At 42.5% G+C, this 252,875-nt stretch overlaps 2 protein-coding genes across 12 annotated transcripts; both read left to right on the forward strand.

Moving 5' to 3' along the window:
• Positions 1–31,646: 31,646 nt before the first annotated feature.
• celf6 (CUGBP Elav-like family member 6) lies at positions 31,647–176,634 on the forward strand. Of its 11 annotated transcripts, none has more exons than XM_034076987.2 (13): positions 31,647–31,975; positions 42,332–42,414; positions 130,369–130,417; positions 140,000–140,128; positions 144,324–144,403; positions 153,316–153,489; positions 154,336–154,483; positions 155,707–155,850; positions 158,597–158,659; positions 159,695–159,775; positions 164,473–164,616; positions 169,736–169,885; positions 176,551–176,634. In XM_034076987.2, exons 1-12 carry the CDS (start codon positions 31,726–31,728, stop codon positions 169,861–169,863), a joined length of 1,473 nt encoding a protein of 490 aa, XP_033932878.1. In that variant the 5' UTR covers positions 31,647–31,725; the 3' UTR covers positions 169,864–169,885; positions 176,551–176,634. The 11 variants fall into 11 exon arrangements, with proteins under 11 accessions (XP_033932878.1, XP_033932900.1, XP_033932904.1 ...); XM_034077009.2 differs by having other exon boundaries at positions 159,698–159,775; XM_034077013.2 differs by having other exon boundaries at positions 155,707–155,832.
• Positions 176,635–195,140: 18,506 nt separating this feature from the next.
• LOC117442740 (DELTA-sagatoxin-Srs1a-like) lies at positions 195,141–210,762 on the forward strand. Its single transcript, XM_034078692.2, has 3 exons — positions 195,141–195,224; positions 210,078–210,219; positions 210,307–210,762. The coding sequence occupies exons 2-3, from the start codon at positions 210,083–210,085 to the stop codon at positions 210,722–210,724; spliced, it is 555 nt and encodes a 184-aa protein (XP_033934583.1). The 5' UTR covers positions 195,141–195,224; positions 210,078–210,082; the 3' UTR covers positions 210,725–210,762.
• Positions 210,763–252,875: the final 42,113 nt, after the last annotated feature.

A 252,875-nucleotide genomic window follows, 5' to 3' on the forward strand; every position in this document is an offset into this window, starting at 1 on the left:
AGCCAGCAGATGATTAGCTTAGCATAAAGACTGGAAGCACTGGGAAGCAGAGAACCATCGCCCTTATGTCACTCTTCATCATGGAAATGGAAATTGAGGATTCATTTCAAATGCTCTTTTAATCCCACACATGCACACAGCTACGAACACACAGTGAAAGGTATTCTCTGGATTCAACCCATCCTGGTATGAGAAGCAGGGGGCAGATGCAGCGCCCAGGGATCAGTGTGGGAGACCATGGCATTGCTCTCGGCACTGGAGGTGAACTCTCAAAGTACCAGTCTACTCTCCATACCTGGTCCATTCAGGGGCTTGAACCAGCGAGCCTCCGGTTCCAAACCGGGTCCCTAAGCGAATACCAGTCTGATAAGAAAGAAAGAAAATAAGCGTGTTTAAAAAAACAAACAAATCCCGAGTGCTACTTAAGGTCAGAGTTAAAATTAAGCAACTCAAACTTCCATTTCAAGTTTATTTTCATCGGCGTACACTATGTGCAAAATAGAATGACAAGAAAAGGACCTACAGTACAGATTATGGTTATGATCTTACATAATATGCAGCATAATAGCTGGTGGTCGTCACTAAACCTGCTCTCAGATCGCCTTTAGTGTTACATCTAAACATGCAGCTGCCACATTCACTTTAATGAGACTGCACGGTAGGGGGTCAACGTAGAAGACAATAGCAAGAAAGTTCTCAACTGATGCCACGAGACAATGCAGTGTCACCCAGCATGGTACTGCTTGGCATATCCCCAAAGTGATTGCTTTGTACCAGACATTAGTCGTTTCTATTGGTAACATCACAATCGATTACTAAGAAGGAGGATATAATGGATGTGCCATTCATCCTGGTGATTTTGGATCATCCCATTCATAAGGGCAACAAAAACAGTATGGCTAAGTTCGATTTGAGATATATAAGATGACCCTGATGAAGGTCACCAGTTAAAATACGTTCGTCTTATAATACAATTGTTCCATATACTACAAATGGTCCTTGAGTTTTGACCTCTTGAGATTCTTTCCTTCTCTGTGCACTTTGGAAGTTGTGCCAGAAACCCGCACTCTGCTTCTTAAGTTTGATATATGCCTTAAATTGAACATGAAAAAATCCTATTAAATTACATTCATAGAGAATTACTGTGTGATCCATTGCCCCTCTCAGCAGATGCTCTTATGCATTTTTGATTTATGCAGAATACAAGATCTGTAGTCAACACACCTGTTAGCCTGCAGGAGTTTCGTGTTTTGTTCTGTGACGTAAATCACACCTGTTAAATGTCAACAGTGAATTCAGATGCCACAGAATGCCAGATTTCTACTAAATACAATCCATAGTCTTCCACATTCTGAAAAAAGTATTTGACTGTGACGTGCAGCTTGTTGTTGTTGGTCTACAGTAAAACTTTCATCTGCTAATCAGGATTTTAGATATGGTATTTGCTGACATTCATTTTAACAGCTTCGCCATCATCTGTGGGACAAGCAGCAACACCACAAATGTGTGAATATAAGCCTTTTGTTTACAACACAGCTTGTATCCTAAATCAATTCCAAATTATGTTAAAAATAAGCAATCCAACTTACAATTGCTCGATGTTACTATACCAGTTTTAAATAAGAGCAAATCAAAAACATTTACATTGAAAGTGGTTCCTTCGCATGAATAGTTCTCATGTTTGTTTGGGAGTGCCCTTATCTTTGGGAAAATACAACAAGGTTTGAAACTCGACAAAAAATCTGATATTTTGTCGGAATGACTGTATTTTCCTCTAAAGTTTAAACTCATAGTATTTCTCTCAATCAAAATAATAACAACAGTTTGGTGGCCTCCATTTCTGTCAGATTCTCTCGGTTAGGATTATTTTGTTGTTCATCTTTCAGGTGAATTATACCCAGAGGTCTCTTCTATATCAGAACAAATGGACCCGGTGGGTAAAAGTGGGAAAAACTCAAAATAGAGTAGTCTGACTTAAAAAATATATAATGCACAGTATGGCGGACATAGGATGGAGCATGGATGTATAATAAGAACTGGATACAGCGTCAGAGGCGGGGTCTTGTTCTTTCCTATGAGAGTGAGGACAAAATGGCCCAACTTTTGAGAGAGCGAAACGTCACAGATTACCCATCATGCCTGGCTGTCAGAGCAGAATAACCCGTATGTGCGCTCACAGAGCATGCGCCACTTAAGCCCCGCCCCCCGAGCTCCCACTCGGCTCACTAGTATGAATGGAGAGAAACAATAAATCTAGATTCGGCTTTTAGTGCATTTTACAACTTTAAGGACCTAATGATTATAATAAGGGCTATAAAATAGTTCATACTGGGTAGTTTATTTAGTTTATAAAAGAAGTATCCGCTGATTTACAGACGTCTCTTTCCTCATGTTATTCAATGGGGAAATACGGACTGATACGGAAATTGTAGTACCGCCGTTTGGACACAACGAATATTTTCATTCATTCGCACTTCCTGGGGGCTTGGGATGGAGGGGCTGCTAGCTAACCGCTAACGTTAGCTTGTTTCTCAGTTTGTTTCTCTGATTAATCGATAAAGTAAGATTTACAGTAGATAATGGATAATTACAATGAAATCCTTTTTACAGTTTCAATACATAGTTTAGATCTTAAAACTGTTTTGCAATTATTTTTGCTTAAAAATGAATTTAAAGGCAACCAACAAAAGGGCATTATGTCACCATTATAGATGGCCACATTAAAGAAAACGTGACATTAATTAAGAGCACTGATTTTTCTCGGTTCTAAAAATGTTAGACACATTTTCTATAATGTAGTAACTCAACTTTATATTAATATATATGTATAAGGTCTAATATTTTTTTACATTTAAATGCTAAAATGTGACATATCATACATGTAAGTACTATAACCTGCGTGAGATTGTAACATGTCATGTCCCTTAGCCATGTTTGACGGTTCTTGCTGCTATTTAGATGATAATGTGATGACTCAAGCTATTTCTCACATGGAGCTGCATGCTAAAACGTAACATATGGCGAGGGTGTGAAAGATGCACCGTGTAAGGTGAGTGTGTAATGACTTTGCCACAAGTAATGTCTGAGCTCATGCTGGGAAGCTCTGAACCTTTCTACAAACCTCTTTATGTGCCACATATACAGTAAGATAAAATACCATATATTATCCCAGGTGGACATTTAGCTTGTAGGCACAGCAGTGGACAACATGTAAGGCATTTACACGTTAACTATATTCACAGCAGGACACTGGATAATACAAGACCTCTGTGAGCCATCAAATTAAAGCATCACCCAGAGAGAGAGAAGTTAACAAAGCAGTTTTCTTGGTTGTACTTTTTATAGTCTCAATTTTCTCCAATCTAATTTCTTGGCTAAGTGTCACAACTATGAAAACCCTTCCACGCAGCGTGCGGACGGCTCACGACGGCTCGTGTGTTTCGTTGCTCAACGGAACAAATTGTTCATTAACTGTGGGCCTAATGCTCTGACAAATGTTCCAGGAATATTGCTGTGGTGGTCCACACGAGGATGGAATTAAGCTCATCAAATAAGCCCCCTGTCAGGTCCTATCAGACAGCTCCAGACTGCAGCAAATGAGCCCACGTCGCAACATTTACATTTCATCTTCCCCCGGGGACAGGTAGGGTCCCACCTCGTTGCCACTTTTCCCCTCAATCAGCATCTGGCGGGAAGACGAGGGAAATGGGGAAAAAGAGGGATGCGCTGGTTCCTGGCTGAACCCAGAAGCATGCTGCACCTCTCCTGCCACTTCCCGGGCACACTTCCGATGAATAAGAGAGGGAAAATAGAGAAGATGACAGCAGGGGAAATATTTGCTGTTGTGGTTGGAGCCCCGCTCAGATCCCAAGAACGAGGGCCGGGCATATTTGCACAGCTGTCCTGTCTCCCAAGCCCGGAGTGTACATATGAGTGTGTGCTTGCCGAAGTCTATTTGTTTGTCAAAGTCACTATGCCTCCTCTCTGTAAGTTATTTGTGCCTTTGGTTGTGTATCACTCTATATATGTGTGTATATATAGTACATGCGTGCTCGGGCATTAAAGTGTGTGTGTGCGTGACTGAGTGTGTATCCAGGGAGTAGCAAATCCATCTGTCTTTCTCGGATAAAGATGCCAGAAACAAGGAAGAAGGAGAGATTCTGCTCCAAGAGAGACTGGGGAAGGAAGAAGAGCCAAACAGATGCCCCTATCACTCCTAACTTGTGTCCTTGTCACCTTCCTCCTTCCAGATGTTCATCTCCTTTTTTTATTCGGAGAACTGGACTACAGTTTTAAGATTATATTCATGCTCCTCGTCCAACTGTGGTATTTTGAACACATATTCCAGATCTGGAAAGACATAAATCAAGGAGTTAACACCAGAGGCAGACACTCACTGTTTGTGGAAATACAAATAAGTGTCTTGTATTAAAAATGGTATTGTCCTTTTAGTCTACTACTACCTGGTTTATGTATCCCCTGCCAACATCTTGCTCTCTTTTGGAATTGATTTTCGTGATGTTAATATCGATTCTTACCGTCTCCCAATTGTAACTGCCAGTAACCTGATGACCCGCAATCTCAGGTATCTGAAACAGTGCCAAAATCAAACAACATTTGATCATCACACATTTTCTAATATACTGTATGGATTGTCTTGTAAATAATGAATCATATCAACACAAAACTGACAGGTACTCATCCAGGGTTTCAAAAGTTAGCATCACTTGATGGTAAATAAATCATTCATGCATTAGTGTTAAGTTTTTTAAAGTATAAATAAAAGAACATCTTGAGTTAACAAGTTGCAAACACGGATTCTCTGCCAGCAGTTTGCCTTGTTCTCTTGTAGTGCTTTTTAATTAATCACAAATGTTTGTAAGTCAGTGATAAATGGTGGTAGCTGTTTATTAGCCATCAAGCTCCTTTATTCGAGGAGGTAGAGGGTCAAACAAACCAGCCACATTCTGGGGAAAAAGGTGAAAAAACTAGCACCATTTATCATTGACTTACTAGCATTTTAAGCAGCATAATGTCAATAATTGGGGTGGTGGGTTTGTCACTTTAACAATAAGTCATTAAACGCTTTTCACATTTGTGGCAATCCAAATCGTATTAATCTCCATGTTCATGCAGTGAAACAGCCTTATTGCTTGGCAGCACTGTTGGCAGCCACACTTTTAGAAAACAACATGGGGTGGTGAAGGTAGGAGATATGATTAAATAATGGAGAAATATGTATTATGCAGGTTTTATTATATTGGGGCTCATACCAGCTGCAAGAAGGTGAGCAGGGAGTCCATTCATTGAAAGTTGGGGACCCTTAAAGCTTTACAAACATTAAAAGTAAAGAAAGTATTTTGCCATTAAGTAGTATCTAAAATCTGTGTACTACTAATCAGCCATTATTGTCCCGATTACATGTCAATCTTTGCGGGAAAAAAGCACGACTTGTCCTAGTGGTTTAATTTCGCATTGGTATTTTCGCTATGTCTGTTTAGCAAACATTGCACGTCACAGATTTATTACCAGGTAGGTTTACACTTACGAGGAATTTGACTAGGTGTCGTGGTGCATGCATAAAAGTAAAACAAGAATTAAAACACAGATAGAGAACTAGAACAAATCTTAAAAATAATACAAAATATAATAAAACATAACAGTATTAACATTGCAATGCAATGGAATAAAAAGGAATAAAATATGGAATAAAAAGTAAAATCGGCAGTAAATGTAAAGTAGAAATTACAAATGACCCATAATCAAGTTTATATATGTAAACAGCAGTGTGTGGTTTATGTTGGCCAAGATGGGTACACTGTGTGTGGGATTCACTGAGCATACTTAATGCTGTACACACAACTGAAGTGCTGTGAATCAAAATTAAACTTGACCTGTGTCTGTGGTCAACGCCATGCTCTCTGTGTACTGCGTACTTCAACGTTTCCCTCCATGAGTTTTTTTCAATGCATTAAAGGGGACCTATCATGCAAAATGCACTTTTTTTATGTCTTTTATACATAAATATGTGTCCCCGGTGTGTCGGGGAACTCACGCAGCGTCAGATAAATAACACCCTCTCTCTTTTCCTCCGTACCCGAATCTCTAAAAACGGGGCTACAACGGAGCTGATCCAGATTTGCGTCCGATATGACGTAACATCTGAAATGTGCACCCACGGCCCAATCTGAAACGTTGCTATCAGAAACAACGCCCGACTGTTTTGGACGTAATATGGTCGGTGTTTACATTAGCATTGCTAGCACTCAGAGCTAACCTGTACTGGAGAGCATGTGTGTGAAGAAGCAGGAAGTAAAAAGGAACTCACCTTGTGGTATAACCGGCAAGAGAGAAAGCCTTTGAGCTCCAGACTGTTTCAGAGAGAATCCTTGATAATCCATGATATGGCGTTTCATCACGGCAGTATTTAGTTTAGACGGTAGCTGCCGGGTCCCGCATGAGCTCAGCCCCCTCCTTCTTTATTTTATTTTAAAGCTTTATACCCAAATCAGCACTTTTGAAACAGGAAGTGAAATAGAGGGATATGAGGCATGGCTAGAATGGGTGATCTGTTTGGTATTTTGAGCAAAACACTTCATAGACATGTTTTTTATATATTTGTATATATCTGAGACCTATGCTATTGCCTAGAAATAGCATGATAGGTCCACTTTAAGTAAAAACTGATGCATAAAAGAAGATTTATATTTATCAAATAAAATCCAAGAAACTTTCCATAGCACTATTAAGCAGAGCTATACATATATGCTTTACTATCTGTAAGAGTTTAAGCGTCCGTAAGCGTCCTCGCTCAGGCCTCGGGCTGCCTCGCTGGCTGTCCGAGGCCGTGGCGCATTCCCATTACAGTTTAGGACCTGGGGTAGCAACGCAGTGTAGGCGGGGCGATCGACTTTTTTTTTTCTTCACATCTCGAGTTGTTTCCGTCGAGCTCCCGCTGGATTGTATCATCCCCAATGAGATGTAGGAACGTCGTCACCTCCTCGGTCGACCACGGTGTGCTTTTCTTTGACGTTGCCATTTTTGTAGCTCCTCCGTTTACAAAATGCTGTGTATAAAAATGCTGCAAGCTTGCTTCTAGATATATATGTGACGCTAGGGATGATCTTGCCCGCGATCTTGTGACGATTCTCTCTGACCAATCAGCAGTCGAGAGTGTTGACGTCACTAGTTCAGCCCTGGCCTGATAGAACCACGATGTTATGGGGCCGGAAAAAGAGGGGAAACTTACCCACTAGCCGGTGCTACGCTATATGGAAAGGCCACCAAAAACTGGCCTGGCCGCTTGAGGACGATTAAGGACGCTTAGACGGGGCTACCCGCTGCAGTGGAAATGCGCCAATAGTGTCTCAGTGTCTCTTCTGATGATGTCATGACATGTTGGAGAAACTACTGAAGACATATTTTGTGTTTAATCCAATCAGATGTAGGTGGATTTAAGGACCTGTATACAATGGCACTGAACGCTGGCATTGGGCATAAATCGTGCTGCATCCAATATGAATGTACAGTAAATCCTCTAGAGAATTTGAAGACAGAAATATAGCGGGTCTGGTGACTGATGACAGTGCTTTGAATTTGTCTTCAAACACAACACTTAAACCGCTTGAAGTAAGATCACTTAAACATTGCGAAAGCAGCGTATCGGCTGATGTTACTTCACTCTTGAGGGTTGTTGTGTTGAAAAAGGTATTAAGGGTGACACTATAGCCAACACATTATTTTTTCATGCACTGAATTTTAATAATTTGATATTCATGGCTATTTTGTCTTCTTTCAGTCTCGTGAAAGAGTTTATTTTATACACTTGGTCTACTTTCATCTGTACATCTCTCCTAAATTGAATCACAGAGATAATTAGATACTGCTTTAGGTAAACGTAGAAAGCATACCAAATAACTTCAGAGGCAGATTTTTCCCAAAATAAAATGTCTGATACATGAACAACTTCGCCAGTTTCATTGCTATCTATGATCTGAAGGTTTGCATAGAGGGTTTTGTTCATATATCACGCAAAGTCGGACTTTTATAAAATGTTACACTTTTATTCCAAACATTTTTCTGAGTGATATTATGATATACAACATTCCCACGTTAAAAAAAACTTTAAACTTAATATGTAAACAAAATAAAAGAAGCATTTTGAATCCTGCGTTATCCAATTTTCAATTTTCTGATCTGGGAATAACACATATAATAAGCCATTTTCTCATTTGCATAATTATACATTTCCAAAATTCATGTTGTACAAACATGAATAGTTTAATGTGAGTAATTAACATGGGGACGTTTAATGGTTTAACGGTTTACCCTATTCACCTGTAGTGTCTCCTATTAAAATGTTTAACTGGCCCCCATGTGCCATTATGTTGCTGAGATAAATATCCATGGGAAGAATATAACAGAATAAGAAAACTTAACCTAAGCTCTAATGTCCATGCACATTGGTATCACTAGTAAGCAACTCACATCACCATCTCGCAGCCAAAAAAAGTTTGATGGGAGATAGTGACTCACTCCAGAGGAAGCTGTCTCACACGTGGAGCTTAATTTCCTGCAAGGGAGAGTGCAGGAGATTGGTGATATCACTTGGACCCCGAAATGGCTTTCAAATGTTTGGATTATCTGATGGACATGAAACAAGCCTTGAAATATTTCCCCCAGGTTCGCTCAGTGTGAGGAAGGACTAATATCACTCCTGCAACTCCTCTAATTTTTGCTTTGGACTTCCCTTGCCCATTCCCTAATTTGTTGAATCGCTTAGGGCTGATTTCTTTGCGTACTCTCACTGAGATTGTTTTACATATGAGGCCCTCGACTGGTCCCCTCGATAATATTCCTACACATTTATTCAGAGAGGTTATGAGGGCTGTAGGCTCTGCCCTGCTTCGCTTTCTATTCAAAACAGCTCTCTTTCATCTGGATGTGTTCCAGATATTTTTAGGAAGGGGCGCTGAAAAGTTCTGGCCTTAGCATTTACAGTAATTACAAAGCAAGTTATTCACATTTTGAAATGACCTTATTATTCTGGACAACTTGTTTTTGAACAACTTCAAGAAGAGCAGTATTGTTTTTTGAGAAGCGTCAGTGTGTTTTTGTGCTCATGTTCTGATTTATTGGTGGTTGTTGATTCATGAGAGTGCACCATATTGGTCTTGTATGACCTAAGAACAACCTTTCACGCTATTGATTATGGCCCTCTAATCAACATAATAAGGTCGAAGTTGGGAGCCGTTGGGAATTTCTTCTATTGATCAACCTCATTTCTTGCTTTGTCTCGACGAGTGAGCTGCACAAAAAATGAAGAAATATATTTTTTTTAACAAACTTTTTAGGTTTTGGTCGGTTTTGGTAAGCTTGTCCATCGTCCAAGTTTGAATAAATTCACACATGTTTCTATTCGCCTCCCTCTTGCTATCCTGCTCACACTGCCTACTGGTTCAGTTGCTTGTGTCTAAATCCATACATGAATACTAGTAATGCATTGAAAACAAGTTTAATGGGACTGGCAGCAGTAGCACTCAAACATCCAATCACAATAGAGTGGTGCAGGAATTTCCTAAAACTGTGAAATTAGTTAGATTTTACTACTTCCTGTTCACTTGTCTCGATGCCAAATGTTTTTTTGAGATTTTCACATTTTGTTCTACGACATAAAATACTACTTCTTGTGTATTCAAAATGGCGGTTGCTAACAAGTTACTAAATGAGGCCGGACACCATCACGCCGAATATTAGCCACCTTTAGCTTAGTGGAGGTGACATGAAGCCATGGGAATGTGATGTAGTCTGTGTATTGCCTAACGTTAGCGTTTTCCCTGTCACAATTGCATATATGCTTTAAAAAAAGTATAAACGTGGTATTTATATGAGGAGGACAAAACTTGTTCACGAATCCAATGGAGAAATCCCATTGTTTTGTTGAGGGAACCCTAGCGATGCTTACCTTCAGATTGGCTTACAAAAATACACAATTTTGCATTTCAGTATGTTTCAGTATGGGTGGATCATAAGAACAAGTCTCAGATTGATTCTGGTTCCCGATTGATCGAAACTAAATCAACATAGGCTCCTTGGCAGTTGGTGTGAATGCCATCATTGTTTGGACATCACTCTCTTTTATTATTCACTGTATGTAAGCACAACTACCTCGGGACAACAGACTCAAAATATCCTTGATAGATGCTTATTATGTAAACCACTAAAACCACGACAACAATCTGAGACACAGTACATGTGTAAAGAAATTCACCTAAGTTACAGCACAGGTACAGACAGCTGACATTGTGTTTTTCAGAAATCTGTAATATTCCGTATTATGCTTTAGCCTTTTCACAAAGACTGCTGCTTCTTGGAACAAATAGCATGAAACACAAATGTATATAAGGGGTTATTGTGGGACTTATGTGACAAAAAGGTCAAGGTACCACATTCATCAATCTTTTCCACGCACTGGACCAACGCTCCCTTTCTCCTGTCATGGCACGTTGTTGTTCAGAAGCAGAAAATATGATAAATGGCAAAGTCAAACAGGCGAGTACAGTACATCGTAGCATCTCTAATTGTATACATGGACACACTTTGTGCATGCATCGTTAACTGTGTGTGAGGGTTTCTCAGTCCATTACACTTGAAGCAAGCATACACTTTAATGACATTCTGCTCATAACCATCATGCGGCAGTTGTAAATGTATTTATACCTGAGAAAAATAGATATACCTCATTAAGCCGTGCTGAACTTAGAGGGCAAAGGACGTATGAGCTTTCATATCAATAATGTAATGATTGCGTGTGTCTGCATTGATATTCTGCTGTGTACACGCTGATGACAATAGGAAAGCTTACAGATAAATGGGCTTATGGCTTTTTGTGTATTGAAATAAGCATTATTGGGTAGTAATTCAAGTATGACACGGATTACAAGTTCCTTATTCATGCTCTATTAGTTGTTATAATTCCCCCCCCCAAGCAAAATCTCTAGCTAATATGAATTCTACGTGCATGCATGGACACACACACACTGTTTGCTGTTTAATACATACAGTCATCAAGCCTGTCAAATGTGGAGCATTACGTTTCTTAGCACATAAACACTGTGGGGTTGGACTTGGCATCAATCACATCCAACACTCTCTCTCGTTTGTCCATTTGATATTTGTTTGGTTATTGCTTTTGTTATTATTGTTGCTGTAGTTTGATGCGTTCCCGACAGCTCTTATTTTCATCATAAGTCGTCAATTAATACAGAGAAATGCAATTATTTTGACAGGGAGTCTAATGCGGGCCGTGGAGATGAGAAATGGATTTTGACGGGTTGTGCTTGAAGCTGCCACACTGAGTGGAGAATCCTCGCCTCCCGTTCCTGATAGCAGCACTCTGTAAACAACCTGAGCCATTATAGAGCCGCATCTGTGTCTTCCATCACATGTCCATCTATCTACCTTCATAATGTATGTTATGAAGTTCGTAAACAATTACGTATCAGAAGGAAATGGAGGATTTTTTCCCAAAAACATGTTGTAACGGCACTGGAGTTAATATGTTCTTACAGCATCTCATACATTATTTTATACACCTACAAAAACAAGCTTACAATGTTGTTATGGTTCCAATGAAAGGGGATAGATTATGCTAATTTTGAGGTTCATTTTGTATTTTAGGATACTATAACATTTTTACTTGCTTTTAATGTTAAAAGGGATTACTCTTCTCATCAGGTCTTTCTTCATAAACCTGAATTCAACATCTGTCTAAAAGTCCTAGCAAGAAAAAGTGGAGTTAAATATTTTTGCAAAAGGTGGTTCTCAACCCGTTGTTTTATTTCATAGTTTGTTGCTATAAAACCTCTCCAACGTGTATGTTGGCTCGAGATCGCTAGAATTTGAAAATACACAACCGGAGAAAATCTGCCACTTTCTCACAGAGCCCCTCCTCCAACACACACGGACGCGCACATGACCAATGAGGGCACGAGATAAGTTTGTGCCCCGATGGAAGGCTGACAGGCAGGTAGGCCATCCAATCTTGGTTGTACTTTTTACAGTATTACGGCTTCTACAGATGACATTTTGTATGTATTTATTGTCAAAGCACTTCAGATATTCATTGCTATCGGGATGTTAAGAGCATTCCATGGAATATAACAAAAAGTGTATCTCGAGCCGGTTTCTGAAACTTACCTACCCCACCTTTAAGAAGTGAGTTTTTAATGATATGGCTAAACACAATGTTCAAATAAAAACACAGAATTAAGAAAAAGCCAAACAAACAGAACGATAAAGCAAAACAGTGCGGTTTTAAGGCTTGTGGCCCTTATGTTTCTGAGCAAACTCTGGATAAAGAAAGGCACTTGAACCTTTTTCATCGATGACAGGCCCATAAGACTTTAGAGCAGGTGTGTGATTTAGCAATAAGCTATTTCTTTAGCCTCAAACTGCTTTTATTGCTGTTCCATAAATCAGATAACAGATTGTTTCTAACTTTTAGATTGCTACTTTTTTGATGTGAGAGCAAACATAGTCCACAGAAAGAAAAAAGCTACACATCAGAACAAGACACACACTTGTACCACTGCTAGGTTCCTTCTCTTATTCCTCTGTATTATCTTTTTCTTGCACAAGAACAAAGCCATGTTATCCCCCGGCGCAGGATGTGTTAAGTCATTTCATCAGCTATTAAGAAAGGAGTGTGATGTTAATTTCTTCAGCTTTAAAGTTATCAAAAAAACATTTTCTCAATTTGCTTTTAACTCTGAGCGTCGGGGTCTTACACAAAACTTTCTGAAAAAGTTTGGATCGTTTTAGTTAATTCATATCAGAGATTTCTGTGGGTGGAAAAACTGTTTAGAAAGGGCTTTAGCGATGACCCTTTAAAGTGTATTTCATATGATAAAAAAGGAGCTTATGAAAAACAATTATCTGAAAGTGAAAACTAGCTTCGGAAATAAAATATTATCCAACAATATAATTATGCTGAGAGAGAAAATCCCAACCCTTTGTTCTACAGCGCAGCGAGATGTGTCTAATATGATTACATGACATTCCTCACATTGCGCACCAGACCTTTGTTCGCCCTCACGTTGACCTCTCTTTCCTCAAATGCACTGGCCTCGACTCCTCCACGGCTCACTTGGCTTTCCTGCACACTAATTCTCGAACTACATTTCAAATCTTCCCCTCTCACTCCTGCATCGTGCTGCATCTATCGCTTTGTATCCCCCTTGTTTAGCCCTGTCCTCTCTTGTTTCATCTCGCCTTATCCTGCCAATCTCATGTCCTTGTTCTCCCTACCTCTCTCTCTCCCTGTCTGTCTCTCCCTCCCTTCCCTCTGCTGTGGAGGTCAGGTATGATGCAGAGCCAGAGAGCTCGCCCGTGTTTAATTACATTAATAAAACACCCTGTGAGGTAGAATGACCTCGTACCCCAACCCTCTCCATACCGTCCGCATCCCTCACCCTCTACCCGTCCCTCCCTCCCTGTTGTTCTGCAGGCTGAGGTCTATGGAGGCTCCCTGTAGGCTCGGTCCAATCGGTGCCAGGTTGCATTTCATGGCTGATTGCGAGGCATGTGTTTCTCTCTCTTCGGCATCGGTTCCGCCTCCAATCTCCAGCGGTTCCCCACATGCTCACTTCACTGGAGGTCATGTCAGAGACGTCTCCCTCCCTCCCTAACCCGCTGCAGGTGGAGGACGCGGAGGAGAGTGTTAACTGGCAAAACGTGACCTCTCTCCAAACAGGCGTAATGAGGGACATGCCCTTCCGGATGAGTTCCTCAGAGATGTAATCCTAATCACCCTCCCTTTCGTTTTGTTTGCATGCAGCCCTCTCTGACTGTCAACAGGAAACCCGTGTGTGTGTCTCCGCATCTCGTAGATTCAATTTGCGAAGGGAAGTGAAACATTCATTTGGAAAAGGAGCTTCTCGGCATGCGAACGGTTTTGGTTCACTTGGCATTGGTGGAGGTTCTCCGCTCCTTGCGTCATAAAGCCGGAATCGGAGGCACACAAAATGCCCCCCGGGCCTCAAGACAATGGTCCCGTGAACATAAATTATGGCAGAAGCAGGATGGCATATGACAAGCAGCAGTAACTTACTATTATTGCCTGCAACCGATGATGACAATTCCTGTGGTAGCCAACAGGTCGGAGCGATGTAATATGCATAGGATTCATGCAAATGAAATGACTCAAACATGTGTCAGAAATATCGCTGCCACTGGGTACAAACCTTGTATCTTTGAAAAGAAGCCCTTATTTTTCACACTGACAACCATGCATCCTTATTCTAGTTTATGAATAGATGTTGTGGCCCTTAGGGGTCACACAGCTGGCAGCTTCTATAAAGAACCACATAAACCGTCTGATCAGGTAGAAACATGGAAATCACTGGTTGGACTTATGAGTGTTTCCCGCAACAGCAGGAATCTAATCTCCTACAGCCACCTCCGTGATTTTCATGAATAGTCAACAGCCTTACCATAAAAAGTGGCATCATCGTCTCTGAGAACATTACAGCTTAATGTGGACACATAACTTACATTTCTTCCACAATGGGGAATCCTAACCTCGTATGGAGTGTGTCTTTTGGCTATGCTATTTATGTGCCATCCTTTTTCCCTCAGTGTCTGGATGTTGATACTGTAGTGCTGCTCTGGCATATTGTTGCCAATATATTATGGGCTAATGGCAAAACCACAGGGGCACTCTGGCACCCTAATGGCTTTGATGGTTGATGCTTTCAGTTTGATTCTGACAGCTAAAAGTAGTTAAAGCGTTATATGCTATGGGCAATGCTAGTCTTTTTTAGCGTCAGAGTGCTGTTTCTCTTCCGCCTGTCTTTTCTGTTTCCAATAACAGCATTCATCCTCAGAAAGGACACGACTTCTTTGGGAGCAGAACATGTTGCAGATGATAATTTGATAGAAAGCCACCCAATGATGGAACAAGCTCATTTCCTGTCCCTTTGGGTCAGCTTTTAAATCTCTTCCTAAAACATGTTTCACAGAAAGGCTTTTTATATTATTTGTTTTTACCTCCCTTATACTTACTATGAATACTTGTTTTGTTGATCTCTAATACCTTCCTCAATTCATGGCTGGCATTTTTATTGTTTCTCTTTGCGACTTTGAATTACTGTCGCCGCACTGTCTGTGAAGCATTAACTGCCTTTATTAGCTGTAGCTACAGTGTTTATTATTTCCATTATGTCATGCATTCTCTCCTTGCATTGCTCTCCTCCCTTTGTTCTACTTCCATACACTCTTCACTGTCTGCTTTGTTATTTGTTTGGAGGGTTTTCATTAGATTCCCCGACTAGCAATTAGTGTTCCTCTCCAAAGCGAAGGCACAACAGTGGCACTCAATGCCCCATCTCTTTATTGCATGGTTAAGTACCCTTCAGACCCACATGGTTATTAATAACATCACTGCTCGATCACAGAAAAAAGCATTGTTGCTAAATGGATTACCGTACTGTTTACTTTGCCTCAAAACATCAGGTTCAACAAATGTACCTTTCTCTACCTCCCTTCCCCAGTTTGAATGTGGGCACAAAGAGAGGCAGAGAGAGGGAAGTTAATTAGATAGAGGTCTATGGAGGGGGGGGTCACCTGGTAATGGAAAGGGGCTGTGTGGAAACAGATGGCTCAGAATGTATTAACTTGCAGGGGCACTTCAAGGAAGCCACTGCGACCAGACATTAGGCCGGTCACTGTCTGGGTGGGGGGGGGCTCACAGGGCTCACAGGCGGCTGGTTACAGGTAGAGGCTGTCAGCCCAAAAATAGAAAGCAGATTTATCTCTGGGTTGTTGCAAATGACCCGTCAGAGCAGTACAATGGATGCGATCCAGCTCACCGGTTGACAGTTTCACCTGATGTCTCTGAAGTCGCTCCGTAAGTACGCAACTAGGAGCAAAAGAGGAGTTTTGTGAGACGTTTAAGAAACAGAATGTTAGAGACAAGCACTTAAGTGTTGCACTCTGCAGTGTCTTCGATTTACTACTTTCATCAATCATAACTTTTTAGTTTTACATTCGATTGCATTAAGGCTTTATGATATCTTTCACAGTAGACATTTGAACACATGACATTGCTGATCAACACTTTCATTGCATTTTGGATGATTTAGTCAACTTTGTAATTCCCAACACCAATGTAAAATATGTATCCTGTTGTCGTTGTTTGTAACTTTTATTACATTTTTTACAGAAGATATACAAAACCTCCATCTCTGCCAACTGCATTGTTTTGGTTTTAATTATGCACCGCACTCTTTGCTGCAGGTAAATAAATACATAAATATAATTGCCGCTTTGAGAGGATGAATAGGTGAAATTCATGGCTAAATTAATTGCAGTGCAAAAGTTCAAGGCAGCCGCAGCCTGACTGAAAAAATACACAGCAGATTGCTCGCTCAACAAAATAATAACTGCTAACTGTTCCCACTCAAGAAACATAATTGTAACTAAATGCTACTTCTAATGTCGTTTTAGCCTAAGGTCAACAAGAGCTGATTGGTTTATGAAACACTCAATGGAACAAATTGTCTCGCGCTTGGATATGAGAACTACTGTATAAGAGCAATAAGTGATTCAGAAACACTTTGGTGACAAATGGAGCTAAATAATAATCCAGTGTGTTTCCGCTCGGCTCTCTTCATCAAGGTTACAAGATGTAGAAAACATTCAAGTACAATATATACAAAGTTTATGAGCTGAATCATGCTGTACGCGCTGCAGTTCTCCAGTTTCAATGTACAGCCTTCAGTGCTTAGAGACAGCAAATACATCCTTTAGACGGCAAAACAAATATATCCTGTCCTTCCAGCGCAATAAAGAGCATTATGCTGGATGGAAGCACGCCGTCGGGAATGGAGCATTCTTAGAAAATAAGTAGAAAACAACTATATTATATTGAGCCCCGGAGGTCCTCAGACATCTTAAGAGATGTGGTGTTCGACACATTCTCCGGCTGGTGTGTGAACCATATAGAGACAAACACACACCACACACACTAAGGTAACCACTGTGCCTTAGACATAGAAAGCCCAGTGGGGAAATTGAAAAGGATTCAGCAAAGCAAAAGTTACAGTTACAAGTGCAGGGAGGTGAAATAATATTATGTTATTGTCATTTCTTTGCTTTGTCTTCTTCTCCCTGCTCAATAACATGGCAGTGTACAGTACATGTTATCAAACACATAATACTCCAGTTTTTCTTCCTTTGTTGAAGCTGTGAACTAAAATATGCAAATGTTTCATCAACTTGCCTTTCTGGCATATGTGTTCGCCTGTATCTACACTGTGTTTCCTATTTCTGGCCTGAACAACAAGAAAAGGATCCTACACAGGTTTTAGGAGCTGCGAGGAGATGTAGGAGTTTTCATGTGTTGAGCCAAAGCTCTAAAGGCGGCACGGCTGAAATCAAACAGCTTGCACAACACAGAGCTTAAAGCTAATGAAAAATAGATTTAGGAGGGAACACGTTACTTTATTTCAGTCTCTCAAAGCGGCGTGATGGAAGGCAACATGTGCGACAGAACAGCTTGTGAACTAGTTATGTAGGCTCTGCGAAGCAGCGCTGTTTGTGAGTCAACGGCGTGAGCTTCAAATGCCACTCAGCTGATCCTGCCGGGCCTCCGCTAAAGTAAAAACAGACTGCGATGACAACTCTGTGGTGCCATAACGACACCCATTAACAATGTGTGTTTCTGGTGCTGTCGAGGGGAGGATCTAGATCAGCTCACCTCAAGCTGTTGAAGCAGCCTACAGCTAAAACACAAACCTAACTTCCCTCCTTGATCAAACAATCCCTACCGCATTTAAGATGAACAAAATCCAACGTGACAAAATGCCCAGTCTCTGTAAACAGGGGCTAAAGCAGCTAACGAGGTTTGACTGGCTGCAGTGCCAGACTGTGTGTTACATCTGATGGAAACAGAGTGCAAGCTGTTGGAGAAATGCATGGCATCGAGCCTGACAATTGCTGAGTGCTGTGTAGCTTCACTGTGCTCTTTCTGTCGAGCCACAGCGTCAGGGTCCACCATGTCCTCGTTTGACACTCGGAAATATACAGTAAACCTAATATGTGCAGGAGATTGTGTCTGCGTGGGCGTGCCTTTTGGGGAAATAAGGGGCATCATGACATGTGGTGGTGGTGTGGATGCAGCCCCCCTCCATTTAAAAGTTTCGAAAACTATCTAATGAGCGTTGCACTGGTCAACACACTCTCACTCCCTAAGCGTCCAATAGCGACGTTTGGTCAGTGTCCGTGGCGTCCAATTGTGACGCTCCTAGGCTCCTTCAGCGTCATAAAGGGACGCAAATAGCTTTCAACTGATTGCAATGTATTCCCATCTGCGTCGGGATTTGACGCTCATGGAAGCACGAATTTGTCGGCTGCCCTTAAAGGCAATGTGAGCATCCATTCCCATTGGATAACGGAGAATTTTACACCCGGAAGTAAGTACTCCTCTTACTGTCGATTGATTTTACAGTGATATCTGCACTACTCATCGACTAAAAAACACCAGATTATCCTTGTTAATTACACAACATTGATTGGCTTAAATTGTGTGCAATGCTTTTGTATTTTCCCCCTTCGATTCGGAGAAACAAATATTTGTTCTGAGTAAAGAATGGCAGAAGACACTACACTACCCATAATCCCCAGCTATCGTTTGGACCTGAAGGAGCCTAGGAGCGTCAGAATTGGACGCCACGGACACTGACCAAACGTCGCTATTGGACGCTTAGGGAGTGAGAGTGTGTTGCACTGGTCTACTTGATGGAAAGCAAGTTGATTTGCTTTTGGATTATTGCAGAAAATGAGGTCCGTAGTAATGAAATGTTTACTATACTTGATCAGCTACATAATCATAATTGTATGATTCAGTATGCATCATTTCATTTGCCAGATGCAAAAAGCTAACCTTTAAACAAACCAACAAGATGACGTTTAGTTTAGCCTTTTGTTAGCATACATGTAAAGCTTAATCTCCCCGTGTCCTTTTGTGTCCTTCTGTAGTCCATTTCCCGTTGTTTGTCTTGTTTTACCCCGGCTGATATTTCACTAAATCCACTGTTTTAATTGTTCCCTATATTGCCCCTATGCCCTGTAAGGTGTCTTTGGGTGCTATGAAAGGCGCCCCCCAAATAAAATGTATTATTATTATTATTAATCATTCACAAGTGGTCTTTTCACTGACATATGTTGTGTAGTCACAATGTCTTAACCTTGCAGATACCAAAGACCTATTTCTTTCTTTTTAGACAAGAAGACCTGAAATGCTGACCAAATGTTGATCTCTCTTGACAGTTTGGACTTTTTGCATCGCTGAGTAATTCAAATGTACATTAACAACAAAGTGTTAGTCCTATAGATGATCTGCTTTATTGTAAATCTGTGTGTTTACAGCTCTGTAGTTGGTTGGTTGTACACATGGGTTATCCCTCAACATCTAATGCAATCGAACATAATAATAACTTAAAGTGGACCTATCATGCTATTTTTAGGCACAGGTCTCAGATATATATATACATATACTGTATATATATCTATATATATTTTAAAGATATATAAAAAACATGTCTATGAAGTGTTTTGCTCAAAATACCAAACAGATCACCCATTCTAGCCAGGCCTCATATCCCTTTACATCACTTCCTGTTTCAAAAGTGCTGATTTGGGTATAAAGCTTTAAAAAATAAAAAGATTGATAAAATAAAAAAGGAGGGGTCTGAGCTCATGCGGGACCCGGCAGCTACCGTCTAAACTAAATACTGCCGTGATGAAACGCCATATCATGGATTATCAAGGATTCTCTCTGAAACAGTCTGGAGCTCAAAGGCTTTCTCTCTTGCCGGTTATACCACAAGGTGAGTTCCTTTTTACTTCCTGCTTCTTCACACACATGCTCTCCAGTACAGGTTAGCTCTGAGTGTTAGCGATGCTAATGTCAACACCGACCATATTACGTCCAAAACAGTCGGGCATTGTTTCTGATGGCAACTTTCTGATTGGGCCGTGGGTCCACATTTCAGATGTTACGTTATATCGGACGCAAATCTGGATCAGCTCCGTTGTAGCCCCGTTTTTAGAGATTTGGGTACGGAGGAAAAGAGAGAGGGTTTTATTTTCTGACGCTGCGTGAGTTTCCCGACACACCGGGGACACATATTTATGTATAAAAGACATCACAAAGTGCATTTTACATGATAGGTCCCCTTTAATCTTAAATGCTTACCGGTGTTCAGAGATGCAAGTCCTTGCTAAGAATGAATGTATTGCTGTCTGGAGTCCAGCAGAAAAGTGCAATGGTACCGTGCAGTTCAGTGGTGTGTGTGAATATTGTGTTCATACATGCACACACACCCTCCCCTCCCACACCCCCTCCCCTCCCACACCCCCTTCCCTAAGGCTGTTGTTGCTACAACTCACGTTACTATTCTGTCAACCTAGATTCTTCTGATATGGATAGAAAAGTACCTACGGCTGTTTGACAGCAGCATCTATAGAAGAAGTTCATAAAACTTTTGTAAACACTTAAAAGTGACTGTGTACTGTGTGTAGCATCTTAACACAGTTATTTTCCCATTCATCTCTTTAGTAAAGATACTGAGGGTTTACTGTATCATTGTAGTTTATCCGTTTGATGTCAAATGTATCAAAGCCACTCAGAACTTGTATTGCTTCATGGCCTTACTTTGATAAGCTGACCTAGTTCTTCTATCTTGCAAATGTTTAAAAAAGTGTAACACACACACACACACACACACACCACACACACACACACACACACGCACGCACGCACGCACACACACACACACACACACACACACACACACACACACACACACACACACACACACACACACACACACACACACACACACACACACACACACACACACACACACACACACACACACACACACACACACACACACACACACACACACACACACACACAGTTGCAGGACAATTACATGCAGTGAGCTAACAAAGAGCGTGCCTCAGCAGAATACGGAGTAAAGCTTTTTTGCAGAATGAACGGAGATTGAAGCTGACCGGAGAGCGGGGGTGATCAGGTCAAGGGATGATAAAATGGAAATAAGTCTTCAGGCTATCCCTGAGGTTACCCAGGAGAGAAGACTTTGGGAAGAGTGTCAAAATATGAAGGGAGGCAGGGAGGGGAGATTTGTAAGAATTTGAAAAATCGGAGAAGCCTGGTTCTTTGACTTTAAAGCAATAGTTTAACATATTGGGGAACGGCCTAGTTGATTTCTTGTCAAGAGTTTGATGGGAAAATCCATGCCACACTCACGTCTGTACAGTACATATTAAGTCTGAACCAGCAGCCAATTAGTTGAGCAGAAAGACTGGAAAACAGCTAGTTTAGCTCGGCCAAAGGTAACACAATCTGCCAACCAGCACTTCCAAAACTAATTAATTACCACAGATCGTTTTTCATGGGCACAAATACCCCAGTGTAATAAACAAGTTGCGGGGTTTTCTTTGAACAGGAACAGTACATACCTGGAGTGTTGTTGTTTTGGTGAGATTGCACATAAGTCTGCCTAAAGCCACATCTTTTAGTTTTTAAACTTTTTTTGTTGTTGTGTGGAATATACCAACAAAAAACAATATTGATTAGTGAGCAGATTTGGTTACCTTTATGAAAGAGCTAGGCTAGCTGTTTCTAGTTGTTGTGCTAATAAGCTAACAGGTTGCTGGCTCCAGCTTCGCGTTTACAGACATGAAAGTGTTTAGCAAGAAAATAAGACATACATTTTCAAAGAAGTTACACTTTTTCCTTTCAGGTTTATTTAATCTTCTGTGCGTTTTAGTGAAAGTTATAAATAGCCTATTAAAAAACAGTCCACACTGTGCAGCTGCAACCCAGTCTCACAGCATTTCGTGTTATAGTCACGACATTTCATCTATTGATTCGTGTTCATGACGATTTTCTCCTTTTTTTCGTGTCACACAGAACGATTTTAAAAGCAATGTATTTTTATTGGTACAGTTTCGTGTATGTATGTTTCGTGCCTGCAACACATATTTTTGTCCGGTCGGGTCTTCTCAAGCACCAACTATCAAATATCTCTCCTGATTGTTGGCACTTGACAATCACCTTCCCTGAATTTTACTCAGGTGTAACTAAAGTCTGATTTAAGGGTTGTTTATATTTCACATAATTAATCAGAATCTGCAAAGTAACTAAAATCAATGTAGTGGAGTAAAAATACCAGGTTAACCTCTGAACTGTAGTGGAGTAGAATTAGTAACAATGAGCTGTCTGTCATGTGGGTATATGCTGCGCATTATGTACACCAAATGTAAATTTGTGCACACCAATGTGTTTCCTATCGCCTAAATCTCCAAGTACACAGTTCTAATTTTGGGAAAAACGAAAACGTCTTTTAAAACTACAATTCCTAGTAGAGACGTGCCATAGTGAACATGCTGCGAAACACAATAGCCAGCATGTGTAGTTCTGGGGGGGGGGTCTGGTCCCGTTCGAGTCCAGTTTTGGATAGTCTGCCGTGGTTTCGTTCGATTCAAACAGCTGTTTGATGCTCGGCGTAACCTTGGCGCACTGCCACTCCAACATCCAATCCCAGAGCTTGAAGATTAATCACGGGGACTGTAGTCCCAAACGATAGCTGGGGATTATAGTGTCTTCGACCATCCTAAACTAAATATTTTTCGGATTTGATATGGCATTAACACCATATCCCTACATGCATTGCGGCTAAAACATCCAATCAGCTTAAATCAGTTCAGTGGCTGTGTATCGCAATGATGCTCGAAATGTCCCTCATAGGCCTACGTCTGTTTCCGGTTATTTTTATTTTGAAATTCAGTTCCTGACGGACGCCAAAAAAGCCAGAGATTATGGAATTAGACAAATAAATAAAAACAAGGATAATTGTGTGTTATTGGTGAGTAAATAACAGTGTGTTATTTATAAAAGAACAACAAATTAGAAGGAAAAAAAAATACAGATTTCAGTATTCTGAGGCTCTGAGCCCCACTTCTTTTCCTCACAGACGACAAAAAAGTCCGACATTATACGATTTAAAATAAAAACAATAATCGTGGCTTGATATTGAGTAAGAACATGTTTTTATGAACCCCACAGCTTCCGGTCTTCCAAGATCCGACCTGACAAAAAGACGTGCTGCAGGCACGAAACATACTACCAATAGAAATACATTGCTTTTAAAATCGTCCTGTGTGACAAGAAAAAAAGGAGAAAATCGTGATGGTGAACACGAATCAATAGATTAAACGTCGTGACTATAACACGAAATGCCGTGAGACTGGGTTGGCAGCTGACAATGAGCCGTATAAGCAGTTTCCTGTACAAGAAATGGCACATAATGCTTGTCTATTTCAATGCTTTCAAAAAGCTGATAAGCCCTCTTACATAGCAAATGCATCACTGTGGATCAGTCGTGGCTCAGTGTGGATTATTCTTAGAAGTTTCAGGAAACGAAAGTCAGGGCAGAGAATGAAACTTCTTCTTCTTATTTCGTCAGTAAACGTGAAGGATAATTTGTGCAGATTCACATCACGTCACACATTCATATATGATACAGTGACTTGGCTTAAGGAGGTGCTAAATGAAGAATGATTCCACATTGTGTATATGTGTAAAACATGTTAAGAACAGAATAAATGTGATGACTACTTCTACCTGCAGTGACCTTTATTTGAATAGATATACACCGGAGGATTAGAAATTGTTTCATTTTATAGACCCGGCAAAGAAAAAGATAATGACTACAGACTATAAAAGTTATTGGTATTTCAACAGCTTGGAAAGAGAAGGATTTTCATAGCTGTAGTCATAAGTGCCTTTTAAATAAACACCCCTCTGAGCTTGTCATTACCGACAACATCAGCGCATGTCATCAGCATCAGAAAACATCTGAATGAAATTGCTGTTTCAATTTGCAGTAGCACGGTTTGACAGATGTTTTTCGTATAAAATAAAAGCAGAGTGAAATGTAGATGGACGATGAATAGGTGTCCTTGGATTTCAAATCAGCATATTTAGTACCTAGCTAAGGAAGGGGCCCCGAAAGCATGGAAACAATTAACATTATGGAAATGAGTATCAGTTATCTGTTCATAATCATCATGACACAATAAAGTCTAATTGTGAGGAAGTATGATTGAAAGATTAGCTTAGTGAAATGCCAATGAAGAGTCTGCCCCTGTGCTTTAATGGCAACGCAAAGAAAGTAATGTTCTCAACAGCATTTATCTTCAAAATGGCAGATGTAGACAAATCAATGTAGGGATTTGTCTTCGTGACATTGGAGCAGAGACTTTGACAACTGACAGAGCTCCACGGTGCATACTGAAGCGACACTAGCACAAGGACAACTGGACTTTAAATACCGTGCAATGCAAAAGATCATGAAACATGTATTTTAGCGGATTACCACACGGCATCGATTGCTTGGAAAGTAAAGAAATCAGCCTTGAGAAAAAAAGTGGTTTAAAAAGTATAGAAAAAAGTGAGATTCTGTCGTTTGTGAAGGATCCTCAATAGCAGTGATGATAGTGGTGGTAAGATGTCCACACACAATGGAAACTCTCACACAGACGCATCCACACAGAGAACTATGTGTGTACCAATAACTTCCAGAAGCTAATTACTGCATTAACATGACATCGCAGCTGAAGTAATGCCTGTGTGACTTTACTCGGTGGCCTGCGCAGAGTATTCTGGGATTCATTAGCCGCCAGAAAGCAGATGAGTCACTGTGGTCTCCCTGACCTCGTCTTTGTCTTCCCTCTCATTTATTCCCTGTCTTGCGTCACTCGTGAACTTAAACATACAGCAAGATGCCTGCTTATCGTTCAGTACAATACAAAATGCTGTGGAAACGAATCAGCCATATCAAAAAGAGATATAATCCACCCTTAAAAAATGTGCAACTTCATTTAGAGAAATAACATTGATCACAGCTAGATCAAGCAGCACAGATGTGGGTAAATGAACTGGCAAAACATCATGTATTTTGTGTCTCTACTGGGACGTGTCTCCAAGCTTTAATGTTCAAAAGCTCTTGACGTTTCTCATACTGCCTGGGCTGCAGCACCTCTTTTCACCCTCTGTCTGAAACCAGAGCCCAGCCTGCTCTGATTGGTTAGCTGGCCGGCTCTGTTGTGATTGGTCAACAGCTTAGAGATGTCCCGCCCCCTTAGCCTACAATGTGTTGGAGCACTAGCGAATAGAAACGCGAGCTTTACATACTGATGTCATTATGTTACAGAAGTAAACAAAGGAGTCCAATGGAGGAGGTATTTTAGCCTTTGCAGACTATTTACATTCACAAAAACCTCTACCACACTACAGGAAAGGGAAAGCTCAAAAAGCACAAAGGGCCCCTTTAAGAGAAAGCGACCCCTCCCTCCTGAGTGGTTCTTTATCTTGCAGAGCCTGTTTTGGAGGGGCGGGGTGTACCCCTCCTTCAGGCAGAGACTGCATATTTTACCATATACAAAAAATACTGTCACACCTCATACTGGCTGCGCCATGAATATCAATGGCTGCTCTCCTTTTGGACTCACTCCACAACACAGACAGTGAAACATGTTCATGCATGACGACGTTCCACCTGGCCCACTCCATACACCCAGATGAATGGGATAATGAACACACAGTATAAAGGACGTGTGCATGACACCACCCTGTTATACACAATGCATGACTTATGTGGCTGATGTCGCTCCTTCAAGGGGCTTTTTTTGGGGGGGGTTATCGGTTTCAAGTGGTGTGTCTGTGACATTCCAACAAGTCACCTTGACAGCGGTGTGCATAATTTCGGTAATAAAAACAGAACTTGCAGTCACCCAGGGCTGGAAATAGCAACTGTACCGCGGGAAATAAATATTTTTTTTGTGCGTTAATGTGGAAATGATTTTGCTGACGCGTTTACAGTGTTCACACCTGGTTTCAACTCTAGTGACTTCTGAGGGAAAACCCTTGCTTATTGCTGATGGGCCAACACAGCTTCCATGCAGAAATAATAAGAACATAAATTGGTGGAAATGTGTTTCGAGGTGTGCAAGATCCTGGAGGGACTTCTTCCTCTCTTTGTGTTCTTCTTGCAAGTTCATCCCCACTTCACAGACACAGCTGGAGCCCGTCTGACTGCTCTTTTGTCTTTTTCAGAGCAATTGGCAGAGGTGCCCTGTTCAACCATCCAAGTGCTGCGTGTGGCACAGACAAGAAGAAGAACCCTGTCAACCTTTCTGATACGCTCGCCTGTGTTCGAACAAAGACGAATTCAGATTGAAGAGATCATGCCGTACCTGCTTATTCTCCTGCCAGGCACATGCCAAGACTTCGCAGCTGTGCGGGGAAAGTATCCCGTGGAGAAACGGAAAAAACAAGGAAACATACAACATCACAAAGGCAATAAGAAGCGCTGACGCTAAATCAGCGATGTCTTTGTGGGGAAGAAAGGCCCTGATGGTATCGACGAGGGAGACCCGTTGTGTTTTTCGATCCCCATGCAGAGCCAAACACTCCACAGGATGTTTTGAGATGGTCTACAAAGACATGATTAAATAGAAAATAAATAAATATTCATAACAAAGCCAATGCAGAGCCAGATGTTACTGTTAGTTGCTTTCAGAATAAAACTATCCCCGAAGATCATTCGCTCTGACAGGCATCAGGGTGAACACACACACACACACACACACACACACACACACACACACACACACACACACACACACACACACACACACACACACACACACACACACACACACACACACACACACACACACACACACACACACACACACACACACACACACACACACACACACACACACACACACACACACACACACACACACACACACACACACACACACACACTCAACAACCTGCAAAGTGAACGGCACGTAATCCATCAAAGCTGACTCCTCAACTACCTGGTGACCAGAAATGTTTATGAGGTACATCGTGACACTTCCCACCGGAGTAACCCCCCACGATAGACTATGAGCTTATCATACTGTAAGGTGTTGCTGAAAAAGGTGGCCACGATGTTTCTATTTGCGGTAGATAAGATTCCTCTGATGGCATACACACTAAGTTACTCACTGAAGGCATTCAAATGTCACATTTGCATTGGTATCAGGGGGAGCGGAACTGGGCAGCTCGATGACAGGCTCATGGGAGATGCTGTTTCTCGACAACCATGTTTTTAATCAGTTAAATACAATCTTTTGAACTGAGTTGTAGCTTGGATGGAAGGATTGATGGATAGATGGATAGATAGATAGACAGATAGATAGATAGATTGATAGATGGATAGATAGATAGATGGATGGATAGATAGATGGATGGATAGATAGCTAGATAGATAGAGATATATATAGACAGATAGATAGATAGATTGATAGATTGATAGATAGACAGATAGATAGATAGATTGATAGATAGATTGATAGATAGATTGATAGATAGATAGATAGAGAGATAGATATATAGATAGATGGATAGATAGCTAGACAGATAGATAGATAGATTGATAGATAGATAGATAGATTGATAGATAGATTGATAGATAGATAGATTGATAGATAGATTGATAGATAGATAGATAGAGAGATAGATAGATAGATAGCTAGACAGATAGATAGATAGATAGATTGATAGATAGATAGATTGATAGATAGATTGATAGATAGATAGATTGATAGATAGATTGATAGATAGATAGAGAGATAGATAGATAGATAGATGGATGGATGGGTGGATAGATAGCTAGACAGATAGATAGATAGATTGATAGATAGATTGATAGATAGATAGATAGAGAGATAGATAGATAGATAGAGAGATAGATAGATAGATGGATGGATAGATAGATAGATAGATAGATGGATATATAGATGGATAAATTGATAGATGGATAGATAGATTGATAGATGGATAGATAGATAGATAGATAGATAGATAGAGAGATAGATAGATGGATAGATAGATAGATGGATATATAGATAGACAGATAGATAGATAGATAGATTGATAGATAGATAGAGAGATAGATAGATAGATAGATAGATAGATAGATGGATGGATGGATAGATATATGGATGGATAGATAGATAGAGATAGATAGATAGATAGATAGATGGATAGATAGAGAGATGGATAGATAGATGGACAGATAGATAGATGGATAGATGGATGGATAGAGAGATAGATAGATGGATAGAGAGATAGACAGATAGATAGATGGACAGATGGATAGATAGACAGATAGACTGATGGATAGAGAGATAGATAGATGGACAGATGGATAGAGAGATAGACAGATGGATAGAGAGATAGATAGATGGAGAGAGATAGATAGATGGAGAGAGATAGATAGATGGATAGAGAGATAGAGGCTTGTAGCCCTCCAGATAATAAACATTTCAGGCTGCTGTATTCTGCTCATTAGCAAAATCAACAGAACAAAAACAATCACTAGTATTTAATTACATCTTCTTATTAGCCAATTAATTCTGACCTAACAGAGGTTGAGCATGTTGTCTGAATGCATTTCACGGGACACGCAGTCTTCTTGCGATTCTCTTCTGATCGCGCGTTTGCTCGCCCAAACCCCCGAGGGGATCGGAGGTCGCGCTCAGTTACAGAACGACTCCTCTGGAGGTGTCCGGGACGCCACGTGTTGCTCAAACACCGTTCACCAGGGCCGATCCTATTCCTTCGCATGCTCGCGTGCACCCCCCTGTTAACGATTCTCATACACAACTGGCCACATACAATCGATCCCTGATACACGATATGATCCACATAAATGCCCTCATATCAAGCGTAAGTACGCGTATCAGTGTGAGCTGCACTGCCCTCGTATCGATGTTATATTCCCATCTGCACTAATTAGACCTTTCTGTGTGCGAGTAATGCAACACTGGCAGGGCACTTGCTCTCGTACATGCATAACACAACTATTCGGAAGGGTGGCGTTGAATGCATCATTCCTTGTGAAGAGTAATAGACAGGCCAGTTGGAGATGGATAGCTGGCGAGGGGTCGGACAATTTGGAGTGCAAACATGTTCAGAACTGTAGCTCCAACAAGCTTTTTAATGGCACTGAATGACAGCAGTGATTCAGCACCATGGACAGTGACACAAGGCAAACTGCACTGCTTTATTCTCTCGTTCGCTCCCCCTCCATCTGTTCACATTGTTTTTGCGAAGGGGAGAACGAGTTTTTGATATTGCGCAACGCTCTAAAGGCTGTGTTGCATTCCAGCATGCTGCTATCTTTTTAATTATTTACCCAAATATGCCTTTGATCCGAGCACCTGACCACGCTTCTATTTTCTTTCCCGATTGTCCTTCTAAATAAAGCAGGCGAGGTTTGAAAAGTACCACGGAGTAACAAGCTGGAGAAAAGCAACACACATGAAGACACGTCCAAACACAATTGACTTGTTTGTGATGATAACCTTAGATGGCAGTGTGTTCAAGTCCAAGTGCAAGCGATGTGTACCGTGTTATTAATAATGTATGATTAAAAGGTCTCGTGAAATTAGGCAAGCAGAGGAATACATTAAACATGAAGAAAAAGATGATTATTATTGATAACCGAGGAGTACAACTGTCTAAATGTGACTAATTGTTATATCTTATACGTTGCAACATTCATTTGTTATTTGGGATTCTGCCTGAAAAAGCAGAATTGTACTACATGCTAGGATCTGTGGCATCGTTCGGAGGTATCCATGAGCAATACATCAACACTAATTGTCCTGCTCTAAATAATAATGCTTCAATTATGACTCAAAGTAATGGTTTTTCTCTTGTTTAAAATGCATGTAATATTTAGAATGTTTTAAGTATTTAGAAATCCTCCAATCTATAACATACACAAGTGTTATATAAATTAGACCGGTGGAGCACAGCCGTGGTTCTCAGTCCTCAGGGATCACAGTTCTGTTGGTTGTCTACCCTCGATGTGGTGAATAGCATTCACACTGGCCACCTACTCTCAGTTAGATGGTTCAAATGAAACCCAGCAGGGCCCTGGCTCCTGAGGTCCAGCACTGAGAACCTGTGCTGGAGAGAACATTCCTATGCAGTGTCTTTCAGGACCTCAGGACCTACAGCCCTGCTCGTTTCTTTCTAAACATCTGACGGGGACTTTCTCACGCCCAGTACGCCAGATGAATGCACCTACTTAGCCTCACACCTGCGTCCAGAAGACCTGAAGGTTATGAGGACAGGGCTCGTTGGTAACACATCTTCCATTGTGCAACATGAAATAACATAATACATTTCTTCTTTGTTACATTACATGTTACTTGTTAGACGCTTTTATCCAAAGCGACTTACATACTCAGTACCGTGGACAATCCCCCCAGGAGCAATGTGGGGTGAAGTGTCTCGCCCAGGGACACAACGACATGCTGACTGCAGTGGGGTTTGAACCTGTGCCCCCCTGATCCGAACACCAACGCACTAGTCCACTGCGCCACACGCCTCCAAAGCTACCTACACTCCAATACCGTAGACTTGATACCGACATCTTGGGACAGACCTAAGACCCTCTGTCACAGCCGTTCCTGTTGGGGAAATATTTTCCAAGACCCATAACTTGGACCCAGTTGATCTACTGACCTCACTGAGCAGACACCTGTAGCCTGGCTGCTGTGCTCTCAGTGTGTCTCCCTGTTCCTGCCTGTTGGCGTCAGCTGATAGAGGTGTTATGATGCTGTCTTGTTATGCACAATGTGGATTATTCTCTCTGAACTAGCTACATGGGTCTGGGGTAGAGTTCTTCAGAATTGGTTTGGCATCTCAACCGTGTGGTCAGATCGTGGCCCGTGACGTGTCTCGTCAATTCTCCGGCCGAAGCTCCGGATAAACCGTCAGTGTTTGCCGTCAAAGCTCCAGCTCTCCTCGTGTCTCTCTGAGTCCTGACTCCAATTGCTTCAGAAGTTTCCCCCACAGTTCCCAAATGTGCCGCTTATCCTTTTGGTATAGGTTGCTATTGGAGATGGACGTAAGCCATCACATTAGTCACAGGTTTTCACATTTCAAGTGGCAGTGCTGGGTCAGAAATCCAAAGGAATAAAGGTAAATAAAGCACATCATTCTGATTACCAGATGCTTTAGATATTTTAACATATTCATGTTTAACTTCACAATACGTTTAACAGGGGCTCTATCCCCCCAACAATGAGCCCCACATTTGCTTTGTTGCCTAAATAAACTGATTGACGGCACGAGCAGAAGAAGTAGCACTAATGCTGCCATCGCACATTCGCACTGTTTAAATGTCGCTAGCTTTCCACCCTACACACATGTTTATATTCTAACTCTGCTCTGTGGGCCCTCAGTCATCCTGTTATCTCATTGGCCCTCGCCGCGCTCATTATGCAAATTCGGCAGTGGGCGTGGTCTGTGCATAAGTGTACGAGTTGACGTCACGGGCAGAGTTGAAGCAGAAACACACATAAAGCATAAGCAAAATAAATAAGGCTGATTCCAAACAAGGAGGCTGTTAAGGGAGAGGAGAGAAAGAGGAGGAGTGAGGAAGATATAACAAGGAGGGGGGGGGGAGTGTGCACTGTGCAGTTGACTACAGAGAGGAGAGAAAGAGTGAGCGAGAGAGGGAGAGAGAGAGCAGCTCGCCGGCCCATTGAGGAAAGATGGCTACAGTCACTGCAAACGGAGTGCAGCAAGAGAATGGATTCAGCACCACGAACAGCGCCGGCAGGATGAACGGGCTCAGCATCGGCCAGAACACCATTCCAATGAAGGACCACGACGCCATCAAGCTTTTCATCGGGCAGATTCCCAGAAACCTGGAGGAAAAGGACCTGAAACCCCTGTTTGAGGAATTCGGAAAGATATACGAACTCACTGTACTGAAAGACAGGTTTACGGGAATGCATAAAGGTTGGTTATTTTCATATCTTCACTTTTGTTTTAGCCTCCAAGGAGAGGGGGAGCAAGACATCAGACAGCGTCCCAATTCAGTGTTTCGGGGGCATGAAAAGTATGTTAATGTACATATGTTTGGGACAGAGTGAGTGCCCCGTGGTGCCGCCACACACACACACACACACACACACACACACACACACACACACACACACACACACACACACACACACACACACGCACGCACGCACGCACGCACGCACGCACACACACACACACACACACACACACACACACACACACACACACACACACACACACACACACACACACACACACACACACACACACACACAGCGATATATGCACTATATCGCTATACGCACATATATGAGGCGTGAGAGGGAAAACACGTGGAAGTGAAGTGCGGGGTTAATTGTAACGGCCGGCCACTCCACGTGAATACTCCAGCTGAAAACGCCTTTGTGTGTTTACATTGAATCTCATGTGCGGAGCATCCCAGTTAAAGGGGGGCGGGACAGGCAAGTGTTATTTCAGCAGATGCAGAAATATCTTCACAACTAAAAAAACTAAAAATCTGCATCACAGTGTGCTGGTTGTTACCCGAGAGAAATAAAATGCTCGCATGGCAGATGAAAAGTGCAAACCATTATCAAGCAATACGCATCCGTGATTAAGGTGGTGCTGGCATGCTGCTTTGACCTTTCAGAGGGGATAATATGTAAGCTTACTTTTCGGACGTCATTATCTGTGGAAAATACGCGGCAGCTGTATTGTAATGCTGCTCCGTGGGCGGGTTGCAGTCAGGAAGTACAAAGCGGGATAATAGTAGAGCCTGGGATCCAGCGTGCATCGTCTTCTTGTTCTGTCCTCACCCCGCTGTCACCCCATTGTCCGCACCGGGCGAGATTAGTGTTCACTTAGTAATTAGTCAGGGATCAATTATAATGATTGTTATAATGGTGAATGCTAGAGTGGGGCTTGTGTTGGAGGGCGTTTTAGTTAACAAAAAAAAAATCCAATACATCAAAGTCCAACTCTAGACACAACTTATATGCACTAATCCTCTTACATTCGTACTTTTAATTGTGATGCAATTATAAAAGAATAAAAAAATGACCACATTTTCATTTACAAGTTGTTTCTATTAGTGGATTATTTTGTGAGGAAAGAAAATTGAACAATAATTACAATGTAATAACAAAAGTAAGTATTATTACTATTATTAATACAATGTATGACTTTTAAAGCCTGTAGTGTTTTTAACCTGCTTTTTATTGGACTGGAACGCGACAATACGGTCACATTTCCAGCACTATCAGTGTCCTCATAAGCATGCTGTCCCAGTTGAATATCAGCTTAAGTATCGTATTATTATAGCTGCTGCTGCTCTTCGTGATAAATTATATTTTGTAGATGGCTGTAAATTATTTTGTAAGATACAATTGAAAACACGAGAGAGAGTCACACACATATTGAATTCCCCCGCAGTTCACTCAGTGAAACCAAATCTATTATCAATGCAGGCAAATTATGTATGATATGTTAGTCAGTGGCTACAGTTCATGATCCTATTGATCGGCACAAGTCAAGCGCTCTTGTGGGAGAATTGAATGTTGGCTCAGCGTGGATTTCGTGTGTGTGTGTAGCCTCCGAAGGTCTCCATGCACCACCTGTTCCTCAGTCGCTGGTGCCTCCTGCTCCTCCTCCCCTCTCCCGTGCTCCTCTTCAGAGCACGGTGATCGATTAAAACAATACTTCTGATGTTCACGTTGTTTACGCCTGTCCTCGACCATCCCTGAATGTCAACACTCTGGAGGGTGGCTGCCTCGGGACGGTTAATCCTGTTCCACCGCATGCCCGTTCAAATCATCCTCCACCAAGGCCACTCTGATGCATGCATTATGCCCACTTCATCCCGCACGACATTCAAAGTCACTTTGGGAGCACGAGCATGCACTTTTAATACGATTTCACCATTGCATTATAGGGATGAGCTTTTCTTATTGGCCACTCACCTAAACCGTGTGCATGCCTCCTGCTATGTCCATGTGTGATACCTGTAGGCCGAAACAAGACGAGGAGGGAGATAGGAGTGTTAACAAAACAACGAGGTGTTTTGTATCAGTTTTCAAGGAGAGCTGGGAAAAGGTCGAGGAGAGCTTTTGTAGGGGAATTAAAGGCACAATTAATTACTCAAAGTTTCTGGGTTGCACCAAGGTCAGTACAGCAGTGTTCGACATCAGTAGACTTGTAACGTTTCATTTCATTGTGATTTAATTTGCAACTCATCAAAGCCCACCTACTGGCTACAGTCCGCAGCTTCAACCGAGTCACACAGACGTCATCGATGTGAAATGTTATTGTAAGTCCTCTTTAACAACAGGCCGACACAATGTTACAATACTAATAATATTATGCTGTACTGTCAAACCTTTGCTCTCCTTTTAACCTATAAGTCAATTGGGATATCAAATCTGACATTGAAGTTAAAGTTTTATATTCAAAGCATAGCATTCCAGTTAGATGATAATTGAACACTCATAGATCTACGGGCTGAATCCAGCTCATAAATATAAAGAGAGATGGATCAGGAATCAGATGGCACTTAACTGCCTCTGCATTATGTCAATTAAAAGCACATGTTAGAGGGACAACAACACTTTGATATTCATGATGAATCACTACCTCTTTGTTAAAGGGTTACACTTAAGGGATTTACCATTTACACAATGTCAGACCAGCTGATGAACATATCAGACCATCCGTACGTGTTCCCGAGCTGATACGAAGACTAACAACAGAGCTAAAGTGAGACCGAGAGCTCGGCTAACATTCACCAGGTGGCCAGGAACGCTAATCCAAGTGAATTTAAATGCCAATCCTTCGACTCTGCTAGATGTACACATAAACAACTGTTTGCTAATACGTTTCCAAATCAGCTCAAAGTTCGATGATTTACTTTATTGTTGCTTCTCCAAATAATAAGGCCACATATAAAGAGCTATTGCGGGTTTAAGAAGATACCTAAAGAGTCAAATGACTTTAATGTTGCAGGTGGTCCATCACATACGATACGATATACTTTATTGTCCCCGTAAGGACATGTGTTCTGGATTCCGCCCTGCAGTTCAGCATACATGTACATACACACACACATATCATCAGTCAGACACCGTTTGAAAACACACAATACACATACTGACAATGGCGACCTATTGCACAACCCTCATGGCCAACATTTAAAAAGTACATTTGACTACATTTCATTTCATGTGAATGTTAAGAAGCTTAATGGACGTAGGTAGGAATGAGGGCTTATAGCGGTTCAGCCTGCTCTTGGGACCCCTGCATCTTCTACCAGAAGGTAGGAGCTGGACTTCTGGGTGGAGAATGTGGGTGGGATCAGACACCATTTTTGTTTGCCTGTCTGATAATGCACTGCTCGACATATAAATAGGAATGTGTCAAAACACACATTGAAGTAAAACAAACCTCAAGCATTTCCGTTCTAATGTTTAGGATGTCGTGCTGCTTATGCAACGGCTTTCATTATTTATCCTGGATGGCGAGGAAGAGGCATCATGTAAACCTCACCACGTCATATGAGAATAGTTGATACATGTTTTGGTCACATGACAGCTCAATCCCATCCAGTAGAAATCCCTCAGACGAGTGTTGTAATATCTTCACGGCTCCACACACTGAACATCTAACAGCCCGGTGCATCGTTTCATGCTAACCTGCTGTTGTCCTGCCAGGATGAATGGGATTCATCTACACAGAGAAGTGTTGTAACTGCTTCATTCTCTCCCTCTGGCTCTATCTTATACACGGTTTTGCAATAATATTGTGTCCACAGTACATGTATTTGAAAAATAGTCTGTTTTTCTATTTGCTTCACAAACACATAATATGCCAATGAATAGTTATTATGCCAACATCCCAGGAGGATCCCGATGTTGCAACAAATTCAAATCGCATTTTTATCATACACAGCAACAACCATTTTTCACAGCAGAGCGAATAGTGTGTGTGTGTGTGTGGGAGGAGGGGGGGTTATAATCACATCGGCTCCACGATCCCTTAAAACATAAAGTTCATAAAGATGTAATGCATTGGGATACATTTACTTTGACTACGACTTTGAAACCCCTCTTTGAGCCCACTTTGTGTTTGAGATTGGACTCGCTCCGGATCGAGGATGTATGGCTGTTGGCATCAGTTAGTAAAGCGCGTCTAATGGATGATTTGCAGCACCACCTCATTCTACAGCCGAGTCCTGTGACACAGAATCGCACCATAATTATGGATTTAAGGGCAGATCAAAACATGTCATGTTTGCTCATGATTAATTCATGTGGATTGTGCTGCATCACTTCCAACAGACGTGTTACGCTTTGTGACTTCTAACTTTGGGCATTTCGGGGGGGTCTCCTGGGACTCTTCTAAATATCTGGGGAATTCTGTGTTTCATATTTCCCCGTACACCTCAGTGGAATAGTGTAGCTGCATGATCTACTCAGAAAGGGTTTCAACAGATGAGCCTCGTAGCTGTTAGACACCGTTGCCTTTAATGTCGATTTGATAGTGTGCGCGTCGTCAGGGAGCCTTCTGCAGCGCGTGGGATGACTTGACGCTATTGGCGGACGCGGTGCTCGGCGAGCGTTGGGCAGCCAGGTCGTGCTGTTTAACATCCATCATTCCACTGAGCACTACATTATCATAATACTTAGTGTCAGTGCCAGAATGCATGCATTGTTCAGACATGCTGAATGTTAGTGGGGGGCAAATCTTTTGCTTGAGTAGCGTTATCTATCAATCCGTCTCTGATGCTGAGAGGAGGGACTCTGAGCTGCACCACACAGCCAGGAGGAAGAGATACAAAGAGTTGTTAAATATCCTCATCCATTCTGCTCTCCTCGGTCGGTCCATGCAGGGTAATTGGCTATAAATAGCCTGCCGAATGGACATACAAAGACCTCTAAGGCATACAAAAAGTCAAAAGCAAACGTCAGTAGGCCATTAATATCTATTTGCACATGAGTCATGGAAGAATTAACACATATTTGAAAGTTTTAAATGTGTATACTTTGAAATTCATTGATGTTGCTTTAAAAACAGTTTTTAGACTTTCAGTACAACCACTTTGATTTACAGAGCCTGCTGGGTTTTGTCGAGGGATGTCGAGGAAATGTTGATTGACAGTTTGTGTAAGTTGAGTGGCAGGTGTAGCTTAAGTCTACGGATGACCTCTTTGATCATTAGAAAGGTGGCAGTGTGTGAAGCAGACAGCTTAGCGCTCTGAATGTAGATGCACTGAGAGATGGAGGGATGCTCGGCAGGTAACAGCGTGGTTAACACAGGAACACGGCGCGCTTGATGAAGGCTCACATCGTATTTGTCTCAGCACCCATGAGAGGGTCAGGCTGTCACACCGAGCAGCTTCCAGTTGCTTTGCATAATTACTTTGCGGCTAGATTTTCTTTGGAAATTAATTTGCATTATTTTCCCACTTTAATGAACATTCTAGGATCAGACATGTGCGAGGAGGCTGGAGGAAGGCACATCGCTCGTGATTCATGCATTCACTGCTAATGAATCGAACATTTTATACACATTTGTTCTGGAGTTATTTCAATTACAGGTACCTTTAAAGAAAGCACACTTTACTCTTGATGCCTGCAGTTGTGAGCACACACTAATTTACATTTTAAAATAAACTGAAGAAGCGTTACAGGGGGGGGGGGTAATTACCCGAAATGTGTTTTTACAAGACACATTTCCTGTTTTCTCTTTGAACTAGTTTGCATGGCGTACTTTTTCATTTGCCTTAAATGTAATTTTTTGAACTTTTGCCCCTCGCTGGAATTGTAGTGTGGTAAATTGTCTTTGATTACCAAAGTATTATTGTCACCCCACTTAACCTGCTCATCACAGCAAGCCTAAAGCAAATCTGTTGAACCACACTTGCAGCCATGTTCTCCTTCTCTAATTCCTACTCAAAACGTGTTTTCTCCCGTCGTCGGTTAAGATGTTGTTGATTCAAACCATTATTCTCAAAGTAGGGTCGAAATGTCATCGGAGTTATTGGCTGAAGATGAGTACTGTGCCGAGACAACAGTGGGAACAGTGCCATGGCAATAATGAGAAGTATTGAAACGTTAAAGGATGTGTTATACTCATTAAAATGGGCACTTCTAAATACATACAAGACTTTAAGGACTTTAAAGACGTGCTCCAAATGCCCAAGTTGCTTCACAGTGAACAAAGTCTTTGCTTTTTGCTTCGCTTATTAATGTTGCTGCATTACCTTCGACCATGCAGGTGGTCATATCATAACATATTTATATTTGTATGATTTAGGAAATGGGGATACCAAACGCTTCATACACGCGTTCTGATAAAATATATTGCAATACATTGTAAGAAAGGCAGAATATTGCTATTTTTAATTATAGGGCCCCATAATAAACCACCACATGCATTCAATCTGAATAAAGATTTTTTATTTGTTATGCTTTCGTAACAGTGGGAAAATAATTAGCATTCAACACCCTTGCACTACATGTGTGCAACATTGTAATCATTTAGATCAGGGGTGTCAAACTCAAGGCCCGGGGGCCAAATCCGGCCCTCAACTTCATTGTATGTGGCCCGCAAGAGTTTGCAAAGAATATAATGTGTTTATTACACGGTTGAATGCCGCTTCACAGAAGCACGTTGTACATAAACTACATGTCCCACAATGCATCTCATTTTTGACATGCACACTGAACATTGCTCTCGACTTCTGCTTTCAGACGTAGTTAATTATGAAGTTCAATAATAGTTATTGTGCTTTTTATCTTGTTGTTAATTATTGTTTTATTATTTTACTCCTATTGTGTTATTTTATATTTGTTCCCTGCACTTTGGTCAACTGAGGTGGTTTTGAATGTGCTATATACATAAATAAAGATTGAGATTGAAAGTTACAACCGGCCCTTTGAGTGCAACCATAATGCTAATGTGGCCCGCGATGGAATTGAGTTTGACACCTGATTTAGATACCAAATGAAAGAGTGCTGAAGGACTCTTTATGTCTAAATGAAGCTAGAATAGAAAAGGACACAGACATACTTGATGCATTGTTTTTGAGAATCGATATGGTATCACAAAATGTAAGATCACGATAGTCAATTGTATCAATATTTTTTCTTGATACACCGCTTGTGTGATTGCACATAATACCAAGACAACAACAAAGGTGGAATAACATACAAGTGTAAATGTAATCCCATGCCAATTAGTCAATTTAAACTTTAAGGCTGACAGCGCTAACCTGTTTCCAGCTGTTACATCCTTGTTACCTCCCCTCAAACTGCTGCTCTCCTCGTGTTCTCCGAGCTGAACGCTCATCTGTTCCACGACTGGCTTCTCCCTCGCCGAGTCCTCTGGGCTTCAGATGTCCTCTGAGCCAGCGCTGCTGGAGGCAAAGCTTTCTCAAAGTCCCGTCGGCTTCCCACCACTGCGATGAAGCTGAGGCCGCCACACAGCTGGCTGGAATGATAAAAGCTACCTTGCACAAAAACTCGAGTTTAACAAACAATTTGAACACATAGTATGACATGCTTTTTCATCTAGAGGCAACGACATACATCGACAGTGGGAAGAGAACACTTTACTGTTTCAGATGCAGTTTCATCTGCTTTGAGCATGCTCTTGGAAAAAGTCAACGGTGGTGCAGTTTTTCGGGTCTCAAGTATTCACATCATTATATCTAAAAAGCACACTAGGAAGATGCTCCATTATAAGTGGAGTACAAGTTGTGCATTCAAACATGTCCTAAAATGAAAGTGTAGAAGTATTTGAAGTAAAAATAATGATAAAGCACTTTTAGTAGAAGTGTACTATTGGATTACTAATATATTTAAATGTTAGTACTTTGTTTGAGTGGATTGTAATTGCCTCATAAACAGCTCGTTATTTATGTATCATATTTAGAAAATGGATCACATCTTTGCAAGTTAAATCCTTATTTGAGATAACTTGTAACTATAGTTGAAAAATAGATTCAAGTTAGAAATGAAAGTAAATTAAAAGTTCCCTCAATACTGTGCGCAATAAAAGTACATTTGTGTTTCTATCAGTGCAAATAAACACGTTAAGAACAATTGAATCAATAAACAATGAAAATACTTGAGGAATTTAGAATTGCGTCATCCTAAAGTGTGATTGATTGATGCCACGTGAAGATGGACACTCTTTGTGGTTTCTAGAAAGGACAAGCCTAATCTTCTAAAAGGAAAAAATGTATGAACTACTTAACTTTTGTTGCTAGGAAACATTTAAATAACTACTAACAATGAATCACGTGATACAATCTCATCCGGATGTTTATTAGATTGTCTCGGTGAAATACACCAGAGGAGGCCAGGGCCGTGGCCGAAGTGAGTCAGCAGCAGCTTACAATTCCCATAAGCCTTTGCAAGGACGTGCCTCTGTGGGATGCCTGGGTTCATGTCACACAGTTTTGTAACGTCATAAAGGATGAAGGGTGTTTCCCCAGGCTCCAAAACGTTCCCGCTTTGCTGTGTGGCAAGCTGTTTCATCAGCGTCGTTTAGGTGGCTTTTCCTCTTGAGTAACTGCCTCGTTGCGGAGGTGGGTGAAGGTTGTCGTGAAAGGGAGCTCTCTTGGCCGCGCGCCAGAGTGTGTAGCTGGGTTTTGGGGTGATGGGTGCTGCATGGGTGTGTATCATCTCTCCGTGTAAGTGTGTGTGTGAGTCTTGTTTCCCCCGTGGGAATCCTTGGCAGCAGGTGTGACATGTAGTAATGGGAAATTATGCTACACAGTGCAAAGCCTCTTCTGCACGGGGTCGCCCACTGTCAGCTCTGCCAAGCGCGCACCAGAGCAACCACTCACCCTTTAATGAAAGCTGTCACATTTGTGTTGGGGTATTTACGGATGCATATTCATTCGGCTCTCCTGGATTTCCCAACTTAAGGAAAAGTCTCCAGAGATGTGCGGGGGTAGAGCTTCAGCTCATCACTGGAGGACTTTAATGACTTGGCAGCTAACACCATATGCAAACAGTTTGACTTGTTCCTCCTGTGCCCGGTTCAATAACTACGAAAGTGATCGCATAGTTTGTAGTAATGAAAAGAAAACGATAACGCACCGATGGGGTGACGAAGCATTTTCCATCAGCACAATTAAACCTCACCTTCAGGATCACACCTGTTTTTACATATTTATATTGGACATGTTTTTCAGTTTCATTTAGCTAAGTCCATCTCACTATATTAAGTCGACGGAAAAACAACAACACAAATACAATGTGTGGAACACAGTTAAAATATGCATGAGTTCGGTAAATCTAATCTTAAATGGTTGTCATATTTTGAAAGAAACGTGTACAATTGTAATCGTGTTCCTCAACCAGCATGTTATTTTCTCTGAGGGTATAGAGCTATTAACTTCAGAGAGCCCATTGTCAGCGCAGTGTATGAACTCCATTTGAATATAATACATGTTTTTGGCAACAGCTTGTAAAACTCCAGTAAGTCTTATACGGCTCGCGTAGATGGGAATTACTTTAGCGGGAATCACAAATCTCTGGGTCCATTTGCAAGGTTACAATGGGGCTTTTAGAGGGATGCTTAATCTCTGAACACATATCTGCTACACCGGCTTTGCATGGTGCATTTTTAAGTTGCTTTAATGGTAGAGCTATCCAATGAAACTCAAGACCGTTGAGTCGAAAGAAAAGATGATTATGAAGTTTAATTTCTTTTAATCTGTTCCACAGCTTTTGCTGTAAACTTTAGCAATCATCCTTTAACGTTACACATTATATTTGATGGGTAAATGCTAAAAATCCATAAATCATAACGACCTATACGACTTTTTTGGATTAGTTTCCTACGGCACGGTTTACAGTCATCATTTGCCTGACGTCCACTCTTTTATTTTAGCGAGGTCTATCTTTTTTTATATATGTTCACATTATCGTCCAGGAGGTCTATGTTGTAATTTGATTATCTTTTTAAATCTTTACACATGACATATATCGCACGTATGTCCGTCCATTGAGAGTAACCCCTCCCCTGTTGCTCTCCCCAAGGTGGCTTTCATTTTTCTTTGGGAGTTTTTTCTTGTGCGCCGCAAGGGAACAGAGGGTGTTGCTGTGCAGACTGTGAAGCCCCCTGACTAATGTATTAACTAACACTGTTTAGCATCTTAAAAAGCACAACAAACAATACAGTACATTCCCTCTGTCTTCACACAAAGCCATACATTCCTATTCTTCTTTTTAATATTAACGGTGGTTCATTGTCTGTCTCTCTGCTGTCTCCCTGATATTCTAGGATGTGCCTTTCTAACATACTGTGCCAGAGAGTCAGCACTGAAGGCCCAGAGCGCCCTCCATGAACAGAAGACTCTGCCAGGGGTAAGTGCCCCCGATCTGCCCTCTGTCGCAGGCTAAAGCCCCCGGGGCAGCCAGCCTGGCATGGGAACCCACATTAACATAGGGATTATATCACACTTGTACAGGGCACATGGGGACACCGTGTACATTAAGACGCACACACACACACACACACACACACACACACACACACACACACACACACACACACACACACACACACACACACACACACACACACACACACACACACACACACACACACACACACACACACACACACACGAAAATGGAAACAGATGGAAAGACACTTATCTGTTCTCAGCCTCTCGCCTTCACACACATTTTGACTTGCTTACTTGCCTACGCACACACGCGCACACAGACACGCGCACACAGACACACACACACACACACACACACACACACACACACACACACACACACACACACACACACACACACACACACACACACACACACACACACACACACACACACACACACACACACACACACACACACACACACACACACACACACACACACACACACACAGACATGCTAAAGGAGTGTGAGTGGCCTATCTCACCTTGCAGTGTCTTATTACACTAATCACCCCGCCGGAGATATTTGATAAGCGCTCCTTCATAACAGCCTGTGCCGTCCTTCCCCTGTCCTCTCACAATATGGCTGCCACAGACACTAATTGCCTTGAGGAATCCCACTCTCATTATCACATATAATCAAACAGTAAGTATAAACAATCATTTTAAACCATGTATATCACCATCTGGTGTTTTTGTTTTAATTCTCTCCCCTGTTCTTTTTCGTTTTTTCTCACCGTTCTTCTATTGTTCGCCTTTGGCGGGCGGGTAACTTTTTCAATTAAAATAACGGGCTCTTCAAACGACACAGGTAAAACGTACCCAGTAATTGCTCTTAAGCCCACCCAGGAGGAGACCCTCAAACTGGGATCAGTGTAAGCGTGTGGGGTCTATCAGTACTTGATGTGTGTGAGGGGGATTCAACTCTTGCATCGGGGGAATTATCGAGGGGTCATCGAATTACACCCTCGGGTCCCTAAGAACGAGGAACTGCTCTATTGCCCAGGCTCCTCACTGCCCCCCCCCCCCAGCACCCATTTCCTTTCACCACAAACCAAAACACCCTTCACTGTTGGGGCTTTAATCAGAGCCTCAGGGTATCCATCTACATCTCTGGGGAGGGAGCAGAGAGACAGGTGTTTGAAAAAGGAGGGGTGTTGATGGACTTCTTATTGTTCTTCACTGTTGGGTTAATCAGCTGTTTGCCCTTCGCTGCATTTCATAGGTACTTGGATGGATGTTAGCCACACAGGTACACCGCTGTGTCCCTGGGAGAACGCCCCCCCCCCCCAGCTCCTCACTGCCCCCCGCGACTCGGTAATGAGATGATTGTCATGATGGTCCTAGAGAGGCCGTCTGCCTTCATTGCCCTCATGGAGGGAGATTCTTGTTTGTCTTCTATCTAGGAAGAGGTTAATGTCATGTTCTGGGGGGTTTGGTAAACATTTCCTCTGTAAAGCTCACAGCGAGGGGTCAGTCCTGCAATCTCGGGCTGAGCGCAGCCTGCATACAGAGGGCTAATAAAGATGTTCTGTGTGTCTGTGTGTGTGTGTGGGTTTAGATGCGTGGATAAGACACAGAGAGAGAGAACAAGAGATTTGGAGGAAGGCGGAGAGAGGTGGCACTTCTGGACAAGCCTCATTGTCACTGTCATGGCCTGATGCTTGGAGATGCTCCGTTGTATAATGCTGCACTTTCGCCTCCACGCAGCGTGGCAGACATGATGGTGGAGTCCAATTGTGTCGGTGGGACTGCCAGGCAACCTAAATGCAAATATTGCTCCGATGAGACATCTGACATTTAAAAAGAGTAGCTTTCATTCTTTTACAATATGATATGTAAAACAAAATGTTAATATATACAGACAAAATCATAGCTGCACAGTCAAGTCCTATGAGCTCAAGTGCAATTTGAAGTGTGTTTGTAAGCTTTTAAAAACAGTCCTCATCCTAATCCATCGTGTTTATCCAGCGTGTCCCTGTATGGCTTCTTCACTTAGACCTCAAAGTCGATGCATTTCTCCCTAAAGCTCTGGAGCACGGAGGATGCTGGATTTCACTTCCACGTTTGATCCAGACTATAACATGTTGTAAAGGTTTTATCAAATGGAGCCCACATATGGGGCTGGTGCTGTACTCAGAATCAAACTAAAGGGGAAATCAAGAAGATGGGGAATGGGTGTGTTCATGGGAATTGTAAGCCTCATTCTTCTTCTGACATCTGTCAAAAAGGGAAGTCGTTTCTACCGATTTCTCTTCCATGTCTCAACAGTTTGTTGTCAGTCTGCTATATTAGGGGTGAGGCTGGGTTAGCTGAGAAACAGAGACAACAGCACCGTAATAATAACCTAGGTATCATTCATATAACATCATATAACATTACATTGCATTTAGCTGACGCTTTTATCCAAAGCGACTTACAATAAGTACATTCGACCAGGAAGACACAACCTTGAAGAAAACAGAATCATATAAGTACATCAGGTTTCATAGAGCCAAGTATTTCAAGTGCTACTCAACTGGCTATAGATAAGCCAGTCCTTTATTAGTATATAAGTGCTTTGTTAGCAATTCTATCGCTCGAGGTGGAGTCGAAAGAGATGAGTTTTCAGTCTGCGCCGGAAGGTGTGTACGCTGATATATTTATATCTTTATAATATATATCCAGTCATAGAATAAAAAACACTGTTTACAGGCTAGGGACTGGTCTGCTTTCTGTCCCCAGAGTCAGAACTAAGCAGCTTTCAGTTATGATGCTCCAAATATCTGGGACAACTACCAGAAACATGCAGGTCAGCTGAGATGTGTTAAAAAACAATTACAAGTCGTCGTCTCTGCTCGTGTGTCTACCTGCATAACGGTCTGAATTATAATGAGCTTATGTGGCATGACTCCACTCTAACGTTGTCATCTGGCTCTTCAAATAAAACCTCCACCAATGAATGAATTATTTATGAATGAATGGTACATGACTCCAGACTAACACTGGCCTCCTGCTCTTATAATACAAACTCCACTAAGTAGAGATTGCCTCTTTAACTTAGCCCGGCTCATCACAGCTGAAGGGACGTGTGCATGCCCAGCCTCGTGAGTGTCTCAGCCACAGCGCTGTGTTTCTACTCGCACGGTCGTCCTTCATGTAATTCTTTCATTGTTATAGAGCGTCACATTTGCTGCACAGTGTGTGCATTTCACAAAAGGACGAGACTAAAGGCTTAACAGTGTGACAGCGAGGAGGACGATATATCTGCTTGTGGTGTGGTCTCAGCAGGAAGCCCCGACTCTTACATCATCTCCAGATTGGCTGTGAATCTTAACATTTCCATATTTGACGTTCATTTATTGACTCGTACTGTGTGTGTACCGCATTTCAGTTGCCACCAGAGAATCCGGCGCTGTCTGTGTGTGGCTGAGGCGAACTGTGTTTACATTGTTTGATTAATTGCATGTAAGGAGCATAATGAGCTCTTGATGTACCTTGCATCCCATCCCGCTGCTACAGTTTGTACAGTAAATGTAATCAGTGATCTCGCCCCTGGTGAGTTCATGGCGCTGTTGTGTTTAGGTGTGCATTCAGCATATCCCCTGATGTAGAGCACGGCACTGCATGTGGACAGGTTAGGTCATGCCTGTGAATGATCTCTCCCCCGATCTGATTAATTCCCAGGACGCTCACACACCGACTAGGCACACTGAGTAGTTCCGAACAATGCATTTACATTTCCTTCCTATATCGTGAACATGTATAAATACAGGTAAGTTGTTGATTTACACTGAAAAAACTGAACCGTTGACTTTAAATAAATGTATTATGTCTACAGATTTCACATAACTGTATGAGGTTGGTTGAATACAGTGGCGTAACTATCGACGGTGCAGCCGTGTAATATATATATTTTTTAATATTTTTTTGGGGCCCCAATGGCATTGACCGGTTCACGCAGTCTTCAAAGCGACCAAGCAACCGGAATTAATTTGTAATTTGTCTGTCCAATGACCTTGCTCCCTTTCATGTCATGTGATACCTTGCGTGACGAGCGAACCGTTTAATCAACCTGAACTGTACTGTAATAGCAGCAGCAAGTTCAGTAGCAGTGAAGCTGTATCCGAGGCTGTGCAACATTCTTCTCCAGCCAGCAGGAGGAGAGGCTGGATTTGGCTGTGCCCGGCGGTGGTCCAACAATTCCCCCAAGGGCCCCAACCGATAGGGGACTCTATGGCGCTGTTGAGACCCCGACGCCAAGATCAAAAGCTATATTATAGCAACCGGTCCATGTAGGCCTACCGGCCCATTCCCCAGAGATAAACACCAAGGAGATGATTTGAGGCCAGGGCAGGCTGGTGTTGATAGCCTACATGTGGTGCTTCTGAGTGGTTGTGTATGTCCGTGCATGTGTGAGCGCATCAGCGTGCGCATCAGCGTGCGCTTATGTTTTGGGCGATGGGGGGCCCCAAAACAATATTTGCACCGGGGCCAATCACAACATTGTTACGCCACTGGTTGAATACAATAATATTACGTTTAAATACATTGGCTCAACTTAACATCATTGCTTTCAACAAACCTCATACAGTTAGGTGAACTTTGTTGACGTAATACATTTAATTACACGTTCCCTTTCGGCAACACCAATAAAGACAGCAGGAAAGTATAAATAATATTTGCAATTGCAGCAAATAGTTGACTGTTTGCCAAGTAGCCTCCCAGTCCTGCTCTTTCCTTTCAGGGCCACACCGCTTTCTCCTCTCAGGCCAATTAGGTGCTGGTGTTCGCGTGTAACAAGCATGCTAATTGGGTGCTACTGAAGCCCAAAAGCCAATTAAAATGTTCTTGGAAAAAAGATCCAGCTTCTCTTTGTCTCTCATTCACTTGTGCTCTCTTTCGACTCTCCCCCAATGCCTTCCACTACCTAATAATATTTATATTGCTTTCACTCTCCCACTATCTATTCCACAATTTCTTCTGTTGGCTGTGGGGTGGCGCCCCAACCTTATTCTAGTCATTTCCGTAGGTCATAGTGGAAAGACCAACGTTTTTGAGTGAGAGTACCAGAAAAATCCTACCCTCATATTGATGACGAGGCAAACAACAGTGAAGAAGATAGGGGCGAGGAAAGTTACCCACTCCTACTTTCTCGAGTGTTTCTCTTCCAATTTGAAAGGGTTGGCTTGAAAGTCAGCTTCCACCGCAGTCACTAGCAAAATATTTCGGTTTCTCACATTTTTTCTCTTCATCTTGAGTGCATGAAAAGAGCAGAAAATTGACTTCTCTGTGTGTCACACAAAAATGGGTCAGGGGAAGAATGTGCAATACCAGTATTATGTGTCACTAAGCACACTGCCATGGACCAGTGCCTCCATGTTGTTGACACTCTCTCTCCACACCACACCACAGAGGCGGCCACCGTGGATCTGCCATATGTCTCTGTCTGTGTCTCAGTGCACACAGAGAATAAGCAACAAGCATTTTTCCCCCTTGACATTTTTTCTCTTTTAAAATCACACAAGCCTAAGATTGACAGTGAATGCACCCCCCCACCCAAAAAAAAGTTTCACTTCTCTTCACGGAAAGTCACTTCTCCACAGTGACTTCTCAGGGGATCTAAATAAACACAAAAACAAACCACCTTCCTTTATTCCCATTCATCTAACATAATGTGTATTGATATCATCAGTCAGGGCTTTTGTGGAGTATCCCAGGTAAGAGCAGCAAAGTGAGGGCGTCTTATCGGAGGACACACTCTCCAGCAGGGCCACTCCTGCACAGACATGCTGCAGTTTAAAGTAATTACTCAGGGCCACGCAGGGCCTTTACCCATTCTTTTAAGGGACAAATTGCGTTCTGTTGCCGATCAATTTGTCCTCTGCGCCAGATTTGTCAACCTCCAGTGCCCGTGAGCTGTTGCCATTATGAAGCAAAAAGAAGAGCGGCCTGGGCACTGGACGTGAGACCTCTGCTCAGTCTCCCGCTGCATGCTCTCTTCATCATCAATTACGTCTATATCATTTTCTTTCTGCTGTCCGCTTTAGAAAAGAAATTAAAAAGGGCCATTGTTTTTCTAATCCCCCTGGGATGAAAGCATTTACTACGCTGCTGCACCATGCACAGCCATCCTGCCGATTAGGGAGTGAATGGAATCGCAATCGAGGGATGCACTCAGCATTGTCTCCTATTATGTGGCTGGTGGCCCTGAATATTGTGTACAAATTAATTTCGTTCCATCTGATGGGATTTTCAACCTTGGAGAGAGCAACATGTTAATCCTGGCAGGCAGGAGGGTGGACATAGTGGAACGCCAGCCTTTTTAATGGTGAATTTGGACAGGCTGAAAAGATAGTTCATTGTGAGACAGCCTTTAACCAGCCTGTAAAGATGGCAGGCCAGAGGCAGAGACAGTGAGCCGGACAGATTGTGCTGTCTTTAAAGGCTGCAGGGCAGGACAGTTCTGGTGTTCGGAGGATGGCAACAACCAGGCCCATTTGTCCCCTTGCTCTTGAACATATACTGCAATACAGTAAAACAGGCTGAAGCCCAGGTTGTTCAGGTGAAGAATCACAGCTCCTCAATATATTGAAAGAAGGACTTTTCAACAAGGCTGCAGTCACTAAAGATAGTCAGGACGTTTTCTTCTAAAGTAGATCTCAGGTTTGTAAAAGTGCATTCTACTCTCGTCATATTTGAAGCAGTGTTAATTCAATCTGAAAAACTAAAATGGACAAACGATTCAGAATTCTGCTTCTTGTAGGCATCAAAAAAGGAAAATAACATAATACAGATCTTGAAATGGGCAATCTACAAATCAATACACATGTATTATTATTACGCCTATTTAGGGCCGCCTGTCAGCAATGGTGAACTGCAGGTAAAGGTAAACACATTATTTATTTGGCCTTTTTGAAGCTGACATCTAATCTAATGTATTTTTGAATGAAATTAAATGAATGTATTACACACCGACCAATTAATACCCTCCCATACGTCAGATTGTATTCTCATTCTGTTATTAAAATAGTGAAAGATGTAGGGGTTATGCTTTTGTAATACTGAGCGGCGTCATCCTGGCTGGATGGGTTTAGTTTTAATATGAGTTGGAGCCTTGTAGGCTGAGCAGAGCGTTCACACCCTTCCTCCACAACGACACATCCACTATCTTCCCCTCGCTGACAGGTGGAGTCCGACTCCGCCATGCATGCTCTCCTGTGCTAATTTATCCACTTCTTTAGCTGTAATGAGGCAGAACTGGTAAATGTGGGGACAGCATTGTTAACATTGCTGCTTCACTGGGGAAGAGGAGAGGGCTGACAAATAGTGGAGAAGGATGGAAATGAGGGCCCGGGTGCTGTCATACCTCTAAGAATGATGATTGTAGTCTTTTACTGGGCCTGGATTGCTGTCACTTAGTTAGGATACTCACTGGAATATGACATCTCCCAAACCAATTAAACATCAAGCTTTCCATTGCATCAAGATCTGGCGAAAACAATTGGAAAGAAAAATCAAAAAAGAGCCCAAATATGAGACTGGATCTATCCTCCAAAGCATCAACAAATGCTGTGGATTTGGCAAATTAACTTCCCTTCCCACTCAATTTGAGCAGATCCATTTTGAGAAGATCAAGGCGTAAGTCTACCTTTAAAGATGTGTGATCTTTACAACTAGTTGCAGACAATGTGATGCATCAATAGAAACAGGTGTTGGCACCCCACAATGAGTGTTGTCTTTTACTAAGACTGAAGTCCTTACTTTTATCCACATCACTTTGCTTTGTTGTTCTTTGCCTTTCAATTGTGTTCCTTCCCTATCATGTTGGTATCCCTTCATTGCAATTCACAACTTCTTCTGGCAATCACTGAAGACATCCAGGCAATCTGCACGTATTTGTTCAAAGACAAAACAAGTGGTAAAGACAACGTGATGCTGCTGATTTCAGCAAATCACACAGTTAATCATGTGGGGCGGTGTCCACTTTGTCTGATTTTAAAGTTAAACACATGCGTCTGACATATTTGGGAATGGACATAAGGAAAGGAGGGCAAAAGAGGGAAACTGATGAGTCATCATGAAGAAGAAAGAGGGATTTAAAGAGTGAAAGGGAGACAGAGAGAGGAAATGCACTCTTGCATAATTAACCGCCGAGCATCACCAGGACAAACTCCTCCATCAGCGTGTCCAAAGGATTAACTACGCCACGCTCCTCTTATCTCTCCCCCATTTCGTTTAAGAAAGAAAATGACCTTGCGCTTGTTTACATGCTGATTAAAGACAGGAGGGAGAGAAGGAGACGGCGAGAAAGTCAAACTGTAATCAGAAGAGTTTGTTAGGTGAAGTATTTTTGGTGCTGCCGCCTCAGCAGATCGGAGTTAACGGCAAAACAACCAGCGGGTGAAGCCGCTAACGAGCAGCGAGTGGGCTGGGACTGAAAGAGTGCGTGCGTGTTTGTGTGTGTGTGTGTGTGTGTGTGTGTGTGTGTGTGTGTGTGTGTGTGTGTGTGTGTGTGTGTGTGTGAGTGTGTGTGTGTGTGTGTGTGTGTGTGTGTGTGTGTGTGTGTGTGTGTGTGTGTGTGTGTGTGTGTGTGTGTGTGTGTGTGTGTGTGTGTTTGTTTCTGGAAGGTGGTGTGTGTTTAAAAAGTATGTTTTGTGTGTGGGTGGTTCCATTAGTTTGTCTGCCTGTTTTATTGCACTGGGAATAACTGCTGCGAGGCTCCATGAGTCAGGCTATACGGTATAGTATTGGTGCGATGTGTATGTGTGTGCTCTAGTTTTTATTTCCTTGTAAGTTGGACTTTTAGACTTTCAAAGTACGGGAATTTGTGCAGTCATTCTCAACATGAAGGCCACGTTTATTGCAACCCCAACCTGCGTTTTATTTTGATCCTTGTGCCTCAAAAGTGATCTCTTTTGATAAGGGGATAACATTGTTTTATCGTTTAGTGCTAGCTGCACCTCTTTCTGCCGTAAAGCCCACAAAGTCTCAGCTAGTGAGCATGCAGGGTATCAGACTGAAGGTGTCAGTATTTTAGGCATCAATCTTCAACGTTGAGAAGCAGCATGTAGCTGAATGAAAATGAGTATTTGGTGGCATTAATATTCTGTTTGTGTTAGGACTTTATAGTTTAGAAAATGGAACTTTTAATCAGGCAGCAGAAAGGTTAACGGTTAAGGTATAGTGATCAGTGGCATGATGTCCTTCAGACAATAATACTGGTGCCCATGTTTGAACATTGAAACAGGTTTTGCCGCAGTAATCATTCCTCCTGTTCATACTGACATTGAGGAAATGTTTGCAACTTGAAATTCAAGTGGATATCTTCAATGGTTTTTACCAAGACTTCTTAGGTCTCAGACTAGCTTGAAATGAACTTTTGGGAGTGTTTCACACTAAAGCACACATTCTCAAAATATCTTTCATTGCCAGTGTTGGGTGTAACGCGTTATAAAAGTAACGGAGTTACTGTAATATATTACTTTTTGCTGTAACGAAGTAATGTAACACATTACTAATGAAATGTGGGTAATACCAGGATACCACGGCAAACCAGAGCCTGCCCAGGTATATCTAAACAAGTACCCGCCTGTACAGTGGGGTTAGGCGGTCATCTTGCAGCTCGTGGTATAAAAATAGACAAGGGCTAGAATATTCATGTGAAAATAGGGCCATATTCTGCCATGCCTGTAGAAATGTTGGGTCAAACATAATGCATACAATAGCACAGATGCCTTCACCACGAATGGCTACAGAAAGATCTCATATCCCAAGCTCATCAACGAGCTGATGTTGCAGCTGAAATGTTCTCCAGGTCACAAAGTCAACCTCACACGACGATGTGATCCAGTTTTCAAGCACAGTAAATATTCTCTTCCCAGAGTATATGATGGGACCAAGGTGATGATTTAGTACATGGTTTTAATAATACTTTTGCTTTTCGATGTTTGCCATTTCAAACCATGAGCTGGTTTAAATCATATGTGCCTTGATTTACGATATGTTCTCATTTGTTTTATCAGCACAGTTTTGAAGCTTTTGTGCTTTTCTTTGCCACAGTCCACTTTGGACTATACGAAATATTTCAGGATTGCACTTTTAACTCACTTGAAATGTTCTCACTTGGTTTCAAAACATAACAAATGCCATAATCTGTTCATTGGGACCATCAATGCTATTTCTCATTGCTGTTGCCGGCCACTATTGCTCATGTAAACCTACTACTGCTGCGCCCTGTGACCTCAGAGGCACCCTGAGTCATGTTGTTCTGGACCCGGGCCTGCACACAGCCATATACTAAACACACTACAGAGCCCATTCCGTGTCCTGTTAGTGTTCACTTCCTGTCTGCCTTCTTCTGGTGATTTATCTGATGTCCAGCGCTCCGTCTTTTAACCTCTTTTCCTTTCTCTTTCTTGATCCTCCTTAGCAACCTTCATTATAGTCCTTGACAGCGGTCTGTACTGCTGTATTAACAACGTGTCACATGTTAAGAAGTTACAATCAGAATCGAGTATTCAACTAAGCCGTGTAATACGAGTTGTTAGTAGCCTTAAGGGCCTACACAGTGGTTATGCTGCTAAACCACATTGCCCTTCACTGGAGGTATAATGAGCTGCACTAAACTACATTTCAGCATTTAAAATACCTAGCCATTCTTTTGCGGTTATTTTGGTGAAAGTAACTAAAGTAGTGTAACTCATTACATTTCAGAGACAGTAATATTGTAATGTGACTTATTACTTTCAAAAGAGAGTATTAAGTAATATATTACATTTTGGAAGTAACTTGCCCAACACTGCTCATTGCAAGGGCTTAACCAAGGGCTTAAGAAATGATTATAGCATGCAAAACAGTTTTTAAATGCGAGTATGTGAGTACTGTTTTAAGACAGACCAACAAATGTTACAGAATCATCTGATGTCCTCAAATGTGCAGTGAGACGATCTTTGATTTCAGTTTCATTTCACTTTCTCATTGTACATTCTTTTTGCTATATCTCCTTCTCTCCTTTCACTTCATATCGGTTTTTTATCCTCGGCAGGCTCTGACTCACACAGACAGGCAGAGACAGTTGTCTAGAAGAAGGGCGAACAAAACATTAAAGTAGTGTTATGAACATACAGAATGTGGATCTCCTTCTTTTTCTTTATTCTACATTTTCCAACAAAGGATTACTGGACATCTACTGGGGACAGTTTGAATTACAGCAATGGGGCAAGTTGCCTGATACGAACAAGTATTGCATCAGCACTACTTTTACCATTTAAAGCCTGCGTGCTCTGTTGAAAACATAAAATAAATGGAGATATCTTATAGTCAAACACAAAGTGCTGATTTACTTTTTTATTGTTAGAATAATGTGCAGTGTTACATCATTATTTTACGGCCATAGAGTCTGAAGATTTATGGGAAAATTCCTAATAACTCAAAAAGAGTATAACCTACATTTTTTTAACTCATTAAAATGTATATTAAATACCTGTAATGAAAGGCTTATTTTCCACATTTCTGACTCACTTACAGTATGCATGCTTTAAGTTGAACTGTAACTAAAAGCTACCTATATAAGCTCCTCATCACAGACAGGTAGATAGTGACAGAGGAGAAATGAGAGAAAGCAAGATGGCGTTACAGAGGAGTGAAAGGTAGAATGGGGGTGCAAAGCCCCCCGCTAGTTTCCGTTCAGTCAGGCACGCCACGGCACAGGAAGGCTCTGACAGTGAGGTGTCAGAAATAGCACAAAGGCTAACACCTCACCTCTTGCTTATTAATGCATCGCTCCCCCTATCACACACACACACACACACACACACACACACACACACACACACACACACACACACACACACACACACACACACACACACACACACACACACACACACACACACACACACACACACACACACACACACACACACACACACACACACACACACACACACACACACACACACACACACACACACACACACACACACACACACACACCTGTGCAGACACACACTCACACTGCAATGTCAGATCAATACTGCATTACTGCGGTGTGTTCTCCTCTGAGAGGGTACAGTGATAGGTGAGGGTTCTGGGTAAAGTCCTCCTCTCCTGTACAGCGACACATGGGGCAGGTCTGAGGAGGCTTCACAGCTCTGACAGACAGTTTCACCTCCTCTTCATCGCTGTCCCCTCTCATCCCATCCTCTACCTCGGGCCCAACATCATCCATACATCAAGTGTAGGGTTTGTAGAGAGTGGGAGTGTTGATGCGTGTTTTTTGGAATGGGAGCAATATTATTTTTTGGCCATTTAACTCATATTCTTAAATGTCCTGTGAAAACTATTTATGTTTAAACAATTCGCCCTTTTGCTCATTTAGCAAAACCATGAATGTATATTTTCTTATCGTTTTTTTCCAATCTGGGACCACATCTATTTTAAAGTACACTTTTTCTGTTTTCATGTTGTTCCTGTGCCTACGATGCTGTGTTCCTGTGGCAAGGACTTGCATTGGACATTTCAACTTCTTATGTTGACATACATTTGTATTCATTTTATTTTGGCGACACAAATGTCACACAACCTTATTCCCTCCCTGGTTCTGATTCTGATGTAGGGTTACGTTGTGATCTTACAAACAAAAAAAGCAACACACATATTCTGACTTTGTTTGTGTGTGCACAGTTACACTTATATATGTGTGAGTTTATATCTAATGTATAGGGAGTGTGTGTGTGTGAGTGTGTGTGTGTGTGTGTGTGTGTGTGTGTGTGTGTCTGTGGTCCAGAAGGGGTGAAGTCCTTGGTGCCGACTGAGGCTCCAGCTTTTCCCTTTAAACTGTACTATTAAAACGTGCAGACAGGCGAGGGAGACGGCCCTCCACAGCTCATAAAGTGTGAGTGCTATGCCAGGAGAAGAGCCACGCACCGCTGCCTTTACGGCAACGCACTTCTTTACACACCTCGCCCTCTCTCTTTCTCTTGCTCCCAAATTCACATATTTTTATATGATATAACTCACTCTCTGATTTCCTACTTTTCTGGTTTGCCCCTTTGCAAAGTATTGACCGGTATTTCAACTGCCCCCTTTAGATCCCTCTCACTCCATTTTTTTTCTGTCAAATTTTTCCAACAAGGACTTGGAGCGTAACATTGAAAGGGTATAATCAATGGAAAAGCACCACTTAGGGAGCCCATTTGATGCATACTGTAGGGCAGTTGATTCAAGGGTGTAGATTGAGTCAAGCCTCATTTTGTATCTTCCCCAATTAGTCATCCAGCTTGTGCCCTCTATCACCCCCCCATCCTCGATAAGCACCGGGCCAGACGGGCTCTCGTTTCGCACTAAACTATGGATGAGTTCTTTTTTTTTTACCTTCTGACTCCCAGAGCTTTTTCTGCGAGATAGAGCCATATCTTTTTTTATTTTTTTATTACTATCTCCCCTCCCTTTCATCTTGCTTCTCCCCTTTGCTGGTATAACCCAAGGCAGACCCCCCCCTCTCCCATAACCTCTTCATCTCCTTTTCCACCTCCTCCTTCACTCCCTCGCACATCTTCAACTTCTCCACCCGTCCGCCCATTTCCCCTCCTCAATAAATCTCTACCAAAATCCTACTTAAACCCGCATCAGCAGCTGTCCTTAAAACTCCATTATCTACAATTACTTCAGCATTAGGGAGCCAGAGCACACCTGCCCCCACATACAAGTACCCTCACCTAAAAATATTAAGCCTGCCCAAAAGGGATTTGTGCTATTTTATTTCTCTCTCCTTCTCTGGTACGCACAGTTTGGCTGCCCTCATTGTGTGGCTTGTGAACCACAAATGTCAGCAGTGTGGATTAGAGCTCCTGATTAGTGGGTGGGTGGGTGATCGCTGGCTGTGTGCACAGTATTTAGATGGGTGGGGTTTCTCAGTGTGACAACAGGTGGGAGGTCACTGGCTCTGCCTGATTGGAGGAGAGTGCTGATGAGTGTGTGTTCATTTGCATGTCTGTCATTGTACAAGACTACGCAGCTATGACAAAACATAACGTCATGATCCACGAGGGCTTTCTTTCTGGGGCAGTCCATTTTGTTCCGCATTCACCCCAATAACGATACTAATCTATCCACTATGTATACTGGCTTTTCCCTTGGATGTCATTTTGCTAAACTCCTGAGCTCTGTGAAGTCTTCTCATACCTTTATAGCATTCATCTGTTTGCAGCTCACACATTTATTCATTATTACAACAAGCAGTATTTTATTCCACTGCACAGTATTTCATATTGCATTCAATTGTTAGCTTATCCTATTCTATTTTACATGCATAGAGTAAAGCTGCATTGACTTTCACATTGGTCTTGCACTATTGTATTTCTATTCTGTCTATTCTTGCACTACTTTGATTGTTTCATGTATTCATGTTACATTATTGGAGGAGCCTTGGACTTAAGATGTTCATACCTACACTGTAGCTACTGTGCACAGGACAATAAAGCCTGTGAATCTTTAATCTTTATCCGTCAGGAACATTAAAATACTAACATTATTAAAGCTACAAGTTACATTTCAAGTTCAACATTTTGTTGTAGTTGGGCAAACATACAGTATGGTGATTATATTAGAACATGATCTAGCCCAAAATCACTGAGACTAAATTATCTTATTGAAATATTTAATACAGTAATAAAACATGTTGTTAACTGAAACATGATGGTAATAATAATGTAGACTGTATCTGCTAAAAAAATACAAACTGTAAATAAAACCAATACTTTGTCTCGGTTTGATGTTGTTCTTGATTTATGTATTTATTGACATCAAAGGCAGACTTGTTTTCGCTAGTGACCCTGCGAGTAAATGACGATAGCAAAACCGCCCCTGTTTGCTGCAAAGCTTCTGAAACACTGCTGCACTTTGTCTCTATTCCCTTGAGGAAATGTCCAATCAAAATCACCCTTGTTTTTGCTTTGAGCTGGTACCAAAAGCCATCTGGTAATTAGCTGGTAAGGATGCAGAGTTTAGTGGTCAAACATGCTTATCCGATCCTTACAAAGGAAGTGGATTTAAGTGCAACAACAGATGCCAGTGTTGTCTAATAATCACTTTAAGGTTTTGCTTGTCTGTGTGTGAGATGTGTGAAAGATGCTGGGGGGATGCGAGTGATGGTAATGGACATGTAAGGGGTCGAGGAGGGTGGAGGAGCGGACTCAGCTGTGGTAGCCTGATCTGCTCTGATTGACAGTGATGGCAGATAAGGTGCTTGTGGAGAAGGGAATGTGAGCAGAGCTGCGGGCGAAGATAAAGGCCAAGATTAGCACCCTGCCACGTCACACGCAGCGAGACAGAGAGGCAGAGTCCCGCGGAGAGCCCGAGATTGAGATGTTGACGCGGAAAGGTATTGGCTACAGTGAATACAATGGGCAACCCGGAGTAAAGGCTGAGTTTATTGTGTGTGTGTGTGCCTGAATGGAGCCTCTGTGTGTGTGTGAGCGATTGTTCATCAGACCGTGTCCCAGGTAGCATGCACACACACCCTGTTGAGTGTAGGGGGGGGGGGGGGGGGGGCGGTTCAAGGGGGAGGGCAACTAATCAGCTCATAATCCAAGCGGCTGCCGTTTCCAGGGCAACGCTGCTGTACATTCATGCGTGGCAAACAGATACACTCGCTCCCGTATTTATGTGTTTGTTTCCTGGCTCTTTCTCTCATTTTCTCCCCCCTTCTTACTTCCTGTCAACACAGCCCCGTGTTCACCTCTAATTCCTCTCTCTTGATATATCCTTCTCACTTTTTCCCCCCTTTCTCCTCACCTGTAAGCCTCTCACTTCCTCCTCCTGCCTTTCACCCTTTCCTACCGCCTTAACACCTAACCAATGTGTCTCTCTCCTCCTCAATTTCTTCTCCCTGTCGACATAACATCCACTCACTTTCCCTTTCTTTTTGTCGTTTTATTCTCAACTCCTTTCCCCTTCATTATCTGCCCTACTCCAATGCTCCCCGTGCAAACACAGACCTCCTCTTCCCTCTTTCTTTCAACTTTGTAATTTCCTTTCTCTCGCCCCCCTTTCTCGTCTCTTTTTATTTTCTCTTTTCCTTCCTTCCCCCCTGTAAACACTCTTGTCTTCCCCCCTCCTCCCTCCCGTATTGTGAGGGGGTCCAAGGTTGGTGTATTTGTGCAGTGATGTTGGAGGCCTTGATGATCACTCTCTAGGAGATGATTATGTGGTCAGGGCCCTGCAGCCTCCTCGCCGGCCCCACACTGCTGGAGCTCTGCTATTGTGAATCCCACTGTGTGTGTGTGTGTGTGTGTGTGTGTGTGTGTGTGTGTGTGTGTGTGTGTGTGTGTGTGTGTGTGTGTGTGTGTGTGTGTGTGTGTGTGTGTGTGGACCTGCACATTCTCCAGACATTTGCTTGTCTGCATAAGTGTGTGGATATCCGTGTATGCATGTGTGTCTCATTATTCCAAAAATATAGGCTGCTAATAAATATGCATGTTAAAGGGAAATGGAAACACTTTTCAAACTGCTTTCCATGCCACAAAATATTACCATTAGGAAATGTATTTATCTAGTCTATTTCCAATGTAAACGATCGAGATACGCGAATTTACTTTTTGAAATACGTGCCTAATGACCATGGGCGCTTCCATTGCTCCGGGACTTTCCCAGTGACGTCACTGACTGGGTACGGCTTCCTGGGCCAAAGCTCAATAACAAACAACATGGCGTGCAATGCACCAGTAGTTTACATTACAAGAAAACGGTCGTCGTCAGGAGTTTATTGTATTGCCCCAGGCTGCACAAATGGATTTTATACAAAGAAGGAAGAAGTACATTTCCATAGGCTGCCACTAAAGGATGAGAAGCTGCTCAAAGTCCAGTCTGGATGCCTGGTTCAATACAAAACATTGGATTTGAAGCCAGGATCTGTTCCCACAATATTCGATTTCTCAACGTATGCAGTCGGGAACACCGACCGTCCCAGCACGTCGGCCGCGCAAGACAATGACAGTGTCAACAAACGTGAAGTTCGAGCCACCAAACGAGTTGCTTCAGCTGCCGAGAGAGAGGTAAATATTGCAGCACTACCAGATTACTAGCTCACACATGTATTTACTGACACAGTGTGACCTTATTAATTAACGCAATCGCGTCCAAACTAAATGGTAGCTATTATTATGACGCACAATAGAGAATTGGGGGTGTTCTATAGCTCAACTAATTAAACTGGCATACACACGCTCATCTGTCGAAAACAGCCCTAAAAAGGCTAGTATTGCTATTGATGGATGGTATTGCAGGACCCAGAGCGCACGGAGCACAGAGCGGACAGCAGATAACGGAATTGCAGTTGTATTGCTTATAGATTATCAGAACATTTCAAAGGGGACACAGCCCCATTGGATATTAACCTATGGATTAACTACATCATCGTTTTTATCGTTGTAATGCCATTGAAGACCAGTTTAGACCAGACAATGAGGAAGGTAAGCCGTTAGCCTGGCGTATGTTAGTACCTAGCGCCACTTGTTTTGATGTACGTTTTTGTGGATAACCTCGCGAGTTTGTATCTTCCAGTGTTGAGGTGGGCACCGTTAGATTCTGTGTCTCCTTGCGATCATAAACGATGTGTTGGATGTGCGGCTAGGATAAGTAATAAGGGAGCTATCGGTGCAGTAATAGGTTAGCATTTTCGCTCGGGGCTAATTCAGAGGCTCACTGTTAGCATTGTGTTTTTTTAATTTTTTTATTCCGGATCGTATGCCACTCTATTCGACCGAATCGGTTCATAAGCATAGGCCATGGGATGCCTGGTAACTGTAGATGCTTCCAAATCAATGTCATCTCCCGACGAATAGTCAAATTCATCGTTCAAAACGTCGATCTCATTGCAAAATTCCTCCATCGCTGCCATATCTGCTACGTTGTGTTGAATTTCCGTGGAGCGAAAACACAGCCAGTGACGTCACCATTTGGGACTCCCCTAATGGCGGCGGCCTGGTCCCGGAATTCCCCACCCGGCTGGCGGATAATTAATTTTCTTTTGGCGAGTAATATCATATACAATAAATATTACGATCAATATCCATTGTAAAATGAATAAACTACCGGAATATTATAACTGTAATTGGTGTTTCCTTTCCCCTTTAAGGCTGTTGTACTACTCGCAGTGAAAAGAAAAAACACACACAGATCTCCCGCAGACCAAATCTTTAAAGAAGGCATGCATATTTTATATATTAAATACGTTTCATTTCACAGTTTGAGGATTTAAATATTGATGAACGGTGCTCATTTTGTACATCATTTTGCGAATAAGCTTTTGCTATGATGAACAAATCCCAGTGGGCTGTGTGTGTGTGTGTGTGTTTGCATGTGTGTGTGAGTGTAGTCTCCCTCTCTCTTTGTCTGTGTCGGCCACATGCCTTTCCCCCGCCGTCTGGCTGCAAAAAAAGCCAGCACTCCTCTAGAGCAGCGATGTAAATAACACATAGTGTAAATAAACATCGCACAGCTGTAACGGCCGCTAGCTTTGTTAGCTCCCTACTTTCCTCTATCCTTTCCTCTATCCTTTCTTTTGACCTTTGCCTAGTTTCCTCCCTCTGTTCTTCAGTTACAGCCCCACCCAGAAAGCAAACACAGATGCCCGCAGCCCCTGGCATGTTGTCTAGCTGCTGTATTTTCACCGGTCCAGGCTGTCTGATTACTCTGGAGCAAAAGCGAGAGAGAAGTGTTGGTCATGGTGTTCTCCCCCTCTCTCACTGCGGGAGCGATGGGCTGACTGTGCTCATCGCTTTCACCTGGGAGCACAGGCTCAGGTTGGGCTGCGCGTCTGCGCCACAGAGACAATCGATTGCTTTCATAAAATAAAATGGTGGACATGAAAGGAGCTTGATAAATGGTGGGCTATTTGGCCCTAATTGCAACACTTTCAAATGTCTTGGTGATGATTTGAGCAAGCTTCCACTGAAGTTACCGAGTTCAAAGTGAAGAGATTAAAACGCACTGGCTGGCTGCGTCTTAACTGCATGTCTCCGACTCGTGACCCCACACGGCCCCCAGCTCAGAGGAGCGCCCGATATTCCGCACCTTACAGCCAAATAAATCAAAGTCTGCACAGAAAGCATGTCTTATCGTGAGTTACGCCAGTTCCTGGATCCTGTTGCAGTTAATCATCATCCTTCAACCGCGGCCATTACGGCTTACTAACTCCGAGTAAACACGGAAAGACGGGAAGGAAACAAAACAGTCAAGCATATGAGCAAAAAAAACAGACAGGTGACAGTCAAACAAAGGGAGTATCACTGGTAGAGTGAAGTAGCAAGGGGCGAGGAGGTGTGTGTGTGTGTGCAGTGGGGGGGTGATAGAGATAAATGGGGTTAGATCAGAAGGAGCCATTAGGACGATGGAGGGGAGCAAAGAGGGGGAGAAGAGGAGAGCAGGCGCTGGTCTGCCCGGCATCCCCTGAGCCGACGAGGAGACGATGTTTAATCAGGCCTGTGAACCTACGAGACTGAGGTCACCCCGGCACACTCATTAGAACTGATGGGAGCACTGTACCACGACAGATGAGTGCAATCTTTACTCCGTTCATCCATCTCTCAAAACACACACATATAATCACCTTGTACCACCTCACCCCCCCCCCCCTTCCTCTCTTGCCCCACATGCCTCATCTCTTTGTGTGTGTGCACTCAGGGACACGAATATACACGTATGCTGTATGTGAGCAATATTTGGGCGACAGCCAGGGATCTGAAGGAAAGACGAGCCTCAAAATTGATAAAGTGGACAAAAGGAGATGACTCCGTAATGGATGGCAGACGGCTTGTAGGAACAAATAAAAACAAGGCTGCAAATGCACCGTAGGATAATAGCGGGGAGTTGTCCAAAAGCTTAATTTGATCCGCTTTCCCTAAAATACATTCATAAAAACTAACCGCAATGTTTAATCAATATGGTCTGCCACCTGGAAATGGCGGGGGGGGGGGGGTTGATAAGAGTTAGACAGGGATGTTTGCTGAAGCTAAGCACACAGTTCCCCTACTGTAAGGAGCAGAGATTTATTACCATGCAAATGCAAACCCACAGTGCCTGCTAAGGATTTAATTACATGCCAACCTATCAGAGGAGTTACATGACCAAATAGATTTGGCATTGGCAGATGAGGAAGGACTCGGGAGGAAGAAGAGTAGGCGAGAGACAAATAAAGTGTTTGTTTTGCCTCCATTGAGAATATCCCAGTAACGGTCACAAACACTTCGAGATGTCTGCACACACACACACCTCCACACACACGTACACATCAGACAGGTTAGCCGGCAGTAGTGTTATTGCATCCAGTATTACAAAGAAAGACAACAAGTGCATTGTCTGTGTTGTATTGCCTCACTTCAGCAGCCCATCAGGTGGAAATATCCCAACTGTTTATATTACACCACTTCTTTTGCTGAACGTTGGTTATTGAATCTGGCAAGGATGAGGACTGTCAATATAATGAGACAATATTCATACCCTGTGCACTCAGTACAGACGTCCCCGAGCAAACAAGAATCTCATTGCTTTGTGCAAAAGGAAACTGGCCTTTGCGAAAAGAAAAGAGAGAATAAAGCATACTTTATATTTATCTTACGGGAAGAGCAGATAATGTCCTATAAATCCTGATCGTGACAGCCGTGTAAATATTTATGTTCAGACGGCAGAGACTAACAGCAGAGGACATTGTGACTGGGGAACTGGGATTGGAGCTCGACTCTGCTCAGCACGTTAACTCAATATTCATCTTCCTGCCTCGCTGTATTTCCCCCAGTGTCGTCCCCGCTGCCGACCCCACATGTATATTCATACTGACCTCTGACTGTCTTAGCCGTGGAAGCTGTGCGCCCCGAAGGCCGGTTTGACGGCACCGTGACGCCCCTCGTAAGCACACACCGGCGTCTCAGAGAGAACACTTTTTCTGTGTGTGGCAACAATGAGAGATAATGAATGCAGATGCAAGTGCGAGCTGTCTGCGAGCGGCCATTTGTATCTTTGTTGGCTCCTCTGTAGTTCTGCCAGCTGTCTTTAGGGCAAGTGACTTATGCTGTCGCTGGACAGAGGAGGGGAGGACAGAGGAGGGGAGGACAGAGGAGGGGGGACAGCATCGGAGAGGACATGACTCGGTATGCTGCTGGGGGCGCTGGGGGGGAAATAGCTAGTGGATTCTGACATGTGGTGAGTGGGCGGCATCTCTTGGGCTAAAAAAACGTTTGGCTGTTGGTATTCTTTCACACACACATACGGGTATTGGGCCGAGTGCGACACCGTACTTCCGGTATCGGCCATTTCACGCGAGGTGCAAGCAGAATATCATAGTCTATTGCCTTAATCAATATAGTCAACTCTAAAATACCACATATATGCAATGGCATGATAATATTATTGTGACAAGTGGGGTATTCACCTGGTGTTTCCAGAAGATAGACGTAGATGCTGCCAAAATCGACGAAGGCCACTTTCAAGGTTCGTTTTTCCATACACCTGCAGGCAGCCTGTAAGGGCAATCGGACAACCCACACAGCTCTATTTTACGCTGGTAACGACCGAGAGCACACCCCTCAAGTCCAGAGATGTAATCCGAAGACATGCAGCGATTTCTTCGGTCGTTAATTCAGAAAAAAAAACTAGTGCGCTCTGCCTGGCTACGTTAGCTAGCTGTTTACATTAGCACCTCCAGGATATTAGCACCTCCTGGAAAATGGCGTATTTATATATATATATATGGCGCGCGTTGCATTGTGGGTAGCTCGTGACGTCACTGTGTGTGAAAGAATTGAAGCACGTTTTTTTACTCAGTATTTGTTTCACTGCAAACATATTGATACTCTTGAATATAGGATCTAAAGGATGTTTGAAGATAAAACAGTTTTAATGGCAGTGAAATACATTTTGTAGGCTTTCGGCATGTCTATCAGTTCTGCATATGATTATTTAATGTATTTGGATGGATGGGTTTGGATTTAAAAAAAAGATGCCAGTATAATAGTTAATCATCCACTACCAATGTTGTCCAGACTGAAATAACACAGCATGATCCCAGAGGATGGCAACTAACTTAAGTGCCTCCAGCAAGTTGACATTTGTACACACCCACTTGTAATGCTGCATCATCAGAATACCATTTTAATTTGTCCTATACTTTGGTTCATGACCAAATCATGACATTTCCATGAGCCTCGGCTGTATTTTGTGTAAAGCTAATTAGCAAATGTTAGCTACACACTGAACTAAACACTGAACACGCAAGACATGCATCACATCAGCATGTTAACATTGTTTAGTGAATGTTAGAAAACTAAACAAAGTAGTACTTTAGCTTATTTTAAATAATGCAGCATGACTTACAATGGTTAAGGTTATTTAAATCAAATATACCTACAGTTTCTTTGCTGTTCTGAGTTTCTTACTTTGCATACAATTGTGTCAAATGAGATGTAATATTATGTTAGCATTCTGCCATTATAAATGAGCTCAAAACTATACCTAAGTACAGCCTTACAGAGCTGCTAGCATGGCTGAACATGTACATTGTATAGAAGCTGTGTGTGAAGAAATACAGAAGAAACCAGCAACGTTATTATTCGAATCATATATCCGACACCAAGCTGTAGTGTACACAATATGTGTGCGTCCGTGCGTCTTCATGTGATAACTCCTTCTCCATAGCCTTGGCATTTTGAAAACAATCCAGTAAGTGTACTTAGTGATGGCACAATGTTAGTGCCTTTTGTATATTCGTGTGTGTGCGAGTGTGTGTTTGTGGGAGATGAAGGGTCTGCTATGGCCGCTGGGAGACAGGAGGTCTAACAAGGATGTATGGCTGTTTCAACATCCATCTGCAGACATTTTTCTACCGTCATTCATTCCGTCTGCACACTCTTCACCCTACCTCTCCACACAAACACACACACGCTCCAACAACAAACCCTCCCTATGCCTTTATGTCCACTGTTACAGCATTCTCTCCCCGAGCTGAGAAACCAGAGGCGTGCTTTGAATCCAGAGCCGAGCCTCGTCTTAGCGTCTGTAATGGGGGTAAAAGCTTTATCAGTGTTCAGCGCCCGGGTCCTATCTCCGCCTTACCTCTGGGTTATTCAGATCCACTTTTGCCCTTTTAAGAAAGGTCTTATTATCATCTCATTCCTTTCTGCTGCTGATTAATTAGCTGATAGTTTGATTTTCATTTAAGAAGGTGAAATGTACAGCATGTAATGTGAAAAATCAGTCTCTAGACAGGTCTCAAGGCATAGTAATGGTAAGCGGTGTTAGGATAAGACGTCAGAAATGGTAAAAGGCGTCTCATTTTAGATTGTACTTTTGCAAATGAAGCGCACGACCCTGCTTACTTTGTGCGTTGGAGTAGAATTACCTTTTGCCTTAAAACAGGTCATGCTTATTTTTGGAGTATCTGGGTTTCCTACCATTAACATCTTTCAGCACAGCATTTCATTTGGCTTGGTTTATTTGATAACTGAGGTATTTCCAGAAAAGGGAAAACAAAATCATGATTGACAGGCTATTTATAGTTAAATGAGTGTAATCCCCTTAAGTTCAATCTATTATTTCCAGTGAGTGTGAGAAGGATCATTAATTTGCAGTGTTGTGATGCTAACACGTGTTTGAGTCCTGAATTGGAACAGCTGTACAATAACACCTCCTCAATTGCAGCATTTTGGCAACTTAGACGGAACCAGATTTTTAAACCATTTTCAAAGCCTCAAAAGATGCTATTTTGTCACGCATATGTGAATTTAAGTTTGAACCTGGTGCCATTTTTAAAGCAGGAACAACACTTGGCAGTTGATAATGTTTTCAGATTTTCCTTACAGAGTTAAAGAGGGAAATTAGAGCGGAGCGCGAGCTGTTTAAGTCACTCATGTTTCAGCAGGTTTCTGTGCTAAGACAGGTCTGACAGCACAGAGACGTTACACTCATTTAGTCCACTGTGTTTCCATCACAGCACGTACTGATTTAGAAAAGTCTAACAAGAGCTTGAGCTTTTTAAGTAATGTCAAAGTTGAGTAAAGCTCATTTCCTGATTCCCTGTTTATTACAGATAAGCTGTTTTGTGAGCGATCAAACATCATTTGAATACCATCATGTAAATAGAAAAACTACACTGCAACACTGACGGCAAATTGGATAGAGTAATAAGTAATAAACAATGTTAAAAAATGCAGCTTTGCCTGTAATTATTATTGCATGAAGATAACACATGGTAATGTTTGACCCCCTTGGCAGAATTATAAGCTTAAATAAATGAAAACGTATAAATACAATGTCCTGAAGCAATTGGGATTCTGGTTAATTGATTATATATTAGACTAGTTTCATCTACGGCTATCTAAAGGCTTTTTTTCATAGTATGTACAGAACAGTTCGTTTCACAGAATGCAGTCCACAGGTAATACACACGAAAGCAGGGGTGTGAAACTCAATTTCATCTCGGGCCACATTAACATTATGGTTGCACTCAAAGCGCCGGTTGTAACTTTAAGACTAAAATAACGTATAAAATAACGTATTATATTACATCATTGCCTCTGCATTGGATTATTTTCGGATAGGGTAATAACTTCATAATTAACTACGTGTGAAAGCAGAAGTCTAGGGCAAATAATTTCAAGTCTTTTCAGTGAGAATGTCACAAAATGATTTAAAAAGAAAAGTCAAATTCTGAGAAAAAAGTCAAATTTGAGATGCATTGTGGGACATGTAGTTTATGGGCAATGTGCTTTTGTAAATCGGCATGTAACCGTATGATAAACATTATATTCTGTGCAAGCTCTTGTGGGACCACAGAAAATGAAATCACAGGCCGGACTTGGCCCCCGGGCCTTGAGTTTGACACCCCTGCTCTAGAGAATACACGACATATATAATAAACACTGTTTTTGGAGGTCTTTAACAACCCAAATGCCACTTGGAAACAGAGAGGGTTCTATAAAGTGGTGGTTTACCTGTTCCTTGTTTTATAGCTGAAAATAGGATCAAATTAAATTTCACAGTCTGCGCTTAAGCTGCAACTAATTTAAATATTGAGCTGAGGCGCGCATTTCATCACAGTCTGGTTCAGGTGAAAGGTAACATTCACAGTGAGAGACGGCAGCCTCCACATCAGACGGTGTCCCCGAGAACAATAAACACAAGACAGGCTGATTTGCATCTACTGTACAAACACCATCGGTCTCTTCTGCTGTTGGGGAACGCTGCTCAGTAAGTCGGGCTCGTCTCATCCCTCATAATAATGCAAGTTAGCATATTTTATCAGCCAAAACAACGCAATCCGATTAAAGAACTATTATGACAGCACTGTTTGTTTTGAAAGACGGAGACATTAGGCCAACTTATCCTGCTCAATTACTGGATGACTTGTTTCGCTTAATGAATGAAATTGTCAGAGACCAAAACTGTTTGTATTCAAAATGAATCACTCACACGGGATTCATTTGTCAGTTTGAGTTTCTTTACCATGCTGTGATGTTCTTGTTCGAAAACAAAACTTGCACAATTGTATTAATTAAGAGTTGTTATCCCAAATATGAAATACAAAATGTTCAACATTCAGAGATGTGACTTTAGAACGTACCCAGTGACTGACTTTGCACATTACTCATTTTATTTTTAATTACCCTTATTCAAACAGTACCCATATTGTTTTATACATTTCTTTAAAGTGTCAACATTGTCTAATGTATACTGTCTACATCTAATTTGACCAGCTCTATAGTTTACTCAGTATTTATATTACTGTTTATAGTGTTCATATCCATGGATACTGTTCATACGTATCTGTCATATGTATTTATACCTATATTGTACACATGCATTACATTGCACTACCACAGGTGTCAAACTCAATTTCATCGTGGGCCACATTAGCATTATGGTTGCACTCAAAGGGCCGGTTGTAATAAATATACATATATAAATATATATATAAAATAATGCATTGTATTACACTATTGTCTGAAACTTAGTAATGAACTACCAACTACGTCTGAAAGCAGAAGTCCAGGGCAAATAATTGCAAGTCTCTCCAGTGTGCATGTCATAAAACGAGATGCATTGTGGGACATGTCGTTCATGGGCAACCTGCTTCTGTAAAGTGGCATGTAACCGTATAATAAACGTATTATATTCTTTGCAAGCTCTTGCGGAGCCACATCAAATGAAGTCACGGGCCGGATCTGGCCCCCGGGCCTTGAGTTTGACACCCCTGCACCACTGCTTTCCATGTTGTAATGTTGTCTTTTCACCCTCTGTTTGAAACAAGAGCCCAGTCTGCTCTGATTGGTTAGCTGGCCGACTCAGTTGTGATTGGTCAACTGCTTGGAGACGTCACGCCCTTAGCTTATCAAGTACAATGTGTTGAGGCACTAGCCAATAGCAGCGTGAGTGTTATATACTGATTTCATTATGTTCTGGAAGTAAACAAACTAGTCCAATGGAGGCGTTTCAGGCAAGGTGGGAGAGAAACTCGCTCTGCAGGAAACTTTTGATGTAGCCTTTGAAGACCATTGACATGCACACAAACCTATTTAACACACTTACGGCCTGTCCACACTACAGCTTCAAAAAAAGCTTGGAGCTGGGCGTGTCTGAAGCTCGACCAACAACCAATCACATGAATCTCCCGCCCCTGACACACAAGCAGCGGTTTGATTGGCTAGAGCTTGTACTGGCATATGATTTGATTGGCTGACGCTTCCACCGAAAGCTTCAGAAGCTTCAAAAGTTGAACATTGCTCAACTTTTGCAGCCTGACACGCCAGGAAAGCTCCGCTCTGCTTCCCACAATGCAGTTCGGCATTCAAAGTGAATGGGCAGACGCGTTGGAAACCGTTTTTGAAGCTGTCGAAGCTGTAGTGTGGACGGGCCGTTAAAGAAAGGGAAAACGCCTCTTTAATGTAGTCGGTGTCTATCCCTCTGCCCTTAGCCGGGTGATGTTATTGTCACCAAACGGCCCGGGGAACTAAAGTATGACAGGTCAGCATTCAGCATCAACCTCTTCTTGCTTCCACAGTTCTAACTGTCTTTTTCCTCGGCTCCTCTGTAGACGTCTAATCCTCCTTTCTCTGCACGTCAGCTTGCCTCAAATTCCTTTTGTTCCACTCTTCTCCTCTCAAGCTACTTCCTGCTTTGATCCAAACAGTAGAGAAATATGGAAAAAAAACGTTTTAGTCTTTGGGCTAATGTCAGCACGGAGAAGCAGCATGCACTGCCTGATATTAGCTTTCACCTGGTTTTCCTCCTCCTCCTCCTCCTCCTCCTCCTCCTCCTCCTCCTCCTCCTCCTCCTCCTCCTCCTCCTCCTCCTCCTCAAGCAGACAGTTTAGATTCATTTCTCTCTCTGAGCTGATGGCGTGAGGACAAATCAGAAACAATAGCAGAGGGATTTCCTGAGGTCTTTCACAGATGCCAGGTTGAATCAAACAATATCAGCATGCAAGTGAAACAGCCCGGACGATAATGTTATATTTGTCACGCACAGTTCATGCATTCATGGACAAATCCCTGAACGAGACACACACACACACACACACACACACACACACACACACACACACACACACACACACACACACACACACACACACACACACACACACACACACACACACACACACACACACACACACACACACGCACACGCACGCACGCAGCTTCTCAAGCCCCTAAGCTTCTTGTGCCCCTGATGGGAGACAGTGCCTTGCTGGCAGTGTTGATAAAGCATTTCCAGGCTGTTCTGCCCAGCCCTAACCTCCTGCCTGTGTCTCTTCCTGCTCCAGACCCAAGCCCCTGCTGGTTAAACCTATCGATCCCCACAGCCACACAGCTACACCCAAGACAAAGCCTGTCTCTTCCCCGCTCCCTCTCTCTCCCCGAGTCAGAGACAAAGCTTCATTTTCTGCCATGTTTATTCCCTCTGGTGTGTCAGCACTGTGGATCCGGAAGATTTATGTTCTTTTGTCAGCATAATGTGAATCCTCAGTCACTGTCTGACAATTTGTTTCCATGTGTTGGCTTACGTAGGTGTGTGTTTTGAAAGGTGTGCGTCAGTTCACGATGGAGAACAAGGCCCACGTCTATGCCCTCAAAGTTAGGTTGCAATTAAAAGGCGGGGGAATGGTTGTGTTAAAATGGCACTTAAGGAGCACGGAGCTCAGCTGGCTAGACCCATTTCTGTTAGAGTGGCCGCTGACGACTCCCAATTCTCTTTACCAATTATCTGAGCACTCATCTATGCACAGCGGGGGCCCCTCCCATCCCTTGACCAATCAGAAATCAGAGTGCCTGAGGTTAGTCACTATGGCAAATAAAACCAGCATCAAAAAGCAGTCCAAGGCAGTCCGGTGGAGTAAAGAGGAATCACTTTTTGTTGGCTAAAATTACATCTTTAAATAGATATATTAAAAGGTCAAAAATATTAATACATCTCCTGTAGAACTCTCAGTAGAACAGGACATGAACCTCAAACTAACAATAGAAGTCAAATAGTATAACTGTAGTCAACATATTATTAGATATAGTACCAGTAAAGTGGAATAAGAGGTAGAACTAGACATGGATCTGGAAGTGAACTAGTTCTAGTATCAAAAACGCACTCATATTAAACAAAAGCAAGGATTATAACTAAAAGCAGAACAAGAACTCGAGCAGGAACTATAATAACATAGAACTGAACAGATAATTACTACAATAGTGAAACATAAAACGAAAATTCGAGCTAGAACTTGAACTAGACATATAACTGGAACTCAGAAGATAATTGGAAATGTACATGTACTAAACATTACAGGAACATTAACTACAACGGAAAATGGTAATGTAACACAAATGAGGACCAGAAATCTAGGTTTCAAGAAGCCACATTACATCTGCCGCCTACGCGTTGAGATAAATGCCGTAATGTAGTGTAGTTCTAATGGAAATATGGATGAACATTATATATAGCCAGTGTCATAGTATCTGTCACTCGACTTTTCTTTCCATATTTACATGTTCGCCCATACTAAAGACACAGACAAAATAATGAAAATGGATTGTATGTTTTGGGAAAGTAGATATTTAGGGAATTTGAAAAGAAAGTAATCTAGGAAGTACCTGCATAATTGACTGAGGCATTATTGATATATCGGCTCATGTATGTTCAGACCAGTCGTATCCAGAGGTGTACATTAATATATAAATAGGACTTAATAGACTTCAGTTATGAGGGGGGAAAAACAGGTCGAGGTTGAAAGCTGAGAGGTTGCATCAATATATAGCTTCCTCATCATCTCTTACTTACTAGGAAGCCACGTGTTCTCATATGTGCAGGGCATGTGTGCTGCAGTCACAGTGCACTGTCCTTCAGATCCTGAAACACTGAGGAATTATTTCCATATTATATCTAGGGCATTCATTCATTTGGAAGCCAGGAATTAAAACTTCCTCCACTGTGGAAGACGTTTCTGTGATTGGCAATAATTGAGGGAATATTGCCTGTCTTGAAGAGCGAGCCATGCTTTTACGTGAGGGCCCAGAAAGTCATTTCATTTTTCTGCCCATTACTTTTTCCTTCTTCGCCTTCTTTTTCTTCTATTTTCTTTTTTTGGCGACTCAAAGAGATGTTGAGCTGGGGCTTTGAGACCGGGGGATAGAGATGGAACATGTGTGGCGAAGGGGCTGAGGGAGGAAAAAGCGTGGAGAGATGAGTAGGACTGATGTGACCGAGGGAATTACCTGAAAGAAAGATGGGGAAAAGAGAGAGGAGGGGGACATTGATGGGAGTGGGAGCATCAGAAGAAGATGAGGCGAGAGTGATATATCAGAGTTGTGTGTGTGTGTGTGTGTGTGTGTGTGTGTGTGTGTGTGTGTGTGTGTGTGTGTGTGTGTGTGTGTGTGTGTGTGTGTGTGCATGTGACACTCACCCCATCTCATCCCACCCAACATGCCCCACTCTACTCTCGCCATTCCTTTCCCATCCACTTTCACCCCTTCCTCTTTTCTATCTCCTCTCCCCCACTGTTTACGCTGACAGTAATTTGACAGGCCGGGGGTTGACAGACTTGAAGCCGGCAGGGTAAGCGATTGTCAGGCTTGGCGTTGTTGGGCAGCTGCTGACTGGCGGAGGAGCTGGCAGTGAGATCGGGAACCTGCGACTGGCCAGGGGATTGATGGGGAGGCGAGGAGAGCTGTCGCTACGGTGATGCGATGGAGTGGGATAGACGGCCCTTGAGAGGCCCAGAGGGGGGTTTAAGGGGGGGGTGGGGGTTCGCAGTGCAACCAACCCAAGACATGCCACCTCTTTGATTACCACTCTGCAATCTCATGCAGACAGCACCGAGGCACCTCTCATACCTCAGCCTTCATGCAAATACTGTTCCCATCAGTCATCAACACAGGTGGGAGAAGTACTCATATCGTGTACTTGATTAAAAAGTAGAAGTACCAGAGTGTAGGATGACTCTGTTACTAGTAAAATACCTGCAATCAAAACGTAGTAAAAGTAAAAGTAATCAAATAAGCTTCGAGCAACAAAAGTAAAAGTACTCATTATGCAAATTGGCCCATTTCAGAAATATATTATATGTTTTGATTATAATTATTGATGCGTTAAAGTGTTATCAAAGCTGGTTTAATGACTTTGTATACTGCAGGGTAGCTTGTGAATTTACTCCGGGTAAAACTAAAGTCTTATTCAAGCTTTGATTATGTTTCACATCACTAATCCAAATCTGCAAAATAACAAAATATATTAAATAAATGTAGTAGAGTAAAAGTACAAAATAGCAAACAAAAACACTCAAGTAAAGTACAATACCTCAAAATGATACTTAAGTACAGCACTTGAGTAAATGTACTTAGTTACTTGACACATATTGTCATCAAGCTGCACCGTTTCACAGACGGTTGCAGATATGTTTTTATGTTTCCTTTCACAGTGTTGACCACACATTTGAGCCATGCTGGATTAAGTAGATGCTATCTAGCCAGGCGTAACAATGCACAACCTCACCATGAAAATACAGAATGAGAAAGTTAATTGTCTCAACAGCGTGGGCTTGTATCAGCTAAACCCCCCATGTCACCCCAGTTAAGACTATCTGGGAAGCAAACAAATCAATTAAAATAAAGAAAACATTGTTGTTCAGGTGACGGAGGAGATAAATAAAGCCGGTTGTTTGATGGAGTTAAAGGAAAGAAAGCTAGGTGCGAGGAGCGGGAGCGGGGTGCCAGCTGGACCCAGAGCGAGGGAGTCCCCCGAAGGCTTCGCACATACTTATGTAACCCGTTGAGAGAAAGCCAGGTGGGCACACACACACACACACACACACACACACACACACACACACACACACACACACACACACACACACACACACACACACACACACACACACACACACACACACACACACACACACACACACACACACACACACACACACACACACACACACACACACACACACACACACACACACACACACACACACACACACACACGTAATCTGTAGGGTCCAAGCCTTATACACACACTTTCATGCCGACTAAAACTATTGTGCAGCCGATGCCAACCTGGCTTGACTTCAGGGGGGACTTCAGGATTTTCGCTTAGCCGGCTAAATTCAGGGAAAACTCCGGCTTTCCGGTCCTACGAAGCTGGTTCTCTTTTTAGCAGGCTAGATCTCCATGGTAATATATGCTAAGCAGCTAACCTGGTCGGGACCAGGTTAGGTTGCAGGCTAAGAGCTCAACTCAGTGAAAGCACCGCCTGCTGACCAATCAGAGCTCAGTGTGCGGAGTTTAAAGCGATCAAGTCATATTACAGGAGAAAGGAAATACAGAAAAACTGCCGTCGCAGGAAAGACGGCCGGCAAAAATCACCGACTGTGTGAACGTGAACATGAATAGAATATCACCTCCATCTTCAGAGCAATCTGACTATTATAACATTAGCGTTAAGAAAGCTTACTTAACATATCGGCCACAACACAAGTACCCGGATCAGAGTACATTAAGTACAGTCCGCGGCATATCACTTCATAATGTATCATATATCTCCTTATCTGAGTCAGCTGAGCCGTATCTGGCCGTGCAACACTCATAGTGTCACAGACTGGATGCAGAAGTATTATTTTAAGCAACACATAAGTTGACGAAACACTCGAGACAAATGTAATTGAAGTCAGATCGTGTTTTAGACGGGGCAGTGATATCATAAACCTGTTAATGTACGCATTCAAACACTTGTTCTGTTCCCAGCTGTGTTCACCTTGCAGGTGCAGCTCTGTGGCTTTGATCCTGATCAAGTGTTTAAGTCATGGATGTTTAAAGTTTAACTTCTTCATTTTTGATTAGTATTAAAGTTCACTTTTCATTCAGGAAGTATGACGCTGCGCTGTCAGTGCGCTTCTCCATGTTTGTGATTGGTCGAATGCTCCAGATACCACCCCTTTCATGTGAACGCGCACCTCACTAGATAGGACACGGTTGGCTTGAGCGATCCACTTGATAACCCGTGTCGTAGTACAGTTTAGAGAGAGCGCGTATGTTTTGGATTAGGCCAACCGGCTAACTCAAACATATCCAGGTTAGGTTGAACCAGGTTCGCAGTATAGGCCCCAGGAGTGGACAAACAATCCCAACATAAACAAACATTGTCTACACACACACACACACACACACACACACACACACACACACACACACACACACACACACACACACACACACACACACACACACACACACACACACACACACACACACACACACACACACACACACACACACACACACACACACACACACACACACACACACACACACACACCACTCTTGCCAGCCTCAGCTACCCAGAGGAAATCAGCGTTACTTAAGATGAAAACAAAGGGCCTAAAGCTTTGACGTGACATGTTTTCTCGTCCATGCTAATCTCTTTCTCTGGCAGACTGCAAACTTCATGGCCCTCTTTCTCTCCCCTGTTGTTGACTTTTTTTCCAAAAGTGTTGAGCTAAACTAGTTTTCTTGTTGACGTAAATGTGTTCGTACAACAGTGGCACGAGGTTTAATCCGAACTCAAAAGTCTCCGGGTCATGGAACTCAATCCAAACTTGTAACTGTGTAAGCTTTCACTCTGAATAAGACAAAGAAAAAGCACCTAACACACACAGTTACGTGGTTTTTTATCTGCCATCAGCAATAACCCAGTACTGCTGTACCTGTGGACACATCAGAGAGGTTTATGGGATCTTTATTCCTGATTGCACCCTTGTGAGCTGACAACGGCATAAATCTCAGTGGTGCTTTAAGCAGCATATGCAGCTATGAAATGCTCAGGGAGGTTGTTACAGTGAAAAAGAGGGAGAGGGAAAATCTTCCTCGCATCGGTTCGGCCGACGCGCTCCTTTAGAGAATCTCTTTCAGCCTCCACGCTGCAGGAAAAAGCCTATATGAAATGTTTTTGAATTGCACTTGATCATTAAATGTCATTGTTAGTAAAAAATGAATGTACCATTTGGATGTCAGAGTGACACTACTTTAAACGTCCAATGCAATCACTTCACTTCAAAAGGATAAAGGATTTCATGAAAGGCTGATCATCACCAGACTGATTATGAAGTCAAACTTCCTTTCTGTCCTTGAAGAACTTTTCTTTAAAAAAAACGTTTTAAAAGGTTAGGGAAATGCGCTCAATTATCTGTAGAACTTTCTTTAAAATGTAGTTTGCTCAATGTAACCACATATCTTTATAGATCTGACAGCCATGTTAAAGGGTTTGGGGTGCTACTTAATAATGATATCATTTCACACATTATTTATAAATGCATACATAGACAGCAAGTACAAGTCTTGCTGTCATTTCCTTTTTTTACCACAATAAAAAAATTATCAAAAAGTAATGGAGAGCGAAAAGATTTTCTAGTCGTGAAATCAAAAAACATTGACATACTCTATTAAGATGCATTTTCATACTTCAACAACTTTCAAAATGTTATTCGTTATAGGAGGAGCTTATGTTCAACGAACAATCTTAACTAATATATCAAGGTACATGTAGTTAAAAGAACCCCTCCGCCTTTTTCTTTAAGTCAGAGAAGCTATAATTAATCGCTTTTTAGGGAATTATTTTCTTTTTCCAGTGTACAAACTGACGCTACTCAACACCATCATCACTTTGGCTTGTCCCAACCGGCACCTGCTTCTCCTTCACTAAACGGAGCTGAAACCTATTCCCACCCCTGTCTCTTAATCAACATTGAAACATCAAGTAAGGCTAACTCGTTTTGGCAGAGGTGCCAGAGCCCCATGTTAACATTCTCCCTGGTGCTCTATTGAGCAGGATTCCTCAGGCCTCTCTGCCTCCCTCGCCACATCTCCTTGCTTAGCTAACCAAAAGCATTCTCTCAAAAAAGCCTGTCAGGAAGCGCGGATGGAAAGGGTTGACGAAATGTAGTCAAACACAAGGTGGGAAGAGACTATGAATGTGTGAGAGTTAAACAAAAATAATCAAACTTTAGATTTAAGCTGGTCCTCCCAACATGACTTTACGTCAAAGTCAACTTTATTGTCAATTTTTCCGTTTGTGTGTACAGACAGAGATCGATCGATGTCCCACAATCCTGAATACAAAAATAAAAATATAAAATATGTATATATACACAATCAACAGACACATGTATACATATGCACACATTAAGATAAAAGCACGACAATCAATATAATAATTTAATAGAGGAAAATGGAGACATGATCTTACAATAAATAAACGATTCAGTCAAATGTACCCTAAGTTGGTTCATCTATCGGAAAGTCTCTCCTCGCAGTGGTGTTTCTTTAACGAGGACTTTTCTGTAATGGACCCTTAACGAGGAGTAAGCCTCCCTGCCTGGCCCAGCATCTGTGCTCTGCCTTGCTGGGCAGATTACACATGCTCCAGCCAAAGAACCCATCACCACTCCCTCGCAGCTTGTTACTCCATCCCTAATCCAGCCTGCCGAGATGCTGCACTTTCTCCTCTCTCAGGCCATATGCTCGCCCTAAGATCAACCGAGATGGGAGAACGAAGAGGCACAGCTTGAGACCGCTGCTTTCTGACTTAGGCTGCGAGCTTTTCCAAAAGTGACTGAGCTCCTCTTCCTTGTGAATCTCTCTCCGTGAGGGAAAGAGTCTGCAGTAACTCGTGATGGAGCAGATGGAGACGTCAACTCTTATTGTTCTCCTGTGCGAAGTCTGCACAGGACTGGTAAGCCACTGTTGCTAATCATAGCGCAGCACATGGTCCCAAGCTGATCTGGTTATTACTGGGGATATGGAGATGTCTGACATTATTGATCCCGCATGCTGGGATACCAGACTAGGCTTCGGGGCTTCAGGGAGCCTACTGGGAAGCAGGGATGCTCGGGGCACTCGTAACCCGAATGCATAGCCTGATCCCGGGGAGGGCAGCGGGAGAGGACCCACGAGTGAGCTGTGACCTTTCCATAGCCTCTGTCTGATCTGGTAAACTGGTGATGTGTACAGCACAGGGAGGAGGGACAGAGGAGGGGAGGGACCGGATCTGAGGAACAAAGAAAGAGAACTGACAAAAGCTGCCAAACCTTGCAAAAAAAGCATTTATGAAGCACAGAGATATAGTAGCTGTTGTGGAAATAGAAGTGTATATACAGAGAAGTCTTTTGATCCTGTAAAATGTTGCTATATAATCCATTGTTCTAAATATTTCTTAGTATCAGCACAAGCCCAAGAAAATATAAACCGTACAATCTTATTCTAAGCATGTCTGTGGCTCTCGGCACATTTCAAAAATGAATTACTACTGATGACATCGATCTTTAAAAAACATTTTATCGTTTAATAAAAACAACAACAACATTCTTATACACATTTGGCGCTTCAACGTGTATTTCCGGAAGAAGGATGGTGTACATTGGAGTAACGTTAGATATACTACGGTTCATTTCTTCATGGTAATGAAGAAATATGTCACAGATTAGATTTCAGTTTTCACTTTGGACGACATTGGAGGTGTTGAGTTGCATACATGTACAGAACTTGTAAGTAGAAACAATTCATTATTGGCTTTAGTGTTTTGTGGATTTGATGAAAAACACAACAACACTGACACCTTGCTTTGTTTAAGAATCAAAATACACAGTGGAAAGAAATGTGTAAGGAAGCATTTTCACTTTCAAATCTTAAACATTTTTATTATCTCAACTGAAATCTGGTTTCATAACTGTAGTCGGGTTTCTTTTTCCATCATCATTAGCTAATACTTCTCAGCCATTGTGATATAGGTGCCATTCAGTTTGCGTTCCTCGCCTCCCACTGGGGTGACTGAGTTTGAGTACCCAGCACAGCCTAGTCGCTCGTTGTGCTTCTCCACGTGTTTGTCTCTAAATAAAGGGGACACTGTGACTGGGAGGTCAGGACTGGGAACGCAGGCGGTGTCAGCTTCCATTATAGCTCTCCTCTCCTCAGTTACCTGGCTCGTATCCTTTCTCAGGGAGAAATTCTCACTTCTTTGTCTCCATCGTTATGTCTCTCTCCCATCTCGTTTTCCTCCTTCTGATGTGCTTTCTTCCTCCATTTTTATCTCACTCTGTTCATCAAGTCATGATGAGATGAAGAAATCCTCAGATGATTGCGGCACTTGCGTTGGAGGAGAGCATTGAAAAGTATGTGTGTGTGGGGGGGGGGATGTGGAATGTATTTGAAAGATTGAAAGGTCACGATGGTAAATTGCCTCTCTGTACATGAGTCTCACTAGTGACTAGTCCTTTGACTATAATGTGTAGCATTAATCCATTCCCCTGCCCTTTGTGCTCACACTGAGCAAGACACAGTGTAGCATGTGAGGGGCTGATTTTAGGAACAGTATGTGAATGTTTTCCCCTCCCTCTTAAGTGCTTTTTTGAAAGATGAAGAAAAGGGAGATACCGCTTTGAAAGGGATTTTAAAGGGAAACGATGTAATGAAAGTCTATAGGGTTTTTATATCTGTTTTGAAATATGGATATATTCTTTATTTGAATACCATTATATACATATGGATAGGTCCATCTCCATCTTCCCTGCAGATGCTCAAGCACATATTATTTCTTCTTCCTTCCTCTCACTTTTCTGCGAGCTGCCGGGCTGCTATCTGTGGTGGGCTTCATTTTCATATAATTGAATCGAGGCCCTTCCCACTGCGAGGCAGGATTTGGTTAAGCTGAAAGTCCTCCTCGACTGCTGTTACCTCGGTGCAGATTCGGTTACAGCTGTTACCACGGCAGCAGCCTGCCAGGGCCTGTCTCCGCGGATACCTCCCCTAATTACTGTGTTTATTGGAAATTAAAGATATACCAGCTAATGAAACGCGCCAAACATTACCGCCGATGCAATGTCATTAATTCTAGCCTGGCTCCCATCTCCCGTGTGAGGCAGAGGCGGAAAGAGGTGCCGCGTATTAGCATAAATATGAATTTTAGTCAGGTGGAAAGCACTTGGATGAAGAAAAAAGAATAATGAAAAAGGTGTGTTTTCATTTCCCCTCTTTATTTTCAGGATAGAGAAAAAATAAATAGACAATGGTGGACTGGGTACGGGAGAGGCAGAGGACAGATAACATTGTGAGCCTCTCTCTTCGGTTGAGGCCCAGAGCTGTACGGATGTCTGGCTGCCATCTGTGGGCTGAACAGCATAGACCTCTGTTTCCTCTTGTTTCCAACGACAGTTATTGCCCCCAACCACATTTTCACAGCTCCATCTCCGAGGCAGGAGAGGACACATATAGTGACTATATCATAAACACCCTTGGGTCCCAGGAGATGGAATGGCACAGAGATGCTGCCTGTTGGGAATTGGTAACATGTTAGCACTTTAACAAGTCTATATTTATTCCGGTCAGCTTCACAGCATCATTACTTCCTGTCCTTTTGCTGTTGGTGTATATTTTGCGTGTCATTTTCTGTCTCAACTGTCAACATTTGCAGTATGCAAAGTTGGTAATCCATAAAGCCCCTGTCACACTGTCCCGAAATTGACACCCGATGGACACACGAATATGGAATTGTGAATTTCGCACGTAGATGGCCCCGAACCACACACGAAGGCAACATTTACATTACATTTAAGACATACAACTGCAATGAAAGTAACAAAAACAATTATGTTACAGTACTATGATACTGTACTGATATCTTCAGACTTTGTTCTTTACTTTATCCGTCTTTATATGTAGAAAATATTACGTTTTCTCCGTAATGTTGTTTCCATAACAACAACAATTTCCTGTCAACTGTCCTTCAAAATAATATATTATATCCTTTTTAGTTTCACAGAACACAAATTGGGTTATTTACATAATATGTTTACATGATTTTGTTGTGCAATAAAACAACCCGATGGACACACGATAAAGGAAATGTTCAAATTCGGCTGTGATCGTAGCAACATCGGGCCGTTCGTGAGGGCATCTTAAGCCATCGTATGACCGCTGGCGGAGTTTCTCAGGCTCCGGCAGCAACTTCGTGAGCGGTGGTAAAATCTTTGGCACGCCAAAAAATTGCCGAAGGACCTTGCGAAGGTTCATTTTCGTGTTGAATTCGTGTGTCAATTTTGCCCTTCGTAAGGCCATCGTGAGGGCATCTTGTTATCATCGGTGCCATCGGGCATTCGCCCCGATCAGAGTGAATGTGAATGCACCGATGATAACACGAAGATGACACGACTTGACAAGATGCCCTCACGAGTGCCTTACGAAGTTTCCGCTCACGAAGTTGCTGCCGGAGCCTGAGAAACTCCACCGGCGGTCATACGATGGCTTAGATGCCCTCACGAATGGCCCGATGTTGCTACGATCACAGCCGAATTTGAACATTTCCTTTATCGTGTGTCCATCGGGTGTCAATTTCGGTACAGTGTGACAGGGCCTTAAGGGTGGGCTGTTTTGTGAGACCACATCAGTAATGGAAGTTTGAAGGACTTTCTTCACTGTCTTGCTCATTGCCAAGTAGTCCCTGGTCCGGATCCTTTACTACACTGTTTAAATGGTCTTCCCAAGTGATGTTGATGTTGCTCCAGCTTGGTCTGACTAGATTATCGACCATCCGGGCCAAAGCACTGCATCTCCTCTGGTTTGGAGTCGTGAAGCTACTATCTGCATTAGCAGAATCCTGTTTTTTTAGTTCAAAGGAGAACACCCATCGACAAAAGATACATGCTCAGGCTAGGTGTTGGTAGATTGAAAAAAGATAGACAGACAGTTACAACCTTATTTCTGTCTTGGTGGTTAATGATGTTTCAAAGACCGTCGAGGGACAGCAAACTGTGGTGAGAATCAACAATTCAGAGTTGTTAGCATGTCGGTCTAATTACCCAGCAAGAATCCACCATGTTCCATGTCTATTTAATGTGTCCACCTGCCAACCGCCTTTCCTCTCAGCAGGGACTCTGAAATGAGAGGCTCTTTAGTTTCCACCACTCCTGTTCATTTGAAATGAAGCGTATTCATGCGCAGGTCAGCACGGGTCACGATAGATAGGTCCCAATCACGCCTGCACTCATATATAAATGCAGGACTTACACACACATTCACACTTTGGGGAATATAAGAGCAAGGTTGTACTCCAGGCAGCACATTAACAAGATGTTGCATTTTCTTCTTCCTGGCTTCGCTGGTTGTATGAAAAAACTGCACCGGTGCTCCTCTGCTCACTCCCTCCCCTCTCTTTCTACACCTCAGGGAGCCTCATTTTCCTCTGCTTCTCCTCACATGTTTTTTATTTGTGTGGTGCTACAAAGAGACAGAGGAAACTCAGGTGTGTACCAGAGGAGCATCAAAGATAGGGGAAGAAAAGAAAGCAGCACGGTGATTTTATTTTTCTTGTTTTTTCTGTCTTATCTTCCCCGTGCCTAGTGAAATGTGTCTCCCCAGAGAGTGAGGCTGCTAAAGTGTCCTTCCGAGTGGACACAGCAACTCTGGGGATGGTCTTTCCACTTCCAGGGAAAACTTGTGAAGAACTATTTTATCAGTCTGGCCCTGTGGAGAATCCTTCCTTTTCTATTTACTTTGTTTTTATTTTGAAAACATGTAGATGGTAGCGTGAAGAGATCAGAAGGCATGAGAGACGGAGATGCGGGATCTTTTTCTTTTGTAAAGATCTCCTCGCAGAGAGTTCAAGGATATGCATCTGAGGCAGTTTCATGTTGCGCTCTTTGTTGTCTATTTGACGCTTCACAGCTAATTACGCTCACTGTAGAAACTTATAGTCTCTGCGTCTTTAAACAGTAAACACCAGTATCCTGTCGGTGCAGCGCTATAAGCTAGCCTCCCTGCCGTGGCTTTAGGTGCTTTCTTGCCTATTAGTTTTGTCCTACACACATTTCCTTGTGTGCAAATGTCCTCTGCACACCTTGGAGCTGCGCAGTAATATGATTAACGTGGAAGTCGTCCCAGCAGTGGCCCGCGCTCTGGAGCACCGCGCCTGCCCTTTGGACTGTCTACAGCTGCAGTGATGAAACCAAACACATTTACACAGCGCTGATATTAAACTGCACCAATTTCATCATCCTATTTCCAGGCACCACACCCTGAACAAATAAAAATAATAACAGCGAAATCCAATTTGATAAAGCAATAATTGGATTTGCAAACATCTGAGGAGAGATGTGATCCCAGATTATTTATTTAATGAAGTCTTGTGATATTGGCAATATGTAAATTGTTAACCACGGGAAGTGTTTTTAATAAATCCCCTGGCACATTTGCAGGGAAGTGGTGAAAGGGATACGCCGTTTGGGTCTTGTGTTGTCTTGTGGACTGTCAGTTACGTGGGGTGCTTGATGAAATTATCAACTGATTGATGCTTATGAAGGAGGGCCTGCTTAAAAAGGAAGCGAAGGCATGCCAGGGGGCAGAAGCCCAGGTCTGTTGAAACGCTGCCAGTCAGTCAGCTCATGAATGAAAGCTCTCAATAAATAAGCAGGCCAGGCCAGCGCTCATGACAGCTCTCTGAGGTAAAGACGGGAAAAGGCATGTAGTAACGTCCTTTTCTCTCCATCCATCTTCGTCACTTCTTCACTGTTTAATCCCTCCATCCCATCGGAGAGGGGTTCAGATTGCATGGCTCCATCATTCTTATAACTCTCAATGAAACTTGTCCCTAGTGACTGGTGGCTCCTCACAAGCTATGATTGAAGCCATTCTGCCTTGGGACAACCAGCGCCTACGAGATGACGGCCCATTCTAGCGAGGCCTGTAATGGCACGAGAACTGTGCACTGGATGCGACCCTCAGTGCAGCGTGCATTAATCGCCTGGATGGCGGAGAACACACACACCCCCTGCAGTTTGTCTTGCGCGAATCGCCTTGAGGGACTTATTCTCGCGGGCCCTCGATGGCATGCTGTCTTGGAACGCGCAGCTCGTCAAAGAGCTGTAAAGTGACATTTTAATAAGCTACAGTATGCTTTACCACCAAGTGTGATTTTTCCATTTGATTTTAAAAGAGGATGCCTGTGGATGCAGTCGTTTAAATGATCAGCAGTGCAGAAAGCTCAAGTCTTCAGAACATCGCCTGACCTCTGTGTGAGTGCACGGAGAATTTGTTCTTTTGTCCTTTTCTTCCCGACAACTGTCCTCTAATCTCCCAGCATGACCGGGATGATGGACAGACAGACAGACAGACAGATCCGTCCATTTCGTCTCCTTGCTGTGGTAACCTTGCTGCCGTTCTCTCAGGCTGTATATTGGCAGCGTGACCTATTTTTATCAACACGTCCGTATCCCACCATCAGGCCAGATGCGGCATGGCTCTGAGGGACGTGAAAGGAAGATCTGCTGTTTACCAAGCCTGCGTCCCCTCCGTGTCTTTAGTAGAGGTCACCGCAGCACGAGCTCTCTCACAACACACATACAAGGACACATTAATTCACAAATAGCCGTTGCTGAGGTACTGCTAAACTAAATTCCTCCTGTATGAAGATGAATACCAGAATTTTACAAATGTGTTAAATATCAATCCTTTCTTTGCTCAAAGGCTTAACTTTGGTTAAAGTCACAACATCAGTATAATTTTAAAGGAAACTGTAAAAGTTTATTATCAAGGAAAGCCTTGCTTTACATCTCTGCTTTATATCAAGTAAACAACTACACACAAGTACTTGTCAAAGGAGTGTAAGGATCTGTGAGTGAGGGATCAACCCAATTACCAAAGGCCCTGCTGTCCTATATTAAGAAGAGTCAAGTGATTACCCTCTCTTCATGCTTTAACTTTGTGTATTCCCAACACATCTTGTTTACTTACTTGTGTTTTGTCGAAATGTTCAAACAAAACTTTTTTGAAAAGACATCTAAAACATCTAAGGCAGAGGTGTCAAACTCAATTTTGCCGGACTACTTAAACCATAGAATAATAACTAACCTCCAAATATTTCCCCTTCTTCCAAGTTATTCACGTAAAAGAATATATTCTATAAAACTTTTTTTTTGAGCAATCCATTTAAAAAAGAGATGACGAACATCCTAAGATGTTGTGAAAAAAAGAATTTGCTTCAGTTTTCCCCATGTGCAGACGGTCTACTCACTATTTTACTTCTTTGTTATTCAAACTTCAAACAGATTTAGAAATACTTTTAGTTTTCAATACATATGCACTGCTGAGTAGTAATGCTGCAACTCACCAACAAAAGTGGAAGCTATTAAAAAGGTAGGTTAGCTTATCTCGCGCTTTACAACAATATTAACACAATGTTCAGTATATTTTAATGCGACCACAGAAAGCAGAACTGTAGGGGAAAAACTATTGAAGCAGCATTTTACAGAGAGTAGCTTACTCACTGTTTAACTTCCCCTGAGACCTCGCACTTCCTACTCTCCACAGATGTACATATCGGAACATTATTGCACTAAATTCTCACACTTTGCAGAGTCATCGAATGTGCAGGGTGGGACCCTTTGGCGGGCAGGTTGTGACCCGCAGGCCTTATGTTTGACACCCCTCATCTGAGTCCTGCTGTCCCACCGCACAGGCCTCTCGTAGTCACGGAGACAGGCAGAGGGATGAGTCTCACTTTGTTAACAGTCCCCGGCTACAGCACAGCCCCAGTCGCTCGCTTTTGGACGGTGATTTTTCAGCCTCCAGGTGTTTACCTGCAGGATACGCATCCCTCCTGAGAAACACATCAGTGTCACACACTAGCTGTGGGCAGGCACATCGCTCAGTACTGAGCGAGCGAGCGAGGCAACGAGGGTGGGGCTGGCGGTGGCAAACAAGCAGAGAATCGGGGGCAGCGCTGCTTTGTGTGCAGCCCTGCTGGAGCTCAGACTCATTAGGTATGAAGCCATCTCAGAGCAGGCATCTGTATCCTGTGAGAGATCCCACCAGAGACTGCGTTGAGAGAGCCATCAGATCTTCTACAGCAGGCCCCTTTGAACACAAACTACCAGCCCCCCTTCCCTCCCTCGTTCCAGCTACCGTCTAAACACAGAGACAGGATGGAAATTTAATGAGAATTCTGTGCTGCTTAAGCCCGCTGCAGCTGCTGCATGGGGCAACAGATAGGAATGTTTTGTTCACTTCTGTTGCCCTCCGTGTGCAGGCTGTGGGGTGAAAGTTGCAAATGGAAAGGGGAATAATAGATGAGTATCTGCTTGCATCTGATGAAAGGTCTAAGTGATACAAATGTGTCCCATTTCAGTGATCCATCCAGCCCCGTGTCATCTCAGTGATTTGTGGGAAAGGTCGTGCAAGAAATGACTTTGGCTGAGGAGGCGAATCCCCTGTTTATGTTTGTTGTGCTTGGTGCGGCGGCCCGCAGAGCGATGGGCTGGGGAGAGGGGCGTCTGGTGCAGGTGGTGTTTTTGGAGGATAGGGCTGATATATCATTTGCCAAGGTCGTACTCAATTAGGCTATTTGTTGAGCATAGCTGCATGAGGTTGGTTTAATCAACCGAGGAATGGAGACAACAACGACAAAAGAGGAAATAAATTAGGCATGGCCGGGCCGCCACACTCTCAGGCACGCGCAGCAGCATGCTGGAGAGATGCTCCATTTAGCTGGCCCTCTCCTTTCCCCTGAACCCACTGTCCTCACGCTAACACACACACACACACACACACACACACACACACACACACACACACACACACACACACACACACACACACACACACACACACACACACACACACACACACACACACACACACACACACACATACCATGTATACATCACTTCAGGGGACATTACATTGACTTACATGCATTTCCCAGAGACTTATCCTAACCTTAACCATAACCAACACATGCCTAACACTTACCCTTACCCTTAACCTTACCCTAACCCTAATCCTAAACCTAACCAAGTCTTCACCCTAACATTAATGATCCCCCTTATGGGGACCTCCACTTTGTCCCCATAAGGGAGGCGAGTCCCCACACCTGACTATGTAAACAGATGTAGGTCCCCACAAGTATAGTAATGCTAGTCCACACATACCCACACACACACACACACACACACACACACACACACACACACACACACACACACACACACACACACACACACACACACACACACACACACACACACACACACACACACACACACACACACACACACACACACACACACACACACACACAACTTTCATTCCACTCTGTGACTTTCCGATACAATTTAAACAACGTTTTTGAATCCAGACATGCCACAAAGAAAAGGTCAATTATACCAGATGGGCACAATTAGTCGATTTAATTTCAAAGAAATTTGGAGGGAGAAGTTGGAGCTGTAATGTGTCATACGTCAAACAAAATGGCACTGCCATGACAAAGAAACAACATTTGTTTACCTTGATTAATCCAAGACCTTGAAGGGTGTTGTAGCACCTGTGTAAGTGGGCACAGCCCTGGAGGAGAGGAGCCAGACTGTGTTAATAGTGGAACAATCAGCGGCCATTCAGGTTAATGGGCTTTCAGCTGGTCGGCCCTGGCTAATGTGTGATATGAAGGGTCAGCCTATAGCTCAGCAGCAAAGACCCGTGGCATTCGTCCTCACCACATGCTGCCAGTGCACGCTGTGGCTCTCCCACAACACCCTCGGGCTGCTTATGACAGTAAATATTTGATTAAATAAATGAAGGTTGATTGGCTCTCAAAGGCCCGGCAATAAGCGGCATTGTGCTTCGGTGCAGGCAACTTGGGTTTCACTTCCTTGCTAAGGGACCGTCTCTAAATTACCCAGCGTCTACATTGTCATCTGTTCCAGCTGTAAACTAAGTTACGGGGTGAGTGGGAGGATTGGAGGGCGACGCCAGATGATTAATTTGATTGTGCAGAAACTCCATAGATAATGTGACAGCCTTGCGACAAAGATAAGGAGTAATGCATCGATCCCGCCGCCGCCGCCGCCGTGCACATACCTGTACCTCTTATTTTCTCTCCGCCTTTCTCTCCGCCTCTCTCTCCCTTCCTCACTGGCTTTCTGTGAGACCTCTTAAGCTGTGACATTTCCGTTTCCCTGGAGACAGAGCGTGCCAGGCGGTTGCCATAGCAACTCCCTGCTCTTTAAGGCCCGCACAGCATTAGCCCACACCCCTACCCATACCGAGGATGGGGGGTAAAAGGAAGGGGGGGTGCTCTGGAGAGAAAGCACACCTGCTGGCTTCCTGCTAATTGGCTATTTCTCTTTCCCATACTTCCCTGTTTCTGCTTTAACTTTTTTACCCCCTCCCTGGATTGCCTCTCTTTATTCAGCGCTGTATTGCTCCCCCTACACTGTGGATGTGGTTTCTCACTCTCACTCTCTATCGCCTCCCTTTTTTAACTCTCTTTTATATACACTCTGGGCTCCTTCTTCTTGTAGAGTACAACTCTGGCCTCCAGCATCTGGCATTTATCGTCATCTAACCCTGTCAGTTCCTTCTTCCTCTACCTCTTCATTTTCCTGTGCAACTCTTTTATATCGTCATCCCAGGGCCCTGTTCTGTGGTTCTGACCCTGTCACGTACGCGTACTGTTTTTATTATGGGTTGCTTGTCATGTTGGCGATATAACAATTTGAGCGTGTTCTGATAGGTGGCCCTGGCTAAGAGCATCAGGTAAATGTAAAAGGTTAAATGTAATCCTTTGTCCTTCCACCCTGCATCCTCTTAGCATCAGAAGACAGGGATAAATCTCCCTCGCATCCTCATCGTCGTGCATTTCACCTTCATTCAGTCATGATGTGGATGAGTGTAAATTACCAGTGGGGGTGTGTATTAGGGCTACGGTTAGTTGGTTAGGCCTATCTTTTTCTAGTGACTGATCCTCTCACTCTCGAGAGACCTCTATTATAAATCATCATCTCTGTCTCACTCAGTCCCAAACCGTCCCTCTGTCCTCATCCCCACGGATCCTCGTGGCTGCTCTCCCTATGCACACCTCCATTTGGCAAACCGCACCGCTAGTATTTCTCATCTCTGTCTGGATGCCGTGCCGCCTGAATGCACCTTCTGATTGAATGACATGTTTGTAAATTGATATTTATAGTGTGCAATGTATTGTTTGTCCTGCAGTGTCCATTTGCACTAAACGATAGGTGCTGTTGTTCCTGTACAACATTTGAGAAACGCATTGTGCGAGTTGATAACGCCTCCTCGGTGCCTTAGAGAAAATGTACTTTTAGAGTAAGTGAACGGAGAGCTTCTGATGTTCTGTGCAGAAGTCTGTTTATACTGTAACTTTTATCCATGTATTTTTCCTTAATGTTTATTTTATTAGCTTTTCTTTTTTAATGCTTAATGTCTTTCATTTTTTTTTGTAAAGCACTTTGAATTGCCTTGCGTTGAAAAGTGCTATATAAATAAACTTGCCTTGCCTTGCCTATAATGCCAGGGTATTTTCGTTGGTGGTACTTGTCACAGGGAGGCTTGACAGGTGGCCAGAGCAGCCTGTCACCCTATCGGCTGCTGACATTTGAGCGATATGAAAATGACTTTGCGAGCTTGACGCCAGGTCTCGGCTATTCCTATTCAATTAAGTCCATGAACAAACCTTCTGTGTGTTTTCCTGCTGATAAAGTCATAGCTATTGACTTGTGAGCAACGCGAGTGACGATTATGAAATCTGTTCGCCGCCACACAATGAATGTTGAGCAGTCTGTTTGTCGATTTGCCAGCAACAAGATAGGCAAATAGATGGTCGTATCAGTGAAATGGGACTGGGGAAGATAAACCAATAATAGACTAATCTAAAGGCTAAACCCAGAGACATAAATGTCACATCGTCGCTGGAAGACATTGGCTGTCATATCATTTGTAAAGGTATATTTTCTCTGCTGTCAGTTTCTGTACATCATTGGTGTTGCCTGGGGCACATGTGGCTTGATGGGATTTATTAGCGTCGAGCTGTTCACTCCCATGATGGCAAACTTTTTCTGGGTAAGAAAAAGGACAAAATGTGGGCAGAAAGGCCCTGTGACCTTTTTTTTTATAGCTGGCTTCTGCTAGGGCTCAGTCCAGCTGGCCCTTTTAACTCCAGCACCTGGAGCTCACGATTACACTATTGATCCATTGACTTGCTCCGCTTCATCTGTCCCACCCATCCACCTTTGAGCACTTCAATTATCAGAGCCATCACAGCCACACTGCTCCGAGTGGCAGCTTGTCCAACACTGTAATCTGTCAGGGAATGAGATCCCGACCACAACGTCATAGCGCCAGACGCTCCCCCATAAGTCACCTTGATCATGAAGGGCCGACAGGGGCTGACAGGGTTGTGAAAGGCCCCAACTAGCCTCAGAGATCTGTGCAGCTCAGCTCAGCTTAGCTGCACAATCTACCCAACCTGAGGGGTGCAGGCTTTAGAGCCTTAGAGGCCGTGTTGGTGACCTCAAGGGCTGTATAGAAGGAAAGGTCTTTCCTATACGAGCTAGAAAGGTTTGGTAGAGCATGATTTGTTTTTTCCAATGTGATCGAGCTGACGCCTCTGTACTTAAATTGAAACAACATGTTGGTTTTACAAGGACACAGTTTCATCCCACAGTATGTATTCCCCTGAATAGTTGTAAGTTGTAGCGTGTCTAATCTAAGCACTTTGAATTGCCTCTGTGTATTAAAATGTGCTCTACAAATAAACTAACCTTAACCTTAATCTTATCATTCATCTTGACCTGCAGGCTTATATGTAATCAAGACACAACGTTTTAAAGATGTTACATTTATTTGTGTTTATTACTTTACTCAAATGATTAAGCCATGTTAAAATGTCTTCATACAAAAATCGGTGTTGCAAAGGGTGTATATAGGGTAATTAGGGTGATTTGTTTGAATGTCAAAAACTACCAACATGGTTTTGTGCACTTCATCAAAGTTTGAAATAAAAAAAGCTGTTGGTTAGTTTAATAATTACAGCATCGTATGAACACTAATAAGCTCACAAAATATTCATTAATTAATGTAAAGGAGTGCCTGTCATCTGAAAATGAGTTTTTTAAACTCCTCTAATTTGTCTGTACGTGAGAATAATGATGCATGCCTTCGTTTCTGTCTTGTTCAGTGAGCCTTCCCAAAGTCCAAAAAGAAAATAGTTTCCACACAGCTCCTGGACACAGTGGCTGTCGCACATACAGGCCCCGCTCTACCTGGGAAAATATTATCGGCTTTGCCTCAAGTGAACAAAGCAATTTTCATGGACAGCTGATGAACGGTTTCCTTTGCAAGTAATGGTTATTGTGGTTACCAAGGGCATTTGCACTTGCTATGCTTGACAGTGAATAAGTGCTTGTTCTGCTCCGCTAGAAGTGGGATTACAATTTAGCCCTCTATGATATATTTGAACGAAATTATAAGACAGGACAGATTTGGCTTCAAACAGGTATAAAGTATGTGAGAAAGTTTGCTAAAGACCTGCAGCTGGCCAGTCAGAAGTAAGAGGTTTTATAGCACTAACAGAAAGCCTGTGATTACTACAACATCCAATAATTTCCATGTAAGGTTTTATTTCACAATATCATTCATGGGGTAAAAAAGGGCGGTGACAGACAAAGTAATGTGTGATAAGACCATACAGACAAAAGTGTGCACAAAGAAACAAGCAAACAACTGAAGGAGCCCACTGCTGTCTGCAATCTTGTTACTTTTATATTCCATACATTTTGGACGGATGCTATGATGCGTGTTCCTAGTGGTTGAATATCACTGCAACAATGATTCCAAAACAATAGATGTAATAAAATGGTGTCCCTTCAATAGGCTTTTATTAGCGTGGGGTAAATATCCAGCAGACTCGTTGTATGAGAGACGACGGACGTAAAACCACAAGGACATGTCTGCAGGAGCAGTCTGTGCCGTCGGGGGACAGGATATTGATCTGAGATCCAGTCTGAGCTGGGTGAAGCAGAGCGGCCAAACCTCCGCCCACGCCAACACAGTCACTCTATAAAAAGACCTGATTCCTGGGGAAGTAAGGCTGTCTTTGTGAGGGAGAGGCAGACAGAAAGAAAGAGAGAGAGAGGGAGATATATTGGGTGTGATGGTAGTATACAAATGTGTTTGTGTGCTCGTGCATGCAAGTACAGTACATGTATGTTTGAACGGCCCACCCACCGAAGGGACTCTCGCCGACAGCCCCAGGGTGAAGGTTTGTGACGCAGAGCTGCAGTAATAGCCCGAGCGAGGCTCGAAGCGAGGCCAAAGACGGCATTCAAGGCACACGTCTCTCTCTTTGAACTCAACACAATGGTGCTACATTTGCAGAGAGAAATGAGTAACAGCAGTGGTACATCTACAAAGTACAGTTTATCCATTTGAGACTTCAACTGCTTATTGACCCGAGTTGGATTTGTAAAAACTGATGTGTGTTGGGATACTGGAGGAAACAAGCACACAGATAAATGCTTTTCTTTATGGTGAGAGAACTCTTCACATATCACCCACCTTATTGTTATCTTCTCAATATTGCTCCACCTGGGATGTCACATATTTCCCTGGGAGGAAATTCACAGTTTTAAGTAGATATGACTTATTGTTTTAATAATATTTTGAACTCCGATCAAGCTGGAGTCACTCATATAAGATTGCTAACTATTAAATGCAGAATTTCCCCAAAGTGCATTGCGTTCGGCAACTTGTGTCCATTAATTGTTTTTTTCCTACATCATGTCACAGAGCTGTAATCACCACAACAAAGATGTCCTCTGGTGACATAGCTCAGACAAGGAAATCAAACAAAATAGCTCTCAAATAACATCTTATATAAATGAGAATTGGACGGGATGTTGGCAGCTTTATGATATGCAGCATATACGGTTGAAATGCATCGATTCAGACATAATTAACATGTTTTTCCTTTAAAGGAATACGGTGACACTTCAATTGTTGGTTTCTTCCTCAGTAGACATATTTCACATTGAATGTACATTTATAATATTGTAATCCTTTGAATAGTATAACTTAGATATTCCATCAATAGTAGACTTTGTTCACATATGCATAGATCAGTTCTTATTACTACTAAGTTGTCGCTTAGTTTTCCGTTCAACCCTTTTACAATGCCCTATTTTTTTAACATTGGATACTTTAGACTAATTCGACAATTGTCTTTTAAGTATGTTTTATATAATTGTACTGCCAGACTTCTTTGAATGTATGTAATAACTTCACTAGCACAATCTGCCATGCGTTGTACCAACATTTTCTGGGCCATTCTTAGCGGGGAAAAAAATACCACGATTACACAAAATGTCTAATCCAGCCAAACACATATTGCACTTTACATTTTTCAAATTGTGTTGGCTATCTAAGTCGAGAACATAGTACACAATAAAAGTGCTAGCATCATGTATGCAAAAAGCTTAATATAGCAAACAAAAGCTAATAGCAATGTCAAATCCTGTTGTGAATTACAGTGACAAACAACAATGGTACCACTGTAACCATCACACTGCCCACTGCTACTAGTACAGCTATATAACGCCATACACTAAGTCAGCTGTGGTTCTGTAAAGATTCTATGGTTAAAACTCCATTTCAGTGAAGGTGAAAAAATATGATAAATGCCAAGGAAAGAAAAAAAAGTCAATGTCGAGAGAGATCAAGAAATTCCTTTAAGTCGTAAAGCCAGAGTGACAAGGGTGAGAAAGGAATGATCAAGATGAGCCGGGCCCTACTTTGCCCCTGTCGTGCTTAAACAGGTACTTTGCTGTGGAAATTGCTCTAAGCCACTGTATTTCCTACCTTATCTCCCACATATCAAACTGTCAACATTCTACCCATTTTCATTTATATTGGATTTTATTTGAGAGCTACTGAATTGAAATCTGGTTCTGTAAGCGTTCAAAGTCTTTGTTATGTTAAATTCATCTCAGTGAAATTACAGAGGAGGGCAGCACAGTGGCTCAGTGGTTAGCATTGTCACCCCGCAGTCAAATAAGGTGCTCCTTTCTCTGTGCCAGTGTGGGTTGTAATGGTGTTTGCATCTATAGGCGTCTATAGCTTCCAACGGGCTTAATACATGTGGGTACACTCGAGACTTTAAGAAGTCTGATTGGGTTTTACTGCCTTTTTGGATATTATATATTCCCTTATGACAGTGGCAAACCGTCAGGGCCTTCAAGGTATTCAGAGAATACCCTGGAACACTCAGATAAAACAAACAAAAAATCGATTCAATTATATAAATACAATGTAATAAAATGTATATAAAAGGAATACATGAGAATGGTATCTGTGTTGTTGATCTGTAATATCACAGTGTTACGTTGATTAGTTTGTCCTTCTCGGACCATGCACTACGCATTTCAGTGGTTTTGTGTTAGAAAAGAAAGCAACCAATCAGATCTTGTTCTGGGTCTCTGGGTAGAATATCCTTCAACAAGGTATTCCACATCCTTGATCGAATGCCCTGGCCGTTGCACTGAATGAGAGCGTACGTTCGGACTGACAGTTTGACCAACCAATCATATATTGATTTGTAGCCAATGGGCGTGTTCTTTCAGAGTTCCCCTCGGTTCCAGGGTATTCTAGAAGGCCCGCTAGTTAACTGGCTCCAGACATCTACTGTAGATGAATGCGACGAAGCAATTCATGCCGTTTTATTGTTTTTAACGTTGAAACGGTGAGTTCAAAAGGTGAAGATGAAGTTGTTGCGGAATTGTTGTGAGTGCCCTTTTCAAGACGACAATTCAGTGAAAAGACGGCGGCGGGGGGGGGTGTGTGTGTCTACAGAAGGTTCAGTTGTGATAGACACGGTTCAAAGCAGTATCACTTTCAGTAATGTTATGTTATTTTATTTATAACAGAAAACTGCGAACAATTACAAGACTGCATGATAAAACTACATCTTTAAAAAATAACAAAAAGACAAAACAGAGTTAAGTGGATTCCTTTAAAAGATCAAATAACTATAGTCGAAACCTAAGAACCAAAAACAGAGAGGACGTACAGAATATATTTCTTAATCCATAATATCCCACTCTGCAATAGAGTATTTTGTCCCATTTCAGGTTGTGTTGTGCCACCTTGTAATAGTTGGTGGAAATATATTCAATATCCAAAATAAATCAGCTTTTTTAGAAACCTTAAATTCAGATAACTCCTTGGTTGAACATGAAAAACTAATATTTTACCTAAGGCATTTATTATCCGTGGACCAGTTTCATCTGTGGCCCCAAAGCAAATGTTTATAAAGTCGTCCTTAATAGCATTCTTGGTCTTGGAACCGAGTAATGGCTGACAGTAACTCGTCCTTGCTGTGCCAAGCCCTGTGCGCTCGCCCCGCCTGATCTTTTGCAACAGATTGTCCTCACTGTTTCACCGGAGGAAGACTCCACCCTGCTCCTCTCTTTCAGAGTAACGCAGGGATTAGCATCCGTGCATCCTCTCCACCTTTTTCTCCAGCGCTTTCACCTTTACCACGACACCAGCCACACAAAACAAACGGCGTCTGAGCCTTGTAGCATACGTTCACGCAGCACGTTCCACAACATGGGCACTGTGACTGTGTCTGGGTGTCAACACTACCCAACTCAATTACTTTAGTCTGCAGCGCACCACTAATCCCCACCCCACCCCTCTTCTACCCCGCCACCATTATTCCTGTACATCAACAGATTTGCATGTACTTTCACGCCACTATTTAGTTTGCCTGTTTATTTAGAAGCCCACGCCTAATTAGGGGGAGCTGGTGTAGAACACAAGCATAAACGGCAACATTAGTGCTGGAGCTAATGAGAGAAGATATTGTGGGTAAAGCTCAGTAATTTCATCTTCTACTCTATTATTATTCTTTCATTATCATCTCAGCGGATGGCTGACCCTCTACATATCTTACTCTGTTGCTCTCGGCAGCGCTTGGCCCCCTTCTCCCTAATGTGTGGAAGTGAGGGTATATGTAGTTGTGCTTGAATATGAATGTGTGTTTGCTTATGTTGTGTGAATGCTTGTTCAAGACAGGCCTTTCTGACAAAGTGCAAACAACAACGAGCCATGGGGAATGATGTGCGAAAGCCACTGAGTTGTCGCTTGCAAAACAATTTTTCACCAGCCCTCCTCTCCGGTGCCCCTCCCCAATGGTTCACCTCATTGGTAGAATAAGACACAGCAGAGAGAATCAGAAGCAATCAGTGTACGTCAGAGACGCTTCATAAACCCTGTGCCTGTGTTGCAGCAACGTTTTCTCCAATCATGGGCTGATTTACGTCTCTCTGATTTTATTTTTTACCATAATAACACTCATCAGTTACCATAATGCACCTGGGCATGTTCCATGCAGATGCTGATGTTTTTTTGTAGCGAGGTGGTGCGATTAGACCGAGGAGAAGGTTGAGGTGGAATGGAGAGGTACGAAGCAAATTATCCGTCACACTGGCTCCGTGGAGGCGGAGCGGGGGGGGGACATGGCTGTGGGCAGTCAGCTGTGCGGGGCTCGATGTGAGCCAGCTTGTCATGGGCTCATTATCTTTATCAATTTGCTCTGACCATAGGGACAGTGGTGAGTAGACAGCGTATTAGTGGACAAATTACGCATAAGCAAAATAAGCTGGCCACTCTATTAGTATGCAAATATATGCATTAACTCTTTGATTTTTTTTTGCCCTCTGCAATTTCGCCTCATGCAGAGATAAAAACAAACACATTTGTGTATCTCCACAGTGACCAATCTGGAGCTGTTTAGAAAGTTATCGTACATACAACTTCACGATCATGTTGCCTGTGCTTTCCCCCCCGGATGACAGCTCAGAAAGGTGAATGGGGAAAGTATTCAGTGATTCTTCTTCTGTGCGAGGGAAGACGGTCTGTGAGTTGTCATCAGTTACCTGGTCAGCGGTGGCAGGAAGCTGTAGGGCTGAGTGCCGTCACGCCTGTCTCCCCCCTTCCCACTCGGGCTGGAGCCCCTCTGTGCCGCTCGGTCTAATCAGGATGCTCAGTATGCAGAACAACCTCCCTGGCGGCCCGGTGCTCAGCCCCCAGTCGCTGACCTCCCCTAAAGCTATGGAGCCGAGCGGGGCTGAGCTGTGCCCACTCAGCCGCTACCAGATGTCAGACGGGATGAAGGCAGAGATAGTTATGCAGAAGCAACAAGGGGACCTGGATCTGGTAGTTGTGGCAAAAACTTTTCTACAGTTTTTCTACTGGGGAGACAGATGGGTTTCGCTTGTTGGCCACATAAGACAACACATGTGATGTCAGAATGTTAAAACATCTGTGGAAAGGATTTACCTGAAAAGCTTATTGTTCACCTGCATTGGGCAGATAATTCACCACGCAAAGAAAAGTAACAAAGTACATTTACTCAAAGTTACTCAGAGTTTTGAAGGTACTTGAGTACAGTAGGTCCATTTTAAGGTTCCATGTACTTCCACTTTGGTACGCTTCAGAGAGAGGTGTTGTAGTATTTGTTCCACTGAATTATTCTCACAGTTATAGCAATTTGTCTTTTTAAACTAAAACATCAGTTTATTGGCTTCTAAATGTGTCCCATTTCAGACGTCTATGAAGTGTTATCAGAGATTTAAATCCCTTCCAAATGTCTTGTCTGAGTTATGCTAAAATACAAAGTATTAGGAAACGGAGAAAAAAACACATTAATTTGTGGAGGTAAATTATTGCTTCCTCGATCCTCCATTTAATCAAACGGCATCTCAACAATGCTGTCAATTGTTTTATTTATTGTTGTCACATTTTAGTGGGAAAGGTTGTCCTTTTTTAGTACAGCTAGATTAAATACAACATATTTGTGCCGATGATGTGTGCTAGTACATACAATCCATCAACAGGTGTTAATAATACTTTTTGAAATACAGTAACTGATAGGTAAAAGGTAGCAATGATTTTTAGCATAAGGAAAGAGGTTTAAAAATGCGTTTATATGGCTTATAGGAAGATACCTTTAGTGCTCAACTCTAACTCTAAAGATTGACACTAGCCTGTAGAGGATTCGACACACTAATCACACTAGTTGTGCACATATCTCACATGCACAATCCCTCCCATTCACACCTTACCCAATGAAGACAAGGCTGATGCAATCCAAAGCAACACCAACAATACCGATGTTCACACACCTGCTTTATGTCAGACAATTCCTCTAGAAAAAACAAACAGAAAAACTCTCCTCCCTTGAATTCCAGAAGTAGAATTCCTCGCCTGCCTCTCAACATGTCACACTTTAAAAAAGAAGTCTGGGTATTGATCTCTGGGAGGAGAGTCTGTCAGACTGTGCCGTGTGCCCTCGGCTGCGAGCTCAGCCAGAGCCCAGAGAGGATGTTATCCCCCGGGGCTGATTAGCGACATTTCACTGGGAGACTCCGAGGTCACTTTTAAGCTCCTTCCCCCCCCCCTGCTGGCCTGCCATGTCACACACCTGAGACCCAGTGAGATGACTCCTGAGGAAAGTGACATTTTTCTTTTACTTTCCAATACGTGTTAGCCATTTTCTTAGGTGTGTGTGAGTTACAGAAAGTTCTGAAATAATTACCGCCGTTAGTCTCGGGTTTCCACTGCGGTGTGTAATCTTTCACCCGTCGGTCCTCATTGTCACCGCCGCGCTCTGATTGATCACATGGTCTGATTCTGTCAACACCGGTGCCAACCCACTCACAGCTCTGAGGGAGAAGAGGAGACAGTGAGCGAGTGAAGAAGAATAATCTATTTTCATTGATGTTTTCGTAATTGTACAGTTATCATCAGATCTGTGTCGTATGGATCAAATGCACTTCTGCTAGCATTTCCCATTTTTCAAAGCACTTTTTGAAAGTCTATTTCGTGTTTCACAGGCTAAATGAAATGTATGGTGGAGAGAGAGAAAACAGAGCGGGAGAATACTGTTGATATGACGTTTGTGAGAAAGAGGGATGACTGAGGGACGAGTGAGGGAGGGGGGGGGGGGGGTGGGAAAACACTCTCTTGCCGTTCCTGATTGAAAAGTTCTCAGAACAAGTTGTTCAGTTTCGTTGACATCTTCCAACAGAGAAAGCACACACAGTGGAAACTTTAGTAGCTTCAAAAAGCTTCCAGCGAACGGCCTTAGCTAAATGTCATTTACCAAACGGATAATTCAAGCAATTACAAAGAACATGTTTTGTAAAAAAGTATGATCCTTTTCTATGAACTCAGCGGGCTGTATCGTATGCAGAGTACTGACACAAGCTAACTCTGTACCAAATGCAATGTACCTGTTGGTCGCTGCGTTTAAATGGCCTTGTGCAGATTTAAAGCCACGAGACAGACACAACGATTTCGAGGGAGTTTCTAAGTGAATGAGTCTTGATGAAGCCTCCATCAGGGCCCTGGGGTTGCGGTGCCATGCTTCCTGTCTCTCAGCGGGTCAAAGCAGGGACAGGGCGTCTACCGGGGGGGCAGATTGACCTTTCCCTTATTGAGTTAAGCGTGATGCAATTACAGAACAACCTGAACTGCCAGGCCCATTACCACCATGTTCTCCATTAGTGACCTCTGCCTGGGACTCGATGTGTACAGTGTGTGCATCCAGACTGCACAAAGACACACATCCACACACGCAGAGGCAAGGTTACGTGTCTTAAACCGAATAATGTACACACAAACCAGGAAAAAAACGACAACATGCGACCACCCATCGACACACATTTACTTTGATGCCGTATTTTAACATATATAGAGGTTGAAGTGCAGACATGTAGTATTTATGTCTCCGTGTAGGTGTTACTTTAGTGTAATATTTGTACAAGTCTGTATTTATTGTGCAGCAGAGCCGGCCCAAGGGGCGAGCATGCTCTCTCCTTCTCTCGCCTTGTCGCATTTGTCTGTTCCTATCTGCCTCACAGCCTCCTCAGCCTCCCCCACACTCTGCCTGGGGAGTGATTAAATCAGTGTACGCCTGTCCGCAATCCAAAGAGATTGGCAAACACAAACACCCGCACAGTCACCTAAACAGACACCCAGTTACACAGCGACACAGTACAGACTCAAATATATATTTACCTACACCCCGGTGACAAGCATTTGAACACAACATCTCAAATATTTACTCGGTCTTAAACGTGGTCTGCCACAAGATAACTTTCTCACATCCTGTCACATGGCACCAGCGTGGTCGCTAACTTGCTACAGATATGTGTGTGGGCGGTGCGGTAATTAAGCCATGTCCAGATTAGATCCTGTAATATATGTGCACATATATCTTCTGGACGGTGGTTAAGAGGACTTTGCCTCGTTTGTATGACTTTGTATGCCTGATTGGAAGTGTCTTGATGACCTACTGTATGTGTGTGAATCCTGCGTATCTGCGCGCGTGTGCCTCAGAGTGTGAGCATGTGTGCGTGGCAAGGCGTCCTTATGATAAGTGACTCCCGGGCTGATTAAAGAGAACGCTTTCTCTCCGTAATGAACACAGGAGATCCATCAGCCATTGCCTTTGAGGAACGTCAGGCGCGTCAGCAGCTAAAGTGCCTGTGATCTTTCCGATTCCAACCGACGTTGATCAACTTGGCAGCATATTAAGTGGAAAGGTATTGAGCCGGCTGGAAAATAAAAAACATATCACGGAGAGTTTGTCTTATAGGCGCTGATATGAAGGCCTATTTGCATATCTTAGTAAAGTTATAGTGCTTATGTTTAGGAATCAGTGCAAATATGATTAGAGTTTTGGGGTCAGCCTCGTGGGTCAGAGCATAATCAGGTTTATGTCTGTTCAGGTTTAATGAGGCAGACTAGATGTGTAGTTAAATGTGCAGCGGGTTGTACTGCATTTGCCTAATTTAAATGTCAAACAGCATTTTTAAGGTAAAAAACCCAAATACTAATTCACAAGGTCTTTCACTTTGTTTCTACGGATTAGGGTTACATCATTAAATTGTTTTTGCAAATCAACACGTTCTGTTGCCATACATGATGGAGAGTGCTCTGATGAAAGGCATATTTGTGTTGTGCCCATTTCCTGTCACTGACATTTAAATTCATATCCACAGAGATACAACACACACAAACAATGTCACCCCATCAAATTGATGCCCACACTTCGTGGAACAGTCAAAGGGGAATAAATAGCTTAATACGCTAAAGTTAAACATTTTGCTCTTCAGGGCGAAATGAAAAAGGTCCTTACGCTGCACAAAGCTATGCCAGCACAGGGAAAAGGATGATTAACGAGAGGTTGGTTCCTTTAATCTTAGGTTAAGGGAGTGTTTGGCGGCACATCGCAGCTCAAAGTGCCCTACGAAGGGGAAAGCACGGGGACACTGCAGGGATAACTATGCCATCAATTCCTCAGCTTTCTCTTCTCAAATATTATGAAAATCTGCACTGGTCTGAATATTGGCTTTAACTAAGACAAGAGATATTATAAATATTGTGCCTGAATAACAAACACAGAATAAATCACCTCTGGCTGGAAGAGAACTCCATAGTTTCTCTTGAAATAAAACCTTGCTGTACATTTTACACATTATACAATCTGTTCAATATCTTTTTGAATATATATATTTGTACATATATTATATCTATCTATATGTGTATTTTCTATTTTATTTTATTTCTATTCTTGTTTATTTGTAGTTTTGTTTTATTGTAAAATGCCTTGTCTTTTATGCTGCTGCAACAAAAACAATTTCCCAAATTGGGATCAATAAAGTACCATCTTATCTTATCTTATCTTATCTTAACAGATTTCCAACATCAACAACAGTTTCTGGATAGTTGTAGTTATCATGCAGCTCAGCTTGTTCTCCGTTATCTCCTCAGTCAGGTTGAACAGTTCTGTTTGGGTCTGCCGGTCCCCAGACTTCCAGAGGGGATTCGGTACGAGGTTTCTTTTTTTAAACGCAGGGAGAGAAAATTGAAATTCAGTATAAATGTACAAAGGTAAACTTCAATAAGGAAACATGGGATGAGACTTGGTGTTTTATCATGTATTGGCCAGACTGCTACGGCCTGTTGGGAGTTGTCCCACTTATTCCACCAACACACCGTGCCACGTAGGTGAACGCTCCTAATGTGAGATAGGCCCGCAGTCTGCTGCCTGATCTGATATCAGAGCAGTGGGAAGGTTTGCATTTGCACTCCGACCACATTTCCCAGTTGGCTTCACTGAACCCGGGGCACATTGTTAGAGAAAAGTCCTTGAATCTGATTCAGAAATAAGTGAGAAAACATGAGGAATGAATGGGCCTTTGTGCAAACTCATATTTCATCTTGAACTGTCGCATCTGTCCTGTTTTGAAGTTGAGATGCGGGAAAATTCTTCAAAAGATGCATTCAAACGTCTCCAAGTCAATTTCATCCCCTTTTCCTCAGTCATGGATTGTCGCTCCCCTACCATCGCGGGTAATTTGTTTCCTCATGTTTACAACATCAGACATGGCTTTTGATTATGCATTCTGAGTTTGGAAATGAACTCATCTTCGCAGCTGAAGATGGCATTGAACGTTGATGACATTGTCCTCTTAGCGTGGAGACATTTGACCTAGATGTCGGGCGTTTTTGATAGCTCTACAAAGTGACTGACTTCGCCTGACCTTTGGGAGGGAGGGGAGAATATCGTCTTGTTGTGGAGCACACATCCACATCTCCTTTGCAGTCCTGTCATGTAGGCCTGAGTCTTTCTTTGTTGTGTGGTATTGCACTGACCCTGGATTAAAATCTTAATTAACACGAGTGTCAGTCTGCCTTTATATATTTGAAAAGGCAAAGAAGGGGACAAGGGATTGTGGTACATCGGATCATTGACGCTCGCAAGTCTACTCGCCGGAGGGGGTTAACGCAAATGTGGATGGCACTAATGCTATTCCTCTTTCCGCTGTGCCCCCCGCAGCTCGCTCTGATTCTCACTTTGTTTCTGTTTGTAGGATGAACTCTCATAAAGCAAAGGTTAGGGAATCAAAAACGGGAAGCTGTAGTAAAACAAGTAAGTGAAATGTATTTATAAAGCGCTTTCCCCAGACATAGTCACAAAGTGCTTGACGAAGCATTAAAACATCATACGAATCATAAAAGATGAAATGACCACAAAGCCACGTGTTAAGTTAAGTCACAAAGACTCAGATCCCGTTCTTGACCTCGTGTTATGAGCTGACATGGCCACAACATAAACATCCCCACCAGTTTTACCTTGGGGGGTGAACAAAGAGAAAGTACTTAAGCCACCATTCTTGTCCACGGGCGAGTCGTCTGAACATGTGGGTGACTTTCATAACAGAAACGACACGGGTGATCAAAGGCTAGCCATTAGCCGCTGGGATGCCTCAGTTTTTGCGCCCAGCTGTGGCGGCCTGCCTCCCTGACCTTGGCCCCGCACCATGAGGGTTTGTGTGGGAAATAATGGGTATTCCGTTCCCGAATAGGGCTCCTTTGGTGTCCCCTTCATCCCTCGCTTCATCTTGGCATTCTGTTTCACAAGGCTATATGATCCCGGCCTTTCCATGTGGAGCCTGGTGATGATGTGTCCCCACGGCTGTTAGGAGGATGGACGTGTATCTCAGATGTGGCCAAGGTGGGTGGTGGGTGGCGGAGAGAAATATATCACTGTCAATCATAAGCTGTCTATGACAAAACGACAGATTGGCTCATCCTGGCAGACATGTCCCTTTCTGTCTCTACTTCGCTAGAGGAACTGCATACATGACTTTGCCTGAAGGGGGCGCTGTGTTGGATGCTCCTGCTGAGTTTTCTGTACAGCAGCCATCTGTCCATGACGGCTGGACCTGCCTTAGACATTAGCAACATCACTGCCACAATGATAACTCTAACACCAGCTGCCTTTATCTCCACAGCTTTGTTTCTTTGTCAGTGTGAAATACCATTTGAATTCCAAATGGATCTGAGTGCAGAGAATAGTGTGTTCTTCTGCCCTAGTATGACGGAGCTTTTATGCACATAAAAGGGAGAACAGGCTATTCTCCCAGCTCCCTGTGAAAGCCTTAGTCTTTTCCCTATAAGCCCGCAGCAAGTGGTCCAATGAGCCTCCCACTGCAAATGGCAAATGCCTCCGCATGTAAAGCACTCATGGCTCTTTATTGAGGACCAAGCACTATATTCCAACCCAAAACAACGTTACTATTCAAATGCTGAAATTAATTCTGCAGCCGAGGTAAAAAGGTGAACAGTCATAACAGTAAACCGTCTCTCGCTCCGCTATTTTTTGATATAGCCAGGAGCCGGTTTTTTTTTTTGGCAAGGCGAGAATGTCTTTGCATCTGAAATGTGCATTAATACACCGCTAAGGTCAACTTGGCTTATTTAAAAAACAAAGCATTCAGTGAGTTGTAGGTCTGCGGGTCTGCTGGCACACACAAGAAAGATGTATTGTCTGCCCTGCGCTTGTGCGGCCGCTCCTCGTTACCAGCCAACTCTGACCCCATCCTGCCGACACCGCAGAGACGCTTAATCTCCACGGACAACTTCTATATGAATACATTTTTGTCAATGTGGAGCAACACGGTGCCCGGACAAGTGCCCTGGCTCGGGTTGACACCACACACTGCCAGGAGGCTCGGGTAGGAGAGAGGCAGAGGGAAAAGGAGACATCTGCTCTGGTTGTCCGCGGCCCGCCCTGCTATGACCCTTTTATACCGGGACCCAACACATCCCTGTGGTTAACTCCACTCTCCCTGTGTGTGTTGTTGGAGAGGAGGGGAGATGAGATAGAGAGCATGCAGGAGTAAGGGAAATTATTTACCATATGGTCAATTCCCTGCAGGTTGAGAGAGAGGAGCAGTAGAGACAGGCAGAAAAAGAAGTGTGAAAAATGTTTTTTTACAAGTCATTTAATCTGCCGTTGATCTAGAATCCCATTTTCCTTGAATTCGAGAGAAAAACGACCATTGTGGGAAGATGATCCGACTGGATTCCAATGCAGTCTTTTCTCTGAATAAGCAGACATTATCCTGCCACATTTCAATATGTAACAATGTAAGCTTCTGCAATGAAATTAAACTAAATGCTAAACAATTGCAACACAATCAATGGGGAAATAACCATAGAGGGTTTCTCAAAACGCAATACCCAAGTTAGATTGAAATGTTAATATGATTATGTTTTTGCAATGCTGGCATAAGAGGCCAGCAGAGGGTGGGAGCCACAAAAAGACCTTTTATCTTGCCATCTCTCTCTCTCTCTCTCTCTCTCTCTCTCTCTCTCTCTCTCTCTCTCTCTCTCTCTCTCTCTCTCTCTCTCTCTTCAGGAATGTGCCTGGAAGATGTAATGCTTTCCAAAACCCTGCCTCTCTTTATAGGCCAACAGAAAAGCACTGGAGCACTGAGAAAAGGGACTTTTTAAACATATGGATTGTGTGACAAGAGATTTGTTTTCAAGTTAACAAGGTAGCTTGTTGTTTTTCCCAATTGGTAACTTAAAGATGACGGGATATGATCTGCTGAAGACTCTCCAGACTATTAGTTGCTTGGCATGTGGTCACTTTACCATCTGTAAGTATACATATCCTGAAATGGCATGGCATGGCATTCATGGTGATTAACATGAGGTGTGTTTAACTTTTTACCAAAAATGAGAAAGAAACAGAAACAAGTATATGGATTAGAAATAAAACCATCATGGTGTAAAATAGTAGAGGCAGGACTGGCAGCCAAGAAACAGTCTATGATGAAGAAACACATTTCATCTTGAAGGACTCTCTGGGTCCACAGTACAGTACAAAGTAAATGATCGTTACAACTTTTGAGAAGAAATGACTGGACTTGGAACCCATCCAAATAATGGAAACAGACAGTGCTCCCACATTAGCGGGCATGGTTGGTTCAAAAGTCGATGGACTCAGCTGTGGCACATTATACACTTCATTCAGTGGTACTTATGGTTCACAGTATGGACTCTTTTAGTAGTCATATGTCAGCAGAGCAGAATGATTTATCTACCCATAATGACGTTGGGCAGCTTAGCTTGAAATGGTTTTGGCTTCACACCAAAGCAGCAGGTTCAATTGCTCAGACTGTATGATGTACAACATGTATGCTCCGCTATAAGTCCATTTTGAGTGACATGATTTGAATCAACTTTACTTTTAAGAAATGACAGGGCATGGAGAAGAAGTATTTTAGAACTGATTTCAAAATAGTGATGATGTGCTTTAAAAAGGGGCTGAAAATCAACAGCCTCTTGATTAGAATTTTCAGCATCCTCGGCGAGATGAGGAGGTTTGTCAAAGGACTTAAATGCTGTTGATGTTGCTGAGGAATTTGCTGTGACAGCAAAGCAGCTGATTCCATCTCTTGATGAGGCTCACGACTTTAAATAATTGACATTCAGTCATCAGATAACTTAAATCAGTCATTGCAGCTGCAGCAGGGTGTGCACCGCTCTGGATCAATGAAATCGGCAAATAGACGTTTTCATATACCGGGAGGGATGTACTATTTATGATAATATTTTACTTATTAAAAAAAAGCAGTCGCTCCTCATAAATAAAGTTTATTTTCAATCAGTGTCTGCACATTTACTGAAGCAATATATATATATAAGTGATTTATTTATTTGTATCCTGAGATGGCTATTAATGACACTTTTAAAAGGTGTAATCAAAATTGGGATTTGTTCTTAGAGATGACATTTGTTCTTATACAGTATTCATATTTCCAATTTTTTAATTACATTAAAAATTATTATATGTGTACATGAATGATAGATTAATAAAACACATACATTGGCTAAAAACACAAGTGCGAGATCTACTGTAGGTTGCAAACTAAAATAATCGGGATTTGTCTTTGTATTCTTACTTTTTATACTTAATAATACTGATAAAAACAATGTGTGGCAGATTGTATAAATTGTATTAATCAAAGAGCTAAATACAAACAAACCCCCACCAAAATAGAAGCCCAATTCCTTTTTGTTATAGTTTACATGACATTAAGTTCAATACCCTTGTAGTCAAAAACACTGATGGGGCAACTGTAGAGTTTGTGATGCTATATTCCACTTGTATAAATGCTGTGGTAGTAAGAAAGACAACATCATTTTAGGGATAGGGATGACTGAAAACAAGAACAACAGCGGCCTAAGCTCACACTAGATCTCCAGAAACTCAAGCATCATAAAATGTAACGATCCTCTCCGACTGCAGACCGATAAGAGTGAAAGACAGACACACGGCTTTTGAAAGCACTAAGGTGAGAGAAGAGACGAGGAGATTACGCTTGGGACAGAGTTACAAAAAAAGAGACGGTGGGTGTTTCTCAATCGCGAGGATGCTGGTTTGGTAGTCGCGTACTTCCAAGTCACTTCCTTCAGAAACGAAGCAAGTATGCTTCCAAGCCACGGCTTCGGAAAACGAAGAAGAATGGAACAGGCTAACAAGTGTGCCACTCTCTCTAACGGTTTCAACATAAACTGTACCGAAAAGAAATACCTCACGATGTCTATCTAATTATGAACGTGCTTTACTTTCACGGAGCACATTTTTGGTGGTAACAAATGTAACAAAGTAACATATTTACCAACACATGTTCTACGCCAGCGGTTCTCAAATGGGGGCACGCGGACCCCTAGGGGTACGTTGGAGTACTGAAGGGGGTACGTGAGATTTATGTTATGTTAATGAAAAAACAACATAAGTAATGCATTTAAACAAACTACTAATAGTAGATTAACTACTTTCTTCTAAAGTTTACAGTAACTCTGGATAATAAAATGGGAACAATAAACAGGGTGCTCTCTTTTCCTCTCCCTCTCCTGACAGCCCGTCAGTCTCGTGCAGCTCGCTGAACCTGTAATAAGTGACCCGACAGTAAAGAATAAATATATGTATAACTAGTTTAGCTAGTTCCAGAGTAGACAAACTAGCTAAGTGTGTTAGGTCTAACTCTTAGTGTATTTTGCTCCGCTCAACGGTCCGTCAGCAGCAGCTGATCTGATCTCTGATCTCTCTCTCGTGTTTACTTCTCTCGCGTTTATGTCAAAATCTATCAGATCTAGCTAGTTCTAGTTAATTATATGACTGCCTGCTTATCAAAGGACACCTAAACAATAAGTGTTGCTTGGCAACGGCCGCAAAGTATAGCGCAGCATGCATATGTTTATATGAGGGGTCAAAATCCCATGCTCATAAAATGCTCATATATTTGTTTCTCTTCATTCCCCACGCCCCACAATAAATAAATATATTTTAGGGAAAGTAAGGAAGTTTGAGCAGTGTGGGTTTTATATGAACAGAGTTACACATATTTCAAAACGCGAAGTGTAATAACTGCAGTTTGCCTTCCTGTCAGAATGACAAAGATCCTCAGTGAAGCACGAGCCCATGGTTATCACTACATTGTAAGTACAACTTATTAAAAAGATCAGTTCAATGCAACTAATGTCGTCTTAGTGTTACATGATGTTAAAATTGGTTTGCCATGAATTTAGTGATGGATTCTAAACATTTGAAATGTAGCATTTAAGTGTTTCTCAGTTACAATGTTGTTGTTTTAATAAATCAGACACCGATGGTGCAGCGCTGTACTGTACCTCTTTATATAGGCATTTTTTCCTAAACAAATAGTTTTTGCGCTGATCAGGGGATACGTGGCTGAATTTTTTTTCAAAGGGGATACATTATTGAAAAATGTTTGAGAACCACTGTTCTACGCCACTACATACTTACATTTAAATGTGTGCTGTGTCGGTTCAGCAATTCTCCGCAAGGGTTTTTGAAATTGGTCCGTGCCCAAAGCATTGTGGGGATTTTAAGGACGCAAAGTCTACCCATGTGCAGCCTCGAAATTTCCCCCAAACCAAGGACGCGGCCTCGGTGGAATTCCAAGTATGCTGGAGATTGGAACAGTCCTTCGGCGGCACTCGATGACGTAGTATCCTTGAAATATTGGCTTGGAAGCCAGTATCCTCGAGATTGAGAAACGGCCAGACATTCAAAGAGAGAGAGAGAAGCCAATGATGCTGCTCATGCATCGGGATGGCCACGCCCACTGCTCCGGGGGGGAGGAAGGATTTCATCTGTTTTATCTCTTCTGTCTCCTTTTTTTAGGTTACACAGAGCACGTCCCTTTTTTCTTTTCCCCCTGCTTCGGTGAGGCAAAGATCTTAATCGCCTCTGACCGTAATCTACAAGAGTGGAACGCTTTTCTTCAACAGACAAAAAAGGAGTTTATAGACGCTGCAACCTGCAAGGGTATAACATCCCTTATCCTCTGGCAACAAGGGGTGGATGTGTAGTGTGTGTGTGTGTGTGTGTGTGTGTGTGTGTGTGTGTGTGTGTGTGTGTGTGTGTTGTTCTATTACAGTGATGTGCATAGTAGACATTGGACGGAGTGGACAAACAAAATTAAAGCAAGATGTCACAACTTCATACAGTACAACTTTTTTCTCTTGACTTCAATAAACATCAAGGTAGAGAAAACGTACACATTTTTTATTTTCCTCTTATTTATGTCAGTTTAAATCGAGGAATCAATGAGTTGTGAGCACGTCTTCGGATTACTGAAATCCTTATTCACGCGAAAATTGGTCACATAAGGATGCAGACGCTTGTTCTCTAAGCTACTCACAGCACCGTCAGTAGCTCTGATACAAAGGACAACTTTATTAGCCATAGAACAAGTTGCGTGGAGTTGCTGTTGTATTAAAGGACGTGAAAGTGATGGGTGACATGTGCTGCAATGCACGCCTGAAACTCTACCTTCAAAAGCCAAATATTTGTTTGGTTTTAATCTCCTTGCAGTCTGATGGGTTGACACATGACAGTTTAGAGTGTTTGAAAAAGTCAACTTCTTTCTTTACAGTTGACAATTTTGTTTATTTTGTTCTGCTTCTGGCATCTGAATTGTCCTTATGTGGAAACAAACATCCATCTGGTGCTCGGAGGAGACTATAAAACTGACACTATATGATATTTGCAAAGAGAACTGCAATCATAGAGAAATCGTTTTTGTTGCCACAGCCAATCCCCTTAAAGTTTCTCTCTGTCTGGTACTTTGTGTACTCCCTTCTCTCCCCCCTTTCTCTCCTTTTCCTTTATTATTTTACTTTCGACATACCTCATTTTTTCTCTCTCTTTCTCTCTGTCACCTCATTTTATTCTTGTCGCCTTTGTCACTTTTCTCTTCTCTGTCTTGGCGTTCTTTTGTTTCGCTGTCACATCTTCTCTCTGCAGCGTTGTCATTTCTTTCTTGGTTCTTGTGTTTTTGTACACCGTCACAGACACACGCACACGCGCACACACACACACACACACACACACACACACACACACACACACACACACACACACACACACACACACACACACACACACACACACACACACACACACACACACACACACACACACACACACACACACACACACACACACACTCTCTGAAGTCCCTAAAGTCAGATAGAGAATATGATTTTCCAAATTCCACAAAGATTGCTTGCATATTATATTCGCAGTGCATTATTTCTCTTTGAAAATAACACCCACATAGCCCAGAGCGGAAAGCTGGCACATCAAACTTTCCAAGGATTCATCTGAGGTTTAGACACAGTATTTAGGCAGAGGTGTACATAATATGTGGCTCTGGTGGCTCTGTGAAGGGAGGCTGATACATGCTGAGGAGAGAATTTTATCCCAAGAGCTTTGTGTAATCCTTACGTCGGTAGCCTATGAATATTGTTTCTTTTGGAGCCCTTTGGTTTGATAGCCCCTGCTGAATGCTAACGATGACTCAGCAATGGGTAATTCAGGGTGTATCATTTCCGTTTGGCCACTCATTTAGAAAATGTAAAGTGACATTTGTCCAGACGCAAGGTGTAAGGTACAAGTTGTGTTCACACTGCCATGCCTCTAAATAAACCATTTCAATAATTCCTTTGTTTTTGTCACATAGCAACACATGGTATTCATATTTGTGTCCAATGCTGAATCGAAAAACTGCATGTGCTGAGTGACAAACCTCCCTGTGATGCTTCCTTATCCTTGTGTTGTCCGTGTTTCTGTGAACACTGTGGATCGGCAAATTGGATAGAATCTCATCAGGCGTAAATAATGGCAGCTATCTGTAAATAGCGGTGGAGCAGGGGAGCAACAGATGTTGCTCCTGGTGAAGGAGAAAAGCCGGCTCTCCCCCACTGAGCCTGGTCCCCGCATGCTGCCACTCACGTGTTTGGCTCCCATTTACACGGATCTATATTAATTCCTTGGAAAAAAGGGATGAATAAGGAAGTTGATTAAGGAAATGAAAATCTATTATGCTGAGCCCAAGCTCAATGTGTTCCAGTCTGTTTCACACTCTGGGATTTTTAAACCTTAATGGCTATCCAGTTAGTCACAGATCAGCGAAGCAAAGCTGGGTTACAATGTTTATTTATCCATCTACTTATTCTTTTTTAAACATTTAACCCATCTCCCTCGAGACGTTTGCAGGCTTATCAGCTCCTGGCTGAAAAAATTCAAAAGTAATATCCCAACTTGTGTCGATAAACAACTCTCTGAGAGACTACCCTATCTCCAATTCTGCATGAGTACAGTAAACAAAAGTGAGCCGTAGTTGGATGAAATGTACCTGGCATTCATCAATAGCTGGAATGAAACGCATTCCCGTGTCCACCGAGGCTTGTATCCTCACATTGATTTCTGGTTCACCCCAGCCAAGGTTCAAATGCAATTTAAGTGTTGTGTGGGGACACATTTCTAGCATAGAACTTGACACGCGTTGGTCAATAGCCCCAGGCAGTGAATGAGCTCTCAAGTGGTATACAGCAACAGCGAGACGTATTTCCTCTTCCAGCTCACCTCACGCCTCCTCGTCAAATTAAACGATAGAAGCTGGGGGGATTTCTGCAGGGCTCACCCTTCCATCTCCAAGAGGACAAGGCAGGGAATACAAATTATTCCATTTAAAATGGCATCAGCTCTCGACCCTTTACTTCAGGAAATTAAATTTCAAAATGGACCACAGTTACGGCAGCAAAACAAAGGTGCCTGATGATTAAGGGAGGGGTTTTAATAATGCCTGATATTCAACACTGCTCTGCAGAATATGGGAAATGGATGTAACAATTTCCAGGTCTTGAAAGGTTAGTGAATTGAACACAAAAAAACTGGGAAAGTATTTTGGGGGCGAACTTTTTCACCGATGATATCTTGCGTATTTATTGGAGTTTCTGAGCCAGTGCCACGTCCTAATACCTTCTGATGCTTTGTTGTTGTGCATGAGTACAGACGAGATAGTGTGGAGTGATATTGCTGGTATTACAGCCGAATTGTCACAACAGCTTACAAGGATATTGGCCGCTGACACTAATACCAAATACATCCCAACATGAGTTGCTATTAACATATGCTGTTCTGAAAAGTAGCACAAAGCACATAGACATGTTAAAAATGACACATCCTTTGTTTAAGTGTGTAGACACGCACAAAGGCCGTCACCAGCCTCAGCATCCAACCCCTCGGCTGGGAGAATAATTGCCCCGGGAATCTGATGGACTGTCAGGAGTAACACAAGCTTGTTTCCTCTGTTCTCCCCTCTTTTTCTCCCCCCCTGAAGGGTGACACAGACAGACGCTATACGGAAGCGCCTTGTGTTGGCCATGCATGGAGATAAACTGCATATTGCATTCTGTTTCAAGTGCTACAAATCTCTTGCAATCATATAATATAAGATGTATTATTCATTGCGTCTACATGGGTAGGGGGTGAAATATGCATGCGGCGTGCGTGCTATTTCAAAAAGCTAACGCCGGGCGACGTGTGATGGGTGATGAGGGAACATCACATTGTGTCTGTCATCAAATACTCGAGAGGGGAGATTAGTAGAGTGAGGAGAGCATGGGCAGACACAAGGCCACTTCATGGCTGGCAACATCACTGTCATATTTGGAAAGAGATGGATGCTGGTGTAAATAAGCATATATTTTCAATCTACTGCGCGATGAGAATCCATTTGCGGTCCCCTGGTGTGACAGACAAAAGGTTGGAATGTGTTTGTTCCAGATGTATCTAAATGATTTTGCTTTATTTCCCTTTGAGATAGGGTGCACGGGGAGTGTGGGATTGGGGTGCTGGGGGTGCCAACCCAGTAATTTTCGCTGCCTACACACGGCAGAGAGTATAATTGCAGACCTTAAAAATACCCATTCTGCTCTGGCACGTGTGGAAGCTGGAGGGGGAGAGGTGGGAAATGTTGGTAATGTGTGTACACGGACATGTGGTGTGTGTGTGTCAGCGGGTGATAAGCATGGTTGCACATTAGAATGAGATGTTTATAACGCATAATGAAAACCCCCTTATATGCATATTTGTAGAGGAATAGTGAGGGGAAAATGCCTCCATTGTTTCATTCCAAGAGACCTCATCGTGGCAGAGTATATTTATGAGGTAGTGTAAAATGCACTATATTTTTGGGAACATATTCTATTTTATATTGGTGATTTCCAAGTGTTTTTCTCTTGGCCTGGGGGCCTGTGTGAATGAGTAATAGACAGAGTAATGGCTTCATCCTCGACTGGCGACATTTGTTTTTCTTCCCCCTGCCTTGCGAATACAAAAAAAAACTGCCAAAAAATGATAAATAACAGCCACCCAATTACTCCGGCATAACCGTATTCAGGAATTTACGTTTACATTATCAAGATGTACCAGTGCTCTGCATGACAACAGAAACAAATGGCATTTACATTTCCTTCTTATGTGCAGGTTCCTATTCATTTAGCCAGTTTGCCTCCTGAAGTAATGGGAGGCCCTGACCTAGAGCCTCTCTGTCAGCCCATTAGTGAGCGTGGAGAGCATCGCGTTGGCGCCTCTGCTGTTCTGCCACTCACAAACACCCACTAGAATCAACACAAACAAGCCCACACACACACACACACACACACACACACACACACACACACACACACACACACACACACACACACACACACACACACACACACACACACACACACACACACACACACACACACACACACACACACACACACACACACACACACACACACACACACACACACACACACACACACACACACACGGGCAGGCAAGATGAAGCTTGGGCATTGATTTTATAATGATGCCCTGGCTGCTTCTAGCCATACAGGAATTGAAGCTGGCCGAGCCGAGCTCTTGGTGTGTGGAGAGTCTTTTGGATGGGAGCCCTGCTGGTTTGCTGGGACTAGTCCGGTGGAGAGGCTCGTGCTACAGACGTGTTCATTCAGTGGATCCAGAGCATGTAGAACATGGAGAGGCGGCCGTGCCCAACTTTACAGAAGCACCCGGAGCCAAGCGTCCCTCCTCAGCACACACAGACCTGCAACTGCCAATCAAAGCAGCCTCAGGCGCTGCCACTGCCTTGTGCGCATAAATTAGCATGCATTTGCATACGAATCCACTCGTTTAGCAGACCCACTTGGCTCTCCCCCCAAATGGCATTTTCTCGCTCCCCCCCCTCCCTCTATCTCTCACTTTCCCTCTCCTTATCCTTTCACAAGTGCCGATAAGAGCCAGAAAATAGTGTGTTAACCCCTTTTATACCAAACCTCTCTTGACACAAATTACATGTTTGCATATGCTTGTTTGTTGCCGGTTTGCAAATGAGAAAATTAACCATCTAATGAATCGAAAACAAACAAACATAGGTACACTAACATATTTCACGTTGTGTACACAATGCATTCCAGTTTATTTTTCTGAAACTGCAGTTATTGCGTTTACTCTTAACTTCTAGGTTTGCCATTACCAATATCTTTAAATGTGTTGGACTTTGAAGGCACAACGCATTCACAAACATGGCTGCATTATTCAGTGACAACTTTAAAGCCTTGTTTTTCAGTTCTGCCTCAAAAGCCCACAGAGAGCAGGGGTGCATGCATACCCGTCTAAATTACAGCTTAGAAGACAAAGTCAGAGACTGGTCGGCAAGCTTTCGAGGGATACTTAAAAAACGTATTCCAATGCAACTACGGGTTACCTGTTAAAAGATGCACCCAGTAGGTATCACAACAACAACAAGTTGCTCAACTGTTAAAAATGTTCATGTGACATAGTCTACACATTTCATTTAGTCAACTGTAGTGCAAGGTGCTGTTTGTTGTCTATGTGATTTTACAGAGATGATTTTAACAGTCTGTTTTTGCTGAATAGCAGACTTCACAGGGAAATCCAGGCATCAAGCCAAGCTTCTATACAGCACGACCAAAATCTAAAGTACGCACACGCTTTGTGGCCCAGTGTAAAACGTTTGTCATGAAGTGTTGTCCTGTGTTATATTTGATGGCACTATATCATTCTTTATTTTAAAATATTTACTAATAATGTGCAATTCCATAGTTGATTTATTTATATTCCATACTGGTTACAAGAGAGGTGAGTGGGAAACAATGAGATGACATTAATTTTTCACCATGACCAGCCAATCAGGACACCGTGCAGAAGGCCTGGCAGGGATTAATAAGTGACGAAGCGAGGGGGCTGCACATTGCCCTGAGCACGAGTTTTGGGGTGCAGTAATTGGCTACAATTGTCCCTTCAGAGTCAACTTCAAGCAGCCCACACGAGCCTAATGAAGGCTTCTCTGACACTGTTGGACTTTTCGCACCCATTCTGCTTACTTTTGGCATCGTCCACAGCTCTCAACTGGTACATTACTGAACGTGGTCTGTGGTTCCTAAAGCTGGCTACTATTTCTAAGTTGTAACCCCCAGCTATACTCCACAGGTGATTGGTTTCCATGGTTGTATTAAACAATGGATGAGTTATTCAAACGTAGCTCCCCATGTATTGAAATGAAAGCTGCGTGCCAAGCACATACACGGCAGTAAGTTTGTCTTACTTTCCGCTTCTGTGCACATAATGCATATGCATTGATGTCTTTATTTAGCTCTGCATGCCAACAACTCGCCTACACGGCCTGCACGAAAACGGATAGATACGACTGCCTGCGGTTTTGAATGTGTGTGAGATGTTCTTGAAAGTTACACCGGCAACATTGAAGCACAGCGGCGCTTCCAGGGCTTTCATTTAAACATACAAACAATGTGGTAGACAATTTGAAACGAATGGGAACCCTGAGAAAAGAGCTGAAGGGCAAAGTAATGAGAACAGTTTTTGTGTTTGGAAGCTAAATTGTGCCGACATCTTCCACACTTCTGCCTCATACAAATCAACCATACCTACATGTTCAAGGTGATTCATTCCTACACCTTCAACATGAACAACATATGCACACATGTGTGACTGTTTCAGCTGATCTACGAAGCATTAGTCACATACAGTAACGGTAAACACGTGCATTGAGTGGGAGGTGGCAGCAATTACTCAAAAAATACAAATTGGCATGCAAGATAGCACAAGGTAAATGTGTGTTCAGGGCTGCATCTGTGATAGGTGGAACTGTGGAGGTGGACGATACTTGTGAAGAAGCATGTGTGTGTGCATGTTCATCTGTTAGGGAAATACTGAACCATAGACACGTACATATCTGCAAACAAACAAGTGTACATGTGTGCAGCACGATGAAAGTAAGGACTAGTGTGTGTGTGTTTAATGCCTGTGTGTTTGTGTAGGTGCGAGTGTGACAACCAACAAATTATAAGATTTCACTTTCAAGTAAGCAATGTTTATTTCTCGAGGTGAAACTGGCAAATGTTATCACAGTCTCTGTATTTGTCTGTGTATTCATGTGGCTTCGTTTGTGTGTTTTAATCCTGCATCCAAACAGCAGCTCACACCCCAGGGGGCTGTGCAGCCGCTCAGGGGGCCGCTCTCCCTCCTCATGCTCCCCGCTGGTCCAGCCAAGCGGCTGCGCTCCCTGTCACCATCTCCAACCTGTGTTTCTTTCCTTTCCTCATATCTAATAAGAGTCACACACACACTCAAGGAAACACACAAACCCAAAGGGCTCAGACTGTCCTGTCTCATCCCATTTCCTCCGCGCCTTTGATCCCCAACCCTCCCAAAATATGCATTGCCCCCGTTGCAGTGTTAACTTCCTGCCATGCTATTTAAGCGTCCTTGTCTGCCCGGAGCGTCCACAGCGTCGGTGCTAGCTGCTGCCGTCTCCTAATGACAGAGGTGCAAAAGGAACATGCCGGAGGGTGTCGGACAACAGGAGCAGGACAAAAGGCCCTGAGGTGGTCCACAAGATAAGGGTGGCTCATTACAGCTGGGTAAGAGTTAATGTTCACAAACGGCTCTGAAGGGCTCCTCCCCAAATGCTGCTGCTTGTTAAGAGAGCTAATGATGTCAGCGGAGGGCCCAGCTTGTTGATTAGCCTAAATGGAGGACAAATAGAAGTGCATGCGCGTAATTAATGACTGAAGGGGAGCCTAACGAAGACGAGACTGTGGTCGTGGGCGTTCCCCGGGTTAAGCGTGTCCCCGGACAACATGGCAGGGCACCTCATCAGCTGGCCATGCTATCCCCATGCCATCCAGAGTCATGCCCTGCCATGCCATGCCACGACACCCACTCCAGCACCCAGACAGGCCAGCCTCTGTGGCCAGGCTTAATTAGCTGTCACAGCAGGTGGAGCAGGGCCCAGGGACACTGTGGTCTGCTCCCTGACAGCACAGGTCCCTGCAGAGCTCCCCAGACACTGGCAGCACATGGAAAGTGTGTGTCGTGTGGCTCTGAGTGCACGTGCACATGCATGTCTATCTGTCCCACAGAGCGTGTGTGTGTGGGCTTTTTGTGTGCTTTAGTTTGACAGAGACAATGAGAACAAGACGTAAGTGAAGGGTTTATCAGAATGAAGTGTATACATACTCCCACACAGCGAGCGGAACACGTTTATTTTATTGCACATGTGGGAAGAAAAAGGTACAGTGTAGGCGTTTGAATGTATGTCTGTGTTTGGAAAAGTTTAACGACATTCAAGTGACGTTTTGCCAGTCAGTCGACAGACATTCAGCGTTCTCTTTAGACTAGAACACAATGCAATGTAATGAAACAGTAATGAATGCCACACAATGGAATATAATGTAATTTATATTTGTGGAATAAAGCAGTTTATGAATAAAGACTACTGTAGATCCAGAAGACAATCATGTCAAAGCGCATACGAAACAATTTGAAGAAATTGCAACACATAAAGACAAAACCACTCAGCCACCAGCATCACTTTTCCCAGTGTTTTTAGATTTAATGGCACAAAAAAGCCTTGCGGCAAACAAACAGGTTATGATACCTACGGGTTCTGTTCAGCAAGATAATCTTCATAAACAACACTTTTATGATTTTTGAAGCGCAACAGTTCGATCACAACCAGCACAAAATCACATGAGGCTACAAACTGCACCATTGTTGCATCACATTAACATCACCACCTGTTCAAGATGAGTTTCCCCGTTGTTGGCGTGATTACAATTAACGTTCCCAACAACTAACACAATAGTATCGACAACAAACTTGTTAGCAACCAACATTTTTAAGACAGAGTCGTTATTTATTTACTCATACTGCCTGTGCTGCAGAACCTCTGTCTGAAACCAGAGCCCAGTCTGCTCTGATTGGTTAGCTGGTTGGCTCTGTTGTGATTGGTCAACTGCTTAGAGAGGTCCCGCCCCTTAGCCTATCACGTACGATGTGTTGGCGGTCTAGTCAATAACAGCCTGAGTGTGACATAGTGATGTCATTATGAAAGAAACAAAGGCAAGGCAATTTTATTTATATAGCACCTTCCAGCAGGCGACAATTCAAAGTGCTTTACAAAATAAAAACAAAAGACATTTAAGAATAAATGCAGCATAAACACATTATTAAATGGCATTTAAAAAGGAGCCCAATGGAGGCGTGTCAGGCAGGGGGGGAGTGTGTGGGAGCAAACTCCGCCTGGAGGGAACTTGAGCCTTTGCGGACCATTTACATGCACACACACTTATAACACACTACAGGAAAGGGAAAACCCCAAACAGCATAATAGGGCCTGTTTAATAAACAAACAAAGACAAAGTGTATGTAAATGAAATGTAGTCTATGCCATACTGTGGATACCCCCAGACACCAGGCAGAATAGTTTAAAAAACACATTTTAGGAGCAAAGATGTTTTCTTTGGGCAGATCTGTGGCCATAAACAATCTTTCAGGCTTCCTCTCCCTCAATAGTGTCCCATTTGCACACCTCCCTCCAAGCACAATACACAACTTATTCAGTTTCCCTCCAACCCCCTGCTGTGTGTGTCCCTCTTCTGTTGCTCTGTGCATGTGCATGCAGGGGAAGATGCAATGCTTTAGGAGGCTCCCTTCTGTTTGCAAAGGCCTGTGTAAGCTGCCATAATGCTTCTTTACTGATAGCTCCGCTCACACACACACACACACACACACACACACACACACACACACACACACACACACACACACACACACACACACACACACACACACACACACACACACACACACACACACACACACACACACACACACACACACCACACACACACACACACACACACACACACACACACACACACACACACACACACACACACACACACACACACTTCACTTCAGGGGACATTACATTGACTTACATGCATTTCCTGGAGACTTATCCCAACCTTAACCATAACCAACACATGCCTAACCCTAACCCTTAACCTTACCCTTAACCTTACCCTTAACCTAATCCTAATCCTAACCAAGTCTTCACCCTAAAATTAATGATTCCCCTCATGGGGACCTCCAATTTGTCCCCATAAGGGAAGCCAGTCCCCACACGCAACTATGTAAACAGATTTAGGTCCCCACAAGTATAGTAATGCTAGACCGCACGTGCACACACACACACACACACACACACACACACACACACACACACACACACACACACACACACACACACACACACACACACACACACACACACACACACACACACACACACACACACACACACACACACAGACAGACAGACAGACAGACAGACAGACAGACAGACAGACAGACAGACAGACAGACAGACAGACAGACAGACAGACAGACAGACAGACAGACAGACAGACAGACAGACAGACAGACAGACAGACAGACAGACAGACACACACACACACACCCTCCCCTGCTTTAATCTATTACCATTATTATGTGGCTCAAATATTCAGGCTGTGTTAACCAATGCATCATTATGAGGCGTATAACTGAAAAAGCCAAAGGATTTATAGGCTTACATTAATTATGTGATGCAAAATGTACGAGTTGCAAGTTTGCAAATATTCTTTTAAATAATGATAATAAAAGACGTGAGGAAATGATTCTTCTGTTAAAACCCGCCTTTACAGTAACGGCACATCAATCTCGAGCTATTCACCCCACCTTTTACTTACAATTGTCTCACGCACATGATATGGATTGATGGGTTCCTTTGTGGCATTAAAGCATCATGTTCTTCTCTTCTTGCATAGCTAGCAATATCATCTTCCTCTATGTCATACTTGTGTTCCTTTAATCTATCTCACATAACTTGTATTGAGCGTACTCATCCACGGTGATGGCTAACGCAAGCAAACACAACAACAGTGATGTATTGTGCCTCGGCGATGTAATATGTTTTACACATGGTCACTATATATCACCTCTGATGTTGCGTGAGTAGGTCTATTTGATCCCATTTGGCAGATGGATCCAATTGTCCGGGCTGATATTAGGCTGTGACAGAAAGCAATCTAATGGCGGGCTCATTGATGATGATGAGCTCTGTTCCATTGCACTGAGATCCAGTCCAATTTCAAAAGCAAATTCAGCCATTCATCTTCCAAATAATTGTGGCACTTTATCAATTGCTCCCAGTCTTTTATCTATCACTTCGATTGATGTGATCATTTTCACAAACAGCCTTCTGTGCTAACGGCGTCTTGGCGCACACTTGCAGGGCTGTGTGTGTGTGTGTGTGTGTGTGTGTGTGTTTGAGCATGTGTCTAAAGGCATCTCTGCAAGAGTTTGCCGGCATGTGAAATAGTGTGTGAATGTATGTGTGTGTGTCCATGTGCTTACTTATCCACATGCCTGCATTCGTTTGTGTAATAAACCGTCTTCTATTGCTCATTACAAAAACACATCTTCTGTTCCATAAGAATTATCATTTTATTTCTGTGTGTGTTCTGCTGTGTGTATTTATGGCACCATTTAACTGTGATGTTTGCTTGATGGGCATCTTCATTCTCGTGTCTTCCATTACTATCAGCAGCTGGTAAGTGTGTGTTTATGGCTTTATTGTTCCGTTGTGTGATCAGCAGCCTGTGTGTGTGTGTGTGGGTGTGTGTGAGATTATATCTTAAACCAAAGTCAGTCAATCCCAAATACCCCAATGTTCATATGCTAACATGTTACAAGATGTGTATCCAATCAAGGGAGATATCCAGAACTTAGAGGATATGGCGGAAAAACTGTACAGAAGAAAATATTCTCTAAAAACCAAATCATTTCTCAAATCAAAATCAAAATGAGAGCATTTAGTAAAAACAAAGAAACACATACAAGTACTCTGAGGCAGCTTGATGCCTTCAAATGTGCATGTATATAAACCATCACTGTTTTACAATACTGAAAGCTGAGGCGTGTGAGTGTTGTTGCATTTTCACTCTTTGAAATATCATGTATTGGTGAAACTCTAAAACAAATCTAAAAACATAACCCCTGACTAGTAATCGAATGTGAAACTTTACTCACTACGGACAGAAATCTATTCTCAAAAGAGAACGACAAAAAGAGTGAATCTGAACGAACACTGTCAACACTGTGCTGTATAATTCATCTGCCTCTGGCTACATTACAAACACTGTGTGGAATGTTCTTTGTAAACAATGAAGTTTTATTTACATTTACCACTTTTCAGAATCGGTTGATAATATGAATCCTAAAGGCCAAACAAACAGTTTAAAAATGCTTGCTTTACTGCATATAACACTTTGAAATATGCATTTGTAATCATGGCTGTCTTTTTGTTTTCTCTGGAGCGATGCTACCTTGTAAATAAGCAAAACTGAAATGTAGCAGATCAAATAGCCACACAAAAAACGTTCTCAATTGAAATGGACCTTCCAGGAAAATATTAAACAGTTTATTAAACACAGTACAATGAGGCTTTGGCTCAGTGGGTAGTGTGCTGGACTTCAAATCAGGGGGTAGCAGGTTCAAACCCCACTGCAGTCAGCACTTCACCCCAATTGCTCCTGTGGGGATTGCCCACAGTATTGAGTATGTAAGTTGCTTTGGATAAAAGCATCTAACATGTAATGTAATTAAATAAATACGCTTTATATATAAATACCATTGCCTCTAGGCTCCGTACTGGGCCCCCTATCAATGTTGCCAGTTTGTTTTATGCCTCTCTGTGATCCTGTGCCTTTTTGGAGGCCATTTTGACATGTCTGTTAGTATTTATGTGTGCTCTGGGTCTTTTGTGCTCAATTGTTGGATGTTGTCATTGGCCATAGCAGAGCGAGCCCCGCTCCATTCTCCCTCTCTCTCTGTGCTCTGTGATTGCTCAGCGCTGACTCCTCTCATCAGTATTGTGCTGCGTTCAGGCACAGACCCGGCCCGGCAGGTATATGAGAGGAGCAGAGCAGGATACACACTCATAAATCTGACAGATGCATGGTGTGTCATTACCTTCCACTTATTATTATTCTCTCACTTATTTAGTCATCCCGTGAGCCACTTTGGCTGCTTTTCCCGGCCCGGCTCAGAAACCTTTGTACTGTGGTCTTGAGTGATAGATGCTGCTCAGAGGCATCGGGTTATTGATGCGATTCCTGCTCTGTTTCATTTGTGTCCGCTGGGCTTGAACCTTGTGTGTTTGATGTTTGCATTGGAATTGTGTCCTCTATTGCAAACTTGTTTTGATCTTTTTTGCTTTTGCAAAGACTCTTGAAACAGTACATATAGTATATAGGAGTGACAGAGATATTCTCCATTGCTGATCTGCCAACTATAGCCAGCCGGTTTTGTTGTTACAAGAAGTTGCAAATGTGTTCTATATTCTTCTGCAATGATGGTGTCCTTCAGCTTTCAGTAAAGTTCTCCAAACTATGTGTCATTACAGAGCTTATATGATAAAGCTGTACAAATACGGCCATTGTTAATAATAGAGAGCGATGTTTTCAAAATATATGGGATACGTCTGCTGCCAGTGTACAATAACATGTTTGGTATCTATAGAAAAGAGAAATGACAGGCTTTCAATTCCAGTACCAATGCCTCACAACAACATCCCTGTATAGCGAACATTATGAAAAGTTAGACATGCATTGGTGTATTATTAATACTTGAGTATAGCACAATTAATCAAGCTCACAAAGTCACCAGCTTTATGCTTACTTTAGAGTGACAAATGCATACTTCAACATTTAGAGGAATTAATTCACAGTGGCATCCAATTCTAGATTCCAGTTTTATACCTGTGAAATAATCACTGAAATGAATACTGCCTCTGCTCCTTGCCTTTCCAGTATGTTAAGACTGAAGAAAACCAAAATAGTACAAGAGGCTGTTACATCACCGCATGACAAATTAAAAAAGCAGACGTCAGAGAAAAGTACCTCTGCCTTCATCTTCCCTGAGCCTCTTATATCCATTATTTCTCACTTTTCACTTTAACTGCCTTACATTTGCCTGCCGCACCATTCTCCTTCCTCACACACACACACACACACACACACACACACACACACACACACACACACACACACACACACACACACACACACACACACACACACACACACACACACACACACACACACACACACCACACACACACACACACACACACACACACACACACACACACACACACACACACACACACACACACACACACACACACACACACACACACACACACACACACACACACACACACATCCCTAGGCCCAGAGAAGGAGAGAGAGGAGGGAGCAGCCCTCATAAAACTCCCTGTCACTTTGACTAATTTGTTAGTCTTGTCTCACTATGTCGAATTGTCACCCCCCCCCCTCTTCCCCCTGATGCACCTATAGCCTGACTCCCCCTGTCCTTCTTTCCACCCCCCCCATCCTTCATATTCATGGGAAGAGGAGGGAGGGAGATAGGGCGGGAAAAAGGTGCAATAAATGTAATAGGTAATGGTCGCAGTGATCTACGCAGCAATCCATCTACAGTCAGAGGAAGAACAGAGGTTTTATCGAGCAGAGGATAACATGATGGCTCGATTTCTCATCCACTGTCTGCCACCGTCCCACCTCGAACGGAGGCCTGCTGGGCACCGGTACAAAGATAAAAATAGAAAGTCCAAGACTAGATTTGGATTAGGTCGAGCAGGGTATGGATCGCTTCAGTTGCTCTCTTCCACTCTCAGAGGACCGGGAGAGCCAATACCGGAATCACAGCGATAAATTAAAAGCCCAAACCCGCCTCCAGGGGGAATCAATCGCCAGGTAATTATGGAGAGATTACAAAGACAAAACGCAAACACAGAGACGTTCCACTATGACGCTGCAGCATCACAGCAGGGAAAACTTTGTTAGCGACAAGCAACATTTTTCTGCTCCCATTCCCAAACCGACCCGAAGTACATTTTCTTTAAATAGGAAGGCGGGCTCAGAGCTAAATATAGGCGGCATTCCACCAGCAGCCACCCTCTGTTGAGCTGTCAGCGCCCCTTCTCCCACTTCCTCGCAATGAGGCAGACACAGCCTTCCTTCGTGTGTTTTCCGAAGGGAGACAGGTGTGTGATCACTCCAGCTTTAACCCGCCTCGTCCAACACACACTCCACCTCTCATGACTCGCCGGCCTCACAGGGAGGCTGCTGTGAACCCGCACACCAATTTGAGAGAAAGACTCATTCCCGCTGCGCTGGGCCTGTTTCTCTTCCACACCGAGACGAGGGGCAGGATGTCCTGACGTGTGAGCGATGGGTGATGGAAGAAGTCATTTGGGCTGGTACAGTCCAGGCTGTGCAAGATCGGGGAGCTTGTTTGCCTCTGAGATTGTCCTGCAGAGATGGTAGTAAATCAACATGCTCTTGTTGTTTTTCTATTACCTGAATATTTCCAGTATAAAAAATCATTTTAAAGTTTTATTTTATAAAGGGATTTGAAATGTTCCATTGTCTGTGCTGGTGCAAAACAGGCTTGAAAAACCAATGTACCTCAAATAAAAACACTTAAACCAATTACAAGCGTCACGATCGATGACACTTTAAAACACATATTGACAGAAATGTCAATTCCATTCAATAAAGCAGACGATTCCCCTTAATTACGTTAAGCTCCAAGGCACTGGTAATAATGGCAGAGGTCAGGGCACTTATACTGGCTTTGTAATGGTCAAAGGTTAGGGTCTTAGCGTCCTTATATCTGCGTTGGGAACGAGGCTTCTCGATCTCAGCCATCGCCACCGGCTCGAAGTCGGCTCTCCAAGAAAGCCAGCCTGCATTTAACATCTTTAATTGAGCTTAAAAGGCTGTAAATGGCATCAACAGCTCCAATGACTTCACTGACGGAGGAACGGCAGAATAATAATGAGAGGGATGAAACAATGGATGGCTGATCAAGAGAATGTTACCAGATGACTTGAAAAGATTAACTGGTAGCAATATTATTTTTTCTATAACGTTATTTTACTGTGAAAATGTATGAATAACAGAATACGATTAAATACATGTGTTCAGTTAGCTTAGCTTTAATAAGAAATCTGATGGAACTTTCTCAATATATTAAGATACTAGTCCTCACCAATCCCTGGGTCACAGTGGACGAAAGCAGCATGTACTGTAGCACTGCATCCAACACAGGTTTTGCAAATGTAGTACTGTCCTCTATGTTTCAATGCATTTCAAATAGCAGCGCAGCTTGATCAGCCGTGGTGAACAACACGATATGTTGGAGCGCACACATGGGAGAAACTGTTTTAGTTTTGACGGTAGCATGTCAGGAAACAAGTGATTTGTTTTGGAAGTCGAAAAAGACAATTCTCTTGGGGGATGTCGTGTAAACAGGATTATTTTGGGAAAGTGTATGTGGGGCTCAAACAGGGTAACGCTCAATCACAGTTTTGGCAGAAGTGGCTTTGTTTGTCGCATGGAGATGTAGCCAAAACTAGATGCGTCTAACTTTATGGATTTCCTCACTAGAACAAACTAAAGGCACCCAGAAGGACAATGGGCCACTTGCAAAGTACACAATGCATTATAACAGATGCAAAACAATAAATAAAACTGATAGTGTTATAAAATGTTACGCTTGTGTTTAAACTGACACAAGGTACTTGGACATGTTTATGTCCTGCCACCGCCCGGCGAGAACATTCTGAAAGTGGATCACATTAAACAGTAAGAGTGAACAGAATGAGCTTGTATGGGATGGAGGAACTTGCCAACGACATATTTACTGCACATGTAACCTTCTTTGTGTTTAGCTCAGTGCTCATTTCACCAAATATCTACCCAGAAGTATCCAACTTAATAATACAATAAGGTATTCATCACCCACGTATTAAAGTATTTTTACATCATTATTTCTATTAATCATACTTGAGGATGACGCTAACATAAAACACGTTCTGATCTAGATATGACGAGAAGATGAGAAAACAGCTAATAATTGACATAAAGAATAAAGGTACTCAGATTTTAGAATTAGGATCTTTCCACAGGTGCTTTTTATTTTGTGCAATCAAACTTTTGAACACAAAACACTTGGGCTTTACATTGGATATTGCTATAGTCGTCTAAAAAGAAAAAAGTAAAAGCTACAGCCAAAGTACAGCTACTTGTGTCAAAGTTCTTGGAGAACATTTCTCTGGCAAAGCATTTCCTCTTGCTTGCTTTGTGAGCAGTGGTTTTCACAGAACATGGTCAAAGGCCAGGGGTGTCTTTCTCTCTCCTTCTCTACACTGTTATCAATCAAAGTGACCGAAAGACAGATGGACGCACGCACGCACGCACGCACGCACACACACACACACACACACACACACACACACACACACACACACACACACACACACACACACACAGACCTTTACTGGATAATGTAAGCGAGGTCCTCTCTTCCACACGGTTGGCCTTCCACCCGCCAATGACTTTTATTCATCATTACAGAATGAAAAGTATAGATTTGCCTCTAGAGATTAGAGCAAAGAAAAATGAATGTATAGACATGAAGGAAATAGAGCATGAAGGAAGGGGAAATATGGACGGTGAAAGAAAGACAAAAAAAGGATGAGGAGAAAGAGAGATGGCCCTTCGAAGTGCAGCAGCACACAGGCACAGAGCTGTGAGTTCCCAGGCAAGACAGCATGAGCTGCCTATTTGTCAGCATTGATCAACCCATTAAGGGGCTGTGGTGGGAAGCATATTGGTTTTGGAGGCCAAAGGGGCAGAGAGACAAAGATAAAGCAAGACGGGGGGATGTTGAACTCCTTTCAGCCTCAGCAGCCACAGGGCTATAGGATACAAAAAACCTGTAGTGCTTCTCTCCAATGTATGCAGTTCATTTGCGATGCCCAATGGGAAGGTTATCATTTTTCCTACAACATCTGTTGAGGCTCCACTGTAGCTTCCTGCCGCCGCAATGCTAAAAGGAACTAGCTAGCTTCTCCCTCAGCGTGTAACTGTCCTCGTTCTTCATGTGTGTGTTTGTAAGTGTGTAGGCAAAGGGTGGGTGGTGGTGTGTGGTTGGGGGGAGTGGGTCCTGGCCCTAGGGGAATGCAGGCTGCCTCTTCGCCCAGCCTCTGATGAATTCGTATAATTAACTCTGCCTTGATCTGTTGGCTAATCCTGCACTCAGTAATAAGGGATTAAAATGTCACCTAAGCCACCTGCTGTTATTGAGCCCCTAGACTTTTTTTTGTGCATATATGTGTGTGTGTGTGTGTGTGTGTGTGTGTGTGTGTGTGTGTGTGTGTGTGTGTGTGTGTGTGTGTGTGTGTGTGTGTGTGTGTGTGACAGTGAGAGGGCGAGCGAGAGAAAGTGAGGATATAAGTCAACTTCAATATTTCTGTGCAGTAGGCGTGTGTGTGTGTGCGCTTACACATTTCCTCAGTTTGCACAAGAACGTGTACGTACTGTAGAGGACACTATAAAGTAGTTGAAAGAAGCAGACCTCTTAATTCCTGCCATTTGCATGTGAGCGCTCCTCACTTCCCCATAGTTTGGCGTGGCGCTGAACTCCATCATTTGGCAGGAAGCTGGAGCAGACGTTTCAGCAGACTCCCTCATTGTCACAGTCACTAAAAAGGGACATGAAAGTGGGACATGCTGGAAGGTGGGAGTTAAGAAATCTTTTTTTCCCCCTACCCTCTCACTATGACCTCCTTGGACCAAGTGAAAGAAAAAAAAGAAGAAAGAAGGGAGTGCCGATTGGTTGGCTAACAGCCCACAGACCAGCAGCCAGCTTGCCTTGCTTTGCTTTGCCTGCCTGCCGGCCTCCTCCGCTCGGTTGCCTAGCAACCCCAAGTGTACTTTTGGGTTGTCTAATGACTCTCGTTGGTGCAGTGGCTCAGGGGCTACTAATGAAGCCTCCTGACCAATCGCTGCCGTTTAAGACCTGGAAGCCTACTGATCACTGGACAGGGATTCGGGGACCTCAGGCTACTCTAAACTTCTTATGCGAGACAAATTCTGCCCCGTCCTGAGACACACACACACACACACACACACACACACACACACACACACACACACACACACACACACACACACACACACACACACACACACACACACACACACACACACACACACACACACACACACACACACACACACACACACACACTTACAAAATGTACCAGCTGACCTTAATTCTCTCACACGCATACTCACATATCAATGCTTCACCCTATGTGAACCTTACCTCAGATTCACTTTCTAACATAATTAGTGCAATATTGAACCAGCCAGAAATAGAACACCCCCCTGTCTGGCTGATTAAGGCCAAGCAAACCTTCTAGTAATGATGCTAAGTGCCCCCATTCAAGCCTTCATTGAAACTTTAAACACAAACACACATGACCCTATGTCAATTTCATTTTCAAGAGGCTCAACACGCTAGCTCTTTCCCCCTGAGAACGTAAGGAAAATGAGTTATGACAGACCATGTCGCTTTTGCATGTTAGTATAAGCAAAGTCAAACACTATCAACCTCTCCCACCTTTGGACACGTCTGTTTGTATTGGTGTGAATGTCTGTGTGTGCAGCTTCATTCGCTTTGTGATACGTCCATCATCTCTTTTAGCTTCGTCCCAGCGTCACAGCATTTTGCTAGACGCGTACATTACATCCCCGGGGTGTCACCATGTATACGCGTGTCTATACACGTCCAAAGTCTTAGGTCTATATTTGGCCCCGGTCAACTGCTGTCAAGTGCTGTGTTGCCTGGGGGCCCAACAGCCACTGTGCTGCCCGAGCTGACAGATCTGAGGGGGCAGGACCGTGTGCCATTCACTGGCATTCACATGTTGGACCTGTCTGCATGGCCTAGTTAGAAAGACGGGCTTGCTGCTGACTGAAGACAGAACACACCATGCCAGAAATAAAACAAAAAGCCAAATATGAAATGCGTGGGAAGCCTCAATAAGCAAAGGTCTTCGAGGGTGGCTCTTAACACCTACCTTTCCAAACACGAAAGAGAGGATGTTATTGTTGTTTCAGTGAAGGCACTGGGTCGAGCGTTTTTTCTGCTTTTATATTCAAACTCCAGAGAGTGAGAGTACAAATTAGGTTGTAGACAAGGGAGCAAAGAGAGCCAGGGGAGTTTTTATTCACGCCATGCAGTTTTAAAAAAAAGCCTTTTTTATGTTAGCTTGGCAACGTTTGCTTTCACCTCACTATAAAATGCTTCTTCAAAGGTTGTTTATCGATTCCCTACTGTTAACCTTTCACAAGCTGTTTCACAGATTCGCTGTGCAGTCACTCTCAATGGCTTCCAGGAGCAGCAGGCTGGGGCAGGGAGGGGTTGGCTGTCCAGACCACGGGCGCGTTGGTCCGGAGTCGCAACAGGGCTTCTGGGTAGAGAGGAGGAAGGGATGGCGGCAGGGAGGGAGGGATCGCTGAGGGTCAGGGATGAGCAGGATATAGCTGGTGACTGGGAGTCTGGAGCCAGGAGGGGACAGGAAGAGCAAGGGCCAGCCAGAAAGGACCTCTCCCTGTGGGGCAGGGAGTGGCTGATGTCATGGTATTAATCTTCAAACTTGCCATCTGACACCCCGTGTGGCTCCGTCATTGAAAAGTGCTAATTCTGCTGAACTGTGAGGGGAATTCAGGCATCTCTCGCGGCAGTGCCCTGGGTTAATTAAACACGTTGGCATGAAACACTGCGCAGTTGTATCTCTTTAACACCGTCGTCACTGTTTGATTTTGGCGTTCAGCTCACATAGCGGGACGAACTCAGGACATGCCCGTCAGGAAAACCGCCACATCGCACTTGTTCTCTTTCCACTTCACATATTGCTCCTATCGTTTTCGTGCTAACCTGGGATTTCCCTTTCTCTTTCTTTTCTCTCTTTCTCCAGATGAACCGGCCCATCCAGGTGAAGCCAGCCGACAGCGAAGGACGAGGAGGTAATTAACCTTCTCCTGGTCTCCGTTGCACACACCCCTTAAAAAAAAACACACACACACGCAAACACACAAATACACTGCACACTCTATCCTTAATATTCTGCTCTCACTTGAGACACACTGGGAGAAGTAGAGTAGTCCGTAATATAGGTCACTTGCTTCTATTGACTTCCCATCTGTGCCAGCAGAGGGGCTGTCTCAGGTTCACAGTCACTGGGAGCGGTTCAAAGACGAGACAGAGAAACATGGAGAGGAATGAAGGAGACAGAGAGAGGGAACAGAACGCAATGGGGAGTGGAGGATCTCCGTCCCATGAACACCGCAGAGATCTGCTCATAGTTAAGAGACAGAGAGATACAGCCCACACATACACAAAGAACCAGCTCAGAGCTGCTTAGTGGAGAGAGACACTATCCGTTTGACTACATGTACTTTATTAGTTACTACAAGAAGACAACAAGAGTCTTTCAAAGTGGGATATGTTATAATTAAGAGGTAAAGAATATGTTTGTGGTACACAATATTGTTTTTTGTCTAAAAATAAGAGCACAATTGTAATGTCTATTATATACAGTTCCTGCTCTAAAATAAACACATAGTATACATCTACCTATAGTACACCTATCCACCCGTTTGCCTCATTAATAGTTCTGTGACACTGGAATTATATACCTTAATAAAAGTATCATTATAGTCGTATTGTATTTGGTTAAAGAGATCACAATATAGAAGTATGCACACATGTTAAAGATGTACCTCTAAAAGTCTCAAATTAATAAATGCTTGTGCACATAATTGTATGTGTAGTTGGACGTTATGACAGCAAGTGTTTCGTGTCTATGGGATCAAATAACTTCATTGTGTCCCATAGGGATGGCAGAAACGAAGGAAACTAAGCAAGTAAACTAAACAGGTGTATGGCGCATTATTCAAGGTGAAGACAACAGTTTCAGAATTGGAAAATCCCAGATCTAAAGATCGATTGATTTGGCATACTGTATTGGCAAGTTCAACTCTATAATATATATTTTTCAAAAAGTAACCCTGCACCAGCACGCTGAACAACATTTACATGTGCATTTGTGCTTTGACATTGCACCGATTCCCTCGCACAGCGTCATGACATGGTGATTGACTAGATCATTCAGAAGCCATTTGTGACTAACATCACAGAGGTTAATGCAGATTAAGCCTGTTAAAGATTTACATGGCTGGAATTGGATCTAATTGGACCGGTCTGTGTCTGCCCTGTGCTTGCATTTCAGAGTGGTGATTTAGACTGCCTAGGTCAGATTCGACTGAGCCACTCGGCTGATTTATGTGGTCAAGTGTGAATCAGATGGCCCATTTCTATTGCCACACACACACTCCCATGTAGATCTTATTTTTGTCATGGCGGCGCTTTAATTAACGGCCATCTAAAAACAGGCAAAGTCTGACCGACAAGGCCTGGGCGAGAGCCAATCGGCATTCTCACCAAGATAAATTGGATCTCTGGACTTAAGAGGGGAGGATGGATGGGGCCCAATATCAATTACTACCCCTTTTCCTGCAGGAAGAGAAGGGAGATGAACAGGCGGTGTGAATGAAATACAGAGAGCTCTTAGGCTGGCACAGCTCAGGCTAGTCTGTCAGATGAACTTTCTATAGGGGAGACAGGATAGGACACAGCACCGAATGAAATAAGACCAAGCAGACAGGCCCCAACAGAGATAGTGAGCGTTAATGGCAACAGGAAGTCAGCACACAGGCCGGGGAAGTAAACCACAGTCGCGGCTGACAATGAAATGAGATTTACTATGAAGGCCTGTGGTTAAAGGGAAATAGACAGCCCTGCTAGGACTCACTAAAGGAGAGAAAGTGGAAAGAGATTCATCTGTGGAAGGCTTGGGAGCAGTCAGGTACACCAATCCCAGTGGGGCCTTTCGATTTTCAAACCCAGGGCTGCACCGGGACATTTGTACCTCTGGAAAGGAGTCACGTTTATCACAAGCAAGACATCAGCAATTATCTGTCATTGGATGTTGAGCTGAGGTCTCGATTACGTGCATGCGCCGGCATTAGGGCCCATTACTCCCTCTGGTGAGTCCAGTGGCCCCTCTTTTGTTCACGGTGTCCCTGAGAGACATCCTCTCTCCCTGGGGATATCGGCGTGTCAGAAATAAAACCAGAGCTCAGAAAATGACTGGGGGTGGCCCGGCGCCGCGCAATCCTGCCGCTCGGCTGCCATTGTGGATCACAGAGCTGATTCTCTGGCTGTCTAACACGGTGACTCATGTCTTATTTTATATTCTCCATGGATTATCAAAAAGAGTGGAGCGTGGGAGGCGAGCTTCACAGCCTTTAAATCTATTTCTGTTCCTTGAGTCAGCCGACCTCTTCCCCGCAAAGTCCACATTTGTCTGATGCCTCTTCACAGCACTTTTCTTTGCTGCCCGATTCTATCACACAATGATTTCATCTTAGAGATTCTGAGAGGCAATCGAGGCATGGGTCTTCTGCTTGCTCTGTGGTCAGTGCAGGAGCAGACACTCACTCTATAAGGCCCCTTCAAACTCAAGCTTCAATCCGAAAGAGAAATAAAGGAGCAAAGTAGAAATCTCTAGTTTTTGTTCTGTATAGCGTCCGTTCTCTCGCTTCGTTTCTTATTGGTACGGCAGTGCAAAGGGAGAGATGAAGCGAGTGATAGTGAGAAAGATGGGGATTCAGTACAAGGCCCATGGAGGAATGCGAGAGAGTGAGGGAAAGAAGACAAAAAGCACGAGAGGGGAAGAGACGACAGGATGAGAAAGTTAACGGAGGGTGATGGAGGCAGCTGAGTGAATCTCAGCAGTAAATCATCTCAGAGCCGCCCCATCTCTATCTCCTCCTCGCCTCGCCAGGAATCTTTTTCCCCCTGACCTTGTCTGCCGCTGTGTCTGTGAAGAAAAGATGGGGCCAGATTATCTATGATTGGAGATGGCCATTATCTAAACACAATCTTGGAGCCAGGTCCCACTCCTCTCTCCAGTGCCGTGAGTCTGGAGACCACGCTGATGTGAAGAGCGATGACGGGTCAGCCAACAACACCCTCTTCTTTTATTAACTCTGATAAGATGGCTTCAACACTCTCCCGAAATGCCCGGCAACCTCCATCAACATCGACTTTTTCACAAAGTGCCACTCAAAGGGCATTTGTCTCTTTCTTTACCCTACTTGTTTATTAGCTCCCTGCACTTTTGTTTTATTGGATACTTATACAGTGCCAGGAGCATTGCAATCCCTTCATGTGCTGCCCTGTGTGAGGCTTTTTAATATCTCATCCATGCCTTTCCGTCTGTCTGAGGCGAGTCTTTGTGAATGGCTCGTGTTTGTCCTTGCCAACCTGCTGCTCTTCAGAAGGTTGACCCCAGTCGGGGCACTGAAGAGATTGACATGACCTTAAGATGTTGCGCAGTGTGCCGTCATGCCCCACCCCAGCAGGTAGGGAAGAGTGAGGGCTTCTGGCTGCCTCGGTCTGCCGGGGCCACATGGGAGGGGCTGTCTGGAGGCACCTCACGCCCACAGAAGAGCACGCTCCACTTTACATGCAAATGAAGCCAAAAGATCCCTCTGTGCCTCTGGACACGATCGTGCACAACTCGGAAAAGTCAAGACGAACCCTGGCAGCGGTTGATATGTGTGTGCTGAGAAACACACACCGACATGGGGACGCTTGAACAGGAGAAATAGTTCAGAGAGTTCCGACAGTGAATTCATTTAAGGTTTTAAGGCATTGACTTATGGAAAGCGCCGTGATTCGACCTTGCCATTAGGAGAGGTGTTTCAAATGGAGAAAAATGACTATTTGTCTTACAAGTGTCCTTTTGAGCTTGTTTTTGATGCATATGAGAAGGTTGACAGCCCCCCTCCCACTCCCCTGGGTAAACAGATATAACAGCTTTACTGGTATAAGTAATGCATTTACAAACATATAGCCTCTCATCGGGCCTGATACACTGACAATTATAATGTTTGTTCTTCTCTGATTATTCCATTTACCACCTCACTATACCGGATAATCCACTTGCATACATCAGATTGGGAGCAGCAGCAGAACGGTTTAGAGTAGACACATCACTTTCACTGGGATGCGGTTTAATTACTTCTGTTTGCCTGGTAGCAACTAATGTTGAGTTATACGTAGAATTGTGCTCATTAAGTTATTGAAGATGTTTGTGGAAAGAAAAAGCAACCAAGCAGGTTGAAGTAATTCAGCTCAACAGACACCAATGCATATCATGTTCATTTTACAATAATTAGAACATGCACTGTGCATATTGAAACTGAATTTAGCATTTAGCAAATGTTAATATTACAGGGACTTAAATGAAACACTGTACTGAAGGGAAATGGTTGACAGGGTAACTATGAAATCCGTAAGTGTTATACTTCCATCGAGTAATGCTTTTTTATTAATAAATATGATTCCCTGTATATGTTTAAAATGATTGCTTAAGAATATCCAAAACCGATTCTGAAAGCAAATGGCACCTTTAGTCCCGTTTTTAAACAAAAAGGAAATGCAGTAATGATGACAAATCAGTCAATGTTCCATTCTGAAACTGTAGTGCACCCGGTCTGCACGCCCACATGTGTGAGGGGGTCTGGTGGCGGACCTCCCAGGCAGCAGCGCACCAGCATCAGGCTTTTCTAATGAGACCATAAGAAGCACAAGTTCTCTGTTTTGCTCCCTGGAACATTACTCTGCGTTTGAAATGCACCCAGCGGCCTAGCAGGCGTCTTTTATCGTTGGATGCAGCTGTCCATGCTTTCTGAGCACTTACTAGCAAGCTTCCCTGACTGCTGCCAGCGGGCAATAAGTGATAGAATCGGTGAAAAAAAAATGAAGGAAAAAAAAAAAAAAAAGATTATTTACCAGGACAGGAGAGAAACTCTTTAAAGAGAATATTCCCATTAAGTCCATGAAGAAACTTTTGAAAAGAAAATAGTCAATAACTAACTGCCTGGAGAGAGGGAGAGTAGAGTGAGGCATGACAATAAAGGGTAAGAGAAATATACTGCGAGGGCAATAGAAAGACAAAAGGAGATCAAAGGAAAGGGAAAGCGCAATCTATATGCACACACTTCAGCCTACACCACAAGTAGCACTTTATTCCAGGGGGAGAGACATCAATCTTGACAGCATATGGCATCTGTGCAAAATCCATTAATTTTTAATATACCGGCCGCTGAAATGAAAAGGTTTCCTGAGACAAGCAATTGTCAGATGTCAGTAGTGTTTTGATAACTTTTTTGAGCTCCGTTTTTGTATTTGCATTCATAAAACGGAGCTGTCCACATGCCACCTCAGTTGGACATGGCTGGAGAATGACATGGAACCATTTCCCACACAATTGCTCCCACGGTTAGCCAGGAGGTGAGGAAACAAAAAGACGTGTGGATGACTTGTGTGTGAAAGGGATTGCTGACAATGGCCTGAAAATAAGGTTATATGTCTTCTAGCACAAATGTGTATAGGCGTTAACGTATATAACGTAATAACTAATTGCGATTATTGCAATTGAATCAATGGAAGGTTTATTTAGTTTTAACATTATTCACCCAATCATTGAAAAATGTATCAACATTATAATAAAGGGCCGATACCAAACAAGAAACTGTACTGCAAAATAATATAATAAATACAATCTGGATGTTGCATTACAATTGTTATAACATTTCGGTACATTTTGCACGTTTCATATAACATATTTTTCCATATAGACACAAACACATTTCAAGACACTGTTTCCTTGTATCTGCTTATTATCATAACTAACAGACACACACACATTATACTTTTTAAGTAGTTACAAGGTTTAAAAGTGCACATTACAAAGGTCTCTACAGAGGAGAGCAGAGAAGTGCCGTAGAGCTCAAATGTTCTCCAGCTGTGAGTCCCTGCTCTGTTAGAGGATAAGATGAGCCCCTCTCATTGAGAGATAAGTACCCAGAGGTCAAACTGTGAACTCAATGAGATCGGTCATACTTTTGTATCCTTGACAATTCCATAGAAAGGTCCTCACCCCTCTTAATGCAAATACACGACTGCGCTGGAAAAAAAGTACATCCATGTGTTTGCAAAAGTCCTTTTTTTCTCCTCGACCTACTTCTCTTTGGAGTCATTGAGTCGTGGTGGGCTGGGTGTATTACAAGATATTTATTCATATTCGTAAAATGCCAATTTAAAGTGGCTTGCAAGTGGCCATAGGAGATGAGCGAGATCATGTAAAATCCAATAAGAGCTGCTTTGGAGACAGGTGCAAAGTGGACTAATTAATAGCAATCTAGACTCTGGCTGGGGCAGGCAGTCGGTCGACTGAAACACTCTTAGGTCAGGCAATGAAAAGATAGCAGCTCCAAATTCATTTTCTCGCTGTGTCTCTCCCAAAGGAAGGCTCCCAAGTACACTCACACTTCCTTTAATGCCTTCACTGGGGTGTAATTTATTTTTGCCTTTGCCAGCACATTTAGAAAGTTCATTACTTCGCTCATGGCTTGTTAATTAGCCTTGTAAAGCCACTATTAGATCTCCTCGGGCCAGGACCGAGATGAGACTTTTGTCCCAAAACATTAACACACTGCAGGAGGCCTGTAAAACTGCACTCTGCCCGTTTAAGACGTACCAGTGACACCTCTTTGCAAATCAGAAAGATGGAGGGGCGACCGGGGGAAAGTCATGTGAGCTCTGGATGGGCAGTTGTCTCGTTTCACCTTTGCTGCCAGGCTCGTTTCTCTCCAACACCTGTTCAGAGCTGACTTTACAGCCACGCAGGTTGATGCCCGATATCCTGCAAGATGTCTGTCCTTCTGACGGTCTTTGCTAAATCTAGGTGGACAGCATAAGTGGGTGTCTCTGTGGCGATCTCCTCGGGGTTTCTGCCCTGGAGCTCCAAGGGTGGGGGGACAGTAATGAGCAGGAGTAGCAGGCTCAGCTGGTGGGTTTGAGACTTCCTGCTGTGTGAGGCGTGACTACAGAAACACGGACTGACACCATCGCTACAACACCAGCAGTAGAGACACGGCGGCGAGGCCTTATTGATTATGCAGGTGCTCATTTGTGTGGCCAAGCGGGGAAGCAGGCACGTGTCTCATTTGAACTTTACAGGAATAGGAACAGGATCCGATTTCCCCGCCGCAAAACAGGAAGCCCTGGTGCTTTATTTTTAGAACAGCTGCGTCTAATGGGGCCTGGCAGGTACAGGAGGCGGCACATCTGTCGAGGCCCAGGTGAGGCTCTCGCCCTCCGCTCCTCGCCCGCTCCCTACCAGTCAAATGACTCGCACTGAAGATCAACAGTGTCATTTCCAATACACTCGTCTTCCTCTTCCTGCCACTTTCCATCAGATCTCGGGCGATGGGTTCTTGCTAGCAGCCATTTCATTCCACAACACGGCGGAATAGGAGATGCATAATGGAAAAGATGTAAAGAAGATGAATGCACCGTCTAATGTCAGGGCACTGGAAAGATTAATACGGAATATCCAGCTTTCTGCCAGGCCCAAAATGTAGTAGTATAAAGAGTGTAGGTCTGAACCAGAGCGCCCCCTTCTGGAGCTCAGGAAGGGTGTTGAAGATATTGGTGTAGGGGGGCTGCCCTTTAAATGTAATGAGGAGAAACACTGCGGATGTGTCTTCAATTGACGATCGGTCAGGATTCAGGAAAGTGGGAGAAGTCAGTACTCGGCTCAGATTGAACATCCAACTAGATTCACATGAACTGAAAATAGTCATACATTCTCACTTTAAAACTTTTCCACGACTACTTACCCTTGAACTTTACGAGAGATGAATTTGACACAATAGTCTGTCTCATACTCAGGAAGTCGCCCTGATATTCCATGAATGCACATTGCGCTCAATGGTTTGAAAAGTTCATATGAATGGCCATTAAGAACGAGATGAGCGATAAGCATCTCACACACTTTTTTTTGGCAAAGTAACCTAGTCACAATAGTGGGAAGGAGGCCAGTTAAATAAACACTGATCACTCTCCATGCATCACTCTCTTAGCTCCCCTAACCCCAAGTGCTCCTGGGTAATTTGGAGTCTGAAAGCAAAGTAACAGGAATATTAAAGGTGGGGTAGGTAAGTTTGAAAAACCGGCTCGAGATCGCTAGAATTTGAAAATACACAACCGGAGAAAATCTGCCACTTCCTCACAGAGCCCCTCCTCCAACATACACGGACGCGCACATGACCAATGAGGGCACGAGATAAGTTTGTGCCCCGATGGAAGGCTGACAGGCAGGTAGGCCATCCAATCCGATTGGTTGTACTTTTTACAGGATTACGGCTTCCACAGATGACATTTTGTTATGGATTTTTTGTCAAAGCACTTCAGATATTCATTGCTATCGGGATGTTAAGAGCATTCCATGGAATATAACAACAAGTGTATCTCGAGCCGGTTTCTGAAACGTACCTACCCCACCTTTAAGTGAAGGAGTTCATATCTCACAATTTGAACGATCTACTGTAAATCTTTGCCATTCATTCAAGGCATGATAATAGACCTTGTAACTTTCAGTATTATGTTCTGCTGTAACAGCCATCACTATCACTCGGTTGTGAAAACCATAGGTCGCGGTCACAGTTTGTGGATATGTGTCTCAGAGAAAGCATCTTATTTTCTATTTAACTCGTGAACAGTTGTATAGAATTCGGCAGGAATATATTTGTTCTTCTGAAATGTGAATCCAGCTCAGTTTTAGTTTGGATTTGTTGAAGTTTGACGGATTTGCAAACATTGGGCTGATTATTATCAACTTTACACAGAAAAGCTTCATCTGTTGTTTCCTGGCGACCAACACTTGGCTAAGCGCAAAATCGTGTTTGTTAATTGTACTACTTAGTCATTTACACACTTTTTCTTAAGTATTTGTTCCTCGATTTCAGTTTTAAATAAGCCCTTAAGGAAATGTGATATCCTTAAGTGTGTCTCGATACAACCTACTCTACAAGCTGTCGTCATAAAGTGGAAATGGATGACAGAGTTTAGTCTTTTATGAGGAACCAGAACACGCTGGCTGTTTTTGACTTTCCCGAGTTTCTCATTGCATAGATTGTACTGCTCAGTTACCCTTGCTTGTTATGATTCCTACTCCTTTAGTGATGAGAACATGTCATACACTGTTCTTGTTCCATGTTCTCTTTAAACTAAGTGACTAAAGCATCCGGTCGATCTAACAATTTCACTTCCTGCGCAAAACATCTCCGCTCTTTTTTTCGCCCGCTCAAAACATCTTCTGTATCAAACGTCACCGCGGCAGACTTGAATAGCTCCCTGAAAACAGGAATACATCTCTCTCATACCAGGGTGGGGTGGCACACCACACAACAGTACGATCAACAACAAAAACAACAACAACAACAACAGCAGCGTATTCTCTACACAGCAGACTGCTGATAAAAGGTGGTGGTGGTGGTTTGAGTTCAAGTTCCTCTCAGCTCAGCAGAACGGTTCCATCAGCTGTAGCATGTGTCTGTTCTCTCCTCTCTTCCACCCTCCCTCCCTCCTTCCTCCCCCCTCTTCCTCCCCCTCCCTCTCTTCCCATCCAGAAGACAGGAAGCTGTTTGTGGGAATGCTCGGCAAGCAGCAGAGCGAGGAGGACGTCCGGCGGCTGTTCGAGACCTTCGGCCAGATCGAGGAGTGCACCGTCCTGCGAGGGCCTGATGGGGCCAGTAAGGGTCAGAGCCCACACACCTCCCACTCTTTTTTCCCCCTGTCTGTCCCTCTAAATCTCTCCGTCTGTCTGTCTGTCTCTCCATCTGTCTATCTGTCTGTCTCTCCGTCTGTCTGTCTGTCTGTCTGTCTGTCTGTCTGTCTGTCTCTCCGTCTGTCTGTCTCTCCATCTGTCTATCTGTCTGTCTCTCCGTCTGTCTGTCTGTCTGTCTCTCCGTCTGTCTGTCTGCCTGCCTGCCTGTCTCTCCGTCTGTCTGTCTCTCCGTCTGTCTGTCCGTCTGTCTGTCTGTCTGTCTGTCCGTCTGTCCTTCTGTCTGTCTGTCTGACCGTCTGTCTCTCCGTCTATCTCTCCGTCTGTCTGTCTGTCTGTCTGTCTGTCTGTCTCTCCGTCTGTCTGTCTGTCTGTCTCTCCGTCTGTCTCTCCGTCTGTCTCTCCGTCTGTCTCTCCGTCTGTCTGTCTGTCTGTCTCTCCGTCTGTCTCTCCGTCTGTCTCTCCGTCTGTCTGTCTGTACATATGCCGCCTCTCTTTCTACTCATCCTTAGACCCTTGCTTCATCATCTCATCGGCATTGTCTGCATTTCACTCTGCTCTTCTGAATAGCCCATCCTCCCCGTTAGCTATTCAGTTTTTTCACCACCTCTTATGTGTCTCGTCTGCATTTCTTTCATAGCTCATTGTCACCTCCTCCCCTCCCACTTTCCTTTTCTCACTCCTCTCTGTATTTCCCTTCACTTTAATTTCTCACTCTACTTTTCCTTTATCTCGCCTTTTTTCTTTCCACTCCCAAACCTTTTCTTATGTTGTCTCTTCATCACGGCCGCTCCTCTCACCCTGGGCTTCGACTAAAAAAAAAGAAATCAAACAACACCTCGTCTTTCAGAACCCCTCTCTTCCCCCCACCTCCTCCTTCTTCTTCCTGTTATCTGTAAAGTGAAGGGGTGTAATCATGTTTGTTTCCCACATTCCCGTTATCCCTCCCCAGAGACCCCATTGGACGATAATGTCCTACTGTAAATAAAGCAGCCGTGCTCCGCGTTTCGCTGCTGTCACTCACCGTGCGGCTGATTCGACTGCATTCAGGAACAGCTTATGCATTCATGTCCGTCGCTTATGTGCAATTTAGTTATTAGAGCGTGGTCAAATTAAAGATGGATGTGCGATGCAGGTGGGATTGTTCTGAGAGAGCGAGAGGGTCCCCCATCAGCCTATGATGGATCTCTGTCTCACAGCCACATTTGAAGTGATAACGCCGGTGATATTGCTCAGAACTTCTACCTCCCTTTTCTCTCTCTGCTGACTGTGATTTATTCTCCTATATGAGGCAACTGGATGTGTGAAACAGATATGTGGGAGGGCAAGGGAGAAGGGTTGATAATTCGCAAGCCGTCTGAGTATATCAAAGAAAAAGACTGGCTATACTGAACCACACGCATATCTGTGTCTACATCTGTTCCTCTCACTGTTAATCCCGGGTCTACTGCTCTGCGTCGCCCCATCGGCCCACTACCTCTCTTTCTCCGTGGCTTGTTTCCTCTTTTGCTGTCTCTCCGGCTCCCTCTCTTCCTGTCTGCTCAGATGCCTCAAGCTGATTGACAGCACATGGAATGAAATAAGGCCGCTGCTGCTGCTGCTGCTGCTGCTGTGTCAAACAGGAACTAGTTTTCTCCCTTATTCGCGCTTTCATTCCTTTTCACCCTCCTGCACCCCGCACCTCATCTCTATCGCTTTCTCCTCTCTTCACATGCCATACGTTTCCTGTGTTAGTATTTGTCTCTCGATGATAAGTGGCTTGATCATCACCTATTCTTCAAGTTTTCACTGCTAGGAAATGGGAAAATGTAGAGCAATGTTAAGTATGAATGCTACCACCAGACAAAGGTCTCATATGTATCTGGTCCTATCACTCACTGAGCAACAGTCCTACGCAATCATTACGGGATGTTACGGCAAATTATTTTACCAGCCGCCTCGCCTGGGATGAGGTTCCTGTAATTTGAATGAGACAGACCTTGAAATTGACAGTGCTATCTGTTCCATGATGGAGGCTTTGTCCCCTGTTGATGTAAATGTATGCTACTCAGAAGCTTTTCAGCACCCCTCTTCACCCAATAAAAAGGCCGAGAAGTTTAACATCCATCTCTCTATGGCGCTGCTCCTCAAAGTACTTTCAAAGTGCAACACTTGCTTCCAGAGTTGAATAGAGCCCTGAATTGTCAGGGAAATAGAGAGATGGCTTTTAGGTCTATAATTAAGTTGTGTTATAAATGTCACCCATCCAGCGGGATGGAATTCATGCATACATATTATTACCCCGGGAATTCAAAAGGCAGCGCAGATCCTCTCGGTTGAAAGCATTACAATCTCTCTTTTTCCCTTTCCCCCAACTCATTCTGAGCTATCAAATTCATGCACTATAATTTATGAGGCTGTAGAGCAATTCTTTGGAGATGTTTTGCTCTGTGTCCCTTCACTTTTTTTTTTTTCTAGGTCAGGAAAAGGGAGGATCCAGCCTTGAATTTCTAGTGTGACATTGTATGTTTGACATTACTTTGCCATTGATGGTGCTTGCCAAGCCCTGCAGTTTAGTCTTTCTGGTTGGGCTTTTGCTGCTGGGGTCACTGGGATTTTGGCACACTATCTGATAGCCTTGTTAGGGAACCAATAACAAGTTATCTTGCCATGAAAAACAAAAAGGCATGTGCAGAAACAAACTGCCTCTTATTATTTCAACTACAAAGGTTAAATGTGTTTGTTCCTTCAAAGACAGACTCGCAGTCAAATGGCACGCAGTGGGCTGACACATTTCAGTTGGACAAATGAAGACCTTTCCAGCCTGTACCCAGAGGGGCGTTCAAGCGAAGTAAAAGGGTGCTAGAGCGCTGTGACAGAATCAAAGGCTTCTTTGACTTATCTGTTTGCCTCTGTAGATCTATACAGCTTTGAGGACATTTGACAGTACAGGAAACACATGGCCTTTACTATTTACCACATGTCTCATTTATTATACGGCTGGAATGTGAACAGAGCCCCAGGTAAAGGGGGATATTGTTCTCCATCCTGCACACACTGCATGTTTTGCAGTTCAATCTTTTCGATTTTGTTGGGGAAATTATTAATTTCTTTGTCTGAGAAACAAAGCTGACTCTTGAAGTGAATGACCAGACACAGACCATCCTCAGGGCCTACATTCCAGTGTTTAAACCAAATATAACGACTCCTTTGGGAATGTCAAACGCATAAATGTATATGAACACATGTAACCGTTTTTTAAGTAGGTCACAGCTGTCCTCAAGTAACCAGGGATTTAACTCGGTAAAAAGCTAGTTATCAGAAACTGGTGCGACTCCACTGATGAAAAGAGGGCAGACTTTGTTAATTAGGTATCTCTTGACTTAACACATGAGCTACCTGAAGGCAAGGATAAGAATAGGACATAACAGAATATCTTATTCAGTCTATGACCACCATAAAGCTCAGAGAAATAGCTCCTGGTTAATTTAATGGATTTTACAAAATTACCACATTTCAGTTCCACTGTATTCACTTCTCCTTATGTTGTCGTAGTTCAGTGCCTGTCCTTGCCTACACACTGATACACTATGCAATCATGTGGTTAGAATATGTAACCTTTCAAAAAAAACATGCTGCATTTTTATCGTCTACTTGAATAATTTGAAATGTTAATGCGATGAGGCGCCAGAACACCCATTCCTTGTCTTCCGGCCAACTTTTTATGTTGACTTTCCTTTTGTGCATAACTACACAACAGATTCCCCCCCCTCCATCTGAAATGTTATGCGAGAAAGATTCGGTTAGATAGGCAGATTATAATACTATGCCTTTGTCATCATAATCTCTTTTATGAGTGACTGCACACAAATCACAATGTGTAAATATTAAACAGATTAGTAATCACAAACAAGTCCGGATAGTAAGTGCCTTGGCTCCATGCTCCGAAGTGGAGGGGCTGGATTTAGAAAATGGGCAAGGGACAGGATGTTCCACGCAGCTAATGCCTTGACTACAATTAGACTGATTTATTCAGAGTTATGCGCTCAACACACAAATGGCTGAATATATTGACAAACCAGATAACATGAAAACAACGGTAATAAATTGTGTTTTTCCCCCCATATATTCAAGGCTATCTCCCTGATGTTGTGCCCCTCCCTTCTATTTCTCTCGTTTTCTGTGCACAGGATGCGCCTTTGTCAAGTTCTCAAGCCACGCAGAAGCGCAGGCCGCCATCAACAGCTTGCATGGTGGACAGACTATGCCTGTAAGTAACTACTTTCATCCATATAAGACATGTAAGCAAAGTGCTTTTACACTTGATATGGAGAGCCATAAAGGAAGTTTCGCGAGTTTTTTGTCAACCCATGGATGTCTATATTGCTATCCATTTTCCCCATGGTCCCACTTTCATAAAATGTTTGAGGTAGACTTGGAAAACATTACATTACTAGAATGAGGGCAGATAAGCTTACATTACATTACATGTTACTTGTTAGTCGCTTTTATCCAAAGCGACCAACATACTCAAAACTGTGGGCAATCCCCACAGGAGCAACTTGGGGTGAAGTGTCTCAGGGACACAATGACATGCTGACTGCAGTGGGGTTTGAACCTGTGATCCGAACACCAACGCACAATCCACTGCGCCACAGCCTCCGGAAAAGTTTACAAAAAGAGTTTGATCGACTTTTTATCAGTTTTTTGCCCTGCCAAAAAATACACACAGGCCAACTACACACACATGTGTATCCAACATTCATGTGGCCCCTGGAGGATAAGGCCTTTTAAAAATGAAATATTACATGTTTTTTTGTTGTACTTATTTGAGCCATTATATATATAAAACGCAGACACACACACACACACACACACACACACACACACACACACACACACACACACACACACACACACACACACACACGCATATAGATATATTTATATACTGTATGCTGTATAGGCATGCCACAGTGACGCTTATTTTTCAAAGCAATTCATTCAGTCTCACAGACGTTCTTGCTGTGTGTTATCACACACAAAAGATTTCCACAGTCAGCAGCTGCCACCTTACAGCGCACAGCTGCATACTCTGTATCTGTCTTTTCACTCACTATCCATTTCCCTCTTCTGCTATTCAGACACCTTTTCAGCAGGCAGACAGAGAGTGTTTACAATCGCAGCCTTATAGAGATACCATTTCTATGAGCTGCACATTAATCCATGGGGATGTTCTCAGGAGACATTGTTACACATATATATTATGAATATGATAATGATGATTTTTTATTTGTCACGTTAAAACTGAAGTCATGGCTTAATGGACACAGAAATGAAATTACTATACGGTGCAAGCTATAATTAATTGATACTGGAGATGTTGGTTTTGGTGCTGCAACATGTCTTTCTATATCATGGTTTAATAGCACAGAATTCCGTTTATAACAATAGTTTGAAATAGAAACAGCATTTGAATTCGAAAATTGTGATAATAGTTTGCTTATTTTTTACAATTTGCCATTCTTAATATGTCATGCCAGAGCATTCCTAATAATCTTTATCAGGTTCCTTTAGCTTATGTGTTAGCTAACGTTGCCCTGCTAACGTGTCCAAATAAATAGAGCTTCACATTTTTCTGGCCATCTATTGACTATCCTGGCTTAGTTCAGTCAGATAAGGAACATTAATAAAAGTACAGTCAAAGTAAGTTAAACGATCGATTAAAGCAGCGTAGAAAGCAAATAACTGTATTACAGTATTGTATTCTTTACACTATTCTTTAAAAACTGACTTAACAAATTCATAAATCTAACATATGTTAAGCAGCCTGTCTATAAGCTAAAATTAGTCAAAAAATAAATGAATATGTTAATAAGGGACTGTGATACAAGAAAAACAGTTTAGGGAAAATCCACTCTGCAAGATGACGGTAAATCATCGTAAAAATGCAAAACAAGATTCTGTTGTGAAAGTGCAAGATCTCAAGAAGAACCAAAGCATAGATAACTATTTTCTGATTCCCTGTGGATACAAAAATGTCTCTCTGTGAAAAGTTAATATCTTGAATTTAGCTTGAAATTAAAGGCTTTGCATTGAGAGATAATGTGAAGCAATATCTTTGAGGAAGAAAGCCCAAAAAGTCTAATTTCAGAATTGGTTAATTTAACCTGTGACGCTTTGGGCGCTGAAGGCAATCTAAGAAAATGGCTACAAAGGCATTGCTTGAATTCTGTTCACCTAGATATAAACTCAATTCATCAGCATCACAGTATTGCATTTTTTGTTTTATGTATGCGCGTTCTGATCTATTACTTTGTGAATACAGTACATGTAAAATAAAATTAGACTTGGATTGAAAACCCACAATTTTAACAAGACTGAGATGAAGGGTGGATAGTTGATAGCATTTATTTTAGAAGGGAGTACAGCCAGTGAAAAAATATGCATCTTTAAAAAACAAATCAAACCCATAGCAAGAGTGCTTTAGATCAGAGATAACATACAGGCTGCTGAATGCACTGTAATGTGAGGAGTGATCTAAAATGCTTCATACACGTGGCGGCCTGCTTCAGCATCGTGGTAGAAATTACCACAAAACAACTCATTACCGCAAAATCATGAACAGTGCCAGATTGGCCCCTGTCAGGGGGTTACACTTTGTTAAAGAATATCAAATGCTTAAAACGCTTGAACACATCAAGAAAGGCAGTGACTAGAAAGTGAGGTTAACAAGTAAGTCAATAACTTGGAAAGCACCCTCGAGTTGGGATGGATCTTCAGAATGAGGTCATACTGAAGATCCACTTTTGCTTCCTTAACTGCGTCCTGATTTTGTTTCCACATTAAGTCTTTCCTAATGTTGTTTGACACTTGCAGTTTATCAGGCTCCCATTAACTTTGAGCTTTTGTACATCAGCCTGGGTGGAAGCCCAAGAGAGGGGTATTCATTTTGATATGTTGTGCAATAATGTTTGGCTGTAAATACTGGAAGTGTTGCTTCGTAGCCCGCATGCTGTAGTTCAGTGGTTTATTGTCATGGCTCTGGTGAGATCACCTAGCCATTACACAGAGTCACACAGCATGTTTACATGTACTTTATTGCGAAAACAAGACCTCAAATGCAATGCAAGAGAGTGGTGCAATAATTACTGGGGCAATTAATGGGCACTCCAGAGTAGATATTGATCCAAATGTGATTTCCAGTAGGATGGAAAAAAGTTTTTCAGGAAATGTGGAGAGTAGGTTTTCGTGTTGGGTTTAGAGTAGTTATGAGTTGCTTAGTTGAAAAATGAGGCCACAAAACCTGTAACTCTCGTCAAGCTGAAGTTAATTAGGAATTGGATATACTTCTGTCAGGCTTGAAGAAGGCTACCAAAAAAGGCTTAAGTAAAATAAATCACGAGTTGCGAAGCGTCTTCCTGCCAGAGCTGCATGTGTGCCGAGTGCTGCACAGCTGGACACACACACAAGCAAACACTCTTTCTGGCACACATCCACACCTTCACACACTTCACTGATGTTTTGCAATAAATATTTCCGGACGCATCCTGGCAGCCAGATAGTGTCCTGGAAGCCAGATGTAATTTACACATTTGATGCCGCGTCATGTTGCATTACATTGATGTAGGGAGGGTGTAAAAGAAGTGGTAAAGTCAGTCTAAGTGCGTTGTTGAGCATAAAACTTTATTCACAAATCCACAAGGGTCAAAATTGCAGCGGGCCACGAGCCAAAGAATAATCATGTTCCAGACTAATCGGGCCTACTTATGACAGGCCTCTTACCGAAATGTGATTATAATCGAGATATTTACCTTGTACTCAAAATATCTTGTTGACTCAATCAATGGAATATGTTTACATCTAGGGGATTTACATAATTGGATTTCTCTGGAGTGCTTTCTTGTACAGATCAACATGTGGCTCATGTGGACTGCTTTCGCACATTTCGTGTATGTTTGTGTTGCCGCAGCCGAGGCACCGTTTCATTAGCTGGAGCCACCTGAGGTCTGCTGCAGATGGTCTGTCCAAAGCAACATATGGACCGCCTAACAGACCTGAAGCGGATCAAGAGCGATCCAAAAGTTCATTCATAATCTATATTATCCATATCCCTCTATCCCTGCACCTGTTATCCTCCTCGTCACAAATCCAACTTCCTCTCAGATTAATAGGCAAGGTGGCCATTAGTATCCAACTAAGGCTTTGGTACCGATGGGGGATGCAGTTAAGTTGGATAATATCACTGCCTATGTCGTCAACAACAGACTAACAGGAGGCAGGATGCAGAGAGGGCTGCTCCTCTCTCTGCCTGCTGCCAGCTGTGAGGTCTGGGTGAACCTTGAACAAAGAGTTGTCTCTCGCTCTCTCTTAATGTTCTCACTCCGGCATCTGTGTTACCTGGCACACGCACACATGCCATAAATAACACCTGCACCAAAATACGCTGGCCCAAATTGAAAGGCTTTAATGAAGCTTAAGGGCAAGGGACGCCACCAAAGGGCACACGCTGATAGATCAGGTCATCGCTTTAATTGATGCTTATTGCAGATTGCCGGTGCTTCCAAAATGAACTTAAGAGGTGATTGGGCACCAAACCGGCGCTCTCCATTGGTGCGTGTGTTGCATTACTGTATGTCTGCAGAGGCACAGGTGGCAACACTTCAAATGGCAGAGCCGGGGGCAGGCAGACAGCACCCAGCAAATTGCAGACATTGTCATGTTCGGTGTCACAGCGTGGCTGACAGGGCCTGTGGAGCTCGCTGGTGTGGCAGCAGCAAGCGCGTGTGTGTGTGATAGTATAGTTCTTAATGAGAGATAAGACTTAGCCAGAGAGCATTGTCATTGTAACACACAACTCATCGAATGCCAAATAACACAAATCTCAGCAGGCTTGTAGCTGACGAACACGGAGTTTGTTTTTTCCCACTCCGTACATTTTGTGATGGAAACTGTTGCAGCACAGAAACCAGGAGTGACAGTGTTGTCTTTCGGCGTGATGCAGTGTGCTCGGCGGCAGCAGCTGTATGTGGTGGACAGCAAGTCCAGACTTAGACAGTATCATCCAGTGCTAATGAGAGACAGTCCTCCCGTGAGGCTAGCAGAGATGTAGCAGGTTCAGAGAGTTGAATAGGAAGCCTGCGGGGGGTTCATCCAATTACCAAACAAACTTGCTGTGGTGTTTTCAATTAATTTCTTACGGATTTTCAATTAGCACTTTTAGAGTAGAACCACAACGTTGGGAGTTGTCATTTAGTAGCTGCTACATGTTTGCCGAACGTGAAAGAAAGGCTGTTCTTATAACATCCTTTGTCAATCATTAGTATGCTGTGCGAAAAGACAGTTTTCTCTCCAATGACTGTGGCGTGGTATTACTTCTCTGTAAGCCCCTGTAGAAATTGGAAAATGAGTGTCTGTTTACCTGTTAGTACACACTTAACACCGGCGCCTTTCAATCACAGTAATGCAGAGATAAAGGCGGAATGCCATTTCACCAGTGCCGTCAAGTTCTAATCCCTCAATTACCGTTGTGTATTTCTCCATCTACACATTGCACGGGCCCATACAGAATCCAATATGAGACATTTTCACAAGTCAAGTGTGTTGTTCAAGAAATTAGATTAGTTTTTGAACCTGTGACAAATTCCGTAGTTGTACCTGTCAAAAGTGAAGGCTCCCTGTTGGCCCTTATCAAATTCAGCAAATTCATTTTCTCTCCAGGTAGGGAGTCACGCCGGTTGGAGGTTATTATTCTGTTTGTTTGTCGGCTTGTGATTTTATGCTACCAGCGAGGAGTGGCTGCTTTGCATCCAGTGCCTGTTGTCTGCCGCCACCTGTTCCTTCATTATCTGGACACATATTACTCTTTCTTTTCGTGGATAGAAACTTCTGATCCGCGAGGGAGCTCACACTATAATCTGATTTTTCTGATTAGACCTCGGATATAGTCAGATATTCAATTATCCTGTTCAGGGTTGAGGGTGAGTGCATTTTCTTTTTTTAGTCGGGGGTATTTCGGCTTTTATGCTAAGAAACTTGACAATGCAAGGCTCTGACACGAGTGGCACTGCGGAGGCTGTTGTGGTGCTTTAATGCTGCTGCCAGGTCTGTTCAGTGGACAGGCTGCAGACCGGGTCTCCTCCCGTCGTCTGCAGCAGAGCGCTCTGCTGGGAGGAGGCACACCAGGCCAGCAGAGCTTCATTTTGAGTCACGGTGCAGTGGGTACAGGCAGCCTCGGGCGTTCACAGTCCCGATGCTCCAATGCATTCTTCATGAGGAATTAAATGAATGTAAGAATACACACACACAAGGTAGGAAATGAATTTGATCTAAATGCCAGGCCCCCATGCTGCGAGCAGGCTTAAGCAACAACGCTGGAGGAGGATGCTTGCTCAGTGCCAGCCTCATTAAATCCAACAGCCCAGTCCCTTCCACTGGCCCCGCGAAGTTGAGAAAGAACGAGAGAAAGAGGTCGGGAGGTGGGATGAAATGAAGAAAGGGAGAGATTGTGCCGTTCACGCCGCCACGTCGGGGTATTGATTTAGCTAATTGAAATGGCATCGAGGGAGAACCACCAGATGGGTGTCCTCTGGCCTGAGGTGGGGTGCTGGCTGCCTCTGATAGAATCCCATCTGAGATGCACTGTCCCTCGGGTCCACGCTGATGCCGCCCTTCATTTCCCAGCCTCTTCCCCACAGTTATCTATGCCCAACACATTCTCTTGGCTGTGTTAATAGAATGTTTTAAAGGCACTTTCCACACGGGTTAATCAAATAGTTTACTTGCAAAGCCTCTGAACAAGAACTTGTTTGTGTTTTTCATTTAGAAAAAGATTTGTTTGGTCTTTGTTTATAGTGAAGAAATAGATAAAACAAAAACAGTAGCTGAGAGAAGGATCAGACTGATGTTAAAGTAGAGCAGGACTTAACGTTGGCAGGATGAATACTGCATATGACTACATATTATGTAAGTTCTGCTGCAAGGCAAGGCAAGTTTATTTATATAGCACCTTTCAACACAAGGCAATTCAAGGTGCTTTACAAAAATGAAAGACATTCAGACAAAGGCATTTCAAAACAGTCATTAAAAAGCAAAGATAAAAAATAAACATAAAACAAAAATACATGAATAAAAAGCTGAGCTGCAGCAGTCATGACTAACACAAGTCTAAAGTATGTGACAGGATTGGCACTGCCCTCTCCACGACGCTATGTATTAGCAGGAATTGTTTACAATGTCATGAAGTGCTTTGAAAATAGGACACAGTGTGAAATGGCATGAAGTTAGGCTGTGACACAGTCAGACTGAGGCCGTGTGTGTTCAGTGGCTGCACACACTCTCACTGTGCAGCTTCCACCTTCAGCTTCACAGGGCTCAGCATACAGTAAGTGTGTGTGTGTCTGCTCTGCTTTGGTAATGTGGCTGCTGCAAGTAGCAGTTGGCCTGGAGCCGCCCCTAGCTTTGTCAATTTCAATTTGTTTTGAGACTGCAAAAAACAGGTGTGTGCAGCATCACACGTCTTAGCCTCGTCTTCTCACCTGGGCCCGGCACTCACATGTCCAACTCCTACACCCACAGTACATGTGTGACTACATCAAAGCCTGCATTTGTTCTGACCTGTCAGGACGACACATTTTGTGAAAGATGAATCCAACTTGTGATCATGGAGTCCTTTTCTCCCTGTGTCTTTGTTTTTATGATCTTACTAATCGTATCCTGAATGCCCCTTGGCTGCCTGTGTCCTTCTGTCCTGGTGGTGCTCAGTGCTCTTTCCCAGCATGCATTGCCTGTAATTAAATAGGAGCCTGGTCCTCTTGACAGTCTCTGTGGCTGCTTTCTCTGCCTGGCAGCCTCCTCATATATTCTCTCTCTCTCTCTCTCTCTCTCTCTCTCTCTCTCTCTCTCTCTCTCTCTCTCTCTCCTTCCTTGCCTGGATGTCATATGAGGAACTGACTCGGGTCTCTGTCTTTCAAATGATTTAATTGGATGTAAACTCAGGAGCACGGACATCAATACGGAGGAGCCATTAGTCAATACCCTCCACATGCCGAAGGCCTTTGTCAGACCTAATTACCCAGTACTGTATTCAGTGGAGCTGCACCACTGGGACTGGGACTCCTGTGGGATCTGCTTAGGATCACAGTTCACTCCCTGAGTATACAGTGGAGTTAGAAAGTTCACAAAGCAAGTATCACTCACTGTTCTCTTCCATTTAGCGCTGACAGCTAAATGACTGCCGTCATGAGAGGTGCACATTCCACTGACTTCCTTGGCTCAGAGATATGAGGTCATAAAGGCTTGACTGCTGTGTAAGATGGACATCAGATGACAGACATGAATGAATGCCCACCACTGTTTCTTCTTTGAGGCGATTTATAAAATAATATATTTATAAAATAAGGTTGATGCACGGATACGGATACGCTCTACATCTTTGTAATATGGAGCCAGCGTTTTGTAGCAGGTCATTCCCCAAGGGAAACCCACACATTGTGAGGAAGCTATTTTCAAACCACACAATAAAAGATGCAAATGTACTGCATTCGGCACCCGTGTTTATAAATTACCCATATTTGTGTTATGGTCTGACTAATATGCCTTCAATGTGTTTACATGTCTGCACAAATCCAGATAAAGCAGCATAATGTAGTAATTACTGTCAGGCATATTGAACAATGTCATTCAGTGACATTAGAATTGATATCAGTATTGTCTTTTAGTTTTAGGTAAATCAACAGAATTTCCCCAAACTACTGTAGCAACAGAATATGTGTTTTTGCCCTGTTGTCATCTTTCAGTTTTTCCCAGTGAATAATTATAATAACGATAATAATGGCAATCATTTATCCAGTCGAAGGATATTCACAGACAGTTTGCTGACACATAACAAGCTCATTAGTCGGTTTGCCAGCTGAAGTGACAGGTGCAAAAACACGGCTGATTGAAAGTAACCAAGTCAGTTGCAAAAGTTTGTGTTGTTAGTTTTCCTACTTGTTTGAAACTCGTATAACCCAGTCGACCTATTATATCTATATCAAGAACGTTGTATGTATATTTGCTAGCTAATCTCCATTGAGCCAACATCCAAACATTTGATATAAGGACTCAAATCGTTCCAATTTACAAACTCGGATGGAAGTTAAGTTGCATATTTCACTGACCTTTTTATCTGTGCCCCTCTAGGGTGCCTCGTCCAGTCTGGTGGTCAAATTCGCAGACACTGATAAAGAGCGGACCCTGCGCAGGATGCACCAGATGGCGGGCCAGCTCGGCATCTTCAGTCCCATGACCATCCAGTTTGGGGCCTATGGCGCCTACTCTCATGCTGTAAGTCTCAGCCCGGCGGGGGAGGAGACGGTGAGCTTTAAAAAAAGAAAATGAAAAATGTTGTGATTTGAATTCCCTGTGTCTCCCACTCGGCATGTGACCCAACTCCTTCATTATTAACACCATTACATGGCTGCACATTTTCAGAGAATTATAGAAAATGCTGTACCGCTTCCTGTATTGTGTCTTTGTATCCCTTCATTTGTCCAGGGACGGCTTATCATGTATGCTCAGCGCTACACCGTTTCACTTTCATACAGTTTCAAATGCATTACCCATTCCCATATTTCCTGACTTGTTCTGTGAATTTAAATCGCCAATCCAAGCTTGCCTCTTTAACATTTCGTTCACATGTGCCTTAACACTCAAACTGAGGTGCACTTCATTACGAGGGAACCCAAAGCCACTCTCCCCTTACCCCTTGCCACTGCCACTCCACCCCAGCCCCATTTCGTATTCACACATGAAAGCCACAGCTTGGAGTCTGTGAGATCTCACTGTACCCATCATCACTCCCTGACAGGTGTGGATCGCCCACTCACGTACAATCTCTCCACTAACTCTGGGGCGGGGTTAAACATATACAGAACATACAGATAATACATAGTCTCCAGTTTCTAAATTCATCTCACCACATAGCCTTTATCTTGTGTCAGTATCATGAACACAAGGCCAGAGCGATGTTACACTAGCTGGGAAGCAACGCTGCAGGGCAACACAGACCACTCTGTACAAGAACAAGGCATGGGCCAAGCAAACAAAGATGTGAGAGTAAACATGCTCTGGTCCTGCGGCTATTTCACCCTCCTTTCCTTTTCTATCCTTCTCTCAATCCCTCCCTTCCACCTCTCTCCCCACCACTCTTTAATCCTACAGCAGATGATGCAACAGCAAGCAGCCCTGATGGCAGCAACACAAGGGTCCTACATGAACCCCATGGCTGCCATCGCTGCGGCTCAAATGCAGCAAATGGCAGCTTTCAATGTCAACGGCCTGGTGGCTACTCCCATGACACCGTCCTCAGGTATTTGCTAATAGGCACACACACACACACACACACACACACACACACACACACACACACACACACACACACACACACACACACACACACACACACGCGCGCACCAACTGACTCGGTTGCAAGAACACATGCAATAACACAGACATCTCGCGCCATTTTTCACTGCTGACCTGGAACATTTTCATCATTAGGAAGAATTATAGAAGCAGTAGTAATGTATTCATTCAAGGCCTTTCTGCTTTTGCCCTTGTTACATCTTTTAAAATGTGGGCTCTATTTTCTGGGCTGAATTGCCAGTGTTGGATTAAAGGAAGAAAAGCCCTTACTGTATATTGAATGGGGCATGATGGGAGAAAATGCACAGCCACATTATATTCTGTCTCGCTCTTTGTCTGTCTGTCGCTCGCTCCCTCCCTGTGTCTGTGACAGCGTGTGTTTTCTGGGAATATAGCCAATCCAATGACTTTGGATGCAGAGTCCTTGGCTTATACAATATAAGAGCAAAGATTCGTGTGAGATAATCCTGGACCCCAGTCTGAACTATCTTTTTGGCCCTTGTCATGAGGAGCTTTGATGGCTCGACACTAAGTAGGCAGACTGCCTGAAGGCAGGGTCATTGCAAATGTATTAAATAAAGTGGTTTGATGCTGTACCTGGTATTTGTAATCCACAAAGCCTACATACACCAAGTTATGCCTATCAAACATAATCCTACATGACTTAAATGTCCTTCAGTTGGATTAGAAAAATAAAAACCTGCTATTAGCATAAAAGGGCACTGACAAGGTGACAGACTGGGACTATGAGACAATATGCTGCCTGCTATTGTGAGTTGTATTCGTACCACTACTTATATAACTGCTAAAGAATAGTGTTGTTGCTCAAGTGAGAAAAATAAACCTTTAAACAGGGATGTGATGATAAGAGTCAGGGTTAGCTTTTTCCCCCCGCACCCTCACATTTGTCCAGTGTGCTACCTTGACTGATTTTAGTAATTGTTCAGTCTTAATTGGTACCAATTTTACCAAACAGTACCATTATGGTGGTTTGAAAGGACTATGTTGTTGCTTATGAGGGCCCATAATGTGGGTGTAATTAAATATTACATTAGTGTGAAAATGTACATTTGAGTAGACAATTCTCTCGCACCTCTATTTATGAGTCTCTAGCATGTGAAGCGTGCACCCTGCAGTTTCACGTAATGACTCTGTATCGATTTGCAGGCACCAGCACACCCCCAGGCATCTCTGCCACATCCGTGCCCAGCCTAGCCACCACGATCGGGGTTAACGGATTCAGTACCCTCCCTCAAAGCAACGGGCAGCCCACTGAGCACGTCTACACCAACGGTATTCACCCTTACCCAGGTGAGCCAATCAAGGTCTACGATAAAAGAAACATGAGATTTGTAACATCTTAAGTCCTCTGACCCTGACACTTACAATTCACAGCTTGTACTGATGGTGGTTTGTGAATTATTCTGGTGTTGAACTTGATATTAACAAGAAGATCACCTAAACAAGGGATGCAGGAACGATTCCTTAAACCCAGGAATTACACCGCGTTTTACCGTTTAATAACGCGTTAACGCAACATTTTTTAACGCCACTAATTATTTTAACGTGCGATTAACGCATGAGTATTTGTCCTCGGCCCGCCCCGTAGTTTCAGAGCCCAAAGGCTTGACGACGTTGTGGTTGCTGTTGTTGTTATTGTTGTTAGTTGGATGGTGGGAGATTCTAGCGAGAGATATGGCTACAACAAAAGGTGTTTTAAACAGCAAGCCAAGCACCCAGCTGATGCCGACAGCCCCGCTCCGGCAGCTCGCTTGCGGCAGACCACGCTTGAAAGTTTGCCGGGGAGACGCCTGGACAACAACAGCGGTAGCTAAATGGGTGGCTACAGCTTAACATTGTGGAGGACGAGGGGCTGCGTTAGATCATTCGGATCGCATCCAATGTGTCGAGGCTGCACATCACAGCGCATTATTTTGACCCACAGTGGGAACTTCAGTCTCATGCTTTGACTGTTATGAAGACAGAGGAGCGGGATTTCGCAGCCAACTGTAAACAGGCTTGTCTGTTTGAGCACCTGTCTCAGTGCAAAGAAGTAGACAGGGTTGGGAGAGAGAGAGAGAGAGAGAGAGAGAGGGAGAGGGAGAGGGAGAGGGAGAGGTTGTTGTGTTGAGAATATTCAGGAGAATATTTGTCATTGTTCAAATGATAATAAACATTAGCATAAAGCATATTTGTCCACTCATATGTAGATAAGAGTATTAAAAACTTGAAACATATTCCTCTAAGGTACATTTAGAACAGATACAAAATGTGCGATTAATATGCGATTAATCGTGATTAACTATGGACATCATGCGATTAATCGCGATTACATATTTGAATCGACTGACAGCCCTAATAATAATGTCTGGGCTTAACACAAGTTTAAGAGATGTTCACGTTTTATTCTACCACATAAGAAGCATCAGTAATGACCCCACTCGTAAATGTGTGAAGCTTTATCATAAAAACACATGGTTGCTAACAAGTGAAAAAACGTCATCACTCTGACTATTAGCCGCCTTTAGCTTAGCGGTTGTGATTTCCGTGATGAAGTTGGTTTATAGCCTAACGGTACGTCCACACAGCAGCTTTTCAAAAATCTTGAAAATCTTGGAGCTGGGCGTGTCTGACAGCTTGGGGGGTTTTTGCGAGCAACGCGACCAACAACCAATCACATGAATCTCCCGCCCCCGACATACAAAGCAAAAAAAAACGGGGATTTTATGCGAGCAATATATATATATATATAAACTCCCCAAACAGGCGAAAACCTACCAGTTTCCCCCGCTGTCTCTGCCACCTCCCTCCATGCCTGGTTCCTCCGGTTTGTATCCCGGTAATAGTTCTGGTCGTAAAGAACCGGGTGATTTGCTACCGTAATTTCTCGTTTGGAATATGAGGAAATGAACTGCGGTCTGGTTCTCCCTGCTTACACGCGGTTTGATTGGCTAGCGCTTCTACTGTCAGATTTGCATAAACGTGTTTGATTGGCTGGCGCTTCCAGCTCAGCTTCAAAAGTTGAACATTGCTCAACTTTTGAATCCTGGAAATCCTGCAAATCTTCGCTTCGCTCCCCCACAATGCAGTTCGGCGAAAAGCGAGGCACAGTGACGTCATCTCCATTCAAAGTCAATGGGCAGAGAAGCGTTGGAAGCGTTGGAATATTCGTCTAAAGCTGCTGTGTGGACGTACCGTTACACTTATCACTTATATTTTACTTATCGCCATTCTATTAACGCTTCACAAATCATAAAAGTTTTGTTAATTTGTGGAGATTATCCTGCTGAACAAAACATGGAGGCATCATAAATGTGCAATCCTCCCAAATCCAATGAAAAAATCCCATCTCTTATAGTTGAGGGGACCCTTGCAAAGAAACGTCCATGTCATCACTGTCTTCTCCACGATGCAAGTTCAACATGCCAGTGGTGACACATTGATTAATGTCTCAGGGAACTGCTAAAAAGTTGACAAGAGTCCTTTTTTACTTCACACTCTCATTACATATTTTCTCTGATCTGAACTGAAGCGATTAAGGCTCGAGGGTCAATCAACAGTGTCTCTGGCAGATTTCTGAGCAGCCAGCCTAGCATCATGATGAATCCATCAGTTCATCCATCAGTCCATTATGGTTGATTTGATGTGTCTCAGCCCGTCCTCGGCTTCTTAATGTTGTCTGGGACTGATTCCTGAAGAATTGACAGACACGCACTCCCCGTTTCTACATTATGCAGAGGCAGCTGCGATTGTAATGAACTACAAAGTGGTTTGTTTGGCATGTTGTTAATATTTGATGCAAACATCTGGGGCAAACAGGCATTTTGAAGAACGGAGATATGACAACCCAAATTTCCCCCGCTCCCTGTGTGATCTCACCCCCTGATGGTTCTCTACAGCTAAACCCATTTCTGTCTTGCTCTTTAACAATAGAACCTTGTTTTTGTGTGTCTCTGCGTCTGTCTTGACCATTTTGCATCCCCTCGTTGTCTCCCCTGCTTTCATTTTCCTCTTTGTCAACTCCCTTTCTCTGTCTCTTGTTTCGTCTCTCTTGCAGCACAGAGTCCAACGGTGAACGACCCTCTCCAACAGGCTTATGCTGGCGTCCAACACTACGCAGGTGATCTGCCTCTCCTACCTCCTCTACTCTCTCACTCTCTCCATCTGTCCTCTCTAGGGTTGCAAAGGGGCGGAAAGTTTGCGGTAAATTTCCAGAAAGTTTCCATGGGAAGTTAAGCTGGGAAATTTTGGAAATATTCGATGCAAAATTAAACCAAAAACATGACATTTCAACAGATTTTTTTTTTTTTTTTAGTAGAACAGAACAAGTTTTAATTATTTGATTGAACACTTATTTGTTTAATTGAAAAACGAAAACAGGAATGTTGAGTTAAATATTACTCATCTGTGCATGTGATGGAGGAATGCACAGTGCCTGTAGGGTGTGTGGTCTCAATAGCCATGCAGTAAGCAGTGTGCTATGGCATGGATATTCAAGTGTTTGTTTTAGTCAAGATTATGCTAAAATTACTTTCCCCAACTATATTTAAGTTCCCTATGAAGAGCCAACCTTCAATTTAGAAAATGTAACGTTTATTCCCGTTAATTCCCGTGGAAAGTTTCCATCCCTGAAAATTCCCGGAATGTTGCAACCCTTGTCCTCCCCCTCTCCCTTTTTTCTGTTTGCCACATCAGTGGACACTATGACAGGTAGAGATAGCTGGACGACCAGCCAATTTCCTCCAGGATTAAAGTACTTTACATTAGGATTGCGAAAGGATTTAGAGTTGACTTTATTATACACCCACAAAGAAAAAACGTAATTCTAAAAGTACACACAGAACCTGCCATTGCCTCCTACATGAGATATGACATAAACCTCTCATAACCACAGCTCTGACATCGGCTCTCATTATCAAGGTCCCTTTCTTTCTTTTGTGTCTGCTTAGTTGAACTGCACTCCACACTCACTTTTTCCAAACTCTTTGTGTAGTGATCCACCATCCAAATGAGCCCAGGCTCCCAGTCATAATGCAACTTATTTATGCAATGTCTAGGCCGCAAATGAACAATGGAATAATGATTTGAATTTTGTTGTGTCAAATATGAAAATGGAGATGTGAAAAATTCCACTGTGGTTCTCCCTTTGCAACAGCAGCCTACCCTGCCGCCTATGCGCCAATCAGCCAAGCGTTCCCCCAGCAACCAACCATCATTCCCCAGCAACAGAGGGAAGGTAAGAACGAGCGCGCCCACCCAAGATAAAAGGTGATAATTGCCATGTTCCATTCTAATGTAGCTGCGCTGCTTTGAATTAGCGAGGGAGGGAAAAAGCTGGCTGGGGAAAATGTGAGAAAAAGGCTCCCCATTTAAAGAGAAGAACATTAGCAGTGAGATGGAAAGTTACTCTGTCATTATTCAAAAACTGCACTAATTCAAACTTGCAGCGTTGGACTGCTTAATCAGTCCATTACAATGTGTTTAAGTGGTTATAAATATTCATCAGATTAATTAGCTGCATGCATAATCATTTATTACCATTCCTGGTGTAGTGTTCACTCTTATGCCACAGCATCAGATGTAATAAAGCATAGGATATACTGTGATGGTAAATCACTCTCATTCGTCAGTCTCCATTATTCATCTATATGATTGTATGAGACAGCGTAGAGTGGTTTGAATATTCAATATAGGAAGTTCGAAAAAATGTTGAGTGTCTCCAACAATGCCACGAGAAAAAGTTAGAAAATGTTTGCGTGTTGTGTGAGTGCCATGGTCAAAGTGCAAGTGTATGAACAAAGTACAGATGTATCCTCAATGACAGCAGCCCATTCACTTTACATGCAGGAATAACTTTACAGCGTGTGTTAAGGACATCTCACTGCTACCTTGAAACACTTTCATTATTACTGTAGCAAGTCATGGTCACTCAGACACAGCGACACACACACTATCTCTGTTCCTCTTTCTCTCACACACTCCCACACACACACAAGCACACACACGTGTACTGTAGAGCTATTCTTGGTGTAGTCGGTGGCCTGTGAGTTCTGGCTGCACTCCCAGCCTGTCTCAGTCCACTGCCACAGTCTGCAGCCCTGCCATTTAACAAGAGACACCTGCACCTAAATATACAGGCGCTGTCGAACCTCAGCTTCAACCTCCTTGTGAAAGCTAACAATTGCAACAATACAATATATCAGTCTGTGTCTGTGTGTCAAGGAAAAATACCCCCTGCAAATCCAAAAATGTTATCTTACACAGACAACTCTTCACTGTGCTCTTTGAAAGTATGTGTCCTTTTCACTTCAGAAGAGCATCTTAGACAGCACGGCTATAACAATACTACTGACTCAGCAAATAGAAGTAATGCAGTCCTGCCAAAAAACTTGTGGATGAACTTAAAATGCCCGATGTTTGGCAGGGTTGCTTAAAGGTGGGGTAGGTAAGTTTCAGAAACCGGCTCGAGATACACTTTTTGTTATATTCCATGGAATGCTCTTAACATCCCGATAGCAATGAATATCTTAAGTGCTTTGACAAAAAATCCATAAAAAATGTCATCTGGAGAAGCCGTAATACTGTAAAAAGTACAACCAATCGGATTGGATGGCCGACCTGCCTGTCAGCCTTCCATCGGGGCACAAACTTATCTCGTGCCCTCATTGGTCATGTGCGCGTTCGTGTGTGTTGGAGGAGGGGCTCTGTGAGGAAGTGGCAGATTTTCTCCGGTTGTGTATTTTCAAATTCTAGCGATCTCGAGCCGGTTTCTCAAACTTACCTACCCCATCTTTAAGATGCCAACTTGCCAACTTGACCAAATGTGTTCAAGATTGCAATTCAAAGTTTTTTGTCACTTGACTGGCCCGGAGACCTGAAGGGCAAAACACCATACTGACACTCAAGTCTGTCAAATATTTTACAAGCCAAGATTGTTAAGATTTCATCTCAAAAGAGGAAAAAGAAGTCTAAGGCACATATGACCCATATACAGCCTCCACTGCGGCATTTCAATCATTAAAAACAGACAAGTACTTCTACTTCTTTGCCGATGTTTACAGATATTTTGTGGAGATATTACACTGCTGCCAAGATTAAAGCGTACACAAGTACAGACAGTTATCTGTACTTTTCATCCAATGGGTCAACAATTAGGTCATTTGGGAGGTGAAGGACAAGAAATGCATCATCATTAAATAGTATAGGAGTGCTTTCAGCAGGTGTCCTTTCAAAGGCAGTAGTGAAAATGCAGTATAGTGGAGACAACACAGCATCTTGTGATATAGATTCAATATCAACTTTTTTTTCCCACTGTGAGGTTAACCACACCGTTTTAATGACCCTCAAACTGGGATGCTGTGGAGAAGGAGGGATTGATGGGATTTGGCCCCCTGCATTTGTACCGCAGGTTTAGGAGACGTGTACCCCTCGGGGACAGCAGCAGATCTAATTGCACAAATCCACAATGTCCTCCTTTCTCTGGTTTCTTTCCGAGAGGGGATTCTGTAGAAGCACAGCCCAGACATGTCTCCTCTTCGGTTTGTTTATCCAATTGTACAACAACTATCTGGCATTTTGGCCAACAGTGTGGTAAAAGCTGAGTTGTCTTTGGCAGGAAGTGGAAAGACGCTGTGTGTCTCCCTCCAGGTGGGCGTTGCCATACTAAAGAGAAAACTAGTAGACACTATTGATAATAACATCCATTTTACGAGCACTGGATCATATCGCATTACGGTTGACAGTAATTACTTAACCAGAATCATTTTAGAGAAAATAATCGATGCATGGAGAGATACATGCAGCCCACATTACCCACAATGCAACTTACAGTGCAGTCCAATTTCAGTCAGACAACTCACGTGTTTCTTTAACATGTTTATTAGAAGCAGCATATAGTTGAGTTTGGCGTCTAGGCTCGGGCCTCGTCACTCCACAGATATACAAAGCACGATGAGCGATGATCAAATAACTAACCGCCCCGAGGCTACAGGTGGAAGCTGGGGTGGTGGGGGGGCAGGCAAGCAGCAGCGACGTAGAAGCAGCAATAGCAGCAGCAAGCAATGCATGGAGAGATATCTGGCAGGTTAAATAGAGCGACATATTAAGGAGACTGTTTGGTTGGTTGCAGAGTGGCAAGGGGCGTTAGGTATGAATGCAGCATAAGTGCTCGAGTTGACTGCCTGAACTAGCTCGCAGGCGTCGCCCCATATATGGTCGTGTTGTGCGTTATTGCGTGTAATGGAGCCTCATGGCCTAAAGCCGGGATTAGGAGCAGACTACGGAGGTCTTGTAAAGTCACTACATATATTTGAAAAGCTGTACCTTAACTCTCAACTGAAGCTATTTCAAGTGACATCACTTGAGGCAGTTTATCAGACTTTGTGCAACTCCCTCTGGAGCCACGACAGGCTTTATACAACTTTGTTTCTGATATGCGGTAGCACTTCACAGGACCTGTAAACAGACTTTGATACAGTATGTAAAATGATTGGATTTGGCCTCTCAAAATAAATATTGAAAAATTATGCATATGTGAATCAACCAATTTATTTATCATCAGTGCATTGAAGTCATATACAATAACAAATGCAGTTCATATATATATATATATATATTAACACGCAATCACAAGGTAATTATCTACTTTGTATCCTCACACTTTCCCAATGTGGGCATAATAATGGATACAATAAAAGTCATATTTCCTCTACATAGCAGATTTGTATACATGGAAAAGGAAGAAACTTTCCATGCACTCATCAAGATATTTTATACTTGTGAAAAGTAAACTTCTCAACCGTCCTCACACTCTATTTAGGAAATGTCTTCACCTCAAACAAACCACTTATTTTTTAAAGTATGACTTCTCTAAGTCACCTAAAGCTAAACAGACAGAACCGAGATTCAGATTTTAAATGTTTGAACAAATACAAAGCCACACTCCGTCAACCTGTGTGTGTCTGTGTGTGTGTGTGTGTGTGTGTGTGTGTGTGTGTCCTCTATCTCGCAGCGGCAGAGCATCAGTACAGCCAGCCACCAGTGCAGCTCTCTTATCAGCCTTCTCACCAGCCCCAGTCTGATCTCGTCATGCTATCACCCAGAGCAATGAGACAGGAGAGAATGCTAGCCAGGCAGCCAGCTGCAAGCACACTGTCCTCCGAGTCCATCACATCTCTCTCCCTCTCTCTATCGCTTTTTCTCGGGCCATGGTTCGCTCTCTTTCCTTCCAGTTCATTCCTCCCTTTATCCCCATTGGCCTGTACATTATGTGGCAGCTGGGTGGAGGAGTGTGGAGGGACGGAGAGCGAGAGATTGGAAGACAGTCCTACTGTCACGGAGTAATTGGGACACAAACTTGGCTTCTGATCATCCTCCTCCTCCTCCTCCTCCTCCTCCTCCTCCTCCTCCTCCTCCTCCTCCTCCTCCTCCTCCTCCTCCTTTCTTCCTCTGTTTCTATTTCTCAATATAACCATCTTAATATTTCTCCTCCAATCAAACTCTGTGTTTTTTTATCCTGTTTTGTATTTCGCTTGTACTTATATCTCTGCCACTGTGCATTGCAATTGCCGGCACATTTTCTGATTCAATAGGCACATTTAATTGTATACAATTATCCTTTAAAGCACATATAGTAGTTTGGATCGGGGTAATTGGATTTAAATGAGCTGACCAACGCTGAGAGTGACTTTAGAAACAGGACTTAAGAGTGTGTACTCCACCATAACTAGCTTTCCCACAACTAATGCTTGTGCCACAGCGAACATAATAACAATTTGGTGTTTACATGGCTGCTGCGTCCCTTAGATTATTCCCTTGATTGCTTTATCGAGTCATTCTTCCACCTGTGTTATTATTATTATTATTATTATGGTCAGCCTCTCCTTCTGCGTATGCCCTCATAACACCCTCCTGTTGTTTTGCTTTCATCACCAGGGCCAGAAGGTTGCAACCTGTTTATTTATCACCTGCCCCAGGAGTTCGGAGATGCGGAGCTCATGCAAATGTTCCTGCCGTTTGGCAACGTCATCTCCGCCAAAGTGTTTGTGGACCGAGCGACCAATCAGAGCAAATGTTTTGGTAAGTCAGAAATGGACACACACGGACAATATATAAGAGTGTGTTGTGATGGATGCTCGAATTGCCTTAAATCAGTGATGAAAGAAGTTCTGTCTTTTACTAAAGTTGTACGTTAACCACTTTTTTTTTAAATACTCTGTTAAAAGTAAAGTCCGGCATACAAAATCTTATTTAAATTAAAATATACGAACCAAAAGAATACTTGTAATACAAAATGGCCCATCACATTGTACATGTACTAAATTATTGCATGATGATTTTTGATGCATTAATGTTTTCATCACAGCTGGTAAAAGACCTCATTTGAATGACTTTATATACTGCTGGATATTTTGACCTGTTTTTATTTGAATATGTATATTTATAAGTGGTGTATATGTTGTTTTTGCTAATAATCTGTATTTGTAACGTAACTAATGCTGTCAGATAAGTGAAACAAATATATTGGCTTCTGAAATGTAGTGTAGTTAAAGTATTAGAGTACCTCAAAATGTACTTAAGTTCGGTTTCTGAGTTAATATACTACACTACATTCAACCTCTGCCTGACATAACCCAAGCCAACCCACCATGACTCCCAGATGAAGCCACTGACCCAGACACCTTTCCAAATAGTGGCATTTGCTCGAAACATCAATTCCTCAGCCTCTCTATCTCACCATTCCTAACACAATCAGGATCCATTTCCACTTCTCTGCCATTCCCAGACTCCCCCCCCCCCCCCCCCCCACACACACTTCAGGCCTCCAGCCGGGCAACCTAGTCACATCATGCCACCCCCCCCTCTTTTTCTCTCACCTCCCACACTGAAAACCAGTTCATCAGGCTGGAGGCGGTGCAGGTGGAATCCACGGGCTTAAAGAGATAATAATAGACTGGTGTGGGCCTTACTGTTGATTCAGTTGGACAGCAGCACCCAGGAGACAGGCAGAGAGAGAGAGAGACTCCCAGCATTGGCTTTCTTTCACTTTCCCTTCAACATGGCATGTCTATGAGGCTTTCTCTTCCTCTCTCTTCCCCCCGTCTGTCTCCTTCTGTCCATCTCAGGACTCTCTGCCTCCCATTGTGTGCTCTCCTCTAAACATATGCCTCCCGCTATCACTATCCGTCAGTCAACAAGGGGGAAGGACAAAGGGGCGTTGACCTCATCAGTCTCACCGGCTTATTTTCAACGGCTTGTAATTAAGATCTTGGCTGAAAAACAGCAATTTAACACATGATTCTTTGTGAGCAGTTTTTTTTTTCCAGTCATTTCTCCCTCCTTTTTATAGCAGAAGCCCCGGGGATCCTTTGTAAGACATTAACGAATTAGGCAGCGGAAGACGCTGTGCATTAAGGGGGATAAGTTATTAGGCCTCGAAGAACTTGGAACACTTCATCTTAAAAATGTGTGTTTAGCCTTGATGATGTGGTTAATGGGCACTGTAGACTACCGTACGTGTAGATCAACTGGAAGAGTAACTATTTATAGATGTAGAAATAAAAGATTGATTCATTGTCAATGGTTAACATGTACACACGTGGCCTTGTGCACACTCGGGCGAATAAAACACATTTTAAACACACTCATTGAAAGAAAATGACCTTCCTGTTAGTTGAGGAAACCATTTTCAAAGTATGTATTTAAATAGGACGACATGAAAAGATAAAGACAAGTTCATTGTTTATACCTATAAGTATTCCCATATATAACATACAAAGAAACCGGCCTGTGTCCGTATTAAGATATTTTAATTTATTTTAAAAAGCACAACACAACCTGTTTTTTCTTTTCCTAATAAAATCAAGTGCGTTGATGTAGAATCTATATTTCAATAAGCAGCATATTTCTAATTTCTTAATGTAATTAAAGGTGGGGTAGGTAATTCACTTCAGAAACACTTTTTGTTATATTCCATGGAATGCTCTTAACATCCCGATAGCAATGAATATAGTAAATGCTTTGACAATAAATACATACAAAAAAGTCATCTGTGGAAGCCGTGGCGCTGTAAAAAGCACGACCAATCATCTGAGCCGGCCCGGCTAAAGTAACTGGATGGCCTACCTGCCTGTCAGCCTTCCATCGGGGCACAAACTTATCTCGTGCCCTCATTGGTCATGTGCGAGTTCGTGTGTGTTGAAGGAGGGGCTCCGTAAGGAAGTAGCAGATATTTTCCGGCTGTGTATTTTCAAATTCGCACTCGAACTGGTTTCTCCAAAATTACCAACCCCACCTTTAAGGTTAACAAGTTTGTAATAGGATTAATTAAATAGCTTTGAAAAAATCGCTTGCCACTGCCGAATGACTTGTGAGTTTCAACCATACAGTCTATGGTCTCAACAGAGAAATCTACTGTCTGCACACGGCCTGATTTCTCTGCAGTAATCTACATTTTGGGATTTAGACGGGAGATAACCAAACATTACTCTTTTACACAGAGTGTTTACAGAAGAGCTCTGAAATGAGCATATGATAAAAAGGTCGCTGGAGGAGCACTAGAAACATGTTCTTATAAAGGATTTATTTCTGGAGTAGGATTTGAAATGGACTCTTAAGGGTAATCACTGTCAATTCAGACATATGTCTGTTTCCTTCAGTATCTCTATTTGCTAAGTGATTCAATGGATATGTGGAGGTAAGATGAAGAGAAGTCTTGGGAATCACAAAAATATTCCTCTCAAAAAGCAAGAGTGGCAAAAAGTACAGATAACTGGCGAGTTACTGGTGCTTTAATGAGTCGCTATAACGCAAAGAACATCCAATAGGCAGACGTGTGCACAGTGGAGGAGCTGCAGTGTTTTGTATCTAACCTGGGTCTCTATGGATGTAACATTAGTCTTAATCCTCGGCGTTCAGTCACTCAATATTGACTTTTAAAAGTGATCAAAGGGTACCTTGTTAGGTGGAATTAGCTGGATTTAGCTTGAAAATGAATTTCAAAAGATCTTCTGAGAATGGAATAACACACTCTCTCACGCACACACACAGCCTTTACATTATATACACAGTGCTTTTTAGAAGAGAGAAAAGAGGAGTTGCAATGTACCTAAAGCTATATTTTATTTAAGTTGTAAAGCTCCTTTTTTGTTTCTCCCTTTGAACGTTGAAGTTGCATGTGTGTGTTTCATGTTTCCCCAACACTCATAGACACTGAGCAACCCTTACATCTTTGAAAAGACTTTGAAAAGAAATACAAACCATATAAACGAGCGAATCTCCAATCAACACTTTCAAGTGGAAACTAATTATCACAATTAATACATGCATGAACACTTAGGCTACTAAACTGTGAAGTTTGAGGTGCACTTTTTGAAAAATAAGCAGCAAATTCACTATCATGTCTACAGGGAGTTCAGTGATGGTTGATACAGATCGAGGGACAATTATACAAGCCTATGAGAGTACCTGAACCTGGACCTCTGACATGGTAGAAAAGGTGTGCATACTGTAGTATCAAACACCATCACTGCACAGACATATTAACTATTCTTTCTCTGGCAATTTGAGACTTATGAACTGCAGCATTCTCCACCTGGTCCTCGACTTGTATTTCCCTATTGTCACCCTGTTTGTTGCAGCCTTGTGTGTGTTTTTATAAATAAATACACAACATCACAACACGTACAGACATTCTGCTAATATGGATGGCTGCCGTGAGAGCCGTACATCAAACATTAGTACCGTCCGGGGCTTTGAGCTGCACCGAACCACACACACTCAGAGTTGCATCAAATATATGAAACCTCAGCCGGTTACTTTGTCTCTAGAAAAACAGCCAAAGCTCGAAAACATGTTCAAATATTAAATCCTACTTTGAGATTGTTCGAATGTCCATGCATTTCAAACACATCTGTGTCCTCACTGTCAGTACTTTGACCCCCAGCATCCTATCGTCTTTTTTGGCATGTGGATGTTAATGTGAGGTATGGAGATCCGTTAAAGCCAGGCATAGTGAGTGTGTGTGTGTGTGTGTGTGTGTGTGTGTGTGTGTGTGTGTGTGTGTGTGTGTGTGTGTGTGTGTGTGTGTGTGTGTGTGTGTGTGTGTGTGTGTGTGTGTGTGTGTGTGTGTGTGTGTGTGTGTGTGTGTGTGTGTGTGTGTGTGTGTGTGTGTGTGTGTGTGTGTGTGTGTGTGTGTGTGTGTGTGTGTGTGTGTGTGTGTGTGTGGGAGGGGGATCACTGCCAACTGACAGGCCCTTCCCAGCTCAGTTTGTTTAAAGGGTTTGTAAAAGCAGCAGCCTTATCTCACCCGCACTGACAAAAGCCTGCCCTCTCCCCCCAAATTAAATTGGACCCATAGCGGTGTGATCAAATCAGCTGGCAGGCGGAAAATCCGGGCCGTCAATCACCGAGGTGTCTGATAAGAGCAGGCAAGGAGTCCCGGTGTGGAAAGCTGTGGGCTCATTCCGCCTCGACACCCAGGCGATAACTCAGAGCAGCAGGCACCCCCGTCCTACACACCTTGCCCCGAGCATCTCGTCACGACCCCCGTGCCCTTTACTCTTTCCTCAGATACACGCTCAGTCACACACACGTACATGAAACACACACACGCAGCCCTGCCACTCAAACAACTCAGGTAACGTTCACAGAGTTTCTTCTAAAAGAAATCCACACACACACACACACACACACACACACACACACACACACACACACACACACACACACACACACACACACACACACACACACACACACACACACACACACACACACACACACACACACACACACACACACACACACACACACAACATGACTCTTTTGCTTCCCCCCCGTCTAATCTTTTAACACCTTTTCATGTTTTTTTTGTTCTCTGTTGAAGTTTCTAATATCTCCTCTTAGTTTGATTTTTAATATCTGTGTTATTAGCCTTTGTGGTATTTTATGTAATCTTTTTAATTCGAAGATTTTCAATTAATCCACTGAAAAGAGAAAACAAAGAGCTATTGTTGTGTCATTGTTAAGAGTTAAAAAGGCTCTCTTTTTCTCCCCTCTCTCTCTTTCATCCCGCCTATCTCTTTCCCGCTCCCTCTCTCGTGGTCCTCTCTCACCCATTCTTCTCCCCCGTATGTGTTGTTTCCTTTTTTTCCAAACTCTCCGACCACTCTCCTCCCGCTCTCTGTTCTCGTCTCAGGCTTTGTGAGTTTTGATAACCCGTCCAGTGCTCAAGCCGCCATCCAGGCCATGAACGGCTTTCAGATAGGCATGAAGAGGCTGAAGGTGCAGCTAAAGCGGCCAAAGGATGCCAACCGACCTTACTGACTCGTCTGCTGTCCATACCCAGGTACGGTAACACCCATACCATAATACAGTGCCATGCCATAATACAGTGCCATGCCATAATACAGTGCCATGCCATAATACAGTGCCATACCATAATACTATGCCATGCCATAATACAGTGCCATACCATAATACAGTGCCATGTCATAATACTATGCCATGCCATGATACTATGCCATGCCATAATACTATGCCATGATACTATGCCATGCCATGATACAGTGCCATACCATAATACTATGACATGCCATGATACTATGCCATGCCATGATACAGTGCCATACCATAATACTATGCCATGCCATGATACTATGCCATGCCATGATACAGTGCCATACCATAATACTATGCCATGCCATGATACTATGCCATGCCATAAGACAGTGCCATACCATAATACTATGCCATGCCATAATACAGTGCCATACCATAATACTATGACATGCCATGATACTATGCCATGCCATAAGACAGTGCCATACCATAATACTATGCCATGCCATAATACTATGCCATGCCATAATACAGTGCCATGCCATACCATAATACAGTGCCATACCATAATACTATGCCATGCCATGATACTATGACATGCCATGATACTATGCCATGTCATAATACTATGCCATGATACTATGCCATGCCATGATACTATGCCATGCCATAAGACAGTGCCATACCATAATACTATACCATGCCATGATACTATGCCATGCCATAATACTATGCCATGCCATGATACTATGCCATGTCATAATACTATGCCATGATACTATGCCATGCCATGATACTATGCCATGCCATAATACAGTGCCATACCATAATACTATGCCATGCCATGATACTATGCCATGTCATAATACTATGCCATGATACTATGCCATGCCATGATACTATGCCATGCCATGATACTATGCCATGTCATAATACAGTGCCATGCCACACCATAATACAGTGCCATGCCATGATACTATGCCATGCCATGATACTATGCCATGCCATGATACTATGCCATGCCATACCATACCATACCATACTACAGTGCCATGCCATGATACTATGCCATGTCATAATACAGATCCATGTCATAATACTATGCCATGCCATAATACTATGCCATGCCATGATACAGTGCCATGCCATGATACTATGCCATGTCATAATACAGTGCCATGCTATGCCTGTTCTCAAACTGTCCAATTTACTTTGATGGTTTAGTTCGTATCGCTGCCAAATAGGATTTCTTGAGAGAGTATTGGCTGAAATCTGGATCTAATTATTATGTGAGAATTATTTCAAATTCAAATCTACTCTATGCATGATCTTTAACATAGGTGTATCCATCAATTAAATAACAAAATAAAATAACATTTCTAACATGAAATTCATTTTGAATCAAGTAATAGGCAACTTTTTCTGGTTGTTTGGACTGCTACTGTACATCCAGGGCAAGTCGTAAATAAACCTACAAGAATCCTCCAGTCTTACGAACAGTAGAAACCCCCATCACAACCCATTAGTAAAGAAAATACTCATTGTGGACATTTACATAAACTAATATGACAATCGAATGAAACAACAAAACGCATGAATTATCCAGTTAAATATTAAATGTGGTCAAATAGGGAAGCAGTTAAAATCCAAATGTGGTGGTCATAATCTGACTTTGTCACAAGGAGCCCTAATATGACGAGACATTTTTATATATTTTTAGGTTAACGTTTTTTGTAGGATATTAGCCGGGGAAGCTTAAGAGTTTGAAGAAGGCCCTCTTCACTTAGGCTCCACTTAATGTGTTGTTTCTTCTGATGTTTGAAAATAAATGTTTACCTGCAGGAGAAGCTGTGCATAATTACCCATCCACTGAGGGTGGTGATGAGAATCGATGCAAGTTGAGCCACAAGTTAGCAGTTTGTTCACTCCTATGATAGCTTTAATCAGATTTCTGTCTTCTTCTTAGCCAAATCTAAAGGTGTTGTCAGCTAAATATTTACTTATGGGAGCATTCATCAGGGAGCCGCAGAATGATAGTATATTTATAGTTTAACAACCGTTTACAGAACTACTAATGAGCATGATGAGTGGTTCCTACACACAAAAAGCACTTAAACATGATTATGTACTTGTATAATGGTGGTAAACAGCACAAACCACAGTTAGCACTATTTGGTTAGTTCAAGTAATACTTCACTAAACTCTCCTTTGAATGAAAGTGTCACAGTTAACTTTTAAATGTTGTGTTTACTGTGACATCGTTTATCAATCCATTTTCATTTAGTTATCCAATTAACAGCATTTTCTCATATCTCATTTGAATTGCAACATTAGGGTTACTGTTAATGATTTCACCATGGTTACAAATAAATAAATACAAATAAACTAGACAGAAACACATAGTATTTCTAACGCCTAATTAAATGCTAATGTGTTGTTTTGCACAGGAAAAAGTGTTCAAAAGGATTGTTAAAGTTCAAACTCACTTTGCCAGTATTTAAGCATTCATAGCAACATTGTTAATTTAATACAACTCAACAATTTCAATTATAATACTTAAATCCAGTTTATTGTGACAAAATAGCACTGAATTATTAACAAGTATCTGCTCTTCCTAACGTTTTAATCAGTCAGTATCCACTAACAAAGAATAACAAAAAATAACTCTTAAAACCAGGTAAATGCAATGCCTAACAATTCCTCGTTTGGACCTTTACAAAGTCAAAGCTTTCCTACAAAATAATACAAAGAAAGCTTCACTTTAAAGTGGCACCATCCTTCAATGAAGACTCATTTCACAGTGTCAAGCTTGATTCAAAATAATCATCCCCCATCTGTTACAAAGTGCAGCTGCCAGTGCAAAATAATATAGATGCTTCCTCTCTCCGCTCAATTGGCCAGACAACTTTTCATTACAATAACATACGCCTGGATTATATTCCTCCATAAATAAAAGCACGGTAATACCGTTTGTTTGTTTTAGATGTGACTCCTTAAAAGCCACAAGACGGCATTAATGGAAGGTGGTGTGCAATACAAATGATAGATGCTCCCTTTATCTCTTGCTTGATAGCGTTTGAATGGAGTCGTGTCCTGCTAATTGAGGAGAAGCTTTCAAAGCACCCTGAGAAGAGAGAAGGGGGGGAGGGGGTGGATTTGAATTTAGCACATCAATGGGGAACAAATGGAAAATATCCTGCTACAGCGCTGAATGATAGGGAAGCCATTGAGAGTACTCTGGATGTCTCCGAGTAAAGACATTTCCAACAATAATGTTCTGTCACTATATCAGGAAGTGTGTGTGCTTGTCGGTGTATGAGTGTGTGTGTGTGTGTGTGTGTGTTTTCATGTCTTCCTTCGTCTCTGGTCTGGTACAATTCATCTCTGTGTTTTTCTTCTGTTATTACACCACTATTGTTTGAGTTAAGGAAAAGCAATAGACCAAATCCAAGAGCAATCACATGAAAACATTAAAGAAAAAGACGGGTCAAGCACCACTTGACCCAGTGGTGCTCCTGAAGCCAGCTCCTGGTTTATAGATTCTTAAACAAACATGAGGGATCAAACATAAAGAAGTTGGATTTGACAAATGTAAACAATCTACTTTAAAGCATATTTTTCTCCTCTCATGAATTGCCTTGTATTGTGGAAGACGGCACATTGAGTTTTTGAGCAAAAGACTGAAATAAGTTCAACTGTAACTGTTTAATTTTCTCGAATGAACTGCATTATGATGATGATTTTTGTTGTGTTCCTTAGGTATAAAACTTCAATATGTAGATAAGTTCAGAAGCCCCCATTTCTTCTCTCTCAAACTGACGATTCGCTTTGAAGTTGAATTAAAAACACGATCAGACAGCATTCTCTCCTGCTGGTCTCAGGAGCCCTGCTACTCTGAAATTGTGTTCTGTGTCTTAAAGATAAACTTAATGCAAAAAAAAAAAGCCGAAGCCCTCACTGTACGGCCACCCTCATGGCAAACAATGCAAGGCAAATCCAATTACTGTAGACAGGACACGTTTCTGAAATATGCATTCCCGCCTTAAGGGTTATCTTTGTGAATTTAAAAACATCTATTCAACCTTTTAACCTGCAAATGTTGTCAGCCTGAGAAGACTTCACAACGCACAAAAAAATACCCTTTTTTGTGTTGAAGATTATGTGTTCTGTTATTTCTGTTTTACTTGTCAATTTCAGTTGTTATGGTAATGACCATCATAACCTCATTTGATTTATCAGGCAGAATAAGTGAGAGTGTGGAATACGTGTGGAAAGGGTGCTTTGAATTCTGACTTTAAGGAAGAGAAAATCCCACTGTTTCTTTCCTTCTTTTGCACCCCCACCAACCTGGCAACCTGACCAACCAATCACAGTGTGAGGTGGCCTTTCTCCGCTATAGCCACCTCCCACCCACACCTGTCATGGGGCCAAGTTCCCACAGCTGTAAGTTGAACCCATGGTGTCATTTTCTTTTGGATGACGTCATGTGGTGGGACTGTGACTGCGTTGCATGACGTGGCGTTGATTGATATCTCTAAACTCTATCTCTTCCGCCCTCCGTTTTAAATATATATAAATATATATATACTGTATTTTGTATATTGGCAGTTTGTGGAGTGCAGTAAAACGATGCCTTTCTTGGCTGTTGTACTTAATGTAACTGACGTGCTAAATGGTTGGTTGATTATAACTGGAAGTGGCCTTTAACCCTTTGTGCTATTGTACCGTGTGCCCTTGTGATGTTTTATTTCTCTTGTGGGGTCCATGTGTATGGATGTACTGTATCTTCTATTTCTCTATTTCTTCACATTCACGTCGTCAACCGTGTTTTATCTCCAGCAAACCTGTTTTTTGTTGTTTTTATTAAAAGTCTGAATCTCTTTAAAAAGGACACTTTTCTCACCCCGGTCGACAGCTGTTTCGTTGAGAGATGGCCAGGATGACCCTATGTTTGTGTAGCCAATTAGATCTCCAGCGTTCATGCAGAGAGCAACGGCAAATGTTGACACTCCACTTCTCCGTGGATTCCATCTGCACAGGGAGTACTTCTGCAAGATTGTTTTGTTTGCCTAACATGAGAATCGCTTCCCATGTATTTATTTTTGAGGATGCAAACCAATTACGCCGTGAGGTAGCACTGCAGACCCACATGGCCAAAATATGTCCGGCGTACTGTACACACAGACGTATAAGTATACGTGAATGATGAGTATTTGCTATTGCTTTTAGAAGGATTATGCCACCAGATAAATTAGCGCTTATGTTTTTACTGGCTTGTGTCTGAGATAATTGTCTGTAAAAAAGACAAGGCAGCAAACAGCTTCACGGTGAACAGCTCCTTTCTTAGCAAGTGAGTTTGCTTCCATCCCTCCAGGCCAAACCCTGATAAGAGTTAGTCGTTTTCATCGAACTCATACGGCCCTATTCTTTCAGAAGCCCTGCAGGCGACTCTCCCTCCCGTAGTCTATCCAATGAACACAGGAGGAAAAACGGGAGGGATACGGTCTTTCTGGCATCATAACTGCAAGGTGCCTTTTATGGAGCCATCTAAGTAGGTGGCTGTTTGGCAGGAGGGCTGTGACAAAAAGGAACTGAATTCTTTATTATCTGACGAAGTTGGAGGGTGAAATACTTGGGAGGTTTTCCAAGAGGCTGTTTACTTGGGGGAGAAAAAAAATCTACTTTAAAGCCACTGTATAATTCTTCTTCTCTGTGGCAGATGAATATAGCGCCAGTGGCTTATAAAAGAGGGCATCTGTAATTGTGACGGTTAGTGCTTTATGCCGCTAATGGCCGGGGCTCGCTTTGGCACACATAAGAAATAAGCTAGAATCTCCGCTCTCACATCTTAAAAGCAGATCTATTATGAAACTGTAACAAGCTCATTTACAGGAATGGAGCGGTAGAACAAAGAGCGCCTGGGCGCGCGTGTTCCCATCACAAAGTCAGTCCCTTTCATGTTCGCTCCCGGAGAGTGATTTGCTGTGATTTCATAGCCTTTCTTCACCTGCATTATAGCTCACAACATATTAGGGATGATAGGCTGTACACTAGATCTTTTGTATCCAAAGGTCTGCAGCACGGACACTTATAGTGACAGTCGACACAAAGGCTGAGGATGCTGGTTGGCTTTCCATGGTATCCTCATTACAGGCAATTTATTCAAACATGTATTTCTTTTATTTCTTTTTATATGGTACAACCATCAGTCATAATCATTACACTATTTCATCACTCGCACTGTCTTGTTTTCTTTATGTTTCCTTCGTGTTCTTTTGGTAGTTTGCTTGTAATGAATTAACAACAAGATGTATGACAGCCACATCTCGGGCAACACTCGGCTGTGTTTCTTTTCATGCAGGGAGATGTAGTCGGTTTAAATCAGGCCTCCCTTGGATTAGTGCTGTCACAGTGTAGATGTCTGTTCCATATGGTTAAAACACAAATCTCCCACCCCACCTCTAGCCCACTTATTTCTGGGTTTGATTGACACACTCCTCTTTTTTTCCTTCTCCTCCCCGTCTGTTTCTCATGCTGTTGGCTGTGCCTGTCAGTCTGTGTGATAACCAGGAGCCAGCAACCCCGAGCATGTTTGCCGCAGCCTCACTAAATCCACTCTCCTTATTCTCCCCTCTCTTTCAACCTACCTCTCGCTCTGTCTCTGTGTCACAGGATGAAGGGCCACAACACCTTATTTCCACAAGTGCAGTACAAGTACAAAGACTTCTTGCTCTGCTACATATCATGAAGGAAGGGTGGTCCCTTGATCCTGCTGAAAACCCGCTGAAAGATTGGGTGACTGAGAAAAAGGATCCCAGAGTTGTTGTCGTTTTCTTTTCTTTTTTCTTTCTTCGCACATGCCTCTTTTTTCCCTGTTTTGCTTTGGCGTCTGTGGAAGAAGATTTTTTGCAGAGACCAACTTTTTGCTGCTGTTTTTTAGACATGATGGGGGAAAAAAACCTTTATAGACTCATTGTGCTCAAAGCATGCATACTGACACAGGATATAGATAAACACATAACAACCAAGACATACACATTTAAAGATACTACACTTAAAAAACAATGAAAAATGAAAAAAAGGAAAAACTTTGTACATGTATAAATACGTGCAAATGCCAACTCAAGTACTGACGCAAACACGTGCGTGTGCACACACACGAAAACACACAAACACACACACCAGCCTGCTGCCATTTTGGTTTTTGTGCCTACACAGGTGTTGTGCTCTGTGACAGGGCGAGCTCTGGATCAAAGAAGAAGACGAGGGAGAAGAAGAGGAAGAGGAGGGAGAGGAGAATCCAGGATAATTTACATGCATCATTCCTTAGGAAATAGGGACCAAAGGACTAAACGCTTTTTAAAAGAATATAAATATATAAATATATAAATATATATTTAAAAACTCATACCTTGTAGCTGCAAGTATTACAATTTACTCGTAGTCAAAAAAATCATTAAATCAATATCCAGTGGCCTACTGTAAGTATGAATAAAAGAAAATGGAAATAATGTATAAAAAAAGAAATGGCATCGTAGTATAGGGGATGATCTTTTGCTCTGGATGCTGATTTAGCGCCAGGTTGTAGTATAGTAAAGTAGATTAGAAAAACAATGTAGATTTGCTAACTTTTGCTGTTGTTTAAAAAAAATACTTGAAGTCGTAATGAAAAGTGGGCAAAAGTGAAGGAAAATGGAAAACATTCATCCGCCCCTGTACGCAACGAGTCTCTTTCTCTTGGATGTTAAGGTATCAGCCACTGGATATCTCGCTCATCATGATGTTTAAGTCACCGCACTCTCTGCCAGCTATGAACAGACTGTTCTGGAAGAAAAAAAAGAATGCTGAGAGTGTAAAAAAAAAGAAGACAGAACTAACTCATGTCCGTGCTGGACAGGGTGCAGACGTCTGAGGCTTCTCACTGGCCTTTGTGTTCAAGCGACAATCCACTGTAAAGACCAAGCAAATGGACATGGGGTGTGTTTTTCTTTTTTTTCTTGACCTTTTGTATTGCAACAACAAGTGTGAATTATGAAGCCACGAGTTGTTAAGGGGTAATGGTTCTACTTAGAGAGACGGACAAATGGACGGTCATGAGGGCAACAGAAGGTGACAGCTACTGAAACTGCCAGCAGAATGAACTCAGTATACAAATGAAATGGCCCTTAGGAAATCTGTCAGAAAAAACGAAGTATGCCTGGTGTAAACAAGCAGGACAATAACTGACAGGCCAAGGATATACACTATGTGTCCACTGGATCAGCTGCAAAACCCGGATACATTTCACCTCCTGTCTCCTTGCAGAGAAACACTCCCTGAAGACAAACTATTTACGGTATCAACGGCAAGGAAGTGCAGGCTTTTAGAGCTAATTTTGCTCTGTCAAATATAATGTAAATTCCTCTATTAACATGTTCCCCGCCCTGCTTTTCTTCATGTATTATACAAAGAGCCAACGCTTAAACAGACAATATTGAAACTCCATTATTCAGCTCGCTTGTAGCCTCTCTGACACCGACGCCAGGCAGGACAGAGAAAAGCACTCCACTTCTGTCATGTCTTGATTTAAAGCCTTTATTTTGACTGTCTTAGAGCTCTGGATGCAGGCTCGTCTCTAAAAGGCAGATCAATATGTTTGGCATGAGTCTAGAGGGAGGAGCGATGCTGCTTCAATCACTCCCAACACTTCCCAATTCTCTCACCAGCTCACATCCGTACACCAGCCTTTTGAGCGGTGGCAGCTGGCGGTAAGAGGCATGGCTAGGCAAGGAGGGGAAGAGAGGAAGTCAACAACCAAACATGACATCAGGATCTTTCAGACATATGCTTCGAGGATAAAGACCAATGACTTCATCTGGAAATGTAGAAGCTCCTGGTGGCAAACACTATTATGTGCTTTTGAAAAACAGGGTTAAAACGTTAAGAAATTAGGCTCAAATCCAACCAATTCCTATTTACTACTGAGGCTAATAAAGGTGTTCTGACTCTCCTCCTTGCCATGCCATCCTTTTTACCGCTAGCTTTGCTCAGAGAGAAGCAGATCAGAAATATTAAAAATCACTGAAGGAGGGACTGAAACATGTGCCAGCCAATAGCTGAATGCATCTTGGAGATTTACATAAGCAGAAGGTTTTAATTTGATATCAACGTGCCATATAACCCCCTCTCTTTCCCCTGCCCTCTGTCCTAAGAGCAGCCATGCCTTTCTAAACCTCGGTGCAACTGTTCAGCAGCTCTCTCCCCCTGGAACAGCATTTTCAAACCTGGCTAATGTCTGCGCTCACTACCCTTCAATTATCTCCTGCACCGTATTAGACATGCTATTTCACCTTTCCCTCTAATCACACTGTAATCACCAGCCTCTATACATTAGCAGCAACCAAGTGAAAAATCACCGGGATAATCACTTGGACCAAATGACGGGAGAGATGGTCCCCTGCATGCACGTGGATGACAGAAGGAAGATTAGAGAGAATTATGTGTGTGCCTTCTCCCTGGCAAGGCTGCTGACAGCTGACCTGGCACCAATAACACTGCGAAATGTACTCAAAGCGGCAAAGGAAGATGTGGGATAGAACCTTCCATATCATAGCAAGGTGTTTAAAAAGGAGATTAGCAAAAACTAAAAGAGAAAGCTGGACGATACAACCGTATTCTTCAAACATTCAAATTGGGTCAAAACCAACAATTTAGAGGAAAATCTGCAATTCTTAAGAAGTATCTTCATCTCTTTTTATTTCACAAAATGTAATTGTTTAATAAATACACGCAAATACAATTATTTATTTCTCTTGTGTGTATCCCTGCTGGGACACCTGCAAAGCACCTGAACGAATATTTTAGAAGCACCGTACTTCTTTAGTTTCAAATTCCTGGCCATTAAAAGCTTTTTAAAAATGGTATTCAAATAAAAAGTAGAGTAGCCCATTCATTTGGAAGCTAGTGGAAATGCAGTTAGCTACATGATTCGTCGTTGAGTGAAGTGGGTCAAAACAAAGCCATGTTCTGGAAACCGATTTGTGCTCATTATTCACGTGAAGCTGAACTAATCGATGGGAAATCTAATGTTGCATGAGCAATGACATTTCCTGTGCTTGTCTCTGGCATCTTTAGAATACATTCTGCGAGTGAGGCGCTGTCAGGCTGAACATGAACCCTGCATGCCTGCTCCGCTGATCTCCTCTCCGTCTTATATCTGATGCTGTGTGCGTTCCCTCTGCTAATGGCAGGTTGAGTCCCCAGTGAGCCAAACGAAACCTGGCCTGGTATCCTGCTGGCTGCTTGGCTAGCAGTGCAGTGTTCATGTAGCATCAATGCTATGCCAGGGCTAAATTAGGCTTTGTGAAATCAGAATTTCAACACTTTTAACAATGGTTGCTGTTATAACTTATACACTCAGGGGAGGGTGTTACTGAGGTGACGTGCATTAAACACAGAAATAGCTCTGAAACCTGCTCGGAAACTACCAAAACATGAACAGGAAGTAGTCTCCGCCGCCCTGTCTGTCTTCTCTTGTTATAAATCCAGGCCACGTTTCACCTCTAAGAGCAATGATAAACCCAGAAGGCACTAAGCTGTGGCCAAAAGGGATATTGTATATGTCCTCTAATTTAAAAAGATAAAAAAAGAACATGGCATTTTAACGGGAATCAGTATGAATCAAATTATTGTCAGAGTAAAACATGCAAAGCAAATCCTACAAGGCAATGTCAAGTATTATGTCCATACCCCCGAAGCATACAGCTTTTCTTCTCTTCTCATACTTCCTTTATTTAGCAATCAGTGATTTAGTGTGCACGTATCCAGCACTCTCAGTATGAGCTCACTGCCACTGACGCGTGCACCCACTCTGACCCGGTATTATTAAACGAGAATTTGGGGGGTTTATACATAATATACCCTTTTCCTCAGCTGCCAGTGCACCACTGCTTATAAGGTCAGTTCTCTAGAGGACCGTGTATCCTTAGAAGGCCCCAGCCAATGGCAGGCGGGGTAGAGAACTGCTGGAGCATGTCTACGAGTCCCCAACCCCCTGGGTGCATAACACTCACCCTAAAATAGCAGAGATTGTCAAGGAAAGGAAGTGAAATGTAATTGACTGAAAGTGGAGAGATAATTAAAGGAACCTGTTGGACAGGAGGGAAGAAATGAATGCCTCTCATTTAATAGCTGCTTTGGGAGCGAGCTTTTCCGTCATCTCACTCACTTTGCAGCGGAGAGGGTTTTGCTGTGGAAATGGGATTGAGTATGGAAAGGTGGTGGAGATTGAAACAGGCACTGGGTGGCGGGGGTGCTTTGTGCTAAACTGACACTCCACAAAATCACTCCCAATGCTCAGGGCATCAGGCGCTATGATGTCATGATTGGTGGAGAGGTTCAGAGCCTTGCATTATCCATGATCCTGAGGGAGGTCGGGCAGAATCACATAGTGAGACAGCAGAAAGGCAACACCTTTGCATGTATAGAATCGCCATCCAATTCCAACTGACTAACTAACTAACTACAAAAAAACCTGCAATTTTTCGCACAGTGAAACGCTGAAGGTGTCTGATTACATTCAACAACATGGCTGACAGTAATGAAGACTTTTTGTATTCCTTAATGTAAATAGCCTATTAAATACAAAAACAGAGGACGGTTGTATAGCAGCTGGTGTTGAGAATCCCAACTCTGTGGGACAATGATGTCACTATAAAATGTATCCACAGCAGTGCAGGGATCTAGGAGAGTTGTAGTTCCCTTAAGCCCCTTAAGTTTGGGCTCTGAACAGCATCCTACAACCCTGAGCGTCGGACCAAGGCTTAAGGAAGTGTTTGACTTAGTGTCAAAGCTAAGCCACAGCCCCGAAGTGATCCGTTAATTAAGATTCCGTGTACACCGACTTGTCGTGATTTTTCTGACGGAAGAAAGATCGCCTGTGCGGTAATTGGATTAGTCCATTTGGGGCTGATGAACAGATATGACAGTGACAGTAGAGTTCATCCATCTGCATGCTCACCGCAAAAAACAAAAAAATGCAAAAAGCCATCACGACAACACTTTTTAAAATTCATTAGAAGTGAACGTCTGGGCTTTTTAAGGAGGTTAGTTTTGCAAAAATGTAAACTCCAGGTTTGTTCAACATGTACATAATTCATTTTAGAGTCACACGGTGGAACCCACATGTACATGGTTAGGCCACGATTGGAGGAAGTGGAGAAACAAGAGAACATTTGTTGTAGAACCCAGCAGAACCCCCTGCCAGCTCGACCCAATCTGCCACAGCTCTCCTGACCACACAGCTGCGTTTCTCCTGTACATACAATATAGCTTATTTTTCAATTATGTTGAACCTTCTTTATAAGCCGTACAATAGAACATGTTCAAACGTTTAAAAAAAATGAAAAAGAATAGTTAATATATTTCAGTGAAACTAAGAAAAAGGAACCTATGAAATAATTTATCCAAAACTAAAGATGAAATTATGTTATTTCTTGTATAGTGAAGCACTGATGTTCAAAAATGGGATTTTATACTCATGTTGGTTCTTTTTTTTCTTTTCTGCTGAAGCTGGGATAGACCCATTGTCATGAGGTTTATTCGGATATACTTTGATACTTTTTTTCTTTATTCTGTATTTTTTTTGGCTGCACAATCCCTGTATGAAATCCCTCGCCGATGGACAAGTTCAAAGAGGTCTTTTTTGCTCACAGGAAGCTCTTAAATCAATACAATAATTAATAAACTGCACTGTAAAATGGATATTGATGGTACCTGTCCTGTGGATTCAGAAAAATGAGTCCAATGCATAACTGGGTTTAAATGAATCAGCATTGCATGTTCAAAAAGAATCTCATTTGAGGCCTTTTGTTGTTTTGAGAAAAAAACAAAAGACAAAAAAAATATCAAACTTTTCAGTCCGATTGGTTTGAGACCGACGCTGTCATATCTCATTGTCTTTAGGCCATTTCTGTAATGTTTTTATCTTGTCTATCTCTGTCACAATGTAATTTCTTTTTTTCAAAGGGTTGACGGGAATCTTTGACATATCTGTTCATTTCATCTTCTCTGTTATTACAAAAGAAACCACAGTTTATCTGATGTGATCCCATCCACTGAAGACATTGTACCAACAGTAGATAGCGCCACATCGCTTTATTCCAGTCAGGTTGACTTGTTAACACGAGGAGGGAATTCTGCCTTAAACCCAGCCTGTTCTCTCCGACAGTACTACCTGTGAGCCGCGGTCAGACACACTGTATTCTGGGGATGCCAAATGTACTATCTTAAAAACAAATCTGTTGTGAAGACATCATACACTCCACCAGTCAGTTTTGCCTCAAGCCCATTCTGACACACATTTAGGACGTGGTCACCCACCTCCATTTCCATTGGTTACAAGGACCAAAATGTAAACAGCTAACTGAGCAGTTTGCTCCAATCAAGCATTCAATGAGAGCCTTTAAAGAATTTACATTGAGTTGTAGGTGACTTTGCACCATGTATATTTGTATCATAGATCATTACATTCCCAGCTTCACTATCTAGTTTCATCTATTCATATGTTCTCATGACTTGAACAAGCTGTTTTTTTTTGGTTTAAAACAGAGATGTAATTTGAAATGGCGTTGGCTCGGGTCCCTGATTCGGGGTGATATCTCCCATAGTGCTCCTGAACTCTGTAGTTCTCTAGTTCATTATATTCTGCTTAGACTAAAATAAAGCACAGTCCTGTAGAAGATTGAGCCTGCTGTGTCCTTCCTTTTGTATCTATTCACTTTGCTTTATTTAATAAATCCTGAAGGTTTGGATCAATCCTGGTGTGCATGCTTGACCCTGTTTGCAAAGACGTGAAGTGTTCTCTGTCCTCTTGTCACTTGGATTGTGGAGAGAATGCATTTAGGACATGTCATTGTTTTAATTGAGCTAACAGCGCTAACCATATCCGAATACCAAATTAGACGGTTAGTAGAAAATCGTTTAAAAAGGGCGAATAATGCATAATAAATGGAAGGGAGATTGGAAGAGGGAGGTGAATAAATTGCGAATTGATTAAAGGGAAATGGATATTCAGCTCTTGTCTCGTGGAGGTGTTACAGTGGAAACAAATTCAGGTGCCATGCCCGTTATCGTCTGTGAATAAGAAACAGGAGGTCAATCGATGAATCAGAGGTTTTCCTCATGCTGCGTTATATCGACAGAGACGTTACGATAAGGAGTCGGGTCACATTGAAGCCCGTGCATGGTCAGTGTCCTTTTTACGGCCCAGTCTCCTCCTCATTAACCCTCGAGTGTACCAGCAGTCACCAGGCGCCTGGAAACCCATTACAGCGGAAGGAAAAGTCCATACCATTGTGTCTCGCCACTAACGAGAGCCCACTGTGCACAGCCAGTGAAATCATTTAAAGGTCCCGTGTCATGGCCATTTCCACTGATCATAATTCCATTGTTGAGGTCTACTAAAATAGATTTATATTGTGCAATTTTCCAAACTCACATCACACCAGCTCGAACACACACACACACACACACACACACACACACACACACACACACACACACACACACACACACACACACACATACCCGCAGCCTGGCTGGGAGTTTGTGTGTGTGCTCAGACTCACAGCCTCGCCGCGTCCCGCCGTCTCAGGGAGGAGAAATCGGGGGAGCTGCAGCTGAGAAAAGATTGAGTGTGTGTGTGTGAGGAACGTAACGGCTCCGCGGATTGGTCAATTTGGACCAATGGGTATGGGCACATCACCATACCCAGGAAGAAAACAATGGAAAAAGAGAAATCTCCAACGAGGCAGCATAGACAGGTATTTTCTGTGTTAGAGTTTTACTCACTACAGGGTATACTTTGAGGGTTTGTGACGTTGCAGACCGTTTACATGCAGAAAAACCTTCATAACACACAAGGGGACGGGTGATAACCGGAAAAGCATGACATGGGACCTTTAAATTGTTTCCTTGAAAATCAACATGGTCCAACAATTTCCCGCAGCTTCAGCTGTCCATCACAACAAAGGGAAAACGTCAAAAGTCCCTGACAGTAATTGCTCCCAGAGCCGAGTATGACACCCCAGGGAGCATCAATGACCAAACCATCCCAAGACACCAAACACCATGTCTTGTTTATGGGCCTCTCCGGTGCGTCCGTGTAGTAGCATTGGTGTGGAAACAGATTTATGGTTGCTAAATTTGCAGGTGATAAAAAGGCCAAGAGTTCCCAGTCGAGGCTCTAACTCTTGGCTATTCACATTGACTCCTGTGCCGAGTCCCCGGGGACCCTTCCTCATTGTGCGGCAGACACTCCATGATTCCACATGACAAACTGGATTGTTCCTCGAGTGAGTCCTGCTGAATTATTTTGGTCCTTTCGATTGCATCTCCTACCCCTGAGATTTTCCTCTACTGTTCCCTTGGAGCCATAAGCCTCGACAGCCAGCGTTGTCGATACTCAATCTGTTCTGTAACCCCTAAAGCTAATGAAATGTGCTAACAGGGGTTTGTTTGTTTGTCTCCAGGAGGGGGGCCAGGGGAAAGAAAATGGAACAACAAGACTCTTTTGACAGTTCCATTTTTTCCAATGTTTTGGAGTGAGGGATAATCATGAAGTATGGATTGGATAGGGGAAAGTTATTACGTTTTGTTGTCTTTATCCTTGTTTGAGTTGTACAGAAAAAAAGGTCAGGTTGTTCCAAACATGGCTCTTTGCAGTTCTGGGATGTATTCTCAATTCTAACTCTCCAAGTCTGAGAGTGGGAACGGAAAAATCGTTTTGCTCACTTCTCTCAGCCTTGTATCCCTCTAAATCTTCAGTGTACATTTGACAAACACACACACTCTCCTGTCTGGCTCGAGTGTTTCTTCTGTATTTACTTTATTGGTGAGGATGATTGGGACTGGGTGATCTTATAAATCCCAAATATTTCAGCTGACAACACAGACACACAGCCGGTGTTAAAAAGATATGTCTCAATCCTTCTAGTGTCCTCAAGCTATTGTCTTCTTGATTTTAGAATAACATCATTCAGAGAAACAAATGTACTTTGGCCGTATTAAAAAATAAGCAGTGATAGGGATTTATCTAAAGCAGTGGCTCCCAACCCCAGGTTTTTTTTTTACATATAATTGTAACACAATACATGATTGTCACTAAAAGCCTTGTCTCTACATTACAATAAAATATAAAAAATAATTTATTAATTCATTTGAATAAAAATTCAAGTTAGTATTAAAGGCATAAAAAGACAGAAATGTATAATTCTTTCTTTAATAGAAATGTTTCTTCTGCGCGTAAAGTGTCCAAACCAGTCTTGTCTGGATAAGCGCATTTTTAAAACATAGTCGTTGTCCATGCCGGTTTCAGTTGGATTATTTGTCACAGTTGCTCCGATCAGATCGGTCTCCTCCATTTTGTAGATTATTTACGACTTTTGAATCCACACAAACACATCGGCTTACTTTGAGCATGTGTTTTAAACAGTTTAATCCCTTTGTGAATTGTTTCCACTTCCGCGCCGTCCTTTAATTTATTCATACAGCGGGAATCCAAATAAACTAATCCTGAGTCCAACAACCATCAAAGTCACTCCAATAGTGCTCCTTAATTACGCTTTCATCCTCCTTTAACACAATACTTCACATTCATCTAGTTTGTGACAGTAGTTGTTGCATTCCAAAAAAACAAAAACCCGCTTATGTGTGTGTGTGGGGGGGGCTCATTTGGGGGGGCTCTTGGGAAAAAAGGTTGGGAACCCCTGATCTAAAGTATGCTTTTCACAAATAACTAAGTACTAATAAGTACTCAATTAGTGACAACGAACTAAAACATGTTATTGTGTAATGTGTTACAAGTTAAACGCGTTTACACTGTACCTTAAATCATCATCACTATGCATGCATCCTTATCAATACATCATTATCTGGATCGTTTGGTTTAAAAAATATTCATTTATAATGGAGACCAATACCATCATGTCTACCTATCTCTTGTGCAGCTGACACTATTATGATATAATATATACAATTGACAGATATGCACCGCTGACCATTACTGTCATACAATTAAAATCATGCCATGCGCTTTATTATACCGAGGAATTGCTTTTCAAGTCGTGAATAATGACCTTTCAACTTCATAACTGTGTCTTACACAAATATTTACCATATTGACTTATCACCTGTCACTTGCCATGCGTTTAGCATTTTACTTTCATAGTCCATTAATCTATCAGTGCATCCATTACGGACACTCAAGCATTCGGGAGGCTGTGCACACTCCATCGGGCCTATTACCATGTTCCTTAATGGGAAACATGCTGCAAACACTGAGAATAAGCTGGGGCACTTAGAAACCTGAATGTGCTCTCAACACTGTCTTCAAATTGCAGATTTGCATAGAAGAGCAGTCATGCCACCTCTTCTCCAATTCTGTTTTTTAAACTACTAATAAAGAAAAGGTCCCTGAAGGAGGCTTGGCATGGCTAGACAAAAGCGGGGCAAATCTCAACCCCATCCCTCTTAACATGCAGATTCCAAAATAACAAAAGATTATAACTAAATGAAAGTGTGGAGAAGACCTGGGTAAGCAAAGCTACACAATCCCTCTCATCCTATTATGTATTACAAAAGCTTAATCAATATCTAATCAAGGGGAATACAGCATGCCGTGTCTTACAGAGCTCTTTGCTGTCAGAGGTGAGGTTGCCATGGTGACTGGACAGGTGTGGGAGAGCTTAGGCTGCAGTGGTATTGATGGAAATTAAGAAGCATTGATGAGACTTGAAGATGCTGGGATTGAAAAGGGAGATAATTAAAGAGAGGGATGCAGCGGGGGAGAGGGACAAAGGAGATGTAGGTGGGAGATACAGGAGGTGATGCAGACAGGTGTAACTCAAGGCTTAGCGCGGCTTTCCACAGGAATTACCTTCGCTACGATCAACAGCAAAGATTATTATAGAAAAAACAATGTCTTACAAGACCCGTTTATTTCTGTGTGAAATTAAAGTTGCATATTACTGTCAAGGGTTTCCAATTACCAGGATTTTCTTTTTGCCATAACATTACAACGACGATGGCAACTCAATTTATTTCTCAAGAACCTGACGAAGAAACCACACGCTGCAACAATTAAATGTGCAGAGGTACCAGCTAAATATATGTCAATCTCTCACATGACATGACAAGCAAAGCACCGACAGGTTCTTTTGAAATATGCCTCAAACTGCCTTGTAATTAAAAATATCAATTACATTTCTTATGAAGCCAGGTTACAGAAATAAAAGAAATTGAGGATACAGTATGGCTGAAAATACTTGTGAAAGTACATAATGGAAATTTGGAAAGTTATTTAATTCCAAACTTTTTTCAATTTGTGAAAATGTTATTCCTATTACAAATCATTGGCCTTCCCATGAGTAAATATCCACAAGGTTAACGCAGTTCCTATTAATTTACGTAATGTTTCCAACTGCATATATCCCTAAATAGAAAATAAAATGAGAGCAAACACATGCCCCTATTTTTACATCTAAATTCCTCTCCCTCTTTATCTGAGGTTAGTCACACGGTGGTTAAACGGAAGAGAAGATAAAGTGAGTGAGAATGAGCGCGTTAGAAAAAGGCACCAAAACATCTGAGTCACAGCCGCCCTGGGCCAACTCCAGATGAAGTCACCGCGTCGCACAGACCGCGCTCCAGAGGGAATCTTCTCGAGGCGAGCTGGACCTCTTGACTCGTCCGAGCGGCAGGAGTCCAGAAGGTTCTGTCCGTCCTGGCCCCGAGCCCTGCCCCATCCCACAGAGAGAGGGCTGCCCACACCTGATTAACACTTGAGATAATTGGTCATTACAGTCCCACTTCAATCAATGAGTCCAATCGAGTAATCAAGGCTGAGATTGAATGGACCCAAACCAGCTTGGCGCCCGCTGGGAGCCTCTAATCGGTATCGGGAAGAGAGCTGCTTTCATCTGTAGGTGTACGCAGAATAGCACTGTTGTGGTTAAAGCTTTTCAACCATAAAAGGTTTTTTTTTCTACTGCAATGATTGAGTTTTATGAGTTTCCTTGAGTCGTCAAAATCAAATCATGGGCATCATGCTAACAAAATCAATGGAATAGCATGTTCTTCCCTCGTGATAAAGTCGTATTTACTTGTTTCCCCCCCATACACTCACTTATACTTATATATGACCTTATGCTGTCCGACGCTCTGTCACACACACACCGCACTCGTCTCTCCAACCCCCCCTTGTTTAGCTGATGAATTAGCTCTGGCCTTTGTTCAAATCTCTCTTGGTATTTGGCGGGTCACTGTCGTTTAACCTGCCACCTTTCAGCTGTGAAATTCCGTCCATTCTCATAAATCACCCTGAAGTGTCATTACTTTCTGATTACAGTCTTAATCACACAAATACACAATTAGTGCTCCTCAAAACCGTCCAAATGCCCACACATGGATAGCTACTCATTCCTGAAACGGGACACACACACACACACACACACACACACGCATGTTTTATTGGACTATTATATCATATGTTCCATCACAGTTTGTAATTACAGTGTACAAGCATGCTCACCATCCTGTGCCTCGGATATTGTGTGTGTGAGCTCTTACGGGTGCACGGGCAATTGAGTGAGGGTGTGCTGACAGCTGAGCCGAGCTGAAGTGAAAGCACAATGCCCAGTGACAGAGAGAACAGAGGGATCAAGCATTATCATCAAAAACGACTCCAGTGCCCCCCACTGCGGCCTCACAGCTTCCTCCAGTCAAGCTGTTCGTGTGTTTGTTTGTTTGTTGTGTCTGTGTGGATGGTCCGTCTTTTTGAATCAATGCACAATGCAGCTTCTATTACCCGATGGGGAAGGAGACGAGCAGAGGACAACAACAAAGTTAAGATCATAAAAACACAAAAAGTGAGGACACCGTGTACTTTTGAAATAATTATTCAGATAGTCAAACCTGACTCACATCGTCATTTTTTCTTTACGGAAGCCATCGAGCCAGAAGCACATTAAAAAGTTCAACATACTGCTTTGCTATTACGCCAAAAGAGATATCCAGACATGTGTTTCTGCCCGTAATTCAACTGCGGTTGTCTCCTGGAGGAACTGGCACACACGAGGCCAGTGTGGTTCATAAAAAGACATATCACTGCAGGGAAGTGTGCCTAATTCTGCTCAGAGTGTCTCTCGTAAAGAGACATTGTGGCTAGCCTACTAATAGAGCTGTGAGGGGAGAATGATGCAACTCGGAGGCAATGCTTTAATTTGCCCTTGGTTTCGCACACGCGTCTAGGAACAGCCACTCTGGTCCAAAGCTGATTGGCCCGTTTACCTTTACACGCGGGCCAACCACTAGCCGCCGAGGTATGAGGTAGCTGGTTTTGTTCAGTTTTGTTTTGCTGGGTTACTTTTTCTCGGCCCGGATAGGTCAAATGAGGGAGATGCAATCGCTGTGGTAGTCGGTGTAATGCTCGAGTTTTCTTACATTCCTCAGTGCATACAGAGCCCTCCACATCACTTTTAAATGCTTAAAGTTAATCCTTATCCGAATATGTTTGCGGTTCAGTCCACCGGGTCCACAATGCCATTTGTATCTTAGCAACCTGTGCAGCAAAAGAGGAAGATCAGAGAAGCTACTTATTAACCTGTTGCTATGACTACACCGGCAGGCAATAACTCAGAAGATGCTTTAACCCTTTCTCTCTGGGCTGCCACCCCCAATCACCAGACAGATGGATAATGTTCAGAACATTTGGTGGAGGGGGAAGAATCAAAGCTTTCATATAGTTCCTTTCTGTGTGTGTCTGATTTCATTTCAACTGTGTGTTGTCTGTGTGTTTCTGTAGTACATCCCCAGCAGAATATGTTTGCTCTATAAACCAAATAAATTCATAACCCGTGCACCATCTGACCGAAAGCAGAGGGAAAGAACAAAGACATTTCTCCTTTTGTTTCCCTCCTCCAACTGTTGAGAATACTTTATTGCATATGCATGGGTGTAGAAGTCGCGCACAAGCACAATCATTTTTGACGTACCCATGTGACAGGGTGCAGATGTTTCCTTTTTTCTTTCTTTTTCGGTTTACCTCCAAACGGGGACAATGAGTGGTGACAAATGCTTTCCGCATGCAGGTTGGAGCGTGAGTGTGAACTGATTTGAATTGATGTTATTCCAAGAGAAATCAATGCAGGTTTTTTTTACAGCTGCAATTACGCCCCTCACGTCAATTCATCAGGAGATGTGCATGGGGTAATTGTTGGCGCCACGTCTACTGATGCATTTTTATTACGTTTCAATTAGGAATTGAATCCAATTAGCGGAGTCATTCCAATCAACCAACAGGGGTCTCCTGAAAGCAAGGTCTACAGTAAAGAGGCAGCAGAGCTGAAGGACAGATACTGAGCCTGAGGTCCATCTCTAATCCAACTCGCATTAGCTCTCCCCAATGCATTTGAACACATTACAAGCATAAGCAGTTATCTGAAAGGTGGTGAGAACAGTGTTGTGCCACCCATGTGCTGCATATTTTCTTTTCTTAATTGGATTTTCTTTTGCAAATCACAAACGAAAAAGCTCTTAATTAATTTTGCTATTTCTTTCCCTTTGTTTGGGTACATTAAGACATCAAAGCAATCACACTTCGGCAGCCAACAATTGAGATTTCAAATTCATTAACTTTCATTAATACAAAAAAAATACAAATCTAACAATGTAAGTACTTCTACAAGCCGTATGATTGTTAAATGACTTAAATCCAGAGATAAATGAAGTAAAACAACAGAGACTGCAGATAAGTTATTCATTGTTGACAAATGTGATACTAGTTTTATATTTCAACTATAACGAATAGGTGTTATTTCAACTGAATATATATAGTTGCTCTCGGTTGCACTCTCAAAGGAGATCAGAAGCCTCACCTCTAACTAACCCTGATATTTTCTCCCTCACCAGATGACACAATATCAGTGAAATACACACACAATAACCCGACCAGAAAGGAAAATTCACAGGGGTGTTACACACGGTTTATTTGCTTGCGAGAATTATCTTCCTAATAACATTGTCAGAAGCGATGGGCACGGCAGAGCAGCCGACTCAAAGCGAGCTCACCGCTTCGCTTTCTGAGGTCGACATCTCATTCTATGACATCATGTTAATATCTTCGTCGTTTTTTTAATAAACTGCTGAAAACTTGTTCTGAGGTAGACAGACGAGAGAGGGGCGATGGTGGCTTTGATCTTGGGGCAGAGTGAGGCGGTGGCGGTGTGCACGGTGCTACTGCCCCCTGGGGGAGAAGACGGGGATAATCGTAGCTGGGAGCGGCAGATGGCTCCTGCAGCATCAGCACTAAAGAACACTCTTTCTATCTACCAACAAGAAAACTCGTGAGGAATAAGCACTCTCATGGGTTTCTATCAACACCATACTAAACGGATCAGGCTTAGAAAAAAAAAAAAATGGACAGCTTGTGTAACTCAGGTGGTTATATGGCCATGAGCGATACTACAAAAAGAGAGTTGTTGGTGTGGGAACATGTGAAAGGAGGTCAAACCGGTCCAAACCCGACATTCTTTGAAGAATCGGTTCCAAAGTAAGTGAGTTACATTTAGATTTTTGCTTATGAAGGTTAAACAAAAAAGGTGGACTATTATTTATGTCCACAACAAGACACCTAACCCGTCCTTTCTCAAAGTTTCTTATTGTGTTTTTCTCTTGTTCCCACTCCCATTGGGAAAAGCCTGCACAAAAAGGATCCTCTGATTGAAGCCATTAGGGCCCCTTTTTTATCCATCAATTTTTGTAACGTAATAGCAGGCTTTTCAAGGAGTCAAAAGGAGATTCCCACCTCTCTCTTTTCCTCTGTCGGATGCACAAAAACACACACACACACACACACACACACACAAACACAGGCAGAAAACAGACACACTGAATGTAGCTGTGGCAAATGGAGGTGTTCAGATTGCCTACTTAGACTGGTACATTATCCTTTTTGCGTTTACTTTTCACTCGCCGCTCTCATTTCCAGCCTTTCTTCATGCGCTATCTTTGTGCCTGTGCTCATGCGGCCTCAGGCAGGTGTGTGTGCGTCTATTTCCTCTCCTCATTGTCCCATCTCTTGTCATTCTTTCACCCGTCCCTCATCTCTCTGCCATCATCAAGGACCCGGTGGCCTCCTACGTAGCGCCAGCGGAGAGAAGGGTCTGTATCTCGGCAACGCACCTAGCAACCGCTCCTCGTAACTATGGATTATAACCTGTTGCCAAGGGAGACAGAGATGGAGGATTGATTTTTTTTCCTTTTTTTTTCTAGGGATGAAATTCAAAGTGAATAAGACGCATGAATAAACAACGCATCAAAACAGAGCAACTTACATTTAATAATACTGACTTTATTCACGCTTTTATCCTTGAGATTTATACTTATCTTGATATAGATTAGAAAAGATTAGCCGACAGATAAGCATAGGAACCTGAACTGAACTGCTTTTTGTGTAATACTCGGAGGATAAACGGTTATGGACTATATAACGCATTAACATTATTCATTTGATTTATTTGATCGCAACATAAAAGTGGAATCAAATTGTGTTTTGCTTGCCTTACTATTTAAATCAACATATCCTGACATATTTCAGCTTTTAAAAAATAACTATACATTATTTTGAGAGCAAAATACAAAAATAGTTTCCTTTAAAAATATTGTTTATTATGTATATACGATTTAGATTAACCTGAGGACTGATGTACAAATACAGAGTCAAATATTGCATTATTGTTGTATTAACAATTTTTTATTCTTTCTTTTCCTGTCTTGTGCTTTGACTTCCTAATATTGGTCTGTGTTGAATGATCTAAGGTTCAGCTTTTATCCGTGATCATTGATTTACTTGCTGTTCAAATAAGCACCGAAGCAGCTGAAAACTGGTATGAAAGCTCGCACATTGGTAAAAAATAAAAAGCAAACAGAGCCCTAATAAGAAAAGGGGACACACATACACTCAAACACACAATCCCTTCTCTCTCTCTTCATTTCTGTGCTTCTCACCCATTCTCTCTTTCGCCCACTCTGATGAGTGCTTTTACATGGCCACACAAACTTGTCATTAAACTAACCCACTATTTTCCATCACCCCTGAGCTAAATTACCACACTCTGCCTGGCATCCTGGACCAGCTTGTGGATATGAAAGCCCACAATTCCCCTGCTATCACCTCTCTGGGCTCTCGCAAGCGCACTAATGATAGCCTGCCACACACACATTCCTGCAGTGCTGCCTCGACTCCATGCTGAACAGGTCAAGTTGTGTGGTCTTGTGTTAGTCATTATTGTAACTCTGCATCTACAGGAGGAACATCTATGAACTATGGCTACAAACAAACAGTATGCACACATATACTATTGAAAAAACATCCATAACATTCATCTGTTTGCAACTTATATCAATATTCCAATTACTTGTATACAAACTATTCTGCACTATTTCTACTATATTCTATTTTATTGTATTTACTTATTTGCACTATTTTATCTGTTTCATTGTGCTGCACTGTTGGAGGACCTAAGATGTCCATTGTCATATCTACACTGTAGCTATATGTACACATGACAATAAAAGCCTTGAATTGAAAACATACATTTGACCTTTTGTATTGCATTGTGGTTGATGTTTCAACTGTCCTCCATGTTGGACTGCACAGTTATGAACACCACCTTATTTCATGAACTTTAATGTACTGCAATATGCTATTCAAAACACTATTTCAATTATATGTAATGCTAACATTTAATAGCTTGATTTAGCTTGAAATAGTTCAAATAGCTTTCTTTTTAACATATCATACCAAATGCATGCTTTCACAATACTTTAAAAAAAAAGTATCAACATTAATATATTCACTATACTTTGTTTCCAACATATTTATTGGCATGATTATAATTTTGTATTTGTTTGAGTCGAATAACACTATATGACTTTACCATAATGCCTTTTATTGTGTGTTTTCAATAGTGTATTATTGCAATTATTATTAAGACATGTACCATAATAAATGACATTATACTAGGCAATGCTATACTATAGGTATGGACTGTAAACTGTATTTCAGTCAGACAACTCACGTGTTTCTTAATATGTTTATTATAAGCAGCATATAGTTTGAGTTTGGCGTCTAGGCTCGGGCCTCATCACTCCGCAGATTTACAAAGAACATTGAGTGATGATTAGATAACTAACCCCCGAGCCTACAGGTGGTGGTGGGGCAGGCGAGCAGCAGCAACATGAAACACAGGAACATGAACGCAGCAATAGCAAGTGAACACAGCAGTGGCAGCAGCAGCATCGAGGCAGAGGTAGGAAGACCTGGCAGCTTAAATAGAGCGGCATGTTTAGGAGAATGTGTTTGGTTGGTTGTAAGAGGGACGAGGTGCGTCACATGTTCATGTATCATTGGTGCTCGAGTTGACTGCCTGAACTAGCTCGCAGGCTTCGCCCCATGTATAATGGACTAATATTCATATCATGATACATACTAAGTATGCAGGTTTAGGTGGTGAAAATGTAGTAAAGTAATAGTTTTATTTTTGCACTCAACCACAATCCAAGGATAAAGACAGATTTATTTGAAAATAAAAGACAATGTGGCCGATGTAAAACATAAGAAAATAAGTGAATTTTAAATATTTTCCCTATGACCACATTATGTCACATACAGATTTGAGTCGCACCACTACCCTCCAGCTCTTAATATATCACTTCATGATATGTGCTTGTATGTTATTTCAGCCAATATGTGATGCTTTATGTTTTGGTTTAACACTTAACAACTCCTCAACTGATCTAATCGTTTTCTGATAATGGCTAAGATGGTCTTCTTCTTAGTCTCTCTCTACTGTAAATGTTTCCAAATATAAAACGGGGTGTCATTGTTCATGAATCATTTCACAAAAGCAAACAGTGAGAACTGGAGAAGAGTTTGTCTTTATTTCCAGCTGAGAAAATAACCAAACAAAACCAATTTGCTTTTTGAAATTAAAATAATTCCAAGCCTGGTTGGTAGAAGGCTTTTGTAAAGAGTCCAGAAACAAACACTATTTAATATGTTTATTTTTGATTTCAGGGACAATGGGAACAGTCACTCGCCAATTTGTTGAACTAGTAGGATGACACAAATGAGTTTAAACTGGGACACAATTCAAATTAGGATGCAACACTGCCAGAATACATTTTATGTTGTTACAAATAAATGAATACAGTATTGTTTGTTCTATTCAGTGACAAAAGACAGACACACTCGTGTTTATGTGTTTCCGAAGCTACATGTCTGTTTTGTACAGAAGAAAAAAGGGATTTACCGCCACCTTGTGGTTGCTTTAAGGAGTGCAAGGTGGAATAACAATTATAATAACTATAATTACATTAAATATGTACTTTTCTGTAGATATAAAATCAAACCAATTATATGATATGCCTCAAATGTATCACAGGACTTACATGCACCTTTGCGTAGAGGTCAAGTTAAAGACTCCCTGGGCTCATTATAAGAACAATTGATTCACTTAAAATATGAACTACACAACAAGGTGTGATGTGTTTTTCAATGTTCTGTACAGTGTGATACAGAGTGTAATTTATTGAGCAATGATTGTGGATTCATGAACACAAATTCAAAAATGACTTTGTTTGCCTTTTAGAAATAGTTTGAATGCTTTAAAATCCAACTATCGGCTGTAGTCATTTCCAGTAGATCTGTTTTGTAACACGTGTGGATCAGGAACAACAAATAAATTGAACTGAGCACGCCTTGTTCTATACCAGGATGTAATATGGCCGTCCACCACTGGAGGGCAGTAAGACTCTGCAACAGAGAGGGGGTGAAGTGCAGCCGAAGCCTCCTGGGAACAAAGGATTAGTTGTTGGTCCAGCACAATCAAAAGACTGTTGTATGTAAATTGTGTAAATCCACTATGTGGGAGGAGGGTTATGCCAGTCTGATTTCACGGCCAGTCCACCCACTGGAAAAGGACCTCAGGCCAGCAGACCCACGGCTGAATAGTTAAAAGGGAAAAAGGCCATTGTAAAAAGTCAGCCACTGACACAAGGATAATTTTCCTCTGCAATGTTGTGTTTCTGCAGTTCTCATTTGGGAACGTTTTCTGGCTTTGGTTCAATTCCTGTCCATGCTCAGTACTCACTTTATTCCATACTGTGAAACATAAGGACACAGTGACATTTGTTCAACTATTGTAAAACAAACGGCAATTGGTTAGGTGAAAGTTCTCAACTGAATCTAAGAGAGTGCGGCGGTTGAAACTGTAGTGATTACAGGTTATATGGCTTGGAGATCATTTGTCAGTAAAATGGCAAATTATGATCCAGGCCACATATTACCATTCAAGTCAGACCATAAGTCCCCTGGGGACAATGGAGCTTTGCAGCGTGGGTGAGTGAGTAGGTAAATAATTTGGGTGAGGAGACAGGGACACAATTAAAGTGACACATGTAAATGTTGGCTAAATGTGGAGGAGAGGGTGCTTTCTCAAGCAGCTAATTGATCAATTAAGTAAACAGAGGCCGCTCCTGGAGGGGTGACGTGGTGGGGATGGAAAATGGGTGGTAGATAAGGCAAGGTGCTAATGACTCATCTGTGGCTAAAATATGAGTCTGACAATAATAATCCAGCAGGAACGGCTGTGGAGAAACAGAAGCACTGCTGAAAACCTTGCCAAAAGCAAATGGAAACATATCAGAATACTGTGTGTTTACTCCGTTTTTACACTAACTACAATGTTTTAAATGTGCAGATATGAGCTTGACATTTGTCATTTTGTATTGCTGTACAAAATGTGTATGTGTGTGTATGGATCTTATATTTACACTTTTACTCTCAAAAGGAGCAATGTAAAGTAGCTTTTTTGCTACTTTAGCTGCCAGTGCTGCAGAAACATTCTTTAACTCATTCACACTAACACAGGAATATGTTTGTGGAGAAACAGATGCCTTTGCAGAGGCTTGCTTTCTGAACGAGGACGTTTTTTCACACCCCAGTACATGAAAGTCCATAATTGGTCTCAAATATTTGCTTTTGCTGCCTTGTACAAAAAACATTTCCAATTCTGCTTGCTGAACATTGCTGCCATGGAGCTTTAAGTAAACCAATAATACAAAGCCTCAGTGAGAAAGAACTTAACAGGAGAGTAGAAAAACAAAAAGGGAGCTCCTTCTGATGTATTGTTATCCAACAAGACCGCACACTACAGGCCCTGCTGTGTTCTGGGGGGGGGGGGGGGGGGGCAGTGCCCCCCTAATACTGACTTTGGACCCCCCTGTGGCCCCCCTGAAAATGAAAATGAAAAAAAAAGTTTATGATTAAACGATGTATTGACTGATGGAATAGGCAGAACTAATGCTATTTGTCATTCTAGTCCGACCCATTAGAGCGTAAAAACTGTAACTATAAGTATCTGAAATAAATATGTGAACTGAAACAAATACCAATAACTGTATTGCATTGTGTTCTTATCATAGGCGGTGCCAGGGGGGCGCTAGGGGGTGCTGCTGCTCCCTCTAGGATAGCCATAGCACCCCCTAAGCACCCCCAAGAAATGTATGTGTTTTTAAATTTTTATGTGTGAAATTCATAATTAAGAATTAATTTTAATTCCTGGCCTGGGAGCGCCTTGGGATCCCCCAGTCAGAGCTGGTTGATGTGAGCAGGCAAAAGAAAGTTTGGGGCTCTCTGCTGGAACTGCTACCCTCCGCGACCCGGCCACAGATAAGCGGGAGAAGATGGATGGATGGATGGAAATTCATAATTTGAAAAATGATTGATTCAAAAATAATATGCTACAGTACAAGTATTACTTCTGGGTCTCTGTGTTTAATTCAAGCTCTGCTCTGTGTGTGTCTGGCACGAGCCATTTTGTGTGCGAGAGAGAGAGTGTGCACCGGTACCGGAGATCGTTGTGGTTAGGGCCGTATCCAGGATTTCCTAAATTCGGAGCCTTCATTGTAACAGTCGTGGGTGTATGTGTGTGGGGAGTGTTGCAGTAGAAAATTCCACTGTAGCGCCCGGTACATTAATGGGAAACCCTACATGTTTGAGCACCCTCTATGAAACGTCAAGCTACCCCACAGCACCCCCAAAAGAAAATATCTGGCACCGCCACTGTTTCTTATGCGCAATTACTTTATACTGTCTTTGTCTTTTTCGTCCTGCATGTATTGTGCCCCCCTCAGAATATACAGTAACTGCCCCCCCCAGTCAAATTGGTCTAGAACAGACAAATAAATTAGCTTCACAAAAGTAGAATGTATTGCAGAGCTTTAATGTCAGTTTTGAAGGGATGACACAGTGTGCATGTCCTGATATTTGTGTGCAGCACAGGTTGATTTCAGGAACGTCTGGGCTCTTAATAAGTAAACCGCCACCATTAGCTAGGACCTCAGTTTCATCTCAAATAAAGCTCTGTATGTCAGATGGCAGAGTGTTTCTGTTTTAATGTGAATTCATATCTACTTATGCCCTTTGCTGCTATGTGAAGTACAGCACTTTCAGTCAATAAAACCGACCTGATCTGACTCAAATATAAATGTGGATGACAGGCACTTCTGTTCAAATTGGAAGATTAAATGTCTTTGACTTTGGCTTACCACGATCACATCTTGCCTCACAATGGAACCCTTTAAAAGTGTATTATCTACAAATGCTTGGGAGGAAGGTAATACATTGACAAGAGACACGCTCTCATGTTCTAAATGTGCAGAGTAAGTGGCGCTGAACGAGAAAAGCTCCTGTGCCGACAGCCAGGTGGACAGGTCCCCACCCTCATTCCCTCTGTCTTCCATTTGAATAATGCATGCTAATTACCTACTTGCCGAGAGCAGAACTGTCACCCCACAGGCCCAAATAGACATTACCATGCACATACAAGCACAAATAACACACCTACCAGCATACGCACTCGCTGACACACACACACACACACACACACACACACACACACACACACACACACACACACACACACACACACACACACACACACACGCGCGCGCACACACACACACACACACACACACACGCACACACACACACACACATACACACACACACACACACACGCGCACACGAACGTTTAGTGGCTGTCACTGCAGCACATTTACAATAGAAACTTCACGGGACCTCGTTGATAAACTTGAGGGAAATCCTTTAACAAAAAGGACCTGTCAGGACATTATGTAGGCTAATGATAGACTACATCTAGCACTCTGCTGGAAGAGCTGAGCGCGGCACTTTCCAGGCTTTAACTGACAGAGATTGACAGCAAGGGTAATAAAATAGTTCACTGAAGTAAAAGCTACTTTGAATAATCTTTTAGTAATTTTATAATGTAAAAAATACTTAAATATTAATTGAAATAAATAAAGTAAAATAGGTTTAATCTTTAACTGAGAATAGGAATTAAAAAATATTTCTCAGTTAAAGGGGCCCTTTTAGGCTTTCTGGGGGTTTCCCTTTCCCGTAGGTTTTGTGCATGTTAATGGTCTGTAAAGGCTAACATCACAAAGTTCCCTCCAGAAGGAGTTTCTCCCACACACTTGACACATATGTATTGGACTCCTTTGTTTACTTCAGTGATATAATGACATCAGTATGTAACAATTGCGCTTCTATTGGCTAGCACTCCAACAAATTGTATGAGATTTGCTATTGGGCAGGACATCTCTAAGAGGTTGACCAATCACAACGGACACAGCGAGCTAACCGATCAGAGCAGACTGGGCTGTGGTTTAAGACAAAGGGTGAAAAATAGGTGCTGCAGCAATAAAGCATTTCTGAACATTAAAGCATGTAAACATTTCACACTTAATGGACCTGAAAAAGAGCTTAATATGTCCTTAATAAGCAGCAAATAAATAGTGGTGTGTCAATTAAAGGAGAATACCTTGTCCACCTTAAAGGTCATCTCACCTTAAGTGGACCTGAGCCAGAGGTGTTGCACACACTTTCACAGACATGCTCTACCCACTCCCTAATCTTAGCATTACCCCTTGTTGCAATACACATAACTTAACAGCTGAACAAAATTATGAGGTGGGTAACTACATGGAAAGTGAATGCATGTGTCCACAACATAGTTGCTGCTAAATCTTCTCGATGTGTGGACTGTGACTTTCATACAGGTATTGCACATACACTGCAGTTGGCAAAGAAAGATGAATTTGACCTGTTTGTGCATCAGTTAATGTTGCAGCTGGCCGCTGGTTAGTTGAACCAGATCACCCCCATGTCCAAGGTATGCAAGGCAATAATCTTGGCGTTTATTAGTCACAAAAACAAACAAAAAATAGCATTGCTAATGTGAAAAGTAACTAATTACTAACTAATATCTTTATATGTAAAGAAAATGTCTTTAGCAATTTCTATTTTCAAAAAAGAAAAGAAAAGTGATAATAAAAAGGTACTTTTAGTATACCTCTGACAAAAGGCAAACATTTATTTCTTTGCTGCCATTATATAACTATATTTGTTGTACCAGGGTGTTTTGGGGGATATAATATATGTTATGAGAATAAGGTAAAAAAAAGTCACCACTTCTGCAGTGCAACAATGCTGGCACCGGATGCATGGCACTCTACATGTACACATCCCACACATGCACACAAGTACGCACTTACACACATTCAGAATTCCTTTCTCATATGTACTATATAAACACAATCGCAATTGAGCATGCATCAACATACTGTATATGCATACACATGGACTTCAATACATACACTTCTTTGTAACATACGTAGCCCTATGGAACTAATGTGCATAGTTGCACATCAATTACAGTATATCGGGGAGCTCAGAGGTTTTCCCATCCCATTTATTTGTGGCTTGGTTACACAGAAAAATCCTCAGTTGGCTAAACCTGCAATTCCACTGATGAGTTTCCTGGCTGCATACCCAATACAGAGGTAAATCTGGCATGGGTGCACTTTTATGAATTCATGTGTATGTGTGCTTTTGCTGGACAACCAATTGCCAAACAGAGCTGCCAGGGTTTGCTTCTCCAACTTCAGTTCCCCCAGCAAAAACTGTGGCAACCCGGGCTAATTTGCCTGCCTGCCAGTGAGAGCCCCTCCATTGGTATGCAAGGCATGGTGTGTCCTCAACAATAATTCGGGGATAAAATCAATGATGCTGCCAGTGAACGGTGCATGGTTTTTACTGTCTCCATCAGTGACTTTTGGGAGGGTGTGTGTGGCTCCGTGACACGCTGGTTTGACAGATCTTCAACAGCTGTGTTGGTGGAGGGCCATGTGCGAGTGGGGATGAGGGTGTTGACAAGGCTGTCCATTAAAGCTGGGCGTGACACATGAGCAGCAGTAAAGCGGGTCTGTCCCATCGCCGTCATCGCTGTCACACGTTTTGCCGCGACGGAGAGTTCAGCCCCGCGTTAATGGATTCCAACTTGACGGATTCCACTTGATCACATCTCAGTTGAATCTCCATTAAGATGTCAACGCAATGGTTAATGCATTTGAGATTTTTCCCGTCGTCCTTCTAAACCGTTATTTATGACACTTATTAGGAAGCGTAACCCGGCCATCAATTAATGTCCTGCAGGCATGCTAAGCAATTGGGTCCATTGGCGTCAGACCAAATGTACTGGAACGTCCATTAATACTGCAATCCGCATGCAAGTGCTCACATTGAAATGAGCCCATTTGGAGACACACACACACACACACACACACACACACACACACACACACACACACACACACACACACACACACCCACACCCACACCCACACACACACACACCCACGCACTCCTTAAGGCAAAGCTTCGTGCACATTTGCAGTTTTCTTAAGTTGCACTTTGAGAAAAGATCTAATGCATCTCGAAAAGCAAACACATTTAACTTGTTTACACCTCATCATGAAGGTGAGACACCCTGGTAATGTATTTTCCCTACATACGTTGATGCTTTTTACTCAGTGATGAAAGGAAATGTTATACCTTGTCATTTAATGAAGCATTTTCTTTTAATTGGAACTGGCCTAAAATGTAGAAAAATGTATCCACACTGCATTGCTGGAAAAAAAACTGTTAACTTAAAGATTACTTTTAATATATTAATCTATAGATCTAGCCAGCTGTAAAAGATATGAGGAGTCACATACTGTGAGAAGACTAACATCTCTTAAAGGGTGAAGTCAGCTCGTGAGATTGTCTGCAGTGAAATGTAAAATATAAAAAAATGAAAATCAGTGCATTTTACTATATAGTCTGATAGTCTGACACTTCAATTCACCTACAATGACATGCCCGGTATTACCAATTAACTATTCAATACTGTATACTTTATTGAAAACCATTCAATCTTTATTTCGGGTTTCTGTGGAGTTACATTTAAAAAGGGAATTCCAAAAATACCCAAACCACATGACTGGAATAAACAATACAATGGATGGATTTTGTGCCGCAAAGAAAAAACTAACAAGTGGCTTAACTTGATCTGTTAAGATGGCGACTGCACATCACATAACAAGGGGCCAGTTGAAACAGAAGGAGGGAGGATTATTCTAACTGCGGACAAAATGAGGTTTGGCTGTGGAACACATGGATTAGAGCTGATCTGCAAATACAGCAGCTTTCATTTGTAAAAAGAATAGCAGTAACTCCCAACTTGCCTTGTAGTGGTGTTTGCTTCCAGACAAACCTTGTAATAAAGGACGTGGGAGGTGTTGAGTAATGATTCCCTCCAAATCCACTTTGTTACTATAAATGGAGTCAGTACACATTGTGTGTTGGAGAGACCCCGGTACCTGTTGTTGTTTGAATTTGTTCTCAGGCAGACAGCAGATAGGAACAAGTTATGAAGGTAACACCGCCATCGCTCAGGCAGGACAGACCATTACTCATGTGATGTTAGCTCGTGTTATTAGCTAAATACAACCGCCTGTAAGATGAAGGACAGGAGTAAACACACCGTGTGTGCTGAGCAAAATGTCACTGGGTGTTTTTGTGTGTGTGTGTGTGCGCGTGCGCGCGCGTGTGTGGGTGTGTGTGTGCGCGTGCGTGCATGTGTGTGTGCGTGCATGTGTGTGTACTAGGCTGATTTAATAAGAGGTTTTTCAAAATTAAAGTATGTTTGGTTAAAGGGGACCTATAATGCAAAATGCATGTCTTTTATACATAAATATGTGTCCCCGGTGTCAGGGAACTCACAAAGTGTCAGAAAACAAAACCCTCTCTCTTTTCCTCCGTACCCAAATCTAAAAAAAAGGGAGGTGCTAACAAGCAGATCCAGAATTGTTGCTCCTATTATGTAATTGGCGACGTGACACGTCCCAACCTATCGTCTCCGTATACAGTCGCAGCTGTGTGTCTGTGTATTCAGCAGGATGTCTGCAGGAGGCACTTAGAGTAAAGTTGTTATATATATATATATATATATATATATATATAATACATATAATGGCACTGTTCTAGCGGTAAACACTTAAGAATGAACATGTCAAGCTACTGTATGTGCTGTATCAGAAACAATGCGCCGCATGTTTTGGGAGTAATATGCTCTGTGTTTACATTAGCAAGCATGCTAACACTCAGAGCTAACCATGGAGCTAACGCTGTAGGCTACTGGATAGAATATGTGTAACGTAATGTCCTTGTGGTAAACCCTGCGGGAGAGAAAGGTTTGAGCTCCGTACTGTTTCAGAAATAATGCTTGAAGTGGTTGGGAGCATAATATGGCATTTAATCAATGCAGCGTTTGGCTGAGTTTCTCCCAGTAGAAAACTCTCTGAGCAGAGGAAAGTTGCGTTGCTACAAAGGGGCGTGGCAAGCAACAGCCGTTCCATTTAAATTAGAATCAGCCTTTTTGGAACAGGGCTGGAATAGAGGGTTTGAGCAGTATGAGGCATGGCTACAATGGGTGATCTGTTTGGTATTTTAAGCAAAAAAGGTCACAGACATGTTTTGTATAGGTATGGCCCTACAATATATTATATTGTAGTGCCGAGAGATATGGAGTCAGAGGCGGTGCATCGAAGGTGCAAAAGGGAACTTTAATGAGGAGCAGAAAAGGACATGTTGTCGGGTCGCAGCCCGGGTCGACAAGAGAGAGCCAAGAGGGCACACCTATTTATAGGTAACCCATAACATGTCCGTGTGGGAACAATAACCGCAACTGTAGTTCCAAGTATGAATTATGTCCCAGTGGTTAAATAGGTGGTCACCACACAAGCCCCCCCAGAATTCAAACATGGCAAAAAAATATATCCCCACGTCCGTGGAGGAAACATCACAAGGGCCGAGGAGGGTGGGGCCGCAGGTGAGGACCGGGCCATGGAACGGGCCACGAAAGGGGGCCGCAGGAGAGGGCAGGGGCCCTAACGAGGGCGAGGGCACCCACACCGGGGGCGGGCCGTCGTAAGGGGGCCGCACTAGGTGTTGCGGAGAACCCAGCAGGAAAGAGGGCAACCCGGCCGCAGGCAGACGCACAACGGCGGCGGGCATGAAGTCCTCGGCAGGCGTCGGGGTATCCCCGGAAGAGAGGGCAACCCGGCCGCAGGCAGACGCACAACGGCGGCGGGCATGAAGTCCTCGGCAGGCGTCGAGGTATCCCCGGAAGAGAGGAGCAGTCCCCCCGGGAGGAAGGAGCACAACCCGGCCGCAGGCAGACGTGCCGCGGCGGCGGGCATGAAGTCCTCAGCAGGTGCTGAGGCATCACCGGGAAGCAGGAGAGGCCAGACAGGGTCCCGGAGCGCGCCACCCATGGGCCGATGGAGCATGGGCGACGTCCGGAACTGTCGAGGCGAGAGGGGGTCCAGGAGTGCGCCACCCAGGCGTCGATGAACGTGAGTGGCGTCTGGATATCCCCGGAAGGCAGGAGAGGCCAAACAGGCTCCGGAGCGCGCCACCCACGGGCCGATGGCAGCATGGTCGACGTCCAAAACCGTTGAGGCGAGACGGGGTCCAGGAGTGCACCACCCAGGCGTCGATGATACCGTGAGTGGCGTCTGGAACCGCCGTCGAGGTGGTGAAAAAAATGAGTGTCCACATGAGGTCAACCGGCTGGTCGAACCTCCTCTCCGGCACCGGAACAAAAATTGTTAACAGTCAGATGTCAACACGTCGTTAGTTGCTAGCCGTTAGCTGCCGCTGCTAGTTGTCGTTAGCTGTTAGCCGTTGTTAGCTGTTAGCTGTCGTTGTTAGCCGTCGGTAGCTGCTAGTTGTCGTTAGCTGTTAGCCGTTGTTAGCTGTTAGCCGTCGGTAGCTGCTAGCCGTTAGCTGTAGTGGTTAGCTGTTAGCTGGTGTCGACGGCCGCTAGCCGGAAGCCGTTAGCTGGCTGCCATGGGTAGCTGCTAGCCGTCGTTAGCCCCTCGTGGTTAGCCGCTAGTCGTCGTCAGCCCGCGCAGCCAGGACGTGCAGCCGCACGCCCCGAAGAAACAAGCCCACGAGGTAGCAATCGGTTTGCTGGTCGACCCAGCAGGTCGTGCATCGTCCCCCTGCTGGTTGGAAAGCCGATGCAGGAACGGCGAGCAACGTCCCCAGCTCTTCTGCGGGGCGCGCACCGAGCCTCAGTCCGCGTGCCGGTGGCAGCCACGGACGATTCCAAAAATCCCCGGCATTTCGAGAAAGAAACATGAGTTCCTTTTGCCGTGTTCGGGTCCGTCCCGGAAACTTCTCGAGACTTGTCGGGGTCACCAGTGTAGTGCCGAGAGATATGGAGTCAGAGGCGGTGCATCGAAGGTGCAAAAGGGAACTTTAATGAGGAGCAGAAAAGGACATGTTGTCGGGTCGCAGCCCGGGTCGACAAGAGAGAGCCAAGAGGGCACACCTATTTATAGGTAACCCATAACATGTCCGTGTGGGAACAATAACCGCAACTGTAGTTCCAAGTATGAATTATGTCCCAGTGGTTAAATAGGTGGTCACCACACAATATAATATATATATATATATATATAATAAGATACTGTAAATGATCTCTACAATAAAATAGTTTAGTGCAGGACGTCCAAAGATATTAATAGGAAAATGTGCAAAACAGACAAATTAATAATGCTTTATTTAAACATTAAAGAATACTTTAAGTTAAGGTCTTCTTTTGAATAAGAAAAAAGCTTTGGGGGTATCTACAGATAAATGTTAAGCCTGACAAAGTACTTAACGTCTAATATATTGCATAATTAGTTTTGGGACTTGACAATCAACTTTCCTGCAATGTTAACTATGTTGAAGCACTTATTTTAACTGATATTATACATATTTATTAAACTCTTATAAGATGTATGTAGAAAGTATAAGACATGCGCAGAATATGACAGTTTAATGGTGGAGGTACACACATATCGATAGATGTCTTGTAATGCACTGTTGAGGATGCGACCCAAATTGTTCAACTCTGACCTTGCCAGGTATTGAACATTCAATAAATAAAGAACACAGAATTATGAAATATAAAATGGGGTGACGGGGTGGACCCGTTCAAATCCAGTTTTGGATAACCTGCCGTGGTTCCATCCCATTTGAAAGTGCTGTTTGACGCATGGCGTAACCTGGGCGTAACCCTCGGCGCACTGCCACTCAAACATCCAATCACAGAGCTTGAGGACTAATCACGGGGTTTGTCGGTTTGTCAAGCAAAGCGGAGAGTGTAAAAAATGGGTGTAAAATTCTCTAAAGCAACTACTATGAGCTGCTCCGACCCTCGGTCCTGACGGACTCCGGATTAATCAAACAAATAAATAAACACAAGGATAATTGTGTCTTATTGTTGAGTAAATAACAGTGTGTGGTTTAGAAAAATAATACAAAATTAGAAGGAAAAAACGATGAAACAATACAGATTTCAGTATTCTGAGCCCCTAACTGACAGCAACAAAAGTCCGAAATTATTCAACTAAAATAAAGAAGTAAAAACAATAAGTGTGGCTTGATATTGAGTAAAAAAAAGGTTGATAAATGCTGTGAGAATGGATCTGCGGAGAGCATTTTGCCCCGGTCCCAACTCGTCTATTACCAACGTTCAAGGAGCTCTATGCAAGTCAATAGCCGCGTTCACACTGCGGTACTTTTCCCACAAAGGTTCATGCGAACTTAGTTCATGATCGCGTTCACACCAAAAAGAGCCGGTACTAAAAGTAGTTCATGCGAACCTTTTTACCCCCTCGAAAGTCCCTGCTAGAGAGCAGGGACTTTCGAGCGGCTCTTTTTTGAGAAAAGAGCTATATTCCTGATTGGCTGGGCGGATTGCAAACCACGCCCCGTAAAACTTTTCTGAAGCCGCCATTTTATTATCCTCGCATTAGCATTAGCATTAGCCCAGCGCAGAAACGCAGAGAGACTAACTTATGGCAACACAAAATAAAACATGGGAGCGGTGGAGATGAGGAGGTGTCGGCGTTCTGGCGATTTACTCGGAAGGCTTCAGTAGAAGCTGCTGGGACTCCCAGCAGCTTCTACTGAAGCCTTCCCCAACTCCGGGGACTTCCGGCCGGGGACTTTGGGCGGCCTGAAGTGGGTTGCGGCCTGCCAGTAAACCCAAAGCAGAAGAAGAAGAAGTGACGTCAGCGGCTTCATTTGCCTAATCCACCCCCAGGGACTTTTTCTGGTGTGAACGCGATCTGTACTTAGTTTATGCGAACTAAAGAGTTCGCATGAACTAAGTTCGCATGAACCTTTGTGGGAAAAGTACCGCAGTGTGAACGCGGCTATTGGGACTCCCTGATAGTTGAAACTGACGACAGGGACCCTGACATAACGTCAACATAGGCCGAGTTGGGAGTGAGAATGTCTTGGTTTAGCTTAGTGCCTCGGCCCTGCTGCTGCAAAACGGGGGGTGTTGTTTGCTTAACTATTTTCGATTCAAAGCTTACTAATATTAAATATGTTGAATGTCCAAATGGCACCACTTGTGTTCCCAGAAATACACCCACCAAGTGTGAACGGACAAACTGTTATCGAGATTGTAAATTGTTCTCATGTATTACAAGAGAACAATTTATTTTGTTCATGCTATTTTTCAGAACACTTTTAGCTAAATACACTTTTTTCAAAGTAGTGGGGACATGTCCCCAGCATAAAGGACATATGCTTCCTATAGACCCAGCAGCAGGCGTTGCTTTCTGAAAATCACTTCACTTCTCAGGTAGGCACACCTACCAAAAGCAGTCAGACGTCTCCATGTTCTTTATAAAGCAGCTGCAGTCTGCCTCCTGATCTGAGCTGCTAATCACCCACCAGACAAGGTAAGAACACACTCCTCTTGCAGGAGCAGAACTCTGCTTTGACATCTTGCCTTTTCAGACTTTCTCAGTACAGATTAATGCTTGAACAAAAAAAGATATACCGTATTTTCCGGACTATAAATCGCACCTGAGTTTAAGTCGCTCTTATCAAAAAGCGTGTCTTTAATGTTCCTGCTGCTGTGTTTCTTGTTTCTGCTGCTTGCCTGCCTCCCCACCATCCCTGCTTCCATCCCAGCTTCCACCTGTAGGCTCGGGGGATAGTTATCTAATCCTCACTAAATGTTCTATGTGCATCTGTGGAGTGATGAGGTCGAGCCTAGACGTCAGTTGCAGGGCCGTCCCTGGCCAACATGAGGCCCCACGCAAAGTTATATGATGAGGCCCTCTGTTTCGCGAGCACCACACTAATTGCGCCGCATAATCGCATAGGTGCGCCGCATTTTCGGCTCAGTTGAGGCACCCTCCGCAAGATGACACCCCTGCATGATCGGCCTGTAGGGAGGGACGGCCCTGGCCAGTTGTCTGACTGAATTCACTTCATGCTGTAAAGCGACAAGCCTACACTCCAAAGCATTGCAATGCAAAGCATGCAACGAAGTCATGGCCAAAGTGAAATTAAAGATAGTTCAGAGGCAGAAAAAGGATATATGAAACACAAAATATACCATTTGTGAGATACAAATATAATCAGTTCCTGACCCTGAAAAAGTGTGAATATAACATCCACCTCTCAGCCTGGCTGATGTAAATAAAAAGGGGTAGCAATAATCTGTAATGTTGAAGGTATGGATTAAGAGATGTTTAACAAAAAATCTTTTAGAGAAATATTTGGAAGTTGTCAGCTTTTTTTGTCAGAGGAGCTGCCTGTCAAATGCAATGAAAATGAAATCAGAATGTGTGTGTTTTGTGCTCTGTGTGTCTGAACTAGTCTTTCTGTTGCACAGCAATCATGGCTTTTGCGGCAGTCGGTGCAGTTGGTGCAGTTGTTGGAATTGGACAGGCAGTTGCTGGAGCATTACCAACACATCGACAGTGTGACATTGAGGTCGTGAATGAATGTACTACCTTCACTCTTTGTAACCCCAGGTACGTATGTTTTCTGTCTTCTTGTAGGATAAGTTCTCCTCAAATATTCTCTGATCAATAAGGCTTGTCTGCCCCCTCTATGAACAGGAGGTACACTTCAAGTGGAAGCTGTACTACACCTTTACCCCCGACTGTTGCCCCTCTCAAATCTGGGAATGCAGTGTTCCAAAAGACACCACACACAGCTAAAGGAACTGTTGGCGTCTTTACCTACGATCTCCTGAACATGTGTAGAAATCAGACAGCTGAGAAGATAGCTGTCATGTTTTCTGTGCCGTATGACTTTAACCTGTACTCCAACTGGTACGCAGTGGGAGTTTTTAATAAGAGCAAAAAGTGTGATTATGATCTTTATCGTGAGATGTACTACAAAAAAGATATCACGTTTGTCAGAGGTAAAGCGAGTGGTGGTGTTCTCACTTGTGAGGGGAAACAAGTCACCATCATGGCAACAATGTCAGACGCCTACCAACCTGTCATGAAGGTGCACGTGATGCAAAACTAAAGATGAGTGCATCAAGCGCTCTCAATAATTAATCATCAGGGCTGGTAACAAAGTTTACATTTGCTCTTGCACTTCACTGCATTTTGGGGTCACCTCTGTTGTATAACAAAAGTCACATGACTTGAAAGCATGCAACCTGTTAAACTACTCTTGGAAACTTGTAATCTCTGTGATCAGTAAACAATACATTTAATATACTCTTAATGTCTATTCACCTTTGAACATGTACAATTAGTTTCACTTTTACTAATGTGTTAACCTATCATCCCTCCGTATGTGACTTATAACACCAACAAATAAAGACGTCAAATAAAAATGACCCATAAAGCTGAACTGAACCTGTGTTCTCTTTTGTTCTTGACAGTCAATCAATCAATCAATGTTTATTTATATAGCCCAATATCATAAATGTTACATTTGTCTCAGTGGTCTTCACAGTGTGTACAGAATATCAGTATGACAATACGACACCCTCTGTCCTTAGACCCTCTGTCCTTAGACCCTCACATCGTACAAGGAAAAACTTCCAGAGAAAACCCAGTTTAAGGGGAACATGGGAGAAACCTCAGGGAGAGCAACAGAGGAGGGATCCCTCTCCCAGGACGGACAGACGTGCAATAGATGCCGTGTGTAAATTGAAAAGATAATACATTTGCAACATAGGTAGTCCAAATGTTTGGAAATGCATGTGTGTATAATAGGAAGATGAATCCACGAGGATATCCATCCAGGACCTATGATTCAGGACCACAGCCACGACTCAAGATCCAGGGCACAGGACCGCAGGATCATCCATGTCTCCGGATCCCGGTGTATATAGACACCAAAAAGAAAGACATTTGGGGAAGCTGGGTTAATCGGAACATGAGAGTACACAGGTACAGACAGAGAGAAGGAAGAAGTAAGATGTCCCCCGACAAACTAAGCCTATATCAGCAAAACTAGGGGCTGAATCTAATCAGCCCTAACTATAAGCTTTATCAAAAAGGAAGGTCTTAAGCGCACTCTTAAAACAGTGACAGTCTTTGTCTCTACATGTTTATCCATTGTTTTAAACATTAACTTTGAGTTAACTAGCCTGCACATGATAACCAACTTTCAGACAAAGGTAGCGGTCACATCCTGCCCGTCTAATCTTGGCATCCTCGGATCCATGCCATGTCTCTTATTTATAATTTCCTCGCTCCCCGGTCGAACGAGAAGTTGTTTTGGTGCGCCATCTTGGGCGAGGAGCGATAACCATCACTGATCTGATTTATCTCAACATCAGTGCAGTTACAGTTTCTCGATTGCTAACGCACATTTTTTTAAATTGCTGACGTCGCTCCTGGACGTTCAGGGAGTGAGACTGTGTTGCTGCAGCTGCTGTTCATTCATCCTGATTGCGACTACTCTCCTTCTCCTATATAAAAGCCCGGGTTGCGGTCGAATTTTCCAAAAATTAGCTCCTCTCGTCTTTTCCTAACCTCTATTCCTTGATCTCTTTGTGAAAAGTCAAGGGGTTAAGGAATAGTGGTTGGGAGAATTCAAAAGGAGTTGGAACTGAAATAAAAAAGTGAAGTTAAACTTATTGTTGTCACATGTATCAATCCTCATGAATATCAATATGTATCGTATCGTATTTACAGCTTTCACAAAACCACACACCCAAAGTGCAAAACACCTCATATATCTTGCAACATGAAACACTGCAGTCAAAACTACATGCCCACACTTTTGCACCAAATGGCACACACTTCACTTATAGTACAAGACACTACACACTGTGGTGCTTTATCTACAGTTGTTTTCAGTTGCTAACACACAGCAGGTTACACAACCTCACATAAAGCATCATTATTTAAACTCACACTCAAAGAGCAAAACCTCAGCTCAAATCTCCAAAACACATTTTCAGCTCTGCACCCAATTTGCAATTCAACTTGGCACTTTTTGCAAACCACTGCAAACGGTTCTCTAAGTAAGAAACTGAAATCAAACATATTCACTTGTTTGCCATTTTCAAAATACTGCCATTAAAAATGCTACACACATGAACCAATCAACACATACACGTGCCACATGACTGTAAACACCAAACTGCTTTATTGTTGACTCAGAAATCAGGATAGAAGCACCAGAAAAAGGCTTCATGTAAGACATTTATAAAAACAACAATGGATATATCGGCAGCAAGAGGAAGCAACACACTCTCACTCCCTAAACGTCCAGGAGTGACGCTTGGTCAGGGTCCCGTGGCGTGCAGTTGGGACGCGCCGAGGCTCCTTCAGCTTCATAAACGGACGCAAAGAGCTTTCAACTGATTGCAATGTATTCCCATCGGCGGAGATATTTGACACTCATGGAAGCACCGCATCCGGTTATGTCGGCGGCTGTTTAAAGGCAATGTGAGCGTCCATTCCCATTGGATAACGGAGGATTTTACACCCGGAAGTAAGTATTCTCCTTACTGTCGATTGATTTTACAGTGATATCTGCACTACTCATCAACTCAAAAACAGTTTAGGACTACACCATGTGCTTTGTTTGACAAACCATTGTGCACCATTGTCACAAGGGTAAGGAAATAAGGCCTTAATAGCAGTTCAAAAGAGGGGAGGCAGGTATGAAAAACCAAAATGTAGCTTTATCAAATCAAAGCTGGTTACAAAAACACAAAACTAAAAAGCAGGCAAGTGCAAAAAAGGAAAAGTACCAAACAAAAGGATCAACACTTAAACGTATATAGGAACAGTATACTTATAACATTAACAAAGCTGGAGATCACACACAGGTGGAAGGAATCAACAGTTACAAAGACAGGAAGTACAAGCAGACAAGAACATTAGAAAATAAAGGAAACAGGTGTAACAAACCAGGATAATGACAATATTGGTAAGTTTAACCAACTCCTAAAAATGCTTGAAAACTGGTGCCTCATTTTTGTTTTGGTTCACGCCTAGTAACAATTTCTAGAGTGTTTTGAAAAGCGGTTAACAAAGCGGGAAGTCATGCGACCGACTTCCAATCTCTGTTCTGGCTTGGAGCCCAAAAAGACATAGCTCTGCTTAGAAGACTGATACAGGTGTGAAAGAATGTCTCATGAGCTCCATGAACAGGTCAACCTTTGCACGCTCTCATTCAAAAAAGCAACTGCATTCCAGAACTGGTCTCCAACTCTTTTCTCACCGTAGGCCTTGTTCTGCCGGTTGAGCAGGACGCGGTGTACCGGAGCCCTGACGAGAACAGCACCGCCCGCCTTCTCAATGACATTGATGATGTGGAAGGCAAACTCACTGGTGCCCCCCCTGTGGGTAGTACGCACCACGCTTGTAGTGTTGAAGAAGGAGAGCATTGATCAGGAAGCTGGACTCTTTCGGAGGGACACCCGAAATGATATGAAATAGACCAATGAAGAGGATATAGAGCAGCGTACAGACACATTTGATCTCTAAATATTGAGAAAATAAGGGCCATTTAAACCATTCTATGCCTCAGTTTATCATTTACACATGTGCATTACTTACAGATCACAGTGTATCTACAAAAATATTTAGTCACAGGTATATGGAACTAAACAATATAGTTATTTACTTTATGATCAAAACAACTCGTCAGGATCTAGTAATTATTTTACATCCATTTCCACATCTGTATAGTAATCCTGACACAACACAAAACAAACTAAAGTGAGAACTATTCAGGAAGTAGGTTAAACTATCCCCCTGCCTTGTAAATGTATACATACAAAATACATACAAGTTCTGAAAAATCAGTCTTCTCTGTCATTTCTAAACTTTGCAAAGGCATCCCGTGGGCCTTATGTTTGACCCCAATGATATAGAGCAGGGATCACCAACTACATTTGTTCAAGGGCCGACATGTAACCAATAGACACTATCGCGGGCCAGCGATTTTTATATAGCCCAGAATTTTATAAATAGTATTCAGATTACTTTTGGAATACTTTCTTTTTCCATAACAGATGGGTATGTTTTGGTGAACAGGAGACACTTCTTTTACTGTTTTCATGGCTTATCAAGAACTCAAACACAACATCTTGGTGTCATTCTGGACAGCTCCCTCATCTGCACCCCACATAAAAAACATCACCCAGACTGCATTCTTTGTAGGCCTACTGTCTTAAAACCTTTCCTTGGAATATGTTATGAATTGTAAGGTGTCCTTGGGTGCTTTGAAAGGCGCCCCTAAATAGAATGAATTATCATTATTATTTATTATCTGAAACGATGTAATAACTTTTAAAACTTTTTCCAGTCACTTGCCCCATGCATTCAGCAGCAGCAGGCCATTCACTTTGATTTGATCCCGTTATGAAATGTCATCATTTCGACAATAAAGAAATGCTACATAAACGTTATCTTGCACATTTTATCTAACCTTCTCCGTTTCTAACTTTCAATATATTTTAAAAGAGATCTCTCTCTCTCATCTGCGTGCGGGGGCGGGGCCTCACAGACACGCTGCATCTCTCTCTCGCTCACAGACATGCTGCAGCGCTGTGCAGTGTGCACACAGTTCTGCCAGTAATGAATATTACATTTTGTGAGGAAACTTTTCCACCAATATTTCCAATAAGTATTCCAAAATGTATTCACTTCAGGTTTACGAAAGTAACTGTAATCAGATTACTCGTTTTTCAAATGTAACGCCAGCTGAATACAGTTAGTCGACTTGATTTTTGTATTCTGATTACGTAACGCCGTTATGTATTCCGTTACAACCCAACCCTGCTTCTAGGCTACTGTCCCGCCTCTCTGTTGGACTCAGTCGCAGCGGGGCTACTGCTGTGGTGCGGAGCGCATTAACCAGACTCTTCACAACGAAGGATCACTTCTTCTTCAGGGGAAGGAAGGTTTCGCAGTACGCAGTCTACTGTCCCGCAGCTGCTGCCTCTCTGTTGGACTCCGGTACTGCACCTTACTCACGAGACGTTGTAAACAAAGACATGGGTGGGGGGCGAACGCAGTAACCACTCCGCCAACGCCACAGTCACCCCCGTCGTGCGGGCCGGATGAGAATGTCTGGCGGGCCGGATGTGGCCCGCGGGCCGCCAGTTGGTGGTCACTGATATAGAGAGTGTGATATGTGATGAATGTGAGTGTGTCCATCACCATAGAAGAGGTACGCAGACAGTGCCAGGTCCTTGTTCTGTGTGAGACGGGACATCATTTCTGAATGGCTGGTTGTTGCTAGGCTGAACACTGAAGATATGCGATCCAACAGGCCGATTCGAACCAGGAAGTTAGCAAGCCAATAAGGTATGATCTTCAAGGTGGCGATAGGTGGCGTACAGTGAGTCCAAGTCATTGTCTTTATACATCCAAAAGTTGGTGGAAACGATGCCCAGCTCCTCTTTGGTTCCATCCATATGAACAAAGACCAAGAAGGAACCCATGCCATGGCGCACCAAACCCAAATGTGACTGGATCTCTACACACACATTCACAAATTACAGAAAATATGCAGTAGAAAAAGAAAGCAGTGCAATGTACAGTTTATGTAGTGACTGCAGTGATAAAGCTACTGGGTTTCCCACACATAGACTATACTTGGGCGGGCCGCCCAGGTATATTAACGGCTGCCCAAGTATATTTCGCGACCCATTTAGGTTGTTTTTTTTAATAATTTTTTAATAATTTTTTTTTTTATTCGTCCGTGACCACGACGCCATCTGCGATTGATTAACTTGTGGACAATGATCCCTCGCTCCCTTGCACTGATCTCGCCTCCTTCTGGCCTGTTAAGTGGCCTGCCTCACACAGGGTGACTGGCTGTCCACATGATGTGGCCTGCCGACCTGGCCACTGTCATACAGATCATAAATCAAAGCCCTTGATTGGTTTCTGTGTGTCATTCAAGCTCGGGATAAGCTCAGCTCAGGTGAGGTAAAGGACTCTCTGAGTGTTTAGATAGTTAACTTAGTCTAAGTTCTCAGTGGGTCTCAAACGGTGTGGTCACCAGTTATGTAAACACATATTAAGGTGAAAAAAGGCAAGATACACTTTTAAAACTTGTTGAGAGAAAACTAGTCTTTGCTGCTGCCTCAAAGAGAAGCAGGGGGAGAGGAGGAAGACAGGAGAGGCTGATTCAGGAGCACAGACACACTCACAACTATAAATGAACCAAAAATAAATTAATAAACAAGTTTCAGTGTTTTTTTCATATTGGAAATGGTATGTTATTGGTTATGGCCAATATTTTATGATTATTGAAATGTATACAGTTCTGTTTAATATAGGTGTTTTCATAGATCTAGTCTCTATATTTTCCCCTCAAAATGCACCAGATTGATGCATTTAACTCCAAAATAAAAAATAAAATCTTACCGGGGGGGCATGCCCCTGGACCCCCATAGAGGATTTGAGGTCGACCCCCACTAAAAATCACATGGATAGGTTCCTAAATACATTTATAAATCCCATTTCCATATGTTCATGTGTGGGTAGTAGATTTAAAGTATAGGGCTATCATTATGGGCCCTGCCTGTACCTGTTCGCTCTGCCATCGCGTGAAGGGTCTGCTAACAAGCGACCAACAGAAAGGTTAATGTTGTTGCACGTCACCTCACCCCCCCCCCCCCCCGCTACCACCACTACCGCTATTTCAGATATGTGGGAAACAGATCTGTGGGAAACACTGGCAGTTAATGGACCAGCACCAGAGGTGTTCCCATACACACAGGCGTTGGAGCTGTTCTTCATGAAATCCCAGAAGGATGAAGTGCTCTGACAAACAGTGCCATCTTTGTGCAAAATGATTATACAGAAATGAAAAGTCAATAAATAAACATGTTGTTAAAACTTTTTTTTTTTTTCGGGCACCCCCTCGATTGGTATTCAGAATCATTCACAATTCTACAACACCACCGTTGAGGGGCTTTTTTCAGTTTTGCCGTGAGCAGAGTTGCAGAAACTCCAGATCTGCATCAAATGCAGATCTAACCATCCCTCTGAGGCGCACTGCCTTTGGACGATCAGCATTTTCGTTTACAGCCATCAAGCACTGGAATACTCTTCCAGTTGAACTTAAAACCTGTACTGATTTTAATTCATTTTCCTATGGTGCAAAAAAAATGATATTAAGCAACCAGTCATGCCAACATTAATTGCACTGTAATCTGAGTTTTTTTTTTTTTTTTTTTAACTGTATTGTCATACTATATCGTAGATATTTTATTTAAGTGTATATGAAGTGTACTAAGTGTTATTTCGTAACCTGAATTTAAATCAGACTTTGTAATTATTTGAGTGACCGAGATCATGTAAGTGTATTTCAAGTGTACTATGTATTAATTTATTGAGCTGTACTTAAATCAGGTTTTAAAATAGTTTGACTGATATCATGCAATGTTATTATTTGTTTATTGATTGTTATGAACCTGTCTGAGGACCACAGATGGAAATGAGCTATTAGCTATAATCTGGCATATTGCATCTCTTCTCTTTGCTGAGATTAATGTTTTTGTATGCATGGTCCTTCTATAAATAAATAAATAAAATAAACACACACAAAGTGTTAATCATACGGAAAATAACATCAGTGCGTGTTTCAGCCTTAAAGCACCATTGTCACAAGGGTAAATGAGGCCTTAATAGCAGTTCAAAAGAGAGTAGGCAGATGTGAAAAACCAAAATCGAGCTTTATCAAATCAAAGCTGCTTACAAAAACACAAAACTAAAAAGCAGGCAAGTGCAAAAAAGGGAAAGTACCAAACAAAAGGATCAACACTTAAACGTATATAGGAACAGTATACTTATAACATTAACAAAGCTGGAGATCACACACAGGTGGAAGGAATCAACAGTTACAAAGACAGGAAGTAAAAGCAGACAAGAACATTAGAAAATAAAGGAAACAGGTGTAACAAACCAGGATAATGACAATATTGGTAAGTTTAACCGGTGCCTCATTTTTGTTTTCACGCCTAGTAACAATTTCTAGAGTGTTTTGAAAAGCGGTTAACAAAGCGGGAAGTCATGCGACCGACTTCCAATCTCTGTTCTGGCTTGGAGCCCAAAAAGACATAGCTCTGCTTAGAAGACTGATACAGGTGTGAAAGAATGTCTCATGAGCTCCATGAACAGGTCAACCTTTGCACGCTCTCATTAAAAAAAGCAACTGCATTCCAGAACTGGTCTCCAACTCTTTTCTCACCGTAGGCCTTGTTCTGCCGGTTGAGCAGGACGCGGTGTACCGGAGCCATGACGAGAACAGCACCGCCCGCCTTCTCAATGACATTGATGATGTGGAAGGCAAACTCACTGGTGCCCCCCCTGTGGGTAGTACGCACCACGCTTGTAGTGTTGAAGAAGGAGAGCATTGATCAGGAAGCTGGACTCTTTCGGAGGGACACCCGAAATGATATGAAATAGACCAATGAAGAGGATATAGAGCAGCGTACAGACACATTTGATCTCTAAATATTGAGAAAATAAGGGCCATTTAAACCATTCTATGCCTCAGTTTATCATTTACACATGTGCATTACTTACAGATCACAGTGTATCTACAAAAATATTTAGTCACAGGTATATGGAACTAAACAATATAGTTATTTACTTTATGATCAAAACAACTCGTCAGGATCTAGTAATTATTTTACATCCATTTCCACATCTGTATAGTAATCCTGACACAACACAAAACAAACTAAAGTGAGAACTATTCAGGAAGTAGGTTAAACTATCCCCCTGCCTTGTAAATGTATACATACAAAATACATACAAGTTCTGAAAAATCAGTCTTCTCTGTCATTTCTAAACTTTGCAAAGGCATCCCGTGGGCCTTATGTTTGACCCCAATGATATAGAGCAGGGATCACCAACTACATTTGTTCAAGGGCCGACATGTAACCAATAGACACTATCGCGGGCCAGCGATTTTTATATAGCCCAGAATTTTATAAATAGTATTCAGATTACTTTTGGAATACTTTCTTTTTCCATAACAGATGGGTATGTTTTGGTGAACAGGAGACACTTCTTTTACTGTTTTCATGGCTTATCAAGAACTCAAACACAACATCTTGGTGTCATTCTGGACAGCTCCCTCATCTGCACCCCACATAAAAAACATCACCCAGACTGCATTCTTGTAGGCCTACTGTCTTAAAACCTTTCCTTGGAATATGTTATGAATTATAAGGTGTCCTTGGGTGTTTTGAAAGGCGCCCCTAAATAGAATGAATTATCATTATTATGTATTATCTGAAACGATGTAATAACTTTTAAAACTTTTTCCAGTCACTGCCCCATGCATTCAGCAGCAGCAGGCCATTCACTTTGATTTGATCCCGTTATGAAATGTCATCATTTCGACAATAAATAAATGCTACATAAACGTTATCTTGCACATTTTATCTAACCATCTCCGTTTCTAACTTTCAATATATTTCAAAAGAGATCTCTCTCTCTCTCATCTGCGTGCGGGGGCGGGGCCTCACAGACACGCTGCATCTCTCTCTCGCTCACAGACATGCTGCAGCGCTGTGCAGTGTGCACACAGTTCTGCCAGTAATGAATATTACATTTTGTGAGGAAACTTTTCCACCAATATTTCCAATAAGTATTCCAAAATGTATTCACTTCAGGTTTACGAAAGTAACTGTAATCAGATTACTCGTTTTTCAAATGTAACGCCAGCTGAATACAGTTAGTCGACTTGATTTTTGTATTCTGATTACGTAACGCCGTTATGTATTCCGTTACAACCCAACCCTGCTTCTAGGCTACTGTCCCGCCTCTCTGTTGGACTCAGTCGCAGCGGGGCTACTGCTGTGGTGCGGAGCGCATTAACCAGACTCTTCACAACGAAGGATCACTTCTTCTTCAGGGGAGGGAAGGTTTCGCAGTACGCAGTCTACTGTCCCGCAGCTGCTGCCTCTCTGTTGGACTCCGGTACTGCACCTTACTCACGAGACGTTGTAAACAAAGACATGGGTGGGGGGCGAACGCAGTAACCACTCCGCCAACGCCACAGTCACCCCCGTCGTGCGGGCCGGATGAGAATGTCTGGCGGGCCGGATGTGGCCCGCGGGCCGCCAGTTGGTGGTCACTGATATAGAGAGTGTGATATGTGATGAATGTGAGTGTGTCCATCACCATAGAAGAGGTACGCAGACAGTGCCAGGTCCTTGTTCTGTGTGAGACGGGACATCATTTCTGAATGGCTGGTTGTTGCTAGGCTGAACACTGAAGATATGCGATCCAACAGGCCGATTCGAACCAGGAAGTTAGCAAGCCAATAAGGTATGATCTTCAAGGTGGCGATAGGTGGCGTACAGTGAGTCCAAGTCATTGTCTTTATACATCCAAAAGTTGGTGGAAACGATGCCCAGCTCCTCTTTGGTTCCATCCATATGAACAAAGACCAAGAAGGAACCCATGCCATGGCGCACCAAACCCAAATGTGACTGGATCTCTACACACACATTCACAAATTACAGAAAATATGCAGTAGAAAAAGAAAGCAGTGCAATGTACAGTTTATGTAGTGACTGCAGTGATAAAGCTACTGGGTTTCCCACACATAGACTATACTTGGGCGGGCCGCCCAGGTATATTAACGGCTGCCCAAGTATATTTCGCGACCCATTTAGGTTGTTTTTTTTTAATAATTTTTTAATAATTTTTTTTTTTATTCGTCCGTGACCACGACGCCATCTGCGATTGATTAACTTGTGGACAATGATCCCTCGCTCCCTTGCACTGATCTCGCCTCCTTCTGGCCTGTTAAGTGGCCTGCCTCACACAGGGTGACTGGCTGTCCACATGATGTGGCCTGCCGACCTGGCCACTGTCATACAGATCATAAATCAAAGCCCTTGATTGGTTTCTGTGTGTCATTCAAGCTCGGGATAAGCTCAGCTCAGGTGAGGTAAAGGACTCTCTGAGTGTTTAGATAGTTAACTTAGTCTAAGTTCTCAGTGGGTCTCAAACGGTGTGGTCACCAGTTATGTAAACACATATTAAGGTGAAAAAAGGCAAGATACACTTTTAAAACTTGTTGAGAGAAAACTAGTCTTTGCTGCTGCCTCAAAGAGAAGCAGGGGGAGAGGAGGAAGACAGGAGAGGCTGATTCAGGAGCACAGACACACTCACAACTATAAATGAACCAAAAATAAATTAATAAACAAGTTTCAGTGTTTTTTTCATATTGGAAATGGTATGTTATTGGTTATGGCCAATATTTTATGATTATTGAAATGTATACAGTTCTGTTTAATATAGGTGTTTTCATAGATCTAGTCTCTATATTTTCCCCTCAAAATGCACCAGATTGATGCATTTAACTCCAAAATAAAAAATTAAATCTTACCGGGGGGGCATGCCCCTGGACCCCCATAGAGGATTTGAGGTCGACCCCCACTAAAAATCACATGGATAGGTTCCTAAATACATTTATAAATCCCATTTCCATATGTTCATGTGTGGGTAGTAGATTTAAAGTATAGGGCTATCATTATGGGCCCTGCCTGTACCTGTTCGCTCTGCCATCGCGTGAAGGGTCTGCTAACAAGCGACCAACAGAAAGGTTAATGTTGTTGCACGTCACCTCACCCCCCCCCCCCCCGCTACCACCACTACCGCTATTTCAGATATGTGGGAAACAGATCTGTGGGAAACACTGGCAGTTAATGGACCAGCACCAGAGGTGTTCCCATACACACAGGCGTTGGAGCTGTTCTTCATGAAATCCCAGAAGGATGAAGTGCTCTGACAAACAGTGCCATCTTTGTGCAAAATGATTATACAGAAATGAAAAGTCAATAAATAAACATGTTGTTAAAACTTTTTTTTTTTTTCGGGCACCCCCTCGATTGGTATTCAGAATCATTCACAATTCTACAACACCACCGTTGAGGGGCTTTTTTCAGTTTTGCCGTGAGCAGAGTTGCAGAAACTCCAGATCTGCATCAAATGCAGATCTAACCATCCCTCTGAGGCGCACTGCCTTTGGACGATCAGCATTTTCGTTTACAGCCATCAAGCACTGGAATACTCTTCCAGTTGAACTTAAAACCTGTACTGATTTTAATTCATTTTCCTATGGTGCAAAAAAAATGATATTAAGCAACCAGTCATGCCAACATTAATTGCACTGTAATCTGAGTTTTTTTTTTTTTTTTTTTAACTGTATTGTCATACTATATCGTAGATATTTTATTTAAGTGTATATGAAGTGTACTAAGTGTTATTTCGTAACCTGAATTTAAATCAGACTTTGTAATTATTTGAGTGACCGAGATCATGTAAGTGTATTTCAAGTGTACTATGTATTAATTTATTGAGCTGTACTTAAATCAGGTTTTAAAATAGTTTGACTGATATCATGCAATGTTATTATTTGTTTATTGATTGTTATGAACCTGTCTGAGGACCACAGATGGAAATGAGCTATTAGCTATAATCTGGCATATTGCATCTCTTCTCTTTGCTGAGATTAATGTTTTTGTATGCATGGTCCTTCTATAAATAAATAAATAAAATAAACACACACAAAGTGTTAATCATACGGAAAATAACATCAGTGCGTGTTTCAGCCTTAAAGCACCATTGTCACAAGGGTAAATGAGGCCTTAATAGCAGTTCAAAAGAGAGTAGGCAGATGTGAAAAACCAAAATCGAGCTTTATCAAATCAAAGCTGCTTACAAAAACACAAAACTAAAAAGCAGGCAAGTGCAAAAAAGGGAAAGTACCAAACAAAAGGATCAACACTTAAACGTATATAGGAACAGTATACTTATAACATTAACAAAGCTGGAGATCACACACAGGTGGAAGGAATCAACAGTTACAAAGACAGGAAGTAAAAGCAGACAAGAACATTAGAAAATAAAGGAAACAGGTGTAACAAACCAGGATAATGACAATATTGGTAAGTTTAACCGGTGCCTCATTTTTGTTTTCACGCCTAGTAACAATTTCTAGAGTGTTTTGAAAAGCGGTTAACAAAGCGGGAAGTCATGCGACCGACTTCCAATCTCTGTTCTGGCTTGGAGCCCAAAAAGACATAGCTCTGCTTTGAAGACTGATACAGGTGTGAAAGAATGTCTCATGAGCTCCATGAACAGGTCAACCTTTGCACGTACTCATTAAAAAAAGCAACTGCATTCCAGAACTGGTCTCCAACTCTTTTCTCACCGTAGGCCTTGTTCTGCCGGTTGAGCAGGACGCGGTGTACCGGAGCCCTGACGAGAACAGCACCGCATGTTTCAGGCTTATCAATGAACAACAGGAGGGGTCACAGACATGAGACCAGCTGTTAAATAAAGCTCTTCTGACCTTAGGTGGCATGTGGGTATATTAATTCACCCATTTATTAATTATATGTTTTAAATTTGATAACACCACTGTGTTTGGTATCCCCTAAACCTCCAGGGTGTACACAGTTTAATACTGGCAACTTCTAATTGTGGGAAATACGAAAATGTCTTATAAAGAGACTTGCCATAGAATATGTTGTGAAACACACAATAGCCAGCATGTGTAGTTCTGGGGGGGGGGGGGCTAGGCTGGACCCGTCCAATTCCAGGTTGCGGTCGGATAGTTTAAAAATCAGCTCCTAGGTTCTAACCCTATCTCCTATTCCTTGACCTCTGAGTGAAACGTCGCGGGGTTAAGGGATAGTGGATAGGAGAATTCAAAAGGACTTAGGAGAAGAGACTGCGGTACTTTAGAGAATCCGAATGCACTTTCACTATCCGACGTGTTTATGATGCGCCAGCGGAACTATGGAAACTACAGTTTTCTATACAGCGGACTACAACATGGGTGTTTAATAAGAACGAGGGACTCATCTAGAGTCTCTGCTCCGTGCTCTGATGCTGCTGCTTTGCTTTATGAACGTGGACAACAGAGAAACATATTCTTCAGGACCAAAGTTGGAATTGAAATAAAAAAGGAAAGTGAAACTTATGCTCGTCACCCTCTCCCTCCGGTCCACATTAATACAAATGATCCCAATACATATGATTGTATGAACTATGAAAATATCTTAAAATCAATACAAATGTATTTATTATAAACGTTAGTCCTTAACATCTATCACTGTGTATATCACCATTCACACATCTTTTAAAAGTTGAACAAACTCCACACAGCTCAGTAAAGACTGAAATGTTGACTTTATTTGATCATTTCAGTAAAAACTAACGTTCATATTTCTCTTTTTGATTATAATACTGGTGAACGTTCAAAATAAAGCACTTTGGCAACTTACCACCTATGTTTTAAAATGCTTAATAAGCACCGTAACTTTCATGATATCATTTCTCGGTCATAATCGTTTGTTTCCGTGAACGGCCGACTGTTGTGTGACGGCAAATGCTGCGGCTGCAAGGCATTGTGGGGCAGCATTTTCTCCTCTCCTTTCGGTTAGGGAGGTCCAGTGGTTCCTAAGCTAAAGGAGGTTATAAAGGAAGTTTGAAACCTCCTTTCCTATCATTCTAGAGAATTCGAACGGCACTTATCATGGCTGCCACTGAGGGACTTCCGGGTCATTTCACTCCGTTAGGAAGGTTCCTAAACTAAATGGACTATTCGACTTCAGCCCCAGTGTCGGATAGTCTGCCGTGGTTCCATTCCATTTCATAGAGCTGTTTGACGCTCAGCGTAACCTTGTCGCACTGCCACTCGAACATCCAATCACATGGCTTGATGACTAATCACGGGGTTTGTAAAGCAAGGCGGATGTTGTCGTCCCAAACGATAGCTGGGGATTCTGGGTAATGTAGTGTCTTCGGAATCTGTAGTGTCTAAATTCCGAAAAAACTATTTGTTTCTCTGAATCGAAGGTTAAAAACACAAAAGCATTGTACACAATTTAAACCAATCAATATTGTGTAATTTTTAATCTGTAAAGCACTTTGAATCACCACGTGCGGAAAACTGCTATATAAATAAAATTGCCTTGCCTAATTAACAAGGATAAACTGATGTTTTTTAGTGGATGAGTAATGCAGATATCACTGTGTAATCATTTGACAGTGAGGGGAATATATAAATATATATATATATATATATATATATATTATATGTAGCCTTTATTTAACCAGTTGAAAGCCCCTTGAGATCAAAAGATCTCTTTTTCAAGGGTGACCTGAAAAAGAGATCAGAGATTATGAAAACTTCGAGACCGGAAAAACAGTTTTCACCCACGCTAACTTTACATGGAAGCTGCATACACGTTATCCTGACCTCAAATCATCTTCTTAATATCTATCAAACTATAGATCCTACACATCGACTGGACGTGGATTCTAAAAGTACAATATACACTTCTCGCCAGAAATCGAATCAAAAAGCATTTTAATGGCCAAACTATTCCACAATGCCGGGAGCATGTTGTTTCTTACACAACCACTAGAGCACCTCTAGTGGTCGTGTAAGAAACAACATACACTTTAAAACGTGTCTCTGGGTCATAATAAGGGCATGAACAATCGGCCTATATGGTCGTTTTTTGTAGGAGGACAGGCTGATTCTGAAATGGATCAATCTGCGACGTAATAACTCTTCACATTCATTCGTGTATACTTCAGCGGAATATCAAAACAACGGCCCGGGGCGAAAAACGCATCAATGACACAAAACCACACCATTTATATAAACACCTATCATGACAGGGCACCCACAGCCAAGTCACAATTACAAATGAATTAAGCCGGCACGGCGGCCCACATTGAAAATGACTTAGGCCTACCTTTGATGATCAAATCCCTTAAACACAAAGTCCTGTCCTTTTGGATGAAGCACTTGATGGCGGGGTCATGCAGCTGATCCTTTGCTTTTAAAGCAATCAGCAATTCCTTCTCGATAGAAATTAAGGCCAAGTCTGACAGTCGGACTTGCCCAGTTGTGGTCCTCGAGTAGCTTTGTATGCGCTTCAGCCCAGAGAATGACCTCTCCACAGAGGCAGTGGACACAGGTATGTATGTCAAGGTCATTCAATGCTCTAGATTTAATTTCATTTTGGGCTAATATCTACTTGTGGCCCAAATACAGTAGAGCAAATGTCCTATGGTCACCATGGTGGTTTGGCAAGGTACTCCACACGTCTCTCTCGTCTTGTCCCAGCTCCCACAGGGGAATCTCAAGAGTTTCCAGATGAGATATATAATCTGTCCAGCATTTTCTGGGTCTATCCTGGGGCAATATAGCAGAAAGAATCGTCCAAATGAAAAACCGTCACATCAAAGCGCCGTGGAGGCATCCTGATCAAATGCCCGAAATTCCTCAACTGGCTTCTTTTGAAGGTTTGTCTTTGAAAATTCCCATAATATTAAAAAAAATACTGTTTTGCTATTTATTGAGTTAGAAAATAAGAAAAATGCACCCAAATGCTTACTTTTTGTGAGAATATATTAGAATACCATACTGTGTGCTGCACTGTGCACTTGCAGGAGACTTTTTTTCTTTTTCTTTTTGTCGCTGCTTTTAATTGAACTATTCATATCTTAGACTGCACTGTAACTTTTATCCATGTATTTTTTCTTAATGTCTTTCATTTTTTGTTTTTCTTTTAATGTTTCTTTTATTATCTTTTACTGTTTTTAAATGCCTTTATCTGAATGTCTTTCATTTTTGTAAAGCACCTTGAATTGCCTGGTGCTGAAAGGTGCTATATACATAAACTTGCCTTGCCTTGCCTTGCACCCTAAATGATGTCAATATAACTTCACAACATTAAATGAATTAACCATAAAGGGTAACTATTACATAATAATAATAATAATACATTTATTTTGGGGGGCGCCTTTCAAAACACCCAAGGACACCTTACAGGGTTACAGATTTGCAATTTACATTTACAATTTTACCTTACAAATTAAAACAATCAATTTAGTGAAGTATCAGCCGGGGTAAGACAAGACAAACAACAGGACATTGACTACAAAAGGACACAAAAGGACACAGGGTACAGATTATAGAGAAAATGCCAGTTTGAACAGGTGGGTTTGTTGAATGTGAACAGGTGAATGTTGTTATGGAATCAGACTGTCGGATGTGTAGTGGCAGGGTGTTCCAGAGTCTGGGAGCCGAGCAGCTGAAAGCTCGAGCACCCATGGTTTTGAGGCGATAGCTTGGGACGGTGAGAAGTCCTACGGACGAAGAGCGGAGGGTGCGGGAGGGGGTGTACTCCTGAAGGAGGTCAGAGATGTAGATGGGGGCAAGGTTATGGACAGCTTTGTATATGAGTAGAATGTTTGTGTAGTCAATACGGTAGTTTACAGGAAGCCAGTGTAGCTGAGTGAGAATGGGGGTGATGTGGTCGGATGAATTGGTGCGGGTGATGATCCGGGCAGCAGAGTTCTGGATTATTTGCAGTCTATTGAGGAGCTTGATGGGATGGCCAGTCAGAAGTGCATTGCAGTAATCAATCCGGGATGTGACGAATGAGTGGACCAGGATTTCAGTGCTGGGTTGGGACAGAGATGAGCGGAGTCTGGAGATGTTCCGAAGATGAAAGAAAGCGGTGCGGGTGATGTTTTTTATGTGTGGTGCGAATGAGAGGGAGCCGTCCAGAATGACACCGAGGCTTTTCACTTGGGCAGAGAATGGTATGGGGAAGCCGTCGATGATGATGTTTGATGCTGGGGTGATATGTGAATTGGTGAGGGTGGATTTGGAGCCGATGAGCAGGGCCTCAGTTTTGCTACCGTTAAGCTTCAGGAGGTTCCTGTTCATCCAGCTCCTGATGTCCTCAAGGCATGTAGTGAGGGAGGTTGGGGGGAGGGCAGTGGTGGGTTTGGAGGAAATGTAGACCTGTGTGTCATCGGCGTAGCAGTGAAAATTAACCTCATGGTGACGGAGGATTTTATCGTACAGTATGTGAACAAATGGTTCCCCCACCCCTAAGTGTCAAATATGTACTCTAAATGTGTGGCTAAGCCAGATCAAGATATTTTTAACTCAACAGATAAAGTGTTCTGTAGATTAAACTTTAGAGATGCTTGTAGCTGGATTTTGTTACCTTAAGACGGAGACAGGTACGATGTGTCCCCACTGCTTCCAGTCTTCTTTACTCTTATATTTTACAAATACATATATATAAAGCAATTATAATCTTTAAATCCAAACTTCTACGCAACGCAAATAAGTGTATTTCCCCCAAAAAAGTCAAAAACAATTCACAAACTTTTCCATTAAATCACAAACCTTGTGTAATACCTAATGCATATTAGTATTCCATACCTACACGTAGGTGATTAATCTAAAAGTTCTGAGGCATCTTGGAAAATGTTTTTTTGACAGTGTGGAACAACATAAGTGTGTTTATGTGCAGCTCACAGGCCTGTGGGCAGCTTCGTTGCTTGATGGTACTGCTGATGTCTTCTACTTCTCCCGTCTGCGTGTATGTGTGTGTGTGAAAGTGTAACAGTGTGTGTAGTTGGTGTGTGTGTGGAGCCATGGCCTGTGGGCCAGAGGGTTCTGTCAGGCCCACGACTGAGTGATGAATGTGTGTGCAGAGACGGGAACCAGGTGTCAACTGCATTGACTCCTCTTCTCCACTGACTGTGTTCACGTGCGTGTGTGCGTGCGGTAAAGAGAAAGTAATAGAAAGTTTGAACAAAATGTGCATACAGTACGTGTGTGCACGTGGGCATGACCATGCACAATATGATGTAGGTGCGTTTGAATGTATCTACACGTATACATGTGTGCCCGTGCAGGATTGTGAAAGCACAGCAAGATAAAACTTCTCTCTTTCTCATCTCCCTCATCCTCGCTCATCCTGACACCCCCCATGCCCTCTCCGTCACACTGCTGCCTCTCATCACAAACCTAATCGTCTCACCCCCTCGGCAAGTACGTGCTGTGCGAATTAAAGCGCCCCTGCCCTCTTTTTTTCCCTTTCTTATTCCCCTTTGTCCTCCTCCTCCTCCTCCTAATAATTTTCGTTTTTTCTATGTAATGGGTGTCCGACTTTAAGTGGCCACAGCGTTTCAATAATGTGTTTACTTATCTCCATTTAGCTATTGAGCTTCTGACATTTTCAATTTATGTTTACAAATTGCCAACATTAACATGTAAATGTGGCGGATGCCTCACAGGGCTTCCGTATTCATTGAAAAGGGGTCATGGAATAGGACAACAAACCGTAATGGCACAGCTTGTTCCAGGGCATTTGTGTGCATTGACGATGGCACTTTGCGGCTGCTAATGGCTCCAGATATGCACACAGAGAATTGCTCTCACAGTGGGAACAAAGGTCTTAGTTTATGCTCTAACTCAATTATAGGGATACATTTGTAGAGAAGCTAGATTCTGTACATAATATTATCATGTGTATTATTAACATGTTCATGTTTCAACTATTTTAAATAGTTGGGTATCATTTAAGCACTATGTATTTAAAATGATTGTATAATAATTACTGACACATTAATGTGTTCATCACCTTATTGATGCACTTGGTTAAAGTGGGGTTTATATGACCTTCACCTATAATAAGATATGATAATGTATTAGTTGGTTAATATTTTAAATCTTCAAAGTAGCTAGTAACCAAATATGTAAAGTCAATGTAGTGGAGTAAAAAGTAACGTAAAGTAAAATTACTAAAGTAAAGTATTTTTTTACTTAAGTACAGTACTTGATTAAATGTTATTATTAATAATAATGATAATAATGATAATAATAATAATAATAATAATAATAATAATAATAATAATAATAATAATAATAATAATAATAATAATAATAATAGCCATCAGAAATTCAATGTAAATATTGCTATATTTTTTATCTTATAGTTTTCTTAAAATACTTTTTTTAACACGGTTCCAATTGTTGTCTTATTTTTGTTTTATTTTCATTTTATTTCATTTCAAACCTTTATTTAGACAGATAGGTCCCTTGAGATCATGGATCTCTTTTACAAAGGAGACCTGCATCAATTTAGTTCCACATGAAACTTAAAAACAACATAAAAACAAACAATAGAGGACATCATATTTACATATTCACCAACACTTACAAACACCCATAGTGTCAGAAAGCATCTCGTGCAGACGTGCCTTAAAAACATTCAGAGAAATAAAATTGCTCAATTTCAATTTGGACTGTAGGCTGTTCCAAGCAAGTGGAGCTGCGCACATAAAAGCCGTCTTACCTAAGACAGTCCTCACTCTTGGCACATCTAACAAGACCACATCCTGCGATCTCAGACAATAGCTGCCCGCAACTTCCTGCTTTACCAGAGAACAGATGTAATACGGGAGTTTGCCCAACATAGCTTTATAAATAAAAGTGTACCAGTGACTGAGCCTCCGTACAGAGAGTGATGGTAAACCTGCCTTGGTATACAGTGTACAGTGATGTGTAAGCGCTTTACAATGTGTGACAAATCTCAGAGCACTGTGATACGCAGCATCCAATTTGCTCAGGTAATTGGCAGGTGCATTCATATACAACAAATCACCATAGTCCAGCACAGGTAAAAAGGTCACTAGCCTTTTCCTGGCCTCAAGCGAGAAACAGGACTTGTTTCTGAAAAAGAACCCTAGCCTAACCCTCAGTTTTTTAAGCAGGTTATTGACATGAAGTTTAAAAGAGAGACAATCATCAAGCCAGATACCAAGGTATTTGTAACAGGCAACAACTTCAAGTTTTGTTCCTTGCGTAGTTACAATATCTAAAACAGGCTCTGGTGCCTTTTTTGCTTTTGAAAAGAGCATTACCTTGGTTTTCTCAACATTTAAAAGAAGCTTTAATTCAGAGAGCTGAGTCTGAATAGTGTTAAAAACAGCCTGTAATTTAACAACAGCCTCTTTAATGGAGGGACCTGCACAATACATCACAAATCATCAAATCATACATACATACATCATGTATGTATGTATGCACGTATTGTACGCACCATAACACCAAGACAAATTCCTCGGATGTGTTAACCTATTTGGCAATAAACATGTTTCTGATTCTGAAATGGTTTGGTTTTCTCTATACATTTATACATCTTTTTCAATATTAACAATTTTCCCAACTTTTGGATCACTTTATTGTAGCAGCAACTTCATTACAGGGAGCATGTAAGGAGAACAACTATTCACGCTTGTGTTCAATCACATTAGCAACGTTTTGGGGATTTCAACAGCTACACAAACATTGCTGCAAGCTGAGATCTTTCTCTGCTGTTTGTTTTTATTGCATTTATTGGAACTTAAAGTCTTACACACAATCGCAATGCATGACGTTTGAAACTAAAACAGCCCTACTTCATCCAGCTGAGCAGGGAGCCAGTGTAATGCAAAGAGAAAGAGTGTATCATGAAGCAGCTCCCAGCTCTTCTCTGAAGCCTTTTCAATCAACCAAGAAACCCTAATTCATTTTCTCCTCCGAGCCACAGTTGGTCGCAGTTGAAACAACGATTACATGCACAGAGAGAGTGAGTTAATGCTCATGAAAGGGAAAGAAAAAGGCAGAGTCTATATTCAGGAGTTCAAACTGCATTTGGTGCAAGCGTAGTTCTGTAGACTGTAACAGAGACTGCCTGTGGCTGGGGAGAGGAGTAAGGCAGCAGTAATCTATAACTGAGAGGCTAGTAATGAGAAAGATGTGCCAGCCGTCTGCTCACTGTGATAAGACGAGGAAGTTCCCTCAGGGCCTAAAGCATCTCTGACCCAAACAACAACAAAGACAACAAACGGGTTACTGCCCAAACCTTCCTATTTTTTTCTCCATTTCCATCCATCGATTCCTCCGTCTTTCTCTCCGTCTCCTCCCTTCCTCTCTTCCTCTTTTTTACATCTCTCACAAATCCTTTGTCTGCAGTATTTTTTTACATGTCGCTACTCCCCTACTGTCTCCTTCCTTTTATCTCTTTTGTCAATGTCCCCCTTTTCCTCTATTCTTCTCTCACTCTCCATCCGTGCCTAAATCCAGCTCCACACAAAGCCCTGCTGCCATGTAATCGGTTTCATCAGCGTTTTTTATTAGCTTAAGAAGAATACATGGTAATTAAGGGGAGTGCGGCCAAGCATGACGGGGAGAGGCTTCACCCAGCCGCTGATGTGGAACAGGAAGGAAAGAAAGAAAGAGAGGGAGATGGAGGGGAAAGAATGGGGTGTGCGGTGGGCAAGGACGGAGAGAAAGAAAAAACAAGACAGACAGACAGTAGAGAAAAAGGGCAAGAAGGAAAATGGGAGAACAGAGAGATAAGGAAGCTTTGAATGGCGACAGGAAATGAAAGGCTGGAGCGTGAGGGTCACAATGACTGCGGTCGCTCTCCAGTGTGTGGAAGTGCACGCCGTCGGAATGGAAATGAGACTAATGTCGTGTTAATGTGGTCCGAGTCACACTGCACCAATATGAGGACCTCGGCTGCCATCATCTGCCTAATCCCCTGTGTCCACTTTAATGGCCCATTCAGGACAAGTGCAGCATGAGGGTGCTATCGGAACGAGAACTCCGGCGCCGTTTCATGCTAGGTCGAGTTTTATGTTCTTCAGACTGCTGCATTATACATGTGTTAATGAAGTAGACAAGGGATGCTCCTCGTTCTTGAGCAACTTGATATTACTAAGGAGCACAGGGAGTGATACAATCCTACTTTGACTCCAGTTGTATTCCTCTTTGAAGTGTTCTTGACACCTTTAATTGCAACATCTTGGCATAGATTTGTACATTCCACACAGACACACACACACACACACACACACACACACACACACACACACACACACACACACACACACACACACACACACACACACACACAGTAAGCCTTTCCCCGACATAAGATGTTCATTTCACACACAGAGAGTTGCAGCAGAAGCAGTGCTTGAATTGGGCCGGTACTCACCGGTACGCAGTACCCATGTGGTACCGGCACTTCTTACGGCCCGTCCACACAGCTGCGTGCGTTGAAGCTTGCCGGCGGGCGTGTCTGAAACTCGACCAACAACCAATCACATGAATCTCCCGCCCCTGACACACAAGCAGCGGTTTGATTGGCTAGAGCTTGTACTGGCATATGATTCGATTGGCTGACGCTTCTGCCGAGGCTTCAAAAGTTGAACATTGCTCAACTTTTGCAGCGAGCAACGCCAGCAACGCCAGCAACGCCAGCAACGCCAGCAACGCTCCGCGTCGCTTCCCACAATGCAGTTCGGCGAAAAGTGACATCACCCCATTCAAAGTGAATGGTGAAGCTTTCAACGCACGCCGCTGTGTGGACGGGCCGTTACGTTTTTTCTGCTCTAGTCTATCGCTGTGGTGCGTCTTAGATGCGTCATGAGCGTACTCAGGGACGAGGAGTCATTTAATCAGCCGCCAGTAGGAGTCAGGCTTTACTTTCTTTTATATCCATAAAGAAAAAGTAAATCTGTTTACAGTTGTTTCATATGGATGTTGAGAGGTATCCATATATCTCTTCATTTTGCTCTCAAAGTGCACCAGATTGATGCATCTAACTTCAATATTTAAAAAAAAAAAATCTTCCCGGGGGAGCATGCCCCCGGACCCCCCTAGGGTGTCAGGTCCACTCCCCACTTATAAAAATAGCACTTTACCACTGCACCCCCTCTAATCTCAGATGCACCCTGAGTCCTTTTGTTTAAGTACAGTGAGCCTTTCTAAAATATACAGTAAAGAGACAAACCCACCAGTATTATAGGATATGACTTTGAGCCAAATACTTGTTTTTGGGCTGTATAAATAAATTGACTTGAAACAGTTAATGATTTAGAGTACTAGCACCTTTTTTATTCCAATTCAAGCACTGAGCAGAAGCCAGTGGAGCAGAGAGACCCAACTCAAAGTATATTTCCTGAAACATGCCGACCGTTCTGCCGCCAAGCTGTGCTAACATTAATTTTCTGCTGAAACAGCCACTGGCCTGCGAGAGGCAAGTTTGCCCAGAGCTGAAATATCAATTATACTGTTCTCCCTGGCAGTGAGAGCGAAGCTTTAATCTTCACACAACCAATCAAAATGTCGTCTGGACTGAACTGAAAGACGGAATTGTTGGCCACGCTTAAAAAGGGCAGCAGTTTCCACCCATCTAGTTAATATCGACACAATAAGGGAGGTCTGATGGCGACTGCTTTGTTGCCATTTTCTGTGTTGCTATACCTCTTTCTCACCCTTGCCACACATACATCGACACAACAACCGTATATTTTCTATGTGCACTTGTAGTGTGGGAATGAAGGTCGGCACCCCTGAACATGTCCTCTATTTCATGGCTAGGAACAGGAATACATTCACACTCACATTCACTCCTACAGACAATTCAGAGTTTCCAGCACCAAACCTGCATGTCCCTGGCCTATGGGAGGGTACCAGAGCAAAGCATACAAATCAGTTACAATAAATATCAAAGAGGCAAAAGGAAACAAACACCAATGTGCACACACTCATGCGTGTGTGGCTTCATTTATTTCTATACAACTTCTTGATTGAAGATTAATCCTTGAACCCAAGCCTGAGTTGAAACTAAAGAATCCCGATTCAAACCTGATGCCTGATCTCAAAGTATTCTCTTCAAGAAGAGGATTCAAAAGTGTGAAGACACAGTCAAAAGTAGACACACACTCAAACACACACACAGATACACTGGCCACATTCATCCTCAGTTGATTTCTTAATTTAGGGATAGGGAGAAGGAGAAGGAAAAGTAACCTTAAACAAAAGTCTAAATACAGACTCACTAAAGGAAAGAAACAGAATCCTGATTCCAACCCAGAAGCCTGATCTCAAAGTGGCTTCTTCACAAAAGAGAAGACAAAAATGTGAGGACAAAAAAAAAAAAAGTTCAAATACTCACACACACACTGACTACTTCTTAAATGTCTTAATTGTAAAACTAACCTTAAACCCAAGCCTCAACATAAACTAAACTGAATTCTGATTCAAATCCTGAAGCTCGAAGAAGCCAAAAGTGTAAGGACACAAGTAAAGAAGACACACTGAATTCTGATTCAAATCCTGAAGCTCGAAGAAGCCAAAAGTGTAAGGACACAAGTAAAGAAACACACACACAGACACACCACTCTGCCTCCACACTTTCTACACTCAGACGTCCTCTCTATTCCTCTGTCTTCTTCACACAGCTCTGGCCCCCACCGAGCAGCAGCAGCAGCGGCAGCCTTCATGGCTGGCATGTGAAGACTGTAATTTTCCGCCACACTTCCCCTGCTGTTTGCTGGCTCTTTGCTCGGTGCCGTGGAGATAGGGAGTGAGAGCGGTGAACAAGGTGCGGGCCTCGCCAGCTCTCCTGCCGCCCTGAGATTATTAATGCAGCGGCAGCCAGCGTGGCCGCCAGGTTAAAGCAGCAATCAGCGCTCACTAAATAAGATCATTCACAGCCTCTTTAAAAGGCAGGCAGACACACAGAGCTGCAGCGATACACAAACACACACACGGATGAAAGAAGGTGCAGGTGAATGGAAGAAAGTACACACACACACACACATATATATGTATTTATATACACAGCAGCCATGGGAGGGGTGGATAATATAATATTTTCTTATTGGAAATATAATATATATGCATGAAAAAGTACACAAAAAATATCTTTCATGAAATGTTAGCAGCAATCTATAATAAAATATAGTATTGCTTAATGATTTGATTTACATTGCTTTAGTTTGATAAGCTGTTTGAACCAACAGTGAAGCAATTATTTTTCTCCATAAATGATCTTAATTGCCTCACAATCATTTCAGACAGCTCGTAAAGACAGAAGTCGTTGAGCATAACTGACGCACAGTTTGTGAAAAGAGTTCACGAGATCGCCCGTTCTTTTTTCTTAAGTACATCATATTATTGTTGTAAGCCTATCACATTAAAAGCTATAAATCACAGCTGCGGTAGCTCAGGCTGTGAGGCAGCAGTTGCTCCTGTCAGTCTGTAGAGCTTTCTTTAGCTTTAGTACCGTGGTTACAATGCAGAGCTGTCAGCAGTATCAAACGTCAGCCGTCATTATGCCGCCAATGTACTTATGTATATCGCCATTTCAAAAAGCCATGATCACATTTCAAGGAATTGAATTATGTGAAGTGTGCCACTTATGGAATATCATGAGAAAGGTGAGCGAAATGGCTCTCTTTAATGGAAAAGTCTTGAAGTCCGTTCTGTAATTGTCTTGCCATTTTTAAGTTTACTTGAATTTTTGAACGAGATCCCTGGATAGATCATTAGTAAACAGGTACTACAGGTACAGGAATGTGAAAAGGCACAAAAAAGATTCTTAATTGCAATTTCAATATCAGTAAGAAAAACACAATTAGACATTTTCCTTTAGGGCTAAGATAAAGTACAATAATTGAGTTCAGCACATACACAATTGAATGCACACATAAAACTGCCTATTGTGAACCTCCGTATTCTGAATTATGTTGAATAAATGACTATGGTTATCTTTGTTTGAAGTTTCTTTATATGCTATATATTACAACTCATAATATGCAAAATCGAATAAACGGCTCAACTGAAAATATAATGAGATACTATATATAGACATTTGTTTTTTGTGTTTTAATTTTATATTATTTGTATCTCATGTGCCTTGTTTACATGCTACAAAACAATTTCACAAGTTGGAATCTATAAGTAAAACACTTTTAGAATCTAATGTAGGCGTTTCACTCAATAGTGATGACAGCTCAACCACAACAACATGCTACACAGTGTGTAATGAGTTATGCTTTATTCAAAATGTCTGTGCTCTTTTCCCAAACTAACTGAAGTCCTTCGGGGAGGTGGCGCCTGTCAGGTGATGCATGGAGAACATGGAAATCAATGGAAAGGGGGTTGAAGTGTAAACAGATTATTAGCACTGCGTTCTGCGGCCATTTCTGTATTACATACCTCTATGAGTCCCAATTGACGACCCGAAGCACAATAGATTTCCAGGCGTAAGCTCTGCAGAAATCCATGTGTAATTTCAGCCTGATCAATTATCTACTCAGGCTCATCACACGATACCAGTTTTAGCTTGTTTTGATGTGCCGCTCTGTGCAACAATGACTAGTTACTGTAGTCGGGTAGATCTTTAGAGAAACAACACTGCACTTTTAGAACCGTTCTACAATAGGTCGTTAAAGATCGATACTTACATAGAAGTTTATCTCTTTACCGATGTTGAAATTAGCCCGATTTTTTTATCCATTTAGCCGAAATATGTTGTTTGTTTTTGCCTGTCCTTGTTTGTCTACCCTCCCCCCGACTGTAAAGCGTCTTTGAGTTAGAGAAAAGCGCTATATAAATATATTATTGTTATTATTATGTGGTAAAGATCAAATGTGATAAGAATACTCTGAATAAAGTATTGTGTTGCTGCAGAGAAGTCCCACTTTACAGACGGTATATTATCGCCTTAATAAAAAAATTAAATAAAATCACAGAATGATTATATTCAGATATTTAGGAGGCGTGTGGCGCAGTGGGTTGTCCGTAGGTGTTCGGATCAGGGGAGCACAGGTTCAAACCCCACTGCGGTCAGCGTGTCGTTGTGTCCCTGGGCAACACACTTCACCCCAAATTGCTCCTGTGGGGATTGCCCACAGTATTGAGTATGTAAGTCGTTTGGATAAAAGCGTCTAACATGTAATGTAATCATTTATAATGATCATGTGAATTATTTCGGTTTCAAAAATGATAATTTCGTGTCATTTCTCAACTCGTATTGCAATTGTTATACCAGTCAGTTTAATTGAGACTTTTCCAGATTGTCCAGCCCAACCAAACAAATCCTTAAACTCCCCATCACATCGTCCTGCTCTCTCTGAATTCTGACCTGTCTTTTACCTTGACCTCTTCCCTCTTATGATGACATCCAGATTCATTCTTCTCTAATCTTTCTGAGAGCTCAGCTATTTCAGTCTTCAGAAGACACAAAGGGCAGCTCTCTATGATCCACGGATTAGTGGTTTATTTCATCTTTATGTCTGACCAAGCATCTATGTCTTGCCTGTGCAGCGTGATGGTGAGAACGCACAGATAACACTGCTGCTGCGTGTACTCCGTTCCCACTGGGAGGCTTTTTACTCACCTTGCCAAAAACATCCCTGACTTTGCACAGGAAGCTCCCATGGTCATTATATCAAAGTCAATTGTAATGTAATAATAAATCACGTAATGACTTGTGAAAATGTATTCAAGCACACTTGGTGACGTTATGTTTGGGTGTTTTCTTTGCTAAGTCGTTTTGTCAAAACGTAACGTAAATAAATTAATGCTGTCAAAATTATCGCGTTAACGGCGGTAATTAATTTTTTTAATTAATTGCGTTAAAATATTTAACGCATTTAACGCATGCGCAGAATGGCCCGCCCCATACATCCCACCAGTGGCAGCGCCAGAGTATGGCTGTGGTAGGCTACACCCATACCAAGAAATGGCTTAGCCCCACCTTGAAAACTTATGTTAAAGTAAGCAAAATAAAGTCCGCCAACTCGCGCGGAGTAAATTACACAGACAGCAGTTAGTAAGATTGATTTCAGTAGCCACTTGTCTGGAAATACCGAAGACTAGAAACGGTTTTGAGAACTTTTGTCACGTAGTGATCGTCTTCTCAATAGAACATCTTTGATAATGTCTTCTGGCCAATCAGAATCAAGATAACCGCGTGGTGTTGTTGCAGGAAGTCCCGACGGAGAATACCTTTGCTGTAGAACAGTGCTTCTCAAAGTGTGGCGATCACGGACCACTGGTGGTCCGTGATCGCCCCCTAGTGGTCCGTGAGTATATTGGTAACATTTCACATTTGAAATAAATAAATACATTTAAGTTTTCCGCACTCTCGCAGGAATATCTCCGCAATGGAGCGAGGTTTAAGCTTTCGATTGCATGATATAGCCCAGTGCAACACCTTCGTCACACATGTTGCCACCTGTTTGTACCATTTCCAGGCGATTTGTAATCTGTTCTAGAAAAACCATGTGTTTTTTTATATTTGTGGAGTTAGGTGGTCCGCGAGTGTTTTTGTATTGGTTAAGTGGTCCTTGGTATGAAAAAGTTTGAGAATCACTGCTGTAGAACATCTCTATATACATCGAAACAACATTACGTGTTGATAGAAATCAACACGTAATGCAATAAGACCCCGCGGTTTGATGATTGATAGGTGTGTGGGCTGTCTTTCATTTTGACACGCAGAACAATGTTATAATAAACATACATACAGTATATAGGCCTACTACTGTATGTTAAATTGATATATCCGCCTTCTTTCATTTATCTTTCCATTCCCACAACAATATACATAAAGAAATGGCATATTTTGGACATAGTTCGAATGGTGATTAATCATGATTAATTAATTTTTAAGCTGTGATTAATCTGATTAAAAATGTTAATCGTTTGACAGCCCTAAAATAAATACATGCAGGAAAATATATTGAAGGAGTAGAAACAAGCGTTTAGATAAAAGCAGATGACAATCATGGTGAATACGTTTCTTAGCTGCATGCTCAAATTCAGTAATATGGTAAATGCTAAGTATGGCCTTATTCTAATTTCTCAGTGGCAATGATTATCTACTTTTAAAATAGTAAGCTGTAATTTATTGTCATCATCTTGGCTTAAGGAATGGTCATGAGAATGTTACAAATGTTCTGATACTTAATAGACCCTATACACACGTTCAAAATCCATAGTGCATCTTCAGATTGTGAAGTGCAATAGACATCAGTCTGAACTGAACAGCCTCATCATCATCATCATCATCATCATCATCATCATCATCATCATCATCATCCTCATTATAACCTTAACAGGGAGGTTTATTCAACCCATTCATATTGATTACTGGATGTCTGAATGGGTTAAGAGAGTATACTGAATGCTCCTTAAGGATTGTTGACAGGTATGCGACGAAGATTGCAATTACATGATGCACTGATGTTAATAATCTGTTCAGATATAATAAATGCCATGTTGTTGCCCTGCTGAAAATGTGTATGCGCCTCTGTATATGTTGCACATAAAATGAAATACTTTACACTTTATTTTTCAGATTCAATTGTCATATACTTTGTTATTTTTTGTATATCTGCATTTCTTCAAATGTTTTAAAAAATGTTAAGTTGTTGTATATTTTTGTTCTAAATGTCCTTGTTTAAACTTGTTTTCCTTTTACTGTGTCATTTCTTGTTTTCCTTCTTGGCAACCTGATTCTGATATACTTTAATGTCATGGGATACCCTACATCATTATAAACAATGGTTTCTTGATTGCTTCTCAGTCCCAAAGACATACCGTTTGTCACAAGTTTGAAGCGAAACTAAGGTCTGTGCATGAATATATTAAAGTCACTTAAAACAGCCATTGATGAAATTATCAACGTTTCATTTATGTAAATATGTATCAACATTACGTGAGAAGAGGAACAGTGCGAGAAAACACAAAGATGTAAAGTAAACATTTGTTTTGTTTTCTTTTAAAGTGATGTGATGTCATTTAAAAAACATTAGGTTCTTTTCCATATTTTGCATATATGCTTCTTTTAGTTTCACACGGCACTGCATTGGACAGCATTGCCCTTCAGGTTGGTGTTCACGAAAGGCTTGCTGCCCTAAGTGCTCATTAATTAAAGGCTCAAGTAATTAGTCAATTAGAGCACTAATAGTGAAAATGTATCATGCAGTGGATAGATGGCTTGATATTGCCTTGTTAGCAAGCAATTATATCAGGTAGAGACTGCATCATATGAAGTATTGAGCATCGTCTGCTTGACAGTATGCATGCAAAACCAAGCTCCAAGTGTTAGAGCAGAGCGAATAGTCAAAAACCCTGAAAGTGTTGTGTCATATCATCTGAAACTTAAAGGTGGGGTAGGTACGTTTGAGAAACCGGCTCGAGATACACTTTTTGTTATATTCCATGGAATGCTCTTAACATCCCGATAGCAATGAATATCTTAAATGCTTTGACAACAAATCCATAAAAAAAATGTCATCAGTGGAAGCCGTGGCGCTGTAAAAAGCACGACCAATCATCTGAGCCGGCCCGGTTAAAGTAACTGGACGGCCTACCTGCCTGTCAGCCTTCCATCTGTGCACAAACTTATCTCGTGCCCTCATTGGTCATGTGCGCGTTCGTGTGTGTTGGAGGAGGGGCTCTGTAAGGAAGTGGCAGATTTTTTCCGGTTGTGTATTTTTAAATTCTAGCGCACTGGTTTCTCCATTCTTACCTACCCCACCTTTAAGCGAAAAGAGGGTCCAATATCATTTATGACTTTGCTGATTGAAAAGCAATTAATGTAATTTTCAAAATCTAACTGATAAACATATATAACATAAACTTTAAAGTGTTAAACTTGAGAATGGGATTTTCCGTGGTGCTGAATGATCATTGTCTTGGCTCTACAGGCTAAGTGTCAATGGGAGTTATTATGGTTGAAAGTAAAAAAAACCTGTAAGAAATCATGTAGATAGCTACTGTAGACACGGTGTGTAATTTAAAGCGCAACCCTGATTCTAAGTGAACAGATAGAAATAGCATGTGCAGAGGAGGTGAAGTGTGGTAATTCTTCAGTGCTCTGCAATTCCACAAATATGATTGGATTGAGCGATAGAAGAAACACACACACACAAAGAATAGCATTTAGACAAAGGGCAATGTTGAGTGTAGAGATAGCGTGAGCAGGATAGGTGGCGGGGGGGATTGTGTTGAGCCATCCATGGTGAGAGAGCGAGTGTTTTCCTGCTCCGAGAGAGGGGAAGAATAGTCGCCGGGCAGATAGATGGAAGGAAAAGCGTTGCTGTGGCACTGATAAAGTGACTGAGGACCACTACTGCCACACTTGGACAATTCCAGACACAATCTTCCCCCCTTTTTTCTTCTCTTTCTTCTGCTGCCAACCCCTTTTTGCAGGAATAATAATGGCTGTTTCTAAACCTCTGAACCTCTCTCACACACACACACACACAATAAAAGATGTGGGGAAAAGTAGGAGGAGAGCCACTTTGGAATAAAGCGAAGCCCTGACAACCTTTCATTAAACTAGCCAAATTAGAGGTTTTTAAACTCCTGCTCAACCCCAGCCATCCGAGCTCAACCACATCCACCTTATCCTCTGCGCCCATGCCTACAGATTCTGTATCTCAGGTCTGTCAGGGCAGCGTATCTCTTGAAGTGTGCGAGCGAGAAACAGTTTCTGATCCGCACTAGCACATTATCACTGGGGTGTAAAAATGCCTTCAGTGTCCGTACACCACAAGCTCAGCTAAAGGGGGAGAAAAAAAGACATTAGCACAAAAGGTTCACAGTTGACGGCATGCAGATTTGCTGACGCCTGTAATAAAATAAGGCCAGCCGGGTGTGCAGGAGTTGACATTGCATATAGGTGTACTGCCGGGCATCTGCATACAGACGCTCTGCTTCTGCCAGCAGCCATCATGGGCTCGACAGATTAGAAATTGTGTGTGTAAGGATTCACCGCAAATAATGAGAAATGAGTTTTAAATTGTAGCTCAGGCACTGCGAAAAAATGGGCCCCGTCAATATGTGGTGCGTGTGATGCGAAGAGGGGAGGGGGGAGGCGGGAGCGTGTTAGAGGATTTAGGGTAGAGAGAGATAGGCAGGAAGAGAGGGAGAGAATGAGGGATCAGGGGATGACTTTGTTTTGGTTTACTGCTTATTACCATCATAATCCTTTGTCCTGTTTTCCACTCTGCAGTCCGGGCACACCTCTCGCCTCGTCTCTGCGTTAGACACTGTGATTGCCTTGTATTTAAGAAGCCTTCTGTGAGCCTCTGTTCCGACAAATGCTTTTCCAATACCAATCACAGCTGAGTGCACCTCATTTGAATCTGTGAAAGGGGTTTTGATTCCATCAGCAGAATGCTCCTCCAAGCGCGGCACAGGCCATTCAATACTGTGGCAACGTGTGAAAGCCTGACTATCCTCACCTAGTGTAGGCATGCACTGTAAAGAGTTCGGGCGACGGCTGCCGAGCTTCTCCAAACCCGTGTTGTTCATTAATCCCCCTTTTATTCTCCACATAGGGCATCATTAGCTCTTGTCCTTTGTGGTTCTGGGAACCGTAAGCCGTGCGACATTCAAACGTTTGATGAAACAGAAGAGCTTGTACTGGTCGTAAACCTCGATGAGGAGTGAAAAAGACTCGGTTTGATGGTGTTTATGCCACCTGGACAACCTCTAAAGTATTAACATACATTAAGTGTATTTGTATTTAACTGCGTCTGACTGTGTGTCGTACAGACCAGCTGCTGATATCTCCACTGCAGCAGCTTGTTGACCTTCAAACTTATCAGTGCATATCTTTTGTCGGAGCCTGCCTTTTGGTCTGTGAGGAGTTTGGATGATGCATCCAAATTAAAATCTTTTGTAAATCCCATTGCTTGATTGCTTTTGAGCCACTGAGAGTTGTTCAACATTAATGGTGAAGGACTTCCTGATTCCCAAAGTCATTTTCTCTTCATTATTCAGGCGTGTATTAGCACCTCTTGTTTTTCCTCGGAGATAACACCCTCCTGCTAAACTGCCTGATACAACTCGGTTCGCTCAGGAGACAAACGGGTCATGCGCGTCCTCTCATGTGCGTCACTGTGTCCCCAGTGTTGGGTTCACATCTAAGTTGCTCGCTTTATGAGTGTGGCTCAAATTGAATGTAACTCCCAAGATAGTTTCACACCTTCTTAATATCATTACAAAGTATGTTGGTTATTTGTAAATCCCTTAAGAAGATGTTATACTACCTCATGGGACAACTGGACTTAATATCAGGCCGAACTAGATTTAACAGTTGAATGACTGAGCCTACTAAACAAGATGCCGTTCACACTAATGTTACATGCATGAGGAATTGTAACCTATTAGACATTTGAGGGCATAAAGAGCGTATTAATTCTCGAGTTATGGTCAAATTAGGGTTTGTGTAAGTCACGCTTCTATTTCCTAATTTCTTTGTGATTGTTTTGTAAAAAAAAAAAAAGATTAACAAGACAAACATGTCGCTGATGACGATGACCAAATGTTTTATAAGAAAAATATATGTTAGAGGGGGTAGGACCAGAAAAGTTTTTTTAAGCTTCTTCTTGCCCCTGTTGAACATGAACAGAGACTATCTGAAAATTATTATTATTGTTATATATATTTTTTTTTTTTGTTTGTTATTATTATTTTTTTTGGTACTTTGTTATAATTATTAATCTGAGTGAAAAAAAGGAAAAAAAGAGAATATATATATATATATATATTATTGTTATATTTTTTTGTTTCTGACATGTTCAATAAATTGACTAAATTGAAATTCCTATTGCACAATTTGTATTTGTCATTATGCCTCATGTATATTTGTGTTACATTGTTGGATCAGCCTAGGACTTGCATTGCCAACTATTGTGCGCATACATACAGTAGATACGGCCACTGAATCAAATTCTAATCAGTTCATCCTTCTGCCCAAGTGGATGCCATGTTGTAAGTTTGAACACACCCCCGGAAAGGTTTTCCAGAGACGTTGTATCCTTGAGAATGACACGAGTGAACAGACAAACCAAAAATATGACAGCCTCAGCCATTACCAGAGGGTGGAAGCATAATAATGAAAGTTATAATCCAACACAAGCTATTATCATACGTCAAGGTGTTGTGTACACTTTTAACCACCTGCTGTGCATGGATGTAGCACGTCTAGATGTATCAACACTAGGTTAGCTGCCGTCATTACGTATCTGTGTGAAGACGCTGGAACCAATCAGTACGCAAAGGAGAGTAAGCACATGATGTCGCTGTATGCGTGGTTACCAGGGTCACTCCCCCGTGTGTGGCAAACACAACAGTCAGCATCTGCTATCATACATTCACGTGAAGAAAGAATTGCTAAAATGGTAAAAAGAAATAAACACAATTTGCAATGGACAGCACAAACAGATTCTGAAAGAAGTCATGCAGAAGTTTCTACAAACTGCTTAAGGCGAAGGAAAAGAAGCAGTGTGAAGTGATCAACTCTGAAGGCTGTGGAACACGAACTAACCCATTGTTCTCTAAATGGAGCACAATAAAACCAAATTATCTTTTTTAAATTGTCCCACAGACAATCAGATGTTCTTTGAACTCCTTGTTATTTTGATTATGCAGAACGATACTGTAATTGTGTCTTTGCTTTCAGGTTCTGTGCAAGTGTTCAGATGTGCCGGAGTTCTTCAAAATAAAAGCGTAACAAATATAAAATGTGGACAAAAAAAACTGTATCAGATCTATAATCTTCATGCTTGGCTGTTTTTTTTCTTCTCATTTCTCATACCCAAAAATAAGACTAGTGACTATAGAAAATAAGTATTGCCCAGTGCCTAGTTTGTACTTAAGCACATTAAATAATAACTAAGTGTATGTAGTAAATTAATGAAGTAAGGAATTGAGGAAAGGGAAAAACGTTCCCCGAGCAGCATAGCTAGTGACATTACAAGTCGATAATAGAGAAAACCATCGAAGCGATTACTGCAAATGTCTTTGGAGTATCCTTCTCTCACTACTTTTCTTTGTATTTGAGGCACTCTGCAGTTTGACGCTTAAACACATCTGAAGCATTGATGCACATGCTGTATCTATAAGAGCATTCCAGTTGTATTGTAATCATACAGTAGCTTATTACCACCTGACTAGATATTAAGGAGCGAAAATTAGTATTGATTTACAATACCATTATAGAAATTAAGAGTGTGGGTTAATCTGGGATTTCAGAAAAGTCTTTCATATAAGGCAATCTTTAACCTCTTAAACCCGAAGGTCCCCCCAGTGGACCCCTCCCACAGTTTTTTTTCGAGACTATGTCTCAGGGCTTCTTAACATTTATGAAACTATTAATGTTTCATACCCTTTTAAAAGGTAAGAAACTCCGCTAACTGACAATAAGAACAATTGTTAGCTAAAAAAAACACAAGAGTAATACCAAGCCTTTGAATTAGCATTGAGCGAATGCTAACTAATGCTAACGCTTTTTTACACAGAACTCACGGTAGAAATGCCCTTATTACTATCTTAACTGCACAAAACAAGATATCCGATTAAAACTGAGACTCAACAGATTCCACACATGTAATGTCATCACTGTACGACCTCGAATTCCTGGAGCTATCAGCCAGAAAAGAGAAAGTAAACAACATCCGGTTTCAAAAATATTACAATAATTAACGCTTACCTTTTTTGATTTGTGATCAAAAATTGTGTTCAACGGAATAAAAACGCTGCTCAAGGTTAATCCAATGTCTTTGTGTCAAGTAGAAATGTGTACTGATAATCCATCATCATATTTATGGCAATATACTGGGTATAAAGTGTTGCCGTCCAGGCTTGCACTTTCAGATATGCTTCGTTTGCTTCTCTATTACGTCCGCTATGGTAATGTTTACGTGGATTTGGGAACTGCCCATCGATTCTATTGGATGTAATGGTTAAGAAAAAGGTGTAAATCACCCGAATCGACCAATGGGTTCCAGAGATATGGTCCTGCGTAAAGTATAAAGAATGCCAGCCAGCGTAACAACATTACGCAGCCGACTTCGTATATTGTTTACAACGTAACGAAGCAGGAATTGCAGTAGGACCCAGAGCGCACGGAGCACAGAGCGGACAGCAGAAAACGGAATTGCAGTTTTGTTGCTTATAGATTATCAGAACATTTCAAAGGGGACACAGCCCCATTGGATATTAACCTATGGATTAACTACATCATCGTTTTTATCGTTTTAATGCCATTGAAGACCAGTTTAGACCAGACAACGAGGAAGGTAAGTCATTGTTAGCCTAGCGCATGTTAGTACCACTTGTTTTGATGTACGTTTTTGTTGATAACCTCGCGAGTTTGTATCTTTCAGTGTTGAGGTGGGCACCGTTAGATTCTGTGTCTTTACGATCATAAACAATGTGTTGGATGTGCGGCTAGGATAAGTAATAAGGGAGCTAGGAGTGATTTTCGGTGCAGTAATAGGTTAGCATTTTTCGCTCGGGGCTAATTCAGAGGCTCACTGTAAGGATAACAGAGTAGGCCTATGTTTTTTTTATTTTATTTTTTTCACAACAGTTGTATTTGGATGGAATAGTGATAATTCAAAGTAATAAAATGATTTTTACAGTGAAAAAGTTCAAATGGAACTGCTGGTTCCCAAATTACCCAGAGGTGAGTCCGCTTGGACTTTATTTTTCTAAACCTCTCTAAAAAGGTCAAATTTCACTTGTTTTGCATCAATCTTGATACAGGGTATTTATTATATGTTATAGTTTGGATTCCTAAAGCTTTTAGTCTACTAGCCCATCATTCAAGGGTGGTTTTCACTATAAGTAATGTTTTTTTATTTAGGCGGACATTAGAATTTACATGTTTTTACTGTGTTCCATCTGAATTTACTTTAAAATAAAAACATCTATATTGATTATGACACTTCTACATCCAACTCACAGATGTAACCTTGCTTTGAGATAAAGGATTATTAATTTACCCCTTTTAGAAGTGAAGATATAGTCTTTGTTGTGTTAGTGGCATTTTCGAGCCTGAAACCTGAAAAACAGGCTCAGGGCTTAAGAGGTTAAGGTCTAGCAAAAAAAGGTTTTATTGTGTTTTGCTTTAGGCAAAGATTAGAGAGTGAAATCCTTGTTTTATATGTTTCTGTCCAAACATGCATTAGATATACAGTACCACACATCTCTTATGCAGGACTTAAATAAAATGTCAGAGTTACTATGACTCTCCAGCAGATAAAGTTTGCCTGTTACACTTCCTCGTCAATATGCTAAAAACCATGTTCTTTCAAAAACAGGAAGCCATCCAACTTGGGAGTCGGAACAATGAAAATCCAGTGAACCTAAATGAAATGTCAGTGTGGTACGAATACAATATCTGTCAAATGTATTAATTTTTCTGTAATATCAAACACAATTTCATGGTTGACATGGTGGAAGAGGATTAACAGCTCATTTATATACCTTTAAAGGAAACACAGACTGTTAATGCTGTAGCTTCTAATCCTCCCAGCACTCGGGGCATGGATGTGTTCAGTCTCAGAGTCAGAGACTCAGAGTGCTCCCTGGCCTGGATAGCTGATGACTAAAGGAGAGAGTGAGGAAGAGCAAAGGCTACAGGGAAATCAAGAGTCGCTGTACCCAGCAGCTAGAGAGGGACTTGATGGTGTCAAAGGACTATGTACTGTGGGGGTAACAATACTAATGGCACTTCTTTAGCATTATGATAATTGCCAAGACAAAATTGCCACCTAATTTCTGCCTGTTTCTAATTATTGAGCTCTTCAATGCAAGCAGGCAGTGGGAGCAGAGCATTGGCAGGCAATTAAACTCCTGCAATTATGTCTCTATTGTAAAGCACAGCTTTACCAAGGATTTGTAGCGCAGAGAGTGATTGCCCTCCGATGCAATTAAATACAGAATAAATCTGGCGTGGACCTGTGAACGGATATTTTAAAGTTCACTGCTATGTTTTCTAACAACCAGTCACCAGCCAAAAAAAACCCTGAAACAACTCTGTTAAGGAGGTCATTTGCCAGAAGAGCCACACCTACTGAGCCATAGCCACACGTCTGTTACAACATCCCTACAGGATGCACGCAGGCATGCCATCTAACCACTCTCACTGTGGATCCCAAAAAAAAAAAACATTTGCATAGAGAGCATTTCCAGGGAGGCATGCTGGGTAGGATTAGTGCTCCTCTTCCTCTAGCGTGTCGGAGTGAGCAGTGACCCGATGCAAATGTGTGCGCTAGGAAGTTTAGAGCTATGAACTGTGGGATACGGAGGAGCGTGGCCATCTGGAAACGCAGTGACATGAAGGTGTTTATGAGAGACTGGGGGGAACAGAGAGCCACAACCTATTTCGTCTCGTTTTGTTGTACAGAAGCCACTGATCCAGTGCGTTGTTGTTAAAAGGCTGGTTTGGGACCCAAAGGAAGCAGATTTAAATTAGTCAATAAATTGGTTTCAGGGAAAATAATATCCAAAGCTCAAATAGAGCGGAGATTAAGGTGGATATTTAAAAACACGGCATGTTCTGCAAAATCCGGCTAAAGGAAATCAATTGTTCACATCATAAGCAAAGGGGAATAAATTACGTTTGTTTAAAATACAAAACTCAAGGCCAATGGAGTAACATCATCACCCACATAATGACCAGTCAATCAGTCAGTCACAGACATCATTTGCTTTGAGCTTGCCTTGCAAAACGGTCCATATATTGTTGGTACAGTGAACAGCAGCACTGCTGAAAACCGCTAACCTTGGAGACATATGGTAATCCAGCAGCATTACAAATGTTCACTTTGCATTAGGGGTAGCAAATACAACTCTGATAAGGCTGCATGAGAGTAATCTGTAAACAGGGAGACTTCCATCCAAGGAGATACAATTATAAACAGCATTATTTGAGAATATGCATGCATTGTTTACTTTGAATCCCTTGAGGCCATGTAGGCAATTTGAATATGACACAGGAAAAAGCTGACTCTGCGAGAAAGAATGGAAACTAGTATGAAAAGATGGATTCACATTGATGGCTATTACTGTAAGAAACGGGGGGAAGGCATCTGTTATTATGTAAATGTCATGTTCAGGGTCACACAACTGAAATACCTATACAGAGAACACAGAGTGAAGAAAATAGCCGTTTGAACCAAAAAGAAGAAGTAGCCAAGGTATCTAGTTAATCGGCTAATCGTGGAAAATCACTATGGTACTTTACAGATTCCGTAAACACATGGCATCACCAACAACATCAGCTTGGATTGTGATGCTTACTATTTTAATATCCTGTTCTACTCGTTATGACAAACAGCATTGTGTTCCCAAAATTGGACGGTAGAGAATTAACTGATGCTTGCTCCAAGGCATTCATTTACTTTTTTTGTTTCATTAAGTCTTGACATAATTGATCAAAAATGTTTTTTAAAGTCCATTAACTTTTAGCCTGAGGCCAGACAAAACAGACACACTTAACACAAATGTGATTATCAGCTGCTGCTGCCAATTTAAATAAGAGACAGTGCTGTTAATCAAACTGTGTGAAATAATAAAACTGAAAGCATGGATCAACAGGGTTCAGCTCCGCCCTGTTCAATTACATTTTGAACAAAAAAAGGCAAACTTTAATATCATGGTGAGACTTCAAAACACATTAAAACAGTTTGGTGTGATAGCTTTGCAAAGCTGTAAAGGTGATGAAGCTAAAGACAGCCTTTTCATTGACAGGCCTCATAAATCAAGAGTTGCCATGTCTGAGTTCTCCCTACCGTATGCTCCCACTTATTCACATCCTTGCTCTGTGCTTCAAGTACAAAATACTTTTTTCTCCATATCATTTCTGGTAGTGCATATTTTATCCCCCACTCCTCTTGTATGCCCTTCGCCCCTCTCTCACGTCCTTTTTTCACAAGCATCTTCAGTGAAAGTTTCCCGCCACTGAGTGAGACATCTGCATTGCAGTGCCGAAGGGAAAGCAGCGACTGGAGAGGAAGACATGTGACGACTGGCTTGAGAGACAGAAGAGGTCTGACCGGTCGTCTCCAGGAGTAATGGATGCATGAGTGACGGGATAACATCACTTCACGCATCATTTGCTATATTACACCACCGTTGTATTTTTGTACATCTGACAGAAAAAACATACCCATTTAGACGTCCAGAAATCTAATACAAACAACCATTTGCACCTCAAAGTGCTGTCACAGGGAAATCACAGAGAGGGTCATCCACCCCCACCTCCCTCCCCGGCTCCCTGTTATTAATGGCGTCATCATTTTCCTCTGCTCACTCTATTTCCCTTCTGATAGCAGGGCCTGCTTCATCGTGTTCTGCCATGTTTCTGTAATTGCTCCAACAGCCTGCCTTATGCTGAGCATATCGTTTTTCGGTGTGTGTGTGCGTGTGTGTGTGCCCATCCAGTAGGCATGTGCGCCTTTGTAAGTGTGTGCATACGCATACATGTGTGTTGCTCTATTCCCCCACCAGGGCCGGCTGTGAGTTTGTGGGGCAGAACCGAGCCGCGGGCATGCTCCACACGGAGCGAGATGACAGCCTCCAGGCCACCATTGGTTGATGACCGTGAAAACACTTGCGGTTAACGTAAAGTGAGCGACCGGCTGTCACAGCGAGGCACGGCGCTTATGTGCAGCCCTGACAACAGCACAACGAGCCCCTCCGCAGCGAGGCTCTGCAGTGCTGCAACAAACAACAAAGACAGGACAGCCCTACAATTCACAACAACAACCACTTCAGACATCTAAAGTACATAGCAAAGAGCGAGAGGAGCAAGACACAACCTCTGCTACGTGTTTGTCACAGTCTTTCGGAATAAATGGGTTTTCTTTACTTCCATTCTGGTGGGCAGAAGCGAAAGCCGAGAGGTGGTTATCGAGGGAAAACAGGGAAGCTAGTGTGCGGGAGAGAATGCCAAGATTGTCACAGATGCCAGCCAAGGTCGGATAAAGTGAGGAGTAAGTGCTTAGAGAGCTACAGGAGCAGAGGCCATCTCTGTGGAGGAGGTGTGAAGGAGTGAGTGTCCAGGCATGAGCGCCGCTGCCTGTACCCGTCATTAAATGAAGCCACTTAAAGGAAAAAGGCTCAGCTCAGAAAAGGTCACTTCTGAAAAGCACTGATGGTTTAATTTAGCCATCTGGAGAATAGTTTTGTCTGTGATGGAGACACAACAAGTTTGGTAGACATTTCACTCACTCCCTCCAGCATTCACTTATTCCTGGAGATAAACTGAGAAGCAATAAATGATGTGACAACATCGCGGCGTAAGGAGGGATGATTACAGAGCAGCCATTATCATAAATCTTAACCTCTCTGTGGTTAAATCAGACTTTTTTAACCCCCTGCATTTCCTGCTCGTTCACTCTCGCTGTAACTCTGAACACACACACACACACGCACACACACACACACACACACACACACACACACACACACACACACACACACACACACACAAACACACTTTATTATGCAGTAACATTACCAGACCCCCTTAGGCAGCTGTGCATCTCTGTATGACTGATGAGGGTAATTTCTCCCAAACAACAGAATGATCACTTTGGTGGTGTGCGCTACAGACCCTCTCCCCCCCCCCCCCCCCCCCCCCCCCCGTCTTCCTTCTCTCCCGTTTTTTAGCTAACAAAAAAACACAAGAAAAAGACAGATATTTGTCACTACGTCTCCTGCAGTGTCT

Source organism: Pseudochaenichthys georgianus, chromosome 3, assembly GCF_902827115.2.
Source record: "Pseudochaenichthys georgianus chromosome 3, fPseGeo1.2, whole genome shotgun sequence".
Taxonomy (NCBI): Eukaryota; Metazoa; Chordata; class Actinopteri; order Perciformes; family Channichthyidae; genus Pseudochaenichthys; species Pseudochaenichthys georgianus.

Bases quoted from the DNA above. Each gene is read 5' to 3' on its own strand.
- celf6 (XM_034076987.2), top strand. From the start codon at position 31,726: ATGGCTACAGTCACTGCAAACGGAGTGCAGCAAGAGAATGGATTCAGC. The intron at 130,418-139,999 runs GTAATTAACCTT...CTTCCCATCCAG, and splicing joins CGACAGCGAAGGACGAGGAG to AAGACAGGAAGCTGTTTGTG. The intron at 153,490-154,335 runs GTGAGCTTTAAA...TTAATCCTACAG, and splicing joins GCCCGGCGGGGGAGGAGACG to CAGATGATGCAACAGCAAGC.
- LOC117442740 (XM_034078692.2), top strand. From the start codon at position 210,083: ATGGCTTTTGCGGCAGTCGGTGCAGTTGGTGCAGTTGTTGGAATTGGA. The intron at 210,220-210,306 runs GTACGTATGTTT...CTCTATGAACAG, and splicing joins TTCACTCTTTGTAACCCCAG to GAGGTACACTTCAAGTGGAA.